This window comes from Antechinus flavipes, chromosome 3 (assembly GCF_016432865.1).
Source record: "Antechinus flavipes isolate AdamAnt ecotype Samford, QLD, Australia chromosome 3, AdamAnt_v2, whole genome shotgun sequence".
NCBI lineage: Eukaryota > Metazoa > Chordata > Mammalia > Dasyuromorphia > Dasyuridae > Antechinus > Antechinus flavipes.
This window is the reverse complement of record NC_067400.1, coordinates 444,899,183-445,187,540: the sequence shown is the minus strand read 5'-3', so window position 1 is coordinate 445,187,540 and position 288,358 is coordinate 444,899,183. Positions and strand designations below refer to the sequence as shown.

The window sequence follows — 288,358 nt, the reverse complement described above, 5'->3', positions numbered from 1 at the left end:
GGTAATAAAAACATTTAAAATCTTGACTTTAACTTCTCAGTTATATATCTTAGCATACAAATACTGGAAGTTAATGAATTTAGTTAGAAAGACCCAGTTTTGAGTCTTAACTCCACAATTTCAATTTCTATGAACCTTATTTTCAATGAGGACAATCTGCCTGGCTCCTTTTATTCTAAAAGCCAATTTCTAGCATGTGATTATTGTTAATATCACTATCTGTCAAGTCAGGGTAAGTTAGCAAACATTTTATTAAACAAATCAAGTTTGCACTAAGGAGTATGTGAAGCACTGGGAATACAAAAACAAAGAGACCTTATTTTCAAGAAGCTCACAACCTTAACTTAAAAGAGGGAATGCTATATAATCATCTTATGTATAAACAAGACAAATACAGAATAAATTGGAAGTAATGTCAAGGGAAGACATTAGCATTAAGGAGGATTGAGAAAGGCTCTTTGCAGAAAGTAGGGTTTTATCTAGGACTTGAAGTCAGGAGATGGAGATGAGGAAGGAGAGAATTTCAGGAAAGGAGAACAATTAATGAAAATGCATGAAGTTCAGATACATCCAAGTATCCCAGGCATATTTACTGATAGATGTGCTGATGGACTGTCCATCCAAACTACAGTAGATACTGCACAACAGACATTCTTTATTCACTTGTTTGTCTGTTTGTTTTTCCAGTGCATATAGGTAAGCATAACTCTTTTGAGAAATCACAGAACTCATTAAGAAGACTACAATGATCCAGGGCAAGGTTACAATCAGCAAAATGCCATCTACAAAGAAAAGCATCTAGTGATCTTCACTATTTATAGAGAATATTTGAATTGGATTTTATGCTGAATGTTATCCATGGCAATGCAAAATTTTGGGAATATACATATGGTATGTGTGTCAACTGATACTAATGAGGAGGGTTTTTTTTTTAAATAAAATTATCATTATTAAATCTTTCAAGAAAGTAGACATGAATCTCAGTTGACTTTTTGGTAACAAGAAGTAATGATTTTACAATATGTATGTGAGACATCTTGTTAGAGTGAAGCCTTTCCTTTATCATCAACAAATGATAAGTGTTAAGATCTTGCCTTCCCTATACCTTGAGTGAATTATATGATTATAAGTATCTGGACTAATGTAAAATATATTGCAAAAGTCCTCTGTTAATTCCATCATATTAATGCAATCTTGATATGTTACATATTATTTTCATAAAATTTTGATAAAAGGGAGGAACTAAGCATTAATAAATTCTTTGATGTCTTTTTGGTAACAAGATTTATCCCCCCAATAATTTGCTAAATTTCTATCAGATATGATAATCAGTCCCTCAATATCCTCAAAACTTTGTTTCACATATAACAAAGACTTTGATCTAGTCCAGATGTTCTTCCCATCTTTATTTTCTCAAGTACCAATTTTACTTCTTCATATAGCACTTCAGGGAGTATGACATCAGAGCACAAATGATGTGCTTCATTGTCATGATCTTTAATAGACCTTGTCTATTTTTCTCCTGGCTTCATTGTATACCCAGCTTCATAGTAAATGCCCTAAGTATAATCAGACTTCATTACATTTGCCAAATGTTTCCATTCTCTGCATTAGCTGTCTCATGGTGTGATTCTGATCATAATGTTCAAGCATCTTCCTCTGTGAGATTTTACCAACAAGTTTATATTCTAAACCAGTGTTTCCGTTGGCTGCTATTTCTCTTCTCTTGGCAAGGAAATCAAATGTTTGCTGGCTGAGGCAGTTTCTAAACTTTATTTGATCTCTTCATTGTGGCATTTGATTTACATTGGTCCAACTTCCTTAGGAAAAAGTGATCATTTGTGTTGATAGTATTGTTTTAATAGTTCCCATTTGGTGCCATCGACAACTTAAGTAGGTCAGATTTGAGTTACTTGAGTTCAGCTCCATATCTTGTTTTCATTATTAGTCTTTCTTCTAATTTGGTATTGATTTCAGTTGTGATCATTGCTCTGACAAGTCAGTGGTTTAACAGAACTCAGATAGCTGATTCAGAAATAACTGCCACATCTGTAAATAGTCATTAACTGTCTTTTGAAATACAATCAGGTTTATTTTTGTCTGAAAGTTTGAGGTATTCATTTAGCTAGTCATTAGCACAACCCAACATTTTGCTTGAAGAAAGTATTCATGATATATGGTATGAGATTACTGTGAATTTCATAGCCAATGGTTAGCCTCTCTTGTTTTTTGCTTTGGCATTATATTTTATCATATATTTTACCATGTTTTTTTATGTTCATCTTTCCATTGAAATTACCAAGTATTGAATTATGTGTTGAGTTAATTTAAGGGCTCTGATTCCATTCTTTTAAAGTTGTTTCTGTGTCTTCATTCTCTGTAACAGATGTTGTTGCATTAGCTGCTATTAAATATTGGCTTAATTGAATAAACTTGTGGTTGTCTTGCAAATGCTCATCATAAACATAGCAATACAATATAAGTATATGCCATAAAATAGTGTTTCTTGTTGGCTTTGGACACACTTTAAATTAAAATCTCTTAATCCTTTTATTTGACTCCTAGAGGAAAAATTATTGACCCTCCACCTGTTAACTGTAACTTCCTTGTTTTCCTCTGGTTTCATTTATAGTGAAAATGAAAAAAAATTAATATAATCTCAATTTTTTAGTAGTATGTCCATTTTCTGGTCACTGAATAAGCAGTTAAATTAATGTTTAGAGATGGTCTAAAAATTGTGTTGGGGGGAGGGGTTTAAGCATATTCTGTGTCTTTTTTTTCTCCATTGCTTTATCACCGTCATTATGGAAGAATACAAAGCCAACATAGTTTTGTAGACCATTTGTACTATTCTTTGTTTTATGGGTCACAACAGTCAAAGAATTAGTCTCCAAGCTGCCAGAAGACAGAGCTCCATATTTAACTATGCAGGTCTATGGAAATCAGTCATAGTCTGGTTGCTAGGACTATACACAAGGCATTTCTACCATAGAAGAACAAGCTGTCAGAGCTTTCATTTTATTTAACATTGCCCTTGAAAATCTAGAGTGACCTTCATGAGATAATAAGGCACTGAATAGGACTTCACTGAGGATTATTATTTTTATTAAAATAATATAGCAACAACTTATTATAGTAAAATAATAATGATAATGGTGATAATTATGCACTTTACCCCCAAAAGCCACTGAATATTTAAAGAATGTTTTTCCAGGTATTTTAATCGAGTTGTATGAAAAGATTTCTAGCAACTCTAGTTATTCAAATGCATAAACTTCAAATCAAATTCTTCCAATGCTTAGTAGTAGACTGGTAGGAAATTATTGAATGGTATATTTGTTCTTGCTGACTTCACTCCCCAATGAATATTTGAAAATTTCTTTTCTCTAAGAATTCTCTAATGATTTCTGCCCCAGTTCTAAATTCTTAACAGGATGCATCCCTCAATAATTTAATTGAGCAGGAGTTCTTACATAAACAGTTGAAAGTATTGTGAAAGCATAAATCAGTATTATTGAAATATGCCATCTAAGGAATTAAAGGAAAAAATTGTACAATCTTCTCATCCTGGTGCATGATTTCTAGACATTTATGTATGCTAATTGCTTGATCACCTATTGTCCTATCATTCTAATTTTATTCATAGGTTTTTAGCCTTCCTTTGGGAAATCTAAGGCTGTCCCCTCTTTATAGAAAATCCAGAGATTATCGATTCATTTAATTATTTTTAGCACTGACTTCATTGAATAAATTATTTTCTCCACTTCTCTAATGCTGAATTTGTGGTCTATAAATATAGTGCATTTTCCTGCTGCTAAATCACAACTCTAAAAGTAACTTCACTTGTTTTCCTTTTGGGTAGAGTATAATGTTTGAACTCTAGAATTTTGATGTATTATAGAACTAATCTCATTGAGTGTCTATATCAAGTTTAGCGTCAATATGAAGAGCTCCCATTAATGAAGAGATAGCATGTTACCCAAGGAAGAGTGAATTATTCTAGATTGCATGTGGAGCAGGTCAAAACTTCCATGCTAATCAGTATTGGGATTAGGCCTACTGAACTGATCTATTGTACTTCCCACCTAAGTAAGATAAGGAAAGCTTATTTCAAAAAAAAAAAAAAGTATAGAACAGGACATTTTATTATCTCAACTACTTATTTAGTTCCCAGGATTCCAATAAGGTAAAGGTTAGGAAGGATAGGAGATGTTAGATGATGATGTAAGAGATGTTGGAAAGAAGAATATGAATTCTATTTATAAAAACAGATTGGTTCTAGTAATTCATTTCCAATTTTTGGATAGTCCTTATCTATATCTTACCCTGGTGGAAACATATTGGCAACCTCTAAACTAATTGAATCTTGACATGTTTTAGAATCTGCATGATTCCATGAGTCATCACATTCTGATCTTAATGATCTTTGCCATTTATATAATTTTTTCAAAGTTCTTAGAGCCTTTATTTCATCACCTTTATTCCTGACACTCTTCTAAATAGGGGCATTTTATTATCTATATTAAATATACATTGTATTTATATTGAAGTTGGATGGTTGGAATCAATGAGTAATCATTAGTGGTTTGATGTAAACAAAGAAGAAAGGTCCTTTTATTTCTAATCTCTGGCTGAGTATTTTTAATGAATGATTCAAATAAAAGACATAGATGAAATGCTTATTAAATTTGCAAAGGGCACAAAACTAAGAAATATTTCTAAAACTTTGAATGGCATTCAGGATCTAAAAGGATCACAAGTTATTAGAGTTTTTTGTTTTGATTTTGTTTTTAAAGAAGATTTGGGCCAAATCACAATGCTAAATTTAAACCCTCACATTAACATAAAAAATCAGCTTCAATACTTGTCCCTCACTTTGCAGAAAACCAAAACAATTGGTGTGGATTGCTGCAAATAATGTCAGACATTTTCAGTATATCAGTTAGATTTCTTTATTTGGTTTTTGTTTTCTATTTTATATTCTTTTTTTAATAAGGAAGGGAGAACTATTTAGGCAAAGAATGAAGGTGACATATATTGAGAATCAATATATATGATATATAAAAACTACATATAAAATATATTTTAATAATTTACTCTGCAAAATTAAGACAACTCTGAGGTACTACCTCCCTCCACTCAGATTATCTAAAAGAACAGTAAAAGATAATGATAAATGTTGGAGGGAATGTGGGAAAATTGGAACACTAATACATTGTTGGTGGAGTTGTAAAATGATCCAACCATTCTGAAGAACAATTTGGAATTGTGTCAAAAGGGCTGTAAAACTGTGTATATTCTTTTATCCAGCAGTTTCACTACTAGGTCTGTATCCCAAAGAGAAAATAAAAAAGGGAAAAAGAACCCATATGTGCAAAAATATTTGTAGTAGCTCTTTTTGTAGTGACAAGAAACATCAGCTGATGAATGGCTGAATAAGTTATGTTACATGAAGGTAATGTAATATTATTTTTCTATATATTGTTCGATAAGAAATGATGAGCAGATTGATTTCAGAAAATCAACCAATAAATCTACCATAATTGATCACTGAACAATAATTTTAAGCTTCTTAAGGGTAGAGCAAATACTAGGTTTTCTAGTCCATTTGTAGCCCTCCATAGTAAATACTTTTTTGTAATCAAAATAGATATACATAAAGTTTTTCTCCTCCCAATCTGCAAAAGTATATTAAATTCTTCTCATTAAAAATATTCATTTGATTAAAGATATCACTTCAAAGATTCCCAGTTAATGTGCAAATATGTCATCTAAGGAATTTGATGCATTAATGTCAATGAATTAAAAAAAAGAATTTTTAAAAATGAGGTAGAAAAAGAATTTTTTCAAATAAGACAATATGAATAAAGGGAGTCAAGAGAAGAGTTTCAATAATAGGGAAGGAAGCAGTGAAAGCTAAGATCATAAAATGCCATGGCTAGGAGAAGAAAGGGCACCATGACCTGTAAGAATATCAAGGGAATACCGAGTTTCTTCACAATTTTGACTAATTGACCTTGCCTTCAGTGCAAGATCCTAAAGTAGTATCACATAATGCATGCATGCAGATATGATTCTTCCTTTATGTAAAACTCATTATCCCTTGGAGGAGATCAATTTGAATATAAGATTTTTTAGACTTTTTATTCTTCCTTCCTGCTCCTCTTCCAACTAGAAGGGCACTCTACAATCCCCCTTTTAGCTTCCAATCTTCAATTTCCAAAGTTCAAGATGAGAATCAAATTCAATTATTTCTTGAAGAGTCATTTACTCCCTCTGGTTCATTTTTTAATGATAGTTGATATTAAAGATTTATCTTCAAGTCCTATCTTCAGCATACTTCAAGAACATCTTTTGACATCAATGGCAAATGTCATCAATAAAGAAAATTTGAAATTATTTCATCTGGGGCATTTGCTTAAATTCCTTGAAAAATATATGGGGACAGTTTTGGAGATTCATTTAATAGTGGATTCAGTTATAACCTATTTAACCTCTGGTCTTCAGTAAATAACTACTTCCTAAAAACACAAAGAATTTAGTGGGAGCAGGTAGAATGTTTAAATGTACATTCTTACATTAAAATAGATATTTTAAAAAATACTTTGCAAATATTCTTTGTTGAATTACCACAAACTTTGAATAAATTCAGATATTGTTATAGTCCTAGTGATCATGGACTCTTTCATACACACTTATTGCAATACCCAGAGATTGCTAAGTGTTTAAATGTGTAGAGTGTTGGACCTGGAATGAGGAAAACCTGAATTCAAATCCTGCTTCTGACACTAATTAGTCATTTGACAGTGGGCAAGTCACTTAACCTTTCTCATTCTCAATTTCCTCATCTATAAGGATCAGAATACCAGGAAAATAGGTCACTTTTGAGAGATAAATTTGATAAGAGAGGAGAAGGCAAGATATATAGTTACATCCCTTTAATACAGAAAAATTGCCAAGTGTGTTCATTTCAATCCCTGGTAGCTCAAGTCTTAAAGAAGACTTAATTTATAACTTTTTTTGGTAAACTATAAATGTCTAGAAAGATTATTTAGTCTACCCTAATTGTCCTTTCTTACTTATAAAGATGGAAAATAAAGGATCTGACAAATATACATAGGTCTGGTTTTCATAGAAAATGTCCCCCAAAGAAACAGAAAGCAAATGAGAGTCAGAACAAGCGAGTCAATCCTTGGCATCTGCCCTTTTTTCCCTAACGGATAAAATAATATTCTCCCAAATTTTCCTTGGAGGCCAAAATTTATAGTTCTGACATTGCTTCCAACAGGCAAGATTTTCTAGAAGGTTAGACTTGTAATTAGAAGACTTGGATTCAAATTTTACTTCTAAAATTAATTAGCTGCTTGACCATGGGCAAACTACTTAATCTCTGGTCTTCCACAATGCTAAGATTAATCTTCAATTATTATTTTTTTTTAAAGAAACAGATACGAAAAGGCTTTATTAACTTGCCTAACAAAGGGCAATATAGCAAGTACTGTTATTATGGAGCCATCTTTCCTTTTTTAAAAATTTTTTACTAAAGTTTCTTATTTACAAAACATATTTATGGGTAATTTTTCCAACATTCAGTTATGATCTTGATGCTTAGAACTTCTGTCCCCACTATAATTACAAGTCCTTTCCATATTGATGTCACTACTCCCAATACAATGACTCCATTATACAAATAAAAATCAGATCTGTGATTTAGTTGATAAAGAAAACTTCCAGATAAGAAAACTGTCTTTTTTTTAACTTTTAGTAAATTTATTTATTTTTAATACACATTGCTTTATGAATCATGTTAGGAGAGAAAAAAGGGAGAAAACCAAAGGAGAGATTAAAAAAAAAAAAAACAAAACAAAAAAAAAAAACAGAAAAAAGGAGTGAACATAGCATGTGTTCATTTAAATTAAGTTCCGATTTCTTTTTCTGGATGCAGATGGCATTTTCTGTCCAAAGTCTATTGGGAATGCTTCAAATAACTGAACCACTGAGAAGAACCAAGTCTTTCATACTTGCATCATCACACATTCTTGCTATTATTGTGTACAATGTATTCCTGGTTCTGCTTGTTTCACTCAGCATCAGTTTATGCAAATCTTTCCAGGACTTTCTAAAATCAGTTTGTCCATCATTTTTATAGAATAATATCCCATTACCTTTATATACCAGTTGTTCAGCTATTCCCCAATTGTTGAGTACCTACTCATTTTCCGATTTTTTGCTACCACAAAAAGAGATGCTACAAATATTTTTGCACTTGTGGGGTTTTTTCCCTCCTTTATGATTGAGATACAGACCCAATAGTGGCACTGCTGAGTCAAAGAGCATGTAGTTTTATAGCCTTTTGGACATAGTTCCAAATTGTTCTCCAGAATGGTTGGATCACTTCACAACTCCACCAACAATGCATATGTACCAGTTTCCTCACATTCCCTCCTACATTTATCATAATCTTTTCCTGTCATCTTAGACAATCTGAGAGGAAGGAGTTGGTATCTCGGAGTTGTTTTAATTTGCATTTCTTTAGTCAATAGTGTTTTAGAGCATTTTTTTCATATAACTATAGATGACTTTAATTTCATCTTCTGAAAACTGTTTGTCATATCCTTTGACCATTTATCATTTGGGGTAATTCTTGTATTCTTATATATGTGACAATTCATTATATATTTTTAGAAATGAGAGCTTAATCAGAAACACTGGCTGTAAAGATTTTTTTCCCAGCTTTTTCTTTCCTTTTAATCTTGTTTCTGTTGGTTTTGGTGCAAAACCTTTTTAATTTAATGTAATAGAAATTGTCCATTTTGCCTTTCATAATGTTCTCTAGTTGTTCTTTGGTTATAAATTCTTTCCTTTTCCAAAGATCTGATAGGTAAATTATCCCTTGTTCTCCTAATTTGTTTATGGTATGCCCAAATCATCTACCAAGGAAACTTTCTAATATATGTGATACCTTCTCTGACATTTAGGGTCTTAAAGAGTGCATCAAAAAGTTAAATGATTTGCCCAGTTATGAGCCACACTATATGTAGAGGTAGGGCTGTAACCCAAGTCTTCCTAACTCTGAGGTCTGCTATTCTTAGAAACTTCCCAAAGATTCTAGATAATAAAAGAAAGTTGGGAAAAGAAACTAAACTCCTAATTTCCATTCTAGACTGTTTTTTCTCTAAACCAGTGGTTCTTTTTGCATTTCCAAAGAACTTATGTTGAAGCATGCTGTCCCACTTCCAAAGAAAGAACTGTTATCTCTGAATATAGACTGAAGTATGTTTTTTTTCCTTGATTTTCTTTCTTTCTTTCTTTTTCTTTTTCTCATTCCTTCTTTCTCTTTGTTCTTTCTTTCTTTCTTTCTTTCTTTCTTTCTTTTTTTCTTTCTTTCTTCTCTGTTTCCCTCCTTTCCTCCTTCCTTTCCTCTCTCCCTTCCTCCCTCCTTCCTTCCCTTCTTCCTTCTTCCTTCTTCCTTCCTTCCTTTTCTTTCTTTCCTTCTTTCTTCTCTTTTTCTTTCTTTCTTTTTCCTTTCCTTTTTTCCTTATTTTTTTCTTTTTTCTTTCTTTCTTTCATTTCCTTCCTTTCATTCTTTTTTTTTGAATATTTTTGTACAAAATTTCTAGTATGGAGTGTTTTACATGATTTCACATGTATAATTTATATTAGATTGTTTACCATCTCAGGGAAAGAAAGACAGGAGAGGGAAAGAGGGACAGAATTTAGAATTTAATACTTTTTTATTTAAAAATGGTTTTAACATGTAATTGGGGGGAAATGACATATTAAAGGAATTTAAAAAAAAAACTTGTATATCACAGACCCTTTTGGCAGTCTTGTAAAGTCTATGAATATTGCAAAATAGTGCATAAAATAAAACAGGATCATATTATATTGAAATATAGCTACAAAAATAATGATTTAAAAAAACCTTAGCTTACAGACCTCCAGTTAGGAACTTCAGTTCTAAACAAAGAATTGAAGAAATATAATTTCTATGCTATAGGATTGCAATAAATTCAAATGATAATCAGGTGAAGAAATATCTTCATTTCTCAGTGTGCTGTGCAAAAAAACCCATCGAATTTCTGTTCTTGTTTCTTTTACATGTTCCTGCAGAGAATAATAGCCCTAGAGATATTTTGCCACAATACCCACATCGGGAGACTATTTCTGGTCTTGTTCATGCAATCAAATAAGTATAAAAGAACAGTTTGGGGTGGGGAAAGAAATATATATTTGTAACTTTTAAAATCCGGAATGTTTTTTTTTTTTTTTCCTGCAACTTTACTTGTAAATAACTAAAGGTGCTAACAGCAGTCAGGTGAGAATTAACATTAGTCTTATAATAGAAAACCTTTCAAATGAATAATGTACTTGAACTCAATTTTGTAAGCATCATCCTAATTGAAAAAGTCACCTCCTATCCCTCCAGAATTACCATCTGAGCGCTTCTCTCCTAATGCCTTGAGCAGCATTTTCAGGCAGTGGAATAGTGACAAGGCTATTGGCTTCCCTGGAGCAGACTTCTACCACTGCACAGCCTTTGATCTAACACCAGGCTCCCGGCCCTGTGTGAGACACTCTGTTGGTCTCTTTCCTCCAACTCCTTCTCTCTCTCTCTAGCAGGCAGGCAGCATACAACTGCTTAGAAACAGCTCCTTTAACTGCCATACCAACCAGAGAATATTGTTCTTAATTGCATAGCATTTATTGTTTAGCCTTTTTCCTGGAGGCTTGTAATTCTGCATATTATAAAACAAAACAATAAAAGTCTCTCTCTCTCTCTCTCTCTCCTCTCTCTCTCTCTCTCTCTCTCTCTCTCTCTCTCTCTGTCTGTCTCTGTCTCTCTCTCTCCTTCTCTCTTCTCTCTCTTCTCTCTCTCTCTCTGACTCTCTCTTTGTCTCTTTCTCTGTCTCTCTGTTTGTCTCTCTCTGTCTCTCTAACTCTCTCTTTGTCTGTCTCTCTGTCTCTGTCTCTGTCTCTCTCTCTGACTCTCTCTTTGTCTGGCTCTCTCTCTGTCTCTCTCTCTCTCTCTGTCTGTCTCTCTCTCTGTCTCTCTCTCTCTGTCTCTCTCTCTCCTTCTCCTCTCTTTCTCTCTCTTCTCTCTCTTTCTGACTCTCTCTGTCTCTCTCTGAGACTCTCTCTGTATCTCATCTCTGTCTCTGTCTCTCTTCTTTCAAGTCTCTGTCTGCCTTTCCATCCCTTTCTATCTTTATGTCTCCATCTGTCTCTCCATCCCTCTCTGTTTCTCTTTCTTTCCCTATGTGGTCTCTGCCTGTTGGTCTCTTTCTCTCATTCCTCCTCCTCCTTTCTCAAAGAAATTGAGGGGTTGAAGAAGAAGGTTGGCACAGTGTTTGAGAGAATACTACATGAATAAAACCTGGTTCTGTTCTTAGTGGCTTTTAAAAATAACATCTAAGAGTAAAAATGATTCTTGGCTCTGATTTTTAAAATACATGTTTTGGGGGAACAAAAAGAAAAATTACTTACCAATTAATTAGCTGCCTGGTGTGATTAAGATGAGTGGGGGAACATTTACATGGAGATCTAAAGTAAAAGTCCTTGGAGAAGTCTCTGTGTGCTGTGTAATTAGAGTTAATTAACACGTTTGCTAATTGACTATTATTTAGCACCCCAGCTGCTAAAGAAAAATCCATGGGCCCATTAAATATTAATTAGCACAAGTCTATTGTCTGATGCTGCCAGAGTCTATATTGATCAGCTTTTGACAAGCCTAGCTTTGTTATCCAGGGTAGGGAGTTACAATACTCCACTGGGGTTCTCTACTTAGGAATAACAAGATGAGAATCTTCTAATAAGCACACCAAGAATTTGGTTTCCATCAAATAGTTGCCTCTTGATTATATTAACAACAATATTAGGAATAAGGAGGCATATCATGTTTTTGCAAAACTTCATACAGGAAAATGGCTGATGTATGTGGCTAATGTTACACTGAATTTATGATATGTACTGGATATTTAGAGAACTTTTTAGAAATAAAAATAACATTGAAGCTTCTTAAGCACAAAGTGAGAATACCTATATAAGGTTCTCTTAAAGCCAGTCTCTAATTAAAGGCAACATTGATAGGCAATATTATGTATATGTATTATATTCATATTATAATTTAGAAAGGCCACTCCTGATGATTACTACTGTCCTGGTGTAAAGATATGGTTAAGATCAGGATATATACCTACCACATTGTACCAACCACAAGTGAGACATTCTCTGATGTGTAGCCCAGTTTTCAATACTTGTCATTATGCTGCAGTTCCATCCTCAAGAATCAAGGTTGGACAAGTCTTTTGTGAAAAAGAGTCATCACATTCCCTACTCCTGCCCACCAAGCTGGTCTGGCTCCTGCGGTTGTTGTTGGAATCTTTATTTCAGGGCATTTTGAAGTGTGAGTTGGACTACTGTTCCTTTTAAACCACTTTGGCTTGCTATAAAGAAACTGTATGGGTATTCCTCTCTCATCCAATCTCCAAACATAGTCAACACAGAAGAGTTGTGTTATGATAAGACATCCACTGGTCCACAATACTTATAATATTTTAACTTACTTAAAATATTGATTAAGAACCAGATAGGCAATAACTTATTTAACATGTATAGGACTGCTTGCCAACTGGGGGAGGGGATGGAGGGAGGAGAAAAATAGGAACAGAAGTGAGTGTAAGGGATAATGTTGTAAAAAATTACCCTGGCATGAATTCTGTAAATAAAAAGTTATTTAAAAAAAAAAAGATAACTGAGTAATAAATGGAAAGGAAAGAAAAAAGAAAAAAAAAAAAAAAGAACCAGATAGAGACAGATAAGAGCAGAGAGATGTAAATAGAACAGAAGAGACTAAGAAGTAAAATTCATTGTTCATGAAAGTAGTGTTTGACAAATTCATTACTTAAAAAACATTGGAGAATGAAATTGTTATTCAATAAAATATTGTTGGGAAAAATTGTTCGGTGTTATAGGGGATCATTAGTTAAATCCATACTTCACTTGATACAATATAATAAGGTCAGTGTGTAGCAATTTACCAAATGATTTTTAGGGACATAAAAATTGGAAGAAATAAGAATAATGCATTTTTCTCATTTGTTGAGAGAAGAAAAATGTTACCAGATTTTATCAAAGAACTGGAAATTATTGGAGGCTAACTGGTTGATTAGCCAAAGATGAAAGTATTTTGCATGATAAAAACCAATGTCTAAAATGAAAAGAAAAAAAAAAAACTTGTCCAGAAGAATATATCATAAAAAGATCAGACATGCAAATCTCTAATAGCTAGACTATAATCCTTAAGAGTAAAATGTATTTCCCTGTGGAATACTAGATTGGAATTCAGGAGAAGTATTTAGATTAGATCTGGTGGTCGTTTGTATAAAAACGTTTGTATAAAAAGGATCATTAAAGCATTTGGAAATGAATAAGATTACAGAGGGAGGACACAGAAATATTTTCAATTTTTTTAATAGAGAAATATAAATCAAAATATTCTTTGAATATTACTTTATAACTATTAAATGAACAATAATAGCCCCAAAAGTAATAAAAATTCAAGATTGGACTTAGGGAAAATGGGCACTCACATTGCTAATGGAACTCTAGCTAAGTATGAATGTTTTGAAGAGCGGAAGTTAGATTTTCTTACCCAAAGGCTATAATACAATTATCCCTTACTTGGGCCTTTGGTCAGATTGTAAAGCATCCCCTCCTGCCTCCTAGCTAGGCTTTTGGATGCCTCAAGGTTGATATCACTAGCCTCGTCCTAAATAGGGCTCTAGGACTTCATATCTTCCTGAGTAAGAATAAAACTTTTGTTCACACCTGCCATGTAAGCTTTCAGATGTTTCCTAGGACATAGAAATATGGCTGGTGGGATATTTGAGAATGGTTTTAAAATCCCAAGGGATGGCTTTGAACTTTCTAATTATTTTATCATGAGATTTCACTATTTTTTCTGAACTCATTTTTCAATAATTAGCAATTTTCAACCATTCTTACTCTTCCTATATCAGTATTACTGACATCTCCTTGTAACTCCTGTAGAATAAACTGCCAATCCTCAACCTCATCAGCTTGTTCTCTCACTGTTATCCACCTCAACACCAAAGTTCTATTGTATACATACTCAAGACTTCCACTATCTTCTCAGTCTTCTGCTTCACAATGGACAAATTATCTTTTATCTTACAACACTTTCTATCCTATGACACTCAGTGAGAACTAGATCTCTCCTGATAACCCTAAATGCACTTTCTAATAGAAGTTTAACTTTTACTCACATCCCACAATTTACTAATCATGGTGAAGGACTCAAAATACTCCTTGATATTCACTGTCATGTCCATACTCTTTCTAACACAATTACTAAGCAATCTCTCTTCCTTTGAAGTTCACACAATCTGCATTTGTCACACAACCCAGATTCCCTAATAACCTCTAATTTTCTCACCATTTTCGCAATGAGTTCACTATCTTGTCCTGTACCCACACTGCAGGCCTTCCACATACATGTTTTTGCTCTCTTGAATACTCTAAATCAAAGCTACTAAAACCGTGAATCATGAGGTTGCATGACTGAATGTAGTGGTTGCAAAAGTATGATTCATTTTCAGTAAATTTGATTTGTATACCTGTCATATATCCAGGATCATGTAAAAACTTTGTTCTTTCTATTACAAATTTATACTGATTAATCTCAATTGGGTCCTCTGAAGCAAGGTAATCTTACTATTTTTACATAATTTAGTCCCTATTTTACCTACCATAATCTCCTTATTCTTCAGACATGACATTTACCTCCCAATTCCTAGAGCTTTTCCAGCTTTCCCCTATCTGTGGAATTCTAATCTTTCACATCTAGGTCCCCTAGCTTCATCAGTTTTCCCTAATCATATTGCCTTCTAAGATTGCCTCCAATTTATCCTCTATATGTTTTCTTTGTACATAGTTGTCTGCACATTGTGTTCTACATTTCCATGTTCTCCAATTAGGATATGAGCTCTCTGAGAGCAGGACTGATTTTTTAATATCATTGTATCCTCACTACTTAACATAGTGATGGAATATAATAAGAACTTCACACATTTTTTTGAGTTGATCACTGCAGTTCTTTCAATAATTGTCCACTGTATATTTCAAATTTAATGTCCTATAGCTATCTCAAATAACAGACATTATATTTTCTTCAAAATCCATCATTTTCCCATGCTTCCCTTTCTATATTCATCCTTCCTGTCATACAAATTTACTTCCTTTTCATTCTCATCTATGCATTTTCCTTACTTTATATATCCAATCCACTGTAAACTCTTGAAATTTCTCTACCATCTCTGTCAGATATATTGTCTTCTCTTCTCTCACATAACCACTACTCTAATATTTGAATAAATTAGATAATTGCAATAGTCTTTCAACTTATTTTACCATCTCAAGTCACATCACACTCAAATCAATCCTTCACAAAATTTCCAAGTGATTTTACTAAAGCATGGATCTGGCCATGTCACTCCTCTATTCAATTAACTTCAGTGGTTCTTGATTACTTCTATTAAAAAAAAAAAAAAAATCATCTGGTTGGCTTTTAAAGCTCTTCACAATATAATCCCTTCCAACTTTTCTGGCTTTCTTACGTATCATTCCTTCTATTCATGCTACATACAGTTCTGTTATATTAGCCTTCTTGCTATTTCTCACACCCCTAGAGGTTTTAAAGCAGAGCTGGAAATGGAGGAAGCCCAGAGGGGAGCACATGAACCTTACTTTATCAGAATTGACTCAAAGAAGAAATATATACACTTCCTTAGGTGTAGATATCCATTGTACAATGCGGAAAAATATAAAGGGCAAGGAATAGGAGAAGCAGAGAGGGAAGACTTGATAGAAGTTAGGGCATTTTGGAGAAGTTAAAAGTCAGAAGCAAAACATTTTTTTTTAATGGATAGGGTAAGAGGAGAGAAAGATAAATGGGGAAAATAAGATAAAGGGAAATATATAGTTAATAATGATTACTAGAAAAAAATTTGGATTGAGTTTTTCTGTTAAAGACTTCATTTCTCAAACATTTAGAAAACTGAGTCAAATTTTTAGAAATAAGAGCCATTCCTCAATTGATAATGGTCAAAGGATTTGAACAGGTAGCTTTCAGACAAAGTAGTCAAAGCTATCTATAATCACATGAAAAAAATAGTCTATTTCTGAGAGAAATGCAAATTGAAATAATTCTGAGCTTCTACCTCCTAGCTGTCAGATTGACTAATATGACAGAAAAGAAAAATGACAAATGTTGGAGGGGATGTAGGAAAATTAAAAACATTTTACATCAGTGAAGTTGTATACTGATTAAGCCATTCTGGAGAGCAATTTGGAACTATACCCAAAGGACTATAAAACTATACATTTCCTTTGACCAAACAATACCACTACTAGACTCTATCCCAAAGATATAAAAAACAAAACAGGACCTATGTGTACAAAAATATTTATGGCCGTTCTTTTAGTGATGGCAAAGCATTGGAAATTGAGGATATGTCCATCAATTGGGGAATGGGTGAACAAATTCCAATATAAGTGTGATGGAATCTCAAGAAAAAACATAGAAATATTTACATACTTAATTTTTTCATGTAGGTGAAATGAGTAGAAACTGGAAGAACATTGTACAAAGAAACAGTAAGATTTTATAATGATCTACTATGAATAACTTAAGTATTCTCAGTAATATAATGATCCAAGACAATTCTGTAGGACTTTATGATAAAAGGTGCTGTTCATCTCCATAGAAAAAACTAGTAGAGACTGAATATAGATCAAAGATATTTTTTCTTCAGTTTCTTTATTCTTCTTGGATTTTTTTTCTGTTTTCTTTCACAGAATGACTTACATGAAAATGTGTTTTGTGTGAATGCACATGTATAACCTATGTCAAATTACTTGCTTTCTAAATGAGGGGAAAAGAGAGGGGAAAATTTAAATTTAAAATTAAATTTAAATTAATTTAAATTCAAAATTCAAAATTTGAAAAGCAAGAATGGCAATGGGAAAAAATAAAATATTAAATGGTAAAAAAATAAAGAAGAAATACCACTGAAGTACCACCCTCTTTATGGGGGTCCACTTATTACTAGTGTTTCACACATTACTTTTCATCAACTCTTTATGTATCTTGTATATTCAATTTATATATATGTTGATTCCACCATACTTTTTAAATTTGATATCTAATTTATTCATAAATTTCTTGAGGGCCAGAACTCTTTTTCTTTGCCTCCCCAAAGCTTTACATCATATCTTGTACATAGAATGTGCTTAATCAAGGTTTATTAATCATTGACAGGCTAAACCAGGTTGAGGGTAACTGACAGGTCTCAAATTTATTGGTAAGTTGGGGAAATATCTATCCCAAGTATGATTGCATGACAGTAAAAAACTGTTATAGGATGTTAGGTAAGCAAAGGTTTCTTTTTTTGTCTTATCAGTTGTAAAGATCCCAAGGCACATAGCTGGCAGTCAGCCAGTACTATGCTCTGATTAGTATTTCACTGTTTTATCCTGGGTTCTCTTCTCTACAACTATGACTTGATTTCTTGCTTTGTTCCTTTCTGTGTGGGCATCCTCCTCTCCTTTTTATTACCTCATTTGTCTACCTCTGTTCAAGGTCATAATTTCAAATATATAATTTAATTAGATTAGTGAGCACACACATACATACATACATACACATATATGTACATGTGATATAGATACAGTACAAGCAAGAACATTGCTCTTCAAGAAAAATAGGAAGCTGCATATGCCATGTACTGCTTAAATCTAATCCCTTCTAAAGTATAATTCCCTTTTTTTGGCTGGAATCTTTCTCTTATTTTTTTCAGTCTCCCAGCCACTGCATGAGAAGTAGACAGAACTAGCACAAAAGCTCTTATCTGTTTGATTTGAGAAAATTCCATTCTTCCTCAAGGTTCCCAGAATTCCTAGCTTTGAAAGACATCCTTGCCTGGAGCAGTATTCAAAACATTACATAGTAATTTTTTTTTGGCTGTGGTAACAGACTTCTGATCTTGTATCTTCTTTTATGGACAGATGATAATCTGGAAAATACAGCAAGCTAGTATGGAAACAAAAGATAAAAGAACAATATCATTTTGGTTCATATCTAATAGAAGATGCAGAATAATAATCATTTTCTGATACATTTATTGCATCCCTGTTCATTAATATTTATTTACATATAACTATATGTAAATAATAAACAGGCAGTTTATTCTACTTATAGTTCCTGCAGGATAACAATTACAGTTGCCATTTTATACCTTGAGTAATTATCATAAATGGAAAATTGTAATATCATTTAAGAAATCTGTGTCCTCTAGGAGTTACCAAGATGGGATTAGGTAGGGGGAAGAGAGTTTAAAAGAGATCATTTGTATATACATATACGGCACATAAAAATGTATCTATATGTGTTGTTTGTGTATATATATGTCTATACACGTATATATCATTAATATCTAAATTATTTGCTTGATTTATTCTTCAAATTTAACAACTGTGTTCACATGCATGAGGATTCTTTCTACTAAGCTGTAATTTTTCATAGTGCTATGTGTTATTTATTCACAAGATTTATCATCACAAAGTCATCTGTATCATTTTCCCCATGAAGTTTTCTCTATCTTCTTCGTGTTTGAATATATGCAGGGAGCAAGCCATTATTATTCTTGCAATAACCTTTTCATCAAACAGATAATCAGATGAATATTTTAGTGAAGCTGAATGAGATAAGAAGTGTTTAGTTAGTTTCAGCCTGAAGGCTGTATCAAGGAAAACAGGAAGAAGAAATCAATTCCAATGAGTACTGGTGCTGAGGACCTCCCCAACCCAAAATGATTGGGCAGCTGGACTGCAGGGAGTCGTTCTATGCACCTTATTATAGGAATAGCCATTAATGTTTAATACCTGCTGGAGGAGAGAGTAGCTTTTGTGTTTGGAGGGAGCGAGGTAGGAGGGAGGGAGAAGAGGAGGGAGCTGTATTGTCTTCTTTTGAGATATTTACGGGAGCTTCAGGGCACAAGTGACATTTTTATTCCATTTTCTACTGCTCTACAGCTGCTTCCTTAAAGGCAAAGAGAGCAGGCTGATTTTTCCATCTGCTTCATACCTCTGATCTTCTGCCTTGCCAAATTAGTTTTCAAACAAATAAAAATATTTTGATTGTAAATCCTTGTTTATAATATTCCTCTGGGGAGGGTGTAATCGGCCTTATAATGTCAGGCAAGCAATCAGTTTAGCCACAGTTGGAGAGCTGCAATCTGGTCTGGCATAATTTCTTCTCTAGTTTCCTCTTTGTTGCTGTAGGTTTTCTTTTTTTTTTTTTTTTTTCCTGGCTGTTTTCTTCCTTTTTCCAATTCCCTCTCTTCACAATAATGTTACCTTTGAGATGGGGAATAGGAGTTCTTACTCCTTCTATTCATGCTTTTTGGATAGACCCATTTTTTTTTTCCTTCCTCAGGAAAAAAAAAATTAATATATGTATTTATAGTAGTATTATCTTTGAAAATGTGTACTTTCCATTTTAATGTGATGATTTTTTCTTTGTATATAAATATTTGTTGTAATGTATAACATACTTTTTCTTCCTTCCTTCTTTCCTTCCTTCCTTCCTTTCTCTCTCTATCTCTTTTTCTTTCTTTCTTTACTTATTTCTTTGTTTATTTTTGGTAACATACAAGTGTCTATACACAAAATCTTCTCCATTTGAAGATTCCTGAATGACCAGAGACATTCATGAGCATTTCAAACCAATCAATCAATAAATATTTGTTAATCACCACTTTTATGCCAGGCACTGTGTTAAGTTCTGGGGATACAAAAAAAGACAAAAAATAGAAACCAGATGAAACAAAATCACCCCATAAAATTGATTATGTCATTTTATCTTATTCAAATTAAACAAAAATATATCAATGGAACTTTAAGGATGTATTGGGTGAGACATTCATGGTATATGTGAACTCTGCCTTGATAATTTGGAAACCAGAGAAAAAAAGCTGAGTTACTTTTTGATTAATCAATTAATCAATATTTAAGGACCTGAATATGTATCAAGCATGACACCGTGCACAGAGAAAACAGTCAAAAGCAAAATTATCATCCTCATGGAATTTATATTCTTCCCCTTATGTAAGGCCCTATTTACTGTACTTAGATTAAGTCAGAACTAATACCTGCTATTATTATGACTGTCTAAACTTGGGAAGAGCCTACTTCCCAATTTGATTGATTGTTGTCCTTCATTCTCAGAGAACCAAAATGACATCACTATATTAGAGTTGAATTACAGTGTGCCCAACTGTGACTGATCAAACTAACAAGAGCTCATATTGCTCTTCCACAGGTCGAACACAAATAGACCATAGGAACATTTGGGATTGCACTTCTTGCAGTTTTTCTGGGATATTTACAGATAACCACTTTTCCTCTTTTCTATATGAGGCCATACTATGGATCTCGAGGATAGAGACAAAATCTGTGATTTCATAGATATAAGAAATTACTAGATGAAGACACTCATCTATAATTGAAAGTCTGAGATTTCTCTGAAATTTTATAATCTTACAGAATTGTTTATGTAATTGGTTAAGTGGATGACCCAGAGTCACACAGCCATGATTTGAATATAGGTCTTCCTTTATTTGAACCCAGCTACTATGCCACATTTTCATGCAATGTTTTAACACAGTTTCTGTTAAGCAGATGAAGCTAAAAGGAAAGATATACTTCAGGATATAGCCCTGGCTATCTATAACTGGCTAACAACAACTCAATTTGGCTTACAGAAAATGCAAAGAATTATTCCATGTCTGTTCAAACTAAATTATGTCATCTTCATCTATGAATCACTATAGTAATAAAACACAGGCATTTCATACCTAAAGGTATGGTGTGTGTGTGTGTGTGTGTGTGTGTGTGTGTGTGTGTGTATGTGTGTGTTTTAATGTCTCCTAAGTTAATTGTTTGGATTCCAAGCCATCTTCAAAAGTCTATTTAATGTATTTCTAAAGAATTATAAATGAGAATCATTCAAAGAGTGATGGAGAAGTAAATATTGCATGTGAGCAGGAAGCAACACTTAAGAAATTAAAAAAACTGAAGTAAAAGAATGACTCTAAAGAAAAGTAGGAGTGAAAAAGAAGATGGGGCTGGTTAGGTGGGGAATGTGAGAAATGATTAGAAGTGGTACCCAGAAGGAAGAGAGCAAGTCACAGAATTTAGGTTGATCCTCTATGGTGACATTATAGGTAAATGTGAATAAGAGAAGCACAGGTAAATTAGACATGGAGAAAATACAATCTGCATCATTGAAGGAAACATATACAACAGTGAACTTATAGATATATTTAACTATTTTAATGATACAAATTGATATTTATGGAAGATTTTACATTGTAGATATCTAGAGTAAGATAAAGGATTCCCATATGAAGTACAGTATTTGAGGCATGTCATATTTCACCTTCTACATAGCAGGCCTTAAACTTCTACTTAACTCAAGATCATATTATTATTTTTATTCTTTTAGGATCTAGAAAGATTCCATGGATACGTTTGGATGATTTCATTCTCTTTTTCATTAACTAGCTTGTTCTCCCACCTAAGTTTGTTAAATATTAATTTTGAATATACAATACAAAATTCTTTTCCATTAGTAATTACAATTTTTCTATAATTAAATAGCAATTAATATAGAAAATATATTAAAAATTAAGTGCATCATAATGCAAAAACATCTGCAACTGCAACATTTATTATTTACAAAATTTGGTTAGTCAATATTCATAGCCAGAGTCACCTTAAACATGAAAGATAAAGAAGATTCTTAAGAAACTTTAATCAGTATCTGGAATGAACTGAATGGTATGAAACTGACTACAAAAGCAAGGGAGGAGTAATGTTTTCTTAAGAACCTTCTTTATCTTTCTCCAGAAGGTGAGGGCTAAATTCAGTATCTTAGATAATACCTAGAGGAGTCATCCTTTTTTGTTTGTTTTATTTTGGCCTCCCTTAAGCAATTGCAAGTAAAATATTTTCAAAATGCTAGGTAAAATATTTCCAAAATGCACTATACTTGTCCCTTTTTCATGAACTTCATAGAATTCTCTTTACAAATTTCTTTATACATTACTTTATTTATTAGAAAATATATACATTATTTATTAGGAAATATTTCACATTACATTCTTCTCTCTTTTCCACATTACTTTTTCCTCCCTCACAGATTCCTCAAAGATCTTCATACATAACAGATTGTATTCCTTCTCCCTGACTTCATGGAGAAGAGAAACATTTATAAATGTTTCTTAAATATCACTTCAAAAAAGCCAGCGCAACCTGCTTTTCCCAGCATTCCTTTTGATTCTATATTCTTAAAGAGACCTTAATGGTTTCCATAATCTCCACAAAAAATATTTTTGAAACAATAGTTTCATAGGCATTAATTTATTGGATTGTCATATCAATCCTGAAACATTAATGTTTCCATTTTAGATGAAATATTTAAAGTTTAGTATAGGTGAGTACTTCACCTAGGGTTACATAATTCATAAGTCTCAGAAATGGGATTCAAACCTAGCTTTACCTAACTGTAGATCCAATAATTAAGTATTACACCATGATACCTTTTCAAAGATCTCTGAGTTAATAGTGCTGCACTCATACTACTATGTAGAAATTAACCACCCTGTGCATTACCTTTCTATGGGACAATGTATTCAGAGTTCCAATATAAATCTCTAGAAACAAATATGCCATTGCTCTAAGAACAAGGGCAAGGATTTTCTTGACTCTTGAAAAAAATACTAGAAGAGGAAAGAGGGTACTCCTGCCTTCCCTCTCTTCCTTTTTTCCTTTCCTTTGTTCTTTCCTTTCCTTCCTTTCTTTCCCAAACATTAAAGCACTATTTAAATAATAGTTTATTATTGTTATTATTATTTTAATGAAGAGAAAAGAACAAAAGGAAGATAAGAAAGGCCAGACGAGTAGGACAACTTTGAAATCTCTGGTAAAGTCCTTCCCACTCTGCTTCTTCCAGGACTTAGTAAGCACCCACCCTCCTGGATTGTCCAACTTCAAAGGTGTTATCTGAGTCAACAATCCTTGCTTCAAAAGGGCTAAAAGGGATGAGAACACTGATAGTATATAATTCCTTAACACCTTATCCTTTGTTTCAAGAGGATCTTATCCTTTTTCCTCCTAAATAAAATAAACCAGTATCATAGGGAGAAAGTCCCAGATCACTTTTGGGGACAGTTCTAATTCTTTAACAAAGTAATAGGCAAACATTTGGTCCAAAGCAATTTAGTTTCTAGTTTCAATTTAGTAATCCATTTCTTAAGAATCTGATTCATTTTTTCTACTTTCCCTGATGAGGGCAGATGCCCAGGTGTATGGAATTGCTATTCAATTTGCAATTCTTTCCATTATTTCTTATAAAATCTTAGAAGTAAAATATGCTCCTTTATCAGAATCAATAGTCTCTACCAATCCATACTTAGGTACAATTTGTTCCAACGTTATTCCACTAATCCCTCTTAAAGCAGCAGAGACCAAAGGAAAGCTTCTACCTATCCCCACTGGTATCATTTCATTAAAATCTAAGTTTATTTATTTATTTTTTTAATGAAAGGTATTCATGTAAGTACCTCTAACCATGGGGTAGGAGAATGGAGCCTCTATAGCTTTACTTCAGCTCTCCTCTTTGATCTGGACCCCAAACCAAAAGCTCCACCCTCTTGCAAGTGCCCACAGCCAGTAGCATCTCTGCCCCTCTGTGTCTGTACTCACTGAGTGTTCTAGTCCCTTCTCATCCAAAGCCGCCTCTGTGCAACACAACTAGGCCTGGCATTCCTAATCACCTATCGTTCCCTCAGTTTTCCTGGATTCAGACCCCTAGCTCATCTAACAGTGCAGGAGGTGAAAATTTCTGCGGTTCCTGCAGAGGCTCCAGACAGACCCAGCTAGCCCCAGGGCTCCCCACTTATTATTTCTGTGGAGCTAGCCTGGAGGTGTTTGCACTTCTCATGGATTAATCCCTGTCCTGGGGTCTTTCTTCAGATCTTCTTGGATCAAACTGGCCCATTCCAGTTTTGCCCCAAGTACTCTTGATCTTTCACTAGTGTATATTTACCCTGAGGCACAAATTTATTATGTTTGTGGGGGAAATCTGGAAAGTTTGAAATTTATTGACCATATTTCCAGAATTCTCCTCCCCTCCCCCCACGGATCAATCTTATTAAATACTTAGAGAGAAAAAAGGCAAGTTATGCATAATAGAAAATAGTATTACATACAATCTTCTTTTTCTGTTATGAGGTGTATATGTAAATATCCATAATAGAAAATAGTATTACATATAATCCTACATACAATGGATATGTAAATATCCATTCTATTTTGTATTTAATTTGTAAAAATTAAGAATTAAAATGAAAATTAACAAAAATATAGAACCATTAAAAGAAAAATTGGGGCAAATGATGAATAAAACCAGATCTTATAAAAATAGTCAGGAACCACTAAGCTATTTTTGCTATGTGAGAAACTGAGCAGAAATGACAAGTTTTGCATATTCTAGTGGAGAGAGTGCAGAATTTAGAGTTGAATACAGGCACTATGTAATCCTACACAAGTGATTTGATCTCCCTTTCCTTCAGTTTCATCATCTATAAGGGAGATATGCATGTACTGCATTACAATATTGTAAGGAAAGTTGTAAACCTTAGAGAGTTAAATAAATTAGTTCTTAATGATGATGATAGTGATAATAATTGTCATAATAAGAATAAGAAAATATTACCAGGCAAATATGCAAATTTCCATATCACCTTTTACCTAAGAGAGAACCTGAAGAGAGGGGACAGGAAAGTCATCCAATGATACTGGCATCCTTAATGTTCCTCCCATAACAACCTCCATCTGCTCACTCCAGTTACTTTAATTGCTGTTATCCATCTTTAACATATTCTCTTTTGCATCTCCTCTCCTAGCTTATGTGATTTTGTGGGGAATAGATAAGGTGAAGAACTTACAGGAATGTATGAATTCTTTTTCTGTATTTTATTATTTCTGTGTCTCCCCTATGACCTGTATATGTGCAGGCTCATATCTACTTGAGCCTTGGCCAGCTAGAAACATATTTACTTAACCTGAACTGATGACATTTATTGGTATTTGACATTTATCAATATTTAGTCTATTAGCTGGACCACTGTCTGCTTGATTAAGCCTGAAGGCCTGACTTTGTTTCCCAGAAATCAGGAGATTTCAGGGAAACAGAAACCTTCCATTCCAATCTCCCCAACTAGCAACAACCAATTAGATGCTTCCCCCTCCCCTTTCAATGCTCTCTTACTTGTGATGTAATTTCTTGTATAAAAGCTATGTATCTTTACTACTTCTTTAGCCCTCCTACCGCGAGCTTATCTTGCGATGGGACGGCTCATCCTCCGGAGGTTTTTCAATAAACAACTTTTCTGCCTTCTACTGAGGGATCTCTGAGTAGTCATTTTGGGTAAGGGTCTTCTACATCCCTCACAGATGGGGGCTCGTCCGGGATGGGGTCTTTGGGGGAGATGGCTATGTGCACCCCGAACAGGGACAGGCGCCCACAGAGTAGTTTTCTCCATGGTCTCTGGCTCTGGGTGAGCAGCCTCCCTCCCCTCTTAGACAACGACCCAAAGCAGGAATACTCAGTGGAACGCAGAATTGAAGATTGAAAGAAGTAGAGTCCCGATGGCCGGCATTTGCAGCCTGAAAAGAAACATATGTTCTCGAGGTAAAGCTCTTGGGAAGTCTGGGGGTTTATTGGCTGGGTCGAGGGAGACCCTGAGGGATTAGCCCTCTTAAATTTATTTTTGGTGTGGACTGCTGTTAACCCCAACGATAAAGGACTTTTCCTAAGGAAGCTCTCGGGTGGCTGTGGGGGCGTGAGGGTAACATAGGGCCTCCGCCTGGGCGTGAGGATAACATAGGGCCTCCGCCAACACCTGGATCAGGTCCAGGGTGGTATAGAAGCAGTCCGAAAATTTGTATCAGGACGTTAGCTAGGAAATTCAAGACTGGAATGAACTTCCAGATATACAAGGGAAGAAAACTGGGAGGATGTATATCCAGGATTATTTGGGTATATCAGACTTAAATCTGTATGTAAAAGGTGAAAATAGAGTTTTGTGAATGTCTGTGTGTATGTCTGCTTTGCATTGCCTTTGTTCTGTGTTAAAAGTTAGAAAGCTCATAAGAGATAAGAATTCAGCTCTGTGTTACAGGCTTAGAAAAATATCAGGCTGAATTGTGGGAACTGGAATTCATTCAGAGTAGTAATTCTTTCAGAGTAGCTCAGAATGTATTGGTCTTAGAATTTGGGAACTAGTTTTGGGCTTCTCAAGAAAAGAAAATCATTTTTCTCTTTCTCTCTCCCTCTGTCTCTGGCAGTGGCTTTGCAGGAAGGGGGAGAGAAGGGGGAAAAATAAAAACATAGATTGAAAGTTTGGAAAGTTTTGAGAAAAATAGAAGAACAGTGGCTATCGCTCCTGTAAACAAGGAGCCTGTTATCAGGACTCAGCCAGAGAAAAAAATTCTCAAGGTAAAGCAAGGATTGGTGCTTAACTCTTTCCTGGTTACTAAAGAAAAGACATGGGAATAAAGTATCTAGGTAAATTTTAGGAAATTTCACAAACTGAAGTACTGGTTAATTTTAAAATAACTTTAAATTAGTGTGTGTGTTAAGATTGGAAAATTTAAGATCAGAAATAAGAAACTGCAGATATTGGAAGGGAGTAATAAATATAGAGTAAGAGAGGTAAATAGTTGAACACAGGGGCATTCTGACCTGTTGGACCTGTGGGAAAACTAGGCATGCTTCTAAAGAAAAAAATTTGCAGGAAAAGAAAGAAAAATCATTATTAGTACATTTGCCTTCATGGAATTAGAGAACAGAAAGTTTAAGAAGACTAAACTGGGTAATTGTTTGCAATATTTGATTAAGAGTTTTGGGAATTTACTATATTTTAAAGAGGTACTATAATTTTGAAATTGGAATAAAATTAAAATTGGGGGAAATAATTTACTGTTGCCTTACACATGTTAGATTTATTCTGAGTATAAAATCTTAAGAATTTTTCGAGTATTGTGGCCTTTACAACTGAAGAGAAAAACTTTTCTTTTTTTTTATTATTTGGTTGGACTTCAAATTGAAATATAGGTTGTTAAACAAAATGCCAGTAGCTTACCTTAGGGAGGGGCTTGTGTTTGTATCTCCCTACTTAAATGGTATGTTGCTTTTTAAAAGTATTGAGTAATTTGTAAACTATATTATAAGTTTTATGAAATTTGATTCAAAATTAATTGTGAATCTTGAAGTTTAAAGTTTAAAAAAAAGATGATTTAAAGACAAGGGAAAAGAGATTGATTTACAAAAGCAATTAATAGTTTAAATAGAGCACCTAGTCAGAAGGATTTTTGGTTTAGGAGTGTTTAAAGTATGTAATAAATTTTGAGCAAGTAAGCATTGGGAAGAGAGAGAGACAGAGAGATGGGATAGGAGAATGAAGGTAATTTAAGAAGGATTGATTAGTAGAAACAAATGCTTTAGGCTTGTAATTAATGCTATTTGGGAGTTTTAAAGCTCCACTCTTCGATGTGCTGAAGATTGAGTTTTAACTGCTTATATGATGTTATAGCTATGTTCTTGCATTTTTCCTCCTGTGATTGATTTCTATGATCAGAACAATAGTTAATAAGAACTGTTAATGTAATTCAAATATGTCATACCTTGCTGTTTCCAATCTGGTTATATGTAATCATTATATCCTAAATACTTAGGCAAATAAGTATTTAGCCTGGTCATCTGTCTGTTACTGGATATTTGTGTTTTATTTTTAAAATGTTTTTTTTAAATGATAAGAGGACAATTTACAATGGTCTGTGAAACCTAACTGCTATTTATTGGAACTATAGCTATCTGCCTGTCCTGTGAAGCAAACTTATTCCTTCACACAGGAACTGCTGGCCAATCTATACTGGCCTCCCCACATGTTGTTGCAGGTCCAGACTGTTCTAACTTTGTTAGATTTGGTTTTTTGTTGTTCTAGATTTTGGTCAAATTACAGATTATTGAATCTCTTCTGAGACATGGATCGGCCCATCTGGAGCTTAGATTGACACCACACCCACACCCCTGCATGAATTGAGCACCTTCGCCCATTTCTCAGCCTGAAGCAGCTAAGATCGAGACTATCGCCAGTGCTCCTGATGTAATTTGGACTGATATGGGGGAAGTGGGAAAGTGGTTGATGAATTATTGTTAAAATTACAACTCTATTACTAGAGTTAGAAAAAATGCAAACATTACTGTGTGTTTAAGATTTGGGATGGAAATTATTAAAAATGGTAACTATTGCTGTTAAGGAAGTTATAATATGTTTATAATATCTATGTTCACTTCAGAATATGTAATTGTTTAAGGTATTTGATTTGATTTGATTTGATTGATTTTAGGAAACTCCTCCTGTACTAGACTGTTATGTATGTAGGAACTTTAATTCACTCTTGGGATTTATATGTGGATGGTTATTTGACTATTTATTATTATTATTTTTTGGATGATTCCTTTCCATGAGGAAAAAAAAAATGGAGAGGAAGAGATAGGGAACTAGGGAAACTGGTGGATTTTTCTCAAAATACCTAAAAGAGTGGGAACCCTTAGTTTTCTTTCACTTTTGCCTTACGTACTTCTGCCCCACCCCCTATACCACCAGTTCAGATTAAATTGGAAGTCCTTAAGCAATCTTTTTTGTTTTTACTATGTTTTAGCTTTGAAATCCCTCATTCTGTGGAATTGCCCTGGCAGACTCAGTTTTGGGAACTATTCTGTTTTAAAGAAATCTCTAAGATAAAGACACTTGTCTCAGGACTGGCAATCTCCAGCTCTGTAACCCCAGTTTCTTAACTGGTACCTCAGCATTTTTAATAACATTGCCCTTTTGAGATCAAGCCTCTAAAGTTTGGGGTTTGCCTACCTTCATGTTCTAACTGTGCATGCTCTCATAGCTCTGCTCAGAAATCTGTATTCTAGTAGCAGCCCTGTCTGTCCCCCTGGGTGGGGACAGGTGGAGCTACTCCAAGCCTCACCCTTCTCCCCTGGAGTGGGTTGCCCCTCTGAATGGGCAGCATGACTGTCTCGAGCCTTGCTACTCCCTCTATAAGCAGAAGCTGAGTTAAGTGCACAAATGACTGCAGACCCCCTAACACAGTGAACTGTCCATCTCAAACTGGATTCTCTGGCTGAGATGAGGGCCTTTGTACTGCTGATAACTCTGGGGTTGTCAGGAAGAGACTTGTCCTTGCCATAAGTCCTTGCATTTTCTAGGTTCATTTTGATTTATTTGCCTCACATTGGATTGGTCAAAATTATGGTGCTGAGACCTCCCAGGTATCTTAGGGAGGTAATTCAATAATTCAAATATTCAGAAGAAGAGTGTGTAATGTTGTGCCTCAGTTTCCCTAGTTGTCATCTTTATTTATCTTTGTATTTTTATGTTTGCCAAATGTCAATCTGTTCTGTGATAACTGTTTCTAAGATAGTTGGTGGAAGCAATTTTTATGGTATGAACTTATTGCAATCAATGGTATTATCCTGTTGCTGCTATGTCTATCCTGTATAATTACATTACTAACCAGAATAGTTCAGTGGTCCCTATCAAAATATTGCATACAGAAGATGCTATTAAAATGATGATTCTTCAGAGAAAAGACTGGAATGTATTAAAGAGGGATGATCTTGATTGTGAACTTGATAAACAATGTATAGATATATTAACTGATTTTGAAAAGTGTGTAAGTTCTTCATAGAAATATGATAAAAATCATTTACATGTTAGAAGGGGGGAGCTGTGGGGAATAGATAAGGTGAAGAACTTACAGGAATGTATGAATTCTTTTTCTGTATTTTATTATTTCTGTGTCTCCCCTATGACCTGTATATGTGCAGGCTCATATCTACTTGAGCCTTGGCCAGCTAGAAACATATTTACTTAACCTGAACTGATGACATTTATTGGTATTTGACATTTATCAATATTTAGTCTATTAGCTGGACCACTGTCTGCTTGATTAAGCCTGAAGGCCTGACTTTGTTTCCCAGAAATCAGGAGATTTCAGGGAAACAGAAACCTTCCATTCCAATCTCCCCAACTAGCAACAACCAATTAGATGCTTCCCCCTCCCCTTTCAATGCTCTCTTACTTGTGATGTAATTTCTTGTATAAAAGCTATGTATCTTTACTACTTCTTTAGCCCTCCTACCGCGAGCTTATCTTGCGATGGGACGGCTCATCCTCCGGAGGTTTTTCAATAAACAACTTTTCTGCCTTCTACTGAGGGATCTCTGAGTAGTCATTTTGGGTAAGGGTCTTCTACATCCCTCACAGATGGGGGCTCGTCCGGGATGGGGTCTTTGGGGGAGATGGCTATGTGCACCCCGAACAGGGACAGGCGCCCACAGAGTAGTTTTCTCCATGGTCTCTGGCTCTGGGTGAGCAGCCTCCCTCCCCTCTTAGACAACGACCCAAAGCAGGAATACTCAGTGGAACGCAGAATTGAAGATTGAAAGAAGTAGAGTCCCGATGGCCGGCATTTGCAGCCTGAAAAGAAACATATGTTCTCGAGGTAAAGCTCTTGGGAAGTCTGGGGGTTTATTGGCTGGGTCGAGGGAGACCCTGAGGGATTAGCCCTCTTAAATTTATTTTTGGTGTGGACTGCTGTTAACCCCAACGATAAAGGACTTTTCCTAAGGAAGCTCTCGGGTGGCTGTGGGGGCGTGAGGGTAACATAGGGCCTCCGCCTGGGCGTGAGGATAACATAGGGCCTCCGCCAACACCTGGATCAGGTCCAGGGTGGTATAGAAGCAGTCCGAAAATTTGTATCAGGACGTTAGCTAGGAAATTCAAGACTGGAATGAACTTCCAGATATACAAGGGAAGAAAACTGGGAGGATGTATATCCCAGGATTATTTGGGTATATCAGACTTAAATCTGTATGTAAAAGGTGAAAATAGAGTTTTGTGAATGTCTGTGTGTATGTCTGCTTTGCATTGCCTTTGTTCTGTGTTAAAAGTTAGAAAGCTCATAAGAGATAAGAATTCAGCTCTGTGTTACAGGCTTAGAAAAATATCAGGCTGAATTGTGGGAACTGGAATTCATTCAGAGTAGTAATTCTTTCAGAGTAGCTCAGAATGTATTGGTCTTAGAATTTGGGAACTAGTTTTGGGCTTCTCAAGAAAAGAAAAATCATTTTTCTCTTTCTCTCTCCCTCTGTCTCTGGCAGTGGCTTTGCAGGAAGGGGGAGAGAAGGGGGAAAAATAAAAACATAGATTGAAAGTTTGGAAAGTTTTGAGAAAAATAGAAGAACAGTGGCTATCGCTCCTGTAAACAAGGAGCCTGTTATCAGGACTCAGCCAGAGAAAAAAATTCTCAAGGTAAAGCAAGGATTGGTGCTTAACTCTTTCCTGGTTACTAAAGAAAAGACATGGGAATAAAGTATCTAGGTAAATTTTAGGAAATTTCACAAACTGAAGTACTGGTTAATTTTAAAATAACTTTAAATTAGTGTGTGTGTTAAGATTGGAAAATTTAAGATCAGAAATAAGAAACTGCAGATATTGGAAGGGAGTAATAAATATAGAGTAAGAGAGGTAAATAGTTGAACACAGGGGCATTCTGACCTGTTGGACCTGTGGGAAAACTAGGCATGCTTCTAAAGAAAAAAATTTGCAGGAAAAGAAAGAAAAATCATTATTAGTACATTTGCCTTCATGGAATTAGAGAACAGAAAGTTTAAGAAGACTAAACTGGGTAATTGTTTGCAATATTTGATTAAGAGTTTTGGGAATTTACTATATTTTAAAGAGGTACTATAATTTTGAAATTGGAATAAAATTAAAATTGGGGGAAATAATTTACTGTTGCCTTACACATGTTAGATTTATTCTGAGTATAAAATCTTAAGAATTTTTCGAGTATTGTGGCCTTTACAACTGAAGAGAAAAACTTTTCTTTTTTTTATTATTTGGTTGGACTTCAAATTGAAATATAGGTTGTTAAACAAAATGCCAGTAGCTTACCTTAGGGAGGGGCTTGTGTTTGTATCTCCCTACTTAAATGGTATGTTGCTTTTTAAAAGTATTGAGTAATTTGTAAACTATATTATAAGTTTTATGAAATTTGATTCAAAATTAATTGTGAATCTTGAAGTTTAAAGTTTAAAAAAAAGATGATTTAAAGACAAGGGAAAAGAGATTGATTTACAAAAGCAATTAATAGTTTAAATAGAGCACCTAGTCAGAAGGATTTTTGGTTTAGGAGTGTTTAAAGTATGTAATAAATTTTGAGCAAGTAAGCATTGGGAAGAGAGAGAGACAGAGAGATGGGATAGGAGAATGAAGGTAATTTAAGAAGGATTGATTAGTAGAAACAAATGCTTTAGGCTTGTAATTAATGCTATTTGGGAGTTTTAAAGCTCCACTCTTCGATGTGCTGAAGATTGAGTTTTAACTGCTTATATGATGTTATAGCTATGTTCTTGCATTTTTCCTCCTGTGATTGATTTCTATGATCAGAACAATAGTTAATAAGAACTGTTAATGTAATTCAAATATGTCATACCTTGCTGTTTCCAATCTGGTTATATGTAATCATTATATCCTAAATACTTAGGCAAATAAGTATTTAGCCTGGTCATCTGTCTGTTACTGGATATTTGTGTTTTATTTTTAAAATGTTTTTTTTAAATGATAAGAGGACAATTTACAATGGTCTGTGAAACCTAACTGCTATTTATTGGAACTATAGCTATCTGCCTGTCCTGTGAAGCAAACTTATTCCTTCACACAGGAACTGCTGGCCAATCTATACTGGCCTCCCCACATGTTGTTGCAGGTCCAGACTGTTCTAACTTTGTTAGATTTGGTTTTTTGTTGTTCTAGATTTTGGTCAAATTACAGATTATTGAATCTCTTCTGAGACATGGATCGGCCCATCTGGAGCTTAGATTGACACCACACCCACACCCCTGCATGAATTGAGCACCTTCGCCCATTTCTCAGCCTGAAGCAGCTAAGATCGAGACTATCGCCAGTGCTCCTGATGTAATTTGGACTGATATGGGGGAAGTGGGAAAGTGGTTGATGAATTATTGTTAAAATTACAACTCTATTACTAGAGTTAGAAAAAATGCAAACATTACTGTGTGTTTAAGATTTGGGATGGAAATTATTAAAAATGGTAACTATTGCTGTTAAGGAAGTTATAATATGTTTATAATATCTATGTTCACTTCAGAATATGTAATTGTTTAAGGTATTTGATTTGATTTGATTTGATTGATTTTAGGAAACTCCTCCTGTACTAGACTGTTATGTATGTAGGAACTTTAATTCACTCTTGGGATTTATATGTGGATGGTTATTTGACTATTTATTATTATTATTTTTTGGATGATTCCTTTCCATGAGGAAAAAAAAAATGGAGAGGAAGAGATAGGGAACTAGGGAAACTGGTGGATTTTTCTCAAAATACCTAAAAGAGTGGGAACCCTTAGTTTTCTTTCACTTTTGCCTTACGTACTTCTGCCCCACCCCCTATACCACCAGTTCAGATTAAATTGGAAGTCCTTAAGCAATCTTTTTTGTTTTTACTATGTTTTAGCTTTGAAATCCCTCATTCTGTGGAATTGCCCTGGCAGACTCAGTTTTGGGAACTATTCTGTTTTAAAGAAATCTCTAAGATAAAGACACTTGTCTCAGGACTGGCAATCTCCAGCTCTGTAACCCCAGTTTCTTAACTGGTACCTCAGCATTTTTAATAACATTGCCCTTTTGAGATCAAGCCTCTAAAGTTTGGGGTTTGCCTACCTTCATGTTCTAACTGTGCATGCTCTCATAGCTCTGCTCAGAAATCTGTATTCTAGTAGCAGCCCTGTCTGTCCCCCTGGGTGGGGACAGGTGGAGCTACTCCAAGCCTCACCCTTCTCCCCTGGAGTGGGTTGCCCCTCTGAATGGGCAGCATGACTGTCTCGAGCCTTGCTACTCCCTCTATAAGCAGAAGCTGAGTTAAGTGCACAAATGACTGCAGACCCCCTAACACAGTGAACTGTCCATCTCAAACTGGATTCTCTGGCTGAGATGAGGGCCTTTGTACTGCTGATAACTCTGGGGTTGTCAGGAAGAGACTTGTCCTTGCCATAAGTCCTTGCATTTTCTAGGTTCATTTTGATTTATTTGCCTCACATTGGATTGGTCAAAATTATGGTGCTGAGACCTCCCAGGTATCTTAGGGAGGTAATTCAATAATTCAAATATTCAGAAGAAGAGTGTGTAATGTTGTGCCTCAGTTTCCCTAGTTGTCATCTTTATTTATCTTTGTATTTTTATGTTTGCCAAATGTCAATCTGTTCTGTGATAACTGTTTCTAAGATAGTTGGTGGAAGCAATTTTTATGGTATGAACTTATTGCAATCAATGGTATTATCCTGTTGCTGCTATGTCTATCCTGTATAATTACATTACTAACCAGAATAGTTCAGTGGTCCCTATCAAAATATTGCATACAGAAGATGCTATTAAAATGATGATTCTTCAGAGAAAAGACTGGAATGTATTAAAGAGGGATGATCTTGATTGTGAACTTGATAAACAATGTATAGATATATTAACTGATTTTGAAAAGTGTGTAAGTTCTTCATAGAAATATGATAAAAATCATTTACATGTTAGAAGGGGGGAGCTGTGGGGAATAGATAAGGTGAAGAACTTACAGGAATGTATGAATTCTTTTTCTGTATTTTATTATTTCTGTGTCTCCCCTATGACCTGTATATGTGCAGGCTCATATCTACTTGAGCCTTGGCCAGCTAGAAACATATTTACTTAACCTGAACTGATGACATTTATTGGTATTTGACATTTATCAATATTTAGTCTATTAGCTGGACCACTGTCTGCTTGATTAAGCCTGAAGGCCTGACTTTGTTTCCCAGAAATCAGGAGATTTCAGGGAAACAGAAACCTTCCATTCCAATCTCCCCAACTAGCAACAACCAATTAGATGCTTCCCCCTCCCCTTTCAATGCTCTCTTACTTGTGATGTAATTTCTTGTATAAAAGCTATGTATCTTTACTACTTCTTTAGCCCTCCTACCGCGAGCTTATCTTGCGATGGGACGGCTCATCCTCCGGAGGTTTTTCAATAAACAACTTTTCTGCCTTCTACTGAGGGATCTCTGAGTAGTCATTTTGGGTAAGGGTCTTCTACATCCCTCACAATTTCCTTCAAACTTCAGATCTAATCTCATGTTCTAAAGAAAGCCCTTTCTCTTCTTCTTTAATTCTAAGGTCTTTTTTCCATTAATTATTACCAATTTGTCCTGTATATTATTATTGTTTGCATTATTGTTTGTATTTCATGTTGCCTTGCTCATTAGATTATGAAATGAAAGCAGGGAATGTATTTTTGTCTTTTTTTTTTTTTTGGTCTTTTGGCTTTTAGGTTTTCAGGAATTCCTTTATATAAATAATCAATTCCCATTCTCACCTTACTTTTTCTGTAAAGAGGATAGCATTTTTATAGAAGATGATAAAAAGGCAATAAAAGGGGATCACTTTCATTTTGGTACTCCATTTTCTCTAGATTTTCTTAATATGATTCTTTACTGGTTCTCCTCTTACTTGCCTGATCATTCCTTCGAAGTTTCCTTTGCTGCCTTTTAATCTAGGTCATTTTCAAGCTTATTGTGGATGTTTCCCAAGTCCCTGTCCTAGGCATCCCTCTCATTTTTCTTGGTGATTTAATCAGCAATCAAACATTTAACTATTATCCCTAAATACATGAATTCGGATTTATTTGTCTAATCCTCTCAGTCTTCAATCTTGTATCTCCAATTGCCTATTAGATATCATAAATTAGATGTCCTGTTAGACATCTTAAATTTAATGAATCTAAAACTTAACTCATTATCTTTCCTCCAAAACTTTCCCTATTTCTAAATTCCCTATTACCATTTATTGTTGTTGATTCTTCACTTTCGAAGAGAATCAATGACATTATACAATGACATCTTGACTAATCCATGAAGTGGATTTAAGTGAGACAGAGTTGCACAAAGTCATCAGCCTCTCTCTTCCAAAGTCATTGAAGTCCAGTGGCAAGACAAATGTTAAGCTCAACTGTCAATGATCCAGGATACAGTGGATAAACTCGGTATCTTCAATGTCTGACCAAGAGCTAAGTGCTTTACAATACCTGCTTCAGCCACCGTCATTGTTGTTGGAACAAATTGTTCTCATCCACCCACTCTTCCAGGGAAAGTCTTCACATGCTTGCAGTAGACACTCCCCTAATTCACTGAGTTTGAAGTCTGTTGGTTACCCTCAGCCCAGTTTTGCCCATCCTCTGAGAGTTTTATGGGGCCTTCTTGGAGTTATAGGAGTGAGGTGTGAAGGTGAGACACCAGAGATAAATGAACAGTCCTGAAAAGGGTTCAGCAAGACCACACACCATAGGTACTTGCACTCCTTGAACACTGCATATACCCCTATCTAGGGAACCATCATCTTCCCATTCACTTACACTCACAACTTAGCAGTCATCCTTAATGCTTCATTACCTCACCCTTATCCCTTCCTTGCAGTCAGTTGCCAAGGCCTGATAATTCTACCTTTGTAATTTTTCTCTTATATGTCATCTTCTCTTCCCTGACACTGCCAACATTCTGGTTTAGGCTCTTACTGCCTCATATCTAGGTTATTCAACTACCTTCTGGGTAATCTCCCAACCTCATCTTCTCCTACTTCAGTCCATCTGCCTTTCAGATGTCACACTGATCTTTAACATGTGCCAGTTTGATTATGTCTACTCTTTTCTATCTGTCCCCTATTTATTCAATTCTAATTCCTATTTATTCCAGAATTAACGAAATCTGTTTAAATTTTAAAGCATTCTATAACTTGACTTCTTTCTAATCAACATCTCCTTTTCCTTTTCTTTCTCCTCCTCTTCTTCTTCCTCTTTCTCCTTCTCCTCCTCCTTTTCTTTTTCTCTCTTCCTCCTCCTTCTTCCTCTCTTCCTTCTTTGTCTCTTTCTCGCCTCTCTCTCTCTCTCTTCTCTCTCTCTCTCTCTCTCTCTCTCTCTCTCTCTCTCTCTCTCTCTCTCTCTCTCTTACACACACACACACACACACACACACACACACACACACACACACACACAAGCAGCATGAGATCTAGTGACCTTGGTCTTCCCTGTTATTCCTCTTATAAGAGGTCTTCCTCTCCCAACTCCAGATGGTTTCACTGGCTCTCCTCCATACCTAGAATATTCTCCCTCTTCATCTTCACTCCTTTGCTTCCCTGGCTTTCTTCAAGTCCCAGCCTTTAGTCACAATCTTATTGGAAGCCTTTCCCAATCCATCTTAATTCTCCCTCCCTCTACTACTTTTTTCCATTTCATTCTATTTACACCTTATTTGTACTTATTTGATTCTATGTTGTCTCCTCAATTAGTCTGTGAATTCCTTGAGTGTGGGAGCTGCCTTTGCCCTTCTATATATCCTCAGAGGTTAGTATAATGTTTGGCATACAATAGGCAATAATAAATACTTGTCAACTGATTGATAAACTACTCCAAATCCTTTATTAAAATATGGAACTTGAAATCTAGAGACCTAACATTGAACCACTAGTAAGGCACAGAGTCAAGACTCAAATACATATTTAATGGTTCCCAGAGAAGTGCTACTTCCTCTATATTACATTCCATGGTTTATCTCTAACAGCTGTCACTCAATCAACAAGCATTTAATTTACTTCTAGATGCTAGTCACTATGCCAGATGTAGTGGGAAAAAAATAGTCCTTCCCTCAAGTAGGCAGTGAGATCACTCAGTAGATAAAGACCTGGGCCTGAAATCAGAGAGAGTTGAGTTCAAATCTGTCTTCAGACAATTACTACCTGCGTGACCCTAACCTTTATTTGCCTTAATCCATTGAAAATAGCAAACCAGTCTTGTTTTAGGCAACTAAGTGGAGAAGTAGATAGAGTGCTAGACCTAGAGACAGGAAGACTTGAATTCAAACATGGCCACAGATACTTAATAGTTGTGTGACCCTGGATAATCACTTATCCTTATTCATCTCAGTTTCCTATCTGTGAAGAAAGAAATAGCAAACCATTCCAGCATCTTTGTCAAGAAAACACCAAATGGGATCACAAAGAATTAGACACAACTGAAACAAGTGAATAATAACAATAACAAGGAGCTTATACTCTACCTGTGGAAACAAAGTATAAACACAGAAGTACATCTGATTATTTATAAGGTAATTACATGGTAGTTTTGTGGAGGAGATATTAACAGTTGGGGATCAAGAAAGGTCTCAAACAGAAGATTATGTTTAAGCTGAGATTTGGAAAAAACTATAGATTCCCTAGAGAGGGAAGAAGAAGGGGGCATTTAAGACTATTAAGGCAGTCTGTACAAAGACACAATGAAAGAAGATAAAATTTGTGTGTGGGGAATCATGGGAAAGACCAATTGGATGAACTGTAGAGTTCATGAAGGGGACTAATACATTTTAAGCCTATAAAGATCACATTCATCAAGATTATGAAGGGCTATAAATATCAGAGGAATATGTATCTGATCCATGTGGTATTAAGGAGCATTAGAGTGTCCCAGCTTCTGTCACTCCATTCCCCACTGCCACCTCACCCCCATATATGCACTCATATACTTTTGCTCCAGGTGCTAGAATTCCTAGTTATGGCTCTGGCCAATATTGCAGAAAGCTCAAGAGGACACCAGCAAGTAAAAAACACTTAGACAAACTTGTTTTTTAACAGAGAATAAGCACGTGCCAGCCACAATCCCCTATGTTCCCTAAAGATGATAGTTTTGCTAGTTTGAAAACTGGATTCTACCCCTTCTTACAGCTATAGATTTTATAGGGAATGCTCAATGATTACAAAAATGAACCAAGAAATTTAAGACATTATGCAAAATATTTGATTTATCATGGGCTTCTATTTTGTGCTGCTATGACTTTATCTTAATTTTCTTAAAAACAGGTACATATTGTCTCTATAACTAATGTCCCTTGTGTTCTCCTGGTGGCAGACTCGTCTTCACAGCATCATGGCCCTAACATCTGCTGAAGAAGATTTATGAATGGTGAAAATGCCCAGAGAGAGAGAGATTACAATTTTGTAATGATTCATTGTGACATCTTTGGTCCCGCATGAGCAGTACCTATTTAAAGCTGGCTCCTCATTCCACACTGAGACTTTTGGCCCAGGTTTGAACAAAGAGGGACTCTATTTAGGCCCAGATATATCAAATGAAAGGTGAATATTAAGACAATCTGATAATAATGTCCATTTTTATAATGAACCCTCTGTCACTGTGAAAGGCTCTTAGCTCTTGTGAACAGTGAATAAACAGAAATCAGTAGCACTTGTAGCTGTGGCAACCACACAATCAGTATATAGATCAAGTATTCATAGCTGCACTTTTGTTCTGCTTCCAGTGTACTGGAGCATCTCTTAATGTTAAAGCCACTCAGAAGCTTGCATTTGGGGGGTTCATCCAAAAGTGATAATTAGCAATTGCAATTGGGAAGCAAGAGAAACCGTGCTCCTGGTGTAGAAGGGAAGGAAAGCAATGAAAGTGAAAAAGATTTAAATTTCAGGACAGTTATTATCATTACCAGTTATCATCATCATCATTCCCAAGCCCCAAAACTTGCCAATTAAAAATAGGTGTTTATAGGATCTATACATAATAGTCCAGGAGAAAATAGGTTGTCAGTAATGGTGATAAAGAAGATGATGAGAATGATGATGTAGAGCAGAGTTGTAACTATGGTAGGTCAACAGGGACTTTGCCTCAGAAAGATGAAAGTTAAAAGTTCCTTGACAGCACTCAGACAAGATTTGCTTCCTAACAACAGTTAGTAACCTCAGCCCACAGCTCATTCCCTTCCTGACTCCCCAGTAGCATTTAATTCTTTTGCATCTCTTCTCAAATGTCTATACCTCAGAAAAAGTTTCCATCTTTTCCCTGTGCCCTGCACCTAAACATTGAACTAGTTACATAAATTCCAAACTATGATTCTATGTAATAAGCTTAATAATAGAACTGTGACAATGCTCACATGAAGTTATTTTTGTTGCTATCAACAATACAAAACACAATTTAAGTAATACTCTGATAATATTTTGAATGTTTCCTTTGTGTCTTTTAAAATCTCCTGTTTCTCTGGGGTTTAGAGACAAGTAAGAAAAGTTAGAGGTGAAAGGTACAAAGGAGAAAAAATGTAAAGGAAATAATAGTTGTGATTTCTGGCTTTGAAAAGCTTGATCAATAAAGATTTGTTGAGAATCTTCTACTTGCTGAGTTTTATACTCAGAATGGAAGAAACAAAAGACAAAACCCCTGTCATTTTGTGGTGTCTAGTCAAAGGACAAATCTGTGTTTGTGTGTGTCTATGTGTGTGTGTGTGTGTGTGTGTTGTGTTGTGTTGTGTGTATATATGATGAACATTAAGAGAATGGTGGAAGATAGTAGGCAGATACTATTGTCACACTGTTAGTCCTATAGAAATACATAAAAAAAAGAAAATATCATGGAATTGATTAATTATGGACATTTAAATAAAACAGGAGAGGTAAGATAAGCATTGAAAAAACTCTACAAATGGATTAATTATAAAGAAGCAGAGAAGCAACCTAGATAGGAACAAGAGTTTGAACATGTACATGGAATGAAGAATGCCAGAGCTAGCTCAGTTGTTTTGGAAGCTCTGAATGAAAGTGTAGGAGAGGAGAGATTACCTACCACACTGAAAGTCTATAGAGCTATTGTGCTGGCCTCATTTTTTCTCTCTTCAATAAAGAAGTAATTATTGACCTCTTTATTAGAACTATCTAAATTTTTTTTATTTCCATATTTCTTTTCATTGTAGTTATGTGCAAATATGGATTTTAAAGTTATCATTTTATTTAATTTCTTCCAGGATACTAGACAAAGCAATCTTATAAATCTAGGCTGAGTGTCATATTCAATATTCTTTTAGATTTGGTCTAATTTCTTTTACACATGACAGTTTAACTAATATGAGATACCATTATTGTATGCCTGTAAAGCCTTGACAGTGTACAGCACCATGCCAGGAAATGGAATTGCTTCTATTTGAATTGTCTTGGGAAGATTCTGAAAATCACTCAGTAAGATAAAGTTATCAGACACTGAAGTCCTTTCTCCACCAAATCTGCCAAGCATTCAAATTCTGCTGCAGAGCATATGATTCTGACAGATTGGCCACATTATTCAAATGTTAAATATACATTTGCCCAAAAGACTATTTTAAAGAGAACTCACATAGGTAATCACATGGATGTCAGAAGAAGCAAAACAAGCCATTTTCAAGGTCTCTCTGAAGACCATTAGAATTGAGACACTGACAAAAGAACACCTGGCATGGAGTATCAAAAAAGATGCTGTGATCTGTGAGCAAAGAATTGCAATAGCACTAAAGAAATTTGAAATGCACAAGTTTGGGGTCCTCTCCACTTCAAATGTTCATATGTAATATCTGTGCCCAACCTGTGGTACAACCTCTCAAGATCATATTGATCTAATCAGCTACAGTTGGACACACTGTACCTTGACTCTCGGTCTTCTTTGAAAGGAAAGGACAACCACCAACAAAGCAACATATTTAGCAGGGGGCAATAGACAAATCTGAAAAGAGCAGTATTTCTTAAACTGTATCACTGTATACTATTAAAAATTATTGAAGATTTGTCAAAAGAGTTTTTGTTCATATGGGTTATATTTATAGATATCTATCATATTAGAAATAAAAACTAATTTTGGCTTTGTAGATTCTCTGAAAGGATTTCAGAGACTTGTTTGAGGACCACTGGACCAAAGCAATAGGTTTATGTTAAGGAGTTGGAGGTTGTTGATTTTCATACTTGAAGAGGACCAAAATAACATCATTATGTCAGGGTGAAAGTTTTGTTGTATAGCTGTGACTAATCAGACTAATTGGAGCTTGGGAAACCTTTGCTAAAGGATGGGCACAAATAGTCTATGTGAACACTTGGAGTGGAGAGGACCCCAAGTTTGTACATCTCACATTTCTTTTGAGCATTGCAATTCTGCTTTGCTCACAGAACACAGCACATTTTTTGATGTGGGCACACCATGCTGAATAGTCCTATACCACTATCTCCCATGACAACGTTAAGGAGTAGTTCATGAAAAAGATGCATGGGTAAAATTGAGCCATGATATGGATAAAATGCATTGCCTTGAATGCCAAGCAAAAGAGTGTAATACACCATAACAGAAAATAGAGAACCATTTTATGTGTAGAAGTGACATGATAAAACCAGTGCTGAGAAAGAATAATATTGTAAGTATTAAAGACTGGGATCAGAGAAGGGAAAGAAGAGATTTAAGATAGAGATACCAAGGAGAATATCATGGAACAGTAGATATTAATCTGAAAAAACCTGAGAGACTACCCAATCCTCCAAGTTTTACAGACAAGGAAACTGAAGCCCATGGGAGTTAGTGTCAAAAGTTCTAATTAAGTTCAAATACTTCCCACCTTAAATATGATGATTAAGCACCAAATTTAAATATAAGCTTTTCCCACTGTATTATGATACTTTCATTTGTTGTCAAAGATGACCTATAACATCACATTATTACAGCAGTTGAGAAATAAGGTGATGAAGCTTTGAGAAAAATCTGAGAGACCATAAAGGAAAAATTGATAGGATGTAGTAACTGCAGTAATTGAATGTGTAATCTAAGGAGAGAATGTTTGCAAACCCACATAAAAAGAGCCACCAGTGTATTAGAAAGTAAATAAACAAGTATAAAACCAGTAAGAGTTTATAAAATATATATATATTGGGTGGAATTGAGTGATTATTGGTCCTGATTCTTGTGTAATATAATAGACGTCATCTAAAATGCTTATTTTAGACAGTATGAACATTTGTTGGATGGAATTCAAAATAAAAGAGTATCTCTATAAATGCAGATGCATCATACCAACTATACAAGTGAAAAATGGTATTTCATATTTGTTAAACTATCATGTATAAAACAAATTAGACCAAGTCCAAAGGAATATTGAATATGACATTCAACCTAAATCTATAAAGCTGGTTTATCCAACATCCTGGAAGAAATTAAATAAAATTAACACTAAAAATCCATAATTGAACATAATAATAATGCAATGAAATATAAGAGAATAAAATTTTAGATAGTTCTAATAAAAAGATAAATAATTATTTCTTTGATAAAGAGAGAAAAAATAATCTTATCTTGTTATGATAAATAAGATTAAGAATTTCTATATCTATATGGATATATTTATCCCCATACTGACTCAACCATCCCCCCATAATTTGTTCAATATATGTATATGTGTGTGTGTTTATCCTTATTCTATTTAATATCATATCACACTATTAATTTTTTCAGAAGCTGGCAATACCTTAGACCACTGTCAATATGGATAGCACAGACTCTTCCTGGGTTCCATCCCTACAAAGACTTTCACAGTCAAAACATTACTCTATTAATTCCTTATGGGGGAGATGCTTGTACTCTATTGAATACCAATCCTTTTACAATTCTGGACATTATTACTAAAGAATATTGATTCTCAGAACAAAGTCATAGTAAATGACTTTGACTATTCAGTCCTTGTGATTTAAACCTCAAAATGTGGGTGAAGTGATTTCTCTAGTTTGAAAACAATTAGGTTCACCTAAATCTTGGTGGTATCTGGTACATTACTACACTTAAATCTGTGACAGAAGCAAGTGGGAGTTTCAGTGGCATAGAATATGATGGAATATTTCATTCATGCCCCACACAGCACTTGTCTTCAAAGTCAGATTTTTTTTGCCTTTTTCAAAGGCATGCAGTCTAATCTGAACTGACATCAATCTTCAAAACCTGGTTACAGACACCCAACTCTACTCCAAAAGAGTTTGGGACCAAAGCCATAGAGAAAACCGAATGTACTTTACTTTGGTCTGGCTTGTTAACTAAGCTCCTCCTGTAAAGCTGGTCAATCATCCGCTTTATCAGTCATTCCACCCTCATTGGAAACTAGAGGGCCTTAAACCATAGAGTTAAAATCCCATTGGTTGTCTCCAGTCAATACTGACTTTACAGGTCAGCAGAGAGTTTATACACAATTGGGTCCATATATTGAATACGTTTGATCTCATTGTCAAACACTCTTCCATAGAATTATTCAGAAATGCATCAAGGTCCTTCATCTCAGGTCACCTTAATTTTAATATTTATTGTATCACTGAGGAAATGGAAAGAAATATGGCATGGGTTCATTGAGGCAAGTATGCTAACTCATGAACAACCCTTGCACCATAGTCAGCAACAGCAAGTTCCCTCTCCCCCGAACCATCTTATAAAAGAGGTATCAGTGGTTCAATACTGTCTATCTAAGAAGGTTCAGACATATTTTGCTACTCTTAAAAATGATCTGATAGGCCTAGTGTAATTTTGGGGATGACATCATTTTTAAAATGAAAGGAGATATTGAGTAAAATTAAAGTGTTGACTGTACATTTTCCCCAAAGCTGCAGATTTGACTGGTCTTCATCTATGTTGGTATCATGCTCAATGTGGTATCAATTATGTTGGATTCAGCAGTGCTAGGCAGCTAGCAAATATTCAATAAATATTTACTGAATTGACATTTTCCTTATAAGATTGTGAGACAGAGAAGAGTCAAAATGGGATTGGTATGTGAAATAAAAGCAAGAAAGGAAGGAGTGAAAAGAAAGAGACAAAAAGTGGCACTACATGAAACTTCCTTCTAGAGAGTAAAGACAACTTTTGTTAAAATGTTGACATAAATATTCTAATTATGAGAAAAAAGTAGTATGGCAAAGAACAAGTGGGGAAGGAGACACAAAAAGGTGAATAAAGTAACCCCCAATAGCATATTTATAGAAATGGGCAAATAGAAACAAACATGGAGAAATAGCAGCATACAAGATGGAGAAATAGCAGCAATAAAAAAAAACTAATACTAGAGATATTAATACAGAAATTAAATGTGGTCTCATTAGTATCACTGAGACTCAGTAGAATATAATTCATGATTGGAACATAGTAACCAAAAAGGTATGTTATATTTAAAAAGACAAATTAGAGGTGATAGATTGACAGTATACAATTTAATTTATAATATTTTATATTACAAAAATACAACATTATTCCAAAATGGTATACAACTGTATATTATGTGATTTCATTCATAAATGGAACAAAATAGGAAAATTCTCTGCTAGTGGAAATCAGCACCTGTTTTTACAATTTATACTCTTAGAGTATTACCTGGGACATTAAAAGCTTAAATGACTTTCCTGGGATCACTTGGCCAATCTGTGTCAGGTAGAACTTGAATCCAGATCTTCCTGATTCTGAGGCCTGCCTGCTATCTGCTACATTTCATAATATTGTATATGTATAGATTAGATACTTACATGAGGAAATTTTTGATAAGGTATGATGAAGAATACTTGAATAAGAAATTGTGGAAGCAAAAACAGAAGCAATATTGTGATAGAAATATATTACGTTGAACTTATTATTTAAAAAGAGAGGAAAAGCAAAATAATTTAAGGTTTTAGAAATACAAATATACACAAGGCAATCTTTGCCTTCGAGAAGCTTCTATTCTAATGGGGGAAAATAATACATATCAGGGAGTGGTGACTAAGGAGAAGTATTTTGGTCACAGAAGTCAGAGGAATAGTGAAAATAAGCATGGACTAATTAATTTACACATCTTTTCCAGGAATAGTAATGTTGATTTGATTAGGAGGAAAGGAAAGAAGGAAGGAGAGAAGAATAAGTGTATAAAATGGCCAGAAAGTAGCATGGGATCTACATCAAGAAAAGATAAGGTCTTTACCAATCACAAGAGGTGGGGATGAGGATAGATGATGAATTTAGGAAATACATCACAAACTTGGCATGGAAGTATGATATAATAATGATAGAAACCTCAAACCATCCCAATATCCATTTGAGCTATGCTAAAAGCAGAGCTCTATTACTAGGAAGTATAGATTTTTCCTTAATGATAAACTAATTTTACAAATAGTGGAAGAAGCAGTGAGGAGAACTTCTATTCTGCTGTGATAATAACCAATAAGGAGAAACATATTGTTAAGGCAGAATTAAAGAAAACATTCAGGGAAATGAAAGTACCCAGAGAGATTATGGCAACAAAATTAATAATAATACATCATGCTTTACACATACTCTCTCAACTCATTCTCAACAACTATTATTATCCTTATGTTACAAATGAGGAAACTGAGGCTAAGAGACATTAAATAACATAACCAGTAACCCACAGCCAACAAATGTCTGAGGAATAATTTCAGCTGAACTCTTCCTAATTCCAAATTAAATGTTTTTGCTACTGTTACCTAACTTCAGGGTTATTTTCCTGAATGGAATAAAATCAAATGAGTGGTTGAAGAGTTGGGCAATGGCAATGGTTAATAATATGTTGATTTCTCCTTCTGACACAGTCAGTTAAAGACACAAGAGAAGGAGCTACTTACAATAGAGAAATGCCAGGAAATAAGCATTTTTGGAGAGAGCCAGATTTCCATGAACATCAACCATTGGAAAGATCTGAGATGATGAAATCCAAGAAAAAGTGGACTATTCATTAAAAATAGAAAGAGAATTGCAGAAGGCAGCAGGTAAAGAAAGGAACAGAAATAGATGAAACAAGAATTCTGAGAGAGATCCTGGGGAAATATAGTTTTTATTAAGGCATGTAGGACTTCTGAATTTCAGGAATTAGGAAAATTTGCCAGCAAATGATAAGGAAAAAACCAGCAGCTCAAACACTTATCATCTAGGACCCTTTAATGATTGTGCATGCACTCAGTGCAAGAGCAGGGATTCAGCATCCATAGATTATTCAAATACAGAATGGAGGCTATAGGAAGTACTGGCTGGCCATTTAGTTTAGCAAACATTTGGTCTTCTGGGCTGGATTAGACTCACATTGAAGGGTAGCTTCATAGGCACATTGCAAAATGATAGGGAATAAGGTACATAGCCTCAGATACATACTGGTTGTATACTCTGAGCAAGTCACTGAACTCTGTTTACCTCAGTTTTCTCATCTGTAAAATAATCTGGAAAAGGAAATGGCAAATCCCTCCAGTATCGTTACTAAGAAAATTCTAAGTGGAGTAACAAAGAATTGAACACAACTGAAAAAGACTGGACAAAAGATAGAATGTGATCGTGAAAAAAATATATGATGTCATTTCATGTCACTTAACCTTGTTTGTCTCAGTTCCTCATTTGGAGAAGGAAACAGAAAATAATTCCAGTATTTTTGCCAAGAAAGCCCCAAATGTAGTCATAGCGACAGACACTACTGAAAAAGGAGCTATTCCACATAATACTATGCATTCAGTGCTTGTTCTCTGGAGATTGTTTCCCTCATCATAAACCTTCTGATATCTTCACCCACATCCTAAAACAAACAAGTGATCAACAAACATTTATTAAATATCTATTATATGTTTAGTAGGCACTGTCCTAAGCCATGGGTATACAAAGGATGAAAGACATTTTCTACTCTTAAGGGGCTCACAGTCAAATAGGGAAAGTAGTATGCAAATAACTATGTGCAAACCAGCTATGTACAGGATAAATGGGAGAAAATCAATAAAGGAAAGATTTTTGAATTAAGGTAGACAGAAAATAGAGATGTTGGGATTTTAGCAATATTGTATGATGACCAATTATGAATGACTTAGCTAATCCTAGGAATACAATGATCCAAAACTGTTCCAAAGAACTTGAGGGAAAAAATGCTATATACCTCCAGAGAAAGAACTGATGGAGTCTGAATGAAGATTTAAACATATCTTGTTTTAAGTTTCTATTTTTCTTCTTTTCTTTTTCCATTTTTTGGTCCATGTTTGCTTTTGCAATGTGGCTAATATGAAAATGATTTTTTATGACTGTACATATATTACCTATATCAAATTGCTTGCCTTCTCAAGGAAGGGGTTGATTTATTGTGACACAATTAAAGGCAAATTCTTCAGGAGAGGAAAGGAACTCTCCATTATTACTTTCTATCCATAAATTTATTGTAGCAGGCTCATTTAGGGGTAAGTATGGCTATACTAACATGTAGTCTTAATCTCTGTGCTCCCAGAGTATGACTAAGGGAATGGGGCTCCTTGGGAATCCCTTTGGGTTGAGGCAGGAAATGCCTAATTTTTTGGATACTCTCTAGGGAAGACTACAATGGTATTAAATAGAGAATAATGCTTCAATCACACTTTTATGAGGCACAGACAGTACAGATGCAAAGGACTTAAGTGGGTGAGTATATGAGAAGAGAAATTGTGGGAATGGAGAATGGAAAAAGAGTCAGGCAATGGGGAGGGTAAAGGCATGGAGTCATTTATTTAATGGCAAATCAGAGTTGGGAGCTCTAGGGCATCATGGACCAAAGCAGATAGAGAAATTCTTGAGAGGACAACAGTTTGAAGTATCATTTTTAAAATAGATTTTTGGTTTCTGTATGTGGGGCAGGAAGGATGAATTCTTATCTATGCTACCTTAGGTTTAGTTCATTCACATATCTATATCACTTCAGAAAGTATTAGCAATATCTAGTCTTAGTTCCTCTGTGTAATATTTTGCTGGTGTTCCACTATTCTTACTAGTATGTCCAGAGCTTAGCTGAAGCTTACATATCACCCACAATTAGCAGAACAGAGGCATCATTACATTAAGGCCTATATGGCTTTCCCTAATTTAGCACATAGTCTCAGGATGTGGCCTTAGTTAATTTATGAGACAGATAACAATGGTTCCATGCTCCCTTAATTTATGAGACAATTTGCAAGTGGCTGTTATGCTCCCTTAATTTATGGGACAGTCTATAAGTGACTTCTGGGTCTCCTTCTCAATTTTACTTCCTATTATTGTTACCTTATGCTAACTACTTATAAATTTACTATAGTAGCAAATAGGGAGGGTGGTCAAGAATACCATAAGAAAATGTAATTTCAAGAGAAAGACAATGCAATCTTAAATCGTATAATAGAGTCAAAGTGTCTGGATATGAAGCAATTGCTAGGGCTACTTCTTATACTCTTCCATGATAAAATAATATCTAGAAAATTGTATTTAGAATTGGAAACCATATTTTAGAAAGTACATTGACAAACTGGAGAATGTCCAGAAGAGGACAATCAAATATTTAAGGAACTGAAAATTATAGTCTGTAAGAATGAGTTAAAAGAACAGAGCAGAGAAGAAAAAGATCAGAAAACATAAATTTGATTTTATGTTTTTGAAAAGCTGTCATGTGAAATCATTCAATCAGAACTATGTATTGAATATCCACTATATGTTTGGCTCTGTCTTGGATACCAAGAATAGAAAGATTAAAAAGATCCCATCTTTGACCTCACAGAGCTTGCCTTTTGGAGGCACAACTTGTTGTTATATAAATAGATAAAATATATCTGAAATAAACACATAATTGCACATTTTTGAAGGGAAGTATTAGTAGCTGTGGGATTGGCAAAGATTATAGAAAGTGAGTTCTGAAGAAAGCTAGAGATTCTAAAAGGCAAAGGTTTGGAGGAAGTGCTAACATGGTATTGGGGATAACCAAAGCAAATGTATGAAGATGTGAAATGGAATACTATAGGGGAGAAACCACAAAAAGAGCCATGTTGGCTACATTTTTTAAAGGATAGTAAAGTATTATCTAAACTCATCTAAACATAACCAATTCCTTCAGCTCATTCTCATTTGTTATAATATTCAGTCTTTTTAATATGACTAAATGTAAGTTAGAAATTGGTTTTCAAATCCTAACAAAGGAGTTTGAATTTGATTCTTGAGGTAATAGGGAGCTACTAGAGTTTATAAAGTAGTGGAGTGATATGTCAAATGCATTTTAGGAAAATTGCTTAGGCATTTCTATAATAAGAGACTTGAGACAGAAAGACTAACAAAGAGATAATTACAATAGTACACTATACATCATGTACAATGATAGATGATGCTGGCTTGAAGTGGGGTAGTACAGCGAAGGACTATACATTATACTTCTGCTACATACCCTAGAAAACAGAACTAAAGACAGTAGGTAGATACTTCATAAGAAACATATTTTAGTTCAAGATTTAAATTAAATTTTCCTGATTTTTTTTTGGTCTACCCTATTATTACAAGGAACTCCAAGAACAAAAACTCCTTCCATTAGTGCAGATTGGTAACTCCTCTTAAAAAATTGCCTGGGAATAATAGAAAATTAAATTATGTGCTCATGGTAACACAGCTAATGTGTCAGACTCAAGAACTTGAAGTCAGGTCTTCCTGTCTCCAAAAGTGGCATTCTATCCCCTACATCATGCTGGCTTTCAGTTTGAGCATCCTAACATTAGAACTGTATAGAAATGGGGAAAATATGCTATAAGGATGAATAATTTCATCATGATTAGAAAACTTCAAGTGAGTATTTAATCAACATGTATTTATTAAGCATTCACTCTGTATCAGGTACCTTGATAGGCACTGGAGATACAAAGACAATCATGAAAAAAAATTCCTTTTCTAAAGGAGATTACATTCTATGGAGCAGACTTGATCACTTGGTCAGGAAGTCTTTGATTTTGTCCATTTAATTGCACTGAACAGAAAAGAAATATAATGAATCCTGACTTTTTATGGAATTTTTCAAAGGAATTTTTCTATCTTCTGTGCTATTCATGTATCTTTTCTTTTTTTTTAAATCTTGTTCAGAGATCACAATTTCCAGTTCAATTCAGTAAAAATAAGTCCAAATTCAGTAGGGTTTGCTATGAATAAAACACAATGTAGGCAATGTTCATGTGAATAATTGAAAAGTGACTTTCATGTGCTAATGCATACCCAGATGTACAACTCCTTACTTACAGTGACAGCTGTACACAGGAGTTATGCGTTGCCACATTATGAGATACAACACAAATAGATATCTTTGAGAAAAACAATTATGCTATCCTGGGTAATGCTATTTTGATATGGAAATGTTTTAATTTTCTTTTTACTAACTCTTCAATTTTTGTCAGTGGAACTGTTAGAAACTCGTCAGATATCCATACAATATGCATCTATAAAGCACTGACTATGTGCATGGTACTAAAGTTACTATGCTATCCCTCACCTAAAGGCTTTTATAGTCTACTGGGTAGCTTACAATTATGAACAGATAAATGTAATGCAACTTGGGGAATCATGGGGACAAAGGAGACAACTGGACAAAATACTTTGAGAAACTTTGAAAAGAATTTTCTTTGAACAAAGGAGATTTAGAATGACTCTTACAGAGAATCAGGTAGCTGAACTGCCCTGCAGAAGAAAACAAGAATTCTGGAAGGAAGAAACAAGGGACCGCACAGTTCAGTGTTAATGTTGACAAGCCTTATTGCTACCCCAACTTATTAATGTGGTATCTAGAATGCAGCCATTTGAGTAACAGACAAATATTAAACTACTATGATAAATGGCCTTCAAGGCTGGAGAGATAAACCAAAGAGAAGGCTATTTGTTCAGAGATGGGACAAGATCTTTTTGTCGTGGATGGATTTTAACAAATATCCCTCAAATTAAAATGGGCTGGAGTGTGGCCATAAAACATAAATTATGGACCTCTAGAGACTAGTCCTTAGACTAGGTCCCTAATGTAAAGTGACCTTAGTCTAAAGTATATATCTCTGGGAATTTCCGGGTTTGGAAATCATCACTACAGTGACCTTGGACAGACATCAGAATATATTTTTAATAGAGAATTGAGGCTGTGTGCATGTGTAGCCTTTTAAACGGAACAAGAGATATAGACAAATTCTTCCTTTCCTTTCCTTAAGGCAGACCGAACAGAGCATATTTCTGTATTTTCCTTGTTTTTTTCACTGCAAAGCAACTGCAGAAGGCAGGGTTTTTATTATTATTGTTGTTTGTTTGTTTTGTGGTGGGAGGAATGTAGTTGCTAAAAATCTACTTTTTGACAAGAGGATCACTGTTTATAGGCCTGACTTGTGACTTTAGAATATTAATGAATTAAAATCCAGTGTAATAAATTGGACCACATCTGTGTGTGTGTGTGTGTGTGTGTGTGTGTGTTGATTAGGGTAAGAGCTAAAAGGTAAGTTTACCTACATTTTGCTACTTTGGATAAGATCTATGTATTAGGAGTTTTAAATTCTTCCCAAATAACATTTTCATTGTTATAGATTTAGAATTACAAGAGACTTTAGGAATGACCTACTTTTTAAAAAGTCAGTTGTAAGAACTATATTAAATAGATTAGAAAGGCCAGATGAAAAATATAATTTTGGACATGGTTAATATTTAGTTTGATTTTGCTTGATTATAGTCATTTGTTATAAGAAAAGGCTAGGGGAAAAGAGAATTGGATAGAGGGGAGAAAACTAGTCATAATGATGCCAAAAAGCATGAAAAGAAAGAAGAATCCTAATTAGGCATTTCTAAAAAATGCAAAAGAAAAAGAAAACAAGGATGTTCAAAGGGAGCCCCAGACAAGGGAAACACATTTGGAAATAACACCTTGAATTTATTATATATATTGAAAAAAATAAGCTATACATATTGAAAAAATAGGGAATAGAGTGATGGTTTTATATACAATTCTCTCTTTTCATCTTTTGTACATGGAACTTTCTGTGGTCCATGGTGTTTATCAAGTTCATTAATTAACCCCCCAAAAGTAATAAGAAAATCTATTAAAGATTAACTACCATAAGCCCTACATTTTGTAGATTAAAAAAAAAAAAAAAACTAAGGCTCAGAAAGGAAGCATGATTTGTCCCATGTTAAATTGATACTAGATGGCAGTCAACTCTCAAATGCAAGTCTTCTGATTCTTAGTCTCTTTTGTAATCTATAAACAAACCTTGCCTCTCTAGGAAAGTGTGTGTGTGTGTGTGTGTGTGTGTGTGTGTGTGCGTGCACGGGCACACTGGGTTTTCAATCATATTAATAGCATTCTACTGACTAATCATGAGAAATCCCAAGAGGTATTACAAGATTGACTGGTAAGGAGAATATGGGTAACCCCTCTGAACTCCAGCAACAGCTCTGGTAAAAGAAGTCCCATAAGAGACTTGAAGTAAATCTATGACAGACCTCCTGTGCTTTTTTTTTTTAGAGTTTTTAGAGTTTTTCAATCAACTTGATGACTGATTGCATAATGGACCTCATCTCCCAGTACAGCAAATGAGATAGTTCAAATGTGAATCTTAATTTCCTGGTACTCTATATAAAAATGAGAACAGATGCATATAGCAAAGTAAAGGACACAACAGATAGATCTCAGAGAATGATTTTGCCCCTCCTAAAAATGTAGATTGAATGACTAAAATATTCTACTCTTCAGCTATTATAACTTCTTAGAAATGGAAGGAACAAAGAGATCAAAATTGACTTTTGAAAACAATGAGTTGGGGCATTTCAGTCTCCCACTTTCAAAGACTTGAAAAGTCTATGGATGAGGAATATGATTTTTTTTGAAAGAACTAGGATCAATAGATAAATGTGACCAAGGCAAATTTAGACTAAATGTAAGGGGAAACTTCTTTATATTAGGGTGATCCCAAAATTGAATTTGGATTTCTTGGGAATTAATGTTTTTTCCCTCACTGGCAGTGTTCAGTTTATGTCTGCAGAATCTTTGATTAGGAATATTGTAGATAAAGTTTTATTTCAGGTATGGATTAGATTAGATGGACACTGTAACTCCTCCCAACTATGAAATTCTGTAAAAATGAAATGTTTTTAAATTGTAAAGCATTTAAAAAGAAGCAAATTGTTTCTTTTTAGTGATTGCTAAAAGAAAAAAACCCAAAGATTTAAAGTGAAGGATGAGGAAAGATGAAAATAATTGAAGAACTACAAATATACTGGATTTTTTCTTTTAATATAAATTTTAAAATGTATTGGATAACAATACTTAACATTAATGCAAAGTTTTAAAATTTGTATAGTACTTTACATATATCTCATTTTATTTTCACAACCCTGGGAGTTGGGTGCTATTCCTCTCTCCATTTTGCAGATAAGGAAATTGAGGTTGAGTACCCAGGGTCAAACAGGCACAAAGTCTATGGGGTCCAATTTGGACTCAGGTCTTCCTGGCTCAAGATCCCATTTTTACCCATTTTGCTAACTAGTTATGTCTACATGAAAGTCTTTTTTTCTTTTCAATTCAATTCAGTATGTGTACACTTCTCATGCATTGTCAGACAGTGGATATAAAAAGATGAAAAAGATATATTCCCTTATCTTAAGAAGCTTATAGTCTAGAAAGAAGATGACAGCTATACAAATAAATTTAATAAAGTTAGAATGGGATCTATCCAAAGGAAAGAAGAGTCCACTAAAGAGGAAAAGGAGATTGGAAAGGAAGAGGTCGTGAATAGCCAAAAGGATTAGAGAAGGTTTCATGGAAGAAACTTGAAGGAAAATGTATTTGAACAAATTGAGATAAGGAGAGATACTGTCCTAAATCCAGTAGATATCTGGTAAAAATTCAATAATGCAGGAAAAGAGTTCAGGAAAAATCAGGAAGCTAATAGTCCAGTGTATCAGAAAAGCAGACTTAATAAAGAAGAGATCATTTCATTATTTTTGTACTATAAACCTACCAATTAACAGAGTGTCTGGCACATAGTAGCTACTTAATAAATGTATATTGATTGATTGAATAGGGAACTTTGGCAGATTTTTGAGTAGGGAGAGATATAGTCAGATTTGTCATTATAATGATTAAGTTGGCAGCTTTGTGAAGGATGTATTGAAATAAAGAGAACCTAGAAGGAAGAAGACCAGTTTTGAAGATTTACTATGGTCTACAGGGAAATAAGTGAGGGATAGATTTGAGGTTATTAAAGTAGGAATGGAAAGCAAGGGATAGATGTGGGAGATATACAAAAAAGTATCACTATGTGATAAATTATCTACTTGATGTTCTGTTGACCAAGGCCCTCTGTTAATGCCAAGGTCACTTGTAGAGTGTGTGAAGACTCTGTCTATGTAAATAATTTTATTCCAAATATAAAATAAAATATATATTATATATAGTACACATTACAATTCCATGCAGCATGTATAGCCATTGATAGTCAAAGAATAGATTTTCCTACCCATCTTCCTATTCACAGCATTATTTCTCTGATATTCCAGAAACAATAGTGCTACTATTTTGCAAAAATATTTCACACCTTCTTGTCCACTTCTAAATAAGCAATAGAATTATTATTTAAAGTGTGATCCACTTTACATAGTGTTAAGAATGAGTAGTCAAAAATGACCATATCAACTTGAAGTCATTCAAAAATGTTAGATAAAGACTAGAGAAAGCTCACATTCAAGTTATTATCTCTGAAATTATAATGAAGCTCAAAAAGCAAATCATTAATATATTCAAAACTATGCTGCATCTTAAAAATTGAGTCATTCAAACTTGGACTTGGCTAAGTGATTTGATTTTATTGATCACTAAGATTCTGGCAAAGAAGTCAAGTAAACTTTGGGATAAACTGATGAGGGATTACAAATGTGGGTTTTGTGGAAGAATTCTTAATTTTTAAAAGAAATAAAATTGAGACATATAGTTAATAGCTGAAGCACTTTGTAAAATATTGTAAAAATAAAATCTTTAAGAAATTATATTTTTAAATATGGCGATCCATTTTTTTTACCCATACACAAGGAACAGATCCAGCCTAGATGACTCCTAATTCAGCTCTAGAATTAAGACTAGAGGAACAGGGTGCAAATGTTGACTCTGTTTACTTTTTGAATTAATACAAATTATGTTAACTCTGTGGACACCTAGTTTAAGAGTCGGGGGACTGACTGGGAGAATAGTGTTGGCCTTTATAGTAATAAGAAAGATAGGAGAAAAGCAGGATGTAGAGAAAAAGATAATGAGTTTAGCTTTGGGAATTTTGTATTTTAAATATCTACTGGACATCCATTTTGAGAAGTCTGAAAAGTAGTTGGAGCTGTGACATTTCAGGTCAGCAGAGAGATTAGGACAGAGTAGGTAGATTTGAGAGTCTTCAGAATAGAGATTGTAATTAAATCCATAAATCACCAAGTGGAGTGGTATAGAGGAAGAAGAGAAGAAGATTCAAACTGAGCCCTGTTATAGAGAGCCAGAACTCTGAAAAGGTGTACTTGAATCAAGGACAGCAGGGTGCTCATAGTTAAGCACCTTCTCGGTGTGAAATAATGGTTCTCTAAACATATACTTAATGTAATATGGTGGTGCAACGGCACATGCTCAGTGTGCTGTAATGATGTAATGTGTACTGAGGTATGGAAACAGAGACATCCCATCTTTGACCATCTTCCTGGTGGCTCTTCTGCCTCCTTCACTCCTCCACTAAGACCAAGACTAGTCCCAAGGTCCTTCAGAGAGCTAGCCCAGACATTACATTTTAACATCCGAATGTGGGGCACTGAAAAAAGCACACTACATTTTGAGGCTCTGGATGTAAGGATCTATACTCAGCAGTTCGATTGACATGATCATAAATTCAGTGGAGAAGTCCCTGTGATCTGGAAATAGGGTAAGTGCAAAAATAGATAAGCAGAAAACTTTGATAAGGGCTAAACTAGTCACTTTTGTTTTTCAACTGAAATGGAGCAAATATTAAGAAAAGAGCCTTCCCAACCCCAAGGGAAGTGTGTAGAATGCATAGTTAAGTTGGTAACCTGGAAGCAGATCACTGAACTCTTAAATATATTAGAGTGCACATCTCCTTGGCTCTCTAAGGAAGAAAAATCAGAGACAGATATGTGGGAAATAGTGGGAGAGCAACTAATTGACTATTACGAAGCTATGGGTCCTGATTCAATTCCTAAGGAAACATTCTCTCTCTCTCTTTCTCTCTCTCTCTCTCTCTCTCTCTCTCTCTCTCTCTCTCTCTGTGTATATACATATACATATATATATATATATATATATATATATATATATAATATATATATATATATTCTATATATACAACGTAATACAATTGGCTTTAAGGAACCCCACAAATATTAATGTGAACAGCCAGACAAGGAAGTGTGAAGAGAAAGAGCAGGAATGGGATGATACTGACAAAGCAGTTGAAAAGTATGAAGAATTGGACAAGAAAGGAGTTAAGTACAGTGCTGATGAACTTAAGGAGTGTGGTACTTCTCAGCAAGTGCCCTTAGGGCATTTCCCATCTCCTGATCCTCCCCTATTAATGTTACCTTCCTAGGCAGAGGGAGGAAGAGCAGTGACACCATCAGCACCACCCATGCAGCAGTTTTGTCCACCCCCTATGACATGATTACAAAAGCATTAGTTATAGCTAGAAATGAAGGACAGAACATATCTGATTAAAAAAATAGAAGCATATCCTGTGATTGAAGAGTGTGACTCTTCAGGTCAAGAAAGAAGATACACTCCTTTTAATCTGGAAATTATCAAATATCTGAAAAAGGCTTGCACTCTATATGGGTCTACATCATCTTACGTTAAGAGGGTATTAGAACATTTGGCTTATGAAATTTTAACCTCTAGTCATTGGAAATCTATAGCAAAGACATGTTTAGAACCTGGACAAAACTTATTGTGGCTTTCTGAGTATAGTGAACTCTGTAGAATACAAACCCAATGAAATAGGCAACCTGGAGTTAATATATCAATCATCTTTGATCAACTAGCAAGTATAGGTCTTTATGCAGACACTTTAGAGCAAATTAATTACCCTGTAACAGCATATGAGCAAATTGTTTCTGATGCTATCAAAGTATGGAGTATCCTCCCAGGAAGACAAGATAGAGGGGAAGCCTTCACAAAGATAGCACAAAGTCCAAATGAACCCTTTGCTGATTTTGTGGGATGTCTGCAGACAGCTGTCATATGAACTTTTAGTGAAAATTCAGCAACAGCAATAATGATCAAACAATTTGCTAGAGAAAATGCTAATGAGGTTTGTAGAAGAATTATAATAGGATTACACAAGAATGCTCCTTTAGATGAGATCAAAAGATGCTATGCCACAGTGGGTATAAATACCTTCTATATCCAGGCTATGATGCAGACTTTTCAAGATTCAAACATAAGAAGACTGGGTCCCTTTTGGCAAGGGACTTCCAGAGAGACTCACCAATGCTTTCAATGTAGTGAAATAAGGCATCTGAAAGCTCAATGTTGGTATAAAAAACAGGATGGGAGAATAAGAACCAAAACTCTATGTCCAAAATGCAACAGAAGCTTCCATTGGGCATCAGAATGTAAATTGATTCAGGGAAACGGGAAGAGGGGCTCTCAGCTCCAGGGCCCCAGGCCAAAAACACTTGGGGCATGATGGCAGCCAAAGACTCAGAGAGTCTTTAGAAGTTCAGTATGCCAACATGATCAATCAGCCAAGAAGCAACCTAATGTGGGAAAGAGATTACAATTGGAGAGAATAGAGCTGTATGCAGCTGGGACTACTGATATCCCTAGAGAGGTGAAATCTGTCTCTGTCCGGCCTATAGATCCCAGGCACAGTAAGCTTGACCATTTCACTTCCTGAGAGTGCTTACATACACTGATTTGGGAAAATGGGGAATGTGTAGCTAATATCCTAGTCACTAATACAGGTAGACAATGTATGACTTATCACCCGGGAAAAATAGTAGCATCAGATTTATTGATACAAACTCCTGATTGGCAATTTGGTGATATTTACCCAGATTTTGACTCCCAGCAACAGAATCCAGGAATATTCTAGACTGCAGCTGTTACAGCTAACTGACCTATGCTCACTATCTATGTAAATGGCAAATCATTGAAAGGGTTGGTAGCCATAGGTATAGATTGTACAGTCATTAGAGGTGACAATTAGTCTAGCATTGGCCAAAGATTAAGTATACACCTATATGTCTGGCATAGGAGGATTAATAGCAACTGAAGTTAGTGCTACCCCTTTGATGTGGATGTTTGAAGGTGAAATAGGAGTTTTTATTCCTTTTGTAGTAGAAAAATCCCCACCAATCTGTGGGGAAGAGACATCTTACAGCATTTGGGTTACAAATGAGTACTTTGGCTTTTTAGGCAGGGCTGCTATTGAAGGCCTGCCAACACTTTCACCTGTTCCCATTCAATGGAAAATTGATACAGATGGAGAAGGAATCACCTGGGTGCCCACGAGCCATGTTCACCTTGTCTATTGGAGAGAGATGAAAAAGGCCCTTAAAACAAAGGAGAAGACCCAAGAAACATCTGGTGGTTCCATCTCTGACAAGGTATGCCACTGAAAGAGCCTGACAGTTAACCCACAGTTCCATTGACTCAAGAACATAAAAAAATGTTGATGAGACTGCTGCAGGACTTTAAAACCAGCAAGATTCATTAGATTCCCTGAGACATGATACTGTTGTCAAAATCTACAGAAATCATTAGATTCCCTGACATGTGAAATAATAGACAATAGATTAGTTTTGGACTATCTCTCGGCTGCTGAAGGAGGTCTATGTGTAATCATGACTTATGGACATGGAAATTCATATTGTTTGTTATATCACTATGTTGATTTATGTTGTTACATCACTACTAGCCTGTGTTATATTACTATGTGCTTGTGTAATACTTCCCATGCTGATGGATATTTATGTATATCTGTTTCAATTTCAGCCCAAAGGAAACCCACAAACAATACCTGATTTCTCTTTAGTGTTTTCACCTTCCTTCCTGAGTAATCAGGCACGGTATGGACACCTATATTCTAAAACAAAAGAAAGTGGGAGATGTAGAGGGCCAGAACTCTGAAAAGGTGTACTCGAATCTAGGTCAGCAGGGTGCTTATAGTTAATCACCTACTCAGTGTGAGATTATGGTACTCTAAACATATACTTAATGTGATATGGTGATGTAATGACACATGCTCAGTGTGCTGTAATGATGTAATTATACTGAGATATTTAAGGGGTGAAAGGACTGGAAATAAAGACATTCCATCTTTGACCATACTCCTGGTGGCTCTTCTGCCTCCTGCACTCCTTCACTAAGACTAAGGCTAGTCCTGAGATCCTCCAGAGCACTAGCCCAGACATTATACCCTATGGGGCACTTAGCATGAGAGAAGATAATCTAGTTAAGTCTCTAGCAAAAAAGGAACAAGATGAGAGATAGGATGGTAAATGCTAAAACTTTTCTTCTCACAGTTCCTACTGCAACAGAAAATATACAATAAACATAACATTTTATCTTAAAAACAACCTGGTTTGTTTGTGGAAGTGGACATAACATGGGTTGTAGCTTGTAAGTAATTGTGAAGCAGTATAGTTTCTGTATTCTCACGTATCTTCTGAAAGACATTTTATGGGAACAAATGTGAAATTTGAGTTATGATCAGAATGATCTCTAATATATCAATTGATTGGAACAAATTTTCATGATTGTATAATGAGTAGTGAGCTCTCTAGCTTGATTGTTTTAAGTTTATATGTACCTAGAGGCTGATGGTTAAAGTGGTTTCTGATATATATATACCTGCTCTATAATTCTCTCTTATCTGAGAATATACCAATCACGTGTTGTGATCAGACAGAAATTTTTCTGTACTATAGTTAAGTATAGGATAGGGAAGTCTCCCTCTTTTGCTTGCCATCATTATTCATTGGCAACTGCCAAGAAAATGGTTTTTATGGGAATTTTTTTCCTTCTTCAATTATCCTTATTAGTTTAGTGCTCTTTGGGATTTCTTTGAAATCAAATCATTTTACCATACATTCTTCCAGCTGGATTTCTAAAATATTTGGTAACTTTGAAACAGGTGGCACATTCATTTTGTCTGTTTTTCTGTTCAAATAGCTATCATATTTCTTTATGTATAGACAGCTGAAAGTATTAACTCATAAATCAGAGATTTGAATCAAATACAATCTTCTATCCAAATAGCAACAGAAAACACATAGTTGTGAATGATTCACTACTTTTTCTCCTACGCAGTGGCAACATTTTCACAAAGTGTTTATGCTGTGGGTTTCTTTCTCATATGCCTCAAATCTGTGTCCATTCAATGTCTGACTTCATGGCATTTTTAATCTGGACTCAAGGAATCATTTAAATAATCCATTTTCTGGCTCTTGGGGAGTCCATTTGAGGAATTGTTAGTTTTTCACAACTCTAAGGTTTTCTTGGCAAAAATACTGAAATGATTGGTCATTTCTTTTTCTAGATCATTTTGCAAATGAGAAAACTGAGAAAAACAGAGTTAAGTGACTTAGCTAGGCTTAACAGTCAGTAAATATCTGAGGACAAATTTAAATGCAAGTCTTTCTGACTCTAGACCCAGGCACTCTATCCTCTGTACCACCTATTTATGCTAAATACTAAAAGAGAAAACAACTAATCATTGACTTAGTTATTGACATAGCATCTCTAAGAGATGCATAGAAACACATTATTTCAGCTACAATGAACTCAAAATCATTTTTGAGTATATTTTCACATTTCTAAAAAAGAAGTATGTGAAATAAAAGTTGATGATAATGGTGGTAACATGGTACTGGGTGATGCTTGAGCTTTCCTTCCTCAAATTTACAAAATTTTTACTTTTTTTTACTCCTTTCATATACCTTTTTCCATGTAGATGTCATGTATCCAGTTTATTATAAGCTCTCTGAAGGCAGACATTCTATTCAATCTATTGTTTGTTTCTCTTATAATGCCTAGTTCAATATTTTATAATAAATAAATACAAACCATAATGAATCTTTGAGCTACATCAACTGAATTGAATTGAGTTGAATTGATAGACTTCATATAATTGAAGTCCATCAATTTTCCTAATTCTCTCCATCACTACCAAAGAGAAAGAATCAGGAAAATTGTCACTAAGATCAATTAGCATTTTCCCTTTTTTCCATTAGTATCCAGGGATATTCTATTATTAAGTATATGCTTTATCTATGTCTATTCACCACATTTTCTCTTCCTTTTTCATAGGTTCCTTTCTGCTCTAGAAAAGTTTCTGTTTTTTAATTATCTACACTCAAGGGTATCAAATACAAATAGAAACAGATTCCTGAAGTACACAGATTGACTTAGAAAAGGTCAAATTAACATTATCCATGTTCTATTTCATTTTCATTTATTTTGCTAAACATTTTCCAATTACATTTTAATCTGGTTCAGCCCACATTAGGGAGCTTTGCAGATCATGTATTGCTGTGTTGTGTATTTGATATCTTTGATAGAGCTTTAAAGACAGATTATCTAGGCTTCTTGGTTAGCATATTCAGTTTTGCTTTCAACCCAACCAAAATTCTCCCTCAACATTTTGTGTCCTAGCACCAATAGAGCAAGATTCTTGCTCATACTGTACTGATTGTGAATATGGAACTAGAAAAAGATAGTCTAAATTTCAAAGTACCAAGTGCCTTTTAAATTGTAATGTGCCACATAAATGTGAGAAATTATTTAATCTTCTATCGTTTGTGTAGACAAAGTCAAAACACCAAGAGATATTAGAATAATTTACCATATGAGCTGAGGGATGTGCTGGATGCCAATTGCTAAATTTTCTGTGAGCACTGACACCTTGGAAATCAGCAAATGCCATAAATCAGGGTTTGATTTATTGTTTTGTTGATTGGCTAAACTTTAAAAAGTGATAGAAAATATTAATGATACAGATTAAGCCTAAAAGTGTTTCACATGCTTTAAAAAAAGTCAAATTATTAAACATTTACCAATATTCTATCATATCAAGTTATATTTTGATATAGACTACTAAGGAGAGATGTGTGTGTGTGTGTGTGTGTGTGTGTGTGTGTGTGTGTGTGTGTACAGATAGATCTCACATATTATGGATGCTAACTTGACAATTAAGTGTAAAATTGTTCTCAGGAAACAAAAACTTCTGAATAAATGTATATGTATTAAAGATTGCGATGTGGTTAACACTGTTCTTGAGGACATATAGGATATAAAAATTTAACTCTTCATTTGTATATGGCTTCTCTTCCTGTATATTTCCACAACATCTACCATAATACTTTATACTCGGTAGTATTCAAAAATATTTTTAATTGATAAAATGGCCCAAAATACTGAGTTAGCCAACCATTAAAAATGAATTACCTAAAACATTTTTGTTTGTTTCCAGAGTTAGAGAGATTCAAGGAAGTAAAAACACTCAAGAGGCTCCTATAATGGTATAAAATTGAATCTTTGGGAACCTCAAAATTAGAAAAGATGGAATGATCATACCTCATATGATACTGAGAAATGCTTAACTATTTTTTATAAACAATACTAATTTCTGAATGGGCAGAGATCGAAGGATTGCAATAGGCAGGGTGTGACCAAAGAAAAGTAGTCTGGCAACTCCAGGTAGGTGGATACAAGACAGTCATGTGCCAGTGATGGAAAACAAATGTTGCTACCCTGGAATGATTATAGGATCGACTGCAATTATGAATAGTTGGAGTCCTGTCTAGTTTTGAGTCATAGTCTGCCTGAATGGAATTTGTTTTTACCTGAATGTGCTTATATCACAGCACTGCCTAGACCTAATTAATTTATTCACTTTCCCTTCCTCCCCAGTCCCTTGTATCTCCTTCTCTGTGAACTGACACCATTTTGGAGTTTCCTGATCTTTTAAAGCCTTGTTTATTTACTATTTGTACTTTTAATATGGATTTTGTCTCCAGGTAAACATAATCTGACTTTCTTTATTCCTGAAGTAGTATTTACTATATACGAATGGCATAAACATGAAATATTGAGCATGCTGTATTATATAGAAGTGATACCAATATTTTCTCAATATCTAAGTAAAGAAAAATGTTTTTTTTCCCTTAGACTGTGGCTTCTAAGCTTATTGAATATGGGGGATATTTGATATAATATCAATGATGACAAAATTGAGCCTAAGTTTTTAGTCTAGATTTTAAAGAGAAAAACTACAAGGCTATGTTTAGCTCTCTGATAACATAACGAGGCTTCAAATATAAAAAAATCTTAAAATTTGATTTAGATTTAAATAGAAAATCCCAATAATTCTGTTTCAGAAATGTTTGCCTTTCTTATATCTAACTTTACCAAACCCCATTTCCTGACTTCATTTTCAGCCAGGAATAATTTTCCTTCTAATCTTCCTAACATGACTTACAAAATTAGAAGTAATATCTCTGAGATGATGTCTCAATTATGAGATATATTATTGCTTAGTTAGTTGTTGTCCTTTGTTTTCAAAAAGCACCAAAATGACATCACTATGTTAGAGTCAAGTTACAGTATGTCTGACTATGGATGATCAAAACAATACGAGCTTGGAGTGCCCTGCCATAGGTCATACATAGTCACTATAAACATTTGGAGTAATTTTTCTGATTTTATGCATCTCATGTTTCTTCTGAGCTAATTCTATTTTGCTTTGCTCAAAGATTACAGCACCTTCTCTGATGAGGGCACAACATGTTGGGCAGTCCTGTGTCAGTGTCTCCCATATATTAAGAAATATATTGACAGTGTCTTTGTATCATTTTAATCATCTTGAGAATACTTGTGTGTGTATGTATATATATATATATATATATATAGTAGAATTACACAAACACATATACATGTGTATATATAAATATGTGACATAGAACTCAAAATTGTCCAGGAAAACATATTCACCTACGTGAAAAACTTTAAGGAAGAGGTAGAAGGAAAAACATTTATTTGATCACCTACTATGTGTCACACACTATGTAACAATTTTATAATATTATAATACATATAAATTATAATATATAATTATATATTATATAACATAATATATATTATAAATATTTATAATATTATAAATATACAATATTATCTCATTTGAGATATACAAAAGTAGAAGGCACTGTATAAAGTACTAGAAAAAAAATGCATCAGAGGAAAGAGAAATAAGAACAATTAAGTTCTCCTCCAGAGACAGACCTCCAGGCCAGTTTGAGAAGCTAGATGATGAAATTATACAAAAATCAATTCTGACTGACGTGGCTCTTTTCAACAGTGAGGTGAGTCAGGCCAGTTCCAATGGTCTTGTGATGAAGAGAGCCATCTGCACCCAGACAGAAGACTGTGGGGACTGTGGGTAAATCACAACATAGTATTTTCACCTTTTTTGTTATTGTTTGCTTGCATTTTGTTTTCTTTCTCATTTTTTTCCTTATTGATCTGATTTTTGATCATGATAATTGTGGAAATATGTATAAAAGAATTGCACATGTTTACTATATATTGGGGAGGGAGTAGGGGAGAAAGGAGGGAAAAATTTTTGAAACACAAGGTTTTGCAAGGGTGAATGTAGAAAATTATATATATATATGTTTTGAAAATAAAAGCTTTATAAAAAGAGAAACTAGAAAATGATAAATCTGTACCTTTTACACAGCACCTGTAAGACCTCTCTTGCCTCCTTATTCATAAGTATGTCTGAATACTTTAAAAGAAATGTACACACATATAAACATGTGATCTTTTAATATGCTTTTTCAAAAGAATTACAATTTTGTGCCTTGAAAAGACTATCCTCTATCAGGCTTAAATTCGTGAGATGATGAAAAAGATGATCCCATAAAATAATGAAAGGGAAATGATGATAAACCCATCATATTCTAGAACATTAATATACCAAAGAAAAAAAACTCCTTTATTATAGCAGAGACTTAGGATAACATTCCCAAGAGGGATTTCCTCACAATAACAAATCAAAATGTACAAGTCAAAGGAGCATGTTACACTTTTTTTTGTAAAAAAAAAAAAAAAGTTCTGAGCCTTCACACCTCTTTTAATATCATTCCTTTGCTTACGTGATAATAAGCAAAATAGATCTTTTGTTTTGGTCTCCTTATGGACTCTCTATGGTTTAAAGTCTAACTTAAGGTTTCTATGAAGATTACTAAATACAGAAGACTGCAAATTGTCTGATTCTTCGGGTGTTTTCTTCTTTCGTGGTTATATCTGTCTTACAGACTCAAATTTAGCTCTATCTGAAAGTATAAAATGGAAATGAGGCTGATGAGTAATAGACACCATCATCACTGATTGTTATCATCATCATTGATATTTATTTACTGTCTTATGGTTCCCAAAATCCTTTGCATAAGTTATCTAGGTGCCATTATTATCCCCATTTTACAGAGGAAGAAATAGGCTGAGAGAGATTAATTAACTGAATAAGTCAAAGTCAAATAGCTGAGAAGTTTTTGAGACAAGATTTGAATTCAGGTCTTTCTGAATCTAAGGATTTTTAGTTATTCTCAATTCTAAAATATCTTGATATTCCAAAATATCAGCAGAGGAATTATTGGGATTTTTTTTCACATGACTAAAAAAATGAATAATTGAGTACAGGAGCAAGATTAGTGCCAAGAATATCCTGAAAGTGAGGAAATTCATATAATATAGAAGATCAAGATAGTGATGGGACAGAAGCATTAGAGAGAAGACTACCCCTCCCACTCATTGTATATCCTTCAGTAATTTATAACTCCATTCTCATCCCCCTCCCAGAATACATATTCTTCTCTACCCCAAATGACTCTTCCTTTAACTTAGAAGGACCATGAGGTATGAGGAAAATAATGGTCATTATCACAGGCAAGAAGCATTTGTATAGAATGTAAGAAATTGAGATAAATCTCCATCTACTCTACCCTAGTTACAATTTTGTGAGGGTTTTGGAAGTGAGGAAGTTAGAGAGTTACATAATATGATTTTTAAAAGAAGAAAAGGGTAAAATATATCTTCGATATCTATGGAGGAATGAATTATAAGATTTTTGTCTATAAGATCTCACAGTAAAGTATCTTGTGGTGTTAAATTTATGACCACAGGGAAAATGAATTATTTGTGCCTAAGCTGTAACCTACAATCCTAAGAAGCTAAAAATTTTCCATATTCTACTATTTTCAAGGACACTCCTCTCATGTCTGCTAGAAACATGATCAGCATCATAAATGTGCCCCTAATTCTGTAATTGAAAGAAATGGAAATGTTTACCTAGTACAAAAGATATATGGTATCAATCATGATCATCAGTTATTTATAAGGAGTCAACCCCATGCTATGTGGCCTTTCAAAATGATAAAACTATCAGACCATAGATCTAGACTTTTTATCATTGTCCAGTCACATCCAATTCTTCATTCTCCAGGCAGATAAACTGAAGTGGTTTGCCATTTCCTTCTCCAGCTTATTTTACAGATGAAGAACTGAGGCAAACAGGTTTAAGTGATTTGTCCAGGATCACACAGTCAGTAAGTGTTTAAAGGCAGTTTTGAACTTCAAGAAGATAATAAGTCCTTCTAACTCCAGGCCTGGTGCTCTATCCACTGTGTCACCTTCAGTCCCAGATCTAGATTTCAGAATAACTAAGAAGTTTTACATGCTAAGAATCAAGATGTTGACTTACTTTGAACTTTGAAGACATTGCTTAATTGCTCTATAACTCAGCATTCTCATATATAACATGGAGAAAACTATATTCTTCCCCAACTTAATCTGTTAAGTAAGGGTGAGATTTATGTTTGTCAAGATCTTTGAACTGCACTTAAGAAGAGGGAAAGGGGAAGGGCTCTTCCTTTTTCCTGCTTCCTTCTCCTTTAACCCTAGCCCCCATTTCCCTGATTACAGTGAATTTGAAACAAATGGATAGATGTGCTATAAAATTAAACAAGTTGAAAAGCAGTGAGATTTGCTAAGCCAGGAACTCAGTGTGGGGTATGGAATTCCTAGGCAAAGTTTCTGATTCATTAGCAAAGAAGAAAAGACATTGAAACTAGGAAAGATTATGTTTTTGGAGGGAGAAAAACTATTGGAATGGTTGAGGGGCTGTTAACCCTAGTTGTCTGAATATATTCCACTGTTGTTTCCACTAATATATATCAAATCTTTGGTGCATATGACACCTTGAACAGAAGCTCCCAAAAAGAGAGCTTGTAGTATTAGCTACCTAATGTAAAGCTTCTTAGCTCCTCTAAAATGCTTTTAATTGGAGGAGAGGAAGAAGACTCCTACCTCATATAAGAGCCTTTTGAAAAGAATGATCACTGATTTTTCTTGTGTAGCATGGTAAACATGGAAATATGTTTAGAAGGATTGCACATATTTAATCTATATTGGATTACTTGTTCTCTGGGGCAGAAGGAGGGGTGATGGAGAAAGAAAAATATGGAATACGAGGTTTTGCGATCTTTGCATGTATTCTGAAAAATAAAAAGCTATTGTAAAAAATAAAAAAAGAAAAGAATGATCAGCCTAACAACAGGTTTTTAGAATATAAGATTTTAGTTCCCACAAAAATGAATTTTCATAAACAGAAAACTGTAAACCTTCCTCTTAGTAACCATCAGTAAATGGAATTGAAAGATGCATTAATCAAAGAACTGGACACAACTGTCAAAGAAAACTTCATGGATTTGGAAAGATTATGTCCATTATCTCATTTCTGGCTTTGGTGTCACGTGGATAAGAGGAAAGGGATTTGCTTTGTCTATAATTCAGAAAAATGAAGAAGAAAAAAACTTATAGGATAAAAATGATCCCAAAGGAGGAAATGAAATATAATTCCGCCTACCTAGTCAACTTCAAATCATCAGTAAAAGGAATTTGGTCTATATCTCACTTTTTCTCCTTTTCTGCTACTTTTAAAGTTTCTTCCCCTCATGCTAGAATAGCAAATAAAAGCTATCATTTTTTTTCTTGTTTGGACAAGTAACCTATTTCAAAATATTTTTCTCAAGATGAGTACTCTTGATCTCTTTGATATTCTATCATATTGAGGGGGAAAATGTAGGTGGGTGTAAAAGATTTGACTTCTCCAAGAATTTCCAACTCTACAAAGACCTACAAGGATTGCTAGATATCTACCTACTATCTGAGTGTAGCCTTAGTAGCACTGCTGGGGACACTGAAGGATGACAGGAACTTACAAAGAGGGCTGTTCTTTGGTGATGATGGAGAGCTGGCAGGAAAGAATGTGCACAAATTGGAAGCCCAGAATCAGTCGCAGGGGAAACAAATCCCCACAGGAGTAATCATGGCTGTTCTTTCACACTTCTCCCCACATGTATCACATTCTTCTCCTCTCTCCAAAGACTGACTCTGGCACCAGCTTTTGGCTTTTATGTTGATAAATGTTCCAGGTTTTCAGCTCTATGCCAGAGAAACCTGATTCCTTAGCATCTCAAATACCAAACATCTACCTGCCGAAGGAATGTTTAGGTCAGGACATCCAGATGAAAAGTTTGAGGTAAAACATTCAGTGTTCTGTTAATTCATTATATGGCCTTTTCCTTAGTTTGCGCCTATCTCTTACAAAGCAGAGAAGGTGGGGAGAGGTGAGCCTTAGGGCTAAAAAGCACAAGTGAATGGCCACGTATAAAAATAAATTATTATTACTTGGAAAGCACAAATATGAGGGAATTAACTTTAAGTCGAATGCTAAAGGCATTCTTGAATGAATTATTGGTATTTTAATGAAATCATTCTGCAATTTAATATGATTTAGAAATTCATGCAGCATTTCTAAGCTCTTTGCAATTAACTATTGCTAATTATTTTAAGAGGAGGGAGAGAACATTATATAAAAGGCTTTCTAAAAGGCAGATGTGTAGAAAGAATACCATTATCTTAAGGAAGCTGATGACATACTGAATTTTTCAGCTAAATTTTGGGTAACTGAAAAATTTTCACATTACTCTTCAAAAGAAACTTCACATAAAGTATTACAAGTTTGTAACTTCAAAATTACAGATTTTGTCTTTTAAAATTCTGAAACATTTTTTGTTCTCAGGACTCAGACAGGACTTTGACCCTGAGTGCAGATCAGTGGAACACCAAGATGCTTCCTATAATCAAGTTTTTCATCTTTTCTCCAAAAGTTGGTGCTGACATTGATATTTTTTTAGCATTTTATTTATTATTGAAAGTCAGTCTTTGCTTCCCAGTCTGAAAGAGAACAGTTGGCATGTCATTAAGTTCTATGCTTTGCCGTTTTTTATAACTTTGAATGAGATGTTGACTTGCTAGAAAGATGAAACAGCACATGTTGAAGAAGTCTAGTAAGTTCTCTCTACTTTATAATGTACTAAGAGGATTCTTATAGTTTTAGTACTCAAAATGGTCAGTGAGAAGGATAAATCCATCTTTATTTCGCATGATGCCATGGAATTGTGTTACTTTTGACCCACATCTGGCTTCTCATAGCTTTCTTATTTGTTGGCCAGCTCAGTTGGTTAAAGCATGGTGCTAATAAGACCAAGGTCATGGGTTCAATCCCTGTGTGGGCCAGTTGGCTTAAATTTGTTCCATAGCTAAAGGCTACACCTTTAACCCTAGCCAGCTGCCTTGCACATGTGTATTGTTGGTCATAACAGGGCCCAGAAGAGAGAATAGGAATAGCAATACACAGAGTCATCCCCAATTCTTGGAAAAACAATCCATCTTCAATGGATGACTGGTTAAAGGATTTTTAAAAATAGTGTTCAAAAGAAAAAAGTCAAGTCATCATGAGCCATGTGAAACAAATGCACTTAATCATTAATAAGAGACATATATGTTATAGCAACTCTCAGGTTTTGCCTCACAACTTAAAAATTGGTGAATATGATAAAGGATTAAAATAAAAAATTAGGAAGAACTATCAGAGGACAAGCTTAACAATAACTACAAATTGGTTCAAATGTTCTGAAAAAAATATGAATTTACCCAAGAAAAGTGAATAACTTGTTTATATCCTTTGGCCCACTAAAATCTTTTCTAGACATTTAGCCCACGCTAAGGAGGCCAGAGACAATGAGGAAGGTTTATACTTACCAAAATATTAATAGCAGCACTTTTTTTGTGGTAGCAAGGAATTACAAACCAAGCATGTATCCATCATTTGGGAAATGACTGAACAAATTGTGGAATATAAACAGAACTGAGAAATCACAAATATAAAGAATTCAGAGAAATTTGGGAAAACTCGTGTGAAATAATGCAAAGCAAACAGAATTAGTAAAAGAATATATACAATAGCCATAATAATGGAAATGGAAATAACACTAAAATTCATCAGAATTCAGATCTATGAAATGACCAATTTTGATTCCTGAAAACTAATGGCACAAAAAATACTTCTATCTTCTTTGTGGAGAAGTGGTAAACTTATATGTATAGAACAAGACATATTCTATAAGACACAATCAGGGTGTTATTTTGTTTTAACTCTATTTCTGTGTTACTAGAGGTAGTATTGGAAAATGACTGATATAAATAGCATTAATAAAACTTTTTAAAAAATAAACATAGTTTAAAGTGTATATCTTATTGAGAGTACAACATGATTCTATTTTTATTTTCTTTTGCAATGTCTATATTCCACTTTCATATTTTCATTTTACAGGGCTTTTTTTATTACCATTTCTTGTCCATAGCAGACATAGAACATTTCCTGGATAAGTCCATAAACAAGCTTATAAATAACTTAACATAGAGGAATGGCTTTCATAAAGTTATAGAAAAGAAATATGCATGTTGTCAATAACAAGAAGACACCTTTTTAAATAAATTCTTTTCTGTCCTAGACTGGCTAAGAGGTAGTTACTTTCTAAAAGAAATTACTCTGAATTCAGGCAGTTCTATTCTTGAATAAACCTTGGTCAATTTTTTATCAGGGTTTTCAGGAACATAACCAGTAATTTTTCAAGTACTAACAAGGGGCTCACTCATTAACCAAGAATATTTGAGCCCCTGATCTGAAGGAACCTCCTTGGCAGACTGCTCCTGGAGATCAGTTCTTGAAGAAAGACAACTGAGCCTAATACTTTCAAAAAGGGTTTATTCAATCTGAGTCAGGAGTTGAGTGAGAAATTGAATCTGGATCAAGTCCACAGGAAGGTGGCTACTTCTGCTGAGAAAATTCAAAGTCTCTAAAATGATTCCAATTCACATTAGTTTGCCGAGCCAAGTGCCAAGTTTTCATTTAAATATGATTTGTTTTTCTTACTTTACCCTCTAGAGAATGAAAGGCTCTATAATATATCAATTTATGCTACATATGGAAAGAAAGGAAAGTATTCCCAATGGAAACTAAACAATGTCACCCTTTAATTTGACCAAGATGACATGCAGAGAGACCTAAGGCATCCCACTCTGCAATCAATGAAGTCTAACCATAGTGTAAATTTGGATTTGTTTCACTGCTTTTAGAAGGTCTGCTTTTAAACATTGTGGCAACATTTTTGATTGTGTTAAGAAGACTTAAAGAAGGTAAGACTACTTCTGACTTACATGACACATTTGCATATGTCTTTTCTTCTAAACTGAATCACTTCATTTGAATTGTCTTAGATTCAATGATCTGAAGATTACTTGGCAGGTACCAGACATTGAGGTCCTTTCTTGAATTAAACTGCCAAGCATTCAAACTCACATGCTCTGATGCATATTTCAACATTTACAAAAAGGGATAACACTAAGAAAAATTACAGTAGGCTAGACATGTCTTTACTGTAGCTAAATTTCTCTGATTTTTGCTCTTTTTATTTCCTATGGCTCCCCCAATTTTCCCATTCCATAAAGAAGATAGCATCTTTCTCAGTGCCCCTTTAGCCTAATTTACATCAAAACCTTATTCAAGAAAAGAATCTGATATCTTATTTATACCTCACTGTGACTTTAATGTGCAATCTTAACAAAAAATGTGTTTATTTTCTAAGGGTGTAGGAGATGGCCGTTAGATTTTTTTCTTTCTAATTAAGAGACTTTGCTATTTAGGGACCTTCAGTCACCATGAAGTTAGCAAGAGAGTAGCAGGATCTTTTCTCTGAAATAATAACATGTAGGTTCCTGCATGGAGGTAAGATATGTCTTTGCATTTTTGAGGGGTCATCATGTGGAAGAGATGTGGAATTCTGTCCCTGTTATTAATTTGCCATGTGACCTTGAGCAAATGCTTAACCCCTTGAGCAAATACTTAACCCCTTGAGTCTCAGTTTCCTGATGCAAAGGGATTCTGGGAGTGTAGGAATTGCATCTCCCAGAATTAGTCTGTAGCATTTAACTTACTCAGCATGAAAGAATGATAGGACTCCCTATAGAAGTTTAATAGATGAGACAGGGTCTAAAGACAGAAAAATCAAAGAGAAGAAAAGAGGAGAAAGAGTAAATGGATGCAGTTCATGCCAGAATTATTCTGTCCCACCCTTTTACCTTTGTTCTATAAATGTCTCTCTGTGTCAAATGTGTTTGTAAAAAATATATTGAAGGTTTTTTTTTAATCCATTCTGTTATTCACTTCCATTTTATGGGACAATTCATCACATTCAAATTTACTGTCATGATTACCAGCTCTGCATTTCCTTCCATCCTATTTTCTCCCCTGTATATTTTATTCTCTTTCCACTTTGTCCTTAGTTGTATGGATTTTTTTACCCACCCCACCCACTACCTTATCTCCTATCAGCTTTCTGCCTTCTCTTACTAGTGTTTTTTTTTTTAACCCACTCCACTCACTACCTAATCTTTTATCAACTCTTACTCTTTTCTTTTACCTTTTCCCCTAGTCTTTCTGCCCTCCCTTTTATCCTGTTCTGCCCTTTTCTTTTTCTCTCCTACTTCTTTATAGGGTAAGATAAATTTCTATACACAACTGAATGATTAAGTCATTCCCTCTAAGAGCCCAAAACTGATGAAATGAAGCTTGAAACAATGCTCAACCTCCTCCTTCCTTTCTCTGGATTGTAATAGGTCTTTTGCACCTCTTCATGTGAACCAATTTTCCCTTTATACCTTTCTTTTCCTCTTTAGTCAGTACAGACCTTTTCCCACCCCTTAATGTCTTTTTCTTTGATGTCATCATATCAAAGTCCATTCATAACCATATCTTTTTATCTATGTGATGCCCTTCTCTGTCTGCCCCAGTGATAGATACAGTTCTGAACTGTTTCAGATATTTTCCCACTTAGGGAAATAAACAGTTTTAGTTTTAAATAATATATATTTTTCCCTATTTACCTTTTTATAGTTTTCTTGAGTTCTATGTTTATAGATTTAGTTTTCTCTTTACTTCTGTTTTCTTTCAATAGAAGTGATTGAAAGTCTCTTACTTCATTGACGCTCTATCACCTCCCCTAAAAGCTGATGCTGAATCTCACTGGGTAGTTCATTCTTGGTTGTAAACCTAGTCCTTTCCCTTGCAGAATATAGCATTTCAGGCCCTCCAATACTTTATTGTAGAAGTTGCCAGATCCTGGGTAATCCTGACTGTTGCTCCTTAATATTTGAATTGTTTTTGTCTGACAGCTTGCAGTATATTTTCCTTAAGATTGTAATTTTGGAGTTTCACAACAATGTTCCTTGGGTTTTCTTTATGGGATGTCTTCCTGAAAGTGATCAATGGATTCTTTTAATCAATATTTCCCCCTCTGTTTCTGGAATATTGGGGCAATTTTATTTAATGATCTCTTATAAAATGTAATCCAAGATCTTTTTTGGTCATGGCTTTTATAATAAATTTTATAATATTTTTAAATAATTTTTAAATTGTCTCTTCTGTATCTATTTCCCATGTTGTCTTTTTTCCAAGGAGGTATTTCACATGTTCTTCCTTTTTTTCATTCTTTTTAATTTATTTGACTGATTCTTGCTATCTCACAAAGTCATTAGCTTTCATTTGCTCTGTTCTGGTTTTTAATGTATGATTTTCTTCAGATAGCTTTTGTATCTATTTTCCCATTTAGTTAATTTTAATAGTTAAGGAGTTGTTTTCTTCAAGCAATTGTTTTCTTTCCTATCCAAGCTTCTGATCCTCTCATAAATATCTCTCATTTCCTTTCATATTTTTTCTTTTACCTCTACTTCAAAGAAGACTTTAGGCTTGAGACCAATTCATATCACTCTTTGAGATTTCTTCTGTGGACATTCTATCCATGTCTGAGTTTGTGTTTGGGTCTACCCTTTCACCATAGTAGCTTTCTATGGTCAATGTTCTTTTCTGTTTCTTGCTCATTTTCTTTCCTTTTCTTTTGGTATTTCTTCTTTTTTTATTTTTGTGGTTGAGCTTTGCTCCTGGGGTAAAGGAGATGCTATCTCAAGCTTCCTGTGCAGCTCTGAGTCTTGGCTTTGAGCACAGGGGCTCCTTGTGTTTGCAGGGAGTAGCTTTGCTTGCTCTTTTCAGAAAACAGCCTGGTTTCCCAGAGTTTGCCTTCTAAGCTGGGACTGAAAGCTGCCCCCAATGATTTGCTCTTCTACTGTACCAGAATTGAGGACCTTAGTTGCTGATTTGCTCTGATTAAGACCTTCTCATTGGTTTTCCCACAATCTATCTGAGCTGGGCTGAACACCCTTTTCACTCCAGTGAAACTGACCTTTCTTGGACTTTTTTTCAGTCTGTCTTGAGCTGAAGAGTGGTTTCATGCCATCAGATTCTGTTCAGAGACTTGGTTTCACGTGGTTTTCCATGTCAGAATTATTAATATGAAGCATTTGAAGTAGAGTATTCAACTTACGGTGCCACAGTTTAGAAAGAAAATTGATAAACTCTAGATTAAGTAGAAAAGGGAAACCAAAAAAAAAAAAAAAAGATAATGGTTTTGATTTTATTAATTGAAATTATTGAACATATTTAGCCTGAAAAAGAGGAGAGTAAAAGAGGTCATGATCACTTAGAGAATATTAGAAAAGTTGTCATGTGGAAAAGGGATTGGATTCACCATTTGATCCCAGATGGCAAAACCAAGAATACTAGATGGAAGTTGAAGAACAAATTTCATGTAAAACTTCTGAATAATTAAAGCTGTTCCATTAGTGGAAGGGATAGACATAGGGATGTAAAGTTCACTTTCACAGTAGGTTTAGAAGTCTTAGTGCTGAGACTAGATGACAAGTCATTGGCTATATTGGAGGAGTTGGATTAGATGGTCTCTTAGGTCTGTTTTGTTGCTAACATTCTGCTATTTCTGGTAATTTCTCAGCTGCAACCTAGGTCATGCAGAGATGCTAATTGTAGGAGGCATTTCCCTCAGTTCTGTCTGGTGTGGGTGGTGTAAGCATTCTGAATAGAAAGTATAACTACAGGAGTGATAGGAAGGCATGCAAATTGTAATCTGAGGATCTGGGAAGAAATCATGAGAAGGAGCTATAGGGAGTAGATTCTAAATGTTGTGGAGCCAGAAATGGATGGCAAAACAAACTATATGTCTCTGTATTGAAGATGGAGGAAGTAGATTTGTAGTCTCCATTCCCAGAAAGTTTGGAACTTCCCTTCAGAGACTTCCAGAAATCCTTTATATTCCTGTTTAAAATTAGAAGAAATGAAGGCAGATCTCTAGTGGATGTACTAGAGAATTATCTTTGGCTTTGTTTTGTTCTATATTTTTATTGGCGAGTTGGATGATGTTGAAATACACAGGAGAACTGCTGGGATACATGGGAGCCTCCTGACAGTGGCTGCTGGAGATCCAACCAGAATGGATCTCCTCTTGTGAGAGGATGATACAAGGAGACTGAGAGGCAGTTGCTGTTTTCTGACCTCTCCCGAGAGGCCGTTGCGTTGTCTGACTTTTCTCCTCTTCCCTCTGCCTCCAGTTTATCTCATTCCCAGTCTCACAACACCTGTTCAGCAAAGGCTGCCCTACAACTCCTTCAGATGTTATGATCCACAGCTGTGAAGGCTCTCAGGGAATTGACCTGTCCCTTAACAAGATGAAAATAAAATTGGCAACCTAATTATACTTTTATACAGCACAGAAGTGTTGGACAACAAAATTAAGATTTTTTAGAAAAATAAGACAAAACTAACCAGATGGACTCTACTAGGGATAAGTTAAAGACCTGTATTCAATTGGAAATATAAACTATATAGGAAGAAGATTTGGAATAAAGTATTATGACTGAAAAATGTATAAAACTAATATAATTTTAGTCTGCTTTAGTGAAAATAGGACAAAGTTTAGATTGAACCTAATGTATTGTGTTTGGTGATGGGCACCTCATTTTTAGAAGTATAATGAGAAAATAAAACATGTCTCAAGAAAAAATGATCACAATGATGAAAGATACCACAAACCATGTCACATTAAGAATACTGCAAGGAATCAGAGAATGTCCATCAGAATGATGAAATACCTTTAATCCATACTGCATGAAAATTCATTTGGCTGATGGAACTGGGTATGTTTTAACCTGGAGAAGAGAAGACTAAACAGGGACATAATAATTTTAGAAGTGTTGTCTTATAGAAGAAAGATTACACATTGTATATCCCCAGAAAGCAAAGCTAATGAGCAGAATTGAGATAGAAAATGATTCAATAAAGAGAATAACTTTTAAAATAATCAGAACTGATAAAAAAATAAAATGGAGTGCATTGGGATGTAATAAGTACCCACAAGTAGAGATAAGTGCTAGATGACCTACCAATAATGTTGTAGAGGAGATGCCTGCATTGTGTAGGAGGTGTCTATATGTAGACCTGAAATAATGACCTATAAGATCCCTGTCAATCCAAGAGTCTAAATTTTTAAATTTATCTTATTCTTACTTTATAGAATGAAGAAGTATTTCTATTTTATAGTACAATAAAAAAAGGAATTACACATGAAACTGCAAATCTGTTATGTACAATTTGTTACTCCTTTTAAATATTTAAGTTATTATGTAAATTTCTTTTTTCTTTTTCTTTTTTTTCTTCTCCCCAGCCCCACTCAAAGAGTTTATATCTATAAAATGCTTTATCTACTATAACTAAGATAAAAAGGAAAGTAGGAAAGTGTATTGTACTTCCATTTTATTTTTAATATAATTTCAGCACAACTCTTACCATGTCACTACATTGTTGAAAAAGCTGGAGTGTCTCCCTGTTCTCTTAGATAAAATACAAATACTTCTGGTTTTGCATTTTAAGCCCTTCAAAATTTTCTTTTGTCCTCCCTTTCTATGCTTATTTAAAATTGTTCATCGCCTTTTTCACCATTTTTATTTGTTTGTTTTTCTTTCTCACAATTTTTTCTCTTTTGGTCTGATTTTTCTTGCACAACATGACTATGGAACTATGTTTAAATATATGGAACTATGTTTTTAAAAACTGCACATATTAAATCTATATCAGATTACTTGCTGTCTTGGGAAGGAAATAGGTAAGATAGAGTTTTCATTTTTAAATTTATTTTACTTTTAATTTATAGAATAAAAAAGCATTCCTATAATGTGGTACAATTTTAAAAAGATAATTGCACATAAAACTGCAAATCTATTATGTACAATTTGCTATTCCTTTTAATAGCAAATAACAAAAATGAATGTTGAAAAGTATCTTTATATGTACTTGGAAAAATAAAATACTATTGAAAAAAAATTTAAATGCTCCTCCTTATACGCTATCTCTCAACCATATTAGTTTAAATGCTATTCTTTATATGTGAAATTCCATGTCCCCACTTCCAGGTAATTGTGCAAACTGATCCCTATGCTAGGAATACTCTCCTATCACCTTTTCCTATTGGAATCCCTATCTACCTTCAAGGCTCAGGTAGGTGTTACTTGCTATACAAGGCCTTTCCTGATCCCCCAGTTGGTAATGTACTTCCTACTCTACCTCATTTATTCTGTATATATTTTATCATCTTATTCTTCTATGTATATTCTATATGTAACAGTAGGGTCTTTAAATCTTCAGTACCTAACACTGCTTCTTGTACATAATAGATATTTAATAAAAGTTTGCTAATTGAAGGAACACATGATTTCCAGACCAGTGGAGTTTAGAATATGTTTTAAATTTTCTACTTTGAGTTTTATTCAGACGTATTAAAAAGAAATAGCTATGGAAAATAAGGATTTTCTTAATGAAATATTTTCAATTAAAATGAACGTTCCCAAGCTTTCTCTTGATAAATTTTACAAGGCAACTTAACATATGACTGATGAATTTTTGTCAGTTTAAAAGAGAAGTTTATTTTAGGAGTAGATTTGTTGAACAGTATAATATCAGTGGGGATAAGCATGGAAAAATAATTTAAAAGTATATATAATCTAAAAACTTTATGTTAATACCTATGTCAAATAAGCAAATTGACAATTAAGAGATAGAATTCATAACTATCTGCTTTGGCACACCCCTTTTACTAAAATGTAACTTTCTTGTGTTACTACTGGGCCTATACCCCAAAGAGATATTAAAGAAGGGTAAGGACTTAGTCTATTATTCAATATTTTTTTCTTTTTTTAGTAAAATATATGTTAGGTAGTCAACAATTTTCTAATTAAATGGAGAAAAAAAATAATTTTATAATTAATTATATTAGAGGGCAACTCCATATACAGATTGGCCAAGATAGAGAAAGGCCTAATTTTCTATTTCTTTGCCATTATTGACCAGTCTGAAATTTTATAAAATACTTATTTTACCTTAATTTTAAGGATCTCTTCTGTACTGAATTAGTAGCTAAGTTAAGGAGAAAATGAATAAAATTTATTCATTTGGAAAATTAAAAAAAAAAAAGAAGGGTAAGGGACCTATATGTACAAAAATGTTTGTGGCAGCCCTGTTTGTAGTGGCTAGAAACTGGAAACTGAATGAATGCCCATCAACTGGAGAATAGCTGAGTAAATTATGGTATATGAATGTTATGGAATATTATTATTTTGTAAGAAATGACCAAGAGGATGAAGACAGAGAAGTTTGGAGAGACTTATATGAACTAATGCTAAGTGAAATGAGCAGAACCAGGAGATCATTATACACTTCAACAACAATACTGTATGAGGATGTATCCTGATGGAAGTGGCTCTAAAAGATCTAATTCAAATCCAATTCACTTGCATGTTATAGCTAAGTTCATGCTCATTGCCTTCAAGATAAATAGATAATATATAAAGATGCAAATATATAACATTCTTAGCAAACATAAAAGTACATTTAGTTATTATCTCTGTGTCTCCAAGTATCTTGTACATTCCTGGTATTTGATAACATTTTTGCTGATTGGAGCAATAAAAAGACAAGAAATGGACAAAACATCAGCAACTAGAAGAAAATGGGAAGAAAATAAGAGAAACAGAAAATCTACAGTATGTAGCCTCACACCTCTGGATGACCAAAATATGAGTAATATATTGTACTTATCTAGGACTGACTGGATTGTTGCTACAATTTTGCTCTTAAAGGAGAGGAGAGTTCTTCACTGTATTGTTATGATTCAAATGTAGGACAGCTTTCTTTATTGAGTCCTGCTTTTTATTTTCTTCTGGCAAAAAGCCAGCCTCACGGGGACATAATTATTTTGTTCCAGTGATTATTTGACCTGTGTGTATGCATGCAGGTGCACACGTGGACACACACACACCATACAAAGACAAAAAATATCGCAGTCTCACATGAACACTAATGAAAATGTGTAAATCCCTTATATTGTCCTTACAATGATCCATTAGGACAATTTTGTTATTATCGTCATCATCTTTTTTTCCCCAAGCAGACTGGAGTCAGTTAGAAGTTGTTGCTAAGAAAAAACATTAGGGATGAAAGCTTGTCTTCCCTGAGTCTCAGAACTCAGAAGCTGAACTTCTTAGAGTTGCCAAGGAATGTTTTTGACTAAATCCCTTTTCCTCTCCTATCTATCTTGGATTGTATTTGAAGATGACAATATCTCTGTAGTGATGATGCATGTTTTGTGTTTGGTTAGGGGCAATGACATACATCATCCATCACTATCATCAATCTTCAGTGTGCTGTTGCTGAAGAGGCAAGAGACTGCAGGAAGCCCTAAAAGGACCTTAATTTGGGGCATCCCTTGAGATAGTTAAAGAAAGTACTAGGAGTAACCAAACCATTCAGTGAAAGCACTTGCTTTCCAATAATACTGTGCATCAATTGAGCTCATGCCTCAAGTACAACAAGCAGAAATTACTGAGAGGAATAGCCCTACCCAAGAGGAATAAAAAAATTCTAAGAGAAAACTGAAGAACAAAAAAGAAGAAGATGGGAGGATAAGGTAATGGTAGTTATGGGAAGAATTCATATCACAAGTGTTACCTGAAGCAAATCAGTTGCTACCGAACTGGGTAACTGGGATAAAGTTCCCATTCTCACCAAGGAGGAAACAATGAGAGTATCTGATGCTGAGGTGACCTCTCAGCACTATTTAAAATATCAGTGTCCAGGCCCCCTGTTAAGAAGAGGAAAAGGAGCAGAAGAAACATGACTTTTCTATTTGCTGCATGCTTCATAATCAATTTACTTTGAATTCGGACGCTTCAGTAGTATCAGAGATAAATTAAAATCCCAGGGGAGAGAGATAAAAGGAATGAAATTATGGTGTTCCCAAGGAAACTTTTAGAAGAAATCATCATAAGGAAGCAATAAATAATAACATATATAAAATATATAGTCTGAATTTGTGTTTCTGTAAGTTCAAGCTTTTTTTCTTCATGTAATGAGGACCACAAGTTCAAAATGCACTCAAGGCCCTCCAGTAATGTGGCTCCTACTCATCTTTTTGCCTTATTTCATATCATTTCCCTTCCCATACAGTGTTCCAGCCAATTATTCCCATAATTTGACATTTAATCTCCTGTTTCTATATATTCATAAAATCCCCCATGTTTGGCTCATCTTTTCCTCCTAGTTCTATCTTACAAATTTTTTATCTTCCTTCTATAACTGCTAAAGCATCACTTGCTATGTGGAGGTTTCCCCAATTGCCCAAGGCGAGGGCTTCTTAACCTTCATAATTTTTGCCAGTCCTCTGAAATTTATGGACTACTTCTTGGAATAAACTTTTTAAATGAATAAAATTAAATGTGTAAGATTGCAAAAGAAAACAATATTGAACTAAAGCTGATATATTTTTAAAAGGCCATGGATCCTAGTTTAAGAACTGCTGGTCATTAATGTTATTTTCTCCTTTAGACTCTCTTATATTAATCATTGTTATGTGTCCAGTTTGTCTATACCACCCAGCAGAATGTAAATTCCTTGAAAACAAGAATTATTATATGGCTTTGTGCCCACACATGAAGTAGGCATTTAATAAAAGTTTGCTCAAATAAATTCTAGTCTACATTTATTCCAGGCTTTACAAGCTTAAAACATTTCATATATATGATTTTATTGATTTTATTTGCAACAAATCTGTGAAGTAATGCAAAAGTCATAATGCCCATTTTGCCTCAAAAGAATGGAAGCCTAAAAGAGATGGTGACTTGCCCAGTATCATTAGCTTAGTAAGAGCTATCACTAATATTTGAACCCATTGCATCTAGTGGAAGTGTCTGGGACAATTATTATCTAAAGTTTAAAAAAAAGAGGCTAAAGAGTAAGTAATATGGTGTAAAATAATATATACTATAAAATATAATGAAATTTTTGACTTGCCCTATACACATGTGCTCACACACACACACACATCCCTCACTCAGAATTTGGTTTTTAGCCATTATATAGTAACTCACTATATTCTTTATTGTCATCACAATTATGACAATGTGTGTGTCTGTGTGTGCATGTGCACGTGCACACACATGTACTTATTTCAGTCTAAGAGCTAGTTAAAATTATTATAGCTTCATTTTTTTAAAAGGTGATTTTATTCTATGCATACCCCCGAGCTCCTGCTGCCAAGAATAAGAAAACAATTCCCTATTCTATTAGTAAGCAGACTCAGTCTCCTTAGGGGATTGGAATATGGAGCGACAGAATTTTATGCACACTTAAATCAACTTGTAACTAATATTATTTATACTTGTCATTATTTTTTATAGACTCAGGTAAATCTATGCAGAAAGAATTTTCTTATTTGTTTTGCTATTGATTATATTTTCCAATGTTTTGTTATTGTATCTATCCATAAGTTTAATAAGTCACTATACAATTCTACAATGAGTACAAAAATGAAAACTGAGGGATTTTAGGAAACAGAAGTAGGGAATAGTCTTCTATTTACTAATCTTTAGTCCTTGGTACTTTGAGATTTGTGTTTGCTCTTTGTCCCCAAATTCGACACAAATCTGGACAATTATTGAACAGTGAATGTGTATTGACTCAAAGTTCCCAAGTGCTCAAGGTTCAAATCCTGATTTTTAACAACTTAATTGTATAATCTTGGGCACATCACATCACTTTCTCTAAGCATCAATTTCCTTGTTAGTAAAAGGAAGAGCTTATTATACTAATTGCCTTTAACATCTTTAATGTTGCAATGATTTTATGTTACAAGGAGCTGACTTTAGCATCCAACTTCTATGACATTGACCCATTTCACCATCATTTTATTGTCATTTTCAATATCACTAATATTTATAAAGCATTTTAAGGTTTGCAAAGAACTTCTATGTGCCTTGTTTTATCACAACCACCTTATTATGTCAGGAACTGTTGCTATCCACATTTTATAAATGAGGAAGCTGAGGCTGAGATTAAGTGATTTGCTCAAGATCACACAACAAAGTATTTGAGGCAGAATTTAACCTCAGACCACTCCAAGCACACCATACTACCTAACTGACATTTCATATCAGCTGAGACAATACAATGTTTGTTATTGATGGGCTCACAACCATTGCCACATTACACTCTGAGTCACTTTTGGTGTCCCATTTTCCTGAAATTGTGTTAGAAAGATCTTCCAGAAATCACTTTATCTTCTGATATCTTTAGGCAGTTTCTATCTGAACTATTCCAGGTTTCTCACACCTTGAAAATTTATATTGCATTAAATAATACTCTCAAAATCCAGTGATCTGGTGAGTTCTTCAACATTCCTATTCTACCCATTGTCATGATGTTGAAAATTCTAGTTTCTTCATGTTTTGTCCATTCCTTGGGATATTTTTTTTCTTAGCCTCCCATAAGTTTACTACAAAGGAACCACCCAGTATACTGTGGGGTGTTTATAGTATTCTCTTAATGTCACAAGGAGACCGATCAAACATAAAGACTATAAATTACCCATCACTCTTGCCATGTGACCAATACATCTTCTTTTTCAATTATTCAGTTTTTGATGACATGCTTTGCCATTGTTTGTGAATCTATAGTAATCTAGTGAATTAGGTGTGGAGCTTAGAGATTTAACTATGATAGTCTTCTTGAGCTAGACATAGCCTTCATTGTAGTCTTACAAGAGCCTCCTCCTGAAAAACCTAAGAAAGAGAATTATCAAAAAAAAATTTTACTTGGTTTATTCCCAAAGCCTGACAACAATTAAGAGAATGGTGTTAAGGAGAGGTCAACTCACAGACTAAAGCCAGAATTACCTCCTTTTTCTATGATGACTTTCAGCCAATAAGGTTATCATTTATGTCTGTCTGAGAGCCTTTGGGTATTTAACCTTTAGGCATTCAACTTATTACATTTCTAGAAGCATTAAGTCTTTATGTGTATAAGAATAATATCTGCACTGGCTCCCATAATGATAAAATTATAAGAGCCATCAATCCCTGTGCTTCAGGGCTTTAGCTAATCACTGAATAGGGCAGGAAGGAAATGTCCACCCCATGGTATAGTAAAGTACAGTGATAGCAGGTGTGTTCTGGGGAGGTTTACAACTTCCTCAGAAACATCTGGATTTAGCTGCTCCTGGACTAAGAAAAGGGAAAAGAATAATCTATTCCACTGTGGCAAACCCACAATTCCTTTTGGCTTCAAATGCCTTAACTAGACCTTTGTTTCTAATATTTATTTTCTTCTGAATTAAAACCAGCATACATTGACTAACTTTTAAAAACTATTTTTGCCATCAAAAAAGTGACCTTTTCCCCATCTAAGTGAACATTTACTATCATAAGAGATAGGAGGGGTTAATGCCACATGTGATCACATTAGATAGCCTCTGAATTTGCTTCTGTGAAATGTCCACATACTTGCTACAGCTTGTTACAGCAGAGGCTGAAAATAACAAATGCAATTACTTTGGAATCAACATAATATGAGGCCAGATTGACAACATTCCTTTAGCTTGAGAAGAATTTAATATGAATGAGAACCAACTGCCTGTCTCTCATCATGTACATTTGGTCAGCTCTTAGAAGTGATGACAGACATGGCTCTTTTGGAAAGTCACATAACTGTAATGGCCATTTTTCCTCTGACATTTTTAATATTTATTATGAATTATGGAAAACATATGCATGGTAGCTTAGATAGATAATTTAGCAATCCCCAGTTATCTATCTCCACTGGATTAGTCTCCTCTCTAGTTTAGAGATTTTGTGTCATTTCTTTAAAAGAAAATTGAAAAGTCGCATGTTCTAATTCCAGAAGGGAAAACAAATTAAAGTTATGAATTCACTCTTACAAATATCAAGTATTATAGGTATAGTTGATTTAATGAGGCTGTAACTCTGTGGAATATGAATTAGGAAATAAAAATTAAAGATCTCCATTATATATATTGGCTTATATTATAAATGCACACACACATATATATGTGTATCTATATATAATATGTAGAGATATTTTTATATCTATATATCTCTGTGTGTATATGGGTATATATGTTTGTATATATGACACCATGATATTGTCATTTGACTTCAACTTCATGAAAACCAAGTATTAAAATATTTCTTACGAGTAGACAGTTGAAATCCCTGCTGATGACAAATCAATCTGTTTTTGAGGGATATAGCTGATAGACAGGCTGTGCAAATAAACAATGAGCTGACTCCAGAATTGAATAAAGGTATATTTTCTGGAATGCATCTGAAATACAATGAGATATTTTCATTGCTTTAAGCTACCTCTGTACAAAAATATAAATCATATCTTTAATTCTATGATATCAAATACTTAAAGTATTCCTTCTCCATTTTTTAGATGATAAACTAAGTCTCAGAGTAATTAAATGATTTGCCTTGATCACATAACAAATAAGTGCTAGAGGTAGAATCCAGACTTAGGGCTCTCCTGACTCCATTTTGCTCTTTTGCTGAACAAACTAATTTTTAAAACCTAGAAGAATAATATCTGCACTGCCTACTAGGGAAAGGTTACCAATACCTGGGTAGATTCTACTTCAAGAATTTATGGAAAAATATGAACCACAATGACACAGGATGAAAAGGTAGAATTAAATTAAGATGCCCACTAGCAGGAAGAGGAGGACCTAGATTATCTCATGGATCCACTGAAGTGACTATAATTAAAGTAAAAATGAAAAAATGGATTAAATTGTTAAACAATTTAAGAAATCGTCCTTTACTATTTTTACCCAAAAATGTCCAGGATGGTTATATTGTTTTCCTTCAAATTCCTCATTTTCTATACTTTCCCCAAGCGTCATCTTTCTTTCTAAAGGATCTCATCAATAGATGACTAGTCAGATATAATATTCACACATTCGGGCCAAGAGAGTATGAGGCCCATGACATTATGCAATTCTGCCTCACTTAAATGCAATTCATGTGTAAATCAAGACATCATCCTCATGAAGTCATTGGTCCTCTTTGAGAACAAAGGATGAACAACAACATAGAAAACAACCAATTTACCACTAGAGTAGGCTCTGCCTAAGTTCAACAGATAAATCATTTTAATTCCCTATATTCTTAGCTGGCTAAGAGTATTGCCATTTAGAAAGTGCCTCAGGCTTCAGGATAAATAAAACAAGGAATCTATTTTGCAAAGATGATTTGAAAGGTACAGAAGGCTTCCCTTCAATTAGAGAAGATAGGCATACTACCTGAGAATGGGTGGGTTTGTACAAAAATAGAGGAGTTTAAATAACATATTGAAAAATCATCAATCTCATGTTTGAAGCTGTTTTAACAACTGAATTGGATAAATTGAATGTCTTAACTCATTGACTACAGAAATTAGTCATTTAGAAAGCTGAAATAAAAATGATCCAGCTGAAAAAATTTTGGTTGAGCAGCAACATATCCTAATCTTAGAGGACAATTTTCCAAAAAGGAGTAATTAGAATTAAAAAAAAAACTTATTCTAATATCTATAAAGGATGAGGCTTTCGCCTACTTGAGATCTCAACATGATTAATAACTAGAGAAAGAAAGGGCAAGTTTGGGGACTTCACAGCATGATAAGTTCAATAGTTATGTTAGCACAAATTAAATAAAAGTCTGAAATAAAAAATATGTGTAAAGAAATGCAATATCTCACTGGGTACATATGGCTACCATAACTAATATATAACAAAATAGTGATCTTTCCAGGTCTGCTATAATGAAAGAAAAGACTTATTTACACTTCAGAACGTTAATTTGCATCAAAACAACTCTAATTTCTTTTAAAAATTGTTTAAGTGAAATGGCTAAATGTAACCCTTTGGTCTGTAGTCCTGGTTCTGAAACTAAATTTCAATGTAACCATGAACACAGCACTCCCTCTTTAAGTCTCCATTCTTTTGATATGTAAAAGCAGTAGCATAGAAAAAGCTGACTATGAGATATAAGAGTGTTAGAGTTGTAAAGGACCTTAGAGGTCATCTAGTTCAACACCATCATTTTATAGATGATGAAAATGAGGGCCAGAAAGGCTAACTGACTTGTTCAATGGCATATAAGTAATAAAAGAACTATAATTTGAACCCAGACTTTGATTTCAAATTGAGTGCTATTTCCATTATGCTATGCTACATCCAAATAATGAAGTATAATACTTGATGTCAACAAATACTAAATTTATTTTCTTTGTAATGACCTTATCTTCATATCTTGATGACACATCTGAAAAAAAGGGATAAATGTCCCTTTCAAGAGGACCAAAAGATGTATTTGGTTGTTCACTTCTTTAAAACAATCTCCCCACCCCCACCCACCCCTTATTTCTTAAATGGATCTCGATTAAAGGATAAGCAAAGAAATGAATTTTACCAGCTATAAAAAGTAGAATAATACTATGGCTGAGATGCTTAACACATGCTATTGTGTGGAAAATATTGAACTGGATACAGGTGTAAGGATTATGATTTTATTTTCTGGAATTCCTTTATGTCAACGTCATGGTTTTATTGGATGTTAGGCTTTGTGGATTTTGTTTTATTTTTAAATAGATGAGGTAAATGTTATATGAGCTATAGAGTAAAGGAGAAACAGACATGAATTTTAAAAAAATTAAAGGTAGGTACAATTTTATCAAATGTCTTGTGAGTACTTATATTCTCTAACTAGCCCATATTAGAAAGAACTTTGCCCAAATTGATAATAGCCTATTCAAATTAAAACAAGATTATACCTAATGTCCCCCAAATTAGAAAAAAAAAAAGGAAGAATTTGGATGCTGGGAAATCTAAACAGTTACACTACTTCTCGTACTTTTGAATAGTAATAAGCAAACTACATTCATAGTCTTAAAAAAAATCTGGAAAAATTTTGAATATTCTGTGCAGATTTTTATCAACAAACTAAAAAAAATTCAAGTGAACCATGTGACAAACTGAAAAAATAAATCAAGTGAACCAACCATTAATAATAATAGCTCATATTTCTAGAGTGTTTAGAGTTATAAAATACTTCAATTTCCCAGTGAAGAAGATCACAAAAATAGTAATATCTCCATATTAACTATGAGAAAATAAACAAAACTGGCTTATGATCATGTAAGTGTCAAACCCTGGATTTGAACACTAGTCTCCTAATTCCAGGGGCAGACAGACATCACAGTGGATAGAGATCCATAGCCTGAGTCAGGAAGACCTGAATTTAAATGCAGTTCAGATACTTATTAGCTATCTGACCATGGGCAAGTCATTTAACCCTGTTTGCCTCGGTTTACTCATATGTCAAATGAGAAGGAAATGGCAAACCATTTCAATATCTTTACCGAGAAAACTCCAAATGGGGTTATAGACTTGGATACAAATGAAATAGGATTCATCCATGTTGTCCCTTGTATTTGGGGTATAAAAAACCAATGTCTCTCAAACAACTAAGTTAAAAAGTCATATTGGGTGATGTATGATTAACACAATATCTTCAAATGCTACATTTTCAAAACTGTTCTCAATAAAGAATCAAAGAAATGAAGGAATATTCAAAATTTCCTTCATACAAGATTATCCCTAAATTATGCCAATTTTCTATTTGAATAAGATCTTTAAGAATGAAGATCATAGATTTACAGCTGGAGGAGACCTTAGATATGGAATAGTCTTAACTTCTATATTTTATGAATGAAGAAACCAAGGCTAAGAGAAATTAAATGACTTAATTGTCAGTGGTCACCTAAGAAGGATGTAATTCTAGGATTTCTGACTCTAGGTTCAGTACTTTATCTATTACACCATGGTCCCTCTATACTTATGCTATATCATTTATGTGGCTTCAGTATTTGTGGTCTTATTTACTCTTGGTCTAATCTGATTCTTTCTTACTGCAATTTAAATGCTTTTCTTCCTCATATGGAGATGAAAAGAAACAAGTTTCCACCATATGTTTGAGGACATTTAAATCATTCTTTTGCTATAGGTTAAGAATCCCAGCTACTTTAGCCTTTCCTCCAAAGTCCTATTTTCTGGGCTATTAATCATCTGCATTACTTTTCTCTGGACTCTCTCCAAATTCTCCACTTTATTTCCTTACTAAAAATGTAGACTCTAAAACAGATTGCAGTTCTCTAGTAAAAGGTCTGATCAATGCTGGAAGAAAAAGAAAGAAAAGGAGGCTCATTTTCTATTGACACATGGTAACTTAAAAAAAAAAATTCTTTTTTACATCCATTTTTTCATACCCAAGATGATTTGGAGCAATTTGCATTCTCATTCTGTCTTTCACTCTTGCTTAGTGTAGCTTTATTTTTGTCCCTAAATGCATCGAATAGAATGTATCCCCCATTGAGTTCCATTCTGTATCTGAGCAACTGTTTGTCTGATTTGTCAAGGTCCCTTTAAATTTTAATCCTCTCTAATTTGATATTGGCAATCTCCCTCCTTAGGGCAATCCACAAACATCACAAGCATATGCTTTATGACTGCAGTACTTTAAAAATCTGTCCTCCACTAATGCAGATTTCAGTCCCAGCTGTCAGGGATGAGCTGCTCTGATCAAGAAAAGAATGAACAATTTCCCAATTGCAATCCAAAATATTTTCTTCCCTCTCAGTCCTGGGAACAGATCACTATTCTTTACACAGATCAACAGATCATATTTGCCCAGGTTACACATGTTGATGGACGAATTTAACAGGTTACCCATCCAAATGTGTGTCATAGTCTTGGCAATATGCATTTTTCATCCACTTTTTTTTCTTGTGTGAATGGTTAGATCAACCTCTTTTGCATAATTGAGTGAACTCAAATATAAAAGTATCTTGTTTGTGAATTTTCTTTCTTGGGAGTCAAGCAGCTTTTCTTGAGTGCCTAGATTTGGGTTTCATAGTGATTTCGCTCTGCTCCTGTAATTGATTACTTAAAATTATAGCTAGAATGGTATTGAAAATAGATGAAGTTAAGAATAGAGAGATCACTTTTTTCTTCCTTCCCTACTTCTTCTCCTATCTTCCCCAGTAGCACTATTTGGATGATGACATTTTTACTCTAGTTTAAAAATTACTAAGAACACAGGGAAGAATCAAATGAAGAGAGACATTTTTTTCTTAGCCAATTTTTTTCCCATTAGTAAAAGATCCATTAATGCTATAATTGGGAGCTAAGTTTAAACATGTCCAATAATTCAATATTATGATCTAAGACATATTGTTCTCACATATTGTTATAATCTCTGATGTAGCACATAGGTGAATTATTAGATCATACATTATTCTAATGAATAACCAAATTATGCCTAAACTCAATTATTTATATTAATAGGTTGAGTTATACATTCAAATTTAGTGAAAGACCAAATATTAAACTTAAAGATTAATAAGCTAGACTCATTTTTTTCTTTCAGAGGAAAGTTATAATGGCATCAAACATCCCATTGTCCCTGAGGTCATTAACTATATGAAAAGTACATTGTGCATCCTGAAAGTACTAAATATTTATAGAATCAGAGACTGTCATTATGGAAGCCAAGTAGCTACTGGCATAGATTGGAAAATTATAGTTCAAGATTTTCACTTGTGAAAGGAATCAAAGAAAATGTTCAATCACAATTCAATCAAATTGTTACCAAATTTATTTTCTCATCTGATTCCTGAAATTTTAGAGGCAGAATAGCAAAATGATTAGAGTTTTGTGTTTGGCATCAAGAAAATTAGTCAATCATTTGCCATGTATTTCATTCCCTAGAAATTATCTATTAAAATATAGAACAGATGAATTCTTAAATGTTAGCAGTTATAGGGATCAATGTAATTATTAGTCAAGATTGTGACGAGAACAAAATCTCACAAATTCTTCCTGTTCTCATTGGAAATTATAATAATTAAAAGAGAATCTAGCCAATACCCATCCTTGCTTAGAAAATATTTTTAATAGGTATTATGGGTTGACCATATAAGTAACAGTATAGGGAATGTATGGAAAAGAGGGTTTAAAATATTGCAAAAAAAAAAAATTCAGTTATCCTCAAATATATGAGAAAAACCTCATTCTTAATTAATAATGAAAGAAAATTCCTAAAGGCAACTCATCTACTAGTTTAGTTTGGTTTATTTTAAATCTTAAAAGCAATAAAAGAAAAGAAATGTGTTTCTTTGTAGAGTATGTTAGAATTCTATAATTTATAATTCAAATTTCACTAATTGAGTCTAACTTTTATCTACCACCACCACTACCACTCTCCATTTAACTCTAATAAACTAGAATAAATGTGTAACAAGCATTATGAAGCACTTGAGAAATTTGGAAAACATTTTCAGGATTATAGAAATAAAACTTTCAGTGATTTTAGAAATTATTTTTTCATTCATTTTACCTCTCAATTGATAGTTTTAAAAAATTGAAAATAATTAACTAATTTATTCAAGGTCATAGAGATGGTTATAAGTATCAGACATCCTCTTTTCACTTGCCATCATATATGGCTTCCAAGAAGTTAGCAATAGATTATGTTAAAAGAAGAATAAAAAGCAACAGATTTGATAAGTATTTACAATGTACTCAATATTATACTAAGTTAGGGAATAAAAGGAAAAGAATAAGACAAAGACTTGTCCCCAAGGAGCGTATAATCTAGTTGGGAAATTAAAACCACTAATGAAAAATCCAAGACAGGATGTAAGTACTATAGCTTAACATTTGACCTACAAATGCTATAGTTCAGATAAGAAGAGACTCAATGAGACCCTCAATGGTCAGAGAGGATTGCAAGTTCATACAAATAAGTAGCAGAGAAAGAATATAAAAGTAGGGAGGAGGACTTGATTTATTATTTTTTTCTGAAATTGAATTTCTTAAAATATACTGGAATTAATTTCAATTTCAGTGTTAAGAATCCACCTAAATAGTCTAAATTTGGTCTGTAATGTTTTTAACTCTAAAAATAATTGTATTTTCTTAAACTGGCAGTTGAATTTTATATAAGGAGCAAAAATAATTTAGCATAAGGAAAAATCTCTTGAATGAAATATAAAGTAATATCTTTTCCTGATTATACTACTTGGCTACAAATAACAAAGTAATCTCAGAAAATGTTCAATTTCAAGTAAATAGGTGGGAATAGAAAGATAAAGAAGAGCTCTAAATGTAATATGGTATATTATCAAAAATAAATTTCATTCAAAAAGTAACATAAACGATATTAAGGACATGCATAATCAACATAAGAAGTGGGCCAGCCATATGGCTAGAACAAGAATGGGTGATCCTAGACTTATGCTTGTAACCCACAAAATATTCAAAGATCCTGAAGAAAGCTTCAGAACTTTGGATCACTTCTCTATAAAGGTTGTCTAGTATAATGTTAAAAGCCCTAGAAAGTCTCAGTTCATAACTTACTTCTTTTATTTTATTTTATTTTATTTTGTTCTGGCAGGGTTAAGTGCCTTGCCCAGGGTCACACAGCAAGAAGTGTTAAGTGTCTGAGGTCAAATTTGAACTCAGGTCCTCCTGACTTCAGGGTTGGAGCTCTATCCACTGAGCCACCTACCTGCCCCATAATTTGCTTCTGTTATTTAATGACTCTGTAATCTACACTTTTAAAGTGAGATTATACCTTATATATCTCTGAACATCTGTTTTTCTAATACCTAGTTAGTAAGCCAACATTAATATAGCACTTTAAGGTTCACAAAAATACTTTACGAATGATCCTCAAAACAACATGGAAAGACAGATACTACTATTATTCCCACAGGGCAAGTCACCTAACTTCCTTTGGCCAACATCAACTACAAAACGATGGGATTGAAATGATTGGCTCCCATCCCTAAAGCTGAAAACTTTTTTTATGGAAAGAGGAGGTCAAGAATCACATAAGATGTGAGAATGAGGACAGGTTGTAATATATACTGGTGAAGATCGTCAATGAGATCATGAATTCATGAAATACTAAAGTAATTCAGATATCATAAGTTAGAGAAGTCATTTTTATAGCATTTCCAGTATATTGTATCCTATAGTTCCTTCAAAATAGAAATTAGTAAGTCAGTATTATATTCCAGGCCATTGAGTTCATTTTTTTTTGTTTTGCTTTTCTCCATGATGTGTATGTTTCTTTGCATGTATGTTTGTGGTATGTCCTCTGCAGACTTTTCCTAATCTTCACAAATGCTTTGTTTTCTCTTTCCTACCCCCTCCTCACTCTGAAAAACTAACTTGAATTATTTTGTGTATGAATGTTAGATATATTTTTTGTAGTGCAAGTTGTCACTACCCAACAGAATTCCATAAGAATTGGGCATTTTATTTCTACATTTCTAGGTCTTAACATAGTGCCTGGCATATACAATGTGGTTTAAGGTAACTTTAGATTCAAATAAAAATCCAACTTTTAAGTAATTATTGTTCAACACTGTTCTTATGCTTTATTAGCTAACCAACTAATACATAGCAATTTGTGGTTAATAAGGCAATTAGGTAGCCAGTGATTAGAGTTCTGAATCTGGGATCAGAAACACCCATTTTCATGAGTTCAAATCTGGCCTCAGATACTTACTAGCTTTGTGTTGCTGGTCAAGTAAGTCACTTAACTCTGCCTCTGCCAAGAAAACCCCAAATGGGAACGTGGAGAGTTGGACAAATCTGGGAAAAAACTGACAAAAATTAAAGTTCACTTTTTTGAAGTGATATTTGTTATCTAATTTGCTCTTCACAACAATCTTTTGAAATAGGTATTACTAGAATCTCCATTTTACCAACAGGAAAACTACAAAAGGGAGACCTGCCCAGTGATTTTTTTCAGGGTTACCTACTTACTGTATGAGGCAGAATTCAAACTCAGGTTTCCTGGACTCCAAGTTCTATGTTCTACTTCTTATTGAGTCACCAAGTTGTGCCTATGGTCCAAAATCTTCCCCAAGAAGGAAGCTTAATTTTCTAGACCCTTATCCTCAGCTTATCATACAAATGGAAATTACTCAGAATATATTTTTCATGATATATTTTGCCATCTCTCCTCAAAAGAAAAAAATCCTAAAAGTCATTAAAATAAACCTACTTCAGCTCCACATGTTGTTTAGTGCTGATAGAAAAAATATTAAATACATAGCCTCTGGACCAAAATCCTTATTATCAACAGTCAAATACTCTAACTCTGTTATGGTCCCATTATAGACCTAAAAATATTATTAGCTTTTCCATCATCCCTCTTGAACTAACCTAGTATTTTGCAAGTGCCTGTGGTCATTGCCAAACAGTCTTTTCTTTCATAACATCATTAGGATTCCCAGCTTTATTTAGCAATTATTTATACAGCAGTTTAAAATAATTTTCTTGGACTATTAAAAGGTAGCTTCAGAAAACTTTCATTTTTTTCCATCATCTATCAACAAGATCTCAGTGACTTTGAAAAAAGGCTCTTTATTATAATCCTCTGGCTATATTTTCAGGGAGAGGGAGAGAAGGTTATCAGTCAAAGCAGATGCATATATTCCTCTTGTTATTTTTGTTACAAAACATGGAACACTTTCAAGAAAAATCATTCTTTATTGGCCTGAACCACTGGAATATAAGCTTCAGGTTTTGTGTCATGATATTTATCAAACAAAACAAGCTAGGGGTTGACATTTGTCACCCCTCAGTCATGAAATGGATTCATAGCTGGCTTTCCTAGGCTTGACTGAGAAAGAAAGTAGGCTGACCTGACCAAACATGGACACTTTCCCTAAAAAAAAAAAAGTCTCAAGAATCAGATAATAGCAGTAATTTACTCAGTAGGCAATAGAGATATACAAAACATTTTTATGCAGAGAAGTGCTATGACTGCATATATGTAAAAGACAGGTTATTCTGGCATTACTAGGAAGAACATATTGGAAGATTAGGAGGCAAAACAGGTGGAAAAAAACTAGAAAGAGACTGGTTTAATAGTCTGGGCTAGTTTAATAAAGGTCTGTAGCTGAAAATGGGAATAGATGGGAGCATGGTAACAAGAGATGTTATAGAGATGGAATGGTAAGAACCTGGTCATTGATCAAATGTGAAAGATAAAGAAGTAAGAATTAACACTACAGTTGAATTGTGATGCCAAAAACAGAATCGAGAAAAGTTGTTTTGGGGGAGAAATAAGCTTAGATTGGGAAACGATAAATTTGAGATGCCACTTGAACATCCAGGTGGAGGTTGCACATAGAAATGTTAGGAGAAAAGGGATGGGGATTAACATTTAAGAGTCATAGTTGATCAATGGAATAGGTTAAGTTCAAAGGACAAAACAGCCAATAACTTTAATAATCTAGTGTTTGACAAACCCAAAGACCCCAGTTTTAGGGATAAGAACGCATTATTTGAAAAAAAATTGCTGGGAAAATTGGAAATTAGTATGGCAGAAACTAGGCATTGACCCACACTTAATACCATACACCAAAATACGGTCAAAATGGGTTCATGACCTAGGCATAAAGAATGAGATTATAAATAAATTAGAAAAGCATAGGATAGTTTATCTCTCAGACCTGTGGAAGAGGGAGGAATTTATGACCAAAGAAGAACTAGAAATCACTATTGACCACTTGTACAAACAAAACTAATGCAGACAAGATTAGAAGGGAAACAATAAATCGGGAAAACATTTTTACAGTTAAAGGTTCTGATAAAGGCCTCATTTCCAAAATATATAGAGAATTGACTCTAATTTATAAGAAATCAAGCCATTCTCCAATTGATAAATGGTCAAAGGATATGAACAGACAATTCTCAGACAAAGAAATTAAAACTATAGACATATGAAAATATGCTCCAAATCATTGTTAATCAGAAAAATGAAAATTAAGACAACTCTGAGATACCACTATACACCTGTCAGATTGGCTAGAATGACAGGGGAAGATAATGCGAAATGTTGGAGGGGATGTGGGAAAACAGGGACACTGATACATTGTTGGTGGAATTGTGAACACATCCAGCCAGAGAGCAATTTGGAACTATGCTCAAAAAGTTATCAAACTGTGCATACCCTTTGATCCAGCAGTATTACTTCTGGGCTTATACCCCAAAGAAATACTAAACAAGGGAAAGGGACCTGTATGTACCAAAATGTTTGTGGCAGCCCTGTTTGTAGTGGCTAGAAGCTGGAAATTGAATGGATGCCCATCAATTAGAGAATGGTTGAGTAAATTGTGATATATGAATGTTATAGAATATTATTGTTCTGTAAGGAATGACCAGCAGGATGAATACAGAGAGGCTTGGCGAGACTTACATGAACTGATGCTAAGTGAAATGAGCAGAACCAGGAGATCATTATATACCTCAATAATGATACTGTTTGAGGATGTATGCTGATGGAAGTGAATCTCTTCAATAAAGAGATCTAACTCAGTTTCAATTGATCAAAGATGGGCAGAAGCAGCTACACCCCAAAAAAGAACACTGGGAAATGATATAAACTGCTTGCATTTTTGTTTTTCTTCCTGGGTTATTTCTACCTTCTGAATCCAATTCTTTCTGTGCAACAAGAGAATTGTTCAGTTCTGCAAACATATATTGTAACTAGGATATACTGTAATCCATTTAACATGTAAAGGACTGCTTGCCATCTGGGGGGGGGAGAGAGGGAGGGGAAAAATTGGAACAGAAATGAGTGCAAGGGATGATGCTGTAAAAAATTACCCTGGCATGGGTTCTGTCAATAAAAAGTTATTTAAAAATTAAAAATTAAAAAAAAAGATTTAAGAGTCATAATAGTAATAGAGGAAATCTACATCTAGAGTTGATCTACGTTCTTCTCTAAGTTTATCTAAGCAAATGCTACAAGAATAATCTCCTTTCAGAGAGGGAAACTGAGGGCTCAGAGAGATTAAGTGATTAGCATATAAAACACACAACTAGTAAGTGTCAAAGGCAAAATAGGAAATTAAATCTCTCTTTTCACTTAAAGTCTTGTGTTCTTTCAACTACACCTATCTGAATTATCTATATAAAGGTTGCAGTTGAAATCATGGATTCCCATGACTTGAGAGTATCAGAGGGTAAAGAAAGAAACGAAGAGAAGCAAGGATAATCTCTTTGGGACAGATTCAAAACTGAATGTGTTCAAGAAGGGGTTGAATGGTCATTTGTCAGGAATGTTGTAGAAAACATTCATGCATTGCATCAAGGGTTGGACTAAATGACCTCTAACATCCTTCCATGATCATATGAGAACCGAAGGAGAGAAAAAAAGACCAACCACTCTGAGATCTTACACAGGCTCCTCTTTATGAATTGAAGCATACGATGCCATCATGATGTAAAATGCATTAAGCTGTCAAAATGAAGATCCTATCTTCAATCATGTAAAGTCCCTTATGACTGCAATGTTAAATATTGCATTAAGAAATTTCCTGGAAGGAAAAAAGTTTCTTCGGAAATAAGAAGAAATTCAAAAGCTTAAACAGAATGCATACCACTCAAACGTATATTAAGTAAAATAACAAACACAGATCTTAAGGTAGTGAGATGTATACCCAAACTTTAATGGAGTGAAACCATATCACTTGGGCATTAATTAGTTCAATAACACAGCAAATCAAAATAAAATGACCAGGTTTAACAATTGCAGCTGGTCCTTCTCGACTAACTGCTGCTGAATATAATTGTAGAGCTAAAAAGAGATAGGAAAATTCCTCTGGGAGGAAATACTTGCCTTCACTAGGCAATTTAGAAGTTTGCTACATATACTTTCTCTGGCACTACTTCCATTTCCCCTTGAAATCAACAGTGACAGCCCACTGCTACAAGTTTGCAATTTCAGATTTCCCCACATTTCTAGAATGATTGGTTCTTTTCTTATCCTTTTAAGGGTTTCCTGATAAAAAAGGTTGTTTCTTATCCGCACAAATTTTACAAAGACACACGCAGGAATTTCTTTTTTATTCTTATCCCCTCCTTTTTCCTTCACTTCCTTCTCTTCTAGCAATAACATGCTAAGTATTTCAACTCTAAAAATTTGGCCAACAGCTTTATAGTTTCTCCAAAAAAATAAATTCTCATATTTTTTTCTAACTAGTTTCCACTCTTCTGGAACAAAGCTTCTTAAACTGTGAATTGTCTTCTGACATGGGTCACATAACTGAATGTAGAGGTCATGCAATTATGATTTATTCTCAAAAAATGTTTAATTTATATACCTATTATATATGTGTATATACTTGATTGTATAAAAATTTCTCAGGGAAAAAAAGAGTGTGAGTGGAAAAAGTTTAAGAAGCCCTGTTCTAGAAGATAAGAGTTCCAGGAGAATGAAGATTGATACATTATTATCTTTGGTGTTGGCCCACAGGAGATGTAGTATATAATTAGCAGTGTATAAAAGCATCATAATGGACCCGTCTTTACCTTTAGGCGATTCAAATAGTATTTATTATTCCGTGATTGTTTTCTAAATTCCATTCAAAAGATACTACAAAATATATGTTTTGCAAATGAGAATTTTTTTTTAACTATCCTTTAAAAAAACTAATTCTCCATTAAAAGGACTTATTTAGAAAACTGAAACAGGCCAGTCACATGATCAAACCCTAAAGGAATTCAAATCAGGTTTAATAAAAATCTAATTACAAGCCTAGTAAGAATTAAAGATAGTCAACCTCTCTCTCTTTTTTCTCTTTTTCTTTTAACTTGTGTCGGATTTTCACAAGATTCCATAATTTTCTTTTTTAAATCCTTTTGTCTGTTTAGCATCATGAAGATTCATTCTATTAATTCCATTAATGTGGGAATTAAAATGTATTTAATCTGAGGAGCAAAGCCACTGACTTCAGCTGATCAGTTTCCAGTCCATTCTCATAAAACATGATTATATATAGTGTCCTTCTTCACAATTATAACTTGTTGAAAATTGTGAGGTAAGTTCATATGGATTTCCTCCTGAGTATTCAGCTTTCTTTCTATCTTTACAATATCTAAAACCCCCTGAAGATTGACATATCACTAATCAGTATTCTCTATTGGTCCAGAATGGCTAACTTCCACCTAGAAAGGGGAACAACTCAACATAAGTTCTCTGATAACTGTAACAGGACAAAAATATATTTTTTTATCTCCATGTCTAATGACCTCTTGTTATTGCTGTTTGAATTTTCAACAAGAACACTAATTTACACCAACTGAATGAAAACTGGGTAAGTACTGATGATGTTGGCAAGGACTTGATACTTGCCTCTTGCCATTACAAAATCGTAGAGTCACAAAATTGTGCTATATCCGTTCCTAAACCCTTGTTAGAGGATAATGAGCTTTAACAATTTCACACTAGGCAGGTTCAAACCAGCAACCTGCAGGCAAGAAGCAGCTCTGTTCAAAATGTCTGCAGCAGTTTTTAAATACACACTCTGGGGCCATATTTGCACAGTGATATAGCAAAATAGAACAAGTCTTTGGGGACCAAGAAAGGTAGAATTGCCAGCCTATTAATGAAACATTAAACTTGCTTTTGTTATAGATTTCTTGGGGGCTGTCTAAATGATTTCATGCAGGTGTATAAGTGAGAAAGCAGGAATAACAAAAATCATTTTACCAGGGCAAGGGAGTACAAGCTAGACACTTATATATTAAGCTTGACAAGCTGCCAAGTGTTGTAACCTCATTTAGCTTACAGACCACATCTGAGGAGCATTGATAATATAGGGGAGGTATATAAAAGCTTTGCTTTTATCAGCCTGGCAGCAAAGAATAGGACTAAGTTAACTGTCACCTCTTTCTCTTTATAGCTTCCATCATAAGAAAGAGCAATATGTTTTACTTAAGAGGTCATTTTGAACTGTAAACAGAAGACCTTCAGCTAGAATTGAACTGCCCTATGAGGGCCAGACTTCCAGATAACCCTCTTCTTTATTTTTGTAAAAACGGGCTCCATAACATTTGTAATGATTATTGGAAATAGTTGTTATATCCCACATAATGGAATATGAACAATTCAGAAAAGTGGGGAAAGTTCATATAAACTTATTCAGTAAGCAGAACCAAAAAAACTATATACTCAAAGACAACAATAATGTATTTGAGAAGGACATTAAAATGAACTTGAACACTAAATGAATATAATGACCAAGCTTTACTCAAATACCCATTCACATACTCACAAACCAATACCACCTCCGAGATAAGAGAAGAAAGGAGAAATGTGCATTCTGCTGTGTTGGAAAGAGGAGGAATCAAGACTATGCAATGTGGTATAACATCAGAGACATCAAAATTGTAGTTCCTAGGCTACATGTAGACTTAAACATTCCTAAATAGGGCCTGAACCAGATTAAAATGTAGGGAAATATTTAACACAATAAATAAAAATACAAAAATTAGATAATATATTTTAAAAATAAGTCAGATGTGCAGTTCAAGATGATTGTTGTGTATGGATTTAATACCTCCTTTAAAAAAAAGTTTTACATCACTGCTGAGACCACATGGTCAGATGTGGTTGGTTTTGCTTATGTGTTTTACATTCTTACAAAAAAAAAAAAAAAGAAGCACTGGGGAAGTGATGTGGGAGAGTAGAGTACATCTGGAAATTACTGTGAAGTAAAAACCAAAGGCACTCATAAAACATTTTAAAATAAAAATGAAGATAGAGAAAGCTGGTAGCTTGGTGTATAGAGCTTTGGGCCTTGAGTGAGTAAGATCTATATTCAAATTCAGCTAATTACTTAGCTTCTGTTTGACTCAGTTTCCTCAATTGCAAAATGGGGATAATAATAGCTCTTATCATGCTCTAAATCACTATTGATCAGAGAAATGCAAATTAAGACAACTCTGAGATACACTACACACCTGTCAGATTGGCTAGAATGACAGGGAAAGATAATGCTGAATATTGGAGGGGATGTGGGAAAGCAGGGACACTGATACATTATTGGAAATGTGAACACATCCAGCCATTCTGGAGAACAATTTGGAACTATGCTCAAAAAGTTATCAAACTGTGCATATTCTTTGACCCAGCAATGTTTCTACTAGGCTTATATCCCAAAGAGATATTAAAGAAGGAAAAGGGAAATGTATATGCAAAAATGTTTGTGGCAGCCCTGTTTGTACTGGCTAGAATCTGGAAACTGAGTTGGACAATGGCTGAATAAGTTATGATATATGACTGTTATAGATTACTGTTGTTCTATAAGAGACAATCAGCCCGATGATTTCAGAGAGGCCTGAGGAGAGTAACATGAAGTGATGGTTAGTGAAATGAGCAAAACCAGGAGATCGTTGCACATGGTAACAGCAAGATTATATAATGATCAATTCTGATGGATGTGGCTCTTTCCAACAACGAGATGATTCAGGCCAGTTCCAGTGATCTTGTGATGAAGAGAGCCATCTATACCCAGAGAGAAGACTGTGGGAACTAAATGTGGATCATAACATGGCATTTTCACTTTTTTGTTGTTGTTTGCTTGCATTTTGTTTTCTTTCTCGTTTTTTTTTCCTTTTTGATCTGATTTTTCTTGTGTACTTTGATAATTATGGAAATCTGTACAGAAGAATTGCACATGTTTAAAATATATTAGATGTCTTTCCATTTAGGGAAAGGGGTGAGGGGAAAGGAGGAAAAAAAATTTGGAACACAAGGTTTTGCAAGGTTGAATGCTGGAAATTATCCATGTATATGTTTTGAAAATAAAAATATTTAATTAAAAGATAAATGAATAAATAACAGCACCTATCTCCAAGAGTGGTTGTGAGATTCAGATGAGATAATAGTTGTAAAACATGCTTAACCCAGTGCCTAGCACATAGTAAGCATTATATAATTTCTTTATTACCTTTCTCTCCATCCCCTTAAGGCAGAAAAACTGAAATAAATTATAACAACAAAATGTAACTTGGATCCTCTAGGTATAGATGTACTTAGAACATACATTTACACAATATGGCACTTTGAGGAACCTTATTAGGTTGAGAGGTAATTAAAACACAGCTGAAAGGGGAGTTATCACACTGGGGGGAAGAGCCAAAGGCATTGGATCAAGGAGCAGCAGCAGAGCACTGCTTTAGAATGATCCTCCCGAATACAGGACTTCATGGATGAAGAACTGGCAATTCAGAGTCCAGTTTTTTGGTTCACTTCACACTTCTGTACCTTAATATTCTAAGCTTCAAAGATGGCAATAGTGTCTATCCCTATCTCTGTCACACAGATGTTCCAAGGATTAATGAAACCATGCTTGGAAAGTATTTTAAGCCCCTAAAAAAGGTTCTGTGTATATTTACAAGCTACAACTGGTAATAAATTTTGTAACCTCACTATCACTATGAGAGAAAGGGAGAGAGAGAGAGAGAGAGAGAGAGAGAGAGAGAGAGAGAGAGAGAGAGAGAGAGATAAAGAAAGAGAGAGAGAACAAGAAGGAGAGAGAGGGAGTCAGAGACAGAGACAGAGGGAGACAGCAGAGAGAGAGAGACAGAGACAGAGACAGAGATAGAGAGAGACAGAGGGAGACAGAGACAGAGAAAGACAGAGGGAGACAGACAGAGAGAGAGAGAGAGAGAGAGAGAGAGAGAGAGAGAGAGAGAGAGAGAGAGAGATTAATGGCCCAATGAGTGCCATCCAAAAATAATCTTCGATCATAAAAAACAAGGGATTCAGTCTTGTAAGTCATTATGTCCATCAAAATACTGAGCTTCTGTTTCTTTTAAGTTCTGATTATCAGTAGATTCCAATATGACAGCTTGAACTGAATATTAGGAAATAACTTTTTTTTAAAAAGCCCATGGCACATATCTCACATGTGTTCCAAGTCTTGGTGAGGAATGTGAAATAAAGATTGGAATTTTAGATGTTCCATTTATTTCTGGGTCAGGTTTCTATTTGAGCTATAATGTTTGTTAAGTGTTTTTTAAAGGCCAGTCTCAGTTTCAAGCAGCCCATGTTAACTTTGAACATAATTCATTTTAAGAATAAAATCATTCTTTGTGGCATATTATGAGGCTTTTTGTCAGGTAGTTAACTAAACTGGCACTAGTTGAGTATAATCTGAACTTTATATTGACAGATCTGGCAACAGACTGACATTCCTTGTGCTCATTTTGGCTGCCCAATCTGAAAGAAATATGTTCAAAATATGATTCGTCTTAAGCTGACAGCAGTCTTCATCAGGGTGCCAGCCTCTGGTGGGGAGCTAGGGAGGAAAGGGGAAAGGACAAAGAATAAAAACCTAGCTGAATATGTTTTCCAGTGATTACTCAAACCCATAATTTAGTGCCACAATCAAATCTGAGAAAAAAAAAAACAACCATTTCTTACTCATCCTCAACCTCAGTAAGTCATTTCTCCTAGATCCTAGGTTTGTCTCAACTTGCAAAGTCCCGATTTAACAATTTTTGGCCCTGAAATAGCACTAGATGGAGGAGAGAGAGGGGGCTACTCTCCTCAACAATCAATACAATAGAGCCTGTGAAATGCAATTATAGGAAAGGCTCTAAAACCCAAAGATTAACAGTTGAATTTCGATCTGTGGTAACTGGTTTTCACTGAGGCTATTCTAACAAAGCTCAAGCCAACCAGCCAACAGAATAATGACACCAAGGAGCTGATAAAATTGGAAAAGATCTATCAGCTTAATCATGACGCATAAATGGCAGTGTCAGTGCAGAAGCAAAAACATCTGACCATCAGACCTTCAGATTGTCACATCTTTCTTTGTCCAGTGAAAATGAGATGCAGAGGTATTTCCAGATAGTAGCAGGAGGCTGTATAAAGCATTATTAATAGCATCTTAGACAGGCCAGCCACGCATATTATGAGCAGAAGCCCCTGTTTTCAAAGCATGCCATCGTGATGGCTGTATATATTAACGTTTCAGAGATCTGTTGCCCTGTTTTTTTTTTGTTTTTTTTTTTTTTGCTTCAGTTATGATTTTGTTTATAATGTATCGGCATGTGGGAGGTCTTCAAAAGACTAGCAAGGCACATTTGGAGTGGATTCTTTGTTTAAAACATTCCTTTTGGTATTTACGGTCACTACGGAAAAGCTGAGGAGGGGGAGGGGGGAACTTTCCATTGTCCTGAAGCTAAAATTATTCAAGACCTTGTGCTGATGAGCTAGAATGAATCAAGTGCTCTTGGGTAGTAAACTATTCATTCATATGAGATGAATTGTGCACAAGGGTACCGTTAAGTTCACAAAGAGCAATCTTTTGCCAACTGGTATCTTTGGTAGGAGGAGATTTCAATCTCTTTTCCATACAGTATTGGTCTAAATAGAAGTTAAATTTTTCCCCAAAACCTTGTTTTTACAAAATTTGAATGAATCTTATATTCCCCCACTGGACTTTTCTACTCTACCCCTAACACTAAGATAAAAGATAGAAAATTGCCTGGAGAATTGCTTATGGATCATCTCTATGTATCTCTTTTTTATGCTATTGCTCAAATGTGGGTATGATTTTGCTGACAATCCTTCTCATTACTATAGAACCAGGCACTTTAACAGTAGGTCCCTACAAAGGTAGTTTTATAATGAATATACATGATCACAATTCATTCATGTTTTAAATTTTTATTTACAGTAAATTTACAGAAAAATATATTTTATTTTGAAATATTTTTTAATTCTTAATGTATACATATACATTTCTTTCTTTTCCCTTCAAAAAGATTATGTATCAGTCTATGTTCGGGCCAAATGTCAGCAGAGACAAAAATGTTATAATCAATCTGCATAGGTAAGAGCAGCTATTTCTTGAGTCTTCAATTCAGAGCCAACACTAATCAAACCTGTGAAGTAAGTGATTTGATCATAGTACAGCATAGCACTTAATACCATACACAATATGAATTCAATCTAGCTTGTCATTCAACTCAACAAATTATTAAGCATTGTCTACTATTTATATTTTACATGTCTTACATGCAGCACGACACAATACTTGGCACTGGAGGCACAAATAAAAATACAAAACAGATCTTGCTCTAAAGTACATTATAACAACATAGAAGAGAGAGAAATGAACACAAAAGAGAGATATAAATAAAGGGTTATGAGTAATGTGAATAGGAAAAGGACTTTCTCCTAGAAAGGAATCACAAAGGAGCTCACCTGAGTTAGTTCTAAAAGCAAGGAAAGAAAATGTTTTAGAAAGGAGCAAAAAAAGGAGGATGGAGGGAGAGAGAAAGGAAGAAAGAAAGAGAGGAAAGAAGGAAAAGAAGAAGGGAGGGAAAGAGGAAGGAAAAGAGAAAAGGAAGAAGGGAGAAAGGAAAGGAGAGAAGGGAAGACGGGAGAAGGGAAGAAGAAAGGGAGGGAAGAAGAAAGAGAGGAGGAAAGAGGGAGGGAGAGAAGGGAGGAGAGAATTACAAATGTATTCAATATTAACCATCTGATCATCTAATATCATCCCTCTCCCAGAATTCTTAAACATACTTTTCCTGTTGAAAGTAAGCAAACAATTCAAATATAGGCCCGCTTATTAGACAAAAGTCCCTTGTTGAGATTAAACTCACAAACAGGTGAATTATCTTCCTGTTTAAAGTAAATAAACAATTCAAACATAGGCCCACTCATCAAGACAAAAGCTCTTTGTTGAGACTAAATTCAAAAACAGGTGAATTATCTTTCTAGAGGAAGAAGGGGAAAGAAAGAGGGCAAGTCCTCTGGGGAAGGATGCAGGCCATTAACAAAATGGCACGGTTGAGTTCACATTGAACTTGGCAGCTGCTAACATTAATACAAATACTCACAATATACCCTAAGGGGGGAAGAGGAGGAAGGGGAAAGAAGTAGAAGAGTGAGTGATGGAACTATATGACATAAAAGATACTGACAACTTTGAATTCTGGAACTAGAGAAGCTCCTTGGCAATTCTTCCAGAGTGCTAGTCACAAAATTACCAACAAAGTCATGGTATAAGATAACAGAAAAGGCTGAAAAGTAGAAAATGTGGAGAATCTGAGTTTGTCTCTTTTTTAAATTCTTCTCCTCCAAGAAGATGTGACAAATAAAAGCAAGAAGATAAAGATAACATGAGATTTAATAAGCATAAGACCTTACCTGAGGTTTTGATCCCATAGTCAAACATCTCATACCATTAGCTACTGACACCCTTGTCTAAGAGATCCTATCCCTCTTCTAAAAATGGCTATATAAGGCAATTTATCATCAGTCACAAAAACAGGCATCTAAGAAGAAGGAAGATAAAGACTTTGCCCCCAAGACTGGGTTTGTTCCTGTCTGTTCTTTGCCTTATCTACATGTTTTCTTTTATAAAGGTAAAGAATATTTTCTATTACAAATATTAAAAAAAATTTCTTTTGCATTTTTCTTGTTATTAAAAATTGGGCACCTTGAAACTCAGAATTTTCTTAACAGTTTTCTGGAAGGAATCAGAGTGTCATAGCTATAGAACTGGATTGGATCTTAGAAATAATTAAGTCCAAACCTCTTCATTTTATAAACAAGGACACAGACTTGAAGAAAGAGTCATCCAGTCAGTGAGTATCTGAGGCAGAATTCAGAAAAAGGTCTTCCTGACTTAGGTAAAGTTCTCTACTCAATATTTTTACCTGAAAACTGCCTCAAAACTATTGTTCACTAAGTACAGGTTAATGAGAAAATAAGCAGAGAATCATAAAGAACATTTTGGCATTTAATTTTTAAAGTTAGAGGGCTTCTGTTAGAGATTCTGCCCTTGATGACCAAGAAGTCAAGATTAAAAATAGATTTAAGTCTGAAGGCATTGGTTCATGACAGGAGGTAGAAAAGGAAAGAAAGTAGGAAGAAAGAGAAAGAGGGAGAGAGAGAGGGAAGAGGGAGGGAGGGAAAGAAGGAGGAAGAAAGAAAGGAATTGTCTTCTTGGTGACCAGAAAAATCAAACCTACTTGGTAAGTATCCAAAAACTACATTTCTAAGTGAAAACAATCTTACAGAGTTCTTTAAACCTGGAATAGTCTTTGCTATGAGACTTTGTATGCAAGATTGGTAATGTTTTGAGGTGTGAATCTTTCACTTTAAAAGTGCCTTGAAATAGTTTTTTTTTTTAATGGGATAATTTTGTTTATAAATTTTTACAAGTACCAATAGATATTTTTGATCAAAAAAAGTGGGACATTTAAATCAACTTGATACATCAAATGGATCAGATGAGATATTTGTAAAGAATTTAGCACAATACTTGGCATATAGTAAATACCACATAAATTTAAGCTATTGTTATTATTAAATCTCCAGTTCCAGATATTTCCCAATATGCAAACATCAGGCAATCATAAGGTCATAGCCTTCCTCCCCCACCTGACCCTTTTCTATCAAAAAATATATGTAAAAGAAAATAATTACTCAGAACTTTGAGACAATGTGGGAGTTCAGAAGTTCTGTAAAAGGAGAATCTTTGATGCAGAGACGGGATAGAATACTAATGAAACCTAGATAACATTGGAGAATTGTATCTCTTGCATGTCTACCATGTTCTTTGAGAGTTGCCTATAGTACATTCTATTTGATTTTAAAAATCAATACCTATGTAACATTAAAAATGGAACTGACTGAAATTTAAAATATATGTATTTATTAAAAGTAATATTTAAATATTATCTTTCATTCTCCCTCTCCTCTGCTCCCACCATGAAATTGCAACTGCCTACTTTGCCTATCACAAGGGTTGGTTCTGTCTTGAATCTCTCTTCCCTCAGTATAACTAACTGTCTTCTGGCTTTTCTTGTCTCTCTCTGCCCTGATTGACCCCTGGGCCCAGATTTCTCAGTTATCTTCATCCTAGATACTCCACTTACTTGACCCTTTGCCATCCTTAACCTCTTATCCAGTGCTGATTACTCTCACAATCTTATTTCTCTGCTCCTGTTCCAGAGCTGCTGAATGTTTCTTTAGAAATATAAAACTGTGCCTTTGGGCCTACTAAAACTGATTCTATCAAACCCTCACTGCTGTTCAAAAATCCTTTTATTCGTTTCTTTTTTTGACATTTCATTCTCCAAAACAGCTGTGGCATTTTTTTTCCATTGTCCTTAAATGACTAATTCTATCCATGCCCCACTGTCCACTTCTTTCAGAAGATAATATTTGCTTCTTCCTTTATTGAGAAGCTCAAGGCCATTTTACTGAAGCCTTTTCAATTCCTGTTCTTTACAACTGAAAATTTTCCTGCCTACTATCCTCCCACTCGTTCTCTTTTCCTACCCTCCACTGTCAGAAATGGTCTCCCTCTTGGAAAAGGTTAACCCCTCCACCTGTGACCTTAATCACTCCTACTCTATATAAATCTCCTTCTCTGAACCCTGCTAACACTTTGATCTACGTACTCTATCTTCTTCCTCCTTTTACTTAAATAGCAAACTAGTCTATATTTAATGCTTCAACATTACCACTAAAATAATTTGGCTTTTATGCTAACTACATGTTGTACCTGGTTCTCCCTCCCTGAGGGCACCAGGCTCAGGAATATAGGGGAAGAAACTGGAATTTCTCTTAGCAGTTTATTGATGCATATAGCTCTGACTAGTAGTTATAAGTAACAAGTTTGCCATGTGTAATACAGTCAAATTATTATTTTTCCCTAAAAATATATAATTCCTTTATTTCAAATCACCATCATGAGTACAGGTCGCTCTTTTTTCTCATTCCTTCCCAAATGTAGGTTTAATCAATTGTCCTTTCTGGTTTGACTGTGTCATTCCCTTGCTGTTATATCATGGGCATATATTGTCATAGTTATCCACAGGCCCAATCCAAGATTCAAGAAGTAGTAGGTTCTTCCATAGTCTTAATAAGAGCCTTCCTGTATCTGCAGGCATATCAGTGCTTCAGTTCACATTAAGGTTACTCCTCTGTGAACCCTGTGAGGCTGTCATTCCTATAACCTTTCATGGAATGTACAATGAATCTGGTCTAATCCTAAAACTGTAAAGATTTTTTTAAATGTGGGGTTGTGTTTCTTGAGATAACATGCTTGCCAAAAAAGTAATATAATAAGGATAGACAATCCTAAAGATAAGCTGAAGCTAGCAATGTTATTTCTAAAACGACTGAGACTACTATCTCTGGGTTTGAGCCACCTGCAGACCATGGCATTTTACTCTTCCCTCATTCCATTTTATTTTGACTCTTGAATTTTATCTTGATTTAACCCCTTGGTTGCCATCATACCTCTCCACTGAAACTTGAAAGCTATCAGTCACTGTATTATTAATAAATCTGGTGGGGTTTTTTGGTCAGATCCCATTCACCCTCAATGTCAATTTGACTTTCTCTTAACACCCTCTCTTCCCTTGACATATAAAGAAACATGGTTTCACCATGTCCTTCTTTAACCTTCATAACTATTCCTTCTCTGTCGCCACCATTATTCCCCAGTTCTTCCTTCAGTCCATTGCTCATCATCCATTCTTCCTTTCCTAAGCTTCTATCCATTGCCCTCACTTCTCTCTCTACATTCCTTCAAAATAAATCTCAGCCATTTCAACAGATTCAACATATCAATTAATGTGATTTCCAAATCAACATGTAGAAGCTTTGACTCCCTTAAAGGATCCTAATTAACACTTTCAGCTCTTTCCTCAATATCTCCATCAAGATGCTGCATTAGTGACTCAAACTTGATAAAAGCCAAGCTTATCCTCCCAGATCTGATATTCTTCCTAGTAAATGCCCCATTCCTTTGAATTATCTTTAATATCTTTATCTTTAATTCCTCTCTCTTTGCTCTGTGTTTCTGCCTATCTCTGTCTGTTCCTCCCTCATCTCTCTCTCTTCTCTCTCTCTCTCTCTCTCTCTGTCTCTCCCTCTCCTCCTCCCCACCACACATTAGATTCCAAATCCTATTAATTCTTCCTCTATAATCACTTTCACATCTTTCACTATCTTCCTTTTCCTTTCCCATTGTAACTCCACTATACAAATCATCCACCAGAATGTTTCTCAATTTTTTTTTTTTGCTATATTTGGCACATGTAACTTTAAATAAGACTTCAGTAGCACTCAGGGTGAATACATTTAAAATAATTCTTTAGTGCTGCTACTGAGTGACAGTATAACTGATATTTAAAAGTAAATTCTGTTAAATAGTTGAGTTACATTGACCTGCCTACCATATACCAGATATACCATATATCTACTTATACCAGAGTATAGGGAAGTTCCACAAGAGTTAATCCCACTTATATCTTGAAAACCTTGCCTTTTAATTTCAAATCAATGAGTTGAACATGAGAAAGTAATCCCAAGAATCATGGTTCAAGAATCATGGTCTTGAAGCCTGTATATTTGAATCCCAGTTCTGCTTATTAATTTTGTGATCTTAAACAAGTAATTTCATCTCAATAAAATGAAGATGATAATAATAATATTTATATTACCCATCTCACAGAATTGTGATAAGGAATATATTATAGAAATGTTAATGCCATAAAAATATAAGACAGTACTATTATTGTTTCCTCCCCAACCAAGCACTTTCATGGGAGTAATGAGCAATAAAGATGGGGATTTTTCCAATGTGATTTTAAAATTGAAAAGATTAGTCCCTTTTTTAAGTTCTGTAAGATGATGATACTGATAAGTATCAAATTCAAAAATCAGGTTACTATTTTACCTAATGATAAATGAGTTTTTTCTTTCCTGATTTGTGCACTGGTCCTAAAAATTGAATGCTAGGAGGAAAGTGGGCTAGATTACCCTTGGGGAATTTCACGGTTTTTTTTTAATGGCTCCAATCTTCATCCTGAAACAAAAGCCCATGCTGTTAACATCAATAGTCTTTCAGTGATGCTATATGGATGTGAGTCAAGGAATTCTACAATCTCCAAAAAATAATATTATGGGTTATGCAAAGGTCAATCGAGAATGTATGGCAGACATGAATATTAATGCATTACCAATGAAGACTGATACAGAAGAAGTAGCAAAAAAGATATCATCAAAAATATACAGGATGTTCTAAAAGTTTTAATTCCATTTTAATTTTTTAAAGCTTTTTATTTTCAAAACATATGTACAGATGGTTTTCAACATTTACCTTGCAAAACCTTGTGTTCCAAATTGCTTTCTCCCTTCCTTCCTCCTCACTGCCTCTCCTAGAGGGCAAGAAATCCAACATATGTTAAATATGTGCAATTCTTCTCCGCATATTTCCACAATTATCATTCTGCACAAGAAAAATCAGATTAAAAAGGAAAAAATGAGAAAGAAAACAAAATTCTAGCAAACAACAATAAAAAAGTGAAAATACTAAGTTATAAACCACACATCTCTTTGGGTACAGATGGCTCTCTCCATCACATTGGACCTGGTCTGAATCACCTTACAATTGAAAAGAACCACTTCTATCAGAATTGATAATTTTATTTTGTTTTGTTTTGTTTTGTTTTTGCTGAGGCAATTGGGGTTAAGTGACTTGTCCAGGGGTCACACAGCTAGGAAGTGTTAAGTGTCTGAGGTCAAATTTGAACTCATGTCCTTCTGACATCATGGCTGATGCTCTGTCCACTGCACCACCTAACTGCCCCAGAATTGATCATTTATAATCTTCTTGTTACTGTGTACAATGTTCTCTTTGTTTTACTCAATTTATTTAGCATCAATTCATGTAAGTCTCTCCAGGCTTTTCTGAAATCATCCTGAAGGTTATTTCTAATAGAACAATATTTCATAATATTTATAAACTATAACTTATTCAGCCATTCTCTAACTGATGGGCATCCACTCAGTTTCCAGTTTCTTGCTACTATAAAAAAAACTACAAAAAGGACTGCCACAAACATTTTTGCATACGTGGGTCCTTTTGCTTCCTTTAAGATCTCTTTGGGATATAAACCTGGTAGTAACACTGCTGGATCAAAAGGTATGCACAGTTTGATAGCACTTTGGGCATAATTCCAAATTGCTCTCCAGAATGGTTAGATCAATACACAACTTCACCAACAATGTATTAGTGTCCCGGTTTTCCCATAACTTATCCAACATACATCATATCTTTTCTTGTCATCTTAGCCAATCTGAGAGGCATGTGGTGGTATCTCAGCATTGTTTTAATTTGCTTTTCTCTGACCAATAATGATTTAGAGCATTTTTTCATATGACTAGAAATGATTTTAATTTCTTCATCTGAAAATTGTTCATATACTCTGACCATTTATCAATTAGAGAATGGCTTGCAGTCTTATAAATTTGAGTCAATTCTCTATATATTTTAGAAATAAAGCCTTTATCAGAACTCTTAATTCCATTTTTAAAGCTGACTCTTTTAATAGCTTTTTTAAAGGTAAGGGAGAGGTCCTAAGATTTTTGTTATACCCTTAATATTGCTGGAAAGAGGAATGATGTCTCAAGTAATAAGAGGGAAGAATCATTGAACAGCATTTGTGATTCACTGAAATCTATACAATATCAAAAACTATAGAATAAAGATTCCAATGTTCTCTTTGTTCTACAAACTTCATTGTTTGATGTTAATCATTTCATGTAAATCTCTCCAGGCTTCTCTGAAATCATTCTGCTGATCATTTCTTATACAGTGGACACTATCTGAAGTATTTATAGGAAGATATAATGAAGAGTCACATTAAACAAAAAGGTTTGCAGTCCTTGCCATAGCAAAAAGAATACCCACATCATTGAAATCACAGGTAGACTAAATGGCAAAGTGCCTACTCTACCAATCCTTATGAACTAAGGAAGAACTAACTAAAGTCTACTACCTTATCTTGCAGGATGAGAGATTAAAAAAAACATATGTAATACAAATTAAAATAAGAAAAATTAATGAGAATTTTGCAAAAAAAAAGTAATTTCAGAAAAAGAAAAAGGTTTCTTCTGATTGGGAAAGAATGAAGGTAACATGACAACAGAACCTTGAAAGATGGAATAGAATTTCAAAAGGCAGATATAAAAAGGACGCACAGTATAAGAAATAGTTTTAGTAAAAAAAACCAAGGTGGAAAAACAAGAAATATGCTACTATAGAAGAAGTATACTTTGAGATGCTGTTTTTCAGAGGCTCTAAATTTCAGGACCCTAGAACAAAGGTCCACCAACCCTGCCATAGTTATGGCTCAGTTTCATGTAACATAGGCATTTATTGTGTTTTAAGTCAAATCACTTGTATTACAGTGTAGGCTCAAAGTCTCCCATGGAGAGCAATACACAAGAGACACCATTTTTAAGCCTTGTCAAGGACGTGGGAAATTTATGTACTGATTTTTCTCTATAGAGACATTTTACCTCTTACAGAATCACACATTGGCAACAGTATTCATGTAAAACAAGCAAGAAAGCCCCATGTTTGGTTGGTGACAGGTACATAAAGAAAGAAAGCATTTACAGCCAGCTGGATATAAATAAAATACCTGTGACTTTGAAGTCACATTATTATCTTCCTTAATACAAGAATACAGGTAGTTTCTTTGTCTTTCATGTTTTTCATTTGTATTCCATTCATCATAATAGATTGGTAACTAGGGAATTACCAGTAAAATGATTAAAGGGATATGGAGTAGCCTCTTCCAGACACTATGCTGGTGCAAACCCATCTTTGACAAGAAAATGTTCCTCCCCTAATGTCAGCCTGACTGCATAACTCCCCCACTGACATTTCAGCAAACAAGTAAGAATGCCAACAGCTAAATGAGCAGGCCTTCCCATTCATTGTAGATTGATAAGTCAATCATTAAGAGCAAGTAAGACAGAATGCTAAGCAAGGCAAATGGAGTCTACATCAGCATGCTTCCTTTCTTAATGCAAGATTTTTACTGGATCTTTCATCCCCACTTCCCTACCCCCACTCTCATTCTCTTTGTTCTGAAGGAATACAGCAAGAAATTATACTGAACAAAAAGGTTAAATTTTGTTATGACTGTGAAGCTATCATCTTTTTATAACTATTGTCTCTGAGCATGTAACTGTGGCCCAAATATAAATTTTGATGTAGACAAGAATATAAGGGGTGGAAACATGAATAGGTAAAGTGATTAAAAAATATTCATCTCTTTCCCCAAAAAAGTAGTTTTGTTGTAGGATCAAAGAGAGAAGAGAAATTATTGACTTGTTATTTTAACCCAACTTTTGCCACATTTAATAATCGGCATAGTTTGGGTTTTTTTCTTCTAGTTATTATTTTGTTCAAGTTATAAGATACTGAGTATAAAATCCTAGAATTAAAGCTAAACAGAATCTGAGATCATCTTCTCTAACCCCCTCAGTTTTCAGATGAGGAAATATAGATGTGGAAAAGGTCCAAAAATAGTTAACTCAAGATCTCAAAACAAATTTATAAGAGATATTAGAATACCTGTTAGGATACCTATCTCCTACCTACTATTATATACAAAACACTGATTCCCTTTGTGATACATTATAAAATCCTATATATAAAATAGGAATTTCTTAATGGAAGAAAATTATTTCATTGAGATTTTTCACATAAAGGCTTTCTCTAAAGCACAAAGATAACATATATCGCCTGGTGTTTCTTGCTAATATCCTAAACTTTACAATCAAAAAAAGGATACAACTGTATTTTTCTCCATTTGCCTCTTTGAATGTCCCAAATAAAAATCTTGATAGTGAGTATTTGAATCCAAGTCTATGTAAATCTTTCTCCAATGGTGTAAAATGTCATTTGTGTTAGATAAGTGTAAAATTCTGAATATGTACCAATGAGAGATGGAGACTGAAGGCTTTCACTTTAAAACTAAGGATTACATTAAAAATGCTTGATCTTTTCTAGATCAGGTACATTGAGCATAAGATATCAAGGAAAATGCTGCAAATTAATACACTAAGAGGTTTATTGACTTCCTGAAATCAAAGCTAAATGAGAACACGTTTAAAGCAATTAACACCTGAAGGATGCCAATTGATGTGCCCCTTTGGAATTATGAAATGGATTATAATAGATTAAAATATCCTAACAAAAACTGATGAATAGGAGCCATCATATAAAGGCAGCAATAAAAACACTAACATTTCCACACCAAAAATGAAAAGAAGATTAATAGTCAGTTTTAGAGCACATGAATAAACATGTCAAAAACCTACAGAAACATTTTTGAACTAAGCACATATCACTTCATCACACATAAGTAAAGGATAACAAGTATCTGTCATAGGATTTATTGGAAGTCACAATAAGAAACTTACCTACAGAGCAATCTTATGAAACAAAAATCCAAGAATGGAATCAAAGGGCAAAGAAAATGATGTGTCAAGAAGGATGTATACAAAAATATGAAGAAATATAATTATTCAGATCCAATTCTTTGACAGCAAAACTTATGAGGGGTTATCATTAGAGAGCCCGGACTTCATAATCAAAGTAGATTATGTAATACAATGATGGAAACTACATAATACGTGATTTCAGGTTCTAAAAGTTTAACATTTATCTAATATCTATCAAGGTTTTACATCAGGAACTTGTTAACTTGTATGCACTAAATGACAAAATCCCCATTAAAATCAACTAAATCCATTACAGAAAGCTAGATGACATGGTGGATAGAGTGCTGGGCCTCAAGTCTGGAGGACCTGAATTCAAATTTTGCTTCAGGCACTTACAAGGTATGTGACCCTAAGGATGTCACTCTGTTTACTTCAGTTTCCTCATCTATAAAATGGGGATAATTATAGCACTAGCCTTTCAAAGCTGTGACAATCACATGAGATAATATTTGTAAAGTACTTAATTCAGTGCCTGGCATATACTAGGCACTTAATAAATGTTTGTTCTTTCCCATTCTTTCATCCCTTTTTACATATGCAAACTTCAAAATATTCTGGATAATAATCAATAAACTATATTTGAACCAGACTACTCTCATAAACCAAACAGTTGCTCATTATAACCCAGACATAACATTAACTAATAAAAAGTTAAGGATATTTTAGTATTTTCTCATCCCAAATACTTATAATCTTCAACCTATAGGAAATAAAAAACTACAAAATTATAATTAACTACATAGAACATATGAAAAAAGTCAGTATCTGCTTCTCAAGAAAGAATTGATAAATAGAAGGATGTATAGAACGGTTTTACATAGATACACATATTTGTTTCTAATGGTAGCGAATTCAGGGAGAGGAGAGAGAGAAAAAAAGGGAGGAAAGGATTAGATGATAACTTTATTATATGTTTTAAAGGACAAGTCAGTTGTGCATAATATATTTGCCATTTTGCATACAATCATCTTTTTTTCCATTGTTATGAAATGTATTTTATTTCTTAAGTTAAAAATAAAAAAATTAAGTTTTAGAAGCTTAACTAAAGCTACAAATATTATATCCTATACAAATAAGATAAGATATATACTATCTCTATTGTACTGTCTGTTGCTCCTTCTAACGAGCTTGCTTTCAGTCTATAGAAGAAGATCTCACATTATGATACTTGGGACAAATTTCTCCAATTATTATTTCTTTATATTCAGTTTTCAATGGACTATTGTTTTTTGTTAATTATTATGAATAATTATTCATAATAGTAATACTACTAATAATAATAATAATTTGATGTTTTATATTTTTCAAGATATTTTCACAGACTCACAAAAATGAAAGAATTTCAGAGTTGGAAGAGATATTGGTAGCTTTTTAATCTAATTCATAGCTGAAAAAAAATTAACATAGCTGACAAATGATAATTCAGAATTTGCTTTAAAACCTACATTGAGGGGAACCTTCTATCTCCAAATCTACTGAGGGGAATGCATTCTATTTTCAAGTATCTCTTATTATTAGGAAGTTTTTTCTTATTTCAAGACAAAATTTGTCTCTCTTCATCTTCTACTCATGGTACCTAGATTGGTTATCAGGGAAGAATAGAATAAATCCAATCCCTCTTCTGTTGTGACAACTCTTTAAATTCGTGAGAAATTTATTTTGTCTCTTCCATTCACCATATATATACCTTTAGATCTCCTCTCTGCCAGAATGACATCCACAGTTTCTTCAACAGTCCTCATGAAATATACTTGAAACCCTCTCGCATGCTAGTTGTTTTCCTCAGTACTCTCTTAAGCTCATCAATGCTTCTTCCTAAAATGTGCCTGACAGAACAGAATACAATATTCTTACTTAGTCTGACTACATCCTCTAATATCTAATCATAGTGCAAAAGAGACATTATTGGTGATTATATCAGTAGTATACAAATTCTGGCAGGTCCCAGAAAAACAGGAAGAGTTTGATAACAGTCGCAGGGGTCCTCAAACTACGGCCCACGGGCCAGATGCAGCAGCTAAGGACATTTATCCCCCTCACCCAGAGCTATGAAGTTTCTTTATTTAAAGGCCCATAAAACAAAGTTTTTGTTTTTACTATAGTCCGGTCTTCCAACAATCTGAGGGACAGTGAACTGGCCCCCTGTTTAAAAAGTTTGAGGACCCCTGGCCCAGAGTAGGAGTTGTAAAACTATGTCCAGAGGGCCAAATCCAGCTCATGATCTAAAATTTAGGAAACTCTATGGTGCAGGGGATAGAGAGCCAGGCCTAGAATCAGGAAGACCTGAGTTCAAATCAGGCTTCAGATGATACCTACTAGCTTGTGATCCTAGGCAAGTCACTTAATTCTATTTGCCTTAGTTTCCTTATCTTTAAAAGAGCTGGAGAAGGAACAGCAAATATCTTTGCCAAGAAAACTCCAAAAGAGGTCACAAAGAGTTAGACATGACTGAAAATGTCTAAACAACTAAACAAAAAAAATTCATTTATAGTTCATGGGCCATAAAAAAGGCAACAGGACAAAACCTGGTCTAGGTAATGAACTACATATTTATTGCATAAGGACCAAATTAATTGCAAAAAGAGTCAGCAGCAAAAGGATAGACACTAAATTAAGGTTTCTTCTTATATGTCCTTTAGTAATATATAAATCATAATTATAGTCTTATAAATCTTATAATTGGCCTTATAAAAACCAACACATACAGATTTTCTACTAAGGTTTGAAAAGGTTACAGTCTGTACCAGGGGAAAAAATTAACACTGATGGAATTTTACAATTTGAGATACCAGAAATCACATGTGTATGTAACCTCATTTGATCCTCACTGCAACTTGATGAACTAAACAAAAAAGAAATTACAGTTTCTGTTTTGCAGATGAGAAAAGAGGTATAAACTAGAACGAATTTGTTCAAGACAAAACAACTGACTGGGTCAAGAGGCCAAGTAATTCATGTATTACTGACTCATTTAAAAGATTAAGATGTAAAGGTGTAGGATCAGCATGAGATCATAGTCTTAAACAATTAAATACTCCATATACACAATTCTTATTATTGTCATTATTACTATATCTCTTTCACAGGTAAGCATCTTTATCTGTAGGTGAGTGTCACATAGATAAGGTTCTGAGATGCTAAGTAACTTGCTGAAGGTCATACAGCTCATGAGAATATCGGTCAGGATTTGAACCCAGAACTTCTAGAAGGCACCTGATAAATGTTTTGTTGAACAGAATGGAATTTAATTAAGAGTTGCAGTTGTAGTATCTTTGACCACTGCAATGTTTTTTGAAAACAAGTCTTCTATTCTTCCTGCAAATGACATATCAATAAGACATATATTTTTCATATATTATGCACGATGCCTAAGACATTCACTGCCACACATTCCAACCCCACTCTCCAAAGTCATAACTCTCCATATTTGCCTTTTATCAGATGTGCATCCTCACCAATCCACCTTGACTTGCAATGAAAGACTAGATGACATGTTTTTCTATGATTTCACATAGAAGCCCTGCCTAGATAAGTGTGCTTTTCTTATACATATCCATTATTCCCTGAAAGAGAAAAAGGTTAATAGTGGCCAGAAGGACAAGAGCAAGCCATTTAGATTCCTTTGTTTGTCCTTCTAATACCTTCTATAATTTGTAAGATGTTCTTCTATTTTTTCTGATTGTTGAAAATTTTTAGTAAACTGAGTTCATTTGATGTGTGTTTGGAGTCACTTTCTTTTGATTTTGTAAAATCATCTGTATGTCAAGGCTTTTATAATTCAGGTATATTTTCGCACATTTCTCTGAGAAACTTGAGTATTCTGGGTATGTCCACTACAAAATTTTCAAACAATACCCTCATTCAAATCCCAACACCGTTTCCTTGTTCCCTCTCTTCTCGCCTTATCATTCAACTTTAAAGGCAAATAATTGTCATTGAGTATTGGATATATAAAAGTCACTTAGACTTCAAATTAGGAAAGATCTGAATTCTTGGTTTCCTTTCTGACACTTGTTAGTAGGGTGACTGGGCAAAACATTTTACTTCAGTTTCTGCAACTGAAAAATGGAGATAATAATAGTGATCTATCTAACAGAGTTGTAGTGTCAAATAAGAAAATGTACATAAAACATTTGATAACCTTAAAGCATGATATAAATGTCAGTTATTATATTCATTTAACTTACAATGACTATATCATATGGTAAAATCAGTTTTATACAAAACAAATTCAGTCCACCATTCTTAGCCTGGAAATATAGTCTTTCTTTTCCAATTTTTTTTTTATTCTCAAAAAATTGAAAGTAAAGTAAGGATCTTTTAGGACTTTTATTGGGAGGCTCCAGGAATATCAGATACCAAAATGTCTCCTCTCTCCTTTAACGGGAATTAAGTGTCTTTAAGAGAGGGAAAATGATGATACCATCATGTTATAAAAGCACTGGAGAAGAACAGAGTGTTCTAGCATCAGTTTCACCACTTACGGTGATAATAATTTCTCCACTTTTAAGACTGGATTGTAATGATGATGGGCAAAAATCACTTAAGCTCTGATCTGATTGGAGCAGATGACCTTAGAGTCAACCAACCCTAACCTAAAAGAGAGGTCTAGTCCATGTCTTCCCTGGAGACTTATATTCATTCAATTCCTTAAACATATTTTTTTTCCATTAATGCAGGGGAGACATGGGCTTGAGGCATAAAATATATGCTCAGTTCACAGAAAGCAATTTCTCTTTAATTTTTCAACAAAATGATTATTAGGAAAGAGAACAAAAGAGAAGAAATAAAGTAGGGTTTGTTACAATTATTTGAAGCATCAAATAAATTCTGAAGAATCCCACTGGCTATTCAGACTTTATTTAGGTGACTAAAGATAAACAGAAAGATGGTTCAAAGGCCTATGTCCCCTTAAGTAAAGAGGATTATTACAATTATATAATTTCCCTTGAACTACAAAGTTCATAAAAATTAATTTTTACCACAATTTAACTTAACAATTATTAAGTGCCTACTATATGTAAATCACTACACAAATATTGGAGATACAGATAATCCTCTAAAATAACATGGTCCCCCTACTAATTAGCTTTAAATTTATTTGGTAAAAAAATTACATGAAGGAGATAAGTATAAACAAGATAGATTCTTTTAAAGGCAAAGAAAAGCTCCACAAATTTGCTCTAGAGAAACTTGAACATGTCATATTTAATTGGGGAGATCAAGAAAGTACCTGAGCTGGGTATGGAAAGAAATTTTTCTGAAGTTGGAGATGAAGAAGGAACACAGTCCAATCATGAGAGACATTCCACATGAATATACATTGACTAAGTACAATTAGATAAGATCATGAAACAAGATCTAGCAGTGTCCACATTAAAGGATCGAAGGGCCTGGAATCTGATATTCAGAAAAGTTAAAGAACTTGGTATGTAGCCAAAAATAACTTACCCAGCCAAAATGAGCATTTTTTTTCCAGGAAAGAAGATGGGCATTCAACAAAATAAGTGAATTTCATCCATTTCTGATGAAAAAAACCTGAACAAAACAAAAAGTTTGATCTTCAAATATAAAATTCAAGAGATACCTAAAAAGGTAAAAAGAAATCTTGGGAACTATATTTCTGCTATAAAGATACATAAAGAACACGTGTATAATTTGCTCTAGAAACTAGAGGTGGAAAGGAAATTGTACCAAAAAAAGGGTAAAGTGGGGGTATTACATCTCACAAAGAGGCAAAGGAAACCTATTATATCTGAGAGAAAGAATATAGGAAGATGAACATCTGTATCATATTCTTGTTAGAATTGGCTTAAAGAGAAAAATATTAGACATATTCGATTTATGGTGAAACTTCTACCTCATTGAAAAGTGGGAGGGGAAAAGTGAAAAGGGAAGGAATGAGCTAAGCGGAAGGGAATACAGAAATTGTGAAGAAAAGGGGTAAGATGGGGGAGGAATTCTAAGGTGGGGGGAGGGAGGGATACTAAAAAGGGAGGGCTGTGAGAAACAAGTGGTGCTCACAAGTTTAATACTGGGGAGGGGGTAAGAAGGAAGGAAAGGAGAAAAGTATAAACAGGGTTAACAAGATGACAAGTAATATAGAATTGGTAATTTTAACTATAAATGTGAAAGGGGTAAACTCCCCCATAAAGAGGAAGTGGTTAGCAGACTGGATTAAAAGCCAGAATCCTACAATATGTTGTTTAGAGGAAACACACCTGAAGCAGGGTGATACATACAGAGTAAAGGTAAAATGTTGGCAGAATCTACTGTGCTTCAGGTGAAGTCAAAAAAGCAGGGGTAGCCATCCTGATTTCAGATCAAGCAAAAGCAAAAATTGAGCTAACTAAAAGAGATAAGGAAGGGCACTATATCTTGCTAAAGGATAGCATAGATAATGAAGTAATATCAGTATTAAACATATATGCACCAAGTGATGTAACATCTAAATTCTTAAAAGAGAAATTAAGAGAGCTGTAAGAAGAAATAGACAGCAAAACTATAATAGTGGGAGATCTTAACCTTGCACTCTCAGAATTAGATAAATCAAACCACAAAATAAATAAGAAAGAAGTCAAAAAGGTAAATAGAATACTAGGAAAGTTAGATATGATAGATCTTTGGAGAAAACAGAATGGAGACAGAAAGGAGTACACTTTATTCTCAGCAGTTCATGGAATCTACACAAAAACTGAACATGTATTAGGACATAAAAACCTCAAACTCAAATGCAGTAAGGCAGAAATAGTAAATGCATCCTTTTCAGACCACAATGCAATGAAAATTACATTCAATGAAAAATACTCCCTTTCAGGGGACAGAAGAACAAAAATTAGGAATCAGCTGTCATTCAGTTAGAAGTACTAAGTAATAAAAGCATTATAGAAGCCACACAAGAAATAAATGTCCAGAAATAAGATAAAGTCAATAATGTTAAATACTATAGAAACATTGAATAGAATGAATACTTTAAATGGCCATCAGAATATTCGTGCTATTGGCTGTGAAACATACTATATTGTTGATATCTCTTTTTCTAATCAAATAGCTGCCTGTGGGATGAAGAGATGAGGAAATTAACAAAAGAGAAATAAGAGGAAATGAAAAAGAGAAATATTGATTAGATTCAGATTTCTGGCAAGAAGACTGATTCATGTTGAAGTCTATCTCCCTTTGATTCCTCAAAATAGCAACAAGTACACCAAGTTAAGTTTTTAAATAAAACTAATGGCTATAAAATTGGATCCTAAGCCTATCTAAATAGTTGTTTCTAAAGACACTTATAATAATGCAAAGACTTGTGAACATAAAGAAACAATGGTGAAGCATGTTCCCCTAAAAGAGAATGCTATTTTTAGGTAGGACAATGGAAATCACTTAATTACCTTACAATGTTTGTTCTTAGAAAATGCCGATCACAGCTATGTTACTGTGCCCTGAGGACTACACCTTCACTTCAAATTTCTCTCTCTCTACACTACTTCCTCAGTGTTATCTTTCAGTTCTGTATCACTATGATTTGTTTGTTTCCTCAACCAAGACTATGAACTAGTCAATCCCACTCTACATAAGAAAGCAGAAGAAGTAACACAACTGTGAATGATGCTTTGTGTATCCATTATCTGGTTCTCTTGTGTACACAAGTAATAAAAACACTTTAGTTAAACTATGGAAATGCAGAAAATTTATTTAATTCTTCAATTTAACAAAGAAGAAAGGAAAGGGAAAAAAATCATTTCAAGGGAAGTCACAGAAAATCTAGCAGATATACTAAAAGAGTACAAAACAAAGCCAAACACTATAGTAGGTAGAGTTCTAGACTTGGAGTCAGAAAGAGTGGAGTTCAAATACTGATGTAGGCACTTACTAATTTTATGATCTTGACAACTTAATTTCTCTCTGCCCCAGTTTCATTATCTGAAAAATGGAGGAAATAATAACGCATACATTGCAGGCTAGTTGTAAAGATAAAATAACACAATACATTAAGAGATTGGTAATAATTTAAATGCAATATAAATGCTAGCTTTTATAATAATTAAAATATATAAATATATAGGGCAAAAAATGCAAGTTGAGACCTTCATAAAAAAAAGATAATACTGTCATAACAAATTAAATTAAAATATAAATTAAAACAACAGATAGGATCTCCAAGATGGTTTGGAAGTTCTATGTTTTATAAAGAGTTAAAGAAAAATATATGGAAATTAAGCTGAAAATTAGAGATCTCAAAGAATAATACAATTATACATGAAAACAAACTGTCTATAATAAATATTAGAAAAAAATCACCAGGGTATGGACCATTGAACAAAAGAATGGTAGATTCAGTACTCTAAATTGTAGATGAAAGAAAGACTATTAGACAATAAAACAAGAATAAATTGTAGGAAAATTTAGAGTTTCCATAAGCCTCAAAGACAGATTTCAGTGAAACAATCTGAGCATCATGGTAGTCTCAGAATTTCATAAATCAAAATTTTCCAAAAAATTAATAAATCAGGCTAAAGTAGTAAAAAAAAAAATAGAAGCCATAGGACATCATTAAAAAGAGCCTCAATTTTAAATCATACAAAAATATAGTTGTCAAGATTTAAAACATCTACAAAAAGAAGAAAAATCTTAGAGGCCGCAAGAAAAAAGTCTTAAAATCAAATATATATATTATATGTAGTTATAATATATATCTAGTCCTAATTGGACAGAACTTTTCATCAATAAAGAAAATTAGAACATATAATTAAGTAGAAAGGAAATTAATTGGACCTATTAAATAATATTTCATACAAAAGTAAACATAATCCTTCATTTTAAAAAAGATAGCCTTTTAATGAGATGAAATAATATCATTTCTATTGAGGAAACTAGAAATATTATTTATGGTTTAATCCAAGAAGAGGTAAAAAATGGAGAGGAAAAGAGACTTCACATTTCTTCGGATGGAATTATACAAATACTGTTTTAAACAAAAAGGTAGGTAAAAGGGATGGGGAAAGACTTTGAATCACACTCATATTTGGGCTAGAAAACAATAGTGTAAGAAAGTAAGAAGCAATAAAATAAGTAATAAGGAATCTGTATGAAATAGTCAAGGTAACAGAAGGAAGTCTGAGAAAGGAGAGCAGGATTGGATCTTTTAATCACATGTCTCAACTACCTAGCAGCAAGTTGTTATTTTAAAGTAGTATGTTAGGATTCGGTAGATAAAAAATAAAAAATCATAATTATAAGTTGGTATACAAATGACTTCAATACACTGAAAAAATGAAAGAGATTGTAGAATGGATTTAAGAAACACAATCCAATGTTTTGCTGCATAAAATACATTTAAAACACAGAAAAAACAGAATTAAAGTAGAGAATAAAATTTCACAGAATTTGAAAATTAGAAGAGTCCTCAGCAGCTATATAGTCTTATCCATATATGAAAGGATTATCACATATCCAATAAGTAATCATCTACCATCTCTTGAAGAAGCCCATCCCATTTCTGAAAAGTTTTGATATCAAGTCTAAATTGTCTTTGCAATTTCTATCCATTGTTCCTTTTTCTGCACTCTGGGGAGAAAGGCCAGAAAAGCTATTCAATTCTTATTCAACTTCTATTTTTCACTATCCAGAAAAATGCCTTTTGAAATGGAGAGGTCAGAACAATAATGGATCACAGGAAATTTATTCACAAAATAAGTAAATAAGAGAGCACCTAGTGCTTTTTATGAGTTTAAGTAACCTGCATGAGATTAACTATATTCTTGGGTATTGAAATAAAATGATAGCTTTTATTATTATGAAAACTATGATGAAATTATGACAATAATAATAAGACTATGATAAAGGAAGATGTACCACTGGATGTTGTTGTTGTTGGTCATTCATTCTTGTAGAGAACCATAACATTAGGGAGGAGATGTCATGACATGCAAGTGAACTGGATTTAAGTGAAAATTGTACAAGTTGATGAGAGAAAAACAAATATCCTTACTTTCAGAAAGGCAGCATAGGAAATCTGCAAACTATAGGCTAATGAATTTGATTTCTATTCCTGGATGAAATCTAAAAAAGTGTTAATAGTATTTAAAAAAAAAAAAATAGGAGACATTAAGCATTAAAAAACAGTCATTTCAAAAAGCCAGAATAGTTTTGTCAAGAATTAAGTTATGCTAATAAGCATGGGGTATTGAACTCTAGTTCAGAAGAATTGTATATATAGAACTTAGAGATTTTAACAATATATTTAATAAAGCTTCTCTGGCTTTTGTTGTAGAAAAGATACAAAGGTATAGGACTCCAAAGAGTATAATTAGATTGATTCAGATCCACTGGAATGGCTTGACTCACATGGTATGTCTTTAACTTGAGAAGAATCTGTTGGGGAGAGTGCTTAAAAACCTGTCTGAACTTGTGCTATTTAACATTTTTATCAATGATATGGATAAAGGTAGAGATGGCATGCTAATCAAATTTACAGATGATACATCTGCAAGCAAGAGCAAATATGTTGGATGACAGAATGCAGATTGAAAAAGATCTTGATAGACTAGAATTTAAGGCTAGATCTAATAAGATAAAATAAAATATGATAAATATCAAGTTTCTCACTTGGATTCAAAAAATGAACTTCGCAAATGCAATACAAGGTGGGAATAGTTAGATAACAACTATTTTGAAACATATATGTATATATTTATCAAATTTAGTGCAATGGGAATTTAGTACAATGCTAGCTTAATAGGTGTCAACAATGGGAGAGAATAAGCTAAAAATAAATATGGTCTTAGACTGCATTAAAGAAGCATAACGTCCAGAAATAAGGAAGTAGTGATCTCATTTACATGTCATGGCCAGACCACACCTAGAATATTAAATTAGTCTTAGATTCTCCATTTAAGACAGGACATTGAAAATTTGGACCATATTCAGAAAAAGACAATTGAGATAGAAAAGGCCCTTCAGTTGCTTCCATATGAGGAATGCTGATAAAAAGAGGATTTTTCCAGTAAAGACTCAGGGAAAGCATGATAGCTATTTGTAGGATCTTTGAAGTGACCTAACAATTCCATAAAAACAATTTGGAATGATGTAAGAAAAAAATTGCCAAGTTATTCATACCTTTTCCATCAGCATACTAGGTTTATGCCTAAAGAAAGTCAACAAAAGAAAGGGCCTCCAGTGTGAGACTTTCAAAGCAGCATTATTTTATAATAGTTTTTTTTTTTAATATATGAAATAAACAATGTACCCAATGATTCAAAATGATAATTGTGCTATACAAGCAAATTGAAATATTATTGTATTATGAGGAATGACAATTATGAAAAATTCCATAAAACATGAAAAAAACTTATATGAACTCATGCAGAGTGAAGAAAATAGAACCTAGAGATGAAGAAAGAGAGACAGAAAGTGAGAAAGACAGAGAAGGGTACAAAGAATGTAGGAAAGAGGAAGAGGGAGAGAGAGAATGAGGCTACAACAGTGTAAATAAAGACACTACCTCTCAGGATTGTTGTGACAAAATGAGATAATTGCAAATACTATATAAGTGCTATTCTGTAGCATTCATATATAAATGTTACAAAAATAGAATTCAGGTCAAATACAATGAACAATGTTCATTTCAATTCAATAAAGTATACATCCTTCCTTTCTGACAGTGGCATTAGTATTGGTGATTCAATTAGGAAGTTTAGTTTAGCTCTTTTCTATGGGAAGGGATTAAGGGATCATATATATTTTCTGGAAATGACTGATGTGTAAAAGCAAAATGTGTCAATGAAAAAAAGAAAAAATAATCAGATAAAGTAATTAAGAGGCCACTAGCAAGCGTTGAAAATGTAGTTGCAATAGAGTGCTAAAGGTCAGAAGTCACATTTCAGGAGTTTAAAGAATGAATGAGTGATGGAAAAGCAGAAGCAAATATAGAGAGTTCTTTCTAGGAGTTTGACAGTTAAGAAAAGTGAGATAAAACAATATCTTGAGGGGATGGGTCACAAGGTCAAGAGAAAACTTGCCAGGAATACAGATCTGAATTTATTTGTAGGCAACCAAGAAAAAAAAAAATACTAGGTAGAGAGAGAAAAAGTATCAGAAAATAAAAAGGGCAAGCTTTTGTGAGATTGAAAAATAATTATTAAATAAAAAAAAATTGGAGAAATGCAGGGGGGTTTTCTTTTCCTATATTCTCTACTAGATCAAGCATCATCTGAAAGACGTTGCTAATAATAAGATTAGATTAACTTTCTCATTAATCTTGTTCGAACCCCAGTCAAGTGGGGAAACCCACTGTGTTCTAATCAGATTTGGTGAGGGCGGGTATTCCCTTTGTCTGGATTACACAAGGCTTGAAGTGGTGTGGGAGAAAGAGTGATCAGTTACATCTCCTAGGTCTTCCATTAGAATGGGTCCATCTCTCATAATATTCATATTCAATATTATAATATTTGTTATTCTCATTAATTAATCAACCCAAGTTGATTGCCATTCTTCTTAAACACCCATTCTTCCAGGCATATGAATATTGAATGGATTTCATGAGGGGTCTTTGGCATTTGAGAATGTTGCTGACCCCTTTTGTTAATTATTCACTAGCATAATTATTAAAAATGATTACTCACCCAGAAACAATGTCTCTTGAACTTCTTATGTGTCACAGGATATTGGACCAAAAATACAAGCAGAACAGTTCATCTTGGCAAGAAAAAGGATTAACTCATCTTCTGATACTGTAGCCCAAGATGAGATAAAAGAAGACAGTTTTTGAGGCACACAGGATAGAAAAGGAAGTACCTAACTATAGATAATTTCAGTCTTCTAGATAAGGTATGAAACACTGTCATATACTGTGAGCACAATGTTAGGGACTTTAGGAGAAAATAAAAATTTAGAATAGGTATTATACAGAGTGTGAAGGGAATAAGTCAGAGAAACTTAAAAGAATCATTATGTAGTAGTGAGGGTCCAGTTAAAATTGGGGAGGGGGAATGAATGTATAATGGACTAAATAGTTTTATGTTTTCTACTAAGGAGCATTCAGCAGTTCAGCAATTGGGACCAGAGGGTATAGGAATGCCTCAGCATGTGAACAGCAAAAGAATAAAGAAGCAAGAGATTCAAGAGTGGATGACAGCTGTCTGGTCAACTGCTGGGTCCAGGTTTTGAAGGAAAGAAAGTGAAGCCAGAACAGGGATGATAGAAGAAAAACAATGAGTGATTTGAGAAACCAGAGATCATGATGAGAACAAAGAAAAAGTCCAAAGAATTATGGGAAAGGTGGAAGAATGGTAATAAGAGAGAATCAGTGCAAGATTTTGGAGTTTAAATAGTTTACACACAATGTTAAAATGTAGGGAGGGATTTTTTATCATTTTTTGTCATGGATGCCTTTGGTTCTCTTATCAGAACAATCAATCAGAAAATAAGGGATTACAAAGGAAACCAATTATATTGAAATACAATAATCAAAATATTTTTGAAAACAAGTTAATGGAACTCAGTTTAAAGAATCTCAAATCTAAGATATGACCATTTCCATGAGAATCATTGACACTAATAATGTAATTAATGGAAGTTATAAAATTAATAGTAGAAAGATAGAATATAAAAAGGTTATCAGTGTGAATATTATCCCTAAGGATCATTATATGTGTTGTGGTCATGAGAAAGGGTGCAAAACAGGTGCTGAATTGAGTGAGGAAGAAGGGAGAGTAGTCATAGGATCATACATGGAAAACCAAAAGGGACCTCAGAGGACATCAAGTCCAAATCCTTCTGTTGAAGATAAATTTGAGACCCAGGCATGTTAAATAATTGGCCCAGGATAATGTAGATGATAAGCATAGAGGAAGTATTTGAATTCAAGTACTCTGGCTATAGTCAGTACTCTTTCTACTATATTATACTATTTCCCCAGCATGTGAGATTGTTTAGGTAAAGTGCTCCCCAAACTTTAAAGAATCATATAAAGTCAATTATTATTTGCCTAGTCTACAATTGTGAGTTCATACTTTACCAATCAAAAGCTATCTTTATTGCATGGCAAATTGGAGGTGATTCATCCACGTTTCTACCATATCTCTGACTAAACTCTGTGCTTCAGGCTGATTTCAGAAAAGTTTGGAAAGACTTGCATGAACTGATGCTTAGTAAAGTGGGTAGAACCAGAAGAATATTGTATAAAGTAATAGTAAGATTATGTGATGATCAATTATGATAGGCTTAGCTCTTCTCAGCAGTGCACTGATCCAAGACAATTCCAATAGACTTGAAACAGAAAATACCATCTGCATCCAGAGAGAGAATTATGAATCTGAATATAGAATAAAGTATTTTTCATCTTTGTTGGACTTTTTTTGGGTTTTCTTTCTCATGGTTTTTTTTTCCCTTTTGTTCTAATTTTTCCTTCACAATATGATAAATATGTTTTACATGATTGTAATGTATAATCTATATCAGATTGTTTTGCTGTACTAGGGAGGGAGAGGAAAAGTAAGGAAAGAAAAAATTTGGAACTCAAAATCTTATAAAATGAATGATGAAAACTATCTTTAAATGTAATTGGAAAAATAAAATACTATTGAGGAAAAAAAACTTAAAGAAAAACAAAACTAAATAAATAAATAAAGAAAGATAAACTCTGTGCTTCCACTCCACCCTATCCCAGGGGAAGGAAGAAAAAATATACATTGATAAAATATTTCCAGCATCCCCAAAATAGTATATACTGCCATTCCCAAAGCAAAACAAAAGCTATTCTATTACATATTTCCAAAGAAAGCAATAAATCTAAACATTGTCTCCAATCTTCACCCACCAAAGAGTAATTCAGATACTTCATCATAATGTAGAGATGTCTCTACAATTTTTAAGCCTATATCAATGGAACATAAGCACTAGCAGTTTCCACTATGCTAGAAAGACTGACAATGATATTGAAAGTAGAGACTACTTCCCAAGGATCAGTCTAATTGACCATGGAGAATCTCATTGACAGAAGGCTGACTTCTTAGTATTGTACTATTTGTTATGATAATCCAAGAAACAAAATAAAATACAAGATGGCCCCCATTTCTGCAACAATAGTGAAATAGTGCAAAAAAAATTCTCAAAATCGGTTTTAGACCATCTATGAACATTTGTCTAGCTATTAATGTTCTAATTGTGATATTCATGTCCAGTGACCAACATAGGAAAACACTAACTACAAAAGCACTGTGAAACTGAAACATACTGACAATATTATAAATAAAACTAAAACATAACTATTACAGCTAAATGGATATGTTCTCCTTAGAGAAATAAATAAAAGAATTTGCAGTATTAGCTTTACTTTTTTACCCAAAGACAACAAGAAACATCATTTCAGATGTACTAGAAATATCAATAGTACAATCGGCATGAAGCTGTGGTTGGACCCACAAATTTCTGAACATTGACCATAGTAAACTCCAGGGCGAGTGGAGGTTAGTGTGGCTTGATTCAGTCGTCCTGGGATAGCATCTGCTTTTAACCTTAGAGAAGGTACTGCTCATGCGTGAAGTACATCCTCTGATGAGATTAACATTCGAGTTGAAAGTTCTATAGGAAGAACTACTCGATTGTCTACCTCTAGGAGTCAGATTTGTCCGGGAATCAGATCTTGGGTCAGTACTATGTACAAGTTGAATGACAGATCTTCGTAGTCAGTATAAACAAGAAACATCATTTCATGTAATATTTAATCATCTTGTATTGCAGATGTAAAGAAAATCTACAAAGAGATCAGTAAGACACTCCAAATAAAACCTGCATATTTTGTTAAATATTTGTTTACTTCAATGTAAAGAAGAAAGTAGGTGAGGGAGGTGAGAATTATATTGGCAAGCAATCATGAGTTAGTAAGAAGGAAGGTCAAAAAATTTAAGATTATAATATAGCCTCATGGCTATGCATCATGAATATTTTATTCAAGAAAATAATCAGAAGACCTGAACATGGTAAACACTGAATAACATTCCCCCCCCCCCAAAAAAAAAAAAAGAACTTGATCATTTTTGAATAAACAGGAAATGAGACAGTGGTGATGTGGAAGTCATTCCTGAATTAGTTATCTGTATAGTCAAAGCACAAGCTTGTCAAAGCAAAAATAAAAATTGACAACTAAGCTATAATAATGAATGAATGAAAAACAATGTACCTTAGTGCTTACTGTAAATAAAGTATTATATTAAGAATTAGGAAAGCAAATATAAAAGCAAAAGAATATCTACTCTCAAGAAGCCAACATTCTAACAAGGGAAAAAATACATAACAAGTTTCAGCCAGACCGAAAATGAGAAAAATATATGGTTGGCAAATTGAAACAATGACAGCATGATCTATTTTTTAAAAAGTCACTGATGCTGAAAAAAAGGATATGGATGGAAAAAAGAACATTGACAATGATTAGCCTCATATTGAAGTTTAACATGCAAGTCAATTGCAACTTGAGACCAAAAGAAAATTTCCAGCAAACCGACCCTTTGAGATCTGCCAAATGAAGAAATCTGTCATAGATGGACCACAGTGATTTAAAACAAAGAATTATAGAAAAGAAAGGTAGAAGATTATTGTAAGCATCACTATATAAAATAGAGAAAAACCATAGAAGGAAAAGAAAAGTTAAAGTATACCCAAAGAAGGCTTGTGTTAGTGGTGACATCACTTTGAAACCCTGAGTGATTAATTCTTAAGTTATCTGAAGAAAAGAATGATGCAAAAGTTGTGGGGAAGATATCTTAGACCTTACTATTACTCAAAAAAATAAAAAAAACAACCAAGAGAATATCAATAACTATTGACATATAAACATACTTTTTTAAAGTATGTTTCTTTCTTAAGAAAAAGACTTTCTTAAAAGTCTTCTAAATTAACTTAGAACCCGAACCTAGTACATAGTATCTATTCAACAAATGCTGTTTAGTGATTGATTCTGCTTGAAAACTCTCAATAATGAGGAACTCTAAATCTTCCATTCTACTGTTGGACAGCTCTCATTCTTAGAAAAATTGGGACACTAATTTATTGTTGGAATTATGAACTGATATAACCATTTTGGAAAGCAATCTGCAATTATGCCCAAAAAGTTATTAAACTTCCTAAACCCTTTGACCTAGTAATACTGTTACTAGGCCTATATCCAAAAAAAAATGATTAAGGAAAAAGAAAAAGAGCTTACATGTTCTAAAATGTGTAAAGCAGCTATCTTCATGATAGCAAAGAAGTAGAAACTGCAAGGATGCCCATTCCTGGCTGAACAGATTGTGGTGTATGATTATAATGGAATACTACTGAACTGTAAGAAATGATAAGCTCAATGATCTTAGAAACAGAAATAAGAGAACATTGTATACAAAAACAACAATATTGTTTAAGTGTTTGAGAGAATATGCTATTCAGATTACTATAAATACCCAAATTAATTATAAAGGACATATGAAAAAAGACGCTATCTACATCCAGAGAAAGAACTTGTATAATAGGAGTATATATATAGAATAATTTAACTCATACATACATACACATACCTATTTGTGTCTAATGGTGGCCATCATTCCAGCAGAGTTGGGGGAGGGAATTAAAAAAGGGGGAAAGAGATATTTAAATAAATTTGTTGAATATTTAAAAGAAATAGCAAGTTGTTCCTATTAGATTTGCAGTATCATGTGCAATTATCTTTTTTATTATATTATGTTATAGAAATGCCTGTTTTATTCCATAAATAAAAATAAAATAAAAATCTTTTTAAAATTTTTTCTTACTACAAAAGAAAAGGTACGTCTTTCAAATGCTACTCTTTGATTTTAGCTCTAACCTCTGGGTCAAGAAATATCAGTCTAATCCCTCTTTATACATGATAGCTCTTAATTTTATTCTTCTTAGAGTGAAGTCAGCTAGCCCCAGGGGTGACCACATCTGTTTAGGGTTAGCCTGAGAAGTGTTGGGAGGGGGGAGGTAAGTGTGTGTGTGTGTCTGTGTGTGAAAGAGAGTGAGAGAGAGAGAGATCTTAAGTATGAATATCATATTGCTATGAGAAATAGAGAATTAAGTGCTTTTCTTTTCTTATACTTTTGGCCTCTCCACCTACCATGCTATCCATCATCACAACCTTTACAAAAAAAAGAAAAAAAAACTAAAGAGTCATAGTACTTTATGCTATTGTCTTTTTTGGTTATGCAAAGATGAATCATTAATTCAGTATTTATTTTTACCCTTGTTCTTTGTTCAGCCAAGTAACCTTTTTCAAAAGCATTTATGATTCTCACCAAAATTCAGATTTCTTGCCAAAAGAAAATGATTCTTTCTTTCAGAAAAAAAAAGTGGTAACAATAGAAATCCGAAAATGTGTTGAAGTCATGAATGCATTTCCCTACACTATCTGTGCCTCTCACTTAGGGAGGCAGTACTCACATTTTAAGTTTTCACTAAAGGGGTTGCCTCGCATATCATTTACTAAATTTACATCAAATACAATATAAAGTATCTACAACAGAGCATCTAAGTATGGAAGTCAGTATTTTAATATAATTGCCCTTTTATATTAAAAGCCTCTTATAAAAATCTTTTCCCTCTCTTGAAATATCCCCCTTTTTCCCCAAGGAGTATAATAGTCATAATTACAGAGTAGTAACACATGACAGATAATGTTCCAATTTTAGAAAATTAGCTCTTTCTTAGACTTGCTATGAAACTATTTTTTTTGGTCTGACTCTACTATGAGTGTCATATAGAATAAGGGTATTATTTGACTTTTAAGGGTAAAAGAACTACTAAGCAGAGAACTCACTAAAGTAAAATGGTTATGTAAGCTCAATTGTGCTTCTTCCATAGAAAATCAAGCTAACTAAAAAAAAGATTTTTGTTCATTCTCAATCAGTTAATTTTTTTAGTTGTTTCTTGTCTTTTTTCAATTAAAAAAAAAGTGATTACAGTATATTTATACTTCATTTGTTAGGCCAGAACTTGTATGTAGCAGACTGTAGATTTAAGCTATAATTTACTTTTGGACCCAACTTAAGTGAGTTTTTGTGCCTAGTCAATTCAAAACCACTTCTAAAATTCAATGTTCATTTTTTTCAGGTCCATAATATCCAAAGAGGATATAGTATAATGGCGAAAGCACAAGCTAAGCATCAGTTTTGTTTGAAGACAATTTTGCCATTGGTTTATTGAATAACTTGGGGCAAGTCACATCATGCTCTGAGTCTTAGTTTGCTTATCTGTGAAATGAGACTGCTGGACAAGCACCTAAGATCACTGCATCATGGTATGTCTTTATATAAACAAAAATCATATTAACCTTAACAACAAGGTTTATGAAGTATTTTGCATTGTCTCATTTAAACCACAAGTTCAGCTTCTATGGTGGATAATGCAATTATGATATTATCATTTAATTGAGGAGGATACTGAGATGAAATGACATGGTCAGAGTCACATAGCTAGAATGTATTAGAGGCATGATTAGAACCCAGGCTTTGTCTAACTCTAAATAGAACCTCTCCTCTAAACCAGGGCTTCTTAAACCTTTTCCATTCACTTCTCCTTTTTGAACAAGAAATTTTTATGTGATCCTGGGTATGTAGATATATTAAATAGGTATACTAATCAGACAGTTACTGATAATAAATTATAATTTTGCAACTTCAGTTATAAGATCCCATATGGAGTTGTGATCCACAGTTTAAAAAGTCTAAGAAGTTTAAATTTAAGAAATGTGATTTTTTGTGATTGTAGAACCATTTGTGATTGAAGAACCTTTGGAAATCCTAAACCTGTGCTGTTTGACCTCCACAAAAAGAAGCAATGTAATTGCCAGCAAATCTTGGTGGAATGAATTTGAGACAAAGACCTACGTCCCCCTTCTCTTTCTCTTTTCCTCTCCATTCCCCTAACTTCCTTTCTAGAAGGAAATGAAGATACCCCAAGGCTTATGCAATTCATCTATGGCATTTCACAATCTGTATCAAATATTTTAGTACTTCATAACATGTTCTCAAGAAACAATTTGTAGTGATAGACAGATAACTGGCCTGGAAGTCAAGGAAGCTTGGCCTCAAACCCTACATCTGATGAATACTAGCCATCTGATTCTATCAGTCAATCAATAAACATTTATTAATTATCTACTATGTGTCAGAAACTGTGCTAAGTGTTAAAAATATAAAAAGAGTGGAAAGATAGTCCCTGCCCTCAAAGACTTTATAATCTACTCAGGGGAAAGTACCACCAATATCTGAACACAGATAATAGATTCAGAGTTCAATATACCTTTATACCATGGAATGGATTATGGGTAAGTTATTTACTGGTTCAATATACTAGGAAACTCTCACACTGTGCATTGAAGATTAAGAGTAGATCTTTATTAATAAGAATTGGTTCATCTGGAAGTTCCTTTGCCAATGAAATCAGAAGTCTGGTGGCTATTTCTAACATACAGAAATGTTACAAGTTCTTCTTGTTTCTTATCTCCACAAAAAGATGATAGCTCCTCTAGGATTGGGCTGGTCTTTTATATTCTCTCGCTGATTTAAACATATAATAGAAGTTTTATAAGTATCTGTTAACTATTCCTGAACTGCCACTTACAGACATAGGTAGGTAAAAATACTTTTTTCAGTTTTTCTAAGATTTGTTAATTCTTGAATGTTCCGTATGCCCAGCACTTTACATAGTGCCCAGCACATAATAGTTATTTAATAAATTTCATTGATTCATTGATTGATCAGTTATGTAGAGTTCTGCATTCTTTGAATCGTAGAATCACATGAAAGGGACTACAATCCAAGCCCATCATTTTATAATGAAGAAGCAGAGACCCAGGAAAATAACTTGTCTTAGGTGACAACCTCAAATTTTTCTCCATCTCTAAATCTGTAGTCCTAGTGACAAAACTAAGACAGAACACAGGGCTCTTGTCCAAACATTTTTTTCTACTACCTAATTCTGGGAAGAACTGTTTCTCCAATTTCTAGCACTTCTTCATCTTCATAGTCCTAGTGCAAGGTGAACAGACAAAATGAGAAATATTACAGGCATTTACACTTCCATGGCAGTGACAGAATGGAAATCATAAGGACTCTTCTCAGAGGAGACTTGCAGCATGAAATCTTTGTGTCAATCTCTAGAGAACAGAGCTACCACAGGACTGAGGAAGAAGGGAGAGAATGCATGCTTTAAAGTGAAGTGCCATGATTAACAGCCCTACTGGATGAAGCAGTTGAGCAAAATAGGTTCCATTTCTAAAATCAAGGAACTCTTTTAAAAATTATCCACAGGGAATACATGTGCTCAGAAAACCAATGCACAACAGGGAACTTTTGTTTCATCCAAGATAAACAAGAGCCAGCAGCAGGCACAAATCATAGACCATGAATCAACAGCCCGAGTCACCTGCTTCCCTGCAATGAGCAGAACCTTGTGGGAGAAACATTAATTTAGAGCAAAAAATCCGAAGCTTTATTTCACAAATGAAGAAACTAAAGGTAAGCAACTTACAGCTAATGGATATCTGAATTATGAACTCAGATCTATATGACTGACTCAAAGTTCAGAACTCTACCCATTATGCTTCCAGCTGTCTATTAGATGCTCACTGGAAAATGGGCACAAAAATATCTGAAAAGGAATGTGTGTTTGTGTGTGTGTACACACATTTATATATGTATATTTTATATATACATGTGTGCAGTTGTGCACATGTATTATGTGTGTATAAACATATAAACACACACATGTGTGTAGCCACATAGACAAACACATACACTGCGGCTTGAGTATGAGTGTACATTTGTATACAATATGCATATATTGTGTGCCCATACTAACTCGGGATCCTTGACAGAGAATCTTCAGTCATATTTTTTCTATCTTCCACCTCCATGCCTTTGCAGAGGCTATTTCCCCATTCCTGAGCATATATTCTTTCTTCACTTCCAACAATCAGAATCCTTAGCTTCTTTAAAGGTCTCACTTATGTGCAAACTCCCATGGCAAGTCTTCCCTAATCCTCTTAGAGTAGAGCCTCTGTTTTCAACTAATTTGATATATATTTATCTGTAGGCTTCTTGAGGACAGGGACTCTTTGTTTAGGTATCATCAAGTGCTTTACACATAGGAATTTAATAAATCTTTGTTGAATTGGATTAATCGATTTTGTTGCCCATTGATCCTCTACTAAAAACAACCTCTTCCTTCTTAGATACCAATAATTGAGATATAATTGACTCTTGAGAGAAAATTATTTTGTCAGGTCAAAAAAAACCCACATTCAACGTATGGGAATAATGTTTAATATTCTATTTATGGTATAAATAAGGGGATTCATCAAGTCTGCAATTTCCATAGCTCCTGGGATTGTGAAGTTTAAATGTACCCAGCTCACAGTAAATAGACCTCAGCTCCTTCCTTCTCTTTATTCCCTTTGAGCCTAAGCTATGCAACTGCAATAAGACTCTAGTTAACTGAGGATTGTCCTCTCTTGAATTTGGATCAACATTAAAAGAGGGAAGAAATAAAAGAAGGAAGGATTTGATTCACGTGCTACAAGCTTTACTGTGGCACTTGGGCCAATTACTGAAATAAACATATTCATCTTGGTCTAAATGAATGAGTCAGCAAATTGAAAAGCCATTCAAATAAGGGGGAAATAAAATGCTTCTGCTGGTTTTGTATGTTTGATTATAATATTATCTTACTAGCAGCACCTGTTCTAGCATCTGTTTGTTGTCAGTAAAATAGTCAGACTTGCTCTTCGTATTGTTTCCCTGTTCATTTCAGCTTCTCCCTAAAGTCATAACCTCCCAAAAAAATCAGTTTAAAAGATAACCTCTAGGCTCAGAATAAGAAGGGAAAGGGAAAGATGAGATAGCAGGGGGAAATAGGCACAGAGAAAGAAGGAAACAATAAAAAACTAGCTGAATCAGAGAATAAATGAGGATTTAGGGGGCTTCCAACTTCTAGATCACCACTTCAAATATATCTCCTGCTATGGTGTGATGGAAAATTGTTATCACTTGATAACTGCCTGGTAGTCGCTTCTGGAGTCTGTGGTTAGCTTCTAGGCAGATTGGAGCAGAACTTTCCATGTACCTTGCTGAGTCATGGCCCTTCTCCCACTGAATTGAAGTAAAAGCTCTCCCTCCCCTCCAAACAAAAACAAAAACAAAAACAAAAACAAAAACAAAAACAAAAACAAAACAAAAAAAAACACAACTCCTCTGGTCTCAGTTATCCCTGTTTAAAAAAAAAAAAAAAAAAAAAAACAGATGAGATGGATCTGATACTGTTCTTTTATTTCCCCCGGAGGCTGTTGCTTCTTCAGTTATATTGGTATTATCACTCTGGAAAATGATAAATCACAAGTTGAAAGTGTGCCTAGAATGGATCAAATGTGTTATATTCTTCCTGGATTTTTAAACTAACCCTCACTTTCCAAAATAACACAACATTCAAATAAGTCTCCCGTTCCCATTTGATTTTGGTAATAATAGACACTCCCCTGATAGTATCATTGAACTATGATTAAATGATCCAGCATAATAAGGAGTCTGGTTTGGGGCTATTCCCTCTTTTACATAGCCCCCTTTTTGCTAAGAATCAATTCTCCTGCAAGATGATTTTCCAGATCATCTATCCTTTCATCAAGGTTCACAGTAAATGCCTCCCCTCAAATATCTTTCACAGAATCATTGATTTGAAGTTGGAAGGACCTGAGAAGTTATTTTATCCAACATTCTTATTTTATAGATTATATAGACACTTAAGTCATAGAGTAAGTATAATGGCCTTCAAACTTTATGATCTTAAGATACCTTTACATTCATCACAATTATTGAGGATCCCACTAAAAAGTTTTTGTTTCTGTGGATTACACCTTACTACATTAGAAATTAGAATGCATTGATATTATTATGAAAATACCTGGGGCCAACTGGGGCCCTCAGGCCATACTTTGGGAACAATTGTCATAATTGATGGAAGGACAGATTTGGAATCAGAATAACCTGGGATCAAGTGATGCCCTTGACTTGTAATAATTGTGTGACCAGAGGCACAATCTCTCAGTTCCCCTAGGTAACTCCACAAGACTATTAAATTACAGACAAGTTGTCTATCACTATTTCTGGAGGGGGATTCCATATCAGGAATCTCTTGTACTATGAAATCATAGATCCATATCCCCTCCTCAGAAAAGGATAGTATAATATGTAGGTTACTTTGAATTTGCTGATAAGAATAATTCGTATTGGGGGCAGTTAGATGGTGCAGTGGATAGAGTACCAGTCCTGAAGTCAGGAGGATCTGAATTCAAATGTGGCTTCAGATACTTAACACTCTAGACAAGTCATTTAACCTCAATTGCCTCAAAAAAAAAAAAAATCCCTCTTTCTTCTTCACATGAATTCACTAGCGCACAGTGTGATTCTTGAATTCCTGAGATCAAGAGACATGAGCACCAGGAATTTAACCCATAGCAAGCATTCCGTAATTATAGTAAGAATGTCTAGGCGATAAACTGAGGTTCAAAACTACCTTGTACTCCCCACATGGGATAGTTAGCACTTTGGGAATTCCTCTGAAAGTACAGCTCAGCATTGCCCTGGCCTTTGAAATGCCTAAGAAAAAGACCATACATTTCTAACTTCTACACATCCCAACCTAAATAGAAGGGCCTGGCACTCTGGTATTCGTCTAGATTGTCTGACAGATGGGCAACATACAACCCATCTGTCATCACCAGGCCAAAAGACCTTTTGTTACATGATTTCCTGTAGCCTACCTTTTAGTAGAGTTCAAAACAAAACAAGAGCCTGCATCTCTAGTTTTTTCTTCTTTGTATTGTGGATCAATGCTCCAGATGCTTGCTTCTTCCTGAGCTCCATGAATCAGCACTGAGCTCAGGGCACCTCATGGTTGCAAACCTCAGAGAGTCCAAGTGGGATTGTAGCAAAGGGAAAACAGCAAATTAATCAGGTTCCTTGGAGTATTGTTCTCAGGAAGCTAAGCAGTAATTAACTTTAGTCTGCCTTAAGGAAGTTCTTTGTCAAGCCTGATACTAGCTAAACAAGGTATTACTTTATGTTTGGGGGCCTGTATAAATAATCATTGAAAGCCACATTTGGGGTAATGATAGAGTAAAGGCTTTTGTAATGAGGGAGCAATGCTTGCCTTAAAAAAAAGTTTTTTTTTTCTGTGTCTTGAAAATATCTCTGTGGTAACTGTAATGTGTTTGTCTTCCCCAACTGCTGGTCTCCCTGAATCAGGGTGTATCTCATGTGTTGTATTTTGCTTCTCTTCTCAATCAAAGTAATTCTCACCTCCTGGAATGAGAGGCAATCGCAGTGGAGGCCCACTTCCCACTCTGATTTTGTTGGTCTTCATGCTTTTTCATTGTCTGTTTCATCTCCTTTCTTTCTCACCACAAATATTGATGTAAAAGAACATCCTCTCCCCTTGGGACTGCTTTGGAGGGATTTATAATAAAACTGTCAAGGACAGTAGTCTAGTTTAACATATCTCTCCAGTGTCCTGCTGTGCCTGATACATTTCCAACCTTAAAATTCCAAAGTCAAATTCTTAAGTGACATTTCACAACTGGCTACAGCTGCACCCCCCAATGCTAATCTATGGCCAGAAAAGTAAGCAACTGCCTTCATATCTGACTCCACAACTGGGTCTAAAGGTACAAGAGCACTAACAGGAAATGCTTGAAATGTCTTAGGCTGTCAGGCATAGATAGCTCTGGCTCATTAGGGAAGCTCTGCTTCCAAATTTGCCATGGCAACCTCCTGAGATACATATCTTGCATAAGTTAGTGACATGACACCATTCTTTGGCTTCTTGCAAGAGGGGCAAGCAGAGGCAAGATCCCCTTGTCAAAATAGTGAGGCTATGATGATATTGAATGATATTGGGAGGGGGGTGTATTTTACATGGTTGACTCAATAGTCCCATATAAGAACAGGAAATATATCAATTTGTATAAAGCTGCTTGTCACCACAGGAAAAAAGAAGAGGGGAAGAAGAGAGCAGAAGAGAAGAGAGGAGAGGAGAGGAAAAAGGAGGGGAATGGAGAAAAAGAGAAGGGAAGGTTCGGGAAGGGAAGGGAAAGGAAGGTTTGGGAAGGGAAGAGAAGAGGAGAGGAAAGTAGAGGAGAAGAGAGGAGAGGACAGGAGAGGAGAGGAGAGGAGAGAGGAAGGAGTGGGAACTACAGGGGAGGGGAAGGGAAAGGAAGGGGAAAGAAGGGGAGAAAGGAGAGAAGAAAACTAACTTGGTTCATTTTTTTGGAACCCAACAATTAATGTTGATAAAAATCTAATGATGTTTAACAAGAAATCCAAATATACTCTTTGACTAATACTTTACCACTTTTAAAAATGGTGACTGAGTAATCATGATCTTTTGAAAATACATTACAGAGGCAGTAAATGGTAGAGTGGGTAGAAAATTATCCTTGGAGTCAAGGAAAGTCAAGAAGATAAATTCAAATTGCATCTCTGTCACACACACACACACACACACACACACACACACACACACACACACACACAGCCTGTGTGATCTTGGGCACCACACTTGATACCTGCCAGTCCAAAGAAAATCTCTAAAATAAAAATTAGTAATTGTAAAGTAGGAGATTATCTGAATTAATAGAGGGTGTTCATTCAGAAGAAGTTCCTTATACCAAAAAAAATCATAGATCCAAGCAAAGCACACCTACATATAGACATACATATGCACAGAGAATTTTGTGTGTATGTATACCCAAGGAAGAGAAATGTATTATTTCTTGCAAATCTTTTCATCCCTAAGAACCTTTATAATTCTCCAAACCAATGATGCTATTGCTGCTGTTCACTTATTTATGGCCAACGGTTTATGACCTCATTTGGGATTTCCTTGGCAAAGCTACACTGAAATGGTTTGCCATTTCCTTCTTTAGCTCATTTTACACATGAGAAAGAAAACTGAAGCAAACAGGGTTAGTCAGTAACTTGTCCAGAGTCACACAGTTTTTAAGTATCTAAGGCAAGATTGAACTCAGATCCTCCTGACTACAGCCCACGTACTCTCCTCACTGCACCACCTGGCTGTCTCAAGCCAGTGTCTTTTCTATAATGATGTTCTGACATTCTATGTAGAATCATTTCATCTTGAAGAACTTTTGTATATCTTGTTTAGTTCAGAAAATAGACACTATTTTCCTTTATAATAGACTTCGTGACATGCTCATTCTATTCATAGGAAAAAAAGATGTTCCATCATTTAATATTTTCATATAATTGTAATATCAGGAGGACAATTAATTTATAATCTCTCTAGTCCTGTTTTAATATGATCAGAATGTTGTCCTCAGTATACTATTATAATAGTGAATTTGTAAATGACATTTTGGGAAACTGAATTATCTAAATTATAATATGATATTATAGATAGTCTATCTTTCATGGAAGTAATCTAGTATCTTAAGACCATTAAGATTTAGTAAATACTCTAAAACAATACAAGAATGAAGTGGTAGTAATGTCCTGGTCTCTAGTTTAGGATTTGACCATCTTTTTCAGTCTCTATTCTCTCATATTTTTTGTTGTTCTTTCTTACAAAATAATACTCAAATCATGGGCTGTTTTCTAAATAGCTCCATTTGTTCTTTCTCTCACTCCTCAAATTTGTAATAATATAGTACATGGCATAATAGACAAATAGGTTATTTGATGGATAGAGCACTAAACTTTAAGTCCAAAAAATTAAGTTAAAACCCTGTTTCACACATGTACTATACTAGTTTTACCATCCTGGAAAAGTCATTTAATCTCTCTTAATTTCAGTTTCCTTATCTGTAAAATTGGGATAATAATAAAAATTATCCTGGAGGTTTCTTGTGAATTATCAAATCAAATTAAATACAATATATAAAGCACTTTGTACTCTTAAAGCACTATATAAATGTGGGAGAAGAAGAAGGGGAAGAGAAGAAGAAGGAGGAGGAAAAGGAGGAAAAAGAGGAAGAGGAGGAGAAGGAGGAAAAAGAGGAAGAAGAGAAGGAAGAGGAGGAGGAGGATTTTGATGAGGAGGATGTTGATGATGATGACAATGGAAAACAAGATAAAGGTAGTAAATGGGGGTAGTTAAGTGGCACAGTGGATAGAGTGCTAGGCCTAGAGTTAGGAATACCTGAGTTCAAATCCAGCTTTAGATACTTATTATGTGGAATGCTGGGCAAATCACTTAAACCTGTTTGCCTTAATTTCCAAATCTGTAAAATGAGTTGGAGAAAGATTTCCACTCCAGTGTCTTTGCAAAGAAAACCCCAAATTGGGTGAGGAAGAGTCAGACATGACTGAAATGACTAAACAACCACAACTACATGTAGCTATGAAGTTGTCTTCAGAGTCAAGAACATAGGTTCAAATCCTACCTCCAGCATGTGCTGACTTTGCAATTGAGCAAATCATTTAACTTGTCAGTGCTCTAGGAAACTCTGTAAGATTTTAAGTTGCAAAGAAGGTACCAACAGTTATTGGCAGAGGGACTCTCCTCATCTAAGAGTTCCCCATCAGTTAAATATCAGATCATTCCTTAGCCCTATCATTGTAAATATATATTATAGTGGAAGTGGAAATCCCCTGAATCTTCCCTCAAAGAAAGACCTTACAGTAATGATCCAACTCCTCTTTCCTTAAGATGGGAGTTGGAATATCAACTATTAGTTAATTCCCCAAGCATTTTCTCCCAACTGGAATCAGTACCAGTGCCCAACTCTAACCTGCACACAAATCCAGTCTCCCTACTCCTTCCCCAAATGCTTGACTTAGGGAGAACCCTATAAAAACCTCACCAGATATTACTAGTTCCAATGCCCAATTTTACCCAGAACCCAAACAGACTTAACCTGTTTCTATCCTCCATAACTGTCCCTTTTTTGAGGATATCATACTTAATACATCATCAATCAATATCAATAAAGCCTATTTGTTTATTGTCTCTCTCTGCTACTCGAGTCATATATGTTCTCTCCATGGGGCTGCCAACTCTCACCATCTCCAGTTTTCTCCCTAAAACTAATAGCTATTGACCAAGGACTGGGGCAATTGACCTTGATCTTTCAAGTCAGTAGGACTAGAAAGAGAACTCTGTGTCACAACAGTAGGACATCCTCCCTCCTACTTTATATTAAACTACAACTAGGGAATTGCCCTGAACCACATGTCTCTTGTACTTCTCTCCCTACTAAGTGGTATATAAGGGAAATGATCATCCTTTCTCACACTATTCTTTGGAATCCTTCATCTTTTTTTCTCTATTTCTTTTACCTCTCATAAAACAGGAACTACATCTAGGAAAACGTACACTCAGAAGTGACAAGTCTGAACAGACAATTCATTATGAGAATGGACAGACCTCTTCATATCTCTTGTATCATTTAAAAAAACTGAAAGAGTGTATTAAGCATGCAGATGACAAAGGATGATAGAGCAACATTATACAATTTGTTGTGTGTTAGATAATCTTTTGGGTCTGCTCTTTCTAAGGCTACAATATTCCAAATAATTTGGAGCCAAGTAGCACAGTTGAGCTTAGAGCTAGAAAGATTGGAGTTTAAATAGACCCTCAGATGCTGTGTGATTCTTGGCAAGTTATTTCCTCAACTTTGAAATAGAGATGGTAATAATAGCATCTACATCCCAGGATTGTTGTGAGGATCAAATGAAATAATATCAGTAAAACATTTAGCACAGTGCCTAACAAATTAAAGGAACTTAATACATGCTCATTTGCCTCTTTCATCATGTTCAATATTTTCTTAATCTACTTCTTTATGATTTTGCTACATTTGACTATTGATCTTACCCTCTTACACACTCTTTCCTCTCGACTTCTGTGGCACCATTTTCCTAGTTTTCTGCCTATCTGTGTGATCATTTCTTTCATCTTCACTGATTCATCAACTTTCATCCCCTAAGTCTTGGTGAACTTGATGCTTCCTTTTTTGTTCTCCCTCTCTTTCTGTACACTCTTCACAATCTCATGGCAATGCTTTCATAGTTTAATTGGTACAGTTTCAGTGGCAGCCTCTATACTGGATACCCTTATATTTATTTATAGTTGGAGTCTTCATCTCTACTCTATACTTATGTAGAGTTCCCATAATTTTGAGTACTTAGTTTAGAGTTCTATATGGTTGTTCCTCCAGCACCTCAAATTTGAGGTCTAAAACTGAACTCTTTATCACCTTTATCCATTTTTCTTAGTTAATTATTGGAAGTACTATCATCCTTGAAACTTGGGTTACAACTAATACCTTAGGGTGACCTAAGACCATCTCCCTTCTCCACCTGCATATCCACTGAGTTGCCAAACTGTCAATTCTAGCTCGACAATATATCTTTCATCTGTGCTCCTATAATATCATCTCCACCTAGTTTAAACCTTCATTACCTCTTCTATGGATTTTTATAATAGCTTCCTAACTAGTTTCCCTGTTCCCCTGCTCAAATATCTGTAATAGTTTGTTGTTGTCTTTATGAAAAAATACAAATTCTTTGTTGAGGCCTCTATTTCTGCTAATTCATTTACTCATCTCTACCATTTTATCCAGAAACTATCCTAGAGTCACAGGTGTAGAGTACAGGCTAGTTCCCCGAGGCCTCACAGTCAGCCAGAGTCAGGATGAATTAAAGTTCTTGGTCTTTAGGGGGAGAAGTTAAGGAGGTAGGCAAACAGAATTTGGGATTCGGGAGTCTGGAGTCACCAACTTCTCTCCTCCTCCTCCTCCTACTGCCAAGTGACTCTGGCCCCTCTCACTCCACCCTCCAATCCTTGCCCGTGGTTATCTTAACACCAAACATTCAGCAAGCACCAATGGTGAGAAGAGCTATTTATCCAAACATTGCCTCATATGGCATAGGTAATTAGCCTAAAGTGCTCAGTTGTCTGATTCAAGCATACCTATTTGGAGTTTCAGCCCTCTACACACAGGAACAAACATATATTTTTAATTGCTCACATTCTATATCCCTTACAAACCAGGCAAGAAAATAAACACAAAACACTACTCCCTATCCTCTTCTTCCCTGCCTCTCAAGCACATTTTGCATACTTTTTTCCCTCTTCCTGTCTTTGCTCATATTTTTTCCCTAAAATAGCTTCTTCTTTCCTTTAAAGCCCAGTTCATATGCCTCCTTCATTATGAAACCTTACTGCCCCTTCCAATTTTATCCAATATTTTGGTTTGCAATTTTCAACTTCCCCATTTTTGTTATCATATTATATCATGCATTATAATTTATTACCTGTGTGGGACTCACAGCTCTCTTACATCTAAGCTCCATGAGGGCAGGCATTGTATTTCCCCCAACCAAGAGTTAGTGCTCTGAACATAAGTGATGCCTAAAAAGTATTTATGAAATGAAGTAAAATCACAGCTATAATGTTTAGTAGCTGTGACATATCCTTGAATAAAATCATAATATTATGAACAAAATCTTAATATGTCATATAATCATTTTAGTTAATAAACTTTAATATGCCATTAATAGCAGATTTGATAACCACAAATTAAATATTAAACTGTTGCATTTTAGAGGCAAAGCCAAAAGAGAGAATGATTTATGATGAGATCTGTATGATGTATTTTATTTTATTTTTCAAGGGTTTTTATTTTAAAAACATATGTATTATGCATGGATAATTTTTCAACATGACCCTAGCATAGCAGAATTTTTCCTCCTTCCCCCATCTTCTCCCCTAGATGGCAAGCAATCTAATATGTGTTATACATGTTAAAATATATATTAAATCCAATAAGTGTAAACATATTTTGTATGATATATTTTAAAGATTTATTAAAAGTCTTTTGTATTTTTGCAATTTTTTTTACCTTTCCCTTAGCCTAAGAAATTAATTGTTCTCAATAACTCCATTATTTTGGGAGGAAGGAAAACTGGGATGTAGAGAGTATCATTAATAAAGATCTCAGTGACATATTCAAAATAAGAAAAGAGCAGAAATGGGCTCAGATTCTGGATTATGTATTATTTTACAATCAGTCTCATTCAGCTGTCACTGAGTATACAGTAGTGGGTAGTGGGATAAAACATTGAATGAGCATTTGAAGTATAGCTGAATAACATATGTGTTGATTCTCTCCTTTAAAAGTCTCCATTAAACAGGAAGGTCATTTATACACATTTTTATTTTAAAAACTATTGATGTTTAAAATTTTGTGACTTATTGTTCAGTCGTTTTCTGTAATGTGCAATTCTTTATGACCCCATTCTGGGGTTTTCTTGGTAAAAGTGCTGGAATAGTTTGCCATTTTCTTTTCTCGATTATTTTACAGATAAGGAAATGAGACAAACGGGGTTAAATGGTCCAGCATCACACAGCTAGTAAGCATAATTCACATACCTGTACATACATACACATATATGTATCCAAGAACGTATGTATATATACTACAACATTAAATAACAAAATTAGTTATCAAGATATTTATAGTCAATATTAGCTAAGCATAGTATTTATGACATTTAAATTTATAAAAATATATTATGATTACATTGAAACTCATCTTGTAAGCTAACATTTTTAAGAAGCTTTTATTACATGTAGTACTGTTTTCAGAGGAATATGTTCCAAATCTGTACAACTGAATTCTGTTATAAGGAGCTAGTATTGTTGCTACATATTTCAGAGGGAAAACTGATGACATACAGGAATTACCAAATAATATCAATCATTCCAATTCTAAGTCTCAACTTTGTCTCCAATATACATTACCAGAAAAATAGAAAAAAATGCTTATATATCCATTCAATTAAAACACATTGGATATTTAAGGCAATTCAATTTCACAAGCATTTATTAAGCCCTCACCATGTGCCCAAAGCTGTGTTGGGGATAAAGAGACAAAAATCAAAACCTTATCTACTATTAAGGATCTTATATATTTTACTGTGTTACAGTATACAGTTACAGTATAATAAGGTGAACAAGCTTAAGGAGCTACACAGTATAAACATGATAAATACAAAGTGATTGGAGAGAAGGGGACATAAAGGAGGAATGTTAATAGCTTAAGGATGAGGAAAAACTTTTTCTTTAGGTGATGACACTTGAGTGAAGTCTAGAGAGGATTTAGAGATTCTGAGAAGCAAAGATGAGGAAGGGATAATATTTCAGATATAAGGGATTGATTTGTGAAAGGCAGGGAGGAAGAGCATCTCCAGGTTATAGGGAATTAAATCGGTAAGAAAAGTCATCAAATCACTCACATTGTCCACACAACACGATAAATCTGGATATTTGAAAATATAAATGAATAACTAAAATTTTCACATTTGATCTAGATATTTGGTGTTGGGTAGAAATAATGATAGTGTGATTTGAGGACAAGCTATTACCTGCTAGAGAGAATGAAGAAATTTCAGCAAAGGGAAATACTATGATCTTAAAGAAATAAATAGAATGGTGAAGAAACATTAAGTCCATGATTAAGTAGAAAGAATACAGTTTGCTAAATAAGGAGGAAAAATGAAAGAGATACTCTTGATTAAATTGTATCAAATTTCACAGAATCTCAGATTCTGTCTTATCAAGTATATTGTCTTTTTGGGTGGTTGTTTTCTTTGTTTCATTTAATTTAAATGTTATAACACTTTTAAAAATAGTTCAAGAGAAGAAAAATTAGGAGATCCAGCTGTGTTTTGTATAAACAAAAGTTTTACTTTTCTCTTGTCAATAAAGTGTTGCAAAACAACATTTTGAAATAAAATATCTATACTGCTTTCATTCATCAAAAATTTAAGTGTTCACTAAGTGCAATACCTTACTTAGTCTACCACACAGAGCTACTACACAGCAAGCACTTTACAAATGTTATTTCATTTGATTCTTACAACTACTGTAGGAGATAAGTCTTATAATATTATTCTTATTTTACAGATGAAGAAACTTGAGGCAGGTGGAAGTTAAATAGCTTGCTCAGGGTCCCACAACTACTCAGGGTCTAAGGCTAAATTTGAACTGAAGTCTTCTGACTTCAGGCTCAGAGCTCTGTATTACCTGATTTTTAAAGATGAGACCTTTAAAGTTCAGGAACAACTCATCTTAACTTTTCAGGTCTATTAAGCACAATCACTCCATACAAGTGGCAGGTTGGAACTCAGAAAAGATGAGTCAAGTTCTGGCTCACCTACAAACATCTGGTCTCTAAATAATAAGGCTTTTTAAGTGTTTCCTTAGTACAGAAAAACAAAACAAATGGACAATGGCTCAGGCTAGGAGTGGAGCAGGCAAGATTTTTGTCTAGTTGTGACATTCATATTTCCTTCATTTGCAAATATGCCATAATCATCCTGCCGAGTCCATAAAGATTTCAGAGCTCTCTTATTCTTCTTCCTCACAGACTTCCTTCTCTAGACTCCAGATTGTCATTCCGCACTATGAACTCTTTCAGTTGACTTCCTGTGATTGATTTGAATGGGAAGATAACTAATATAACCCAAAAAACAATGAGGGATGAAAAACATCAATTACTTCCTCATAGAGGTTCTTCATCTGTGTGACATTTTTGTCTACAAATCTTTCAGAGATGAACTACCCACTGGAAGGGTCCATTGGAGAAAGAAATGGCAAACCAATTCAGTATCTGTGCCAAGAAATTCCTCTTGTTCTTTTAATATTACTAATGTATCAATTGGGCTATCACTTTGTTGTTCCACATTATCATATGTTGAGTAGTATATGCATTTTATAATTTTTGTAGATTTTTTTACATGTGAGTTACCTTTGGTAACATACAACAGCTTACTTTTAATTATTACACACACTTCTATTGACCTTTGGGTAATTTAGGACTTTGGTTTTTCTGAGATTATGGTATTTCATTTTGCATACTTCCATGACATCATGAGGAAAATAATGTCAAAGATAAGGATTTTTGAAACAGCTAACAATGCAAATAATTTTAAGCATCATAAAATTTCTAAAATATCTGTAAGCCCTATCTTTTTTTTAATTCAATTTTGAATCTAATATATTATCTACCTGTAATTCATTCACACAAATGTGCATCTATAAACAAATGCAAATGTGTATCTATATGGAGAGAAAGAAACAAACAGTGATTTATCAATAACTTAGTGAACTATTAAGTGAATCAATGGACAAAATCACCCCTCTATTTGTATTTCTTATATATTAATATTCTTCTAGTAGCACTATATGGCTCTTCATGAAGGTCATGAGGTAGAGACCACACTTTTTCTAGCAACTATTAAATTATTATTTTATGCTAATTGAGAAACCTTCCACAATATCTTTTCTATCAAGAAATATTTGTAGCTTGTTTGGGGGTTTTATTTGTTTGTTTTTGAGAAGGAAAGTTTTGAGAAGGAGTCTTCTGTGATAACTTGTAAACCAGAAGTGCCAGTTATGAATCCCATTGCCATTCACTGGTATGAAAGCTGGGTGAAAGAAAAAAATCAAAGCTAGAAAAAAAAAATGCAGATTTAAGAAACCAGTGAGGGAAAGGAAAAAAGAGAGACTATTGCCATAAAAATGAATATAGATCAGTTTAGTTTGGCAAAAGAGCATTTTCCTAGTAAATGTTAAACAGTTTTCTACATGAGAAGCCTAAAGTCCTATTTCTGTGAGAGCATATTTGCTCTTTTCATTTCACCTCCATGTGTTGGACACAGAATTGATCAGGCTGATTACAAAACATACTGATAAAGCACATGTTCCAAGAAGAAAAAATTATTTATAGGTTGTAGAGAATTAGAGCTTGGAGAGGCACTTGAGCAATCCTCTGAACCAACCATTTCATTTTACACATTAGAAACCAGAGAGTTAAGAAATTTATCTAGAGTAAAACAAGAAACAAATTCAGAGGAGAGATTCAAACTCAAGTCTTCTATCTGGAAATACATTGGGTACTAATATAACATTAAATTCCTAAGTCCAGAACTTGGAAACTCCTAGACTAATTGCTAATTATCCGCATTGTTCTCTTAATATTTCCCACTTGCTATTGTAGTATAATGATGTTGTCTTCTGTCAATAAACATGTACAAGTCATATTTGCATTTTAAAATCTCTATTGAATTCTGGAAGTTTTTAGTTTTGCCAGGGTCAAACCAACCAAAGCACAGAAAAATTTTGTTGCTCAACTATTTTCAGTTTTTCGTGACCCCATGGATTGTAGAATACTGTTTATGGGGTTTTCTTGGCAAAGATACTGGATTAGTTTGTCATTTCTTTCTCCAGTAGATCACCTTTTGTCAGAACATTCCATTATGATCTTTTCATTTCGGGTAATTCTGCATGGCATACCTCATAGTTTCACTGGACTCAGCAAGCTCCTCTGTCATGAGAAGGAGGGGATAGAAAAATTACCTTTGCATAGAAAAAATTAAAACCAATTGCCAATTAACCCATGTACTTATTTTTTTACAAAGCAGGGAGTTCTAGTGACTATATTGAACAAAATATCTGTTTAAATGTAGGCTTTCACTAAACCATTGACAAAGGCATCTTTTAACAAGGCTGTACAGCAGACATTGGTTTTGCTTCTGTGGCCACATGGAGCCAGAAAGGAAGGGCAGGGACAGGCTCTGTGGTGCCTGTTGATCCAGAACCAAAGAATTTATTTGGTCTTTAAGAATAAACATATCCTCTTCCTTTCCCATTGTATTAAGCCCACTGAATTACATCTCCTCAAGGATGAAAAAGTGATATAAACAATTAACAGAAGAATAGATTCAACTACATTTGTTCCAACTTAGCCTACTTAAGACACAGAGAATTAAAGCTAAAATTATGAAATTAAAACCCATGGGATTACTTATTCTATTATTGCATATTGCTATGTTCATTTTGCAAAGATATAAATGAGGGAGAGTGAGTTTTGCACAGCAATTGTAAAGCAAGGTTTAAAATATTTTGTAGGAACAAAAAATAAAAACATTTTAATTGACCATAACTAAGAATTAAACAGGTTTAAAATCAACAGTTTCAAAGTGGATTAAGAAGAGGAAAAATTGATGTGTTGGATCATGATAATTAAATAATTATATTTCATTAGGGCCAATTACAGACTTGGAGATCTTAGTTCCACCTTTCCCAGTACCATTGACAGCAGTATAACAATAAAATGAAATACTATAGTGAAATTAAGATTATAAATTGAAACATAGAGATTTGTAGGAACATAGATAAATATGGACATAATGAAAAGCTAATAAAGCAGAACCATATTTATGTTGGCTAGGAATGAATATATAGAGGAAAGAATTGGCAAATGGTTATTTTTTTTGTAACTGAAATTAATTTTTAAAATATAAACAGAGATACATGTTTAATCAGTTTTATGATTAAAGATAAGTTCACAATATTTTTAAAATTTAAATAGAATTGCAGATAAAGAATGATAACTAGGTTTTCAGACATGACCAATATAACAAAAATTAATTTTGCTTGACAATACAGATTTGTACCAGTCATTTATTAGAGTTGGAGGAGAATTTATGGGAAAGATGACAATACTAATTGATACACAAAAAAATAAAAGAAAGAAAATTGTCTTAGTGAACTACATACAAATATATAGTTGAGTATAAGAGGAAATGAATAAAAGGATGTGGATCATGGTTAGTAATAGTACTACCTATAAAGCTGATGCACACTTAAAATGAGCTGTTTCATATATAATCTTCTTTTCCTGTACTTTTAAAAATGAACCTATTTATATTTTGATGAATGTCAAATTCACATTTCTTACATTTGTTTTTAAAAGTTTAATAGGGCCCTAGAGGTTTCATTCCTCCTTGGCTTCCTCTAGTCCTTTTTCACCATATTACTTATTATCTAGAAAACTCAGTCTGTCACCTTTAACCAGTTCCATGTGCCATGATGATGTTCTACCCAGAGTGGATTCAGCATTCCATTCATTGTATGTGGCATTTCTCATTTCCTTTGATGTGCATGACTGTGGGATATCCTAATTACAACACTCAGAGCAAAGAGTGCTTGCAAGAAAAGATGTTGACCCAGTCAAGCCCTTACATAGGCATAAGGCAAATCAGAATTTTGATCTCAGTCTCATTTCTGATATACTCTTCTCAACATTCTTATCTAAATGGTTTTATGATCTTGTGTATCTTTTGACATTTAAAATGAAAGAATGACACATGTAATGTTCTATTCCACATAATCATAAGCACATAAATAAGTTCTGCCATAATAGTGTAGGAAATGTGGCAATGTCTGTTCTTTATTTTAAAAAAATAATAATGACTAAGTAGCATTGTACCTGTGGCATATAGTCCATTCTAAACTATTTCTATTTAACAGCAATATAATTAAAGAGTATAAAATCAACTGATGTGGGTGTCAGTAGACCTACTTTAGTAGACTACTCTGCTAGTAGTAGCATAAAGAAAAGGCTACCCATGTAACTTCTCTATATCTCACTTCCCTAATAAGGACTACATTTGAGATACTACCTCTATAGATATCTCAAGAGAGTATTTCCAGGTCATATGACTATAAAACACAATCTCACACTCTTGCCTCATCTCTTTCCAGTGTTGTAGAGATTTGACTCCAGTATGAAAAAATTTGTTTGAATTTTAACAAGCAAACAGCACCACAAAAGGCAATGGTCTGGGCTGCAAAAGATTCCTTCAAAAGAGCAGAAGGACAGAAGGTGGAAAAAAAAAAAAAAACAAGACAAATATCTGAGCTTGAAATCACAAGCACACCTCCTTCCCCTTCTGAGCCTCAGAAATTGAAACTGTAAAAATCAATCTAGTAGCAAACTCCACAAAGTCTGAAAGAAAAGGTTCAATATCCTCAAAAAGGGCCAGTTCTGTCTATCCAAAAGTCAGATATAGAGACAGTCTAGTGAAGCATGTGGGATCCAATGTGGGAAGAGGTTGAGAAACTTTGAAATGCAGCCCCCAAGAAAACCATCAACAGAGATATATTCATAAAGTTGCAGGCGGGGGAAGGGGCAGGGGAGAGGCAGCTAGGTAGCCCAGTGGATAGAGCAACAACCCTGAAGTCAGGAGGACCTGAGTTCAAATGTGATCTCAGACACATAACACTTCCTGGTTGGGTGCCCCTAGGCAAGTCAGTTAACCCCAATTACCTCAGGAAAAAAAAAAAAACAGAAATAAGTAAATAAATGACAAAAAAGAAAGTTGGAAATAGGAAAAAATAAGGGGACTGAGGGGATGGAAGAACTAAAGATGCCAAGTACTTCAGGAAGTAGGAAATACTTTGAATATAAGCAGATAAATCTACAAGGAAAATATTAACCTCAGAAGGAATTGTTAACTCCAGATCTAATAAATGAATTTAAATATAATGATACAATATTTGATGAGAAAAAAAAGACCCTGTGGAATGTGAGGAGAACATGAAACCTCAACATGTTGTTTCTAAGTGGTTTAAAAGTTAAATGAGAATTATGAGAGCAGAATTTGTGGCTTGCACAGCAAAAAAAAAAAAAAAAAAAAAAAAAAAAAATATTGTACAGAATGGAAAAACTAGAATCTGCAGTGGCAAATCTTACCAAAGAAACAAAAGACAGAACAATAAGTTGGGAATAAAAATATACTGAAATGAAGGAAAATCTGAAAGAAGAAAAGCAGAAAACAATAACATTAAAATAAATAATACTATGCAAGCAAAACATACTGATCTCAAAGACAAGATGTAAAGAGACAATCTAAGGATCACAGATTTTCCAGAAAAATATGACAAGACAAAAAACATGAAAACCATAATGAAAGAAATAATACAAGAAATTTTCTGAAATAGAAAATAAAATATCAATGGAAAAAATGTATAGTCTTCAAGAAAAAAAAAAAAAAACTCAAGACCACAAACTCCAAGATGTGTATTGGGTTAAATTTAGTGATTTAATTTAGAAACAACAAATTTTGCAAGTGATCAAGAGAAAAACCTTCAAATACAAAGGAAAAGAAATTCAAATAACATGAAACTATTCTTCACCTACTAGAAAATGCAGGAAAAAATGGAATAAGAAGAGCAGTGATGCTCAGAATTCAGCCCGGGGTGACACCCTACAAATCTGAGCTTAGTCATAAATGAGGGGGAAAAGAAACATTCAATAATATAAAAGATATTTGAAACACTTATTTTTAAAAATCCAGAACTGAAGAGATTACCTGTGCCTTGAACATCTAGAGAGCAGAAATGTAGGAGTGAATATACATAACAACCAAGGTTAACAATAGCACAGAATGACAGCAGAGAGATCAGGAAGATTCATTTCTAAATATACATAATACTATAGAAATAATGGTGGAAGTTCAGTGGTGGTCATAGGGAAAAGCAAAGGTATTATATATATTATATCATATATATGTATATTATATATACAGAACCTGACCATACCCCAAGTATACCCAAAAAAAACAATGACATACATATCCAAATTCATAAAGGAAAAATTATTTGAGCTTCAAGAAGACACAATAGGAATAGGAAATTTCAATCTCCTCTATCAGTTTTAGATAAGTCTAACAGAAAGGTAAGTAAAAGGAAAAATATGGAACTAAACAAATTTCTGGGGGAGAGGAAGAAACTAGTTAAAAATCTTGTGGAATCTTCCAAATGGGATGGTGAAAGAGTATATATATATATGGCATATTTTCCAACATATAAAATACTTAAACTATTAGAAGACCAGGTAGAGGTATTTAGTAACCTAAAGCTATAAAAGGAAATATATAATCTGAAAAAAAAAAGAACTACCAAAAAGCCCTACAAAAAACTCCTGGTTCTAATGAATTTATGAAACAAGTTTGTCAAACATTTAAATAACAATTAGTACTTCATAATTATTTTCAAAAAATGTGAAAGGAACCTACCAGAATCTTTTTCTGAAATAAATATTTTCTTAATGTCTATACGAGGAAAGACAAAACATAGAAAGAAAACTATAGAACAATATCATTAATGAATATTGACTCAAAATTTTTAAACAAAAGCTTATTCATCAGTTATTTATGCAAGAAATAATTCATTATGACCAAATCCAATTTATATGAAGGATGTAAGGGTAATACAACATTAGGAAAACAATCAACAAAACTGATAATATTAAAGTACAAAGTATCTAAAACAACATTTTAACTTCCACAATAATTCTGCCTTCTGTCCTCATTCACATGGCTACCAAGTTAGTTCAGTCCCTCATCACCTTGCTCTATCTAGACTATTGAAAAAAATCTCCTTATTAGTCCCTCTGCCTCCAGTCCTTCCCCTCCTGTTCATACTCCACTTAGCAGCTAGTTGTTTTCTTCAACAACAAATCAGATCATGTCTCTCACCTACACAAAAAACTTCATAGACTTTCTAGGATCTCTAGGACCAAATATAATAAATACCTTGTTTTAATTTGTAAAGCTTTTTTACAAATGGTCCCAACCTCTCTTTCCAGCCTTATTATACATCATTTCCCTTATAATCTCTAGACCAAAAAAATTTGTCCTTCTTGCTGTGGCTTACATGCTATACTCCATCTCTTATGTCTGTACCTCCCTGCAGGCCTTTCTCACTACAGTGAGACTACTAAAATCCCTTGTTTCCTTCAAGGAATACCTTTGAAATTAAACCTTTTTATATCCCCCTGCTACTTTTGTTTGGAAATTTTTCATCTTTTATTTAAATTTCACCTTTTATTTATTTTATCTCTATTTATTTATGTACTTGTCTTCCCTAATGGAATGTAAGACAGTGTTTCATTTTTGTCTTTGTGTTAATAGTTCCTAACATGGTGTCTGTCTGGCACAAAGGAAGTGTTAATAAATCCCTACTGATTGCTTGATATAAATAGTAATCATAACATCAGAGAACCAAAGTTGGAAAGGGTCTTAGAAATCAGGCAGACCAATCCTCTCCTACAGATGAATAAACTGAGGCTTAAGGTTAAGGGACTGTCTTAAGATCATATCAGTAGTAAGTGGCAGAGCCAGTATTCAGAATCAGACACAATGAGTCCAAGTTCAAGATTCTAATCCTTTTTCCACTTTACCACTGTAAGGAATCCTAATGAATAAGTAATTTTAAGTAAGTTTTGGCCATATCTTTTGTGTAACTTTTTGCTGAGAACATGAGAACCTGTTTGTAGTTATCCAATGGAATTCCAAGAAAAGCATTAAAAAAGTAAGCTATCTTTTCTTGAGCATTAATCAATGAGTACACTTTATTGCAGGCTTGTATCTACCCCAGAAATCTGGCCAGTTCCTTGAGCAAACACAGTCCTCTTAAAGGAATGAACAAATATTCTTGAAGGGCCTCTTACAATGAAGTATCCTGTACTTAGAAGATTGCTACATCTTAAGAGTGATGGGTAGATTATATAGTCTCTAAGATTTATTCAAGCTCCATGAGCTATACTCCCATGATTTGTTCCAGCTTGGGGATGATGCAATTACAATTCTATGACTTTATGAATATGTTTGATCACAATGGATCAAAATGTCAAGCTAGTTGGAAACTTCCCTATCATTTCAGGTTACAGATTTCATCTTTATGTTTGGTCTTTAAGTGTATATCATTTAAAATAGATCATTTGCTTTTGTGTTCTAACACTACAGCCACCTCCCTCTAATGTGGTTGTAAAATTAATCTAGGTTTGGAATCTGCATTCAAAAGGCATAATCTTAAAAAGGATGGGTACAATTAACAAGCACAGTGGCTACTATAAGAAACAACATACATCATCACCACTCCAAGGAAGTACCAACATCTGAATTCATTGGCTGGGTGGATAGTCACAACTATTCAGAGACTTGAATGGGAGCCATTGCTAGGCAAGTATATACCAGACTTCCTAGCTCAAATCCTCAAAGTCCCTTTCCACTAAGGGAGTTTTAAAGGCTGAGAACAAAGAAGGCACTATGCTAATTTGACTATAAATTCTTTGCTAAAATCAGGATTAACAACAGCTACACATTCCCCTGATCTACTTAGTAATACTCTTAAAAGCAGATCCAAGGTTAGCGTGACATGATTTGTCCTCAATATAACTATGTTGGTTCAATATGATTATTCTTTCCTTTTATAGATGTTCACTTATCATATTTCTAATAATACATTCTAGAACTTTTCAGGGAATCCAGTTCAAATTCACAGGAATATGAAGTTCAGAGTTCATTCTCCACACTCTTTTAAAAATTGACTCATTTGCCCTTCTCTAATTCTATGATCCAACCTGTTCATTTTACAAAAGAGTAAACTTGTACTTAGAGAGTATCCTAAATCACACAACTAGAAAGTGATAGAACCAGATCTCAAATACAGGTCTCTTGACTCTTGGTCCAGTTATTTTTCTACTAAGCCATGCTGGATTTCTTGTAGATTCTTGGATAGTTTTTTTTTTTTTTTTATTCCTAGTGCCTGCTATCCTTCAGAATAAAATTATATAATAAAAGTAGGAACAATAATTCTCAACATTTGTTAGCCCTCAGATCACTTCAAGGACAAATGAGATCTTCCCAAATCTATTCATTCACTTGATATTGTCAAATAAAACAAGACACCAGGCAATGTATTAGACAAGTGCATATGAAGGACACTAAATTGAACCATATTTTCAATTTGCACCAAATTGAACCAAAATGTTCAGTTCACAAAAGAAATAAAACAAATTAATACCACATTTTAACTCTTAAAACATGTTCTAGATTACCAAACAGTCCCTTTTAGGATCCCAATCATCTGCAAACTTTATTTGCATATCCAGAATCCCCCAAACTTTCAGTGTTTAGAAGTTCAATGACCACTTTAATCCAACTAATACCTGGAAAAGGAAGCATTTTGAAACATAATCAAGTTGTCATCCCAACTTTGCTCAAAGATCTCTAATGAGAGGGAAGAGTTAATTAGGTAGTCTATTGGAATCCACTAGGACAATTGTACAAACTAGAGCCAAGAAGGAAAAAAATCTGATTATCAGCCTCAAAAAATTATGTTAGAATATGTGACCATTTTTTTTTCAAAATAATTCAAAGGATTCAAAGGTTTTTACTTAAAAATATGGAATGTTTGTCAATCCTTATTCTCTTTCTGTATTTCTTAAGACTAAATTCCAGGGAAGAATATATTCCTTAAGTCTGTATAACATTGAATGATTGCCAAGTCTTAAAACATCATAGTTCAAAATTGCTGGCAAAACATATGAACTGAGAGCCAACCAAAGAAAGAATCCCCTTATTTCTAATCTTGACAAGCTCTAATTTGTATGTAAACCAAGCCATTTTTCAAATAACGTCTCTGAATAAGATCCACTATTATAGCAACCAGTACCCATAACCATCAATTTCCAGGTTGTTTTTGTTTTTTCAAGTATTAGAAGTGAGCATGAATCCTTATGTGCTGGGAAGTTAGACCAGAGTGATTCATCAATACAGTGAGTTTGAAACATTAAGCTTCTAAACCTTACCTTTCAATGTTTTCTTTCCTCTGGGGATTAATTCAGAGTTCAATTCCCTCTAAACTACTAATTACAGCACTAGCTATAAATGCCTCGTTTCCATTTTTTCAGTTGCAAATCATTGTTCCCTGAGAACTCTAGATACCAGGCAAATTCTAAGGAGATGCACAGTTCATAATATACATTATAAAACCCAAGGTGAAAATCGACTCTTCTTGTTCTATTTCCCTTGTATGATAAAAGGCATGAATACCAGTGTGACTTTCTGTGCATGTGAATGTGACTGTGCACCAGGTGCAAGGACATACTGCACTTCAAGCTAGTGAATACACCAAGGACTCAATTGCCAAATGACTTAACTCTTCCAAAAAGAATTACTGCCACCAAAGACTCTTTATTAATAGAAGCAACCATAAAACATCACATAAAGTAGCATGTGCCTTTCAAAAAGTGATGACTGATCATAGCTCCATTTTTTAAAAAACACTCAACCTTCAAATCCTACCCATGAATGCCAGATTTATTCTTTTATTAAAGTGTTTGCTCAACATGAGGATTAACTAAGAAAGATTGTCTGTGTCACTCCATGCTTTCATACTGCCTCTTCTAGCTATTCTTTCAATCTAATTTTTGGCTGTGTGAGAGCTAAAGATTTTATGATGTCATAGCCAAATAATGAGTTTTATTTGTGAATTAGAAGGAATTCAGTTATAATAAAGGAAAGCCAGAGTAAGTTAAAATAATACAAAGCCACTGGACAGTACTTAATTTCTATATTAGCATTCAACTCTGACCAACATTATTGAGGACCTACTATGTTTCAAAAATTGATGAAAAACCCAAATAGAAAGTCCTATCCAAAAGGGTTTTGTAATCTATTAAGAAAGAGAATAAATACACATAATTATAATACAAATCATAAAATAATAATTGCATAAGAGAATTACAAAGTCTATAAAAGGGCTTGGAAAGAAAGAATAATTTCCTACTAGGTGATAAGGGACACGTTCATGGAAGAGGAAGTATTAAAGGAGATAATAAAGTCCATAGGAATCAATTAATATCAACAAATTTACAGAAATGCTAAAATGTGGCACATATTCAAATTTCATTAAATAATCCAATTTAACTGTGGAGAAGACTGAGGTAAATCATGTCTTCTGTATAAATTCTGGAATTTATCTAAAAAGAAGAGAATGGTGAATTTCACAGTACAATCTTTTACCTTTGGCACTCACCAAAATTTGAGTAGTACATATCAATTTTAATATTTGAGATTTAGCTCAATTAAGCCTGATTCTGATTCTACCTTTTCTTCACTGCCAACAATAGATTATCCCCATTCTGAAATACATCTTTTCTAATCAGACATTAGAACTAAACTAGCCCTTAGGTTCTATAATGAATTGTCATTGCCTGAAAAGGTACTGAGTTGGAGAAATCTTTGCCCAAAGATCTCTGAAAATTTGATTCAACTACAGTGATTAGATAGCCATTTCTCAAAACCTCACCTTGGTATGCCTGGCAGTATTGCCAGTTTCCAGATGGTTTCCATTTACTGGACCCTGAAAGAATAACTGCTAATTGCCTTACCCTGAACTCCCCTAGTAGGTGTAAACTTTCCAGATGAGGCATGAGTATTTAGTCCCATGATTCTTGTTAATACTAATAAACAGAACTTTAAAATTAAAGTGTTGGCCTTGGTAAAAGAACTAGTGAAACATATGATCATTCACACTTGATCAATAGGCTCCAAATCCTGGATGTTTTATTTCCTTTCCTAAACTCTGTCCCTGTGCATTGTACATATTTGCAAATAGAGGGTAAGCAACCGGTCTTCGATTCTACCATATCCTGGTTTCCCAATTTCTAAAATAATATTCTGCTGTCCAGCATATAAGTGAATAATGTCACAGACTATGACAAAGAGAATGGCTACAGAGGAACCTGAAAAGGCTTTTGTGAACTGATCCAGAGTAAAAGCAGAACCAGGAGAAGATTTTATAAAATTATAACATTGCAAAAAGGGAACATAATTTAAAGTTGAGATTTGCCTAGAATAATGCAGCCAGTTAAATATGGGGAAAAGGAATTTGATAATAGGCTTTTTTGACTCTACATTCAGCACTTAATTTACTCCAGAGATTCCTTACCTTTGTTTCTTGAACTTCTTTTTTAAAAATTGATAACTATTTCAAAATAATAATTGTTTTCCTTTATAATCCAATGTATTTTATTTTAAGCATTTGAAATGATTATTCTGAAAAGGATTCCATAGGTTTTATTAGATTTTCAAAGGGATCCATAAAACAGGTTAAGAATCCCAGGGCAACAAAGCATGCCCAAATACTTGAATGATTTCATGATCTCATTCAGTAATGTGGCGATTCCCCCCCAACCATGTAGGATCACGGTGCATTCATGTTTGTTTATGCAATGTAAATCTTGTCCATGTCCTCTCATAAATGGGTTTTGGGGATCCTGAAACATTAGAGCCCTTCCTCTTTTTCTTTTGTCTTTATGAAGTATGAGGATTCCAATAGTATATGTAGGCTGTCCATTCTCTGTCTCTCCATGTCTCTCTTTCTCTGTGTCTCTGTGTCTTTTTCTGTCTTTCTCTCTGTTTCTGTCTCTCTGTCTCTCTGTCTCTGTTTCTGTCTCCCTCTCCCTCTCCATGTCTGTATCTCTCTCTCTCTCTCTCTCTCTCTCTCTCTCTCTCTCTCTCTCTCTCTCTCTCTCTCTGTCCATCTCTCTCTCTCTCTCTCCATCTCTCTCTCTCCATCTCTCTCTCTCTCTCTCCATCTCTCTCTCTCTCTCTCCATCTCTCTCTCTCTCTCTCTCTCCATCTCTCTCTCTCTCCATCTCTCTCTCTCTCTCTCCATCTCTCTCTCTCTCTCTCCATCTCTCTCTCTCTCTCTCCATCTCTCTCTCTCTCTCTCTCTCTCTCTCTCTCTCTCTCTCTCTCTCTCTCTCTCTCTCTCTCCATCTCTCTCTCTCTCTCTCTCTCTCTCTCTCTCTCTCTCTCTCTCTCTCTCTCTTTCTCTCTCTCTCCATCTCTCTCTCTCTCTCTCTCTCCATCTCTCTCTCTCTCTCTCTCTCTCTCTCTCTCTCTCTCTCTCTCCATCTCTCTCTCTCTCTCTCTCTCTCTCTCTCTCTCTCCTCTCTCTCTCTCTCTCTCTCTCTCTCTCTCTCTCTCTCTCTCTCTCTCTCTCTCTCTCTCTCTCTCTCCATCTCTCTTTCTCCATCTCTCTCTCCTCTCTTCTCCACTTCCTCTCCTCCTCCACATTTTCATCATGCATCAAAACACCACCATTGTGTTTTGGAGAATACTAATTTTTTACTTTTCAGAGACACATATTTCAAGATGTGAAGCTATATCACTAGTATATCACACAACATTATGTCAAGTGATTGTAAGAGACAAGGAGGAGTACAGGTTTTCAGAGTAGGGATAGCCAGCTCATTGGCTGGATTGGTGAGAAAATGCATTAGAGAGGAGGTGAAGCTTGAACTGGAATCTAATGTAAAGTAAATAACTCAAATAAATTGAAAAGACCAAGACATTGCAGGCATAGGAAACATTCCACAGTCATAATACTAATGCTCTGAATCTCCCACTTAGTTCAAATGCCAAGCTCATACTACACAATAGGATCAGCAGTTTTTTCCATTTGCTCCTGATAGTGATACATCAGTGATATTGGAAATGTAATTTGATGAGATTTTCCTTAAATCATGAATTGCTTATAGCTGCATGGCAAATTTTGATTCATTGCCCATAGCCCAAAGACTGAGAACATATGCCATTAATTTGAAAATAGGCAGTTCACACATTTGTTTAATGACTTCAGCAGAGCTAGGCAGGAAGATCCAGGTGCATTAGATAACCAAATTACAGACATTACTGCAACACTGCAAAACAGAAGAAAAGGAGGCACCAAAACAAGAGCATGATTTAGAATTCATTTCTCTCATCAGCAGGAATGCAAATACCTAATTTACATAAAGGCTACTTTGAGTGATGCTAATCCATGCAAGAATAAATGCAGGCATTATCCTAAGGTCTCCATCTTTCCTATATCCCAATATCTGAAATGGGAAATCAAAATTGAAATTATTCCAAGGGAGAAATGCTGACAAGCTCTTTCATATTATCGTGTTGATCTGATGTACTGTTTGGATATTAAATAAGGAAGCAAATATAAAAAATAACTAAATGAAAACTTGCATGGAGTCTTAGATATTACTGACTGTAGGTTGTTGGGGTTTTTTTAAGTTATCTGATGGCTTTTAATTTCATACCACTAGAAGCTGGACAAAAATCCAGATAGAACTTCCAAGGTCAATTCAAGTCTCACAATGATAATGGAAATTGAACCTCAATTGCTTACTTGATGTCTCGGTTGGCCTGTAATTTAATACCACATAGATGCATATCTACCTCTCAAAAAACATTTAAGCCTGATTTCTTTTCATTTCTTTTTTACTCAAGCAAAGCATCATTACAGAGGTCTTATTAAAATATGGGATAAGAATGTGGTATAGTGGCTAGTATCGCAGAAGTCAGGAACACCTAAGTTCAGCTCCTACCCCAGATACTTACCAGTTGTGTGATTCTACACAAATCATCGTCCCTCTCTGGCCCTTAATTTACTCATCTGTAAAATGAAGGGGTTGACCCCAGACACTCAAGGTCTTTCAGCTCTTAATCTGTGATGCTCTGAAAAGAATAGTATTTTGAATGTTCACTTTTATATTACAATAGGAAAATTCAATTTATTTATAACATATGCATGCTGGCAGTAAGTCCACACAATATTTCTTGAATTGTTATTGGGGAATGAATGTTTTTTATATAATTCACAATTTATTCAACTGGGAGGAAAAAAACAGGCTGCAAAGTGAATTTAAAAGTAAAAATTTTCATTTAATGCTGGTCCCAAGGACCATTAGTTTAGAACTTTCTATTCTTATTGATGGAGATGATTGCCCTGCCCATGTGAACTGTGGGACAGGGATCAGAAAGCTTTGCCTTTACTAGTCTGCTTTGGGACTACTTGGATTTCAGAATTATTTGAGCAGGAAGTCATTTTGGCCTTTTCTGGCTTCTAGCTTTAAAAAAGAATATGGAAGAAGTCAATCCTATTTCAGGTTGCTAAGAGAAAAAATAACTTAAGGGAGGAGCTGGCAGTCTCTAATATGTCCCTGCTAGCTCCTCTGGAAATTTTTAGGAGTTTCCTGTTGGGTGAAATTAAGGACAATCTCTTTTGATTGAGCTGACCTCAATCACTCCTTCTTTCTGTGTTGTCCAGTATATTTCTTCTATATACACATTCTCTAATTTCTTTTCACTATGATTTCTGGATAAATGAATTTCTTTTCTATCCCTTGGAGAAGAATAAGGAGAAAAAAGGCTTTTGGTGTCTCTTCTGCCTCCCTATAAATGACACAATAATAATCTTCACTAATTAGTGGTGGCCCCTATCTACTCTTAGCATATTTCCTTAAATGATTTCTCTCTCTTTTTCCTCCTCTAATAGAACAAGTAAAATGTGAGATTTGTAGCAATTAATGGTGGTGTAGGGAATGTGGGGAAAAAGAAAGAAATAGAAAACCAAAGAAACTGCTCAACATGGGAAGGAGCTTCTGAAATGATACCATGAACATATCTGATTCACTTTTCATACCCTCATTCAAGCTATTGTTTTATTCTTTCTGACAGAAAACAGGAGATAGAAATATGTTATATCTTAGAATCAAGTCTAAGCCCAATGGAGGTAAGACATAGATAAATAGATGATAGATAGATAGATAGATAGATAGATAGATAGATAGATAGATAGATAGATAAATAGATGGATAGATAGGCAGGCAGGCAGAAATTTGAAAAGATGGAAAGGGAATTTGGGAAGTCAAGAAGAAGAGAAGACTATCACACACATATCCCCTATCTACATAATCTCCCATGGCCCTGGATACCATGTTGCTAGCATATACCCAGAGCACCACAGGGTAGGAGGGATATGAGCCTATAAACCCCCATCTCCAGATATTTGGGCAAGATGGCACCAAGATGGTGAGGTGTGCCAGAATGCACTTCCTCTACATCTATACCTCGTGAAATCCTTCTCTTCCTTCAAGGCTCATCTCAGATATCACCTATTCCATGAAAATTCCCTTGGTCTCCACCTAAAAAGCTGAAAATATTTTTCCTTTTCCTTTCTCAAATCATATATTATTAGAACTTTTTATCTGGAACTTTACTTTATCTCATTTGTCCTTTGTCCCACTTGTAACCAGGATAAAGTAGCTGAGGCTTTGTCACAAGTCAGGCACTTACAGGATACTGAGTTGTTTCTGACTCTAACCAAGTTTCTTTTGGCAGCATTTGCTGCAGTTTTTCCACCAGTATCCTTCCTATTCACTCTACACAATTTTTACCCTTTGGCATATTTACTTTTAGCCAGATAGATAATTCAGAATATTTCTGGTTTTGCTTCCTCCTCCTACCAATAATATCCTTTGTCCCATTTGATAATTGTTCTTCCTCCATTCTAATGAATACTTAATTCTAACTCCCATCTCTTGCCTCCAAATAAGAATATTACTAGTAACATTCTTTTTCAGTTCAGCATATTTATTTTTATATATATTTATGCCCCTTACCAAATTGTAAATTCTTTGATGATTGAAACACTCATCTCTCAAGTGTTTCCCAAAGTGTTTGAGCAGTGACTTGCAGGTGCTGAATCCATGTTTGTTTTTAATTTTACCTGAAAAAGTGTTTTGTTACAGTCATTGTTTTTAGCAAATATTGAAGTCAACCTACGAAAATATTGTAAGGAAATAAAATCTACATCCTTAGTCAGATGCATCTGGCAATTTCTCATAGCTCCAATGTTCTTAAAATGTTTTATTTCAGGCAGTCTGGAGGAATAACACACAAGAGTCAAGCAAATCAGCATTGAACCCTGTTATTTTTATGTTGCTTCTGAAAGCAATATTTGTTTGTATCTTGGGAAGTTTGGTGATTAAACAAGAGCAATTGTGGAGTTCTTGTTCTTCTTTAAAATAATAGTTCTCTCTGGGTGAGAGTAGGTTTCCCGGGGAGGTTTTCTGGAGGCAGCTTTAGTTGCAGTTGAAAGTAATAATCACCCAAAACGCAGCCAGGTGATAAAATGCAAATGTTGATTTTCTCCTTCCAATATAGCCCGGTTAGTTGAGAGGCCTCTCTCTCTCCTTGGTTCTAAGAGATCTTGCAGCTTTGTCCTTTGCTTCTGCCTCTGCTTTCTTCAGCCTCCAGAGCCAGCACCAAGTTGAATCTGTCTTGCCTTTGAGAGAGGGCTTCTGGCTCTCAATCTCCCAGAGTGCTCCTCTCCAACCCCAGTCAATGTTCCGAAGTAAAACTGCTCACTCAGAGAGGGCTTCTGGCTGAACTCACTTGACGCTCCCCTCTCAATCTAAATTCAGCTTCACTCTCTTCTGCCACCAGCCAGCCAAGTGGAAAATGGAATGAATCTCTCTCCAAGAGCCTCTGTCTGTTTCTTATATATGAGAGAGAGGAATTGTGGGATGTGAGAGAGGATTATGGGTTTTCTCCCATAGTGCTCTCTGGCCCTAAGAGCTTCAAGGGAGGTGTGAATTCACAAAGTTACACAATTTACTTTGTGAATCTCCCATACTTGTGAACTCCAATGAGTAAAGGTGTGAACACAAGCATTGTATCGATTAGTTCTACTTAGTACCTTGTTTCAGGTTCTGGCCCAAAACATCTCAACTCTAATGATTTAACAGTTTGTAAAGATTCCAACAAGCAATACATAACTTTAAGCTGTTTTCTCCATGTGTCATTGACAGGCCCACTGAATAACTGTATTATAAGTAAATTGTAAGTGGAAGATTCTGAGGGCTTTGAATAAATTTCAGCAGAGTTTGGTAGTGAAGCTAAACTTGCCTGGTTAGAGAGGCAAGAAGGAATATCTTATTCTGGGAAGATAAGAGTCATGGGAACATGCAAGTACTCAAGCCTCTGTACACAGAATTTAGGATGATTTGTTGTCACTTCATTCTTTGTACTGGCCTTCATCTTGTGTAAGTCATATCAGGAAATGTTCTAATCCAAAGGAAAAGTCAGTACAGGAGAGGGTCTCAATCTAGTACAGGGTTGAATTGAAGTAAAGGATCAATGGCTACAAGCCTATGAACAAGAAAATAAATAATCTGGTCTACAAATAATCATAAATAAGATATTATAATAGGTTGAAATTGAAGAAATACCATTACTTGGTCTATTTGCAAAGACAATTAGGGGGAAAAGAAAAGAACCTATATCTTCTAGAATGTTTACAGCAGCTCTCTTTGTGGTAACAAAAAAATGAAAATTTCAGGGATGCCCATTTTTGGGGAAATGGCTGAATGAGTAATGATATATGATGGGGATGGAATACTACTGATCTGTAATAAATGATGAGTTCAATAGCTTTAGAAAAACATAGAAAGACTTGTGTGGCATAATGAAGAATGCAATGAGTAGAATCAAGGGAACTTTATATGCAGTAATAGCAATATTGTTTTAAAAATGGCTTTGAGTAGATGTTTCATCTATTTTAAATACTCATATTACCTAAAAAGAATATATGTGAAGATTCTACTTCTAGAAGCCAAAATGGAAGAGTAAACAGTGAATTGCTGTAATTCCCGCATTTTACCTCCAGGCAATGATAAAATGGTGCCCTAAGACAGTCCTGGAACATATTAACCAGACAGGAGAAAACAGGAGATTTTAGCCCAGAAAAGTTGAAAGATTGGCAGGAGATGTCCATTTCACTCAAATAAGAAAAGGGAGGGGATTCAGTCCTAGACAGGAAGCTTCACACCAAACAAGCAGCAAAGTCTATCTAAGCAAACCAGCAGAAGATCACGATCCCACTGTGGTGAAGCAGGTGGACACTAAAACCAGGTCCCCTCACAGCCTTGGAGAAAACCAGAAAAGCCATGGATTCTAGCTCTGACGTGTATTTTGGGTATTTGGTGTAAATTCACCACAGGTATTTGGGCAAGATAGTACCAAGATGGCAAGGTGTGCCAGAATGCACTCCTTCCACATTTATACCTAGTGAAATCCTTCTCTTCCTTCAAGGCTCATCTCAGATATTACCTATTCCATGAAAATTTCCTTGGTCTTCACTTAAACAGCTAAAAATATTTTTTTTCCTTTTCCTTTCTCAAATCATATATTGTGCTTTGGTATAATTTCAACCAGACAGGCATCTTCCAGCAGGCAGATCTTCCTGGGCCTCAGACTAGCCCAGGGCAGAGAGGCATCTTCCAGTGGTCAATCTTCCATATGCTTCAGTTTAGCCCTGAGTCAACACAGAAACCTCTCCACCTGGCCACAGCCTACACCAGATATCATCACCAGGACCTCAGATCAATACCACGTAAGCTTTCAGAGCCCTCCGCCTCCAGCAATACCAGCCATTTCCCACTCCATTTCCTCAGCCAGCATCACACACCAGGATCCCCTGCGCATCAGGGAAACATCAGTTAAGCATCAGGCCTATAGATGCTAAGACTTATAAAACTAACAAAAAAAGCCTGAAACAATACTTCTTCCATGCAGGGAACAAAGCAGAGCTCAAATTTAAGAGTGGAAAATGGCCAACAGGCAGACAGACGGAGAAAGAGAGACACACACAAAGAGAGAGAGAGAGAGAGAGAGAGAGAGAGAGAGAGAGAGAGAGAGAGAGAGAGAGAAACAATAATAACAACAACAACGAATCTAACCAAAGACAGTTAACAGCACAACAATGTCAAAACACCTATGGGCAAAACTCCATAGATAAATGAGCAGTGGTCTCAAACCCTGAAAGAACTCATGGAAAAGCTCAAAAAGGAGCTTAAAAGAAAAATTGGGGAACGAAATCAAAGTGATGCAAGAGAATTATGAAAAAAAAAAGAGTCAATAACTTAGAAAAATGCTTAACAAGTAGAATTGGCCAAATGGAAAAGGACACACAAAAATTCATTGAAGAAAACATTTCCTTAAAGAGTATACCTGATGCAGGGCTGGTTCAATATTAGGAAAACTATTAACATAATTGACTATATTAATAACCAAACTAACAAAAATCATACGATTATCTCAATAGATGCAGAAAAAGCATTTGATAAAATCCAATACCCATTTCTATAAAAAAAAAAAATACTAGAGAGTATAGGAATAAATGGATTTTACCTTAAAATGATTAGTATCATCTATTTAAAACTATCAACAACCATTATATGTAATGGGAACAAACTAGAACCATTCCCAATAAGATCAGGAGTGAAACAAGGTTGCCCACTATCACTATTACTATTCAAAATTGTATTAGAAATGTTAGTTTTGGCAATAAGAAGAAAAAGAGATTAAAGGAATTAGAATAGGTAATGAGAAAAACAAATTATTACCCTTTGCAGATGAAATGATGGTATACTTAGAGAACTCTAGAGAATCAAATAAAAAACTACTAGAAACAATTCACAACCTTAGCAAAGTTGCAGGATACAAAGTAAATCCACATAAATCACCAGCATTATTATATATTACTAACAAAATCCAGCAGCAAGAGATACAAAAAGAAACTCCATTCAAAATAACTGTCAATAATATAAAATATTTGGGAAGCCATCTGCCAAGGAAAAGTTAGGAACTATATGAACACATCTACAAAACATTTTCCACACAAATAAAGTCAAATCTAATCAGTTGGAAAAATATCAAACACTCATGGATAGACTGAGCAAATATAATAAAAATACCAATATTACCTAAATTAATCTACTTATTTAGTACAATACCAATCAAACTCTCAAGAAATTATTTTACAGACCTAGAAAAAACTATAACAAAGTTCATCGGGAAGAACAAAAGGCCAAGAATTTCAAAGGAATTAGTGAAAAAATATATCATTGAAGGAGGTCTAGCTGTGCCAGATCTAAAACTATATTATAAAGCAGTGATCATCAAAACCATTTGGAACTGGCTAAGAAATAAAGTAGTCAATCAGTGGAATAGGTTAGGATCACAGGACAAAATAGTCAAGAACTATAGCAATCTAGTATTTGACAAAACCAAGCTTTTGGGGTAAGAATTCACTATTTGACAAAAACTTCTGGGAAAATTAGAAACTAATATGGAAGAAACTAGACATTGACCCACATGTAATATCACATACCAAGATAAGATCAAAATGGGTTCATGGTTTAGACATAAAGAGTGATATTATAAGCAAATTAAAAGAACATAGGATAGTTTACCTCACAGATCTGTGGAGAAGGAAGGAATTTGTGTCCAAAGAAGAAGTGGAACTCATAATTGAACACCAAATAGATAATTTTGATTATATTAAGCTAAAAAGTTTTTGTACAAATGCAAACTAATGCAAACAAGATTAGAAGGGAAGCAATAAATTGGGAGAGCATTTTTACATTTAAGGGTTCTGATAAAGGCCTCATTTCTAAAATGTGTAGAGAATTGACTCAAATTTATAAGAATTCAAGGCATTTTCCAATTGATAAGTGATCAAAGGATATGAACAGACAATTTCCAAATAAAGAAATTAAAACTTTTTTTAGTTATATAAAAAGGTGCTCTAAATCACTATTGATCAGAGAAATGCAAATTAACACAACTCTGAGGTACTACTACACACTTTTCAGATTGGCTAAGATGACAGGAAAAGATAATGATGAATGTTGGAGGGGATTTAGGAAAACTGGGACACTGATTCTTTGTTGGTGGAGTTGTGAACAGATACAGCCATTCTGGAGAGCAATTTAGAACTATGCTCAAAAAATTATCAAGCTGCTCATATCCTTTGATCCAGCAGTGTTACTACTGGGCTTATATCCCAAAGAGATCTTAAAGAAGGGAAAGGGCCCCACAAATATGTTTGTGCACCACCCCTCTTTGTAGTGGCAATAAACTGGAAACTGAGTGGATACCCATCAATTGGAGAATGGCTGAATAAGTTATGGTATATGAATGTTAGGATATTATTGTTCTATAAGAAACAATCAGCAGGATGACTTTAGAGAGACCTGGAGAGACCTACATGAACTGATACTAAGTAAAATTAGCATAACTAGGAGATGATTATACACAGCAACAACAATATTATACGATAATCAATTCTAATGAACATGACTCTTTCCAACAATGAGATGATTGAGACCATTTTCAATAATCTTGTGATGAAAAGAGCCATGTACACCCAGAGAAAGGACTGCAGGAAGTGAATGTGGATCATAACATAACATTCTCACTCTTTTTGTTGTTATTCATTTGCATTTTGTTTTCTTATTCATTTTCTTTCCTTTTTGATCTGATCTTTCTTATACAGCAAGATAATTATACAAATATGTTTACATATATTAGATTTAATATATATTTTACATGTATAATATATATTTGATTACTTGCTATCTAGGGGAGAGGGTAGAGGAAAGGAGAGGAAAATTTGAAACACAAGGCTATGCAAGAATCAATGTGGAAAAAATAATCCATATATATATGCACCAAATGGTGCATCCAAATTCTTAAAGGAAAAGTTAAATGAATTACAAGAAGAAATAGACAGAATAGTTTATCTCTCAGACTTGTGGAGGAGAAAGAAATTTGTGACCAAAGATGAACTAGAGACCATTACTGATCACAGAATAGAAAATTTCGAATACATCAAATTAAAAAGCCTTTGTACAAATAAAACTAATGCAAACAAGATTAGAAGGGAAGCAACAAACTGGGAAAACATTTTCACAGTTAAAGGTTCTGATAAAGGCCTCATTTCCAAAATATATAGAGAACTGACTCAAATTTATAAGAAATCAAGCCATTCTCCAATTGATAAATGGTCAAAGGATATGAACAGACAATTTTCAGAGGATGAGATTGAAACTATTACCACTCATATGAAAGAGTGTTCCAAATCATTATTGATCAGAGAAATGCAAATTAAGACAACTCTGAGATACCACTACACACCTGTCAGATTGGCTAAGATGACAGGAAAAAATAATGATGAATGTTGGAGGGGATGCGGGAAAACTGGGACACTAATGCATTGTTGGTGGAGTTGTGAACGAATCCAACCATTCTGGAGAGCAATCTGGAATTATGCCCAAAAAAATTATCAAAATGTGCATATCCTTTGATCCAGCAGTGTTTCTATTGGGCTTATATCCCAAAGAAATACTAAAGAAGGGAAAGGGACCTGTATGTGCCAAAATGTTTGTAGCAGCCCTGTTTGTAGTGGCTAGAAACTGGAAAATGAATGGATGCCCATCAATTGGAGAATGGCTGGGTAAATTGTGGTATATGAATGTTATGGAATATTATTGTTCTGTAAGAAATGACCAGCAGGATGAATACAGAGAGGCTTGGAGAGACCTACATGAACTGATGCTAAGTAAAATTAGCATAACTAGGAGATGATTATACACAGCAACAACAATATTATACGATAATCAATTCTAATGAACATGACTCTTTCCAACAATGAGATGATTGAGACCATTTTCAATAATCTTGTGATGAAAAGAGCCATGTACACCCAGAGAAAGGACTGCAGGAAGTGAATGTGGATCATAACATAACATTCTCACTCTTTTTGTTGTTATTCATTTGCATTTTGTTTTCTTATTCATTTTCTTTCCTTTTTGATCTGATCTTTCTTATACAGCAAGATAATTATACAAATATGTTTACATATATTAGATTTAATATATATTTTACATGTATAATATATATTTGATTACTTGCTATCTAGGGGAGAGGGTAGAGGAAAGGAGAGGAAAATTTGAAACACAAGGCTATGCAAGAATCAATGTGGAAAAAATAATCCATATATATATGCACCAAATGGTGCATCCAAATTCTTAAAGGAAAAGTTAAATGAATTACAAGAAGAAATAGACACCAACTATACTAGTGAGAGATTTCAATTGTCCCCTCTCAGAAATCAACAAATCCTACCAAAAAAAAAAAAATCAAGAAAGAAACTAAGGAGATTAAACAAAATATTGGAAAAGTTAGATATGACAGGCCTTTGTAGAAAACTGAATGGCAACAGAAAAGAATATATCTTTTTTTCTCAGCAACACATGGCACCTATACAAAAATAGACTATGTAATAAGGAATAAAAACCTCAAAATCAAATGTAAAAAGGCAGAAATGGGAAATGTATTATTTTCAGATAATAATGCAATTTAAAATTGCATTTAATGAAGAACAATGGTAATAGAAAAAAAAAACTGAAGGAATGCAGATGACTTGAAGGAATATTCATAAAACTCTATAGAGCATCAACCAAAAGAATTAATAATAAATAAATAAAACTGCCAAAAAATTATCTGACAAAGCTAGAAAAAAATTACAACAAAGTTCATCTAGCAGAGAAAAAAGAAAAGGATATTAATGGAATTAATGAAAAAAATGCAAAAAAGGTGACAGCAATACCAGACTCAAACTATATTATAAATCAACAATCATCAAAACTACCTGGTTCTGGCTAAGAAATAGTGTGGTGTGTCAATGGAATAGATTTGGCACATAAGACACAATAATCAGTGAACATAGTAACGTAATTTTTGATAAACCCAAAGATGTTAGCTTCAAGGAGAACTTATTTGACAAAAAATGCTGGAAAAACTGCATAACAATAGGACACAAATTAGTTACAGACCAACACCTCATATCCTGTGCTATGATAAGGTCAAAATGGGTGCATGATTTAAACACAAAAGGTGACACCATAATCAAATTAGAAGAGTAAGGAATATCTGTGGGGAATAGAGAGAATTAATGACCAAATAAGAAATAGGAAGCATTACAAAATACAAAATAGGTAATTTTGATTATGTTAAATTAAAAAGCTTTTATACAGCTAAGAAACTATCTTTACATAAAATTTCTCTGATAAAGGCCTCATTTTTCAAATATATAGAGAACAGAATCCAATTTATACAATTACAGGCCAATCCTTAATTGATAAATGGTCAGAGGATATGAACAGTTACTTTTCAGATGAAGAAATTAAATATGCCTATCTATAGGCATATGAACAAGTGCTCTAAATCACTTTTGATTAAAAAGTTCACCATACACTTATAGATTGACTAATATTAGAGAAAAGGAAAGTGATAAATGTTGGAGAGGATGGGGGGAAATTGGGACACTAATGTACTGCTGGTGTTTTGAACTGATTCAGCCATTCTGTTTAGCAATTTATAACTGTGCCCAAAGGGTTTCAGTTTCCTCATCAATAAAATGGGGGTCTTATGTTGTCTTATCTACTTCAAAAGATTATTGTGAAGAAATCTCTTTGTGAGTCAAGCTGTTATACAGTAGTAAATTGTCATTACCAATATGATGAGAGTAATCAGAGAAATGGTTAAGGAAATTGTTGTTGTTTTTAATAGATAGAAATTCAACAAAAGTAACTAAAGACATAGATGTGGGAAAATGTATTTTCAGGGAACAAAGAGTGATATAACTTGATGAGAGAAAGAAGCATACAGAGGAAAGTGATAGGAAGATAAAACAGAAAGTGTAAGATGGTATTAGATTGTCAAGAGCCCAGAATGATAGTCTAAAGAGTTTGAATTTTACTTAATCTAAACAAGGGGCTATTGAAAATTTTTGAATAATAACCACATGACTGGAATAAGAAATTAGTTTGGAAGTTGTATGAAAGCTAGTTTGAAAATTGGAAGGCTTGTCTGGATATTTTACCAAGCCCTATTCTAGACTGGTTCCAGTGGGATTACACAGGAAAGCATAGACATAAAAAGGTTGTAAAAGTATAGATTTATTTATAAATTGGCTATATTCATTATTTAAAATGTGGTTCTATTTTTCATATGTAACAGGAGAACTGACCAGTGGAGGCCAATCCTGGGAGCATATGCAATTTGTTTTGCATGGTACCAACCCATGAGGAGGTGTGGTGAACCCTAAGGACAAAGCCCCCATTAGCCTGTTCACACTATATACCTTTTAGTCAAAATATAAATTGACAAGAAGACTTCTGTAGAGAGTAAAGAGCAGGAGTATAGTGATATAAGTACTAGACTAAGAATCTCTGCAATTCCCTAGGATTCCTTTAGTTCTATCCTATGAGGCTTTTAATAAATCCTTCAACTCCAATCTATCTAAGCCTCAGCTTCCTATCTGGAATAATCACTAAGTTATATTTTATTTCTAACATTCTATTCTAATTTTTAAATTAAATTAAACAGCAGCAAGAGGGAGAAGTCAGAGATAAGAAGCAAGTAAATAAAATAATGTTTAATATTTACATAGGTCCTTAGGATTTGTGATGTGGAGTCATAAAAGGCTTCTCCTTCAGAAGCACTTTAGCCTTATTGGTGAGAAGGCAAATTCACAAATCCAAGAGAAACTATCCAAATGTCATTTTTTCATATTGATGCATGGAGAACCAAAATAAGGAAGGTGGTGATGGTGTTGCTATTGCTGCTGCTATTGCTGTTGCTGCTGTTAGATTATTGTTATTGTTGCTTGCTTTTTTTCTCTCTCTGGGTTTATATAGATCTGAATTTGGTTCAAATAGCTAATATTCCTCATAATTAGAAAATAAGGTTTAAGCAACATAAGTAATATATGTTAATACAGTAAATAATAAAAGATACATTCATGTCTCTAATTTGTAGCAAGTAAAAATAAATAGATAAATTGGAAAAAGGTTGTTCAAAAAAGTGCAATGAGCACTGGCCCTATGACCTGGGTTCAAATCTCTCTGAATGACTTTGAGCAAGTCAAATGAAGGGGATAGATTAGATCAAAGGTGTCCAAAATCAGGTAGAACACTCCTCAATGTATAAACCAGAGATTAAAATATAATTAGAGCATATTTAATCAATTAAAATGCAATACAACATAGATTATATCACATTTTTAAAACTAAATTAATATGCAAGGGATATTTATGTATGGATTAGTAGCTTCCCATTCATATTTGAGTTGAAACCACTGGAACAGAGCAATGCTGCTTAAACTTTTTTCTATTTGAGATTTTTTTGCCTGAGAGATTTTTACATGACCTTGTGTATGCAGGTATGTAAATCAAAAATTTGCTGATAATATATTATGAAGAAATTTATTTTAAAACTATTCTTTGATATACATATAATTTTACCATTTATTAAAAATGAAAGCAAATTTTTATACTAATGAGATAAATGTATTTTTTATATAAAGAATTAAAACTTGATGAAATACTCAATATCTTTTACAGCTACCAAATTTTTCATGACCCCTACATTCAGTTATAGGATTGCAAATGGGGTTGCAGCCCACAGTTTAAGAAGTTTTGTATTAGGCAACTTCTATGTCCCTTGAAACTCACGTTCTTTTTGTTCTAATTTCCTAATAGTCCTGATATTAGGGAGGAAGGCTCAGTGTAGGGAGATGCAAATAAAGAACAACTGTTTCTAGCAGCACCAAGAGCAAAGTGACCAAGTTCTGAAAAATTCAACGTTATCTTAAAGTACTAAGAAAAGGAAGAAAATGGGTAATGTTCAGAATGAATACATAAAAAGTTTCCCCACTTGAAACTGCAGAAGCTTAGTCTGTCAGATACTCAAGGTAGCAGCATTAATAGAAGTAGGTACCCCTCAATTATCATAGCTACTACAAGGATAACATGAACTCCCTGGAGTATTTCACTTTTTCTATGCCAGAACATAAACCTTAAAGTTTTTGAAGGTCCCCAAGTCTACCACAGCTGTGACTCTAGCTAATATGCAAAGGATTGGTCAGTATTAAGTAATCTAGGAGCAGGAAGTAAGAAGCATGCCATAGGGAGAGGAGTCTTACTTACCTCTTACCAGTAGTGACAGAAGAAGGGTCCCCAGGTAGTGCCTCAGCAGCAAAAGGGGCCAGAAAATACCTCTCTGAGCTCTACTAGATTTATGCTAACAGTCAACTGATTCTCAGCAGGACAGTTAGAAGTTATGTTAAAAGTCTGGCTGAAATTCAGCTTCAATTGATCAGTGATGAACAGAACCAGCTACACCCAGTGAAAGAACATTGGGAAATGAGTGTGGACTGCTTGCATTTTTGTTTTTCTTCCCAGATTATTTTACCTTTCTAAATCCGATTTTTCTTTTGCAACAAGAGAACTGTATAAATATGTACATATATATTGTATTTAAAATATACTTTAACATGTTTAACATGTATGAGATTGCCTGCTATTTAGGGGAAGGGTTGGAGGGAAGGAAAGGAAAAGTTGGAACAGAAGTGTTTGCAAGGGTCAATTTTGAAAAATTACCCATGCATAGATTCTGTCAATAAAAAAGCTATAACAATAAAATAAACAGATAGATAAATAAATAAATAAAAAGTCTGGCTAAGACTAAAGGTGAGATTTCAGGAACACTCATGTTCAGACATGTACAGATCACCTAGCAAATTCATCCTTTATAGACATAGTCAAACCTCCAAAACTTGATCCACCAGGGCATAGGATTATTTTGGACTTTATCATGCTTCAAAATCTGCTGTTCAGAATTATGGGATTTCTACTTTGCCCATTTGGTCTTCTCCTATTGGGACCATGTCATAATGGATAATCAGAGATGGATTCCAGTTCCACTTCAAACAATTCCTGGCTGTATAATCTCTCTGTGTTTGCAGGTAACTAAGACTCTTATTTGTAGAACAGTTCTTTTTTTGCATTAGTAAAGGAGTTTCCTGGACATACTACATGAATGAAATTACTGGTTCAGATCAAAAAAAAAAAAAAGTGAAATATGATACAGCTCTGAAGACAACCTCCCTGGTTGTATATAACAATAGGAAGATCATCATGGAGAACTCTAGGGGAATGAGCATAATTAAGTGGAAAAATAACTGGCTCTATAGTCAAAATCCTGTATTCAAGTCCTGTTTCTTATTTTTATTATTTATATTTCCTTTAGCAAGATTACTTAATATTAGCAAGATTATTCAATATTCCTGGTACTCATTTTTTCATATGTAAAATGAGGGAATAAAATGATCTTTGAGGTCTTTTCCAGAATTTAATCTGTAATCCTACTCCTTAGAGGTAGGGATCTAGTAATACATATAATGGGTCTACCAAGTGCAAAAGTCCAAGAGGCCAAGAAAAATGGCAAAACCAGTGGCTGGAGCAAGCATTGAGAATCAGGAAGTTTGTAGGGGATCAAGAAAACAAAATAAAGAGACAATTGGGAAAATGCCATCTGAAAGAGTCAGATGCCTCTAAGAGTGAGATCTATCAGAGAAAAAAATGGGGCTCCCAGGGTGGGATTAAGTCGTGGCCACCAAGTAAAAAAGCTGCCCCTGCTAACAGTTTGTAACCTTCATTCTCCGTTGCTAAGGGACTTCAGTGCATAGTTAGGTCCTCACTGCTCTGAGTCTACTGAAGACATCGCTCTATGGTCTCTGGAGCCCCCTATTGGAAGCATCGTTAATATGGCAAGATGTTGGAGTCCAAAATTATTGTATCTTAACCAGGAGAGAGCTGATCAATGGCAAGGATTAAGCAAACTCCTGGGAAGATGGGAGGACTATTCTTATTTGAGGCAAAAACTGAGAGTAGAGAAATATAAACTGAAAAAAGTCAGGCAATGTACTAAAATCCAAGAGTCCAAGATAAGTGGGGAAATCAATAATTATTGCAAATATTCAGAGTCTGTAAGACTATCAGGAAAACAAAATGCAGGAACCAATGGGCAAATGCTGGTTTGCTTATCTGAATTAGCTAGAGTCCACCAAGCAATAATCTTTTTTACTATCTGGTTATCTATTATTTTATTTATCTTTTTTTTACTCTACTTGTGTTCCCATAGACACCAAAGCACATTAGTACACATTAGTATTACAGCGGCTATAGAAAGGATTACTAGTGGTGACCTGGAGTCTTTCATCTAAGGAATTCAGGAATGAAACAACATACATCCAAATCAATTAGAATATCCACATTCTGTTTATCCTCAAATACTATACCATTGAATCTAGCTGGTCCAGCCAAGTTTCACTTCTCATCTACTTTTCTACCCAAGACTGCTTCTTACCATCTGTCACACCACTTGTGTGTTTACATTCTAACCTCTCCTGTCCTCTGCTTTCTACCTTCTTGCCCTGGGAACAGAAATCAAATTAGTAATGCCATTGTTACTGGAAAGGGTCTATGAATCAATACCTCTATGACTCCACTCACCATCTCTATTATTTCCCAGACCAAAACACCTCTCCCTAACCAACACTCTCTTCCATATGGTGTCTTCCCTCTATTAAAATACAACTTTCCTTTTTTAAAATTTTTAATTTAACTTAATTTTTAATTTTTTTTGGAATACAACTTTCTTGAAAGTATAGATTCTGTCATTTTTATATTTATATCCTTGTCAGTAAGTACAATAGGCATTTAAAATGCCTTTTAATTCATTCTTAAATTAGACACTTTAAAATATCATTCTACGATTTTAGCTCTGGACTCTGCTTCTTAGCTGCCCAGTCTAATCACTATTTTTTGCTTACTAGTCTCCTTTCTCATTAGAGAGTATCATGATGCAATGGAAAGAGTTCCAAACTTAGAATGTGAATCTTTACTCTGACATAATTTAGAGTTGTGTGATCCTAGCCACAATCCTACTGAGCCTGTTTCTTCACTTGAAAATGGGAATCATCATGCATATACTATCTTTCTACTTCACAGTATGTACAAATTCATAAATCCCTATTGATGAATTAACTTTTATTAAGCTAACTAACTAGACATGGTAAATCAGAACAAATTAAACAGCAAAATAATAAGATTTTTGTACATTATATTAACTATATTAACCATGGAAGAAAGGCTCACTTTTAGCAAACAAGCGTGGTCAAAATTATCCATGCCTCTGATGTTATAGAGTCTTGGATTTCCTCTGGTAAAGTCATTGTTTAATATGTGCTGTCTCCTCTTGGCATTTTTGTTGAACTGCTCCACTTTGGTCAGGTTACTGTTACTGGTCACTGCCTCCACCATCTTTTAGTGAAAAGGTATAATACAGCTTCTTTGCTAAATTACTGCTTCACTGAAATCTGTAGATCCATAACCACAATGTGGCTTCTTCAATATGACTATTATCTGCTGCCATCACCTAGACTTCAGTAGCAATTGCAACCCTCCATAGGGCTTAGAGTCTCCCTGAGTGTCCTAAGGATTTTCTTCAGCACTAATTTGTGATACAAACCCAAACATCTGCACCAAGCCAGCTAGCCATTTTTAAATCTGTGTTTTGAACTGCTTTTCTCCTGATGCCGTTTGTGGTCTCTCGATCTAAATGATTAGTTGACTCATAATCTGAACATTCCTTTTAAGTCCAGTTATATCCCTGTGTTGGGAACCTGGGTCCCTTCCCATCATCCTAGGTGGTCCATTTAGCAAAACTACAAAGACTGAGTTGAGCTGTGGTAAAAAGCATATGTTCCTTTCAGCCTCCATAAGGCCCCCTAGCTGTGTAAATCAAGTCAAGAACAAAACTAAAAAAGGCCAGGAGGGGCTAGAGTAACTATCAATTTTTGCCATATTTTCCACCACTAACCAAATTCACCCCAGTCCTTACACATACAATTATAACAATAGTGTGATTAGTCAAGATGCTATAGGCAGAGATGTATTCCAAGAAGATATGACCAGACAGGTTGGGTGAGGTCTGATTATCAAGCATTGTGACAGACAGATAAAGGAATTTGGCCTGAATGAGATAGAAAATAGTGGCCCATAAAAAGCTTTTAATCAGAAAAATGACATGATGAAAGCAATGTTTAGGGAAGATTAGTCTGACATCTGGGTGCAAGATGGATTAGAAAGGGAAAGAATGGAACCTGAGAGGCTAGCTGAGAGCCTGTTAAAATAGCCCTGATGGAAGGTGATGAAGGTTTAAATTGGGGTTGTGGCAGCAGAACCAGAGTGGAAAGAATGTATATAAGAGGCATTCCAAAGGATGAGCTAACCTCATCTGTGGCTGACTACCTATGGGAGATGAAGGAAGGGAATGAATCAAAAGATCACTGCAATTTTCATTCCTAGGTGACTAGGTGAATAGTAGTGCCACTGGCTGTTGAGAAGGGGAGTGGATATCTTTTGTTGTCCCTGGTCTTTCCCAGGCTTATCATGAGTGTGGAATGATGAACCAGTGACACTTCAAAGTAAATTCATAATTATTTGTCTGTTTTCTTTATTGTGTGTTTCAAGAGCATAGTTGTCAGCATGTAGCAGATCCCACATGATTGAATCCAGGACTGTTATGACATTTATATCTTATGGGGCTGAAAATATTTCTGATGGAACTGAAATAAATTATTTTTAACTGTATCTATGTATTCATTGGTATAAAGAAATTACCTCCAGTTAATGCAAATTGGAAGATGTTCTGCAATTTATATTTTTAACAAGTTATCTAAATGTAATTTACATTACAAATTTTTCATTCTTTTTACTTAAGTTCTGAGTTTGATGTCACCAATCTCCTGCATATATACTATTTAGTTATTGAAATTATAAAATTATGGGTTCAGTCTTGACGCTTCCAGATTTTCTCTATAAGAGCCTAGAAGTTCACTCATCTAGACTTCACACATTGGACATACTCTCTGCCTTTGGGGACTTTCCCTCTAATTACCCAATTTCCAGAATTTCCTTTTTAAGGAGGAAGCCAAAGCCAACTGTGTCTTCATTCCATTTTACATAGCATTTCTGACTCTCCTAGACTTTTATATGTCTTTCCATGACAGGAACTTTTATCTCTTTCCCCTTCTCTCTTTCCTCCCCAAATCTTTTTGTGTGTTTTTCCTCAATAGAATGTAAGCTCCATGCCAGCAGAAACTGTCTCTCTGTATTTGAATTCCCAATACTTGGCACAGTCTTTGGCAAATATTAAATGTTTAATATATGCTTATTATCAACTCACAGAAGATTTACTAATGATCTAATTTTAAATGACAACATAGAATCTTCTATATTGTAGAGTAGAAGTTTAAGTGGAGTATAGTTACATCTGAAATGTACTCTACAAAAACTGAATTTATTGACCTATACACCATATAATTCTGCATCTTCTCTTTTTCTCAGTAGTTATATCCCCTCAGTAGTTTCTCAGTAGGATATCTCCCATCCCTTCTTTCCTAATGATTCTCTTTTGTTCTGCTACCCTTCTAGAGTGACCACTACATTTATGATGAAATGTCCTCATTACCTTTCATTTAAGTTAACCTTGATTTTGAGAATATTTTTTGTTTTGACTGAAAAAGTATATTATCATTTTCATTTTGAGGTCCTTGACAACTAATACTCCACGTTTCTGTTTTTAGAGATAATTTTGTTCTATGTATTTATATGCCCCAGACTCTAGCACAATGCATAACATGAAGAAGTCATTTAATCAATACTTTGAGGTGTGGTGATGTAGAATATCTTCTAGACAAAGACAAAAATAAAACTGTTCTTCCTTTCAGGAAGCAGGAAACTTATAATCTTAAAACTAGAAAGAAGCTCAGGAATCACCTGATTTTTGTGTTTCCACAATCTTAAATGAATGACTAAATGAATCTAGTGCAAATCCCAAATTTTAGAAATGAAAAAACTAAATTCCTGAGGCTAATTAACTTGTACAAAGCCATACATAGTTCCAAAACTCAAGTTTTTCAATTCAAGATCTTCCAAATAAAAGCTCTAGTTGAGAAAAATTTATTTCCTTTTTGGTCTCTATATCCTCATGACATAGATCTTCAAAATTCAAGTCAATGTGACTTGAAAGAAAAACTAGAAATCCACTTAGATTTTGAAATTCTACTCTTCCCCTTTCTCCCTAATTAGGAACATTACTCAAAGGTTAGTGGAATCTATGCATCATGTTTTGAAAAAGGGTTAGGGGAAACCTTATATCTAATGGGATGTCCAGTTCACACAACTGACAACTGGCTCTGCTGGCTTTAAAGGCTCTTGGAAGGGATGTGTGGTTAATATACTATCTGTGGCCTAACAGTTAGCATCAAGAAACCACAAGTCCTCCATCAGCCAGCACCACACCATCCATATGTGGAGCCGTCAGTTACAGTCAACGGAGAAGTTTGGAATGCTGTGAATAAGTTCACTTATCTTGGCAGTGTGCTTTCCAAGGATGTCCACATTGATAAAGAAGTTGACACAGGCATTCCTAGAACTAGCTCAGTGCTTGGGAGGCTCTGAAGGAAAGAGTGGGAGAGTTATAAGACTGAATCCAGACCAAAGGGCTACAGAGCTATTGTGCTGCTTTCATTTGAATTATCAGGTTCTGGAGACTATCTAATAGGTAAGATACCAGATACTGAGATATTCTCTCTCATTCTCTCTCTCTCTATCTCTCTTTTTCTCTCTGTTTCTCTGTCTCTCTGTTTCTCTCTCTGTCTCTCTCTCTCTGTCTCTGTCTCTCTTCATCTCTCTGTCTCCCTGTCTCTCTCTGTCTGTCTCTGTTGCTTTGTCTCTCTGTGTCTCTCCATCTCTTTCTGTCTTCTCTTTTTTACTTTTTTTGAGAGGCAATTGGGGTTCAGTGACTTGTCCAGAGTCACACAGTGTGTAGTAAACATTAAGTGTCTGACACCAGATTTGAACTCAGGTCCTCCTGACTCCAGAGCTAGTACTCTATCCACTGCCCTTCTAAGGCCCTTTCTTGAATGAAACTGCCAAGCATTGCAACTCTACTGCAGAGAGCTTAACCCTATTGGGCTGGCCATATTTTTGGAATGCCAAATGTACGCTTGCCAAAAATGATTCTTTTATGGAGAACTCACACAGGGCAAGCACTTACAAGGTTTTCAGACAAAGAGATACAAAGACACTCTTTTAAGAACTTTAGAATTGATTGTGTGACACTGGCACAGGACAGCCAAGCATGGCATGCCTTCATCAGAGAAGGTGCCGTGCTCTATGAGCAAAGCACAATTGTGTTAGCTCAAAAGAAAACATGAGATGTGCAAAGTTAGAGAATCCACTGCAAATGTTTGTATGGATTTTTGTATCTGACCTGTGGTAGAGCACGCTGAGCTCATATTGGTCTGATCAGTCACAATTGGACACACTGACTTGACTCTAATATAGTTATTTAGTACTAAATATTTAGTGATTTAGTACAAAATATTTAATATATTTAGTATAGTTATTTAGGTACCAAGGACAACAAACAGACCATCTATGCACACAATGAATCTTTGGAGACAGCTCTCCATTTAGCTAACCTTCAGAGTATTTCATTTGGAATTAGAAAACTGAATTTTGTCCTACTCCTCTTGTGTATCTCCAAACAAAATGCCTTTCCTTGTTCACTGCCTGCTCAGGAACTAGCACTACCAGTATTGTAGTTTTACCCTTGACTGACAGGACAGGATGTAGTGCTACCGAATGTAGCCCAATGGACTTCTTGCATGGTGTCCTTGCACAGATGTAATGGGCTCTTAATAAATGTTTGATGAATGAATCCATGATTTCCATCATCTGTTCTCTTCCATAGCCAATTAATCCATTGATTTAAGCAAGCTAAGCACATTCTACTTGGCCTCCATTCAAAATGTCTTTGAAAGAACTCAATGGAAAACTACAGTTGCTATAAAAAAAAATACTTCATGAATATAAGAGAACAAAGGGAACAATATTGGAAATACAAGTAACCATCCTTTTTACCAATAAGACATTCCAGCAAAGTTTACTGTACAAATAGATTCCTATAAAATAAATCTTAATTTCTTTTTGACTCAATAAAACCTTGGGAAGCTTCCTATTTCCTCACCTTTTATCTAGGAAAAAAAAGGAGCCACACAAGTTGAAAATCTCAGTGTATAAGAGATTAAGACGGTGGCCAAGACCATGACCTTCTAAATACTGTAGTACCCCAGAGGGCTATGTTCATATAAGTTGTCATCACCATTTTCATTTCACTCATTCTTTTATAGAATTTCTAGCACTTTGCAGAATTTTTTCAAAACCATCTCCCTGCGGCCATAAGACAGCTCACTTCTCTAAAGCAGCTCCTTTACTTATTTAAAAATTAATGAAGAACTTCCAAAGAACTTTTGTTCAGTCAGGTTATGTTCATCTGTATTTACATATTAGAAAATATGAAGTTAGCATCAGTCTAGGGATCACTTCTGATACCTTGTTTGATATAATTTCAGAGTAAGTCTGATAAATCCAGTTCACCCACAAGTTAAGATACCACTTGTAATGTCAGTGGTCCTCTTCAAAAACTAAGAATGAACAACAACAATTCGAGTATGAAATATCTTAATGTTACTTTGAAAATACTTTGTTAAATACTTTTGACCTTGCAGTTCCCCTGAGGCAGTTCAAGGACATCCCACTCCAACCAAAGGCTCTGAGAACTGCTACTTTAGACCATAAGAACTGTTTCTTATTCCATGGTATTCTTTATCTCCATATTTAGGTTATAAGATTCTTAGACTACAATTCTTTGGGTGTCTTTGTCTAATAGAGGTTGGCTATAATAACATACTCCATCAGGTAGTGTTAGCATCTAAAACTACATTTCTGCATAAAAATTTCTTTTACTGAAGGTCTTAAATTATATAAAAGGAATTCATTTCCTACTTGACCAAGTCTATAAATTTAAAAATTTTTTATATTGAAAAATTTGCACTAAAAACAATTAACCTTTTCTTCTTCTAGCCTACTACTTTACATTTCACAAAAACCTTGTATCTAAATCATCTTCTCTGATCCTCCCAACAATCCTGTAAGATAAATAGTTGGAGGATTCTAATCCCTATTTTACATATGAAGAATCAAGACAAAAAGTAAAACATTTTGGTGTTTGGTGGGTACAAACACAAAAATAAGACATCTCTGACTTCAAAGAGTTTAGTCTATCGGAGATAGAAAAAATAAAATATGTATACAAATATATAAAAACAAAATTCAAATATCACTTCAGGGAGGAATACTAACAACTAAGATGAATAAGGAACCCAAAAAGTAAATCTTAACAACGTTTTGGTAAATAGAGAGCAATGAGAATCAATGAGAATCATTAATGCTACAATATGAAAACTTTGGGCTGATGATGACTCAATTCCATATTGAAATTCTAAATAATTCATTTAACATTAATAGATATATTAAAGTTAGTATATCAGATTTATACTAAAGAAACTAAAGTTTCTTATGGATAATGTCAAAAGAATGATCATTAGAGCATTTTTTGTTAATATTGTAAGCACAAAATACAATATAGAGTGAAATTTTTTTTTAAATTTCCAATTACCCATAACTTAACAATAGAGATACCAAACCAAATTGCTCCAAATAAAACTTATCTTAATTTTATTCATCTTAATTTTGCTCCTCTTATCCAAACCCAATGATCTTTGCATATAATCTACAGATTGGACAAAGCTTACCACCAAACTTATGTCAATGATTGTGAATGGAGGTATGGTCAAAAGGGGGTAAATAATTCTTATTTTAAGGGGCTCCTTCTTTCTCTCTCCTAGTAATATTCAAATAGATAGACAGACAGCCAAAATACCACAAAGGCAGCAAAGAACCCAGCAGATGGACAAAAAAAAATGAAACTGATCCTAGATGTGACTGAGTTCCAGTATGTTAAATGCTCCATCTGCAATTGCCAACCCTATGGATTTTTCCAAAATGAATGAAAAGCTGGCCTCAAGCATGCACCTTGGGGTTTAGAAGCTCATCTCAGTTTGTGCCCCGTGAGAGGCTGATGGCAGCATTCAAAAATTATCCAGCTTATCTATGTGCCTGTGAACTGATGCAAAGCCAAGAAGCCCCATCTGGGAAATCCCAGCAAGAATGAATATAAGCTTTTCTGGCAGAACTTGGGGCAGTTTGTTACAATGAATGCTAAGGAGGGATATCAGACCATGGAGAATTTGGGTATTTATCTTTCTGGAGTATTAGAGGAATGATAAATTGATGGATCAAAGCATGTAGGAGGCTCTCAGCAAAAAGAGTCATTGTTCGTGGTAGGTAGGTGCTATGTCAGCTTGACAATGAAGACTTTATAAAAATAAATCTGAGGGCGGGAGAAGGGGAATAGGCCTGCCTGTGTTGCCTTTCACTGCAGAAACAATGTAGGCTTTTTTAATGTCAGGAAGAGGAAAGAGATCTTCAGGGGATTCAAACTTATACTAAGTAATACAAAGAGAGATCATTTTTTAAGGATTCAGAAGTAATGAATTGAATCAATGCACCTCTAGAGATAACAAAAATCAAAGTCCTAGAAATATAAAATATTTTCTACTAGCTACTGCCAGGATAGTTAAAGTATAACTTTGGAATCATGTGATTCCAAAGATTAAGGGATGATGGAATGAGGGGGATATTTATGTGGTGTTTTTGGATTGATAAATATCAAATGAAGTGCCATAAAACAACTCCTCAAATAATAACTGAAATTATATCAAACAATTATAACTACAACTAAATCCAGGAATACACAGAGCTCTTCTCCCAAATGGGTCCTCTCAACTCTGTATCAATGCATGCAATTGATCTGGATTCAGTCTTGAATGAGCCCAGTCTCTATGGAGGAGCCATTGTCCTTTTCTCACACTTTTTGATTAATTAAATCTACATTCCTGGTACCTGGGGAGTTTGTCCTATGTTTGGGTCTTCCCAAAGACAAAGGTATAAAGATATTTAATGTACAATATAAGTATGAGATAGAAATTTATTTCCTATACACAAAAAAAGCTGAATAGAAAACATATGAACGCAATTACAGAAAGAATTAAAACAGAACTTAGTAACAACTTATAATTACTGTCATACTTTGTCAAGAAGCCAATATTTGAACCTTATAAGAATGTTAAGGAAATGATGGTTAAGCACTGCTAAATTTCACCTTGACTTTGTACTATCCCTTCTCTCAAAGGCCAGATTTGCTAATCAACTAGTCAAAGGCTTTAGCTCCTCCTCTTGTTTGTTATCTTCTTTAATGGGAAAAACTTCCCATGCTTCCAATCAGATCCAACTGACCCAAAGCTTTCAACTTATTTAACTTTAAAGGTTATCTCTAAGCCTAAATGTGTCCTTTTTAGAGCAGTGTTTAGTCAGCAACTCAAGAAAGGAAACATAAACTCACCTAATTGAGTCAGTGGTCTAGTTACAACATGGCCAGTAATTGAACAGAAACTGGGTTGGAAGAAAAGGGTCCCCATGATCCATCCACAAAGTCAGTTGTCACTAAGGAAATAGCTAGAAATTGTTTCTGGTTTTTAACTGATAAAGTACTCAGTCAACCCCATCCCTACCCTTTCTAACTCTTAGGAAGGAATGAGGATAAAGGAGTGATAGTGTTTTGTTTTGTTTTTTTCATCAAAGAACCTTGTCCTCTTAGTACTGAATTACCACATGACCAGAAGCAGAAAGGGAGTTAACCATCCCCAAAGTGCCCAAATATTGAGCTAATATGTGACAGAATCAAGAAGGGAAATTTTGTTCATGTCCCAGTTGCATATAGAATCTTAAACTTTGCAAACATATTTATATTTGTTATCTAAATTCAACCCTAAAGGAATCCTTGGCAATAAGTTCTACAGGTATTTATCATCTTCATTTTGCCAATGAGAGGCAGAAAGTTTTAGACACTTGACTATAATAATACATAATAAATAACACTTGAATATAATAATTTGTGCCAGATGCAGAATTTGAACACAGGTATTCCAACACCAAGTCTAATACTCTTTCTACTAGGTCACATTGCCTCTCTAAAAACTTGCTAAACAGCACTCCAAGCCAACAAGCATTCATCAAGTGACTACTATATACAAGACACTCTACTGGTTATCCAAAAACAAAATAAGAACTAGCCTCTGCTTAAGTTTTACTATGTTAAGCTATAGTATAGGTTATGAATTCCTAGCAGGTTTGGGGGCAAATCATTTTTTGACCATTCCTTGACCCTATAACATTTTGAAATAAATAAAAACATTTTGAAATAGGCCTTAAAGGAGACTTTTTTTAAAGGGAAAAAAGCTGATAAAAGGAGGACATCACAACTTGAGGGGGTGGGGATATAAATATTCATCATGTTTTTAGTTTTGTTTTGTCAAATTTGTAACATATCAAAAATCATGTGTGCAATTATACAGGGAACTCTGCTTAGTTATCCTGAGGTACATTCATGTTTGCTTGGTTTTTTTTTCCTTTGGCAGAATCCAACATCCTGTTTTTAACAAATATTCACCCAAAAAAGTTCCTCCAAGGATTTATTAAAAAAATTTGAAAATGCTTCCCAGATACTAGTGAGAGCTTACCAAACATTTTAATGAATTGAGAGTTAATGGGTTGGGGACACATGGATCACATTTCCCTTTAAAGTTCACATGAGTTTAAAAATTAAGGGAAATGTATTTAGCAAAACAAGTAATATTTTTTTCAATGATTTCAGGCATGTAAAAATATTAACATGTAGTTAGATTTTCCAATTCTGACCTCTTATGTGTTTATTTGTGGTTTCCTCACAGATGCCTCTAACTGAAAATCAGTTTTAAAATAACAAATAAAAATCAGAAAGCATGTTATCCTCTTGTTTAAAATTGCAAAAATTGTTACTGTATTACAATGTTAGAAAAATTGCTTGAGCTAGCATAGACTAGGATGCAAAATTACTTTCCTTGATGTGTTATATAAAAGAGATGCCTCTTGGTAATATCTAGCAATATTTATCCAGTTCCTTTGTCACAAGAGTCTAAGCCTCTGTCAACATGGTATTCTTTTATAAATGAGATTCCAACTGTGTATTGAGATGACAGTTGGGTTCACAGCTGGCCTTAGTACTAGATGTTTCACAGACATTATTCCTGTATTGAATTAAGCTAAATTACTGGAAGAGGGAAAAAATTATATAGTGTCATGCAAAACCATGCAATAATATTAGGCAATCCATTCCTTCTAATCCTTTATTGGTAGTTTATTGATGGGTATTCTTTTGTTTCATTTTCATTTCAACTAAGGAAAAAAAAAAAACAGTGAATGAGCTCCATTCATTTCTGAGTTTTTTGGTTTGGTTTGGTTTGGTCTTAACTGCAGGTTTTAAAAAAAAAAAAAAACCAGAATATATTGAAATGTAATGTGTTAGCATCTAAAGGACAAGTTTTGGCATTAAAGCCTGGGATCAAGTGCTGAGTCTGACACACATTAGTTGTGTGACCATTGACAATTCACAACCTGCCAGTGCCATAGGCAACTTCAAATTTCAGAGGAGGTGCTGCTCTGTAATAATGGAGGGAACTCCCAACAATAGGATTCACTTATAATGATGAAATCACAAGTCTGGACCCAATCTTTATCTCTCTCTTCTCCTCCTCCTCTCTTTTCTCTCCACCTCTCTCTCCTCCTCTCTCTCTAGATAGATATAGAAACCTATAGAAATTAATACAAACGTATATTTGTCTATGTATACAGGAGAAAGAGAGAAAGAGAGGGAGGAAGGGAAGGAAGGAGGGGGAGAGAGAGAGAGAGAGAGAGAAAGAGAGAGAGAGAGAGAGAGAATTCTTCAATCATTTTCAGTTGTGTCCAACTCTGTGACCCCTTTTGGAGTTTTTTTGGGGGGACAACAATACTGCAGTGATTGCCATTTCCTTCTCCAGCTCATTTTATAGATGCAAAAAAACTAAGGTAAATAGGGTTACGTGACTTTTTCAGGGTCACATAGCTAGAAAGTGTCTGAGTCCAGATTTTAACTCAAGAAGAGAAATTTTCTTGATTCTAGGCTATTGCACCAATATATGTGTGTGTATGCATGCATACATGTGTGTACATAAATATATGTATACATACACATTATATGCAATAACATTCCTATCCAACAAGCATTCATCAGATGACTGCTATGTACAAGACACTATACCAGATACTGGTTATCCAAAGACAAAATAAGGACTAGCCTCTGCTAGATTTTGTTGTGTTATGAAATGGGTATAGGACATGAATTCCTAGCACGCTTTGGGGCAAATCAATTTTTTTGAGCATCCCTTAGTCCTATAACATTTTGATATCAATGAAATCAGGTTTAAATAGGCTTTAAGGGACCCTTGAAAAAATATGAAAAAAAAAATAAGATACAGCCTGGGATGCATAGACACAACTATCCTTTTGATTTGAAATTTGAATTCAAAGATAAACAACCATTGTTGCTGTTGGTTTGATGTTTAAGATGGTACCTTAGGCAAAGAATAGGAATGACATTAGAAGCACAAGACTTAATCTTGAAACCTGTTTTTATTCTGATTGTCACTAACTGTCTAATTCTAACCAAATTACTTTCCCTCTTTGTACCTCAGTCCTTAACTCTACAACAAATTAAAACAAATGGTTAAGATTCCTAAAGTCCCATCCACCTCTAAGATTTTATGTTTATCTCCAAGAAGTTATTTCAACTGGTATGGCAAAGCTGAATCTAAGTAAAAATGTGGTGTATCTTTAGTTCCCTATGGCTTCAATTTCAATGTCATTTTTTCCTTCGTATTGCCTCTTGCCCCTTCATTCCAAGCTCATCCATATGTCTTATTTTTCTTTTTAAGCTATTAGCCATTCCTTAATAAATCTTGATAACTAAGCTGTTAATAACACAAGATAGAAACTTTTCCAAGAATATCCAAAGAAAAGTCTTTAATATCCAAGAGAAAGAATGGAAAACTGGAGCTGAAATAAAGAATTCAGTCTCATAATAGATTCCAAATATAGGCAGTTAATTTAGTTTCCTTTATTCCCCTTCAGTATTAAAAGAATAGGTAGAAATGGCCAAGAAGGAAAAATGATCATTGAGGAGAAAATGGTAATAACAAAAGAGAAGATAAAAAGAAAAAGAAAAATAGTGATTAATTATTCCTAATCTAACTCACAAAAGTTAAATGGGTACCCTTGGCAAGTCCACTAATCTTATCTTGCCTGAGATCCCTAGCCTAATAAAAAGAAAAGCATCAAAACACATCCACACAAATCACTTTAGTAAATTCCTTAGTGGGAAAATACAGGAAACCCCACCTACTGTTTCCATGACAGATTTTTATTTTGGTAACCAAGATGCTCAATAGATTTATCTGAGAAAAGTTGGACTTGTGGTTCTAGGCATGATGACTGAAGTTTGGGCTCTAGCTTAGCCAGAAGAAAACGACAATGATCATTCTGAAATATCACTAATGATTCTGGCAATACCTAATTACCCCATTCTATAATGTGATAGTAAGACATTTGATTCAAATAGGGATTTTTTTAAAAAAAATTTTAACAAAATTACTTAATCCATTGATGATAGTACCCATGAGATCATGTTCCACCTGCTTGCCTTTTATCATTGTCTCCCTTTCTCATTGAACTAATGACCTTGTCAAGAACTTGGTTAATAGGGCCAACATTTATTATTAACTTGGTAGACATTTAATGAAAATGCATCCATTTTGAAATGGAATCCATAAGCATCAAAGAGAAAGGAGGGTGCAAGAGCCTCACTCTATAAATGAACAAAAGTATGTGTCACAGTAAATTAGAAATGACTAAACACTCGTCCGTTACCCATTTTAAGCAACATCCCTTAATGATTCTAAATGAAACAGAAAATTAAAAATCTTTGAGATGAAGACAGTGGCAAATTGAAATACTTACTCAGGAATAGTATGAATGCAGCCAGAAGCTAACACTTCATATTTATGTAACTACACTAATGGGGAAAATGAGTTGTCATGCATTCTTTTATAATGAGAATGTGATTCATTAAGCTTATTTTTAGTTCAAAAGCTGAATCCAAGAGATAAATTTAGAAAGATGGCATTCAGAAAAATGATTCAGCTTATGGGCTAGATCAGAACACACTGCATCTGTAGGCCATTCCCATTCTTTCAGATCCTCATGTTATAAAAATTAATCATCATTCAGTGACAAGATCTGGGACATCAACGCCCTCATAAAGGGGTAGGTTTATAACCTGCAGAGTCAAGAAAAAGTATCTGAATTATAGTGTTAGATATGAAGAAGAAAATTAGTGTTATATACTAGAAAGTTGGCTTTAGAGTCAGTCGGATCTTAGTTCAAGTCTCTGACATGTATTAACTGTATGATCTTGGGCAAGTCACTTTACTTCATAGTCCCTCAGAATATTCTTTAGAAATATAAGTTGAAAAGAAGGTCTTGAAGATCTACATTGGTACAAGCTTCTTTACTTGAAATTCCCTATAACGATGAGATACCTATAACAAAGAAATAATAAGTCTAGTCCAGTTCTGAAGAGGTCATGCAACTTATATCTCAAGGCTGCAGTGGAATTATCTACATCAAATCCTTGAAAAGGAAGGAAAGGGTGGGTTCAGATATGTCTATTCATGAATCCTGGGCAGTTATTACAACCAGGAAGGACTTGAAGAGGGAAGTACTATAATCTACTGGTAAAACTGCTAGACATCAAACTGGTAGATATGAATTACTCCAAAACCTTTATTAACTCCCTATTATATTCCAGATTCAGTGCCAAATGATGGCATGAGAGAGAACATTGTAGTCAGTGAAAAGGTCCAGGACAAAAGACATAGAGCCTATGAGACACGTTCAATGGGTCAGTATATCTCTATACTATACAGTTTGTATAAGAGGGCAATTTATAAGAAAACTGGAAAAATGGGACATTAAATTTTTATAAAGAAATTTAAATACCAAACAAATGGGTATATATTTGACCATAAGAGTTAATAGGTATTCATTGAAATTTATTGGGTAGAGAAGGTTGAAATCTCACTGACCTAGGAAAAAGTTGGTGAAAGATATGATCCAGGAGATTTGTAGGTTTTCCCATTATGAGAGGCAGATCAAGTCTCTAAACAATCTGATGGAATGAAATCCCTCTCCAGCTCAAGATAGGAAAAACTTCAAGAAAAATAAGTCTAACTGGGATGAAAATGTTGTTCAGCCCAAGTCAGATAGACTCTGAGAAAATCAGTGAGAGGGTCTTAATCACAGCAAATCCACTACTAAGACCTGACTCCTGGCTCAGTAGAGGAACAAATCAGTGGGACAGCCCCCAGTCCCAGTTCAGAAGGCAAACTCTGGAAAACCAGGGTTTTTCTTAAAAGAGCTGCCAAGCTATTCCCTACAAACACAAGGGACCTCTGTGCTCAAAGCCAAGGCTCAGAGTTGTACTAGAAGTTTGGGACAGTACTACCTTTACCCCAGAAGCAGAGCTCCACCTTAAAAGTTAAAAAAAAAAAAAAAAAAAAAAAGGAATTACCAAAAAAAGGAAAGAAAATGAACAAGAAGCAGAAAAGAACCTTGACCATAGAAAGCTATTGTGATGAAAGGGCAGACCAAAACACAAATTCAGACAAGGATAGAATGTCCACAGAAAAAAATCTCAAAAAGTGAGATAAATTGATCTCAAGCCAATTAAGGTTTTTTGGAAATGTTCATAAAAGATTTCAAAAGGCAAATAAGATAGGTACAATAAAAATGAGAAAAGAAATGAGAGGTATGCATGTGTGAGTCAACAGTTTGGAAAAGAAAGGGAAAAAATTGTCTGAAGAAAACAATTACATAAATAGTAGAACAAACCAAATGGAAAAATAGATACAAAAGATAACTGAAGAAAATCATCCATTAAAAACTAGAACAGGGCAAATGGAAGCTAATGACATTGTGAGACATCAAGAATCAAACAAACTAAAAAGAATGAAAAAATGGAAGAAAATGTGAAATACTTCATTGGCAAAACAGTCAACCTGGAAAAGAAATCCAGAAGAGATAATTGAAAAATTATTTGGCCTACCTGAAGGACATGACCAAATAAAAAAAAGCCTTTTCTACAAAAGGTCATTAAGGAAAATTGCCCTGATATTTTAGAAACAGGGGGGGGAAATATTGATTGAAAGAATCCATCAGTTACCTCTGAAAGAGATCCCACAAGGAAAACCCCAAGGACCATTGCTGCAAAACTCCAAAACTATAATCTCCAGCTCTGGAAAAACTCACTATTTGACAAAAAATTGCTGGGAAAACAATATATCATAAACTTGGCAAAGACCTATATCTCGAACCATACCAAAATAAGGTCAAAATGAATACATGATTTGGACATAAAGAATGATAACATAAACAAATTAGGAGAACAAGGGATAATTTACCTATGCAAGCATTAGAGAAAAGAGACATTTATGACCAAAAGAGAATTAGACAACATTATGAAAGGCAAAATGAACAACTTTGATTGCCTTAAATTAAAAAGGTTTTGCATAAACAAACCCAACAGAAACAAGATTAAAAGAAAAGTACAAATCTGGGAAAAAAATCTTTACAGCCAGTATTTCTGATAAAATAAAATACATAAAGAACTGTGTTAAATTTATAAGGATATAAGTCATTCCCCAATTATTAAATGGTCAAATGATATGAACAATTTTCAGATGATGAAATTAAAGCCATTCATAGCTATATGAAAAAATGCTCTAAATCACTATTGATTAGAGAAATGCAAATTAAAACAATTCTGAGGTACCACTTCACACCTCTCAAATTGGCCAAGATGACAGGAAGAGATAATGATAAATGTGGGAAAACTGGGACACTAATGTATATTTTTGGTGGAGTTGTGAAATGATCCAACAATTCTGGAGAGCAATCTGAAACTATGCCCAAAGGGTGCTCAAATGGTGCATAGCCTTTGACTCAACAGTGCCATTTCTGGGTCTGCATCCCAAGGAAATCATACAGGAGGAAAAAGGACCCATATGTGCAAAAATGGTTATAGCAGCTCTTTTTGTGATAGCAAAGAATTGGAAAAGGAGTGGTTGCCCATCAATGGGAGAATGGTTGAACAAGTTGTATTACATGAAGGTAATGGAATATTATCATTCTATAAAAAATGATAAACAAGATGATTATAGAAAGGCCTGGAAAGATTTACATGAACTGATTATGAGAAATAAGCAGGACTAGGAATACAGTGTACATAGAAAGAATGTGTGATGATCAACTATGAAAGGCTTGGTTCTTCTCAGCAATTCAGTGACCCAAAGCAATCCCAATACACTTTGGACAGAGTTCTGCAACCAGAAAAAGATCTAAGGAAACTGAATGTAAATCAATACATACTACATTCACTTCTTTTTTTCTGTTTTTTTATTTCTCCCATGGTTTTTCCATTTTGCTCTGATTTTTCTCTCCTAATATAATATAATAAAGCAACATGTATTAAAAATAATAAACTTGCTACAACAATTTTTTTTTTAAATCAAGGTTAAGTGAGCTCTGAAGTACATCAACAAAAGAGGATATGGGGATTGAAACTCAAATTTGAGCCAAGAGGAAGTGAAAGTAGCAACAACTTCCTAGCTGCTATGAGGAAGGCTGCTGTCAAGAAAGATTAAATCTTGCCTATCTTGCTCCTTTATCTAAGATTTGACAAATAGAAAAAAATAAACCAGCTTCATGAGGAAGTATTTACTTTCCCCTTTGGTAATACAGACTGTTTTTTCCTAATCCCTTTTTTCCCTCCCTGCAAAGGGATGACAGATGTATTCGTACAATAGTCAACTCTGACTGGTAGAGCTACCAGGACCAGAGATAATCTAATCTAACTGCAATTTTTCTCAGACTTGATTGTAATTGGTATGTCCCTATCAGTAAATTTCTCTACTTCAACTTCAGACTGAATCAGACTGTTTATTTCACAGTATGGCCCTGGACATTCCTTGAGTCATCCAGAATCAGTAATTTGCTTACACCAACTTGTTGCCTGGGATTTATCTAAGTACATATATCACCTCACTTTCTCAACACAGCAAAAGTTTAAAAAAAAAAAAAAGTAAATCTCCAGGATGACAATGAGGTTGTGGGTTATTGTACAAATAAAAGTTTTTTTACCAATGGTTTGCATGTTATTATTCAACAAACCTTGAAGCCATCTTCATTTTCTGAATCTGACAGGTTTACTCAATGTCATGTAAAGGGTAGTACTAGGGTGTTTCTCAGAGCTTTATTCTCAAATAGCTTCTGATTTCATGTAGTCAACCACATTGAATCAGTGGTAATTCTGACATGCAATTGCACTACCTCAGGCCAGTTCCTTCTTTCCGTGCAAAAATAATAGCTAAAAGGCTAACGTACATATTGCTTTAAGGTTTTCAAAGTATTTTATACATATGCTCTGATTTGATTTTCATGTAGTATTACAAAGTAGTATTAGAAAACTTTACAAATGAGGAAACTGAAACTGTGTCAGTTTCCAATCATCTGTAAAAGCTCTCCCCAAAGTTATCAGTGGTCTCTTAATCACCAAAATCTAGTGTCTTTTTTCAGTTCTCACCCATCTTGACCTCTCTGCAGCCATTAACACTATCAGTTATTCTCTTCTCCTTAGTACTCCCTTCTTTTTAGGTTTTCATGATACTGCTTTCTCCTCTGCTTTTCCTCTTATAATATTCTTTCTCAATCTCCTTTAATGGATTCCCATCCAGGTCACATCTATTAACCATGAGTTAGGCTCTATTCTAGATGTCCTCTCTTCTACCTATTTAATATTTAGTTTGGTGGTCTCATTAACTCCCGTGGATTCAATTATCATCTATATGTAGATATTTCTGAAATCTATTTATTCAACCCTAAACTCTCTCTTGATCTTGAGACTTATATCTCCAATTGCCAATATAATCTCCATATTGAATAGCCATTTTAAATTCAACATTTTTAAAACTGAATTCATTGTCTTTTGCCCAAACTTACTCCCTTTCCTAACTTCCTCATAATAGTCCAAGAAACTACCATCATTAAAGTCACCCAGGTTCTATACTTAGGTATCATCTTTAATTTGTCAGTCTCTCACCTCCATAGCTAATTTATGATGAGATCTTTGATTCAACCTCCACAACAGCTGTAATAAATGCTTAGAGGGTATTCTTCTCTGATACCCACTATTGGTAGAAGCCTTCATTACTTCACATATAAATTATTTTAATAGTTTTTAGATTGATCTCCATTTCTCAGCTGCCTCCCCACTCCAGTCTACCTTCCACACAGCTATCAAATTAATCTTTCTAAACTATAGGTCTGACCATGTCACTCCCCAACCAAAAGCTTCCCTTTTCCTCCAGGATTAAATATAAAAATCCTTTGTTTGGTATTTAATATCCTATATAATTGGGCTTTTTTTCTATTTTTCCAATCTTCTTAGATCTCACTGCCTTAACAATGCCCAGTAAAACTGATGTTCTTGTTTCTTCAACACAAAATTTTACTCCTGCGCCTTTTTATTAACCATCCTCAATTCCTGGAAATCTCTCTTTCCTTGTCACCACCTCCTAGCTTCCCTGGCTTCCTTTAAGACTCAGTTAAAATCCCATCTTGTCCAAGATTTTCTCAGTTTCCCTTAATTCAAGTGCCTTCTTTTGTATAAATTTATATATGAATATGTATGTGTACATGCATATATAAATGTATGTATAAAATTGATTTATACAATGCCATTTTAATGTGGTGTCCTCAATTGATTATTAACTTCTTCAGGACAAAGAGGGAGCCTGCCCCCTTTTTATATTCTCAGGGCTCAGAATAATATCGAACACATAGTTAATAAATGCTTTTTTAAATGACTTGTTAACTTGAATGAGATTAAGTGATTTTTCCATGGTAAAATAATCATTAAGTGTCTGATGAAGAATTGTAACTCGTCTTCCTGAGATTGGATTAATGGTCTGTATGATCCCTTCAGTTCCAGATCTTTTATCCTTCATTTTAAAGGGAAGACCTGAACTCAGCTTTGAAAGATAGATTTGCAGAAACTTTATGAGCAAAACTACAAAACATTTTCCACACAAATTAAATCTGATCTAACCAATTGGAAAAATATTAAATGCTCTTGGCTTGGGCAAGCAAATATAATAAAGATGACAATACTACCTAAACTAATCTATTTATTTTAGTGCTATACCAATCAGACTCCCAAAAAACTATTTTGATGACCTAGAAAAAATAACAACAAAGTTCATATGGAAAAACAAAAAGTCAAGAATTTCAAGGGCATTAATGAAAAAAAAATCAAATGAAGGTGGCTTAGCTGTACCAGATTTAAAATTATATTATAAAGCAGCAGTTACTAAAACCATCTGGTATTGGCTAAGAAATAGACTAGTTGATCAATGGAATAGGTTAAGTTCAAAGGACAAAACAGCCAATAACTTTAATAATATAGTGTTTGACAAACCCAAAGACACCAGTTTCTGGGATAAGAATGCATTATTTGACAAAAATTGCTGGGAAAATTGGAAATCAGTATGGCAGAAACTAGGCATTGACCCACACTTAACACCGTACATCAAGATAAGGTCAAAATGGGTTCATGACCTAGGCATAAAGAATGAGATTATAAATAAATTGGAAGAGCATAGGATAGTTTACCTCTCAGACCTGTGGAAGAGGGAGGAATTTATGACCAAAGAAGAACTAGAGATCACTATTGACCACAAAATAGAAAATTTTGATTATATCAAATTGAAAAGTTTTTGTACAAACGAAACAAATGCAGACAAGATTAGAAGGGAAACAATAAACTGGAAAAACATTTTTACAATCAAAGGTTCTAATAAAGGCCTCATTTCCAAAATATATAGAGAACTGACTCTAATCTATAAGAAATCAAACCATTCTCCAATTGATAAATGGTCAAAGGATATGAACAGACAATTCTCAGACGAAGAAATTGAAACTATTTATAGACATATGAAAATATGCTCCAAATCATTATTAATCAGAGAAATGCAAATTAAGACAACTCTGAGATACCACTACACACCTGTCAGATTGGCTAGAATGACAGGGAAAGATAATGTGAAATGTTGGAGGGGATGTGGGAAAACAGAGACACTGATACATTGTTGGTGGAGTTGTGAACACCTCCAGCCATTCTGGAGAGCAATTTGGAACTATGCTCAAAAAGTTATCAAACTGTGCATACCCTTTGATCCAGCAGTGTTTCTACGGGCTTATACCCCAAAGAGATACTAAAGAAAGGAAAGGGACCTGTATGTGCCAAAATGTTTGTGGCAGCCCTGTTTGTAGTGGCTAGAAGCTGGAAAATGAATGGATGCCCATCAATTGGAGAATGGTTGAGTAAATTGTGGTATATAAATGTTATGGAATATTATTGTTCTGTAAGAAATAACCAGCAGGATGAATACAGAGAGGACTGGCGAGACTTACATGAACTGATGCTAAGTGAAATGCAGAACCAGGAGATCATTATATACCTCAATAACGATACTGTTTGAGGATGTATTCTGATGGAAGTGGATCTATTTGATAAAGAGAGCTTTAATTGATCAAAGATGGACAGAAGCAGCTACACCCAAAGAAAGAACACTGGGAAATGAATATAAACTGCTTGCATTTTTGTTTTTCTTCCCGGGTTATTTATACCTTCGGAATCCAATTCTCCCTGTGCAACAAGAAAACTGTTTGATTCTGCACACATATATTGTATCTAGGATATACTGTAATCTATTTAACATGTATAGGACTGCTTGCCATCTGGGGGAGGGGGTGAAGGGAGCGAGGGGAAAAATCAGAACAGAAGCAAGGGATAATGCTGTAAAAAATTACCCTGGCATGGGTTCTGTCAATTAAAAGTTATTAAAAAAAAAAAAAAGAAAGATAGATAGATAGATAGATAGATTTGATAAAATGGGGGGGGGGGGAAAGCAACTACCAGAAAAACAGAAATGGCGAAACAGAAAAAGAAAATAACTCCTTAAAAAACAGAATTTGTGAAATGGAAAAAAATTGCATAGAACAAAACAACTCATTTAAAAATTCAATTGGACAAATACAAAAAGAAGTAAAAAAAAAAGTAAATTAAAAAAATAATTCACTAAAATTCAGAACTGAACAAAGATAAATGAATGACTCAATGAGACAACAAGAATCTGTCAAGAAAAATCCAAAAAAATGTAAAATACCAAATTGGGAAAACAATCGACCTGGCAAAATAGATCTAGGAGAGGAAATCTAAGTATTATTGGACTCCCTGAAACACATGATGAATAAAAGAGCCCAGACACTATCTTTCAGGAAATCATCAAAGAGAATTGCCCAGATATCATAGAATCAGAAGGTAAAATGACTATTGAAAGAATTCACCAAATGCCTCCTGAGACCCCAAAATTAAAATCCCAAGGAATATATGACTAAATTTGAAACTCTTGGACCAAGGAAAAAAATATTACTTGCAGCCAGAAAGAAGCAATTCAAATGCCTAGGAGCCACAATAAGGTTTACTCAGGACCTAGCAGCTTCCACTTTAAAGGATTGAAGGGCCTGGAATCTGATATTTTGGAAGGTGAAGGAACTTGAAATGCAGCCAAGAATAAATTACCCTGCTAAATTGAACGTTTTCTATAAGAGAAAATGGACATTCAATGAAACTGGTGAATTCCATTTATTTTTGATGAAAAGACCAGAGCTAAACAAAAAAATTGACCTCCAAATATAGAACTCAAGAGAAGCATAAAAAGGTAAAAAGAAAAAGAAAAAAAAAACTCTTAAGAACAGTATTTCTGTTATGGGTATACATTGAGAATTCATATATAATCTGATTTTATTGTTATAATATAAAAAAGAAACTAGAGATGAAAAGAGGATTGTAACAGAAAAAAAGGGGAAAGTGGAGATAAAATGAGAGAAATTACATCTCAGGAAGAAGCAAAAAAAAAAAACATAATTGATGGAAAGAAAGGAGGGTGACGAATATTGTGTAAATCTTACTCACATCAGATTTGTCCCAAAGAAAGAATGTTTTTGGTTTCACTGAGAAACATCTCTCATCTTATAGAAAAGTGGGAGGATAGAGGGAAAAAGTGAAGGGGTCAGCTAACTAGAAGGGAAAAGAGAAATAGTAGGAGAAAATTTTAAGGAGGATCTGTAAAGGGAGAGGACTACTTGAGGCAAGTAGTAAAATACTGGAGAGGAGGGAAAGGGGAAAAGGGGGAAAAAAATAATAAGATGGTTAATAAGATGGCAAGAAATACAGAATTAGTAGTTTTAACTGTAAATATGAATGGGGTTAACTCTCCCATAAAACATAAGCAGATAGCAGACTGAATTAAAAGCCAGACTCCTACAATATGTTATTTACAATAAACATTTAAAGCAGTGATACACAAGAGTAAAAGTAAAAGGCTGAACAGAATCTATTATACTTCAGGTGAAGTTAAAAAAAAAAAAAAAAAAAAAAAAAGAAAGCAGGGGTAGTCATCCTGATCTCAGATCAAGCAAAAGCAAAAATTGATCTAATAAGAAAGAAATTAAAGAGGTAAATAGAATAGTAGAAAAACTAGATATGATAGATCATTGGAGAAAACTGGATGGAGACAGAAAAGAATACACTTTCTTCTCGGAAGTTCATAGTACCTACACAAAAATTGACCAAATATTAGGACATAAAGACCTCAAAATCAAATGCAGAAAGGCAGAAATAGTAAATGCATTTTTTAAAAATCATGATGCAATAAAAATTACATTCAATAAAGAGCTAGGGGAAAATAAACCAAAAAGAAATTGGAAACTAAATAATCAAGAAGCAATAGACAACAAAACGCTAATAGTAGGAGATCTCAATCTTGCTTTCTCAGAACTAGATAATTCAAACTACAAAATAAATAAGAAAGAAGTTAAAGAGGTAAATAAAATACTAGAAAAACTAGATATGATAGAGTTTTGGAGAAAATAGAATGGAGGCAGAAAGGAATACACTTTCTTCTTGGCAGTTCATGGAACCTATACAAAAATTGACCATATATAAGGGCATACACACCTCAAAATCAAATGCAGAAAGGCAGGAATAGCAAATGCATTTTTTTTCAGATCATGATACAATAAAAATTACATTCAATTACATTCAATAAAAAGAAATTGGAAACTAAATAATCTCATCCTAAAGAATGAATGGGTCAAACAGCAAATTGTAGACATAATCAATAATTTCAACCAAGAGAATGACAATAATGAGACAACATACTAAAATTTGTGGGATACAGCCAAAGCAGTCAAAAGGGGAAATTTTATATCTCTAGATGCTTACTTGCATAAAATAAAGAAAGAGAAAATCAATAAATTGGGCTTGCAACTAAAAAAGCTAAAAAAAAAAAAGAACAAATTAAAAACTCCCAAACACCAGACTTGAAATCTAAAAATAAAAGAGATCAATAAAATTTAAAGAAAAAAACTATTGAATTAATAAATAAAACTAAGTTGGTTTTATGAAAAAACCAACAAAATAGATAAATCTTTAGTTAACTTGATTAGAAAAAGGAAAAAGGAAAATCAAATTGTTAGTCTCAAAAATGAAAATGGAGAATATTCACCAATGAAGAGGAAACTAGAGCAATTATCGGGAGTTACTTTGCCCAACTCTATGCCAACAAATTTGACAACCTAAATAAAATGGAGGAATATCTAAAAAATATAGAGATTGCCCAGATTAACAGAAAAGGAAATAAATTACTTAAATAGTCCCATTTTAGAAAAAGAAATAGAACAAGCTATTAATCAACTGCCTAAGAAAAAGTCCCCAGGACCAGATGGATTTACATGTGAATTCTACCAAATATTTAAAAGACAATTAAGTCCAATTCTATATAAACTATTTGAAAAAATAGGGAATGAAGGAGTCCTACCAAGTTCCTTTTATGACACAGACATGGTACTGATACTTACACTAAGTAGGATGAAATAGAGAAAGAAAATTATAGACCAATCTCCCTAATGAATATTGATGCAAAAATCTTAAATAAAATATTAGCAAAGAGATTACAGATAATCATCCCAGGGATAATACACTAGAGGAATACACCAGGAATGCAGGGCTAGTTCAATATCAGGAAAACTATTAGTATAATTTATTATATCAATAACCAAATAAACAAAAATCATATGATTAAGTCAATAGATGTAAGTGGAGTCAAGGTAAAATATGTACACAATGATTGTAGCATAAATAGAAAGAACAACAAACATTAAAGTAAAGTAAAGTAAAGTAAATTATAAAATTGCAGCATTACAAAACAACAACAAAAAACAAAAACAAACAAAAAAAAAATAGGCATGACTTCAAAGAAGAGATATGAGAAGACTCTTCCTCTTACTCCTTTGCAGATTTCACAGGTGAAATATTTTCATGCTTTTAAATAATTTTAATATGTACTTTCATTACTTTTTAATATCGGCTTCACTTACTTTTTCCTCTTTCTTTTAGAAATATTCTTTGATATATATGTTTGATATATATATATATCCCCAAGGATATATCTCCCAAAGGAGATATATATATAATCTCCTTTGGGAGATAGATATATATATATATATATATATATATATATATATATATATATATCCTTTGGGAGGGAGAACAGAGGAAGACAATTAACCATTGTGGAAAAAAAAAGATATCAATACAAACATCTTTGGGTGGGGGGAACCCGTAGTCAGTTCCATTAAAATAGAGACAAACGTCCAGGTCAAATTACCAATACTAAATTGTTTCTAACATTAGTTCTTACTGTTTTATCAGTTGATGATAACCTATCAGAGTTATTTATATACCTACTGTTCTGCTCCCCTGTTCCATATCTATTTTTTCTCCATAATATTTCTATCAATTCCTTATAATGTATCCTTGCTCAATAGTACACACACACACACATACAAACACACACATTTCATCATACTGCATGTGTGCATGTGTGTTTCCTTTCTGTCAAATGCTTATAAGGATTTGCATTTCGGGATGTACCTTTCTACCTCATCTTCATGCCGTTGTCTGTTTAGATAAACATCAACACCCCACCATTCCAAGGTTGACTCTCTCTTTAATTCCATCTTACCTAAAATTATCTATGTAGGTAAATTTCTTCCAAAAAATCAATTATTTAACAATGATAAAAAGTAAAACCATTTTTCCATTCCTTTCCTTAATATAAAATCCTCAGTTAGCCAAAAAATAATAAATTAATGATCTAACTCTTGGTTATATACAAATGAAAATGGAATCTTTCAGTTGAATTCAAAATAACTATAGGAGAGGTGATTAAGTGCTTCCAAGTACTAATTCCAAAACATACTTTACTGCTTTTCCTAACTCAGTCCCTGCAAAAGCAGAAATGATGTAAGATATAGATTCTCATGCTAACAAAGTGAAGAAATCAGAACAATAATATAAAAAAAAGAAAACAAGCCAAACATGAGCCCAAGGGTTCAACAAAGACCTTAAACATGAATTTTTAAGCAGATCTTCAGGGACCTTCTTGGCTAGAGTTATATCTCCAATTAATGGTGAATTGGAGCTCCACTATTTCCACCTGCCTCTTAGTTGGGTCATTGTTGGTAGTAAAATAGCCTGATTAAAAATCAAGCAGCTTGGTATATAAGGAATAGGTTCTTGACAAGGGCAAGGAAGTTCTTGACTCCAAGTCACACACTGAAATGAATTTTCTTCTACCATAATTCAGAATATCATTCAGTTCAAACTTTGGTCTCTCAGACCTTGTCTGACCCATTTGAGAAGGAGGAGTTTATATATTCTGACAGACTTGACATTTCTAACTGCAAAGGAAGGAAGTTCCCTAAAGCCTAAGAAAGCAAAACCAGGTGGTGCACAGCTGTAGAAATAGTATGTGCGTGTGTGTAATTATTTATGGAGGTGCCTATGATTTGATTTTCCTAAAGTCCCAATTCTTTCTGAAAAGCAGTTTTTGATGGAATTCAAATTATAGAATACTAGAATCACAGGAATATAAAATTGGAAGAAACTTCAAAAGTCTTCTAATTTAATCCCTATCCAAAACATGAATCCAAGCTACATTTCTAGCAAGTGATCATTTAGCCTTTGCTTGAAGAGTTTCATTGGCAAGAAACTCAGTACTTCTAGAAGGAATCTCATTCCATTTTTTGAATTCTCTCATTATTAGGAAGTTATTCCTTATGTTGAGCCAAAATCTACCTCCCTGTAACTGCAATTAAGGTTAATTCTTCCCTGTAAAACCAGTTAGAATAAAGTTAATTTCTCTTCCATATGAGTGCCTTTCAAATATCAGAAGACTGTTACATAATTTCCCTTTATTTTTCTTTTATTCATGATAAATAACCCCAAGCCCTTTGATCAATATTTATATACCATATACATGTCATGTCATATGTCATGTCACTTTATGAATACTTATTGATTGATTGAATCCTCCTGGTTTTGAAGCCAGTTTTCTATCTACTAAATCAGACTACCTCTTTTTCTTATACACACCTGAAAGAATAACTCTCACCTCTTGGATATCTTTTGATAATGTCATTATGCCATACCCCTAAATCTAAATTCCTTACTAGTCTCCACTGAATATAGGTCCCCTGTCACACTCAACTGTACTGAACTCCTCCACTGCATGTACACTTTCTGCCAGATGCTACTATGCTGGTCACATGGTCTTAGCCTATGGCTGTAGAGCATTTTTATACTTCCAAATTCTTGCTTCAAATGGAATTATACTTTCTGCCTGAGTTTTTATTTTTTCAATTTAAAGTCCTGAGTTTTTGTTTTGGTTTAGTTTACAGTTGTTTACGAATAGAGCAGCCCTTGCTTCAGCTATAGTAGTACCAAGGAAAGACCTTCCATTCAATGAGTCACCTATCTTCTCTTTTTGGTGTCCTAAATTCTTATCTTCAGGTGAACTCTTTTTCCCCAAGGTGCCAAGCTCTTTAAAACAGAGATCAGAGGGAGACCCAACTAAAGAGATAATCCCCCTTTTGAACTGAATTTATTTGTCATTGGGCTAGGGTCTCCATGGATATCCCCATTCTAACATATAGGAGACATTCCCTTTGCCTCTAAAGACTAAACCAAACTTAATCATCTATGTATAACTTACCTAAGCAACAATTGCCAAAGAAACTCTGGGGTTCAGGGTTCCCCAGTTCTTCAAGTCTAAAATCCCTTCTATTTGTATGTATAGATTTATATGTGAATGGAGAGAAAGCCGAAATTCAGAGTCTAGCCACATTCCTGGTCTCTTGGATATATTTATGACCAACAAAACCTTAAGGTACTTTGAATTCACGTCTATGTCATAACTATAATATCTGAGAGCTGAAAAAGACCTTAGAGGTTGACTTGTATAATTTTCATTTGAACCATGAAACCCCTTTAAAACATTCAGTTTGATTCAATTACAATTTATTAAGCACCTACAAATGCAGGTATATGGCCCAATGAGCAGAGCACCAGGTCTGGTATCAGGAACAACTGAGTTCAAATCTAACTTCAGTCACTTACTAGCTATATGATCCTCAGAAGTCACTTAACCTCTGTTTGACTTAATCCTCTAAGAAGGAAATGGCAAATCATTCCAGGTTCTTCGGCAAGAAATCCCTATTGATAGTATTAAATGTACATTGTGGTCTACAGGGTCATGAAATGCACACAACTGATAACTAATAAATATAAGTCCATTGTTCTTTTATGGGCAGTTAGTGGTGCCTTATGGCACAGAGTACCAGGCCTGGACTTTCCTGAATTCAAATGTGACCTCAGATGCTTCTTAGCTGTGTGACATTGGGCAAGTCACTTACTCTGCCTCACTTGTACAATGAGCTGGAAAAAGAAATAGCAAATCACTCCATATCTTTGCTAATAAAACTCATGAATAGTCAGACACAACTGAAAATCACTTAAGAATCACCAAAAACTGTCAAAGTACTCTGTCAGGTACTAGGAATTGAAAAACAAAAATAAAACAGTACCGCCATCAAGTAGCTTACATCCACAACAAGTATTCATTCAGATTCCATCTAAAGAACTCCAGTGATATTGCCCAATACTTAATGATAAAATCACAATTAGTCTTCTGATTGTCTTATTCCCCTTTACAAAATTCTTCCTTCAGAGCGATTTGGAACTATGCTCAAAAAGTTATCAAACTGTGCATACCCTTTGATCCAGCAGTGTTTCTACTGGGCTTATACCCCAAAGAGATACAAAGAAGGGAAAGGGACCTGTATGTGCCAAAATGTTTGTGGCAGCCCTGTTTGTAGTGGCTAGAAACTGGAAAATGAATGGATGCCCATCAATTGGAGAATGGCTGAGTAAATTATGGTATATGAATATTATGGAATATTATTGTTCAGTAAGAAATGACCAACAGGATGATTTCAGAAAGGCCTGGAGAGACTTACATAAACTGATACTGAGTGAAATGAGCAGGACCAGGAGATCATTATATACTTCAACAACAATACTATATGATGATCAATTCTGATGGACTGGCCATCCTCAGCAATGAGATGAACCAAACCAGTTCCAATGGAGCAGTAATGAACTGAACCAGCTACGCCCAGCGAAAGAACTCTGGGAGATGACTAAGAACCATTACATTGAACTCCCAATCCTTATATTTTTGCCCACCTACATTTTGGATTTCCTTCATAGGCTAATTGTACAATATTTCAGAGTCCAATTCTTTTTGTACAGCAAAATAACGGTTTGGTCATGTATACTTATTGTGTATCTAATTTATACTTTAATATATTTAACATCTACTGGTTATTATGCCATCTAGGGGAGGGGGTGGGGGGAAGGAGGGGAAAAATTGGAACAAAAAGTTTGGTAATTGTCAATGCTATAAAATTATCCATGCATATAATGTGTAAATAAAAAGCTATTTTAAAAAATTCTTCCTTCCATTCTTGCCTACCCATCCTCATCATCACTAAGATAAAATAAATAGCATCTTTACCTCAAAAAGAAATTATATTTGGGGTGAGGGTTACCTGTACTATTCTTAAAAACATAAACTTGGGGCACTGACCAAGACATATTTATGCCATATAGGTTATTCCCTCTAAGGAAAATATATATACATATCTTCAGTATGCAACAAGAACTGAACTGGAAATTCTTCTAGTTCATCCTATCTATTCCATAACTCAGATACAATAAAAATTTACAAATGACATTTTTCCCTAATACTACATTAAGAAACATCACCTTTCAGCATCCATGGTACAAGCTACAAGATATCAGAAGCAATTTTCCTTTCTCTAAAACATTATTCTTCCCTCTGCATCATAAAAACAACTGATAGAAACATCACAAATGAAACTCAGATCACAATTTGGAAATTGAAAGTGGACGAGAAAAGCATTTGCCACATCACTGACTGTCTCCTGTCAAGGTTGTAGATAAGCTTCAGAGGTTTATCTTTGTGCATAGCACTTACAAAGCAGAGAGGGAATACAAAAGTATTTCCAAATACCTGCCTTTGAGGACCACTAATATTCTTTCACAGAGTCCTCAAGGTATTCCGTTTCATTTGGATTATGAGGACAACTTTTTCTAATGTTAAAGGATAATATAAAGAAAAATATGATTCTTCCATATCTCACCCCTGAATATAGCAGTAAAGAGTATTGAATCAGTTCTCTTATATAATGAATCAGCAAGTCATGGCTATGGACTGAGAACAGAGGAGATCTGCCAGGCAACTACCAAACAGTACTTCTCTTCAGGAATAGCTTGATTAGGAACAATAAAAGGTGGAGAGCTAGGATGAAATCTCTGGGCTGTCCTTTAGGACTAGCCGGAAGTCAGTCACTACAGTTTTCTGCGATAGCCTGAGAACAAATCAGAATGTCAAAGAACCCCACCCTACAATTTGGCAAAGAGAGTGATGATGTGCTATACCTGGGAGCACTAGAATAAGCCAGGAATGCTATAAAAGATGGCCAAGTTGTATGTATTAGCATTACTGCCATTCCTGTATAGTTGAAGGGAGCAAACATCCATCTCAATTGTTTTAGGGGATCTTCCCAAAGGAAATCCTCGCCCCAAATATAATTAATATGATTCCATTATTATAAAAGATGTGTTCAAATGCTGCCTGCCTCCACCAAATACAGAACCTTGTGGCTCTGTTAGACTGATAACTTGCTAAACATACTCTCAGAAAAGGACCCATATATGCAACAATGTTTTTAGCAGCTCTTTTTTGTAGTAACAGGGAGCTGGAAATTGAGTGGATACCCATCAATTGGGCCAAATGGCTGATAAGTTATGGTATATCAAGGTAAGGGAATATTATTGTTCTATAAGAAATGGTGAGCAGGATGATTTCAGAAAAGCCTAGAAAGACTTGCATAAACTGATGCTAAGTGAAGTAAGCAGAACAAGAATATTGTACCCAATAAAGCAAGAATGCGTGATGATCAACTATAATATACATAGCTCTATTAAGCAATGTAGTGATCCAAGACAATTCCAATACATTCAGGATGGAAAATGCTATCCACATCCAAAGAGAGAATTATTGAGACTGAATATGAATCAAAGCATAGTATTTTCACTTTCTGTTGTTTGTTGACTTTTTCTTTCTTGTGGTTTTATCCCTTTTTTCTGAATTTTTTGTCTGATTTTTCTTGTACAACATGACAAATATGAAAACATGTTAGGAAGGATTGTACATGTTTAATCTATATAAAATTGCTTGGTGTTTGGGGGTATAGCAGAGGGAGAAAGAAAAAGTTTGGAACACAAAATCTTATAGAAGTAAATGTTGAAAACTATCTTTGCATGTATTTGGAAAAATAAAATACTATTGAGAAAAAAATCTCTCCTCCTTTTTTTTTCTTGTTCTTTTTCTCTTTCCCTCCCTCTTTACTCTTTTCCTCCTTTTTATCTGTCAAAAAATGCTCAAAATTTTCTTTTTTAGTAAAATGCCATTAGTGGCCAGAATCTATATCTACAATTGTAAATGTCATACCTCTGCAGCTGTATATGTTTTGATATCATTTCCCTGTGCTAAAGATTTCACTAACCATCAGTGTGTGTATACCAGATGGAGCTATCTGCTTTACCACTACACGGTACCTGTAAGCCATCCAACAGTTTAGAGGAATTAAATTACTCCATCTGTTCTTACAGCTTGCTCAGAGACTGTCCCTTCTACGTTAACTTTTTTGTTTGTTAATAAATAACGAAGAGATGCTTTGTAAATTCTAGAACTTGGCTGATTCGAAAGAGTAGACAAAATTCCCCCAGTGCTGACTGAACTAATTGATCAATAGACAAGGATACATTGAGTGTTTCCAGACAAGGTTGTACACTTTCCAGGCAGTTAAGTTAGAGTGCCTGACGTCAGCAAAACTCATCTTTCTGAGTTCAAATCTGACCTCAGACATTTACAAGCTGTGTGACCCTGGGCAAGTCACTTAATCCAGTTTGCCTCAGTTTCCTCATCTATAAAATGAGCTCCAGTGTCTTTGTCAAGAAAATCCCAAATGGGGTTATAAAGAAACAGACACTGAAAACAATGAACAACAATGATTATTTCCATGTTTATAAGAAAGAATGTGTTAGACACTGTGGAGGCAAAAACGAAATCCATTCTATTTTCTAAGGAGCTTGCAATCTAATTAACGGTAAAAAAAAAAAAAAAAAACATAAAAAGATAAAAAGATAAACAAATGATTATTGAACAAGTATTATATATTGATATTTTAAAAGCATTAAGGTATGTACACAAATAATTAGGTTATGTATACCGAGATGCACATCATGCCAGATAATGAGAGCGAAAGTGCAGAAGAAAGAGATCAACATGAACTGGGTCACTGAGAAATCTTCAGGGGGAAAATTGATCTTGACCTGAGCTTTGAAGAACAGATAAAATGAGACAAGGGAGAAGGAAAAAGTATTTAAGAAGCAGCAAACAACATGAATATGGAATAAGGAGACTAAGCATATAGTATGGGAGGGGAAAGTCATCAATTTAAAAAAAACTGAACATTGAAAAACAAATAAGGCATAGTTTCTAACATCTATTGAGTTTTCAATCTGGAAAAATTTGTCTATGTACAAATGGAAAAAAAGAAGCCAATTATACTACAAACCTGTATGCAAAAAACAATATCAGTCAACAAACACTTATTAATCACCTGTTATATCACCCTAATACCTATGGGAATACAATAAAATATGCAAAAGTTAGCTCCTTTCCTCAAGGAACTCACAATCTAATGCAAGGAGTAATAATATATCAAAAATATGATCTAACATATCATAAAATAGTCTTAAAAGTATGGACTTGTCCAAAGGCATACAAATATTTTGTTACCAAGCCAAGACCAGAAAGCAAGTCTTATGACTATTAATATATTGTACTTTCAACTATAGAAGTTCATAGGAAGGAAAGACTAATAGCCATGTAATTATTATAGAAGACTTCATAAAAGAAATGGCATTTCATCTTAATCTTAAAGGACAAGTATTTATTTTTTGACTTGTGGTTCAAGCTTCTTTTTTAGACTGTTTTGTCAGGGTATGGTGGATTATAACTCCAGAAAGAATGCAATCATAGGATTTGAGCTGGCCTGTGTCAGAGAGAGGTTTTCTGGTCATAGCATCTTAGTACAAAACAGATGAAACTGCCTGCAGAAGAAGAGAAGTAGCCCAGAATTAGGAGAGAGAGAGAAAGGTATACTAATCACAGGAAAAGAAGAGCAATATCTAGAGATGATAATAAACACATTGAAAGGCAGCAGAATATAGTATCATGAAATTATCAGAGCAATCACAAACCCTACAGCATCAAGGATGTGTGTTGTCCAGTCATGGATTTGCCTTGACTATGATGTGTCCCCTATATGGATGCCTTTATCGTATTCTAAGCCCATGACTCTTCAGATATTTCCCAATAGTATATAATTCCTAGGGGTGTGCCCTTTATGCTCATTCTTTGGTCACCCATATTTTCTTCATATGAACCCCTCTCTAGATTGAGTGCCGACTATAGTCCAGAGGATCAGGAATTTAAATTCTTATAAACTTTATTAAGACCTGTACAATTAAATCTAAACCTGATTGATATGCATTGATTCTAGTGATTAGACATAATTCTCAATTAATAAATAATGGAAAATGAAATGGGGCACCAATTTTCAATTTCACAGAAAAGTATAGATTATATGTGTACAGGGAGATCTTTTTTCACTTCATTTGTCATGTTATTTGATTAAATGTCTTTTGTTTTGAATTAATGTATCCTCTAGTTGTCCAGTAAAAGTAAATATTTAGTTGGGAGCTTGTGACTTATGATTTTAAGTGAGTTCTTCCCCCACAGGAAGCCTCAACACTGAGATAATATTGCTCAGCAATGTGAGTATGGATATTCCAAGTAGTGCACGAGAACAAAGTTTTATGGAGAGTAAAGGAATCAGTATAAGTAGAGCTACATATTTCTTAGAAATTATAAAACTTCATGAGCAAATACAAGACTCCTTTTCCTTTCCAGAATAAATGTCATGCAAGAAGGAGCAATAGATTAAGAGGCAAGGACACTGAGCTCTAAGTCATGATTCTGCCATTGATTTACTGTGTGACTTTGAGGAAATAACCTAATCTAGCCCTCTGTTTTCTCCTCTTTAAAATGAGGGAGTTGTATTAAATGAACCCCAAAGGTCCATCAAGTCTATAAATGTCTATGGCATTGGTGATGGCCTAAGAGGGTAAAGGAGTAATGATGCTGACTTTCTACTTTATCCTTAAAAGAACCTGACTTCTGGAGAAGGTTTACTTCATTAAATCAAGGCCTTTGACTACATTGTCCCAGGAGATTTCTGAATTGAAGTTGAGAAGATATTGCTATATTTTCAGAATAAATGGAAATGTGCTACTGGAGCAAGGACTATGATCCCTCCCACATCTTCAGGACCCAATTCACTGTACAACTTATTCCTCAATGATGGAGTAAGAAATCTCTAATATGGCTTTTACATGGATCTCTGATAGATGTAGAAAAGAGTAATTATTTTTTTTGTCAGAAACAAGCTTGATCTAAGTCTAGGGTGAGTGAGGCTATGATGCTTAAAAGGACACAAGGGTCCACAGCCAAGTAGAATATTATATTCTTAGTCTCAAAGGTGTTTTACTATTTACAGTAAAAAGAAGAACCATGGTTTCATTTTTTTGACTGTGTCTCCTAGATTTTCCTGCCTAGATTGATTTAAAAGCCTCCTTCTAATCATCTTTTCTGAAGTTTAGATGCTGTCAGGATCAATCAGCAAACAATAAGAGTAGTTAATCACTGACCTTTCTGGGCAGATGCCTGTAGGAAAGTTTTTTGACTAGAAAATGAACTGTCTGGACTTTTTCCTTTTAGAAACCAGGTCATCTAAAGGTGCTTCAGTTACTTTTTCCATGACTCATAAATAAATAACACATTTTGAAAAGCTAAATAATAGGGTATTTTTTTTTTATTTTAAATGATGCTGTTTCCACAGAGCTACAAATAGATTGAGCAGAACATAAAAATTTTTATCATAAAAATACCGGCAAGCAATAGCCTATTTTTTAAAATAAGTTAGACATCCTGAGATCCTTTGCATCTAGTAATTCTCAATATATATTGAATGAATGAGCTACCTACATAGCCTGACTTCTAACTCTTTAACTACAGCTGATATTTTGAGTCTTTCAGACACACCCTCTGAATAGCTTCAATATTGTAAGAGTACAAGAAGCACAAGGAACTATTTAATTCTCTCCCCTTGCAGGCCTCCAGAACTTCACAGTCAAACAAGCCCTTAATAAACTCTATATCAGGCACTGTGCCTTCACAGCTAATGTGACTTCTCTCATTTCCATCTCCACCCATGGCCTCACTTTGGTTCTAATTCTATCCTGAAGCCAAAAAAAAAAAAGATGATTATAATGAGCTTTAAGTTAATTGCTCACTTCCTCAGGACTAAATCAGCTTTCTTCTGGTCCCACTGGTGGATAGCCAAAAGGTAGAGAGTGCTTCTTCACTAATATAAAAATTCTGACCTTGCTTTTTAATATCCAAGGGTAAGGTCGGTCTATTTTACCATCATAACATTTCTCAAGTATACAGCCACCACCATAGTACAATCTTTATCACCTTATACCTGGATGACTGCAATAATTTTCTGATTGGCCTACTTGCCCCACCCTATTTAATAAATTATGGTTGTTCCCTCTCACCTTCAGGATCAAATATAAAATCCATGATGTCACTGATATGGGATTCAATCTAGCACTACAGATTGCAACCCATCCATACCTCCTCCTCCTCCTGCGCTTCTCTTGTTAACAGGAGGTTGGTAACAGTGCATCCCTTGGGCTGCCCATCTGTTGTCCTTCACTGTTGCTAACTGATGGGCTGGCCTCCTTTTCTGATCATATGCTGGGTGATTTCATTTATATGATTTCTTGTAAATGATCATGATTAGTCATCTGCTGCAACCTGCCTAGACTACTGTGTCTCCCATTGTTGTTTGGATCACAGAGAATCACTAAATTGTTATGCTTCAGAAACAGTGATGGCCCATGTTTCACAACAGGGGACTATTTGTATGAAAAAGATGAATTTTTGCTTCAGGGAGCAGCTGGAGATAGAAGAGTTCTGTATAGTTTCCCAAATGCAATTCAGGCCCAGGCCAGTTTCTGAGCCTTGTTTATTGTCTGTCCAAATTATATATACCAATGGACTAACATAATGGGTTTTCCAACTAAATCGTTATCATAGTATAGACAAGGAACTCTTTACCTTTTGAGGGTCATACTCCCCCTTTTGGCCATCTGAGGAAACTATAGACTCTCATGAGAATCATGTTTTTAAATATAGAATTATATAGAAAATCAATTATATTGACATTTAGTCGAAAATATGAAAAAAAAAGTTAATGGATCCCCAAGTTCACTATTTTAGACAATAGTTACTTGTCCATCTATCTACTCATTTCCCTCTCAAAAATATTCCTCTGGACTTCATTATGCCTCTGCACTGAACACCTTTCCTTTTTCCACCATTTTCATCTTATATATTGTCTTCCCCCAATTAATTATACTCTCTTCGAGGGCAAGGACTATTTTTTGTCTCTCTTAGAATCCTCAGCACTTAGCACAGTGCATTGTATGTAGTAGACACTAAGTATTTATTGACATTGATTGACACTTTTTAGCATTAAGATCCCTTCATAATCTATGGTCCATACACATTTCAATCTTAGTTTTCCTTATACTACATCTTCCCTCACTCCTATGTACTTTGTGAATCAGGCTGCTTTGTAGTTACTCCCATAAGACATTCTATCTCCAGACTTGGGATAGTTTTATTGGCTGTTGCTCATGCCTAGAATTCTCTCCTTCCTTATATCTATTTTCTTGCTTCCTTGGTTTCTTTCAAACCCAGTTAAAAGCCTATTTTCTACCAAAAAAAAAAAAAAAAAAAACCCTTTCCCAATCCTTGTTAATTCTAACGCTTTCCCTTTGTTGATCATCTTCTATTTATCACATAGCTTGTTCATATCTACCTTCTTGCTTCCTTGGTTTCTTTCAAACCCAGTTAAAAGCCTACTTTCTACCAAAAAAATTCCCAATCCTTCTTAATTCTAATCTTTCCCTTTGTTGATCATCTTCAATTTATCACATAGCTTGTTCATATATAGTGGTGACTGTTCGTATACACTGGTGACATTGAAAGTAGGGTGCATTTTTTTATCTTTTTTTCTGTTCCTAGAATTTACTATGTCTGGTACATAGAAGGAAGGCACTTATTCTATATTTATTAATTTATTGTTACTGAGTACTGCCCCCCCAATAGCTGGGTTATTATTTTGCTATCTTGTGATATAGTCCTTGCCCAATAGTCCCAAATGAAAAGATTCCCAGGCTCTGAACTCTAGTCTCTCTGTTACAGGTTTCTGATACCTGGTGAGAACCTCTTGAAGCCAAATACCCACTAATCTAAAAATCCTGTCAAATACCAGGATAAGGGAATTCTCAATTCAACTTGATGAGTTTAAAGAATGATTAAGCTTTGTTTGGGATTCTGCTAGTATCTCATCAATCAAGGATTGTTGGATTACAAGACTTTAGATTAAGAGCTGAAAGGGAAATTTAATCCTTTTTTTTCTTTCATTTTATAGCTGGTCCAAAAAAGTTGAACAATTTGCCTAAAGTCACAACTAAAGTATATTGTCTTAAAACCATTGCTCTTTCCATTGCCACCTCACAATGAGTCAACCTCAGCCTTTTTTATTTTTATTTTTTGCTTGTCCTATAACAAAGGAGTTTTCGGAAGTCTTCCTTTATAGAGGGCTCACAGCCTTCCAAGGAACTGCATTTCCCATCAGTGGCACCATGCTCCTCTTCTGATCACCTGAAATCTCATCACCATGTAGGTAATGGCTCAACTCAGGACTGAGAGCAAATAACTCCATGTTCTTCTTAGGCTTCAATTCCACCAAATGCCACGTTCTGTGTCTTGGTGGACACACACACACACACACACACACACACACACACACACTTTTCAGGTTTCTTTTACATGTCTTCTCCCTCTAGAGTATGAGCTTCTTGAAGGCAGGGGCTGTCTCTTTTTCTTATTTATAGCATAGTGTTTAGTAGGCACTTTGAGCTGAATTGGGTTAGTTCAGAAGTCATGGTACTATTTGGACCTTTTCTCTTTTTTTTCAAGGTTCAGACCCAAGTATAGCAGAGCCAAGAGTGGTCAAAAATGAAGAGAGAAGCCTGGAGTGTATACAGCCTGCAAATGGAAACCTTAAGGTTTTTTAATCTACAACCCAAAAGGAGAGTTCCAGTACTCCAAGTTCTGAAATCTTGCCTTCTATAGATAGGAGAAACTCCTGGGCAACACCAGCCTTGGGGTTACCTCTCTAGCTAATGCAAGTTTGAGAATTTGTGGGTTTTCTAGCAAAATAAAATAATTTTATGGGTAGTGATAACTTCTTTTTTTTTCCCCTGAGGCAACTGAGGTTAAGTGACTTGGCCAAAGTCATACAGCTAGAAAGTGTTAAATGTCTCCAGCTGGATTTGAACTCAGATCCTTCTGACTTCAGGGCTGGTGCTCTATCCACTGTACCACCTAGCTGCCCCAAAGTGACAATTCTTGAGGAAAAGAAGCTCTCATCTATAATCTTCTTAAGTCAGAGAAGCAACAAGGGAGCTAAATGCATTGGGATGAGAATTGCGGTAAAAAAAAAAAAAAAAAAAAAAATCCCTGGTCTTATTTATCAGCTATTTCATAAATAATTCAAATAGTGCAGACCACATAGGTAAGGAATGGCTGCTCTTCCAACTCCAAGTTTCTTTTCTGGGAGAATCCAAGACCTCTACATAGTGCCCCAAGACTAGATGTCTGTATCTTTCATGGGTGAAAGTGAGAGTCACTAGAATGTATGAGAGAGGGAGAGGAGAAAGATGGACTTTCTTGTAGTAGCCCTAATTATCTTTCTTTTGGGGAGGCAGTCCAAAATACAAAATGCTTTACTATGAGTCTGAGGACTATATCGGGCTCCTTCTTGGATAGACACTCTGAATCTTGAACTGAGTTTAAATAACATATATACAGACTTAGAACAGGAGTCTCAGAGTCCAGGTAGTCCAATGCTCTTAATTTATAGGTGAAGAAACTGATATCCAGAGAAGTTAAATGACATGTCATAAGACCATTGAGATAGCAAGAGGAAAAATAAGGATTTGAACCCAGATGCTCTCGGGTTAAATCCAGTTCTCATTCTATTGTATCTTTTGTTGATAGCTGTCATGTCTTTTCAATCTTTTTCTACCGTGGATTGATTTCCTGATGGGGAGAATAACCTTGAGATTTATATTCTTAGATACCTATATGTTGAATAAAAAACCATTAGCCTTGATCCCATGTTCAAGCTCCCAGCTTTTTCCTAACTCCATGGGCCTGTTGGGATTTCTAGACCTGGCTTTCTTTAAACAGCCCTACTTCTGAAAGCAGATGGCCCCTATAACCCAGTACTTTTTAGTCATAAAAGGAGTCAGTAAATTGTAGCTTCTAAGTATCCCAAGAATAACCACATGGAGGGTTCTCGGGTTGTCATGGTGACAGTCTCTCAAAGCATTCCATGCCTGGATGTAAGCTCCAATGATATACAAAAGCTTAGACTTGCAATGTATCCTTCGCACTCAAAACATCACTTATTAAATGACTGCAGCCTTGAACCTTTCACACCAACTCAAAAGACCTACTTTACCCCAAAAGATAGCTTGCTTTCCACTGAACATCCAAGACATGATGACTATATCTGGTGATATGGATTATAATTGGATCAACAGTGGCAAGAGCCTCCTACTGGAATGTATCCCAGAAGGAAATGGAGAACTTGTCCTTCATACATCAAGAATAAAAGTATCTATGAATTTGTAGAATTGAGTGAGACAAATTTAAGTAACTCTTTGTTTAATTTAATCACTTATTAGTTGCTCTGTATTAGTGGCAGAATGACAGGATTGGAATCAGCAAGTATTGGGTTCAAACTCTATATGATATTTATTCAATGTGTGAACCTGATCAAATCCCTTAACCTTTCTGAGTTTCAGTAATTTGCTCTGTAAAAAAAGTATACTAATACATGGTTCTAACAAGAAGTAGTTACCTACTTCTTAGGGGTCCAAATGGCATAATGTGACCCAAACAATAAATATCAGCTATTATTAATATCAAATGATAGTAGCCTAACCCTAACACCTCACCTTTTATGAGCCCCCCAATCAATACTTGTGATTCTTATTTATCACTCTTCTTCCACATTCATTAGCACTCCCTTCTTCAGCTCATTCTGATCCAAACATCTGCCCATTTCCTGAGAGTAGCTGTAATTCTGACCCTACACATACAGAAACTTCTCCACTGTGTTCATGTCACTATCCCCCAAGCCAAGAAGGGATCAACTAACAACATGAACCATGCTCAATCTCAGATCTGACATTAGTCATAAATTAGGTAACTTAATCATATACTTTAACTCAGAACACTTGCAGAAAGTCAGAGAATACCTAACACTTACATCTAGTAGGTAGTCAACAAATATTTCATGGCTCAATTCTATTTATCAGATCAATATCCATTTATTATTTATTTAGTATGTACCTACAGTTTGCCAGGTACCCTTGTCACTTACTATCTGTACAAATCACCTCATCTCTCTGGTTCTCTTTTTTCATCTCTAAAGTAAGGGATCTGAGCTAGATGACTCCCAAGTTCTTTTTTCGGATATAAATCAATAATTTTACCAGTCGCTATTGTTATTCAGTCATAGCTAACATTTTTTTTTACCCTATTTGGGTTTTTCTTTGCAAAGATTCTAGAGTAGTTTGCTATTTTCTTCTCCATTTCTTTTTTTACAGATGAGGAAACTGAGGCAAGCTGGGTTAAGTGATTTGCCCAGGATTACACAGCTAATAAGTATTTGAGTTCAGATTGGACTCAGGAAGGTGAATTTCTAACACCAGGCCTGGTACCGTGCCACCAATCTGCCATATGTAACAAAGATAATAAAACAATAGCTCCTTAATGAGCTTACATTCTCCTACATGAAGAAAATGATGAAAAGGATGACAATGACAACTACTATTTATTCATTGAACACAATCAAATCAACTGAGCCAATTAAGTTTCCAATCCATGACCACAGCTTAATTTGCAACATGATCTAAGCAATCGAGCTAAACCACACCAATAACCCACAAAAGATTTGTCCAAAAAAAAAATTCTTTCAGGTCTTCTAATCTGTTTAGACAGAAGCTTTATTCAACAATAATACAACTAATCTCCATCTCTGAGCTTTGCTGATGCCATATTTTAACAGGAAAAAAATTTTGTTTCTGAAGAAATGGAGCGTGATTCCTGACTTGAGAAACCTGGCCTAGAAATAGCTTAGGAATTTTGATTTTTCAGATTTTGTATTAAAGTTAGAATATTTCAGAAACTCTTTTTTTTTTCCTTTTTAAAAGAGGAGTTTCCATTTGTTGAACAAGTTAACTGAAATAGAAAACATCTGTATTAAAGGAAATAATGTTGCTCATGCTTATTCTGTAGGATTTCTATGTCACATGACTCTTTTGTTATTAACTAAGCCAAAGTCACAGAGTCTTTTGGGTCTATTTATAAGTGATTATTCTATAAATCCTCCCCTGTGATTGTCCTTTAGCACTGCTTCCCATAGATGTATGCTCATCAAATGCCTCTGTATTTAATACATATAAAGCACAGAAATACTTAAGCAAAATGTTTTACATGCATTATTAATAAATAATAAATGATGAACAGATGTTTTCCATTAAAATTATCATAAACCTTGCTAAATCATATTGAATAACCACATGTGAATAAGTGTGCAAACTCCCTATTTAGACAACAAGTAAAATCAATAAGCATTCACATCTTATGTGCCAGGCACTAGGCTAAGCTCTGGGAATATGAAGAAATGGTAAAAAAAAAAAAAAAAAAACCACAATGCTTGCTGCATTCATGATCTAAGGGGGAAAAACCATGAAAACAATCAAGTATTAACAACATATGGGCAAAATACATTGGAGATGATCTGTAGACAGAAGGCTCAAAGAAGATCAGGAAAAAATACTGAAGGTGAGATCTTAGCTGGGACTTAAATACAAATAAGACAGGAAGAGAGGAAAAGGAAAGTCATTTCAGAACAGTGGGAGATCCAGTAAAAAAACACTAATGTATTATAACAAATTTTTATAACTTTTTAATTCCTGATTCATTTGATACTAAAGGACTCTTAATTTAAATTATTATAGGTAGGTGTGATAGATTGAAATAATAATTATGATTTTAGAATTCAGAAAACCAAGTGTCACCTGTAAGATAGATCTGTACAGTCAGTGAACTTTAGAAATCTGGAAAGAGGACTAAAGTATCTCCAGTTTAATCTCTTAATTTTATGATCATCTTGATCTCAGAATTAGAAAATTTAAAAAGTCATGTAGACTAACCCATAGCTGAGCAAATAGTTATTCAATCTTTGCATGAAGGCTTTCTGTGAAAGTGCTACTTTCCTATGAAATTATTCCACTTATGGACAATTCTAATTGTTAAGACATTTTTTTCTAACATCCAATATAAATTTATTTCTCTAGTTTTGCTTTCACATGACAACCCTTCATAAACTCTAAGGCAGCTATCTTATTCCACCTGGTTTTCTCCAGGTATTAGGTAATCTTCTTAGAACAAATAGATTACACAAAGAATCAAGTCCTGGGCCTGTGGTCAAGAATACTTGAGTTCACAAAAGAACATTGCACACAATAGCAAGATTATGTGATGATCAACTGTGATGGACTTGGCTCTTTTCAACAAGGAGGTGATTCAAGGAATTTCTAATAAACTTGTGATGGAAAGGGCTATCTATCTGCATCTAAGAGAGAACTATGGAGACTGAATGTGGATCAAAATATAGTTATTTTCACCTTTTGTTGTTTGTTTGCTTTATTTTTTTTTTCATTTTTTCCCTTCTGATCTGATTTTTCTTACTTAGAATAACAAATATGAAAATATGTTTAAAAGAATTGCAGATATTTAACCTATATTATATTGCGTGGGGAGGAAAGAGAGGGGAAAAAGAGAAAAAAAATTTTTTTTTACAAAGGTGAATGTTGAAAACTATCTTTGCATGTATTTGCAAAAATAAAATATGATTTTTAAAAAGAACCCAAATTCAAGTTCACCTTCAGATGCTTAATAGCTATATGACTTTGTAAGTCATTTAACCACTATTTATTTGCCTCAGTTTCCTCATCTGTAAAATGAGGATAATAATAATAACACCTATTTCTGAGGCTGATTATTATAATCGAATGAGATAATATTTGTAAATCACTTGGTACAGTGTCTAGCTCATGGTTGGTAGATTGTTATCCTTCATTCTCAAAGAGGAACAAAATGACATCTCAAATGCCTCATGTTGCCAGATGTCCTACTGTGGCTGATAAGAGCAAAACGAGCTCAGAGTGCTCTGACACAGGTCGAATATAAATAGTCCATATGAACATTTGGGGTGATGCTCTAATTTTCCAAATCTCATGTTTCCTCTGAGTTAATTCAATTCTGCTTTGCTCATAGAGCACAGCACCTTCTCTAATGAGGGCACACCATACTGGGCAGAGAAATGTTAGTTATCAGAATTCTTCTTGCTATTGTTAACATTGTTGTTGTCGTTCCAAGCTAAATGTCTCCACTTCCTCTGAACAACTGGGCATGTCCCTGAGGTTCTTTACCATCCTGATGAGCCAGCTCTCGATTTCTCAATGTCCTTCCTAAGAAATGGCCCCTATACCTGTTATACCTGTGTTAGAAATGCACAACATTTCTAATGTAGCCTGACCAAAGCAATTTCCAGTCCACTCATTTTATAGGTGAAGAATCCAAAGTCAGAAAGGGAAAGTGATTGAGGGTCACACAGCATACTCTATTTGACACATCTCTAGAATTACACATCTTTTTCACAACAGATGAGCAGCCATATGCACATCTTGTAGAATGATGTACCTAGGTACTTACCCACTCATATAAATTAGTGATTTGTACAAATGTTTATACATCCAACCCTTTGACAAGATCAGTTGGTCTTCAATAGCTTTTCTTGCAAGTAGTCTTTGAAAGTGATTAGTATAGTTACCCTCATATCATAAGAAACCAATGTATGTGTGTAAAAAGATCTTGTACAAATTTGTGTGACAAGAAACGCCAGGGAATGTTTGTAAAGTGTGTTATATTTATATAGCAATATGTAAAGGTAAATTGTTATTTTAATTATTATTATTTTAAAATAAATACTTAGTCAATCATGAAGTTATTCTGTCTATACACCGAATTTACTGGTGATAGTTTTGACTTTATGCAAAGAAATCCCAGTCCTTGAGTTTCTAGTTTTCCAGAGAGTACCAGCCCTCACTCCCACACTCTCCCTCTTCTTGGCAAGCACAGCTACAATTTTGTGTTTGTTATGGAAGAGTAGGAGAGTGGATAGAGTTCAGAAACTTGTCTTTGAAGAATATCCCTTCAGTAATTAACAATGCTTTTGTTAACATTCCTTCCAAGTCACTGACATACCTTCTATGGCGCTGGGCACAAAAGACTTTCTCCAAATAGAATTTTTCTCTTAATTAAAATATGCACAATCACTGAGGTGAAAGACCTTTCATACACAGTAATTGCTAATTGATATTTTAAATATAAACAATGAAGGCAAGGGCAGAAACCAAGTTACCATTGCAAAACAGTCACAATCTGCATTCAATTAAGAAAGCTATTCCATGTACGTGTTTTACAGTGTGGCTATGTCTCTGCTCAGTGACAATTAAGCAGCTGAAAGAAGGCCAAAGGGTACAATGGGAAGATCACTGGCCTTGGACTCAAAAGATCTGGATATGAATTTTGCCCTGAGCCTGACATTTTCTTAGTATGTTACTTTGGACAAGTAATTTTGCCTCACTCTCTTTACAAGGAAAATAAGACATTTACAGATAGACAGTCAAAACATATTTAAATACTTTCTATGGATGAAACACTATGCTAAGTCCTAAGGTTTAAAAAATTAAATTCCCTGACCTCAGAGTTTACACATACTAAAGTGGAGCATACAGAAAGACAAATAATGTATAAGATTTACATAGCAATACAAGGTAGTTTAAGGAAGACATCTCTAGTTGAGGAATTCAGGGAAAACTTCACATAGAAGGTAGCATCTGAGCTTAATGTTAAAGGAAACCAAGAATTCTGCTAGGCGATGATGGAGAGGGAATGCTATTTAGGCATGGGGGATAGCCAGTACAAAGGCATGGATGTAGAAAATGGACCATTATATAAGGACAAATAAATAGACCAGTATCACTGTGTAGCAGAATGTGTAGCAAGTATTAATGGGTAAGGAAAATAAAAAGATAGGAAGTTGTGAAGAAATTTAAATGTTGATCACAAGAGTTAGATTTGCTCCTGGAAGTAATAGAGAATAGAATTTAATTTAAAAAATGGATTTTTTAAATAGGCGGAGAATGACATGATCAAAACCACACTTAGGAAAATCCCTTCAGCAAGTAACTATTTGGAGCATGACTTTGATTGAGGATAAACTTGGGAGAGTCCAAATAGAAGCTTATTACAATGGTTCAGGTGAGAGGTAATGAAGGCTTGAAATTCACCCCAATTTAAATGAATGAAAAATGAGAAAGACAATTCCATCTGTTAATCCGTTCAAATGTTTTCTGAAATGTTCTGTTCTCAAAGTTTTCTTCGTTCTTACTCCTTTAGGAGTAAGTTGAGAAAAAGAAGCCAAATCTTTAAAGGTCATACTTTATGGTTCATTAATTCCCATTCCACCTTGAAACACTTCCTAAAGGTATTTAATGGGAGGTAGAGAGACCCAAAGGCACTAGGCAGTTAGTCTTTTTGCAGCACCCAAGGTATGCATATAAATGAATATGAACATGCTAAGAGCCCCCAAAAGATCAGCCACTTTCTCTATCACCTATGGCTCAGTATTTGGCTAAAATAGCCAAACCAAAAGATCATTACAAAAGGTACTTTGGGATCTTTAATTTTTATCTACAACAGGCAAAGTTTAAGTCAAGGCAGAACCCTTTTAAGATTAGACTGAAATATGTATACAAAGTTAATTCTGTGTAAATGTAAATTACTTTTTCTTTTTTTGGTAAGACAGTTGGAGTGAAGTGACTTAGAGGCACACAGTTAGGAACTATTAAGTATCTGAGGTCAAATTTGAACTCAAGTCCTCCTGATACCAGGGCAAGTACTCTATTTACACTGTACCATGTAGCTGCCCTAAATTGCCCAGAATTATACAACTAGTAATTACTGAGGTCAGATTTGAATTCGGGTCTTCTTGACTATAGGCCTAGATTTCTATCCAGTGCATCTCCTACCTGCCACCTGCACAAGGAAAACATGCAAATTTATTAATTGTTTCATATTTTTAATTTCAATTATATATTGTGGACCTTTCAGGGTTTACACTTTTGATTTCATTTACTTAGGGGACTGATAGTGAAGAAACTTCCAGATCAATATAGATCCACAATTGCTATTAAACTTAGACTGTTAGGATACAAGTGTTGGGGGAATTCAAAAGTTAAATGACTCACTCATGATCATACATTCACTGTGTATGTGTTAGAAGGAATATTTGGACCAGGTATTCTTGAATAGGAGGACAGTTCTCAATCTGCTACATTTTACTCCACCTTTCATTTTATTTATTTATATGTTACCTACTGTGTCTATATTCCCAGAAATCATCTTAGTGCCTGGCACAAAGAACATGTTTTAAAAAATTGTTGGGCTAAATTTAAGGATTGAATTAAATTCATAAGATATTTATTGAGTAACTATTATGGGTAATTCAATCTGCTTGGCATTAAAAGGAGATTTAAAAAGTGAGTAAGATGGAGTTCTGGCCTTTGAGGAGTTAGTAAGCAAAATACAATAATCATACCAATAAGAATAATGCAATGTATAATGCAAGAAATCCATATTAAGTAACTTTGGGAAATGATTCAAGGAAGTATAGAAGCTAATGAGACATACACAAGGGTTCAGAAGAAATTGGTAAATTGGAAATGGCACTGACTGGAGAGTCAGAGGGCCTCAGTTCAAACTCCACAACGGTCACTACCTGTATGACCTTTAATAAGTGGTTCCTGACTTGTAAGCTAAGAATTTGATCTCTTTGGTCCTTTCTCACTCTTTATCTATTATCTAAGAACTTTGTAATGTAATGAAGAGAATCAAGCGAAATATGACTAAGAAGGTGGCATTTTTTTCAGATTTCAAAAGATGAGTAGGAGGATTGATGTAAGGATATTACAAATGAAGGAGACAAAGTAAGCAAAATAATGAAACTGAAAGAAAGAATATGCATTTTATAGAATATTGACTATGTGCCATGCTCAATGCCGAATGCTTTACTAATAGCTCATTTGATTTTCACAACAACCAAATATGGTGTTGTTATTATCCCAGTTTTATAGTTGAAGAAACTAAGGGTAAAGAACAGGTAAGTCGAGGAGTGACAAGGAGAAGATGCAAGAAGAAGAAGAGGAGGAGAAGGTGGATAATGATGAGGAAGAGGAAAAGGAGATGGAGAAGAAGGATGAGGAGGAGAGAAGCGAGGAGGAGGAGAAAAGAGAGGAGGAGGAAGAAGAGGATAAAATAGTGGGGGAAGAGGGAAAATAAAGGAGGAAGAAAAGGAGGAGGAGTAAAATAAGGAGGATGAGGAGAAGGAAAAGGAGGTGGTGGAGGAGGAGAATGAGGATGAGAAGAAAAAGGAAAAGATGGAGAAAAGAGGAAGTGGAAGAGAAGATAAAGGAGAAGAAAGAGGAAATGGAGGAAGAGAAGATGGAAGAGGAGGAAGAAGAAGAGGTGGAAGAGAAGAAAAAGGAGAAGGAGCAGGAAGAGAAGATAAAGGAAAAGGAAGAGGGGGAGGAGAAGAAAGAAAAGGAAGAGGAAGAGAAGAAAGAGTAATAGAAGAAGGGGGAGAAGGAGGAAGAGAAGGAAGAAGAGGAAGAGGAGGAGGAGAAGGAGAGGGAAGGAGGAGGAGGAGGAGAGCATGAGGGGAAGGAGGATGAGAAGACAGTAGTGGAAAAGGAAAATAAGGAGAAGATGATGGCGAAGGAAAAGGAGAAGGAAAAGATGGTGATAGTGGAGGAGGAGGATGAAGACAAGGAAGAGGAGGAGAAGGAGGAGGAGAAGAATGGGAAGGGGGAGAAGAGAAGTTATATTTGGAGAATTATGAGTAATCCAATTTAGCTGTCACTTAGGTTATGTATAGAGTAGTTATAGGAGAAAAAATTGAAAAAATAGTTTGAAATCATATTGAATTCCAGACTGAAGTGTTTATACCTAATATAATAGTCTAGGGAGAGCCATTAAAGATTTTTGAGCAGGGAATTGCCATTATCAGAGCTATACTTTAGGAAGATTAATCCAGCAACAGATGAAAGTTTCAGTTAAATACAAAGATAGTCAAATATATTTGAACAATTGGCAAGGACATGGGAAAACGTGTATATTTTGTTATATGAAGTAACAAGATCTGCCATCTACTTGCAGAATGAAAGATTCTCTTTTAAAGCAGAATATCAATGTCACTGCAATTTCCTAGTCACAAAACAAAACCCTTTGTTGACATCACCAGCATAAATGTATAATATAAACTCTCCTTTAGGATTCGAAGCCCCTTATAATATGACTACAACCTGGACTTTTTATATCCCTATTCTTAGACCCACATCTAACAAGCCAAATAAGTTCTCTCTCCCTTTGGTATTTCCATTATTAAACTATCCAGGGACTTTCATAAAATCTTCCTTTGGGTCCTTATAATTCATGACTTTCCTTCTTTCTTATATAGCTCAAAGTCCACATGCCCTTTTTCTCTCATGAAATTCATTAACTGGTGATATAAAATGTAATTAGCTCAATTTCCCCAACCTTGTACAACACTCAGGGCACTCTGGAATTGCAGAGCTAAAAATCATTTTCATAATGTTTTTGACAAGTTCCAAGCAGTGGTGTTACACTTCTAGGTTATAACCCCAAAAGTGAAGGCTAGACAGAGAAAAGAGTTAGAAATTACAGCCCTCATCCTCTCAAAAGTGTTATCCATTCAATGGCATCTGGCAAATGCCCCAGATGCCAACTTTAGAACTATACATACCTAATTCTCAGTGATTTTGTATTCTAGGTTAGCTATCCCGAAAGACTTCCATTTATATAAACACTAATCTCATAAGTTTTCTTCCACAATTATTATCTTTAAGTAGCTTTATTGTTTGAGGACCATCAAGATTAGTGTTGACAATTACGGCAATGAAGCATATGGACAGAGTAAATAATTCAATTCAACAATAATTTGATGAATAACCAAAATCAAATTGATCACCTATTTTAATAAAATGTTTATTGTTCCCCTAATAGTTAACAAACCATTTAAGTTTTATCCTATGATTTATGTAAAACTTTATAAGGTACTGAAAATAAATGGAAATATAAAATACTGCATATCTGACATGTACTTATTTGTATGTGTTGTTTTCCCCATTAGAATTTGAGCTTCTTCAGGATCTGAATCATTTTTACTTTACCTTTTTATTCTCAGTGCTTAGCATAGTGTCCAGCAAAGAGTAAGTTCTTAATAAATGCTTGTTGATTATAACATCCTCAGGGAAACCAGACCTACATATAAAACAATTCAAAAATATGGTAAGTATGCAGATGATTAAGTACACAAATGAGTTATAAAGTTCATAATTATTGTAGGATTTCAGAGGAGGGACAAGTGAATAAAAACTAGAATAATCAAGGAAGATTTTATGAAGGAGGAAGAACTTAAACAGAGTCTTAAATAATGAGTAAGATTTGAGTAGGAAAAAGGAAGGGAGACTGCATCCTTGGTATAGGAAAAATCTAGTATAAATAAGAGTTCAGTGGCAAGAATGAACATATGACAAGCAGGAGAGGGAGGATAGAATGAAAATGTATCTACTAGGAAGAGAGGAAAGGAAAGGATTCAAGTAGGGAAGAAGGAAGGGAGGGAAGATCAAGGGGAGAAAGAAAAGAAAAAAAAAAGGAAGGAAGAAAGAAAGAAGGAAGAGAGGGAGAGAGGGAGGGAGGAAGGAAGGAAGGAAGGAAGAAAGAAAGAAGGAAGAGAGGGAGAGAGGGAGGGAGGAAGGAAGGAAGGAAGAAAGAAAGGAAAGAAGGAAGGAAGAAAGGAAGGAAGGAAGGAAGGAAGGAAGGAAGGAAGGAAGGAAGGAAGGAAGGAAGGAAGGAAGGAAGAAGGAAGGAAGGAAGAAAGGAAGGAAGGAAGGAAGGAAGGAAGGAAGGAAGGAAGGAAGGAAGGAAGGAAGGAAGGAAGGAAAAAGAGAGAAAGAAATCACAAGTCTAGACTTCACCCATCCCAAAAAAATTTTCTCTGACACAGTTGTGAGGATCAAACAATATTGTAAAATAAAGCCCACTTTAAACTTTCAAACAAGGCATCTGAGGAATATCCATCAGGAAGTTGGATGTCACTGAAATGTGGGAGATGGTAACCCTAGAATTATAAATTTATTTGGTGATCCTTTCATTAAAGAAGATACTGAAGACTTGAACATGAATAAATTCTTTGAGGGAGACAACATATGAAAAAAAAAAAAAAATCACAGACTGCACCTAAGGCAACAGGAACAGGAAAATGAACATAAGACTGTCTCAACCAAATCCAGAAGGCACTTGGGTATGTCTGCCTAAACCACTAGAAAATATAGTTGACTAGTTTTACACTTGTGTCATGAACAAAATTTTTGACATAATTTGTCAAAACTATGAACTAGTTTAATGTTTTGGGAATGCTCTTTGATTTCAATAATAATTATATTTATGTGAGAACATTGAAACTTTTGTAAAAACAGAATTTTTTTTTTTTTTTTTTTTTTGCTAATAATCAAGAATTCTTACAGTAAGTTCAGACTCTATTTACAGCTAAATTTGTATGTCTGACCTGCATTTTGGCTCCTTAGAACACATCCAGAATACTATCAATTTGCTACTATGTCAAACACCTGCTTGTTTTTTAAATGCAATTCAGGTCAAACTAAGAGTGTTCTTAAGAAAATTAGAGTATGTTTTTCCAAACAAATATTTGTTCAGCCACTGGGTCCTCAAAAGCTAAATAAATTTTTAGTGATTCTCTTTAAAAACAAGTTTTAAAATATATTCTGAAACTTTTTTTCTTCCCAGTGATGCAGGAAATGTAGACTTCAGATGATGGTAGGCACCAAAATTTAATGTTTGGTCATGTAAAGAATTCACAATGGCCATTCTCTTTGGCAAAAGGTAGATTTATTTGGAAAGGAGGTTACAGACAAAATGAAGGGATAAAATAAATACCAAAAATGGTAAATATGAAATAGAGTTGGGAGAGTATAGAAAGGGGTTTTAATACTTAATGATGAAAAGGACAAGTTTCCTAGTGGAAGTTGTCATTTTTCAGGAGAAAGGAAACATCCCATGAGATTGTCTTTAACTGACAAGCTAAATTATGAAAGGGACTTAGCACCCCAAAAAATGTTAGCTAGCTGTAAGGAGGAGAAGTGGGGTCAGGAGATCCACTACAAAGCAACATAGAGTTTGGACAGATACCACAAAACATGGTGGGTTTAGGAGATACCAAGGGGGAAGTGTAAACACCTCATATCAGACTGATTCCCAAGGAGGGCAGCAGCAAAGCCATGGCTCATAAGTAGATTTTATAGGGGAAATATAACGTCAGGGACATGGCTGGGATTTCTGACAGAACATGGCAAGGTGAGACTGCTCAAGACCTCTACAGAGAGTGGGTCTCAGGGTTTGACATAATTTGAATTTCTGACTGAAGAACCTCCCCAGAAGGTGGTTCCTTGGACCTAAACTTATCTCTATCATGTCTTCTCTCTTCTTGCCTCAGAATTATTTTTTATCAATTCTTCAGTTTCTCTCTGCTAACCACACTCAATATTGAAGGCCTCATCACCAGCATAGCTAAATATGAAAATTGAAATTATTTTTAATTAAAAGAAAGAACTTTTTTCTTCTCAACTCATTTTAATTAAATGAGGGAAACATTTCTTTCCAGTGAAATAAAATAAAAATGAAAAAAAATGGCAACAGGTTTCTAAAATAGAGAATCAGAGTGATATGGTTCTAGGGCTAAAATGATGTAAGTGATGATGGCACCAGATAGCCACCAAACATTGGAGTTTGGTCATGTGAAGAATTCACAATGGCCATTCTCTTTAGCCAAAGGTAGATTTATTTAGGGAAGAGGTTACAGACAAAATGAAGAGATACACACCAGGAATGGTAAATTTGAAACAGAGTGGGAAAGCATATGAAAGGCAAGTTCCTCAGTGGAACTCACAATTATCCAGCAAAAAGGGAGCCCCCCATGAGATTGGGACATGTTCCTAGCACCCTAAAAGAGTTAGCTCAGGGCAGCAAGATGGCGCAGTGGATAGAGCCAAAGTCAGGAGGACCTGAGTTCAAATGTGGTCTCAGACTTTTGACAATACTTGGCTGTGTGACCCTGGGCAAGTCACTTAACCCCAATTGCCTCGGGGTGGGGGTGGGGAGTTAGGTATAAGGAAAAATAAGACTGAGAAGCATAGTGGAGTTAGAAGAGATATCATGGGGCATGGGGAGGGGGAGGGGAAAGATACCCCAAGGTAGAATGCCACGGCAGATTCATCCAGAGGAAAGTAGCTACCAGTGGGATGGTCTGTGGGGAAAATGTAACCTTAGCGACATGTCTGGGATTTCTGACAGAGTGGGGCAAAGTGAGACTGCTGGAGACCCCTACAAAAGGTAAGGGGGTGAGGATGTTTGATGAAATTTAGATTTCCGACTGGACAATCTTCCCAGAGGGTAGGACCATGAAATTAAACTGAGGTCTATCAGAGACTTCTCCCTGCTTGCCTCAATCAATTCTTCTGCCAGCCGCACCTAATCATAGCTAAGAAAGCTATTTTAGTGATTAGTCTAAAATATCCTCACTTTCAAATTTCCCCCAATTTCAATTATTATTTTCCTTTTAAAAATTATTGTACTTTGAACAGGATAGTAACATAATAATAGTAATTCCCTTCATATAAATTACAAAAACAAATTAAATCTTATTAGACTGGTCATCAAATCAAAAAATCCCATTTTTCCCTCACCCAGGATTTCTATTGGGCACATATTATTTAGGTCCTTAATAAATGACTGAATCACAATGTCAGGATATAGCTCATGTCTAAGTAGCCACACATTTTGGAGGCAGGTACCCAATTCCAGATAAATATTCCAGGTTATAATACCTACAGTAGGACAGCTTTTATTTCACTACACAGGATACAGAAATCACAAAGACCTCACCTTATCCTGTGATACAATTCTCTTCTATTTATGGTGATTCTCATTCAAAAAGTGACCTATGACCCAGTCAAATAAAGTAATCCAAAATAGTATAAACTTGGCAGCTACATGGCTCAGTAGCTAGAACTCTAGGCCTGGAGGCAAGAAGATATGAGTTTAAATGCAGTCTCAGACTTTTACTAGCTATATGATCCTGAACAAGTCGCTTAACCCCATGTCCACTGTAGAAGTAAATTGCAAAGTATTTTGGCCAAGAAAATCTCATAGATCATTATACACGTCAACAATGATACTGTTTGAGGATGTATTCTGATGGAAGTGAATCTCTTCGATAAAGAGAGCTAATTCAGTTTCAATTGATCAAGGATGATCAGAAGCAACTACACCCAAAGAAAGAACACTGGGAAATGAATATAAACTGCTTGCATTTTTGTTTTTCTTCCCGGGTTATTTATACCTTCTGAATTCAATTCTCCCTGTGCAATAAGAAAACTGTTCGGTTCGGCACACATATATTGTATCTAGGATATACTGTAACCTATTTAACATGTAAAGGACTGCTTGCCATCTGGGGGAGGAGGTGGAGGGAGGGAGGGGAAAAATCGGAACAGAAGTGAGTGCAAGGGATAATGCTGTAAAAAATTACCCTGGCATGGGTTCTGTCAATAAAAAGTTATTAATAAAAAAAAAGAAGAAAGAAAATCTCATAGACAACATTGATGTGCTATAGTCCATGGAGTCCCAAAAAGGTAAACATAACTGAATGACTAAATAATAACAATTAATCCATTTATCTTCTTTTCAATGCAAATTGTTTTTCAATATAAATATTATCCTCATTGTAATGAGGCATATTGCCTTTAGACTGATTCTTATAATTAATTCTTTGGAGGAAGTGGTATTCTACCTCTTGTTGCCACAGAGCAATACCAGTAAATGTTTATACTGCGGATCACAATGAGAAAACATGGTAAGTGTGGGCAGGCTGCCATATGTAATCAGTGAAAAACTCTGAAAAAGAGCAGGAGAAAAGGACCAGCACTCACCTCCCTATAATATCAATAAGTTCATAAGGAGCTCCTTTAATAACTTATTTAGAGCAGTACTTTTAAAAATGTGTTTAACTTCCCATGGGTCTTATTTTGAAAGAGGTTATATTCATTTGAATGAATAAGTTTTGATAAATTTAAGAATTTCATGTTATTAGTTTATCATATAACTTATCATTATTTGGTGTATATAATATAAAAATATGAGGAAAGGGGACAGCTAGATGGCACAGTGGATAGAATGTTGGCCCTGAAGTCAGAAGGACCTAAGTTCAAATCTGACCTCAGACCCTTAACACTTCCTAGCTGTGTGACCCTGGGCAAGCTACTTAACCCCAATTGCCTCAGGGGAAAAAATAGGTAGATAGGGGGGGAGAGAGAGAGAGAGAGAGAGAGAGAGAGAGAGAGAGAGAGAGAGAGAGAGAGAGAGAGAGAGCAAAATCCTCAATAAGAAAGCGGTATGGTATAGTGGGAAAAACATTCAGTTAAGAACTAGCGGTCCTAAATTCCAGCTCTGCTACTTGCTAATTTTGAGAAAGTTAATTATTCTTTCCTGGAGGGATTAATATTAGGTGAGCTCTCTGGTCCATCAGTACAAAATATATGGTCCTACACCTTATATAATCTTGGAAAAAACACCTCCACAAATCTCATTTCTTCTATTGTAAGATAAAAAGGATGGATTAAATGATCTCTTAGTTCTTGTAGGTCCTTTCTAACTTTAAATCCTATAATCTTAAAATTAAATGGAAACCTTTGAGCCCCATCCTCCCAGGTCCCACTACCAAACTACTCTCCCTTTAGCCCCAAAGAAGAGAAAATTCCAAATAAAAGCCAGCCTTGTGCTTTGCACATCATCTAGTCTCAATATCAATTAATAATATAAATAATGCAAAATCTTAGTACAATGAAGATTATTATTATATTCTTTATCTTAAGCTCTTTATTAATTAAAGGGGGAATAGATTAAAGAGCTTCACAAAGGATTATTAGACAGCATAGCAAGAACTCCCTGCCACAACCCCATTTCCCATGGCTTACTTCTAACTCACTCTGCTCCTTCAGCTCTATCATGTGACAAACTGTTCTTCCTTTGAAAATTTCCTGGAGTGAAGGGAGGAATGATGGTGCCCTTTCTACCAGGAGAAATAGAGAACTATAAGCCCTTGGCAGCCAAAGCATACATGTGGACTTATAATCAGCCTGAGTCTGGGTTTTAGATTTCTGGCTGTTCCCCAAAAATAGAAAAATATACAGCTTTCTCGAGACAGAAGTGTCCAACTTGGGAGGCAACCTTAGAAATTTAAGAGATCTAGAGCTCTAAGGTCCCTTGGTCAAAGCTGACTGGTGTCAGGAGTTATCTTTGAATCAAAGATAATGACCACCAAAAGGGGGAATAACTCAATTCCCAGCCTACTTTGTCCAAATACCAAGACTTAAAGGGAATTATTTTGGCAGTTCAGAGATGGGAGGAAATGTAAAATATTTATTCAACAATTCTTCAAATTATATCATATCTTGATTTTTTTAGGTACTAGTCTCTCAAGAACATATAACAATAATTTTATTAAAACTGTTGTTCGTTTTAAATTTTTCTTAATATGCATTTGTGAGAGCTTTTTGTGGCTAACATTTCCTTTATATGGAAGAAATAAATAACTCTCTCACTTCTGGTTTTTCACCACACATTAAGTATCTTCCTAGTCATCTCCTTGAAAAGACCCTTAACATGAGCCAAACCTATACTTTAAGTAATCTCCCACAAAAAACCAGAGAGGTATGTAAATAACTTAAGTATGAGAAAAGGCTCTATTAGGAGTGAACACTGTTTAATCACCTGCATGGAGAAACCTTTTGATAGAGGAAAGGATATGGTAGTCCAGCCCCTTGGGGTCCAGAAGTAGATATAATTCTTGAATCTATATTTCAAGTGGAGCAGCTAGGTGGTGCAGTAGATAGATGCAGTGAAATCAGGTAGAGTTCTAATCCAGCCTAAGACACTCATTAATCACTTAACCCTGTTTGCCTCAGTTTCTCATCTGCAAAATGAGCTGGAGAATAAAATGGTATAACACTCCAGTATCTTTGCAAGAAAACCCCAAAACAGGGTCACAGAGAGTCAGACCTAACTGAACAACACTTTAAGAGGGGAACTATACATAAGGAGTTACCACACTGTGTTTTCTATCACTTGTAACTTGAAAATATACAAAAGATTTTCTTACTCTTCTTAATTCGTTAGGGATCTAACAGTGCAACATTAAGAAATCTAATTGTCTTTGATAATAAATTCATCAATGGTTAGTCTTTGCTTGGGACAAATACTTATTCAAAGTGACAGATCAAATATAAATAGATAGATTCCTTGGGGCAAATTTCTCTGCCATAATCACCTCACTTAACATTTCATTTATATATGATTACAAATGCTATAATAAAATGTCAAGTATAATTTGGAAATAAAAATATAAAATATGCACCTGGTGACATTATAGTCTTGATGTGAACTTGCCAAACATAAGTGATTAATGGTAAGATAAATTTCAGTATCAAAATTTTATGGACTTAGATACTGTTTGCAAGAAGAAAATGGGAGACATGAAAATAGCAAGTGATGCCTATTTATATTTTTGGAAAGATAAATTTGTCTAATAAATTTGTTTTTTTTTTGTAAGGAAATTGGGATTAAGTGCCTCATCCAAGGTCATACAACTAGGAAGTGTTAGGTGTCTGAGGATGGACTTGAACTCAGATCCTCCTGACTCCAGGGCCAGTGCTCTATCCACTGCAGTATCTAGTGACCCTTCTCTAATAAATTTGTAACAAAAGTAAATGCATATTTTTTTCTTTTCTTAATTGGATTCGTTTTGACTATTAATCCAGAACTTGTGAACCACTCACCTTCAAAGTATCTCCTGCCATTTCCCTGTAATCAAATTATAGACAAAACTCAAAAAAGATAAGAGCTAAAATTCTCTCATAGAAATTTCTAATATTATCTCCTTTTACGAATTATTGAACTTTGAACAGGATAGCAACACAATAAAACTCCTTTCATAAAAGCCACAAGGACTCAAAAAAATTTTTGTGGTTGTTCAGTAGTGTCCAATTCTTCATGACCCCATTTGGGGTTTTCTTGACAAAGATACTGGAGTGATTTGCAAATCACTACAATTCATCTTATAGATGAGGAAACTGAGGGTCAAACAGGATTGAGTGACTGGTCCAGAGTCACAATTTTAGGAAGTTTCTGAGACCAAATTTGAACTCAAGAAAATAAGTTTTCCTGACTCCAAGCCCAGCACCATCTATTGGGATACCTATATGCTTTTAAAGTAGTTATGTTAATACTCATTTCTGACCCTACCAAAACTTAAAGCCAAAGAATTTCTACTGAAAAGAATACTTTTAAAATGATCTAGTCATATCATGTGTATAGTTAAGCCCAAATTAGAGGAGTCCTAAGGAATGTTTTTGCTATCTCCCCTGCCTCTTATCCATCTTCCACACAAATATCAAAATAATCTTCCTAAAACACAAATTTGATTGTCATTCTCTTGATCAAAATTCATTGATGATGTTCCTTCCATTGCATCTTTTAACCTACCTTGGGATCATAGAGCTAGAGCTAAAAGGGACCATTTAGTCCCACCGCCTCAATTTACAAGTAAGGAAACTGAGACCAAGAAACATTATTTGACTTCTTAACATCAAAGAGTATAATGTGGTATAGAATTAAGGAGTCATAATTCATTATGTGAATCAATCACATTTGCGATCAAACTGTGATCATTGTGTGAGAATTTCGCTGTGATTTAGTTGAATGTTTCATGAGTTACTAGCCATTATCCTGATAATGAACCTCTTTTCATAAGATTGTTTCAGTCAGCAGATATATACAACTGTATATTTCTGGGGCTTCACTGAAATTTTTCCAGCAAGAAGATTCCTACCAGAACTAGTCTCCACTTATAAAGCCTCTGATAATTCAAATCACCTTCAAATCACAAGGAAGAAACAGAAGAGAACTTTGAATGAAATGTTCTGTAAGCATTTTATTGTTGTTTAGTTGTTTGTGATCATGTCTGACTCTTTATGATCTTTTTGAGGGTTTTCTTGACAAAGATACTGAAATGGGTCTCCATTTCCTTCTCCAGCTCATTTCACAGATGAGAAACTGAGGCAAACAGAGTTAAGTGACTTGCCCAGAGTCACACAGTTAGTAAGTGTCTGAAGCCAGACTTGAACTCAGGAACTCAAGGATTCTTAACACTAATTCCAGACCTGGTACTCTATTCATTGTACCACCTCGATGCCCATAATAGGAGCTTAATACATTTGAACTCAATTTAATTGAATTAGACAAGTTTAACCAAATTGTGCAACAGTGGCTAAGATTTGTCTTTCCAACAAGAAGTAACAGGCTTTCCAATGTCTCTTGCCAGATTCTGTAGTATAGTCTAGAATTTCAATACATTTTTAGAGTTTAAGGTAATGATGAAATTAGATTCAGGGAACCAAAATGAGATTAGGGTTCCTGGTGGCAATCCCCATTTCTGGCAGAACAGAGGTCCTTTGTAAAGGAATTTATGAACTCGAAAAGCTAGACTGATAAAAAGAAGCTTACTAAAGGTGTTGGGAAGTCAGCCTTTACTATGCAGGAATAGAAAGGCTGAATTCCTTAGTGGCAAGGTCCCGACAGAGAAGTAAAGTTTCTAGTAGAAAAATCCCGACAGAAAGAGATATAAAGTCTTAGGTGAGTATAAAGAGAGGGTAACGCTGAAAGAGAATATCATTCCAGTGGGCAGAGATTTCCTTGGCATAGCACAGCATGTTAGGTCCTCTATGAGGAGAAGATTTAAAATTGACTCTTTTTTATAATAGAAGCCTTAGCTACAAGCCTGCTCCCCCTCCCAATGGGGGTTTATGGTGGAGTTTTGAATAGAAAATGTTCAATTGAATAAAGTTGGAATTCTCCACTCAGGACTCAACCAGCCCCACCTAGATAAAGGAATTAAGTAGTTTGTCCTCAGGTGGAGTCTTTACAGTGGCAGGATTCAAGGAAAAAGTCTCCGTGAAGGAGCTTCTCAAGTGCTCTACCTCATGGCTCATTCCCAAAGTCAGAGAAAGAGAAAGAGAAAGAGTTTTGGGGCTCCCCTCATCACTAAGAAATAAGATTTAAAAAAAAAAACTTTTTATTACCTCATTGTGCATCAATTTATAACCTCACATACTCAGAAAGATAAAATTCAAATGGACAAAAGTCAGAAGATAGTTGAACTTAGAGAAATGTTCTTAACACTTTGTATTTCCTTTCTTTGTCCCTTTGTTCCTTTTGCTCTCTGTGTTCTGATGTAATTCCTACTTTTCTTCATAATTACACAGTGAAAATAACATTAGATTTGAAACCAGAAGACCAGATAATACATAGATATCTCTGCTACTTATTATTGTGTAATCTCACTCAACTTCTCTGAACCTGTTTTCTTATCTAAAAAAATAGATGAATGAAAGATTGATCGAATGAATGGAAAAGAATTTAAGCATCATATTAAAGCTCAGATATATAAAACACAAGGAGATGTATTTTTTAAAATTATGTATTATATTGGACTACTTGTCATCTAGGGGAGACAGTAGGGTAAGGGGAGAGGGAAATTGGAACACAAGGTTTTGCTAGGGTTAATGTTGAAAAATTATACATGCGTATAATAAAATAAGTAAAAATAATTTTTTTAAAAATGTATTCCTCATGCTAAGTAACAAAGATACTGTAATGCCGGAGAAACTGAGGCAGGAGAGAGATTAGAGAGTTTTAATATTTTTATTAATGGGAGAGTAAGATTGACTGGACAGGACTCTCGTCTCAGATTATCCAGTCAGACAGAGATAAGTATACTGGGACCAAGGAATCCATATTGGTCCCAGGGCTGGAGGATTCAAAGAATCCAGCGTCCAGCATACAGCTGCCAGACGCCATTCTCCAGCAATGAATGGAGGAACCCCAACTTCTTAAATACCTTTTTGGAGACAAAGAAGAGAAAGGGAGGGAAAGTTTTTATCAGGGAGGGGAAGCCATAAAACCCTAAAAAATCCGGAGACAAAGAAGTAAAGATATCGTGGGTTATCTTGGAATATTCTAAAGGAATATTGTAAATCCTTGAGGACACAAAACAGTCAGGAATCTACTCTCTTATCTTGCTAATTTATAAGAGATTGAGACAGAACAGTTAAGGAAACTGAGACAAGGAAACTGAGTCAGGACAGTTAAAGAGAACTGTGGCATAACAATACAAATATACAGAAAGATGTATTCAAACAATAGGGGAGGACTACATATGTAGGAGATGGGGTTTAGACCAAAAAATCTCTAAGATCTCCAATTTTAAATCCATTGATTTTCTATTGCCTCAGTTGACTGCTGCCAATATCCTTTCCTTTGGCTGTTTTCCTAAGTTCCTATGCCCTCTTCCAAATGTCCCTTCTCCACTCTGTACCATCTTTACCCTTTCCCAACACTTTCACTGTTCACCTATTCTACAGTCCCTAAAACATTAGCCTCCAAACCATTAGGTGTGTCATGAGCAGGATTATAATTAGGGTATCAAAGATACAGATATTTAAAGAGTAATAATAGGATTTATATCCCTACAGATAATTAAAGATATTTGAGATTTGGACCTAATTAACAAAGAATGTTTTATTAAAATAGGAAACTACCAGATAGCATTCTTGCTTCACCTGGTAACCATGCCCTAGGTGACTTGACCCTAGCTCTTTCCCCACTACTCTGTCCTTTCTTCCAAACCTCTTAGACTCTTCCCCAACAACTATCTCAGCCTATGGAAGTCAAATGGACAGGATCTCAACCCAAAAGTGTCAAGCACCAAACCCAAAGGGCAGACAATTGTCTGCAGTACTACAGAAGAGGAGCACCTCATCAGTACTGCAAGAACCGAGAGTAAGAGATCCTTCCTGGTCGATGTCTCAGATCCCTTGCCAAAGAATTGGCAAACCTGAAGTTTGTGGCAAAAGGGGATTTATTTGCATTAAGGAGACAGCTTGCTAAGAAGACAGCTTTCTTAGTGGGCAAAAAATCCTGTCGGGATGATTTTTGCAAAGATAAGTTTACACTGAGAAGAAAATATCTTCATCAGCGGTCTAAGTGCAGAAGGGCAAATAGATCCTGATTAGGAATTTGGCAAAGATTCTTGATTCAGAATCGTCTTTTATTAGCCTTCTGAGGCTTTATCAGGATTTGCCTGACCCAGCTGGAAGCAGTTGGAGGGACTAATCTCCAATTCAATAGCGGTGATTATATCCCTACCAGAGATTTCCAATTGAATGAGATTACTTATCTTGGGAAGGGTGTTGTCTGGGAAAGGTGTACCCCTCTTAGAAGAGAGTTTGAGACTCAGGAACACCCTTCCCCCCAAAGGGGGATACAGTTTACATCAGGGGCCCCCTAAAGGTTAAAGGGGACACAATTTACATCAGTATTACTCAACCTAAAGTAAAATATAGCTGGAAAATATTTAACAAATTAAATTAAACATAGGTACCATTTTAAAACTAAGTCATTATGAAGCATCAGGGATCTGTATATTTAAGTTAGTAGTCCCATTTTTATTAAAAACTTAGAATAATTAGAAATTATTTGAGCTTGACACCACAATTGATATGAGGGCATGTTTCATGGGTCTTACCCCAGGTATATTTTGTAAAGCTTGCCTCAGGCATTAAAATACTAATTATGGCTCTGTCAATGATGTTGGTAATCATCCTTTATTTTTCAGAATAGAACCAATTTTAAATATTCCATGTGATTCACTAATTAGATAATAATTTTTTTTTTTTGGTCAGACTTTATAACTAATTTTTGTCCATACTTAGCTCCTTGATCTCCCCATGTTGTTGTTTGTCCTTCATTCTCAAAGAGAACCAAAATATCAGGGAGGGGATGCCATGACATGCACGTGAATTGGATTTAAAAGAGGGAGGGCTGGACAAGGTCATCTGGCTCACCTTCCCCTCCAGAGCCATTAGGGACTAGTGGCCTGACATAGATCAGGACAACTGGACATGGCCCTGGATGCAGTGGGAGCTAAGGTCTTCAAAAGGTCATATTTTGACTGAAGCTGCACCCATTCAGTGATTAAGGCTAGGTAGTAATTGCAGCAAAGAGTCTCCTCTTTCACCTAGTACCAAACAAAAAAAATCTAAATAAACAAATGAATGAATGAATGAATCTGGGAGAAGTCCCTCAAGGTTTATGACCAAAGCAGAAATTACTGCTATTTACATTTAATCTCAGTCAATCAGCACCCAAAAATGAACAAAGGGGGCTTTGCCTATCATCAGTTGGTGGCCAATTAGAATCAGATTGGTTTTGATTTAAAATATGGTCCTTAAGAAAGAAATCTAGCCAGTAAACCCCAAGATAGCTTGGGAGGATTCAGAAATGCAAGAGAGGGGAAAATGTTTTTAAGAGCATCTGTAGGTAAGGGTATGGTGCTTTGTCAGACCTTAGGGCCAATTTTTGCCCATATGTACTTTTCTGATCCCTATGTAACTCTGAATAAGTCAAGTAACTTCCCTAGGCCTTTGGTCACTCATCCATGGAATAAAGAGGTTGGACTAGATAGTCTCTAAAGACCAGACCAGATTTGGCTATTCCAGTTCTATATCTATCATCTTATGGCTCAGAAAATAAAGTATGTTTTCTTATGGAGAATCTGATCCCCTAAGATTCTCTGATTTTTTTTTTTTATTACACATTAACAATGTTCTTTCCTATCCTTTTTACCCCACTTGTACAATAAGTCTTTGAGGAAAAAAAGAAACATGTTTCTTAGTACCCTCCCTTCATCTTACATTCAATGAATTTGAATTAAAAGGGCAAGGTTGACTGTGGTAAGGTGAACTCATTTCCTTGTATGCAGGCCAAAGGAGCAATAATGTTCTACAGAGCAATTTTAAAAATCATGTTTACATTATTTGATGCCAGTAATAGTAAATGCTTTTAAAAATTTTATTTTTACTGAAAGTTTTCTACCAAAGTTCTGTGTGAAATGAAGGGTTCCAACATTATAAAAATTCAGGAAGCCACTGATTTAATGTTTTATTCTTCCTGATTATATTATTTGTATTTTAATAGTCGATTACTGGAAACAGAGAAATATTTATTGAGCTCTTACTTTGTATTCTGCTCTATGCAAGATATTTTACAGGAATATAGAATAAATATAAAAAATAGCTCCTTTCCTCAGGGAACTTATAATCTAGTTGTTGAGGGGAAAGATAATATACCTGAAGTTGTTTTCATTGTTGTTGTTTAGTCTAATGTCTGACTCTCTGTGAACCCATTTGAGGGGTTTTTTTTGAAAAGATATTAGAGTAGTTTCCATCTCTTAACTGCTTTCACAGATGAGGAAACTGAAAAGCAAATAAGATTAAATGACATTCAGAGTTTCACAGTATTTGAGATCAAATTTGAATTCACAAAGATGAGTCTTTATAATAGCACTCTATCACGTAGCTGCCTTAAATATAAAATAATATCAAACAAAAAGGGGTTAAATTGTATGGTAAGGGCTATTAAATGCTAAATCAATTTGGCAGAGAGCTAAATTAGTCAAAGGAGGCTTCATGGTGACTCTTAAGTTAGGGCTTGTAAGAGAGCTAATATTTGCAACTACAGAGAAAGGGAGTCATGAAAATAACAGAAGGCTAAAAAGCAGAAATAAGTGTAATATTTTTATAAGAAGGTGACAATACAGTCTTGATTAGGATGAAGGGAGCCTATTATTAAATACTAAGAGAGAAAAATCATTATTAATGGTAGATCAGATGAGATAGCAAAATATCCCAAAAGATGTTTTGAACAAAATGACATGTTCTCAGCTAGCAGGGAGGAAAAAGCTTTACTTGACTTTTAAGGAAATCTCCCAATACTGAAGGGGATTGGCTCAAGATGGCTAGAGAAAAGAAGAGTAGAAAATTTCTACTTCTTCATTGTCCTGCAATAGCAGGGACAGTTTTTGTTCTCAGTCCTACAAGAATCAAAGTGTACATAAAAAATGTATCAATTCCACTATTATTGTTGTTTAGTCATATCAATTATGGATGACTTTTAATGATCTTATTTGGGATTTGCTTGGCAAAGATGCTAGAGTGCTTAGTTATTTCTTTTTTCACCTCATTTTACAGATGAGTAACTGAAGCAAACTGAAGGGTTAAGTAACTCAACCAGGGGCAAAGTTAGTAAGTGTCAGAGGCCAAATTTGACTTCAGGAAGTTGGATCTTGCTAACTCCATTCATTGTGCTACTTAGTTGCCTATGTCAGCTTCATAAACAAATCAGTTCTTATACTCATTCTTATTTATAATTTGAACCAAAAGAGAAATCCTAACAGTCCAGGTTGCAAAAAACCAATCCATCTAAATAAGGGTGGTTCTCAGTCTCCCAGCTAAGTCTACACTAAAAGTAAATTCTGGTATATTTAAACCTTTATTGTTCACTTGAAGATTATCTATTAATTTCCTTTACCATTTTATTAATTTCTAGGTCATATCTTTATCACTTGTCATGTACTCAATGAATTTAAACCAACATTTGCTTGAGTAGAATACAATTAAGAAAATAGAAAAGCTATACACACACCCAAAAGACAAGAAAATTATAAACTACTTTCCAAAGTCAAATAACAATGATTTTTAGGATTATGTACTCAAATTATCCATAACATTTTACCTCCATCTTTATAGATAAATGAGTTAATTTTATTGTAAATTTTTTACCTTGGACTCAGAAGATTTCCAAGATGTGTGCATTTCAGATATTTGATTATATGTTTACAAAATAGCTCCTTTATTTGCAAAATGCTCTATAGTCAAGTTATTACTCTAGTGTAAATTCACTGTTAATCTGAGTACATTTGGATAAATAATCTATCTCAGTTTAATGACATAATTATCTGTCATTAGTAACTTTGGGTCTAATATTCCCATAAGCAAGAGAAGCTTTCAGATTTTCTTTTTTTCTTTTTAAAGACTGGGTCTCCCTATTTTACCCAGGCTGAAAGGGCAGGGACTATTTCTAGTCTCACTATTGACTGATATCAGATAAAAACTTACTCCTTTTCTGGCCTGGGCTATTTTACCCAGCTTCAGACAACCCCCCATTCACAAGTGTTCACCATATTAATACTGAACTTAATGTAGACACCTCATCTGTTTAAGCCATTGCAGCTCAGAATTCCTGAACTGAAGGAATCTACAAGCCTCCACTTCCCTGGTGACTGGGAACACAGATTTGTAGTACCCTTTCTAGCCAAATCAGGGAACTATTCCTATTACTATTCCTAACATGATGAATAGGACATGTTTCTTTAGAGAACAATAAGTAAGAGTCTCTGATAGAAATGAGTCAAATTTCAATTTCCTAACACGACCTATAACAGTGAGTGATAAAGTTGCCAGAAGTCATAAAGGATGGATTTTTACCTTCACTAATTTAAAAAACAACAAGCATTTTCAGACTAGATGGACTTCTCTCAAACACTGGAATTCAGAATGGCATTTCATCTTCTATCTACAATTTAACGTCCAGATTGACTGCAAATTTCAAGACTGCAAACAAATTACTGAACACACTTGAAAACTGACATTGGTCATGAAAGCAAAAGGTTGTAGTGAATGCCTTTCTTTATATGTGAAAAATAAAGGTATGCTTTGTTTTTTCATTATTATAATATAGTGTTTCATCCCAAATTGCAGGGAACTTTTATATATTAAAAAAAAAAAAACTTTATCCCTTAAATACTTATTTTGTCTGTTCTATCATTTCCCCAATACTGTTATCATCATCCAACCCTAAATCTTTGCATGTATAGAAGTTTGGTTTTATTCAGACAAGTCTCAAAAATAACTCTTTATGAGAACTTTTTTTTTAGCCATTTTGGATGAAAAGCTGATTGCAAGACATTTGGGGAAAGTTAATCATGGCAAAATTCTGTTCTTCTTCATTTGAAAACAGAAAAATAACTTTTTTCTAGTATATTCCAGGATCTTATATGTACCATTCAAATTGATTTTCTGTCATATGCATCCTTTATTTCTAATATATCTTCTTGGAAACCAAGATTAAAGGTGTATGCATTAAAACACACAAATGATTGTTTCATCCATAATTTGAAAATTTTGACCAATGTATATAGATTCCAAAAACACACACCCTTATCTTTCTAGTTATCCCTTTCATAAAGATTAGGTTCATGACGCCCCTATGACTTGGAAAATCCAAGTAAAATTTTTTGCTCTTCCTTTCCTATTAGAGAAGATCTTAATATTTTCTTTTTCTTCTATGGAATGCTTATAGTATAGTTATTTTAAAATTTGGACTAAGTATTTGGTCATAGGCTCTATGTTGTCTGCTAGTCTTTGAGTGTCATTTGTGGCTTCTGCAAAACTCCCCAAAAATTCCCATTTAATTTCTTATGCCAACCCATAATATATCAAAACCACAATGTCAAAATAATTCACAATGTGAAAGAGATAACTGTAGTTTTATGTACATCTGGCATACAGATGAGATATATAGGAGAGGCCTAATACCACTAAATAACATATAATAAGCATCCATGCATACATTGGGTTGTCTTGAGTGCTGTACAAAACTATTTTTATTAAGTCATAGACTTTACCCATTAGTAGAATCTAGTAGAATGTTATGAAAAATAGTGAGCCCATCTACACAGTTAATAAAAATATCTTTGATATTTCCAAAATATCTCTCCAAAGCCATCCTCAACATATTTTTTCATTCATTTTAGGGAAATGGTCTAGATTTACTATATAATTTCCATTGTAAAGGGTTCCTATTTGGTAAAGGAATTCTTTGCTATCCCAGCTTGAGTATAAAGTATTTTTTAAAAGTATAAAGTATTTTTTAAAAACTATATAATTGTGAAAATAAAGCATAAGTTCCTATCTGGAATCTTTTCCACCAACAAGTCAAGAAAGGACCATAAATCAAATAGCAAAACATTTTAGTTAGAACAGAATTCCAAAGTAAATAATGAGGGAAAAATAAATGGTAGAATCTTTCTCATTCCTCAAACACAAAGTGAGTACAATGTCCTGAAGACTTTTGACTAGGAGAAAGAGGGAATATACCTTGGATAATTCACATATCCAGGTAAACAAAAGGATAATTTAAAGCTGGAACACATCTCATGCCTCATCTGCAATTTATTATGCTTTGCCGCTGTTTCATTCTACTGCCAAAGCTGTCATTCACTGCTGCCATCTGTTTTACTTGTCATGTGTTGCTTTCACTTTTTTTTTTTTTTTTTTTTTTTTTTTTTTTTTAGTGTTATCACTTTTTTTGTGAGACTTCCTTGGAGTAGCACACCTAGGGAATAACCAACAACTCTCTTTTAGTCAAATCTTGTACACTCAGCTGAGTCAAATTGGATAACAAAACGGGTTTTTTTTCCCTTTTTTCAAACACTGTTGCTATAGAATGTCCCTCAGCCCTCACCTATAGCTGGGTCAGGTGAGTGATTCTTTCCCTGGAAGCTAGTACTGTAGCCGTGCAGTTACCTTGAAGTTTTATAGAGTCTCAGAGAAAATCTTGGCAACTTGGATGCAAGAGAAAACTAGCAGTCATTCTTCTATATTCCTGTCACTAGGTCAAAAATACCTATCCCTTTTTTGGTTTAAAATACTATTTATTTAGCATTGTATTTCTTCACACTCTGAAAAGTCAGTGGTTGCATATGGAAAATTGGTGTATCCTGGAGAAGACAGCTTAAGAATTAGACTTCACAACCTGAATATCACCTGATACCTGATTCTGCCACTCAGCATCCCTTGGATGCTGCCCCCACCCCTGTCAAATCACATGTCTCCCCCCCTCAGTCTGAACCCCACTAGGCAGGACAGCTCTATGTCTCTTATCAGCCTGAAGCAGGTCATGAAGGTATGAGCTTTGTCTCTTTGTCTCAAATGAATTTGGGCTTCACATTGTTTCAGAGGGGAATGATAGAGTACCTTCTATCAATAATCATGAGGCCCCCAAACTTTAGGAATGTCATTGTTTGAACAATCTGTCAATGATCCTAAAGTCTTCTGGTTTTAGGAATACTACAATATAGTCTTAGAAAGGAGTCAAGATTCCAGGTAGGATTTGGAAACCAGCCCAGGAGGGAAGTCTTGAGAAACAAGAGTGTCTGAGGCATGAGGAGAGCTCTTACCTTGGAACTGGGATTGTTTTATTCCCTAGTCACCTGGTTAAGTTTTTAATCTAATCCCCCTTCTGCCCAGAAACTAAAGTGAAATAGAAGGAAAGGATTATGTCTCCTTTGTATTTGGGGAAGTAAGGTTTTTATACTTGTAAAGATGTCTTTAGGAATTTTTTTTTTTTTTTTTGCAAAAGCTAATCCAAACTTGTTAGTGGCTGAATGGAAATGGAGTACAGGATAATTCCCCTAAAATTAAATGAACACCATCAGTGTGATCTGAAGCCATTTGCAGAGATCCTCGATATCACCTTAAGGGTGCAAGATACTCCATGATAGAAGTGAAATCTAACCAAATTGGATTTCTAGGCATGGTAATCAGTGTTACATATGTAAATGAAAAGAAAATACACAAAAAATGGCAAAATTCTTGATGAATCAGAAAGAAAATAATGAAATATGCCATTCTTCTCCAAAAGAAAAGTAAGACATAAGGGATATAAAAAGTTGCATGTACTGTAAGATGTGATCACTGTGTTCATTGACTTTGCTTAAATATTTTTCTTTTCCACAAGTAGTCAATGTAGTGAAAAGGAAATGTAGTAATATTCATACATAACTTATGTCCAAACAAAATAAGGCATCATTATACCTTATTTTTTAAAAGAATGAAACCTCAGATAAAATTGTTGCCTGCTTATCTAAAGCAAATTCGTGTAAGGGGCCGCTACCTCTCTCCATCTTTTCCTTCTTTTGCCAAATTACATTTTGTATCATGTTCCCCAAATCACTGATTCCTGATATAACTTATAAAAACTAAGCAAATAAGAAAATGAACCAGCCAGAAACTATCATATGAATTATGCCAAAACATACAAATATGTGCTGAATTTCAACTTTAATACTAACAAATGAACATACTGTCAAAAAGAAGTGTTAACAATACTGCTCTGGGAAGGGATTTGGAAATATAAAGATCTCAGTATTTTTAAGCTGAATGTCTGCTACTTAAAGATTGTAGACTGGTTAAACCCCACTGAATAAACAGAGAACATTTTTGCTTGAGAGGAGGTATAATTAATGAGTTCTTGCTAGATCTTGGACTTTCAGTGAAATTTTCAGCTCTATACAAACATGCAAATCCATCAAAAACAATAAATTGAAGGTATAATTCTGTTTTGGTTTGGGGAGGGTATTTTCTATTTTTTATTATAACTTTTTATTTACAAAACATATCACAAGTAATTTTTTCAATATTGACCCTTGCAAAACCTTTTGTTCCAACTTTTCCCCTCCTTCCTCCAAGCCCCTCCCCTAGATTTCAGGTAGCCCAATACTTGTTAAATATATTAAAATATATGTTAAATCCAACATATGTATACATATTTATACAATTATCTTGCTGCACAAGAAAAATCGGATCTAGAAAAAAAGAAAAAAACCTGAGAAGGAAAACAAAAAATGCAAGCAAATAATAACAAAAAGAATTGAAATGCTATGTTGTGGTCCACAACTCATTTCCCATAGTTCTCTCTCTGGTTGTAGATGACTCTTCGTTACTGAACAATTGGAATTGTTTTGAATCCTCTCATTGTTGAAGAGAGCCACATCCATCAGAACTGATCATCATATAGTATTATTGTTGAAGTGTATATAAATGATCTCCTGGTCCTGCTCATTTCATTCAGCATCAGTTCAAGTAAGTCTCTCCAGGCCTCTCTGTATTCATCCTGTTGGTCATTTTTTACAGAACAATAATATTCCATAACATTCATATACCACAATTTATTCAGCCATTCTCCAATTGATGGGCATCCACTCAGTTTCCAGTTTCTAGCCACTACAGACAGGGCTGCCACAAACATTCTTGCACATACAGGTCCCTTTCCCTTCTTTAGTATCTCTTTGGGATATACACCCAATAGAAACACTGCTGGATCAAAGGGTATGCACAATTTGATAACTTTTGGGGCATAATTCCAGATTGCTCTCCAGAATGGTTGGATTTGTTCACAACTCCACCAACAATGCATCAGTGTCCCAATTTTCCTGAATCCCCTCCAACATTCATCATTATTTTTTCCTGTCATCTTAGCCAATCTGACAGGTGTGTAGTGGTACCTCAGAGTTGTCTTAATTTGCATTTCTCTGATCAATAATGATTTGGAGCAGGAGGTATAATTCTTATACAGCTCTCAGAAAACTGGCATACAAGCATTTCTATAGATAGGATGAAAGTAGATTACCTCTCTTAAACCCTGTTAAGCATACATTAACCGAGATGCACAAATCTCCAAAATTCAAATTAGCAGATGGCAGAAGAGAAGGTTGAGAAAGAACCTGGGGTGAAGTGGGGAGGGAAGAGAGGAAGGAAGGAGACTACAGAAATACGACAATTATCTTACATTCCTTTGTTATGAAGGTCAGTTTTGAATTAAAGAAGTTAAACTCTACTCACAAAAGAAAGCAGCCTCCTCAATCTGATCACTGTCATTTATTAAAACTATTGTTCTGAATGTGACTGAGTTGGAAAAACCTATTATTAATTATATCCCACCTCATTCCAAATATCTAAAGTAATAAAATGGCAATATCTTAATCTTTAATTGACAAGGATAACTAAAGTACAGAATCATCATGGGATTTAGAGCTGAAAGTGACCTTGATATTTTCTAGTCCAAACCCCTCCTTTTAGCATTTGAAATCATACAGGTGTCAAGGATCCAGGAGCCAGGATTCTAGCACAGATGTTTATAGTGCAGATTCTCTGATTTCATATCTAGTACTCTGCCCCTTTTTTCCCATCCCATGTTGATTCATCAGTGAAATAGAACAGGATCATTGAAAGGTGGAAGAAGAAACAAGGACTAAGTACAAATTATATACTAGACACTATGTAAAATGCCTTACAAATATTATCACATTTGATCCTCATAACAGACCTGTGAAAGAGATGCTATTTTTATCTTAATTTTATAGCTGAGAAAATTGAGTTAGACAGAAGTTAAATGTCTTCTCCAGGAGCACACAGCTGCTAAGTATCTGGGGCCAGATTTTAATTTAAGCCTTCTTAACTCCAAATCTATAACTATCTCCTCCACTATCCAAAGCCATAAGTAAGATTTGAGTAGGAGAATGGACCCTCATTCCTACCACTCAGCTCCAATATACCATAAAAATCTGTTCTTTTCCTGTTGCATGTTTCAAATCATGTACATTTTTAAGTACAGACCACATCCAATGTAGAAATCTGTTTATTTCAAATCAACATAGACAAGTTTCCTTCAGTTCAAAAAGTAAATGAGAATGGTTATCAAAAATCAAAAATATAGTCAAGTTTAAAAACAAAGGGATGATATTATCTGAAAAGAGTGCAAACAGACCAGACACAGGTTTTCCTCATTCCTAATGGAGGTTCCACCACAACAGCATATAAACATCTTTATTGTATTGTGCTAAGAAAAATCCAAAACTCAGCTGGCAGAACAAATTAGACAATGAGGCTGCACATGTTATACAGTTTATTGGTAAATCCACATTGACACTCAATTTTGTTTGTATTTGCCACATGAATGGTGAAAATATCAACTGTGAAATTTTATCTTTAGCTCAGATTCAGTGGAATAACTACCCGTCTCCAATCTTCTGCAAATTGCTCTTAGCTCAGCACTTTGACCCCCTGCTTTTGAACTGATAGTTCATAGGACAGACAAAGGCCAATAGAAATTCTTTCAGTATTTGTGTTGATTAATAATGACTGGAAAGGATTCTGTAAATGGGATAGCTAGATGAAAGCCAGTATAGAAATATTATAAAAGTCCAACTTGAAATATTTACAAAACCATAATAAAATCATATCAAAAAATTTCATTTTGACATAAAAGCTTAAGCTTCATAAATATTACCTAATGCTCTGATTCATTTAATATATTAATTTTCTCTGTGAGGTAATTTAAAAGTTATACTTTTAAGAAAGGCTTGAGGAATCAAGTTATATTATAGCTCCTCCAAAAAAATGTACAGATCAGGCTAACATTCTTGAATCCTCATAACAGGAAGACAAGAGAACTAGATCATGGTGGTGAATATCAACTATCATCATATTATTTTATGACCTTGGACAAGCCACTTTTACTCTTTAGGATTTAATTTCATCCACTCTAATATAATGGAATTGCCAATATATAATTGCCAACAAAGGTAATTTTTAAAAGTGGAAATAGTGTGGGAGGAAAAATAGGTACCTTAATACATTGTTGGTGATACTGCGAATTATTCTGATAAATCTGGGTTTAAAAAAAAAACCTGTAGTCATGTAAAAAAAGTTATTATTTGGCCTAGTGGGATCCCACTACTAACTAGATCAATTCTTGGAGGTTAATGACAAACAAAAATCTTATTTTTAATCAAACATTCATAACTTTGCTCTTTCTGGTTACAAAAACTAAGAAAAATGTAATTAGATAACCATTGATTGAGGTAAGATTAAACAAATTGTGAAATGTAAAAATAGCAGAATATTTTTACAATAGAAATCAACAAATGTAAGTGATTTAGGAAACCAATCTAAGACTTAAATAGTTCCATATCAGCAATACTTAGAAAGTATAGTTTTGTTGGGTTTTTTTTTTTTCCAGCTTGGGGAGGGTGGGAGAGAAGACTGAGTATTTTGTCTTAAATAGGAGCCATAACAGACAGAGAAGCCCAGGAACTTTAGAATTCTAGGGCTAGAAAAGGAAGCCTAGAGAGAGAGCCAAGATGGTGGAGTGAAGAAGGCAGGGACTTGCCTGAGCTTTTCCCTTAACCCTTCCAAATAACTTTAATGTTCAAATAATGACTCTAAAGAAATTCTAGAGTATCAGGACCCCAAAATGATAGTGCAGTTTTTCCAGCCCAAGACCCTTTGAAGGTCGGCAGAAAAGATTTTCTTCACACTATGGTGAGAGTGGAGCACAGACCAGCCCTGGTCAGACCAGCCCAGGGTACACCAGCATAACACAGGTACCAGCAAACCAGGAACAGGTGTTGGAAGTCACTGAATCAGCAGCAGCTGCTTGCAGAAGTCTCAGCTCATAGATGACAATCAGAAGGAGATTACAAGGATCTCTTGGTTAGCCCTAGGCAGGACTCTTTTGTTTGGCTATCCTCAAAGGTGGGTTTCAGTCCTGGGTAGCAGTCCACTAACATACTGGAACTTGCAGAAACAGTAAAGAGGGACCCTCCTCACAGTTCCAGAGCAGAAAAGAGTACTTGTGGTCATTCACAGACCAAACCACACAGGCCAGGAGAATAGTAAAGACCCTTCTCCTTCACATCTTGGAAGAACTGAAAACTTACAGTCCCTAGAAATATCTCTGTAAACAGCTGCACAAAACCCCTGAAGCTTGCTATATTGCATTCTCTATCCTGGAAATAGAGCCTTACTTTAACAAAGAATTAAAAGTTAATAAGCTGGGAAAGTGAGCAAACAACAGAAAAAGATTCTGACTGTAGAAAAGGATGCCTAGGATGTGACCACTTAAAGTGAACTTCTATCCCAGCTTAAAAAAAAAATCAAATATAATCATGAGCACTGAATCATTATATGATTATATTATATGGCCATTATATGAGCCATTATATGGCTCACTGATCTAATTAAGGGGTGACCTTATATAAAGTTTGCAATTTTCCTGAATGTGCTTCCCACACAGTGCTTCTGGGATCTAGGAATTTATCCACTTTTCATTTGTTCCCTTTGGGCTTTGGAGCCAAGGATCTGAGGGAGTTGGAGAGTCCTCATTTATTCCCATCACTCTCCTTCCTCTGTCTATGTAAGTATCCAACACAGTTTATTGTTCTAACTCCAGATATATTCTTTTTATTGCTTTAAGCTAAGCTGAGAATGTGTAACTCAGGAATGTGCAAAGAAAGAGTGATGAAAAATAAAAAAAAATAACATTTGCCTCTACTACAGAAATAAGTTCTTATTAAGTAGGGAGGACCCTTGATCCTTAAAGGACAACTTTTTCTTTTGTATTCTATAAGAGATTTCAGTTGCTGTACAGATTTCAGAAGATGCTCTACTTAAGGTCTGAGAGGCCTGAGAGCTTGTGACTGATATGTTGTTATTTTTTTAAATGGCCAATGGATATCATGCATGTAGTTTGTTCAGGATACTTAAAACTTAGTAGTCCTCCTACAAAATTTATTCATCTTTCACATGAATAAATGAATATTCCAAGCAAGATTATTCTACATGTATGGAACGTGAATGTTTTCAAAATATTGTGTTATCATATGCTTCCTTGTAATCTCCTCTAGTTGCTCTGTATATTTGTCAGCTTCCACACAGATTACAAACTTCTGTATGTAAGGATAACAGGATCTTACATTTAGATTTAGAAGGTTCCTTAGAGGCCATAGAAAACAACATAGAACCAAACCCTGCATTTTAAAGAAGAGGAAATGTGATTCAGCAAAGTTTTGGTTATTTTTTTTGTATTCCAATGGTGTTTTAACATAGTGTTAGGAACACAATAAAAATTTGTTGGATTGAATAACTAAGAAATAATGAAAATACAATACAAATAAATTTTCTAAAAATAAGGTTTCATATTCCAGCTCTAGTCTAGATCTTTTGATTTTATACCATTCTTGGGCTACTAGGGAGACAAAACCCTTTTTTTTTTTATCTTAGGGCTTGTTCTTTCTTCCTCAGTATCCTAAATGATTAATTGTATTTTTTCCATATTCTAGCTCCTACTCTTGGCAATATGTACTATTTCTGCTTCTGTTTTCTAATTCCTGATGGTCTTTCATCAGATAAAGCTCTAATTTTAGATCCTATAAAACTAGCCAGGACTTCCAAAACAATGAAGAAAGCATGTGGTGATTTTTCCACTGACATAAATTCTGGAAGTTCAATTAAGAATAATTTGAAAGAAGGGAGAAATGAATTCATTTGATCAGAGTAGTAATCAACATTTAACATGCACATATCCTTTGCCCTCTTGTAAACATCAATTCTTTTCTGTCTCAATAGTTGAATAGAACAAATTAAAATCATTGCAATTACATACATTTTCTTCTCATCTTTAGCCTTTTAATTTGATATTGATGATTACCTTTACTTAAATTTGTCAATTTTTAAAATTGTATACAGAAGGATAATTCTGATATGATGCCCATCTCAATGATTAGTCATTTTATGTTAATAAGTCAGCAAAAAAAATTTTAGGACATTACTCACCATGTTAATGGTGACCTCTAATTCTCTTCAGGGGGGAAAAAAGCATTCTTGATATATAGGCATAAAGATTGTCAAAAGTCTAAAAAAAAGAGGAAAAAATTCCTCTTTGCAATCTTGAATAAATTTTCCAACAATAGACTTGCTGTCATTCCCTCCATCCCCTATGCCCATCTTGACCCTGAAATAATTAGGAAGGCTCTGTTGATTTGATTTAGGGATCTTGTCAAGTCATTCATGGAATTTTTCTGTTTATTCATCTTTTGCAATATGTTTGCTATAAACTATAATTATCTTCCTTATGGACCTTTTTTATGTGCAAATTTCCAGAATTGTCCTGATCTTCCCCTTAAGGAATCTCATTTTACAAAAGTTCTAAGTATTGATTGACTGGATACTTTCAGGGTTTAGCTATTTAAAGCCCTCATGGGTGTGGCTAATTTATTTGCTCAGTCAATCATGCAATTCCCTTGTCAGACTCAATTGGAAAAGAGTTTGTATCTCATAAAGGGATCTGGTCTAGACACATCTTTATAGTTATTTTATGACCACATCAACACCTTGTAATACATTCTGTTCTTTCTGAGACTGGGGTGAAGGAAAAACACTCCTTCCCTTAGTTTCACACTTATCTTGAGAACTACAAGAAGAAATTATCAATTATATCATGAAATGGTATATCATATTGTCTTGGAAGTCATATGATGAAACAAGTTTCTCTATTTGTCATTGTACAGAGAACTTTTACACCATCTTTTCATTTAATTACTATTTCCTATAATCTTTTTGGTTGTGTTAAATTGTGAGATAATGATTTACTGAAATATTGAAATTGTATATTCAATATGATTAGAAATATAAAGATAAAATATTCAATTCAATATTTATGAATATTTCTAGGACACAGACAAAAACAAAGTAATTTAATCCCTCAGAACATACATGCTGTGATAAACTACATGAACTAGAGACATGGATGTAACTAGAGTATCAGAACTTAGGGATATGGGCTCCTCAATTGTATAAATCAATGCCCCATCTGCCTGAGAGATAGGGTTGGATAGGTTTGCTTTATTCTAGTCTGGTACTTTCCTCTGGTCTCTGTACTTTCTTCATATGCTTCTGACTTTCACCTTCAAGACAGAAGATGGATGATGTCAACTCCACTTCAGGTTGCTAAAGAAAGAATAAGACTGTGGGAAGAGGTAAATCTGAGTTGAGCAAGAAGTCTTCATCTTGTTCCTATCCCGAGTTTGCTACACTAAAGACTTCAGAGAACTTCTCCTTAAGTGATATGGGTCTCTTTTGATTGGGTTAGGTTGGATTTTCTTGCTCTCAATAGGAGAGCTCTTTTATTATATATATACACACATATATACATATATATGTATACGTAGGGTCTAGTAAGTATTCTCATATGTGTAATTTTTTTGACTTCTGTTTTGTTATCAGTTTGGATAAATTGAGGGGTTTTTTTGCTATCTGTTATATGTATTTTAATTGTGAAACTGAAACTTGATAGGAAAGGAATCAAGCCTTGGATACAAAGTTTTGTTCTGCCTTTCCACATTAATGACTGGCAATCAGAAGTTTAATTTGAACTGGAAAATTATATTTCCTAGATTAATAATATATAAGAGAAGATAGATATAATTCTAACCCAATTTTCTCTTTCTCTCTCTCCCCCTCCATCTCTCTTCCCTCCCTTCCTCACCCCACTTCCTCTCTGTCTCTCTCCCTTTCTCTCTATTTATTTCAGTCTCTCTCCCTCTGGCCCTGTCTCTCTCTCCCTCTATCTCTCTCCCCCCCTCTCTCCCTGTCTCTCTCTCTCCCTCTATGTCTCTCTCCCCCCCTCTCTCTTCCACCCTGCTTCTCTCTCTTTTTCTCTCTCTCTTCCCCTTTTTCCACCCCTCCCTTTCTCTCTCTTTCTCTATTTTTTTCCCTCAGTGATCTAATCTTAATCTCTTTCTTTCACTCTCGATAGGAAATAAAGTTTCCCTTGTAAGAGATTAGGATACTAAAGATGTGTTTTAGGCCTCCCTTTGAGCCATTCAATGACATTTTCATACTAGATGTAAAATACATATTTGTTATATATATATATATAAAATACAAAATGGGGAGATAATGAAGAAAGGTCTCATAGAATTATACATTTTAGCTCAACCTTAAAGGAAATTAATTGAAAATAGCAAAAGGTAGAGACAAGGAAAGAGCGTACTACAGGCATAACAAATAGCTTTTTTTGTATAAAAGCACCAAATCAGTAGATAGAATGTAATATTTGAGTAAGAATAGGAGACTACTAGTTTAATTAGTCAATAAAGGGGGAGTGATGGTAAGATAACTGAGAAGATAAATTAGAGCCAGATTGAAAGGACTTTTCAAAAAAGATATAAGAAAAGTTTGAATTTAATCTTAAAAACATTGATAATTCTTTATTAGAAAAGTGAAATGATCAGACCTGTGTTTTTTTTTTTTAATTAATACTTTTTGTTTACAAAGTATATGCATGGGTAATTTTTCCAACATTGACCCTTGCATAACCTTTTGTTCCAAATTTTCCCCTCCTTACCCCCACCTCCTCCCCTAGCTGGCAGGTAGTCCACAACATGTTAAATATGTTGAAATATATGTTAGATCCAATATATGCATACATATTTATACAGTCATCTTATTGCACAAGAAAAATCAGGTCAAGAAGGAAGAAAAAAAACTGGGAAAGAAAACAAAATGCAAGCAAACAACAGACAGAATGAGAATGTTATGTTATGGTCCATACTCAGTTCTCATAGTTCTCTCTCTGGGTGTAAACAACCATCTTCATCACTGAACAAGTGGAACTGGTTTGAATCCTCTAATTGTTGAGGAGAGTCATGTCCATCAGAATTGATCATTGTATAGTCTTCTTGTTTGTACACTTATGTGAAGAGATTGGTACTAGTTTCATGATCTTGCTAAGAAGTAATGGTTAGACTAGTAGAAATAAAAACATAATGAGTAGTGTCACCAAATTCAGAAAGAACAACCAAGAGGAAAGGTAGTCAACAGTGTTGAATGCTACAAAGAGGGCAAAGATAAGAATTAATAGGGGAGAAAAGCATTTGATTTATCAATTGAGATTACTACTACCACTATTTTAGTCTTCTAGTCTTTTTTTCAGTCATGTCTAATTCTTTGTGACTCCATTTGGAATTTTCTTGGCAAAGATACTGGAGGAGGTTGCCATTTCCTTTTCCAGTTCATTTTACAAATGTGGAAACTAAAACAAATAGGGTTAAGTAACTTGCCCAGAATCACACAGCTAATAAGTATCTGAGGCCAGATTTGAGCTCTGAAAGATGAGTCTTTCTGACTCCAGGGTGGCCCTCTATTCACTGTACCACCTAGCTATCTCATACTAATGATGCTGCTACTGCTGCTATAACCAGGAGGAAGGAGTAGTCATCAATGCTTTATGCAAAGAGGTAAAAAACAAGAAATGAAAGCATTTGAATGAGAATAATAATAATAATAACTAGTATTTATAGAGCTTTGAGGTTTGCAAAATGTTTTACAAATATTGTCTGCTTTTATCCTGATGACAGCTCTGGAAGGTAAGTGTTATTATTGCTTCCATTTTACAAATGAGGAAAACAAGTTGAGAAAAGTTAATGGCTTTAAGTGAAGTCACACATTTAATAGGTTTCTGAAATTGGATTTGTACTTGAGTCTTTCTCATTTCAAGTCCAGTACTCCATCCACTTCATCATAGTGCTATCTAAATGAGGAGATAATTGACAACTTTAGGGGAAATAGTGCTGAAATGCTAAATCTTGAATTAAGGAAGATCAAAGTGCAAATCTAGATTTGGATACTTAATCTTACTAACACTAATCTTACTACTTAAAACCTGGGGAAATCACTTAACTTTTCTCAGTTTCCACATTTGTATGAGGTTTGGATACCTCAAAAGGTATGGCTTAATTGGTGAGTATAAAATAGAATTTATATTTTTCTAACAAGTTCTGGCAGATCAAAATCTTTTATTTTATTTTTTTTTTACTTTTAAAAATTTATTCCAAAATAGAAAAAAGAAAAAAAAAACTTTACCATGTGAACAGCAGAATACCAGAGAAGATTCAAAATATGAGACAATAAATTTCCATTTCAAGAAAGTATATATAATGAATACTTATGTTCAGAGTTATCCATCTTTTCTTTACTATCTTGTAGGTTTTCTTTTGTTCTCTGCTGTGCACTTTTTACCTTATTCTTTTTCTCCCCTTTCCTCTCCCCTTCACCTCCCCTAAGAAGACAATAAACTTAAATATATTGTATATATCTATACACATATATACTATATGCATATATGTACATACATATACATATATATACATATATATACATGGAATATCTCTAATCATACATATCCATAAATATATTTATATACATTCATGTAAGAATGCTTGTTTGTCATCATTCTTCCTAAGTCCAAGTCTTTCTATATTTTCTAAGTCTACCAACTCATCACCTACACCATAACAATATTCCAACCTTACACATATTTTAAATAGTCTCAAACAATATTGATTAATATTAATTGATTATATATTGGCATATAGTGTAGTTTCCCTATTTTTTCTTTTTTGATTAATTCTATTTTGGCTTTAATTATATCTGAAATCAATGATTATTAGCCCTGATTTTTTTCTAATAAATTCTACTCCTGATCATTGTTACTATGTTTGTATGTATCTTATTTCTTATCCCTACTGCTCTAATCTGCTATACTTAAAACCTTACTCTGCCTTGCTATCACTTAAGCTACTCCACACAAAAGATCCCTCCTTTATCTTCTCCTTTATCCTTTCCCTCCCTCTTTATCCCATTCCCCTTAATCTATTCTTATTAATCTATACCACTTTATACCCTTTATCCTATTCCCTCCCCCACTTATTGCTTTATAAATTTAGAAGATTTTTATACTCTTCTAGATATAGATGTATTGTTCCCTCTTTAACCCATGCCTGATGTAAGTAGGATTCCAAATCCTCTCTGTCAGTTCTTGCTCTGGCACCTTATTCACATAACTGTTTTTACCTTTTCCTACACAGTTTTGCCTTTTTCAGATCATATGATACTAGGCTCTATCCCAAACTTTCTTTTGAATTCCCAATTACTAAAGACAATCTTAGGCATATCATTTACATTTCCACATATAAAATATAAACATTTATCCTTACTAAGTCCCTTGAAAGTCTTTGATGTTTATCTTATATTTCTCTTGGATCTTATATTTTGAATTTTCTATTAAGTTCAAGTTTGGGGGATTGTTTGTGTTTTGCAACAAAATCCTGGACATCTGGAAATTCATAGAATATCCTTTTTTTTTTTTTTTACATTCAGAATTATGCTTAACTTTGCTGGGTCTGAAATTTTTGGCTCCAACCCTAGTTCTTTTGTTCTTTGATATATAATATTCCAAGATCTACAGTCTTTTAATATAGCCACTGTTAGGTCCTACATAATTCTAATTGTGACTCCACTATGTTGAAATTTCAGCAGAACTAGCCTGGAGGTGTCTATACTTCACAGGGGCCAAATCTCAGTCTTCGTATCTTCCTTCAGTTTTTTCCCGTTGTCCCAGAAGGACCACTGTTTTGCCTCAACTCTTATTTGTTTTTAACCACAGCAATATAGTATTCATGCTGTAGATAAATCTGAAAAGCCTGGACTTTTTTTTATCTACTCTGCCATCTTCCCAGAATCCTCTCCTTTTACTTCTTTAAGGTCAATCATGTGTCAATAACTTTACCTTGTAGAGGCAAGAATTGGATTTGAACTTGGAATATGGTTGATTAAAATGTTAAGATGAATTACTGAACTTATCTAGTACCTTTATGTGTATCTTCCCTTTATAAAATAAACATGCTTAGTTGACTTTTAACAAACCCTTGAAAGAAATACATAAGCATTAAAAAAAACTGAAGAAATTCTTAAAAATTAAAGAAATCAATAGCCATTTTGCCTTCATATGTGAAAAGAAGAAAATGGACTATTTCTCAAAATGCATTTTCTGAAAAGATAATGATAACATAGAGCAAATTCTACTGGTATTTAAAATGACATGTGTTTCTGAAGACTCTGAAAGCAATTCTGTCTGTAACAAGAGTAGTAGTGTGATAAATATGGTACCATTTACATATGTAACATAATGTATTGGAACAGCTTTTGCAGTCATTCAGAGCAGTAAATAATTTATAAATGTACTACAAGAAACTTGCCAAGCCAAGTAAGTAATCTTCAGTTATCGATGCTACACTGAAGGTGTTGGAATTGCATTGCCCATCAATAAAAGACAAAACTAGGAAATATCTTGTACAATATTACATGCTGGCACCCTTCCCCCACCAAAAAATTGCTTGTTGGACAGTCCTGTTTTAAGGGAGAAATCTGAAAAGGAACAAAGAAGAATAATGGAAGAATTTAAAAGAACAATTCAGAGGAGGATAAATACACACAGAACACAGCTCACTGAAATACATATAGTCATTTGGGATGATCTTTCTTCAAGCTGAATCAGTAAGATTATTGAAAACATGAGTCTTGTATTAGCATCTTAAACAAAACTATTCATCATAAATATTTTTGTGATATTTAATATTATCCTGTCTGATCAGTATGTGCCAGTGGTCAAACTACTAAAGCAGGAAAAAAGTAACAAATATTTTTTAAACACTGATTAATGTGTAAGCCAGTATGCTTTGCTAAGTACTAGGAACAGAAACAGAAGCAAGATAGTGCTTTAAAAGTCTATATCTACATTTTTAGATAAAAATTAGCATATATGTATATGTGTGTAATATACATATATGTGTATGTAGTATGTATACATGTATGTAAGTGTATGACACAGACACGTTTGAGCTTATCCAGTTTACCTAACACTGGATGGGTCATTGAGGGGCCCTTGGAATATATTCAGATTGCCTAACATTGAAGGTCTCTGCATCTCCTACCACATGAGCTAGGGTTGGATTGTCTAATAGGTTTTTAAAACTGGCAAAACCAAGACCTTTCCTCCTTTCCACCATTCTTTTCTGCTCTGCATCCTGAAGGTGAAGATCACACAGTTCGCCCACAGCATGGGCAACATGAACTGAATGAGCAGGAGAGGAAGAACTTTTCCCTGTTACTTCTTTTATTCTGACTGAAATACAGACGTAGGAACATTTGTTTGCCTTTTCTGTTAGTTCATTTGTCTTAAGTTTCAAGTGCCAAAGATGATCTTCGTAGAACATGGGAGTGCAAGACATAAGGACCTTGGAGCCAGGATTAAAGGCAGGATAAGATAGTTAGTCATGGAAATCATGAGAAGTCAGAATGTCTGTGTCTTCTGCTTGAAAGGGATAAAGTGTCAGGGGAAATTTTATATGTATGTGTGTATGTATATGTATAGTGTGCATATTTACATATATATTTATGTATTTAAAAAGATAGTAAGACAACATTATTAATAGTAATAATATATAACAAAATAGTAATAAATCCAATAATAATCACAATAATTTAATATTATATATTAAAATATGTAAAGTGAATGCAAGATAATTTTTGGAGGCAGAGCATAATAACTGGAAGATCAGAAAAGGCATTATACAGAAAATGGTACTTGAAAGGAGATGCATTCAAAATATAAATATTGCACAATTTGCATATATTATATAAAGCATTATAATAGCTAATGAATCTGGGTCCCATTTTGCATGGCTAAATTGTTTTGTGAATTGCTATTGATTAACATGACACATTCTCTTAGTTGTTTTTATTCTAGCAGATTCTAAGGAAAAATAAAAACCTTGTCAGTGTCCTAGATTCAAGGGGCTTCAAGGATTGATGATCAGGCTCTCTTGCCCATTCTTCCACATTTAGCAACAAATGTCCTCTGAATTTATAGTTATGTGCTAAATATTACTTCTGAATCACTAGAAAATGACAGCAAAATCCAATATATAACTGAGTTATCTTCCAGCAGAATTTATTGAAGAATTCATTCATTCATTTAGTAAACATTTATTAAGAACCTTCTATGTGTCATACCCAAAAGATAATCTGTGCTTCCAAAGAGCTTTCAATCTAATGGAGAGAGAGCATACAAGTATATATAAAGCAAGCTTTATACAGGATAAATAAGAAATAATTAACAGAGGGAAGACACTAAAATTAAGAGAAGTTGAGGAAAGCTTCCTATAAGAGGTAGAATTATAAGTAGAACTTAAACGAAGAAAAGGAGGTCAGTGGTCAAAATGGAAGAGGAAAAACATTCCAAGAATGAGAAACTGCCAGAGAGAAAGATCAAAGCAAAGAAAGGGAGTGTTTTATTCATGGAACAGTCAGAAGAACAGTCTGAGTTAGAGTCCATTTTAGGGAGTAAGATATACTAACACTGGAAACAAAGAAGGGGGCCAGGTGATTAGAGTGTTTTGCATTTGCATCTGGAGGCAATGGGAAGTCACTGGAGTTATTGAGTAAGTAGTCCTGCATTTTAGGAAAATCTCTTTACTGACTGAATGGAAGTTGAATTGGAATGGATAGAGATTTAAGACAGGCCCATACAACAGCAATGTGGTGGTGATGAGGAATTGCACTAGAAGGGTAATTGTTTCAGAGGAGGGAAGGAAGAATATATGAGAGATGATGCAAAAGTGAAATCAATAGGCTCAGCTTGGATGGGCAAAACGAGAGTTAGTGAGGAATTCAGAGTGATTCCTAGGTTGCAAGCTTGAAGTAGTGAGAGGATGATATTGCTCTCTACAGTAATATGGAAGGTAGGAGGGGATAAAAGGGAAAGTTATGAGTTTTGTTTCAGACTTGTCAAGTTTAAGATGTTTACTGGACATTCAATTTGAGATATCTGAAAGGCAGGTGGAGATATGAGATTAGAAATCAGGAGAGAGATTGGTAGATTAGAGAATCATCAATATAAGGAAGACGGTAATTAAATCCATGGAAGCTGATGGGATCACCAAAGGAAGTAGTATAAAAGAAGAAGAGGACCTAGGATAGAATCCTGACTTGGAGGAGGACAGTCTAGTAAAAGAGAAAGAGAAGAAGCATTAGGTAGGAGGGAAATAGAAGGAAAACCAGAAAAGAGTAGTGTTCTGAAAATATTGAAAAGATATTTTCAATTAAACTTCTCCCTGAAGAAAGGGAGGTACTTTAAACAACAAACAAAACAATACAATAATTATGTGATTTTGCCAGAGGGTGAGATCATCCAAAGGATGAGCACAAAGAATTATTATATCAAACTCAGAACACAGCCTCCTTGCTAGCCCCTAGGTCTGGAACACAGGGTGTCTCCTACATTTTAACACTTTTGATGAAAGAAATAAACAGGAAAAAAAAAAGATGTAAAGCAGAAGATGGAGAAATTCAACAACTACTAAGTAGTAGCATTCTCTAGGTTATTATAAAAGGAAAAAAAGTATGAGTTTCAATTTTCAACTGAGTACAGGCCTTCCTTCAGAAAACTTGATCAACAGCTGTCAGTGGGAAACATAACTGTCAGAGCTAAACCATGATGGCTACTATTAGCCAGGTCTCAACCATGGTCTAGACCATATTCTAATGTTGCACAAACCCTGGGCAGTAAAAAGATGCTACTCACTGCAAGAGTGAGAGCATGTAAGGACACTGTGAGCTTTTACAACAGTATGCTTCTCCAGCAGAAAGAAGAATGGGCCTGATTAAAGCTTTTTCCCCCAGCTATAAAACCCTGAGGCTCCCTTCCTTTTGACTCATCTCCTCAAAAATACATCCATGGCATTTTAGGTGTGAAATTTCAATCTGCATCTACAGGAATAGCTTTAATTCCTTCCAGATAATGATAGATTTTTGTGCAATAAAATAGTTTAGCATACTAAATGATTCAAAAAACAAATTAGAGGCAAAGCAGGCTTTCTAATAGATTTTGTTTTAAATGACTAACATCTTTCAGATCCAAAAGATACATAAGAATGTTTGCACCAGAAATTTTTCCTTCAATTACTGGTCATAATAATTCCATTTTATGTATTTATTCATTTAATTAATCAGTTGTTACAAAGCTGTGTTGTGTTGACTGAGGGAGGAATGCCTAGTGCCAATGCCACCAACAAAAACTTTTTCTTTTTTTTTTTGGCTTTTGGGGTTTTTTCCCCTAAGGCAACTGGGGTTAAGTGACTTGCCCACGTTCATACAGCTAGGTTAAGTGTCTGAGATCACATTTGAACTCAGGTCTTCTATCTATTTCAGGCTCTATCCACTGCACCACCTAGTTGCCCCAAAAAACTTTTTCTAAGGACAAAAACTGGGAAAAGGCTTCTCTGATACATAGTCATAGATTTCGAGTTAGAAAAGAACTTAGAGGCCACAAAAATCTAAGCTCCTTATTTTATAGGTGAGAGGTCCAAAAGAGGTTAAATGAGAAGCCTGAAAATATCTGAGGAAGAATTTGAATCCAAATATTCTTCAACTCAAGTTTGGCATTATCTATTGCACTATGCTGACTATTAACAATCAAAGAAGTAATACACACACTGGTATATGTGTATGTATGTATGTACATAATAGTTTTTCATTATATCTCCCCATATTACTAGAAGGCTACTTAATAAGCAAGATAAGACATGATCTTTGCATTGCAATGGTAACATCAGAAGGAGAACATATCAAATACCTATATCATGGGCCTCCCAGCCTCTACTTATCCTCCCCAATAAATGTTATTTCAACTTTGTCCAGATCTCACCACACAAAGAAGGAAATTTCATACTCATATATTTGTAACCCATGGCTTATGTCATCAAAGAAAAGCAATTTTGAACTCAGTTCAAATTCATACTTGACCACATAGACAATCCTTTAAAAATTGACCATTTGATGAACCCACCTTTTTCAGAGCTTCCAACTTAAAATGATAAATCAGAATTCAAGCCCTCATTTATGTTGAGAACTTGGAGTTGTTCAAGTATTAAGTAATGTATCCCTAAAGCAATACCCATAATATTAAATTACTTGTATAGCTATTCCAAACTTAGATCACTTTGCAGATGAGGTCTCCTAAATGGCAAAAGAACTTGAAGTCACCAAAGGGTTTGTATTCTTTTTACTCTTTCCATAATCTGATTCATGGTACCAGTGAAAGACAAGAGTCCAGGTTTGTTTCTGTACATTAGGCTCCTTGATGATTGCTCCTATAACTCCAAGATTAGGACAGGCACTCCTTACTACTCTGTCAGGCATTCCCTGCTTCTCAATTACTCAAGAAATCATTATGGTTCAAGAGAATATTGTACACAGCAACAAGATATGATGATCAACTGTGATGGATTTGGATCTTTTCAACAATGAGGTAATTTAAAGTAATTCCAATAGTCTTATGATGGAGAGAGCCATCTGCATCTAGAGAGGGGACTATGGGAAGTGAACGTGCATCACAATATAGTATTTTCATCTTTTTTTTTGTTGTTTGCTTACTTGTTTTTTCCTTTCTCATTTTTTCCCTTTTGATCTGATTTTTTTTTTTTTTTTTTTTTTGGTGCAGCATGATAAATGTGGAAATATGTTTACAAGAATTACACATATTTAAATTGTCTTTCAAATAATACCATATGAAAAGATTATGTAGGTTATCACAGAAGAAAAGTGATTAGCTTAAACATAAAAAGATTAAAGAAAAAGGGAATGTGATATATGGGTAAAGAGTTATTTTGGATTCAAAGAGATTTAGATTCAAATCCTCTCTCTGCCATAGAAGAGATATATGACCATGGGCAAGTTACTTTATTCTGTTGGTACTTTTTCTGACAGTACTCTATCCTGGTTCTCCTCCGAGCTGCCAGCTTACTCAACCTCCTTTGCTAGATATTTATCCATGCTATGGTTGAGAGGAGGAGGGAAGGAAAAAAAATTTGGAACACAAGGTTTGACAAGGGTGAATGTTGAAAACTATCTTTGCATGTATTTTGAAAAATAAAAAGCCATTTTTATTTTTTTAAAGAAATCGTTATGGTTTCTGGTTTGATAGTAGCAAGTAGATGGTAGTAGTAGTAGAATAGTGGTGGTGGTGGTGGTGGTAGTGGTGATGGTGATCATTTTAACAGTAATAGTATATTAAGTTTCCATTTTTTTTTTAAAAAGGGACATTGATACACTGACATTCAAAGATATCCAAACTTTTTCACTCCTCCTGAATTCTCCTTTGACTCTTCCTTCCCTGTCTTGCTGAGTATCTCGCAACATATTTTATTTTTAAAATGATGTCATTTATTGAGAACTACTTCTTTTCCCCTCCTCCTTAATCACATTACTCTTTCACTATCTCTGCCTTCCCCTTTGTTTCACATAAAAAGGGGGCTCTTTTCCTTGTGAAGGATATCCTCCACGTACCAAGTGATAACATTCCATAGGATCTTCTCTAGAGTACCCCCTCTATAATCCCCACTTTCACATCTTTAATCTTTCCCTATCTTCTGTTTCCATATATCCTAAAAACAAGTCCATGTCTCCTCATACTCAAAGAAAAAAATCCTCCTTTTATCCTTCCATCCTCACTAGCTGCCATCCCAAATCTCTTCTCCCTTTTATGGCTAAAATATTTGAAAAATTTGTCTATAATCCATGCCTAGACTTCTTTTCCTCTTACTCTCTTCTTAACTCTCTATAATCTGGTTTTTGATTCATCATTCAACTGAAATCATTCTCTCTAAAGTTAGCAATGATTTCTTATTTCCCAAATCTAATGAAATTTTCTCACTTCACCCTTCCTGACCTCTTTTTACCCTTTTAGTAATTCAATATCCCTCACATCTTTGAAATTCTCTTTTCTTGATAGAGCATTTTATAACTTGATCCTGAAGCCTACTGAGAAAGCTACTTATTGAGTAGGGGAGTACCATGCTCAGATCTTCACCTTAGGGAAATCATTCTGACAGGTTAGTGGAGGATGGACTGGAGTGGAGGAGATTTGATATAAGGAAGTCAATCAGTAGGCTACTGCAATTGTCCAAATGTGAGGTGACAAGAACCTGCACCAGGGTGTCAATTTCAGAGAAAATAAAGGAGTATAAATTATAGATATCATTAAGATAAAATTGATAGAAGTTGGCTACCGATTTAATATGGGGAAGAAGTTGTCAAGAAAGCATGAAGAGTAGGCAATGACATCTAGGTAATGAACTTAAATGACTGGGAGGATGGCAGTTCCCTCTACAGTAATAGGAAAGAGAAAGAGGGTAGTACTTGAGGGGGAAATAATGAGTTCCATTTTGGACATATTGAGTTTAAGACATCTATGAAATACTCAATTTAAGATGTCCAATAAACAATTAGAAATTGATTCTGAAGGTTAGGAGTGAGGATTAGAATGGAATAAATAGATCTGAACATCATCAGTGTAGAGATGATAACTGAATCCATGAGATCTGAGATCACCATACGAAAAAGCATAAAAAGAAAAGAGAAAAGAGCAAAAGGTCCAATACAGAGTCATAAGGGACACTCACCATTGAGGATATAGCATGGATAAAGATCTAGCAAAGGAGGTTTGCTGACAAACAGTCTGGCAAACAGGAGGAGAAGCAGGATAGAGTACTATCACAAAAGATTAAAGGTGCCAACAGAGTAAAATAACTTGCCCATGGTCACACACCTCTTCTGTGACAGAGAAAGGATTTTAATCCAAGTCTCTTTGAATCAAAAATAACTTTCTCCATATACCACATTGCCTTTTACTTTTTTTTTTATCTGTTTGTTAATTACTTTTCTTCAATGATGACCTACATGGGCTTTTCATGTGGTATTACTTGAAATATGATTTAAATTCAAGGTTGCAGAATTGATGACTGTCAACAAAGCAATGATTTTAGCTGCATCAATCCTCTCACCAAAGATCTTTGTTACAAATAAACACACAAAATAGTCAGTTGAATAAAAGATCTTTTTGTCATTTTCCCCATCTCATTTGCTACAACCTTACAAAATCCTTACCAGCATTAGATACATGAATAATCACAAATCTTAATGCTCAGCACATGGAAAAGAATTACTCCAAAAGATATGGCATAAATCAGCTGAAAACAAAACAACATAGAAGCAAACATATGAGAAGTGACCATAGTAAGCTAAACCTGGACCTTCAAGGTTTGTCTGTGCCTAGGACTACATAAAAAGACAAAATTTAAAAAAAAAAACTGATCAATACCAAGTTTTTAAATTGTCTCTATGGCTGATTTTAATAGCAACAATTAAAATAATTATGCCATTAAAAAGAGAAATGGATTGGGAAATGTTTGATTTGGTAGCCATACGTAACCATTGCTATCCTGTAACTGTAAGCAATACATCAGATGGACAAAAGGACAAAGCCTGAATAGTAATAGACAGACATTTTAGAAAAATATTAGACACCTCTTTGGAACAGGATCCCAGGGTCAGACTGTTCATGTGAGTTATATGTTAGACCTACCAAAAACCAGGCTTTCTAACCCTAAATTTTAGACCTGGAAAGGGCAGTCACCTTGTCTTAATGAAGGAGGCAAATGAGCCTCAGAAACTGAATCGCTTGATGTCCAAAGTCATTTAGTGACATATTAGCTGAGCTGGAACAGGAGTCTATATTTCCTAATAAGCTAGTGTTCTTTCCACATAGTCTCTCTCTGTGCAAAGATCTTGGTCCAAGCATTGGTTTGATTAGCCATACCCAAAAAAGTCAGTCATATCATCAGGAATGGCTATTTTTATGTGGCTTTGATTGGAAGTTGATCAGGGAGTTCATAACTGACAAAGATTATGAGCCAACTATAAATTTCTGAGCATCATCTACTTTTCATTCCTTTTCCAAGTATAAGTCAGAGACCAGAATTTTTGAGAATGGACTTTCCATATCTTGGGAATAGTTAATGGTTGGTCCCAAGTACAAAAATCTCTAATGGCAAATAACATTTTATTTTCCTCCAATTACATGTTTAAAGAATTTTAACATATTTCTAAGTCTTGGGTTTTTTTTATTTTTTTAAGTTTTGAGTTTCAAATCCTAATTTTCCATACCTTCCCTAAGATGCTAAACAATCTGTTATAGTTGTACATGTGCAATTATATACAACATTTCCATATTGGTCAATTTGTACAAGAAGACAGAAAGACAGACAGGAAGGAAGGAAGGAAGGAAGGAAGGAAGGAAGGAAGGAAGGAAGGAAGGAAGGAAGGAAGGAAGGAAGGAAAGAAGGAAGGAAGGAAGGAAGGAAAGAAGGAAGGAAGGAAGGAAGGAAGGAAGGAAGGAAAGAAGGAAGGAAGGAAGGAAGAAGGGAGAAAAGGAGGGAGAGAGGGAAGGAGAGAAGGAAGGAAGGAAGGAAAGAAGGAAGGAAGGAGGGAAAATCGTTCTAATATTTTAAGAAAAGAACCCATAGTTCTCAATTGTAGGGCATAAATTAATTTTTAAAACATTTTAAATCTTACAAGCAGAGAGAAGTCAAATGACTCATAGAAAAAAATCTGTCATTTATATGAGCTCTACTTTCAATTTCCAGTGATTATTTATAGTGGGGAATGAAAAATTAAAAAGCTAAGACAGTTATGTTGCTTCACGAATTTAACTAAGAATAAAGCCATGTTTCATACAAGGAGCTGTGATGATAGATTGTACAGTTCTCCAGTATGGATTTACAATATCTTACAATCTTATCTGTCACTGTGAGAAGGTCATTGATAATAATAACAATATATTAGGAAAAGTTTAGCAAGGAGAGGTGGCAAATGTAAAGCCTGAATGCATGAAAGTAGATGTGACTGTTCCTGTTACACTAAAATGGAGGGTAGTATAAAAATGGTCATTCACATCAAGAGACAAAATCTCTTTGCCTTTCCACATATTCAAGAGTTTTCAAGAGTTCCTTAATATCACTCAGATAATAGCCCCCTACAGAGAGAGAGAACCTCCCCATGGAATAGTTCTTCAAGAAGGAAAAGATATCCAATAGAGCATCACCCTGTGGTAGACAAACTGAATCTTATTCTTTGCTGACAAGAATTGTGAACTCTGCCAATCCCACTGTTATCATGAGTTAGTTGAGCAAGGTAGTGACCCAAAGGGGAATTACTTGTTTAGCATCTTCCCCAAAGTATATTTACTTTTCAAAGAGAGTCTAATAAGCCTAATGGGATATTTGAGTAATTTCTGTTTTTTGCATTTGTTCATAAAGTCCTGTGAATCCTCCACATTTTATATATTTTCTGTATGGGAAATAATGATGGTCCCCTATCTAATACCCATATTAAATCCATCAACATATATTCATTTATTAGTTAAGCAACTACTATACTAGGATCACAGGAATACAAAGACAAGAATAAAATCTGTCCCTAATCTAATGGAATTAATTATATACTAAATTGTATGACTTTATCAAATTGTACAAATTCTACCAAAATTGTATATTGTGCATCTGTTTGGTATCCTGTTATAAATATTTGGGGAAACCTAGGCATGCTTGACACATAAGCTTTATTTTGGAGTTATTCTTGAGACCAAAGAATCAAAAGGAGAAAATGAATTTCTCTGGGTCAGGTGCCCAATGGCTAAAATAGAGCCAGTGGAAGAAACAATGCAATAGACTTTACCTTCAGTCAGGATGGACTAATATATATGATATCTGAATGACTATAAATATATCTGATGACTAATACATAATATGAATTTTTGAGAAAATAAAGGTTCTACACCAATAATTTCATTGCCCTTCCCTATGGCAAATGAGGACTCATTTTTAAGTTCCATTCTTTTTTTCTTAATATTAGCTTTTTATTTTCTTTTTGTTTATTTATTTACTTATTTATATACACATTAATTTATGAATTATATTGGAAGAGAAAAATCAGAACAAAAGGGAAAAACCTTGGGAGAGGAAAAAAAAAAGAAAAATGAAAAAAGAAGTGAACATAACATATGTTGATTTACATTCAATCTCCATAGGTATTTTTTTTTCCTGGAGGCAGATGGCATTTTCTCTCCAAAGTCTATTGGGAATGCTCTGGAGCAATGAAGCACTGAGAAGAACCAATTCTTTCATAGTTGATCATCACACATTCTTGCTGTTATTGTGTACAATGTATTCTTGGTTCTGCTTATTTCACTCAATATCAGTTCATTAAATCTTTCCAAGTCTTTGTAAAAGATCCTTGTTCATCATTTTTATATAACAATAACATTCTATTATCTTCATATACAACAACTTGTTTGGCCATTCCCCAATTGATGGGCACTTACTCATTTTCCAATTCTTTGCTACCACAAAAAGCTAACACAAACATTTTTGCACATGTGATTCTTTTCATTCCTTTATGATTTCCTTGGGATACAGATCCAGTTGTGGCAGTGCTGGGTCAAAGGGTATACACAATTTGATTGCTCTTTGGACATGGTTCCAAAGTGAACATTTTTATTTTATTTTATTTTATTTTTAATTATAATTACATTCCAAAATGGTTGCATCATTTCACAACTCCATCAACAATGCATTAGCATCCCAATTTTCCCACATTCCCTCAAACATTTATCATTATCTTTTCCCGTTATCTTAGTCAATCTGAGAGGTATGAGGTGGTACCTCAGAGTTGTTTTAATTTGCATTTCTCTAATCAATACCAATTTAGAGAATTTTTTCATATGACTATAAATGGCTTTAATTTCATCATCTGAAAATTTTCTATTCATATCTTTTGACCATTTATCAATTGGGGAATGAGTTGTATATATTCTTATAAATCTGACACAGTTTTTTATATATTTTAGAAATGAGACCTTTATCAGAAACACTGACTGCAAATATTTTTCTCAGCCTTGCATTTCATTTTTAATCTTGTTTCTGTTGGTTTTATTTATGCAAAAACTTTTTTATTTAATGTGATTAAAGTTGTCCATCTTGCCTTTCATGTTGTTTAATTTTTCTTTGATCATAAATTCCTCCTGTCTCCAAAGATCTAAGAGGTAAATTATCCTTTGTTCTCCAATTTGTTTATGGTATCACCCTTTATACCCAAATCATGTACCCATTTTGACTTTATTGTAGTATGGGGATGTGAGATGTAGGTCTATGCCAGGTTTGTAATATATTACTTTCCAATTTTCCCAGAAATTTACATCAAAGAATAGAGTTCTTATCCCAGAAGCTGGAGTTTGTGGGTTTATCAAATATTAGATTACTATAGGCTTTAATTATTGTGTTGTGTGTATCTAATCTATTCCACTGACCTACCACTTTATTTCTTAGTCAGTATTAAATGTTTTTGATAATTGCTGCTTTGTAATATAGCTTTAGGTCTGGTATTACTAAGCCACCATCCTTTTTGTTTTTTTTTTCTTTAATTCCCCTTTATATTCTTGACCTTTTCTTCTTCCAGATGAATTTTTAAATTATTTTTTCTAGTGCTATAAAATAATTTTTTGGCTGTTTGATTGGTATGGCACTGAACATGTAGAGCCATTTAGGCAGAATTATCATTTTTTAGTATATTAGCTCTGCCTATCCATGAGCAATTGATATTTTTCCAATTGTTTAGATCTGACATTGTTTGTGTAAAAAGTGTTTTGTTATTGTATTTATATAGTTCCTGGGTTTGTCTTGGCAGATAGGCACCCAAATATTTTATTTTGTGAACATTTTTTTATTTTTTATTTTAAATTTTATTTTAATTTTTAATTATAATTATATATAATATATATAAATATAAATTAAATTTTATTTTAAATGAATAGCATTTTGTTTCAAAATATCTGCAAAGACAGTTTTCAGCATTCACCCTTGCAAAACCTTGTGCTCCAAATTTTTCTCCCTCCCTTTCTCCCATCCCCTCCTCTAGACAATTTCTATTGTTAAGGAATTGACTGGAACAACCAAGAGTTTAAGACATTTGACCATAAACACAAAGATAAAATATGTCAAAGAAAAGATTTGAATTCAAATCTTCCTGACATTAAGGCCAGATCTCTACACTACTCTCTGTCTGATAATACAAGGTACAATTTTATGTAACATATATTTTAGATATACATATACAACATCTTGTTTTACATTTTATTTTTAGTATCTTTATTTCTTTTGAATAAATAGAATTTGTAAATTGTCAGCTAACATATTTCTTTTTCTGCCTGGTCATAATAAAGAAGGCAGGAAGGTGGATGTTTCTCCTTCTCAATAAAAGTGATGCAAAGGACCAATGGAGAGTTTTTGTTTAGAAAGTTGAATAAGAAAATCATGACTCTCACCCTAAAAAGAGCTAACTGAAGAACTAATGAGGATGTATAATTGCTTAAACAGCAAACAGTGAAAAAGAAGACAAATAAAAGCAATTTTTTAAATCATGTATTTATGCTTTTTAAGAGAAGTTTTGCAAAGTCTTGAAAATCTCATAATGAATGTAAATGTATAAGACAATTTTCTGAATGTCTACTATGTACGATGTGCTAATGTTAGTAGGTATAACTCATCAAAGAGAAGAAGGAGGAGAAAGATATGTAGCATTTGTATAGTACTTCAGGTTTTGAAAAGCATTTTACATATGTTATCTCAGATCCTTCCTGTGTGGTAGATGGCTATTATTACCATCAATTTATAGATGATAAACTGAGGCTGAGAAGAGGTAAGGTAAGATATAACTAGTATCTGAGGAAAGATATGAACTCAATTCTTCTTGATCCCCACTCAACCCTCTATCCTCTATGCTACCTATAAGTCATCAAAGAAGAGTGAGACAAATTTCTTCCCTCAAGGATCATATATTTGAGGGGGGGATATAAACATATGATCATAGATTTTGAGGGGGAGGGAAGGAATAACAGAAGTCCTCTAGTCCTACCCTTGTATTTTACAGAGAAGGAAAAAGTGACTTGCCAGAATCACATAATATCTGAGAAAAAGAAAGATAAACCCAAGTTTTCCTGATTCCAAATACATCACTATAGGCACTAAATTGTGCTGCTTCTCTATATAAACATGAAAAAACAAAGCACTTACTGTTTATTCAAGATAATAAGTAGTAGCAGAGAGAAAAAATCAGTCAGCCAAGAAGCATTTGTTTGTTGTATGTCCCTGATGAGTGGGGCAAGACAGAGTCCATCATTGGTTACTTTAGGACCCTAACACATCAATGTCATAATAATGGACAAATTTGAAAATACAAGTATTATGCATTTTATAATGAAGGCTACTTTCTGGTATCAAGACAACAGTCTTATGTACTTGAATCAATTTTCAACCATTGCTCTTAATGGAGAGGGCACTGGTGATATGATAATACAAAAATTAAGGCTGGACAAAAAAATTAAGGTTCCAGTTAAATAATTCTCTCTCTCTCTCTCTCTCTCTCTCTCTCTCTCTCTCTCTATCTATCTATCTATCTCTCTCTCCCCTTTTCTCTGTCTCTGTCTCTTTATCTCTCTTTCTCTCTCTCTGTCTCTGTCTCTGTCTCTCTTTCTCTGTCTCTCTCTGTCTCTGTCTCTCTGTCTCTCTCTCTTTCTCTCTCTCTTTTTTTTTCTCTCTCTCTCTCTCTGTCTGTCTCTCTGTCTCTGTCTCTGTCTCTGTCTCTCTCTCTCTCTCTGTCTCTGTCTCTCTCTCTGTCTCTATCTCTGTCTCTGTTTCTGTCTCTCTCTCTCTCTCTCTCTCTCTGTCTTTCTCTTTGTCTCTCTCTCCCTCATAAATACAGACACATACACACAGAAACACTACATACAAACTTCTATTTAATCTCCCTCTCTCCCATTTCCCCTTCATTGCCTAGATCCAAAGCTTTACTAAATTAGACCCCTTTCAATCGCCCAGCATTCAGCTAGAAGGGGTGTACTTAGAAGAATAATCTGTCATTAGTATTCTAGAGTTGACCATAACACTAACACTGTCTGAGTTTCCCATTCCCACCCTACATGGAATGCTTGCTATTAAGAGGGCTTTGTTTTAATTTTTCACATGTATAGATATATGCCAACATGCAAACTGCATATATTAACAACAAAGAACAAATGAATTATTTTCTATTTTCCCACCAAAAGGAGGGGGGTGAGGCTATGAAAACTCAAAGACACTTTTAAATGAGAAACCTAGTGAAGAAATTGAATTAACGACACCAAGTCACAAAACATGGATTTTCCAGGGAGTTTACTCAGGTTTCCAAAGCCTGAAAAAAAAAATCTATAAATGTGATTTTCTCCCAAGCTTTCATTTATTGTATCCTTGCAACAGTAAATACTTTGCACATATCTGAGTGCTGCTCTGTTAGCTCTTGGCTCGCCTATATATCTAGCCAATTTGGGATCAACATAACCTGGGATTGGGCTGCTCTCAACTTTTGTTTATGATGAACTGTTATTCAGCAAAGTCAATGCACTAAAGATAGAATTTCACAATCAGGATTTTCTACATTGATGTTTGGTAAGAAAATGTTAGTGTCAATCTAGATTTGTTGCTAGATAAATTGAGTCAACACTTTGTAGTGTCACAGTTTAATCCCTGCTGCCACTAAGTTTTATGTTCAGGATTGCACTAAAACCAGTTCAGTGCCTTGGAAAGTATTCCGCCCATTAGAGTGAAACAAAAAGGACTTTTGGAATTCCTCAACTTTCACTATAAGGCCAGAGGGGCCCTTATATACAGAATGTGATTAAATTGGTCAGTTGACAACATTGTTATTCATTTCACAGTTTTCATGCCCTAGCTATTGAGTATAAATACGAGGTCCTTTTGAATGGGATGAGCAAATTTATGGGGGTAAAAACAATTCATCAGCATTGTTTAATAGACTCCTAGAAGATGGTGTCTGGCTTTGATTTTTTTTTAACAGAACTATAGTATTATCTCTTTCCTTTGGCAATTTCTGTGACTATAATGATGTCTTCTTTGAGTTATTAATTTATCTGTGGGGTTAGAGGTGACTGATGAAACCAATCCAAGATTAACAGAGTATGTTGCAAATTAGATACAGAAATTCAATGAGCCTAGATTTTATCCTTTAGTTTTTCATATCTTCTGAATCCACATTACTTTCTTTGCTATCAAACACCAAAAAGCGTAAAAATTAAAAGACAATACCTTATTGACATAAAACCAAGAGCAAAGATTTATATGTATTAAAGAAATTCAAAGGGCCTTATAATATTATTAGGAACAAAGCAAGAATATCCATTATTATCAATATTATATCAAGAAAAGTAGTTATACAAATAGAAAACAAAAAAGAAAGAAAGTTCCCAGAATACATCATTTTATTTTTCATCTTTGTAACTCTGGAGCAGTAGTACCCTAAATGTCAAGACATCATCACCTGTGATGTCACTGATCCTCTTTGAAAATCAAGGGAATAAAAAAGTTAATGTGAAATGGTCTCTCCCTCTTAGTTTATATGGCTTCCTTTAAGACTCAATTAACCTCTCACTTATTTTACAGAAGATTTTTCTCAGTCACTCCAATTGCTAATGCCTTACTCTTTCAGATTGCCTATATCTAGTTTGTATATATCTTGAATGTACTATCTTGTCTCCTCCAATTCACTTTATAATCTTTGAGGGAAGGGACTGACTTTTTTTTATCTTTTTTTGTATTCCCACTACCCAACACAATGCTTGACACATAGTAAATGCTGGTAAATATTTGTTAAGTATTGAATTCTCATGCAATTTAATTGAATTAAACTAATATTTAATAAGTGCATACTCGGTACAGAGCACTATAAAAGCATTGAGTATATGGAAACATAAATAAGGTAAGCTTCCTATCCTTAAGGAACTATATAAAATGAGAAGATTGGACAAATAACCTCTAATGGCCCTTCCACCTCTGATATTCCATGGTTTTCTAATCCTACCTAAAATGCATATTTTTTTCATGTTAAGGACAGTTTTCCTGTGCCCTAGATTTTTCCAGTTCAATAAAATAAAAGTTATTATTTCAGAAATAATCCCATAAAGGAAAATCCTTTGTCAGACCTAAGTTTAGAGTTTTCAAAATATGGTCAAACTACTAAAAAGTAGAGTATATGTGGAGAGTTAATGCCATTCACACTTCTCCTAAGCCAGAATTTTGATCCAAATCCACTTCTTAAGGAGACTAGCAAAAGTTTCGTCCAAGATTTATTTATGATTCTCATGAGTGAAGTATAGCAGGTTGAAAGATGTATGCTAGGATTACATGGGCAATTAACTCGTCTTGTCATTTGAAGTAATGACAGCTAGTAATCAAATCTTTTAATTTTTCCCTGCTTTTAAAAAATTCTTTCTTATTTTTACTTGTAGTAATCTCCCGATCTCTTTTGCTTCTTTCTCCCAACTTTTTCTCCACTTCAGAAAATTCTGATTGAACTCTTTCTGACCTTCCTTTAGGTCTGGTTCTTTCCTGAAATCTCCATACTTTTCTGTTTGTGTTCCCAGATTTCCAGTTTACTGATTCTAGCTCCCTCTGCTGACTGTCCTATATTTGAATACAAGGGAAATTTTCCTATTATGGCTGCAGAAAAATGTCAAATCAAATCATCAGATCACACCATTCCTTACACCTTACAGGAATACCAATGTCACCACCAATGTTCAGATGTAAGCTCTTAAGTAAAAATGCATAGCATCCAACGGCAAAGCATAAGGAAATATAGTGTTTCTCCATTTACTTTATAATTTCTTTGGTGGTTGTTGCCTGGCAAATGAAACTGCCTCATTACAAACTGAGGATAACTGGACTGAATCACAGAATGGCAATGTCTTAGAGATAGAAGGGACCTCAGAGGTCACCTGGTCCTACCCTTTCATTATACAAATGAAAGAAATGGCAACTCAGAAACCCTTGATGACTCATCCATGGGAATAGAGGCAATAAGCAACAGACCCAGAATTTGAATCTGGGTTGTCTGACCTTAAATCATTACACTGAGGTCCTCGGGTGCAGAATTATATTTCATGTGTGCAGTGCATTATTACTACCATCATGCCAATAGTTAACAAGAAGACAAGAAGGTTAAAGCAATTTCCAACAGGAGCCATCAGGGTTCAAAAATAGCCTCTCCCCATGTCTTGAAGGCACTCTCTCCTCAGCCCTGCTTCTTAGAATCACTTAGTTTCTTTCAAGATTTAGCCCATGCCATCTCTTTTCCTGATCCCCTCACTTGCTACTGCCCTTCCCATATTCTTTTGAAATGGCTTTGTATTGGCTCTGTATATTCTATATTTACTAACTTTTATACATAGTTTCCTTCAGGTTGAATATAAACTACTTAAGGGCAAAATTTGTTTCATTTTTATCTACATTATCTGCAGCACATAGCACAGTGATTGATCCATAATCAGCCCTTAAATACTTGACCAGGCAGGTGGCACCAGGTTTAGAGTCAAGACCTGAGTTCAAATTGGTGCTCAAGCATGTTTTAACTCTGTGACCCTGGATGGGTTATTTAACCTTGTTTGCCTCAGTTATAATGAGCTGGAGAAGGATATAATAATCCATTCAGTATCTTTGCCAAAAAATTCCTAAATGGGGTCACAAAAGAGTCTGACTCCACTGAAATAACTGAACAATACCAACAAATAAATTCTTATTGAATGAATACACAAAAAGGGATCAGAAAAAGCTTTTTTTAAACCATGGTTGCTGATTGGGGGAAATACACACACACACACACACACACACACACACACACACACATATATATATATGTAAACAGTCATGTCACTGGTTAATAAGGTATCAGAACTGCTCAAGAGAAAACCAGCACATTCTTGACCTGGAGTAGACCATAATCATTTAGAACAAGGGTCTCTAATTTTTGTGGCGTTTGTGAGCAGCGTGATGAAGTCCATAGACTGCTTCTCAGAATGTTTTAAAAATATAAAATACCCCAAATTACAAAAGAAATCAATATAATTGTCAAAAAAAATTTTTTTTGAAGTGTTTGTAGCCCCCAAGTTAACAACCTCTGAGTTAGACTAATAGCTTTCCAGACATGTAAATTCAGTTATGCACTAAACAGCAGAATCACCACTGCTTAAAAGACCCTTATTTATAATGTTACTTCCTTTCTCAACACATATCTTTCCAGAAAGCCCAGCAGAACCAGTCACAAATGTTTCATGACTCTGCAATCCAACAGAGCTTATTTGTTGATTAATTGATTGATTGATTCTATTTGTATCCATTCTCTTATTAGTAGCACAGAGACAGCCATTTCATAGGCATTCAATGAATACTTGATAAATAAATGACTTTCCATGATTTTTGGATTTCTTCACTGTACAACTGGAATGATAAAGAAGCCAGCATCCACCAGCTGAAAGGTTTGAAGGACCAGCTATAACAACCAAGCCTGACTTACCTTAGACAAAACAGTAGTTGGTTGGGGAGGGGAGGGCAGATTGGGGAAGTTTCGCTTTCCTTTTTTTTAAATCCCAGAAATGGAACAGAAAAAGAAAGAACACTCATTTCTATTCACTTCTCAGAGAAGACGATTTTACCTTTGCTGAATTGTTTTCCCCTACAATTCTGGCTCTCCACAGTATGATGCCAACCTTTCCAGTTGATAGTGTTTATGCCTGAGGTGACTTGGGTGGATACCTGAAATCACCTTTATCTGCCTCAAATCAAGTTTGTGGCACTATAGACTCTTCAAATACAAAGTGTAGGGGAGAAAATATTCCACTGACAGGGAGTTCAGAAAACCTGTCACTTGAGGCATGTAAGGTTCAACCAAGCTACTCCTCAGAAACCCTCTCAGACAGAAAGCAGCCCTCTCCCCACTGCTTTCCATCCTCCCTCTCTCCCCCCACCCACCGGAGGGGATCAGCTGGTTTATTTATTCGATTCTTCCATCCCTGATGTCTGTGATCCTGTGATATGACTCCAATTTACCTTTACATAGTGCTATCTGCTGAGCTAATTCCATGTGCTCCTTTGTGCTCGCCTCTTATGTTTATTTCATTAAAATATTTACAAAGGAGCTTGAGAAATAAGTCACTATGCAAATGGAAATATGAATACATGATTTAGAAGAATATTAAAATTCATTAACCCTATTTACATTTAAACTATTATCATGTATATTTCAGCACCCTGCACCTGCCAAAATGCATGTTAATCTACATCAGCAGTACATTTAAAAGTCTGTTCACTGTCTTTATTTTCTTGTCAAGTAAAGTAAAAACTTCCTCACATTGGACATATTCAAATTTGCTACTGAGCTGATTTATTCATTCACTGTGTTTATTTCTAAAGCAGCCTGATAGAAATTTCTAGTCATCCTTTGACATTAAGTATCTATTCCAGAGAAGAATTATTCTTCTTTTATTAATTTTGAAACATACTACTTCCCTGATCACCTACTCAGGAGAAGAAGTAAGTCAGACCCAGACAAGTAAAGATTTTATCTTCATGACATACAAATGGCCGATGAGTTCTGGACAACCAATGTGTTCAAATGGCGAATAGAAATTGTTCTGGAAAATTTTTGAAATGGAGAATTTTTATAAATTCAAAAAGTTTATACTATCAAAGGAATGTAATGCCGGAGAAACTGAGGCAGGAGAGAGATTAGAGAGTTTTTAATATTTTATTAATGGGAGAGTAAAATTGACTGGACAGGACTCTCGTCTCAAATTATCCAGTGAGACAGATATACTGGGACCAAGGAATCCATGTTGGTCCCAGGGCTGGAGGAGACTGTCATTTCAAAGAATCCAGCATACAACTGCCAGCCTCCAGCCTCCAGCAATGAATGGAAGAACCCCAACTTCTTAAATACATTTTCTCTAAACAAAGGAAGGGGTAAGAAGCACGGGAAAACTTCTATCAGGATGGGGGAGGCCACAAATCCTAAAAACCCAGAGACAGGATGTTTGAATACAAAGAAGTAAAGATATCAGTGAGGTATCTTGGAATATTTTAGAGGGATATTGTAAATTCTTGAGGACAGAAAAGAGTCAGGAAGTCTACTCTCTTGTTTATCTTGCTAATTTATAACCTTAGAGCAAAAATCCTCAGTCTTAATGGACCAGAGGGGGGGATTTACAATTTAGGAGATTGAGACAGAACAGTTAAGGAAACTGAGACAAGGGAAACTCATGCAGGGAAACTGAGTCAAGACAGTTAAAGAGAACTGTGGCATAACAGGATCTTAGTAAAACCTATACGTGTTCAGAAAAACAACAATTTTATTGTCTTTTTTTTTTTCCTGTTCTTCCCACTCCACCCGCCAATTTCTTTTCCTATGTTCCAAGTCACTGAAAGTTATCACACTAAGACTATAGAGGGCAGAGCATTTAGAATTAGAAAATTCAATATTTTATCTTTTTGAAGTAATGGTATTTGTAGAGAAATATTGCTAGTGGTTGTTTATCCATCCTTCTTGAAGAGGGCTAATGCCACTACCATTGCAAGTCATATTGAGTTAGAAATGAATTGAATTTAAGTGAGGCAGAGCTGCCTTGTGGCCCAGGGTGCCACAAGGGACCTTAGCCTTCTTAAATTAAGATCTTTCCCAAGTCTCAGTTTGTCTGAGGTAATTCCCATTCAATGAGTAAGTCTTATTATTGGCCATTCAATGAAAATTCCAATGATTTGGGTTTTAAGGCATAGTCAAATAACTTCATTTCAGTGAAGGGAGGAGGGAAGAAAGCAAGCAAGGAAAGAAGGAAGGAAAGAGGGAAGGACAAAGAGAGGAAGGGAAAGAGGAAGAAAGGAGAGAGGGAGGGAGGGAGAGAGGAAAGAAGGGAGGGAGCCAGGCAGGAAGAAAGGAAGGAAGAGAGGGAGGGAGGGAAAAAAGAAGGGAGGGAGGCAGGCAGGCAGGAAAAATGGAAGGAAGGAAGGAAGGAAGGAAGAGAGGGAGGGAGGGAGGGAAAAGAAAAGACCAACTCACACTGGAAGGTTGGGTTCCCAAAGGGCAATCAATAAACTCACAGAATGTTGGTCATCCTTCCTTCTCAAAGAGGATCAATGACATCACCATTACAAGAATGATATCTTGGCTTGCAAGTAAATTGAATTTAAGTGAGGTAGAGGTTCAAAAAGACATCAGCCTCCCTCTCTCTTCCAGTCCAGTGATAAGACAAGAATTAAGGTGACTGAAGATGGCCTAGGATTAAAAAAAAATTATCTATGTATTTGTTTATATAATAGGTGTACATATATGTATGTACATATATATGTATATGTCTGTATATACAAAATATACACATGTGTATATATGTGTGTGTGTATATATATATATATATATATATATATATATATATATATATATAGTATAAACAAAACAACCAATTTCAGTCTCTTGCTAAAACAATTAGGTGGCATAATAGGTAGACCAATGGATTTAAAGGACAAAAAGATCTGAATTCAAATCCTGCCTCAAACAATTACTAACCATATAACCTTGGTGAAGTCATTTAACTTTTCCCAATCTCAGTTCTCCTCCTCTGTAAAATGCAGATAATAATGGCACTCACCATACAGCTTTTTTATGAAGATTAAATAAGAGATAATGCATGTTAAGTGTTTCACAAACCTAAAAGTGCTATATAAATGTGAGCTATTATAATAGTGGAAAAAATAAATACTTTAGCATTCTGTACCTACTGGGAACTTATAATTGCCTCAAGTTGCACTTTGCAATAATCCTTTAAGATGCTTCTTATTTGTGCTTGTCTGTCATCTTCAGACTTAGCTGCTTTAGCTTTTCACATTCTGGGGTTTTATTGCTGGTGATTCAGTCTTGTCCTTAGGCTTCTTCTCTTATCTCACTTCACTTTACTCTTTTAAAAAATTTTCACTCTCATAGCTTCAATTACAAATTCTATGTTCTTAATTCTTAAAACTATGTCTCCATATTACATTTATATACAGGTCAAATATAGACAATGCATTATGATTATGTATACATGGATATATACATATAGAAAATTATAAGGAGCAGCATGATAGAATTGATAGAGAGATGGCCTTAGAATCAAAGAGTTTGATTCAAGGATTCCCACCCTTAGACAAGTCATTTAATGTCTTGGTACCCCCAAGCAACTCTCAAAATATCAAGCAATTGGGGAATGGCTGAACAAGTTATAGGATATGATTGCAATGGAATATTACTGTGTTATAAGAAATTATGAGCTCAATGGTCTCAGAAAAAAAAAAGATATGAATGGGATAATGAAATGTAAAAGGAACAGAATCAAGAGAGCATTATATACAGTAACAGTGATGTTGTTTTTAAAATGATTTTGATCAAGTTACTTTGACTATTATAAATACCCAAATTAACTACAAACAAATGAATAAAGATACTATCCACAGACTGAAAAAGACCTGATAAATAGAAATATGTACACACACACATACACACATACCTATTTGTGTCTCATGATGGCTATTTCTGGGAAGGGGGAGGGATGAAAGAAAAAGAATTTACATGATAACTTAGTTGCATATCTAAAAGGAATAGCAATTTGTACATAGTAGACTCGCAGTTTCAAGTGCAATCATCTTTTTATGTAAGTTATAGGAATGCTTATTTTATTTCACAAATTAAATAAATAATTTTAAATATATATATAATATATTAATTGTTGCATTGATAGAGAAAATATCCAATATCCAACAAAAGTTCCCTATGCCCATCTAGTTCAAATCACAAATTCAATCAAAAAATAATAATAAAATAAACAGCTATAATATAGTAATAGAATATAGTATAATAGAGTATTTTAAATATTCTTGATTTAGACACTAAGGAAAGTTTCAACATAAAAAGATATTTGAGTCAAGGCATAATTGAGAGAGTGCTGGTTTTGAAGTCAGGATGACCAAGGTTTAGAATCCATCTTACAGGATGTATGAATCTAAACAAGCCATTTGACCTCCATGTGCTTAAAAAAAAAAAAAAAAAAAAAGATCCTTAAGAGATTTTACATGATTCCTAATGTAAATTATAGAAAGGAGTTTCCACAACAGAAACTCTCCATGTTAGCCAAAGTTTTATCTCTTTCTAATATTAGAATACTTTCTTTCGAAGAATTGAAAATGAAGACCACAGTGATTAGAGATAGAAATCTAAGTGAACAACTAGATTGTCTATAAACTGAAGATTCATATTAATTGAAACAATTTTCAATGCCCTAACCTTCTTCTTCTATACTTGTATTCTAGATTTATTCAAATTCAATCTGTTTTCCAACTATTTCTATTGTTTCTCCTTTCTTTTTCTCTATCTTTCCCATTTCTCCATTGAAAACAGAAGTCAGATCAAGGCAAGACAATAATTAAAGAATGTAGAATTTCAAAGAACAGTTAATATGATTAAGTCTGCCTTACCTACAGAAAAATCCTCTTTTTTGCAAATAAATCTAATCATTCTCATAACATGCTTTACTGAGATGTCTTTGTAAACTAGACTAATTTCACTTTTTAGAAATCTCCATTTAGTCCACACAACTTCTTAGGCTCATCTCACAAAGGTATGGCAAAAACAAAGTACAAAATACTACTTGTCTTATAACTTAGCAAAACTGCTAAGTGAAAAGCAAAAGAATCAGCCTGTCAGACAAATGTTTTGTCAATCCTTCTGTAAAGTAAATCAAAGTATATATTTTAAGGTCAATCTCATCCCATAAGCCAAGCCTCAAAATAGATGGAACTGAATTCTAATATTTTTCCCCTATACCTTCAATATGGGAAGCAACAGTGGAACAGCAGAATGACTACTAGACCTGAACTCAAGACCAGGTTCAAGACCTGACTCTGCCATTGACTGCCTAGAAGACTGAGAATGTTATAAGATCAAATTTCTAGAACTGAAAGGTCATCTAATTCAATCCCCTCATTTATCAGATGAGGAAATTGAGGCATAGGGAGATTAAGGGACCTGCCAACAGATATAGGTCAGAAATTATATATGAAATCTGATCCTCTGACTTTAGAACTAAAGTTCCTTCCATTTGGCCTCCTCCATAACACTAGAGGGATAAAGTATATCAGAAGGGACAAATATTTGGTCATAGTCCACATGCAGCCCCCAGCCTGACCCTGAACCAAATTAAAATATAGTTCTAACTGATTTTAATGTCAGCTAAGTGGCCAAGTCAATAGAGTGACACTTCTGGAGCCAGGAAGACTTGGATTCAAATCCCATCTCAGATACTTACTAGCTGTGTGACCCTGGACAAGTTTTTTAACCCTGTTTTTGCCTCAGTTTCCTCATCTGTAAAATGAGCTGGAGAAGAAAACAGCAAACCACTCCACTATCTTTGTCAATAAAACTCCTAATGGAGGCCACAAAAAGTCAGATATAATTGAAATGACTGAACAATAACAATTTATTTGAATATGTCGATGTGCTAATAAAAAGAAATATATAAACATATGTGATTTTCTAAGTCAATATGCAATCTATCAGGAAACTTGATATATAATTTAGTAGCCTTCAATTCTATTTGAATTTGACACCACTAGAGCAGATGAGGTCACTTCAAGTTCTAAAACTATGCATGATGTTATTAACTAATCCATATAAATGGGGATCACATTGTACCTGAGCCCCACTAAATTTGGCAAGTTGTGTCATAGCAACA

At 34.5% G+C, this 288,358-nt stretch overlaps 1 long non-coding RNA gene across 1 annotated transcript; it reads left to right on the top strand.

Moving 5' to 3' along the window:
- The first annotated feature begins 27,719 nt into the window (after positions 1-27,719).
- Positions 27,720-35,324, top strand: LOC127554666 (uncharacterized). The gene is made up of 2 exons (XR_007952025.1): positions 27,720-30,726; positions 33,042-35,324. It is a non-coding gene; the product is annotated as an uncharacterized LOC127554666 (long non-coding RNA).
- The last annotated feature ends 253,034 nt before the right edge of the window (positions 35,325-288,358 follow it).